The sequence below is a fragment of the Passer domesticus genome, chromosome 19 (assembly GCF_036417665.1).
Source record: "Passer domesticus isolate bPasDom1 chromosome 19, bPasDom1.hap1, whole genome shotgun sequence".
NCBI classification, from domain to species: Eukaryota; Metazoa; Chordata; class Aves; order Passeriformes; family Passeridae; genus Passer; species Passer domesticus.
The window spans coordinates 860902-1141395 of NC_087492.1; the positions used below are offsets into that span (position 1 = coordinate 860902).

The window sequence follows — 280494 nt, forward strand, 5'->3', positions numbered from 1 at the left end:
AGTCCCATGCCCACAGTCCTGAGTTACAGTTCTGTGGGCACAGCCCCATGCCCACAGTCCCAGGAACAGTTCTGGGGGCACAGTCCTGGGTTACAGTTCTGTGGGCACAGCCCCATGCCCACAGTCCCAGGAACAGTTCTGGGGGCACAGTCCTGGGTTACAGTTCTGTGGGCACAGCTCCATGCCCACAGCCCCATGGACAGTCCCATGCCCACAGTCCTGGGTTACAGTTCTGTGGGCACAGCCCCATGCCCACAGCCCCGGCTGTCGCGCACACCCGTGAGGGACGGACGCGCGCGGAGAGCAGGGGCGGCGCGGGGAGGGCGCGGTGACGTCACGGCGACGTCACGGAGGGCCACGCGCCGGCGGAGGCCCCGCCCCCGCGAGGGAGGGGCGCGATGGAGGGAGGGGAGGATGGCGGCGGGGGGAGGGAGCGCCGGCGCGGCGCTGAGCTAAGCCGATCCCACGTGTGACGGATCTGGCTGCTGCCCCAGCGCCTCTCCAGTGAGATCCTCCGGTAGCGGAGGGAGGAGGAGGAGGAGGAGGAGGGGGGAAGGGAAAAAGGGGCAAAGCAAGCGGAGCGAACCGAGCCGGAGCCGGGCCGGGGGGGGCGGGTTGGGCGGGCGGGGGGGGTTCTCTAAGGGGCTCTCGCTCGGCGCGGCCATGGAGGCGGACGGGAGCCAGGCTACCTCGGGGAGCCCCGGAGAGGCGCAGCACGACCCCGGGTAAGTCGGCGGGGCGGCGGGGGCGCGGAGCGCGGCGGCGAGGGGCGGCCGGGCGGGCCCGCCCCGCTCCGCTCCGCGCCGCTCCGCTCCGCTCCGCGCCCCTCCGCCCCGCCGGGAGCTGCCCCGTCAAAATGGCCGATCCCGCACCGGCGCTCAACTCCGCTCTGCTCTCTCCCTCCAGCAAGATGTTCATCGGCGGCCTCAGCTGGCAAACCTCACCAGGTAACCCCCGCCCGCCGCCCCCTCCCCACGCGCGTCCCGCCCCGCGTGGGCCGCGTCCCGCCGCGCCGGGCCCTGCCCGCGCCCCCCGTCCCTCACCCTCCTCTCCCTCTCTGCTCTCTCTCCGCAGACAGCCTTAGAGACTATTTTAGCAAATTCGGAGAAATTAGGGAGTGTATGGTCATGCGGGACCCCACCACCAAGCGCTCCAGGTAAAACCGCCGCCCACCCCGCGCTCGGGCTGACAAACTTCGCGAGTTGCGGTCGGGGCGGGTGGACCCGCAGCCCCCCGGCGGCAGCCCCGCATGCCGGCCCCGCGTCCCCCCGCACGCCTGGGGCGCTGCGGGACGGCTCTCCCCGCCCGCATCCCTCCAGCCCGGAGCAGGAAACAAAGCGGCCGGTGCAGCCGGAGAGCGGCCGGGGGTCGGAGCCGGCCGCCCCCCGCTCCCGCAGGCTGCGGGGGAGGGCGGAGGGGGACGCAGCGGTTTATTTTTATGACTTCTCCCTTTGGCTCTAATTCTCATCACCACCCCCCCCTCCCCGCCATCCCCTCGCTCTTTGTCTCTCGCAGAGGCTTCGGGTTCGTTACGTTCGCGGATCCGGCGAGTGTAGACAAAGTCCTGGCTCAGCCGCACCACGAGCTGGACTCCAAGACGGTAGGTGCTGCGGGGGCTGCCCGCCGCCCTGCCCGCACGCCGGGGCCGCCGCCCGCCGCTGGAGCCGCGCTCGGGCCGGTGCCGCGGGCGGTGCCAGCCTGTCATTGAACCGGGACCTTGCGCGCCTCGGCTTTGCCTTTATATTTTTATACACTCTGCCTTTTAACTTGCCAAAAGCGGTAACTTTCTTCTTTTTATTTTTTAATTTTTTTTTTTTTAAATCGGAATTCACCCGTACCGACCGCTGGCTCCTCCCCCGGCCTTATATTTTATTGAGCGGTGACATTGAAAAAGCTGTGGAGTAAAATCCAACTTTTTTCGGTGTTGGGCTGCGGCATGCTTTCTGCGGGGAACTTTGTGATTCTTTTGATTGATTATTTATGTATTGTTGAGCGCGTTTCGAGGTGGGAGTGACTTGCTGTCAAACCGTGAAAGCTGCTGCTCGTGTCATTTCCCAAAGTCATTTTTTGGAGAGGTCCCCTCACCTGTGATGGCAGGGCCCCGGCGAAATGCACGCGGTAATTTATGGGAAGCTCTGCAAGAGCTGGAGAGTGGATGTGGTAGAGAAGCACAAGTCCTAATGTGTTGTTGTTTCTCCAGAGCTTTTTGCTGCGCTCAGTCTCCAGTGCATAATATAAGGAAAAAAATCCTTGTGAGATGCAGCTGATTTTTTTTTTTTTTAAATAAGCATTACACATGTTTGGGGTTTTTTAAACAACAATTCCACACCTGAGCTTGCCCGCTGCCCCAATACGGTGCTTTCAGTGTTGGGTCAAACAAAAGGTATGGGGCAAGTGCAGCTCTGGGCCCTGCTTTCTCCCTGGGGTCAAGGCCAAGCAAAAAGATGAAGTTTTGTGCCTCCTACTTGGTTGTAGTTTGGAGCCCCGGCAGAGCCGGGAGGGGAGGGGGAAGGACACTGCTAGAGGTCATCAGTGCTCTGGTGCTGCTGGCTCTGGAGGGGCTGTGTTTGGGAAGGGAGCTGTCTGCAGAGGCGTTCTGCCGGGCAGATCCAGCCTGGTCCCTGCTGCCGCTGGGGTTTGCAGGCTGTCTCCTGGGGCTTAAGGGGTTTATTTTTACCTGAGCGTGGTGTTAGGAGCAATCCTGTCTCGGTGCTGCAGGATCTCACGGGCGCCTGTGTGTGCGAGGTTGTAGTTAAATGAAGAAAGGGAGAAGCAGGGAGCAAACATGAGGATATGTTCTTTTAAAAATGTAATTTATATGGAAACAAAAAGCCTAAAGCTCTTGTAGAAGCAGGTGGAATCTAGTGTTTTAATTCGACCTACAGATTCTGCTGGGCTTGCCTGAGCACGAAGCCCATGCTTTCGCATGCCTTAATAATTTGATTTTAGGTTTAATCAGATATGGTAAGATAACTGATGCAACCGTGCTCCTGAAATTAAACTCACCAGACTTTTCATGTACAGCTATATTCTCTATGTGTTTTTAAAGATAAATTTAGATAAGAAGAACAAAGGCAAACAGTATCTTGAACGAGAGTTTAAAAAAAAAAAATCATGGGAGGACACCCTGTCATATTTCTGACTATAATTAGGTCCTCCCCCAGCTTTTTTCTTGTATCACAGTCTAGTCCCTGCGATGTATTAATTTGCTCTTCTCCGGGGGAGGGGTGAAGAGCTTCACGGGGCAAATCTGCCTCGGTTTTGGTTGTGTGACAATGACTGAATCAACCCGAACACAAAACTGACCTGAGAATCAGTAACGCAGCTTAGAAGTGAAGCCCGGAGCCAGGCAGGTCCTGTCAGGTGTGTATTTGTAGAGCATTGTAGTAACTGTTGTGCGGTATAACCAGGCATTTGACTCTGTTTCAACGTTCAGCACAGGAGGCAGATCGGTTGGGTATTGGCATGGAAACGTCGCTCTTGTTTACAGTTACGTTAAAAGCTTTGTTTAGGTAATGGCCATTCATATCAGAAATAGTATTATAGTCATTTCCTAGAGGACTTGTAGATACAGTAAGTAGAATTGTACCTAACTAACTAATTTTTTTTTTTTTGGTAGAACTTTGGTTTTTTTGTTTTTGTTTTCCTTTTTGGTTGTTGTTTAAATAGTTGACAGGGTTATGCAAAAGGTATGGATTTGCCACATTCGCTGCTAGTGTTTGTTTTCAAAGGCTGATGGTGTTTATGCAAAAGGTTTTGGGAAGGAAAATTCAGTTCTTTTAGAAAATCTGTCGTGGTGCGAGGGACTCCATGCTCTTTGAACTGACCTTCAAAAATGAATGTGTTGCTTTGGAGTTTAATGGCTCTCCCAGCTATTTACCAGCAGGACTTTGCAGTGATGTCCCTCTGGTGGGCCTGGTGTTCTTTGGTGGGAAATCTTGTAGTTTTGGAGCAAACATAGAAAAGTGCATATTTTTCCACCTTTGGGTATCGCTGTGGAAAATCCGTACCTGTTGTATTTCCCCAGTAGACAAATGCCTAGTCAGTGCTGAATATATTTGTAGATAATGTTAATCTCTATGAAAAGGTTAGCTCTCTAGATAAATAATTTTACTTTCTATGCTTTTTGAACAATAAAATGGCATGTAATCGCTCATTTCTCAGGTGTGTCCTAAAAAAGATACAAATATTGTATCTGATAGAGGCGAATCAGTTTATCAGTTGCACATCAAATGTCTGCGGTATTTCCCATTTTGACAAATTAATTGAGTAAAACTGCTTTTTAAGAGAGACCCATGGTTATTTAGCAGTGACAGGAATATTTATCACCACGGGCATAACAATACCAAATGGAAACATCTCTTCTTCAGGGTTTGCTTTAAGGCGGGGGAAACACAACAGAAACCAGACCCAAACTCTAAAAAAGCCCGTCCTTCCCAATGTCCTTAACCCTGTCAGTGTTAGCGGCACCAGGTTGTTGTACAGGCAAGGACAGCACAGTTCAGGTAGGATCCAGTCCTTCCAAACATCCTTTTGCAGCCCCTTTGTGCGGGGATGTCTGCGTGCAGGTGCTGCTGAGAGCCAGCAGCACTCAGGCGTTTGTTTTATTTATTTATTTATTTTATTGCGTTGAGGGGAGCTGTTGGTGAAAGGTCTGATGTTTTTGTTTACATCCAGCCCTCTGCCTGCGTGCTCCCTCCAAACACCACTGGGTGCCATTTCTTTGTGCCTGCGGTGGTGCCTTTTTGGTTTCGTGTCATTTTTGAATGGGAGAGAGGAGTCCCTTTTTAGAGATGACCCCCGTGGAAGTTGTGTGAGGCTGCAGAATTAGCATTTTGGAGTGCAGAGGGGACGTGCTAATTCATGCAGCGCAAGGGGAGCCAACGCTGCATCTTAAAGCAGGGCAGGGGGGTAGAGCAAGGATTTTTTTTCCTCCCTTTCTTTTTGTCTGTGGTGACGTGCTTCATACATGGATAAGTCAGTAACTCCTTAATGGAAAACCTTTTTTAGGAAGTTGTTTACTTTTGAGCTCAGTGCGTGTATATTTCACACACATGAAACTCGTTTGTAACTTACTCTTCTTCCTTCCCGTCCCATCCCAGAAATTCCCCTTTGGAGGTTTCCATTGCTCACGTATTTTCTTTGAGTAAATCAGATCAGTTGGGCATATTACTATGGAGGAGACTCTAGTCCTTCACATGTTTCAGTTTTAATAACTGAAATGTGAATAATTTGACTTTGCTTTTGGCTTTCCTTTTTTGTATGGTGTTGCTTGTCAGTTAGCAAAACAAAGCAGAAAAAAAGGAGTAACCTCAAACCCAAGTGCAGGAAGGGGCAGGTGTCAAAGGCACCCAGTTAAGATGTTGGTCAGGATTGCTGGCCCTCTTTCTGTGCAACCTCTAGGGCATGTGGATAATCCTCAACATGCAGTTTTGGTGGTAGAGGCAGCACCCAGAGACTGATGCAGAGCTCCCTGAGCACCCACGGGGATTGCTGCCCAGAAGATGATGGAGGAGAAGTGCAGAAGAGATGTTTTCTTCCTGCCTTCCCATCTCCCCGCCCCTGCCAAACTCCCCAGACAAGCCCAGACTGTGACCTCTCATTTCCAGAGCAGCTCTGGATGACCCGGTGTGCTGAATTACAAGCCTGAGAAATGAGGGATTAATAATTCAGTGATTTAAAATCAAAATAATGTGAAATGACAACCCAAGCCACCTTGTTGATTTCCCCTTTCTTTTTCCCCAGATTGACCCTAAAGTTGCGTTTCCCCGACGAGCACAGCCCAAGGTAAGTAGGAGGATCGATAATAGGATTTCAGGCACACAGAGAATCATTGTTGCCAGGCAGTTCGGGTTTCAGCCGGGGAATTGGCAGTGAAAGCTTTTAGAGCTGCTGCTGGGGGGATCAGAGCTGGCTGAGGCCCAGGAGGCCGCTCCGTGTCCGGGCTGGCAGCGGGACCGGGGCCGCCTCTGCCGGAGCCCCGCCGCTCTGGGTGGGCACTGTGCTGTGTTTGTGGGGAGTCTTTGGATTCAGTGCAGCCTTCTGGCTTGTTTGGAGCTGAGCTCTCAGTTCTGTGGTTGTGATGGATGGGGATCTATCTCTGCCTTCATTGTTTGCAAATTTTCTTTTGTGTAACTCAAGAGATGCGCTGCGCGGGGCTGCGTGTAAGCCTGGGATGGCAAGTTTCTGCTGAGGCTCCGAGCTCTGGGGGCGCTGGGTGTTCTATGAGAGCAGGGGGACGGCGAGCTGTGGTGTCCAGCTGCTCAGGCTGGACAGAGCAGTGGCCTGGCAGTGGTGTGGCCAGTCCTGACGCTTCTGCCCCCGCGCTCCCTCCAGGTGCCACTTCTGCAGGAGCTGCCTGTGGAATACGAGTGGTTGTTGCTCTTTAGGTTGTGCCTAATGAAAACAAATCAGTTTCAAAGCCAAGCTTGCAGCGTGTGAATTTTGAAAGCCAGAGGCTGAAAGAAAACTTTTGTAATTGACTTTTTTTTTAATTTGTTTTTGAGAGTCTATTGGAAAAACTTAATTTAACTGATGTATGGCACTTGTGTATACACTTGTCAGCTTGGGTAACTTCAGTCTTCTGGTAAAAATGGGAGAAAAAGGCTGCAAAGTTGTACATGCAAGTCAATAAGGAAAAGTGGTTTAAAGTTGGTGGTGGGAAACTACCTGAGCAACTGCCTGGACTGTTATTGCATACAGCTCCTCAGGAAAGCAAGCAGTGTAACTGGGTGTGTTGAACCATTGTGTTGGGTATTGCACAAAGTAGGCATCTAGGAAAAACCCCGTGTCATTTAAAACCCCCGGGCATAGCACAGGAGAGGTGCTGGGGAGCTCTTAAAAAAAAAAAAAAAAGAAAAGAAAAAGAGAACAAACCCCAACAGCCTACTCGCAGAATTTTAAACCAGACTAATGTAGGCAAATGTTTAGAGGTTCTTTTCTTCCTAGGACATATCTAATTACTAATTGGTGAATAATAGTGTGCCTGGCTTGCTTCTGCACTGAGCAAAGAGTTTATAGTGTGTGGGGCTTGTGGCTTCTGGATTATGTTGTTGGATTGATGCCATCTTAATATACAATTTAAAGTTACCAGAATTTTGATCTTGAGCTTGATGTGCCTGTCCCCCTTCCCAATACCTTTTAAAGGTTAATTTACATTTTAAACTGTCTTTAGTGCCAGTTACCTGTTTCTACAGCGGTACTTGGAGAAGTTTGTAATGGGTACAACAGAGCTGTTAAGCTGTCCCATGTGATTTGTTCTCCAACAATTAAGGACGTGTTTTACTACGCGGGGGGGATATTAGTGAGTTAAATTTTTGTGTTAAAGAATGCAAAATCAGGTTGTGTTGACAAAGGGGATTTTGTTTTTCTACACGTAGGGGGTTTTTTCCTTGGTTTTTGGTAACAGACATCTTTCAAGCGTGGGGCAAATGCTGGAATGGACATCAAATTCCACTCTTAGCAGGAGCTCGCTCTCTCTGGAGAGGTCAGCAGTGTCTGCTGCTGCTTTTTGCACAGTTGTCCTTTCTAAAGTGTTGGGATTTCTACAGGGCACTTGAAAAAAATCTGAAGATTGAAAACAGCCTGATTTGGCGACTGGAGAAAATCAGATGCAATAAAGAGCAGATTTTACATCAATTATGATGTATTATTCTGGCAAGCATTTCATAATCTGAATATTTTGTTTTCTGTTTTTTTAATTAGATACTGAATTAAGGTTTTGGACTTTAGTTGTTCATTTATCCCAGTTGAATAGCGAATGCTCAGCGTTAAAATGTGACTGTACTTTAGTCTAATTAACTAGCTAATGCTTGGGTCTGTGGAGATTAATGGCATTTAATGAAATGTCTCTGTCTCTCTAGGTGCAAGGGGAGAATTTGTTTTTTTGGTTTTTTTTTCCCCTTAGTAATCTTCCTTCCTGGTATGTTTAGCAAAATGGGGATTTGTTTGGGTTTTTTTTCTTTTCCTGTGCTTTTCCTGGCAGTGATGGGGACTGAAGTGAAGGAAGGCTGGGGGTGCATTCCCCCTTCTCCATCCCTCCATCCCTGTCCTTAAGGCTGAGCTTTGCCTCTGCCTTTGCCAGCCCACACTCACTTGCTCCTCCCCTCCTGCTCCACTGCCCAGCCCAGTGAAACCTCTCTTTGGGGCTTTTTGAGCTCATCTCCGCGGTTTGACACCTCTCTGCTGATGCAAATTGGCTCCGAGCAGGCAGTGGCAGGTTGTAACAGCCCAGCATTCCTCCCTGCTTTCCTGAATGACCCTGCACTGGATTACCGGGATGTGTAATCCTGCTCTCCTTGGGAAGGCCAGCACGACTCCAGCTATTGTTTTAGGAAATCTGCTGCAGGGTTTAACTCCTTGGGGTTCTGGTGAATGTCTCCTTCCTCGGGGCTCCTGTTTCTTGATGAAAATCTGTTTTGCTTCCAGTGCTGGAAGGCACTGTGTAACAGGAGATCGTTTGTAACTCTGCTGATTTAAAAAATCCTTCAAACGCAGCAGTGATGGGGTGCCAGTAGTTTTGTACCCCCTTTTGAATATTGAATACCACAATAATTGACTTACTATTACACATAGCCTGCCATTTCTGTGTTACCTGCTCTGTTAGGTTAGAGAAGGCTTATCCAAGTTAACATTTTCATTAGATAATTTCAAATGTGAGCAATTTCCTCCCTCATGCCTCTGCCATAGGGATTTATTTCAAAACCAAAACAAACCTGAAGAGCAAGAGGACAGCAGCCTCGGTCAATGAAGTAGCTCCTTGGCCATGAAAATGTCTTTGTTACAGGAATTTGGATGCTTTGTTGTGCAGAGCCGTGTATGGAACAGAGGCAGGTAAAACTTCAGCCGAAGTTTCCAGTGAGTGAGGCTGCCCAGGGAGGTGTTTGTGCTCAGGCTCCTGCAGAGTGGGGTGGAGGTGCTTGTTCCTCTGCACTGACTCCAGGGGCTGGGAATTGCTCCCAGTTCAGCAAGCTGGAGCTGCCTGTAGCAAGGTGCACGGGCACTGTGCATGTGCCCTGCTGGCTGTGCCTGGAGCCTTGCTGGAGGGAAAAAGGCAGGGTTGGTACCTCTGCTGCTGCCCTGGGTGACAGGCAGGGGCTGGCACTGCTGGTGTCCTGTCTGCGTGACCCTGACTGCAGGTGGCCACTGCATGTCTCACTTTGGGTCCAGCCTGCGTGGATGGGGACAGAGCTCTGGTGGCCCTTTGGTCACACAACAGCAGAAGGACTTGATTTGGTGAGAGGTGTTCTGTCTGGTAAAGGGCTGGGGATGCAGGAGCCATGTCCTTATCAGGTGTCCCTGTCACAGAGGTTGGTGCAGGGCTGTCCTGGCCCCTCTGCCCCAGCCAGTCCTGGATCTGCACGGTGCCCTGGCCAGCTGGGTTTCCTGTCTGGCTGGCACGTGGACAGTTGTGCACATCTGGTCCTTCTTGGGCAAGAGGCAGTGTCAGCAGCTCTCCTTTGGGGTGAGACTGTGTGAAGCTGCCTGTTCCAGAGCAGCAAATGGAGGGCATGCCCTTTCAGGATAACACCAGGCTAACCTGGGATTTTTTTAAAGCTAACCAGTGGATTTGGATGTCTGATTCCAATTAAGTTAGCTGTGGGTGGGGTGTCTGCATCCCTTGGCTGTCTGATAAACCTCAGCCAGAGTAGCAGGGAGAGATTTTATTCCAAAGCAAATGATGGACTTCGAAAATCAAGAGTTCTGTTTGTTTTCTCCCCTGCTTCTGCCTGTAAACTCCTCCAGGTTAGTCCTACTGCTTCCCATCTTATTTTAGGTGTTAGGTAGACTTCAAAGTTTCCTTTTTTTTTCTCAAAAGAGTGTGAACTGGACACAGTAGCAGAACTCGGGATTCTTCCTTTCCTGCCACCCTTCCTTCCCCACCAGGCTGTCAAGAGCAGCAGGGTCAGACCTTTTCCCAATGGTTTTAAAAAATTCTTTTTAGCTTCCCCTGCATTTGCAGGTCTGGCTGGAGCAAGAGAGGAAGTATTTCCTGATCTTGGCATCAGGCATAGATGAGTAGCCTGATGATAATCATGGTACCATCTGTGTGCAGAGTAGTGTGCAGTCCTTCCCAGATGGTGTGGGGGACTGCTTTGGGTGGTCCCTGGCCACTGTTTGGGTGTCTTGTTCAACCACCCTTGATGTGGATCCCTTGTCCAGGGTCAGCTGCTCCTGGAATCTGCTTCCCTCTGGCACTGGATGGTCCAGTGGAGAAGTTTCAGAGTCTGAGTGAACCCAGCTCCAGGCAGTGGAGGATCAGGATTTTGGACCCCCTTGTTTCTGGGCTGGGGTTTGTGCTCTGTGTGGTGTGGCTGAGGCAGAGGGTGGCCTCTGTCCTTGGGTGTCACAGCCAGAGGAAGAAGGGCTGTGCAGAGCTTCTGTGCAGTGCAGTGAGTCCTGTCAGGAACAGGAGCTGAGCTGGACTTTTGTAACTGTTGTATTTTGGAGATGTAAACATGTATTTCTTCTCCCCAATCACTCAGGTAGATTGTTCATGTTGTCCTGAATCCCCACAGACTGTCTTGTGCTTGTTAAAATGTCTGTATTTCCATTCTCATTGCCTAAGGATGTCTTTCATGTTAGGAATAGTCCTAATGTACTTTCCTTCCCTTTGACATACTGCTAACTAAAAATTAAAATTGAACACTGTCTAACATGGGATTTTTTTAAAAAGGAGGTTCTACATTGCCTGTGTTTTCCGGAATTGTTGGATTATTTTTAATGGTGTCTACCAGGTGACTTTTGTGCACTTGTAAATGCCAGGAAAGGTTCTGAGATAGGGAGGTCAGGGAGATGGAAGGAGAGCAGCATGCTAACACCCCTGTGCATCCCCTGTGCTTCCAGATTGAGTGCATCTCCTCTGCAAAGTGCTGAGCCTTTATCAGCCCGGGGGTAGGTCTACTAATGACTGATCTAAAACCATCAAATTCATTTATTTGTCACTGCCAGTGACAGGCCAGTTAATGCTAATGGATTCTTTTTTTAGCCTGTTGACTCTGGTGATAGTCTCATAAATGTTGTGAAATCCAAAGCATTAAGGCAACTTGGAACTTATTTTTAGAGGAGAGCCACTGAAACAGGGCAAGGTGGGGTGTGTGCATCAAGATGTATGTTGTGCTGAGAAGGAGCAAAGAACAATTCGAGTTCATTAAGCTCTACCTTGAGTCTTGCTGTTTCTAATAGTTATTTGACTTTTCAGTTGTACTTAAGTGTTCTCTTCAAACACATTTTGGGTCGTGCTGGAAAGTGAAGAGAAGCTGTAAATAGTCAGTCATCTTAGGGAAAAACAGCTTGTTTCAGAAAATGGTTCATCTCAGGGGCAGAGTCTTCTCTGCCCCTATTGTGTGAAAGCACTTAAGCATATACTTAAGTTGGCATAAGCATGTGGGTAAGTGCTTTGCTGAATCAGCATGGGCTCAGAGCACATTATTAAATGCTTTGTTGAACTGTGAAGCCCGTAGCAGAAAAAAGATTAAAAGATTACTTTGTGTATTTGACAGTACTTTGTATATGGTCAGTTCCATCACTTCTCCTTCAGATAGGCAGTTTTATCTCTCTCATATTCCCCCCTCCACTGGAGGATCTCACTCACAAGAAAATACTATTCTGCTGTTTCCTCAAAAAACTGATTACAAGGTCAGCGTAGCATCAGACTTAAAAAAAAGTCATTATTGAAGCTTAATTTAGTCTCTAGCCCTGAAATCACACGTTCTGTTTGCCTTAGTCACTGGAATAATTCTGTAAACTATGTGAGTAGTGTTCAACGTGGCCTATGATTTTTATGATGTTATTGCTGTAGAAATTGTGGTTTGCTGAGTAATTTGAAAGTTACTGTGAAACTTTGTAGCCAGATCAGCATGCGGTATTAATAAGTTACTTCTAAACTTTGGCATTTTACTGCTCTCCTGTTGAAAGTATTTCTTGTATTTTTTGAGTGCAGAGAAAATCTGAAGAATGTTGGGAAGTTGTTCTCCCCTGCTCAGTCATTCCCTGTGCTGGGACATCTGCAGCTGGGTTTATTGTTGTGACTGAGTAGGATTAAATTAAGATTGGGAACTTTGTATTATAAAAGAAGGACCCTGCTAAAGCTTATGCAATTCTGCACATGAGGAATAGTCCAGAGACCTCAGCAAGCACAGTGAGATGCAGACAAGGCTCCTTAATATGTTGGTGAAGTGTACGTGGCAGGAAGGGTGAAGGAAAAGAAGTATTGACAGCAGCAGAAAGTGCCTTGCCTCTGCCCTGCCCTCCCCCAGCAAAGACTTGCATTAATTTCCCATTGACTCTGATGTACAATGGGGAAGAGGTTTCAAGCTGACTGAAGGGGCAAAGGTCCAAGAAAACTACTGTAGCAAGAGCTGATGCAGAGTGACAGTAATGAGGTGGCCTGGCAGGTGGGAGGGAAAAATGGTGGGGTGGGGGAAAGAAACTAATATCTGGTGAATTAAGTAGTTCCCAGGGTTTGAAGTTGTTAAGTCCCCCTGGTTTTATTTTCCTTTGTGCCACACAGCTGTGAGGTGGGGCTGGGCAAGGCTCCTTGGGTCCTGGTGCAGCTCCAGCCCTCCTGGCTGAGGGCTGGGTCCCTGGGAGTGCTGGCATGGCCCAGAGGGTACAGAATTCCTCTGCAGTGCTCCCAAACCTGTGCTGTGCTGTTTTAATCAGTGTTTCAGTATTCCTGACTCGGAGCTCATCTTTACCTTGTTCTGTGGGTCAGTTTTGCATCAAAGAGAAGGTGAGGAGCACAGGGTGAAGAAGTGTTTTGAAGTTTGGGTTTATTTAAAATAGGGACTGTGAAGTGCCAAACAAGACTTACAGCTTTTTGAATGCTGGTGTAAAGAGAATGCCTGCTGGATAGAGAGTCTAGGGGGGTTTTAACCACTTGGTGGATAAACACTGTTCAGGAATCTTCCCAAAGGGTAATGTGGTGTGAAAAGAGGTTGCAAGGAGCTGGGCATTTGTCCTAAGTCTCCGTGAATCCTGGAGATTCCCACTGGACTGGGAGATGTTGCCCAAGTCAGGGGCCTGGTTTACGGCAGAAGCTTGCCAGCTGCAAGCCCTCAGCACTGGCAGGTTTGGTGGTTGTTGCACTGCTGGAAGAAGGTGTTGCTGAAGGGGATGTTGCCAGGGATTCTTCTGCAGTGCTTGCAGAACCAGTGAAGCTCCTGTTTTGTTATCCTTTTGGCTGTGTTACCGGTCATTTATGTTCAGAGCTGTGCTGGTGCAATTCCCTGCTCCAAGCCCAGGCTGTGTGCAGGGCTCCATATGTACACAGAGCATTTATCCTTTTGCCAAAGGTTTGCAGAGTGCTGTGAATGAGTGTAGGGATGTTTCTTTGCTGGTGAAATTCGCCTGCTTCTGCTGTTGTATTTGGCAGACCTACAGAGCCTATAGCAGCATGCTGTGTTCAGTGAATTGTGGGAGGGAGCAGAAAACATTGAAAAGAAATCCAAAGGTAATGCTGAGATGGGAAATAAGACAGGAATTTTCTGAGGATGGGGGGTATTGCCTGGGTATTGTCTGGGACCGCTACCAGCCACTGTGTTGGGTGGTGTCAGGTCTTGTTCTCTGCCGTGTCCTCAGGATCCCTGAGAGATCTCTCCTGTGAGTACTGAGCAAGCCCTGAGACCACTACAGCAAGAACTGTTGGCTTCTTGCAGCAGGAGTTCCCTCTCCTCAAAAAGTCGCTACTGTGAAGTGCTTGGGGTCATTTTGATTGATCTGCACCAGACATCTCATCTTCCTGCCCAGTCACTTTCTGTAGGTCAGCTCTGAGACTCCGGCCCTGGACGGGTGTCCTGCTGAATACACACCAAGCATTTAACCGTACCCTCTTCAAACACTGCCTGGTGGAAAAAACCCTCACGAAACCTGCTGTGGAGATGTCCCAGGCCCACTGTTGGCTGGGTTTGAGGGCTGAGGGAGCAGAGTCGCTGATGGTCAGACTCTGGTGGTCTTGGCACAGCGTGTAGGAACCCAGCTAAGGCCCTGCTGGGCCTGGTGCTGCTGCTGCCATTGAGGCTGGAGAGGAAGGGTCAGAGAAAAAAGGGCAGCAGGGGATTATGCAGGGATCTGAGCGTGGCAGGGAGTGCCCGACGCCGCGTTTGGTGCCGCAGCAAACGGCTGCCTCTGTGTGAGGGGATGTTGGCAGCGTCCCTGGGCGCTGGGGAGGAAGTGTGGGAGGCAGAGCAGCTCTGCACGCTGCCAGCTCCTGATGTCACTTGTCTTTGAGGGGTCAGCCTGGGGTTTTTTGTTGTTTTTAACGGCTTTTGACTGTAAAATCGGTGAGGGAGGCCCTGCCTGGAGCGGCAGCGCTCTGGTTCAGGCGGAGGCTGTAACTGCTGAGGTTCCTGCCCGAGGTTCCTCCATGTGCCAGCACTTCCGAGCTCCAGAGGGGGGAAGCAAGATAAGGATGAGAGGCCACAGCATGTGAAAGGTGGCTGGTGGTGTGAATGATGGCTCTCGCTGGTCTCACGGCTGCAAACCTTGCTGGGGGCAAGGGGGGAGCCTGCCAGAGGGCTGTGGTGGGCTCAGAGGGCCGCCCTCAGCAAGGGAGGAGAGGGGGAAGCATGCTGAACTGCAGGTGTCCTGGGGACCTCTGCCTCCAGATGAGCCTTGGCTGCTCTTCCCCACAGCCGTGCCGGGTGCTCAGCCATGCCAGACACTCCTCTGGGGCTGGCTGTGTCCTCTGTGCCACAGGCCATGCCCGCTCCCTCTGGGTGCCCACAGGAGCAGCTGGGATGGATGGATGGATGGCTGCAGTGGTGCCCTGCTCCTGTGCAGACAGGGATCCTGTCCTGACGTGTTTGCAGAGCTCTGGGAACAGGCTGCCCCAGCATCCTGAGCCTCTGTGCCCCCCGTGCCTGCCTGGGACATTTCCTGCCCCAGTCCAGCTGGGACCCCAGGGGTGGGTGGCAGTGGGAATCTCCTGCCACAGCACCTCCTGTGCTCTAAACTCCTGCCTCACGTAATCCCAGGAACTGGGATCGAAGCAGCCGGCTCTGTGTGACATGCCTGGCAGTTTATGTATGAGGAGGGAATTGTGATGGTCCTGTGTGATTTTTATTTTCTCCCCTTTCTTTTTCATCTGGTCACAGCCACTATGTCATTAATCTTCCTGATCAAATACAATGATAGTTGAAAGTCTTTCACAGTTATGATTCCCCCAAAGTTTTGTGAGCATGGCTTTGATTCTGTGGTAGTCATAAGAAGTCAGTTTAGATTTCTGGACCTCTTTTTGTAGATATTTCCAGTGGATATTTTAGTAGAGGCATTTGTCTTCTCTCTCGATTAAGCATGTGCATGCAATAGGAAAAGAACAAAACAGGGAATAGAAAAAAATATTAAAACAATTCAGTTACCAGTCCAAAAGCCTTAGTGCTAAGAGCCATGAAGAAGCTTTATTGGAACTATAATTGCAGACATAAGCAGTGATTATCTGTCTTGGTGCCTTTATAGTCCCCATCACTGTCATCGGAACGCATGAAGCTGATGATAGTGTGAGCAGAACATTATTCAGCTGGTGCTGTGTAATCCTGATCTCTTGCAGTGTGTGGAAAGTATCATAAAGAGTCAATTTATTTGAAAGTGATGGGGAGAGAAGCAGGTAGGAGAAGGACAAGTATTGTTGCAGAACACCTTACTCATGAATCTTATTTCATCCTGGCTGCAGCTGAAGGAATGCAGGGGCAGGGTAAACTTCTTACATGGACATGGTCAGACAAATATTGCTGCTTCTTAATGTTCTCAGAGGTCTTGGGCAGGTGCAGCCCTTCGTTGTTGAAGAGTGCCTTGGTGTGTTTCCTTGAAATGCTCTAAATTGGCTCCAGCTGAGAGAGGGGCAGCAGCACCTGTTTGTCTCACATTCCTGAGAGCTGGAGATTGTCGGATCAAGGCGGACAAACGGATGCTGCCAAGCACTTCTTGAGGTGGAGCAGGGATCAGAGAGCAAGTCCTGAATTTCTTGGCTGATTATTGGTGCTGGTTATGCAGGTGAAAATGTGCTCTGGGCTGTGAAGAGGCAGAGGGAGGAGGAGGAGGAGGTGGTTTGGTGGTCGGGCAGCTGAAGCAGCAGCGTGTGCACAGTCTGGGTTTTGCACTGGTGGGTGATGTGAGTTATCCTGGTCAGCTGGGGCTCTGCTGGTCTCTCCTGTCCGTTGCTGCCCTGCTGTGCTGCTGATTAGGCAGGTGTGCCCCTCACCTGAAACCAGTTACCAGGCCCCCAGTTTTGGTTGCAGACACCTGCCCTGGTGCAGGTAGTCAGTGCAGAGGGTGATAGGAGCCCGAGGTCTCCTCACAGACAGTCCACCATGGTCTGGGGCTGCCTTGAGCCACAAGAAGGTAATGCTTTGGGAGTGGTTTTTGGGGTGGGAGAGGCATTTGCTCAGTGGGAGACTGGTTATGCATTTTTTCCTTTTTTCCCTGAAGTTTGCCCGCGGTGGCTCTGCCGGCGCTGGGCTTTGGGTTCCTCTGGCAGCAGCGCTGCAGAAATGAGGAGTATCATTGTGTTTTATTGTGGCTTCTAAGAAACGCAGCGTGTCTGTGCTTCGGGGAGCCCCAGGGGCTTTGTTTTTCACCAGGCCTGAGCTATTCTTCAGCAGAGCCTTCCTGGAGCGTGAGCCAGTTCTGCCCATTAGGACCGAGAGACGGGCCTGACTGATTTCTGCTCCCTGCTGCATAATAAATCTGATACTAAAATTAGTGTTGGTCTCCCTAGGCCATAATTCTTGCTGAGATTATAGAGAATCGTGTGTGCAGAGAGGAACTGTGGTTGTGTGTGTTTGGGTTTTTTTTATAACCTTGAGTGTCCAATTTCCAGGTTTTTTACTTAACCCTCCCCATCTTTCTCCCCTTTTCCTCTCTTTTGGGAAGTGCTTAGCCTTTCTGTGTATTTTGGCTATTTAAGCCTCTGTCACTGCAGGCAGATGAGTTCCTTGGGAGCTCTTCTGAAGGTTTTGTAATTGAGTCTTTTACCACGGCGACAGGATATTATTAACCTTCAGTAAAGCAATTTATTTCATACTCCTTTGTGGGGATAAGCCTTTTTTCCCCCAGGAAAATATGTACGTGGAAAGGGTTTTGCGTACAGAGGTAGCTCAACTTGCAGCAGTGATTATTATTTTAGGAAAATTAATAATGTACATGAAAAATAGGCAGTTTTGTTTGCATCCATTTAAAAAAGAACCTTTGGTCCTGAATGATCCCACTCCTGACCAGTGTTTTATTTTCAAGAACAGACTTATTGCCTGTTAGTGGCTTTGAAAAGAGGTTGTATTTCATGTTAGAGCTCTTGATATTTAGCCTGTGTGAGCAGTAAACCATTTTGTTGTGGTCTTTCAGATGGCCTTAAGACTGACCTGAGAGCTGGAGGGAGGAGTTCCTCACGGGGTCTCCCTCTGGGCATGGCCTTTGCCCTGAAATCAAATGCAGACTAGTCCAGAAGTCGTTAAAGATTGGGTAGCTGCTGGAATAGCAGTTCCAGCCAGCTGGATAAGTGGCCAGCCTGGCTGAATCCCTTGTGCTCTCTGAGCACAGCCACAAAGGCACTGCTCTGGGGTTCAGGGGATCCAGGCTGGGGTGTCAGTGCAGCTCCCTGCACCCCGGTTTTTCTTTTAGAAAGAGGATCAGGATATTTCTTTCTGCGTGTCTAGTTAGACTTTTTACTTCAGTATTCTGTTAACTTAAAAAAAATAAAATTCACAATGCACTTGTCCTGTTGTTCGAGATACTTGAAAACTCTGCGCTGTTACAGCGCTGCTTTCCAGGGAGTTCCCCACACCTTGCAGGAGGAATATGTGATTTTGGCAATTATATCAGATGAAGCAGGGGTATTATTCCCACATTATACAACGGAGCTTGGACGAGAGGCAGAGTGCTTTGTCCAGAGCTTTATGTTTATTAACACACTCGAATCTCTTGGCGCCGTGTGGAGGCTCTAATTGCAGAGTCATCATTTCCCCCCTCTCCAGCTGAATGCTGCTGCCTTGGAGTGAAATGGGCATCCTGGGCAAGCCCTGTGTCTGGGGGGCTTCTGGTGGCCTTGGGTAGGGCTGTCCATCCTCTCCTGCTCGTCCTGTGCTCAGCCACGTGCTGTTCTGCTTGTGCTCTGTGGTTTGGATCCAAACTCCCAGTGCCCCTTTGGTGGTTCCAGCCCCTTTGCATGAGGTGGGCTTTGCCATCTGTGTCACAAGGCTGTCCCTGGGCAGCTGGGCAGCACTCAGCTGCTGCACCTTGGCTGCAGGCTGCCCATGGCAGGGTCTGCAGCTCTGCTGGGGGGTGTTCTGGGCTCAGGATGGGCACACCGTGGTGCCTGGGGTGTCCTGCTGGGAGCAGGTCCTGCTCAGAAATGTGTTTTGTGGGGGCACTGGAAGCCCTGGGTGCCTGCTGTCCCGTGGCTGTGGGTTCGTGGGATGGACCTGCCCCTCCTGGCAGCTCGTGTTGTGTGTCAGCAGTGAACTGAGACTTCTGAAAACACAGCTGAGCAGCACGGTTTGCTTTTGTCCTGCAGCCTCCCCAGCCCTGGCTGGCTGTGCTCAGGGGGACAGTCCCCTCCAGAATCCTGGGTGCCTGGCCCGTGCTCAGCCCCGTGGGAAAGGGCCCTTTGCTGGGTGGTCCTTCAGCCTCTCCTGAAATTCCAGAGACATGTTACACGAGAGAAAATGTTTTTGTTACGGAAAGACTTCCTGGCCCCTTCACATGCTGGTTTTGTAAAACTTTGCAGCTGGCAGATTTATTCTTCAACCAGAGAATCTTTCTATTTTAAAAATGCTTAAAATACATTTTGCCCCCTTTTTTGCTCTGTTGTTGTAAATGAGCCCCACAATCCCATTTTTTTTTCTTTAAATCTTCCCCACCAGAGATTTAATTAAAATATTGTGAAAGGCAGTCATTGAAAATGAGAAACCTTTTGAGTGGAAGGCACCCTGATTTCCCTCTGCAGAGCTTTTTGTCACCATAGAGATGAAAAGAGAAGCTCAAAATTGCACTTTCCCCTTGTGTGTTGCTGCTGAGGGGCCGTGGCTGCAGGTAGCAGCTGCACTGAGATCAGCAGGGCTGCCTGGGGCTGAGGCTTTAACTCTTTGCAGGGCACGAGCTCTGGGTCGGGATTTCCTTCCCTGCTGGAAGCATTTTTCTTAGTCTATTATTCTCTTTTAATTTCCTGTGCTTTGGGGCTGGAATTTATCTGGGTTTGTGGAGGGAAGGAAGGCAGAGGCCCATCCTTTTGTCTCCATAAAAGCAGAACTCAGCCCCTCTGAGCACAGCAGAGTCCAGTGGGTCTGCTCCCAGCACTGCCACAGTGTCCTGAGGTGTTTGTGCACTGCTGAAGGAATGTGTTGGAATCCCACTTGTTATCCCACATCCGCCTTTTTAATTTTCTTTTTAAAAATTTTTTTAGTAATAAATCATAATTCTTCTTTAGGATTCAAGCCAGTCTGATTCTCACTTAAAATAGCTAAATGTTGGGCTTTTTTGTTGGTGTTCTTTTAAAATCAATGGGTTAATGGTATCTTTTTTTCCTTCCAGTAACCCCTCTGGAAGTGTAGGGATTACTAAATCAAAAATACATGCTGTGAGTGGTAAAACTGCTCTGCTACAGTTTCAAAGACAGTCCCACAAATTGAAGATTATTGGAGGGGACATGACACTGGGCAGTGTTATGCTTTTAATCATTTTAAAAACAAATTTTTCTCCCTAATCGAGTGAAGAGCAGGCTCAAGTGGATTCTTGGCACAAACACCTCAGACAAATGAAAGTAAAATGTGTATTGAAGCTGTCTGCTGTTGTATATTTTATACCATACCTGTCGTGGTGACTGATCTCAAATGGGTGCAGTGGTTTAATTTTAAGCTGTTTGGGTGAGACCTGTTGTGTTTAAACTTTCAGATAGAAAGTGAACATAACCCATGTAATGGCATTATTAATGGGGAGTATTACTAAACTGTAAGTTGCAAATTAATGGTTTAACTCTGTGACTAAATATACAGCTGTGTTCTTGTGTAATGTTACAAGACAAAATTAGATCAAGTGTTTAAAAACAGGAGGGCCTCATCCAAACCCAGTGGGTGTCTTCCCAGGGACTTCACTGGGCTTCTCCACCTGCAGTGAGGGTGCAGGCCTGTAACCCCAGCACAGGCACTAAAATGAGTGTGTGCCCTCCCCAGTGGGCTGTTAACATCTGATTACCCAAGGTACTCGTGTGTTTGGAGCAAAATAATGACGCAAAATAATGTTTCCATGGTGGTGGGGACTTGCTTGGGTTCAGCATGTACCTCATGGAAGCGCTGCTGTTGTCTGTGTCTGAGTTCCTGCAGGATTGTATATTAATTTTTAAATGAAACAATATTTGGGAGCTAGGCTTGGCTCTGATGCAATTTGCCCTTGTGCTTTCCTTGACTGTTGCTAATAAGAAGTGCTGGCCTAAATCAGCGTCTTGAAGAATCATCGATTTGCTAATTGCAGATAATCAAGGCCCTGCTCCCTGCTCATGCTGAGACCACTTTTGTTTCCTGCCATTCTGGCAGGATTCGGGCAGCATCTCCCAGCCCTTGACGTAACCAGCAAAGTGGGTTTGGAGCACCCACGTGGCTCATTCCCAGAGGTGACAAAGTTATTGGTGTTCAGGCTTGATGAATGAGGAGCTGTGGTACCACTGACCTTTCTGGCCAAAATGGGCTGTGGAGGTCAGAGCTGGGGAAGGGGATGTTCAGAGAGCTGTGGTGGCACAGCTGTGCAGTGCTCACCTTGGTTAGGGCAGTGTGTGTCAACATCAGCCTCCTGAAATGGTTCTGAACAATTCAGGACACCGTGTGTCCCCTCTGTGTTCAGCTAGGGGGGATGTTCCTGTGGGCTGTAGACTTTGCAGAGTGTTTAAAATGATGCAGGCGCTGATGAAAATTTGTGTCCCATGGTTAGCACAGTCAGGAGAGTTGAGGACAGGAGGCTGCTGCTCTGGTGGCTTCTGCCAGGCGTCCTGGCCTGTGGGCATGGCAGGTTGGTGGTCTCTGTTCTCTCCATGTCCACCTGAGCCCTTTGCCCATCAGGCCTTTTTCATGCCCTGGCTGGATCAAGTCTCACTGCAGGCTGGTGAGCTTTTCTGATGACTTCATGTGGAATAGCAGTTCATCTGTGACCATGGGAAAACAGGAGGGAAGTAAGAGCCTTTTTGAGGAGGATCCAGCTAGCTGATGGGCACTGTCCTTCTGTAGGTGTTGCTCCTCTGGTCAGGGAGAGCAGGGCAAACCTTCTGAAACCCCTCGCTCAGCAGGTCAGGAGCTGGAGCATACTGCCTTGGCTGAAGGGTTTTGATGGAATAAGGAGGGTTTTTCATGCAGTCCTTGTGGCTGGGAGCTGCTGCTGTGTGCAGGGCAGTCTGTGCCTCCAGTCAGAGGTGGAGACACAGCTCTGCTGTGCCCAGTGCTGGCTGCAGGGAGGTGCAGCAGGGCTCGTGCTCAGCTGGCAGAGCCCAGCTGCCCGGGGCCCTGGCCCCTGCTCTGGGCTCTCTGGGGTGTGCTCTGGTGCACACAGGGTGGCAGTGCCCTGTCAGGAGTCACAGGGACACCAGTGAGTGGTCCCAGCCTGGGTGGCTGCAGGGGCCAGCCCCGCTGCCGCTTTAAAGCCACAGCAGAGGAACAGATGATCACTGGGCAGCTTAGGTTACATAATCTCTTTTGGGTTTAATGTCAGGCCTCCCTGAGCCCCATCCAGTGCCAGCTCCCAATCTGGCTCGTAATACTCCCGAATGTCCTTTTAATTTTTATTAATAGTTCTCTTACTGTAGTGTTCCCTCTGCCTGGCTTTGTGTGCTGTGCGTGCCGGGGAGTTCAGTGCTCTGCCCTCTGAGGCATCCACTGCCTGGGCTTCCTGCTCCTGCCCCAGCCTGGAGCCCTTCCCACGGCTCTTCTTTGCTAGCTCCAGAGGGCTTTTTCCAAAGGTGGTGTGGCAGGAGGATTGTCCAGGGTCATAGCCTGTGTGGATTTGGCTCTTCTCCTTCGTCAGCAAAGCTGGTGAGGCCTGGGAGAGCAGAGCCTGGTCAGAGCAGACCTGGACAGTGGTGCTGAAAGTGGTGAAGGTGATGGGAAGATGAGACAGCAGAGACCACAAGCTCTGGCTCCACCTAGATGGGCTCTTACTCTTTGCGAGCACAGATTTGTCAACGGGACTAACTTTTTTTCAAGTTTAGTTTGTTCATGTCTAAATGAGCTGGTTTGTTTCTGTATTGAGTTTTTCTCTTTTGTGAACAAAGTTCAAGCTCCTCACTGTTCTTCTCTGATGATCACTTGGATGCAGTAAAGATCAGCAGTGATTTTGGGTGCTGAGGAGCTGTGTGTTTCAGAATACCAGTACTTTTTTGCTCATCCCTAATTTCATAAGTAGGTGCCTCTGCAGGTATTCTCCACTCCTGCTAGGACTGGTGTGTGTCCCTTGATGGCTGGTGTCTGAAAGCCACTGATTGTTTGTTTGGTATTTAAAAGAATAACATAATTAAAATATAGGCAGAGGGGAGAAGGAACTGAGATGTTATTTCAGATCTGAGTCTAGGAACAAAGTAGAAATCACAGAACAGGTGTGGTTGAAGAGGACGTGGTTGAGCAGCACCATCAAGCCCTTGGATTACTTCTGCATTCCCTGGGACAGCTTCCCTTACATTAGCTCCTGCATGGCATTCCGTGCCAGTTAAATAGCTGGAAAATATTGCAGGGAAGATCTTTAATGCATTGTGAACATCAGTGTGTTGCAGCAGCTGCTTGAAAAATGAATAATAAAGCCCTGAAGAGCAGAGTGCAGTACCCAGACTGCTTTGGGAGCATGCTGGACCAGGGCAGGAATCAGCTCCTGGAGTGTTTTACTCCTCTATTTTTGATTTAATTTAATTTTACCACTTTAAATGGTTTCTTTGGTGGAAGGGAGGCAGGGGATAGCTGAGGGGGAGGATGGGTCTGTTTAGTTTGTTTCTCTGGAAGCCTCAGCAGACATTGCCTTGGCCACCTCACACACCAGTAGCTGGTGCTTCCTGAACTCTTCCTGTGAGTAAAGCATGGAGCAGAACTGATAATGCCATCATAGCCTGACTGTGAGCCAAACTGTGCAAAATCCAGTGGCGTGTCTGAATGGCTAAAAAGCCCCAAATAAATCACAAAGTGCTGGTAATACAGTCACTGCTGCTGTTTGCCACAGGGGTGGATTGCAGTCTGTGATCCCTGGGTGAGTAAGTCTCTAAATTGTATTCAGAGATGGTGTGTGGTGTAGCTGGAGTGCCACAGCATCACTGCTGTGTAGCATCAAGGAGCAAGAACCCAGCACTATTGTTTTATTTTGTTTGTTTAATTTTATTTATTTATTTTTATTTATGTGCTTTTTGGGCTGTGGAGATCTGTGCAAATGAAAGTCAAGACCAAGATGTGTGGGGAACATTAATTTTATTTTATCTATAAATATATGTATGAACACACACACATAATGGGTGCCAGAATCTCTTACATATTCGTGTTTGTTCAAGTGTACAAGAAATGTGATTGACACCACTGAAAAGGGAGAGGGAAAAGGAAATGAGTTATAGCTTTTGGTCCCTAAACTGCCATTTCTTAGTGTATCCTAGAAAAGCCTTCGCCCTAATGGTGCTGAGCAATAAATAACACAGGGAAGAGTAATAGCTGCCTATGGTAGCAAATTATAGTTGATTTATTGCACATAATATATACAGGTGCAGCTAATTTAATTAAACACAAGACCTTTTAAATGCTGTAAAGCCATCCCTCTCTAAAGCCAATCAGCACTGTGGTGCTGTAATAAGGCTTTAAGTGAAATAAGCAGCATTACAAGCACAGTTCTGTTGGTCTGATCAGCCTTGCATGTGTTTGAGGGAGGGAGTATTTTTCCATAACCATTAAAGCCACTTTAAGTCAACTTATGCCATGACAAAGTCCAATTTAATGTACTGATGGAAGTTATCCCATTTCTGCCTCATCATGGAACAGCAGCTCCCATGAACCAGCATATGTAGCTTGTTATTTTCTTGGCCAGCTGAGGGGGGCTGTGCAGGGGTGGAGGCTTGGATGCTGTGGGATCTCACCCTGGGGATGGGAACAAATAACAAACAGAAGTCCTGGTTCCCTGGAGCCTCTCTGCTTGCTCGTGGGTTGTCTCCTGTTCATCCCCCATGTGAGATGGGGAAAAGGGAGCTGTGGAAGCTCCTGTGGAAGAGCTCAAACACCACAGAATCCTGAAAAGGCTGGGGATGGAAGGAGGCTGTGGATGCTCCTGTGGAAGAGCTCAAACACCACAGAATCCTGAAAAGGCTGGGCATGGAAGGGGCATTATTAAAGATCACCCAGTTCCAACTCTCTGCCTCCACTTGCTCAGGACCCTGTCCAGCCTGGCCTGGAACATTTCCAGGAATGGGGCAGCCACAGCTTCTGTGGGCAACCTGTGCCAGGGTGTCCCCACCCTCACAGGGAAGAGTTTCTTTCCAATATCCCAATATCTAACCCTGCCTTGTGTCAGTGTGAAGCCACTGCCCCTGGTCCTGTCACTGCCTGCCCATACAAAAACTCCCTCTCCATCACACAGGCAGCACTCTGGGCTCCCTTGTCTGGGATTTTCATCCCCCGTGCTCCTTTTTCCACATCAGAGGTTGCAGTGGGTGTGTGTGTGCATGGAAATACACCTCCAGCCTGGCTGGGAGCTGCTCCCTCTGCTCCCTGCTGCTGTGATTTCCCCGGAGCAGGGCTGTGCCTGCCCTGCAGTGCCCTCAGCTCATCACCATGCTGAGCTGAATCCCCACCCTGGGATGATGGGGGAGATGCTCTGCCATACTTTGCCACCATTACTTGATTATTTGTGAAAGCGTAGAAGGCTCAAGTAGCTGATTGATTAATTTTTCTCTAAGTTTTTCTTCCCTCTGTTGCCTTCATTTGGAACATGTAATCAGGGAAGGAAGAGGCGTTAAGAATAGATGGGTATGCATATGAATGCTTAATTTTTTCTAATTCAGGCATTCATGTGGGCACATGTATCCTGCTGCTGTGCTAAACAAACCTCTCCCAGCTTCTGGAGGCAGAGGAGTGAGTTTGGTGTGGTTTTCTCCTTTTTGCCCTGCTCTGAGGCAGTGCTGTTCCAGCCACTTGGGGAGTGTCCCTGGGCACCTCTGGGGGTGGCTGCGTGCTGGGCTCGGTACCTGGGAGCACAAATCAAACATCTACTTGACCTTTTTATCCCCCAGCCCTGGGAAGGAGGCCAGCGCACTGCTGGAAATCTTTCCGGCCCGTTTGCTCCAGCGCTCCTCTCTGTCGCAGTTGGGGCTCCCAGCTGTAGGTTTGCAGAGGTGTTTGTTGTCAGGAGCTGCTGGGGAAGGGTGCAGCGAGGCAGGAGCGCCCTGGCCTTGGGAAGGGAGCAGGATGTGGTTCCACCTAACCCCCAGCAGCTGCAGCCACCTGGTAGAGGGTTTGGTGTGGAGGCAGTTGGCTGTGCTCACTGCTGGTGGAGAGTGAGTTGTGTGTGAATTAAGGTGGTGAGAAGGAAAGCCCCAGATAGCTGCTTTGCAGTTTGGTAAAATGAGTTATAATAATTATTTGTCCAAAATAAGTAGCATTCCTAAGCATAAGAAAACTAAAATGAAAGCAGCTTCTGTGTTGGTTGATGTGGTGGCTCCATGGAAAGAAAATCTTGGATTTCTTTTATTCCTTTTTTAAAAATTCTTTTTCTGAGTAGTCCTGTCTCTCTCTGTGGGTATTTTCTGGACGAGGATCTCCATGCCTCAGTTTCTTATCTGTTTAATGGATAGAGTAACAATTAATCTCACTTCTCAAGGATTCTGTTGTGAAGTGCTTTTGAGAAATCTGGCCTGAAATGTCACATTTGATAAGGCTGCTTGAGAGCTTCCATGAAAACTGCTTTTAATCCAAATTATGTTTGATGATAAAATATTGCGAAATAGATTGCTCCTTCTCCAGGCTCCCTTTCTGTGTTAGGATGTAGAAGGGAGCTGAGACCTTGGAACCAAAACTTGGAGCATTGTTTGAAAGCTGTAGTTTATTTAATGGTTGGGGCAGAGGGGAGAAAATAGTCTGAACATTGCCCAGAGAGTGGGAATACTAACTTCATGTTTTAATTTCTCTTGGAAAAAAAATAACACTGTGTTCTAAGTAGGTCCAGTATTTGCCCTTCTGTGCTGTACTAATTCTCTTCTTGTACTTGTAGTTCTGATTATGTTCCCTCAGCTGGTACTTCAGGAAACGTGTTTGTCTTTGAGCATGTCTGGTGACTCAGAGACACGTCTCCATAGCATCTGGTGAGCGTAATTGTCATTATTAATCTGCCCCATGCCAATCTGTCCTCGCAGCAGCAGCAGTGGGAGGAAGGGAAGGTGCTGCATGGCTGGGTGTGTGCTGCAGAGAGGGGGCTTGGGAGAGAGGCTGGGAGAGCCTGGCCTTGGCTGGGCTTCTTGTGCTTCTGTCACTGCCCCCAGAAGCACCAGCAAGGAGAGGCAGGGCTGTGCCCAGCTGGGGTGGCTGGAGGGGTGTCCCTCCTGCCCAGCATCCTTGGCCCGTGTGCCCTGCTCTCATGATGTAATGCTGCTATTTCCAAGTGCTGGGTAAGTGTGCTGTAAGGCAATACCTGGCTGTAGAGTTCAGAGATTCACTGGAACCAGATGCAACTTGGCATTATCTCCAGAGCTTTGTCCGTTTTCCATTTAAACACAGCTGAATGAAGTCTCCCACAGTAGAGTCCCTTCTTCCCTCTCTGGCTTGTGGCAGGGCTCTGCTGCCCTGTGGCCTAACCACAAGGTGAGCCAGACATTAGTTTTAAAATGATTTTTTTCCCTGGGCCCAGATGCTCTCTGTCCTTATGGGAAGGCTCTAAATGCTCTGTCTTCACTACTGGACCTCTCTCTTCCCAATTGAAATAATCACAGGCTTTTCCTTCATTCCTGCTATTAATCAAACTTGACTGCTTGCTTAATGCCTTTCTTCCTTTTTTTCCTTTCCTGACATGGTAATTTTGGTTGTTGCTTCCATAACAGGATTTTGTTGCCTTTGGCTTCACAATAAATTGGGGCAATTAATAGTGTATGATTGAGAGCACATACTTTAAAATAAGTTAAACGAGAAATAGATATTTTTTATTAAAAATACCTTTTTTGTCAGTTCTTTTGTTTTGAGCAAAGGGCACATTCTGCTTTAACTATTTTATCATATGTGTGCTATTGTAATTTACATAAATGAATTTTAAATACAGTTATAAGCTGTGGGAAGATGTTATTGTCTCTGCACAATGAATGTGGAGATTTATGCTGTGCATACATCTTGTGTTAGATTAACATTTGTTCCCTCGTCTCTGTTGGATAGTGTCATGATGGAGCCTTGAAATCTTTACACAGGTACTTCTCATGCTTATTTAAAACAGCATTTGAATTCTGCTTTTTCCAGTCCATTCATTTCATGTAAATATGCCTTTGGATATTTGACTCAAATCTGATGACATTGACAGAAATAATAAAACTTCTGTTAGGAGTGAGATGGGAACTGCTGTTATGCCCTCCCACCCCCTAAATACCAAACAATTCCCATTTTTCCAGGGTTTGTGTGTGCAGAATTCAAGCTATTGAGCTGTTCCAGTGATGTGGGTCCAGCCATGTGCTGAAATTGTCTGTGGGGAAGGTCCCAACCCATTTTCTGCAGTGTCTGTCTTTTGTCCCAGGCTGGTGACGGGTTGGCTGGGCTCCTGCCAGGGCTATTCCAGCCCTCAGCTGTAGTGCCTGTGACCTGGAAGGTGCTGGGTGTGCACATCCCTCTTTGGAAGGAAACCTGGGGATGTGCTCTGGGTGTCCCAGGGGGAGCTGATGGCAGGGCTGGGAATGGAATTACAGCAGTTTGGGCTGAGGACCTGCTCTCTTCCCACCCTTGCCAGTTCTTGCTTTTCCTCCGAGGGGAAAACAGCCTGAAAAAAGGCACTTTGCAAATTCTGCAATTCCCTTCTCGGGGGGATGTGCTGAAGTTAGGGTGGGGAAGCACACTGTGGAAGAGGGTTTTTTTTCCTCCTGGGGCTCTGGCTTGGGCAGGAGGGCTGCGTGTGCCAGGATGAGTAAGAACCTTTGGAACACGTCTGGAGAGTGAAGCTATGGAGCTGGAGCAGGGCTGCTTGCTGACTTGCCAAATACAAGCCTCTGGTAAATGCTCTTGTGGGGGCACTTAGCCTGCGTGTTGTGGGGGAGGAGAATAACAATTTGACTTGGGGCTGGTGATTATTCTGTGGCTGTGGTTGGATTTCTCTCAGCTGTAGTGGTGTTTTGAGTTCTGGGGACAATTACCAGCTCTTCTAGATGTCTCTTTATTTCCACATCTTGAAAATGGCCTTTTGGGGCAGATCCACCTGAATGACGTGCCTTTCTTCGAGGCTGCCTATTGAATCCTGGCTGTCAGGAGTCGGGTTTTACTGCTTCCCTGTCAAGTGAGGGCCTGTTGCTGGGAGCTGGGCTGGAGTGTATGCACAGACACGCAGAGGGGTGCAGGGATCCTGGGTGCCACTCAGAGATTCCCGTCCTGGAGCCCACCACGTGGAGCTGCCAGTGCCAGTGGTGGCGTTCAGTCACAGCTTGGCTTTCCTGCCAGCTGGAGTCTGTTCCCATTGTGATTGAGATCATTATACTTACCATAAATGTTTCTTCTTAAAATAAAAATGAAACCAAGGGGGGCAGAGCAGCGTGGGGCTGTGCTGGTGGCGCTGGCTGGCAGCTGGCTCCGTGCCGGGCACTCCTGGGAGCCCGGAGCCCACGGGCACCCTGGGGGCTCTGACAGCTTCCCTGGCACTGGCCACGCTCCCAGGCTGTCAGCACGGGGCTGGGGACAGGCCAGGGGGCTGGGGACAGCCCGGGGACAGGACAGGACAGGCTGTGTCTGGCCCTGCTGGCAGCCCCTGCCCGCGGGTGGCACGGGCTCAGCGTTGCCCGTGTCCCTGGCTCCATCAGGGCTGTGTGTGAGGATGCTGGCCTGGCCTCTGGGTGTGCCAGAGGTTCTGTTTTCCACAGAAAAACAGGGGCAGGGATGTGCAGGGAACAGTCTCTGCTCCCTACAACCTGAATTCTCTGCTGGGAAGCACAGCCAGCCCTGCTTAGAGGGGGAGCAGTGTTCTGCAAAGCCATGGTCTTAGTTTTTCCAGCTGGTTTAGAAGGGACAAGAGAGTAAAACTGCAGTTGAAAAAAGGGGGAAAAACTATACAAACAACACTTTTAGTTTTGCTGTTTTCTGTTTAAAAAGGAGTTTGTTACAGGTCTGAGTAATGACTGGTTATCTGTAAAGCAATAAGTTTTCTAGGAAGTTATGGAAAATAGAAAATGTTTGGTTTCAAGGGATAGGTTGTTCTTTTTTTTTTAAATCTTGGCTGAATTAATTCTGCTTCTAAAAATGTTTCAGTGAGGTTTGGTGCTTTTTTGTATTATCCAGTTGCTACATTGAGAGTTTTGGATGCTTTAAGCTTGCATTGTTGCTTTCTCTCTCTGCTTTTGGTGTTGCCTCTCATGTCCAAGGAAAGTCTTAATTTCTTGCTTTTGGGCTGTTATTAGCTTCCATGGGAAGGGTATGAATAATGCTTATTGTTAGGTAAATACAGGTGCTGTGTGGTTTTCCATAGCAACATGCTCACCTGGAGGTGGTTTCAGACCTCTGAGGACTCCCTGGAGGATTTGGTAAATTAATCCACGGGGAGATGTCGTGCTGGGCAGATGTGGTCAGGTTCTTGTGGTGTCCCTGTAGCCTGGCTGGTGTCACCTCAGCCAGGGGAAACAATTAATTGGTGGTGTCTGAGCTGCTGTGTTTTCCTTCGGGTAGCTGTTACTCTTTTAGAGGTTGGAGCAGGGTGTCTGTTCCAGCTTTTTCTCAGATGAAGCCCTTTGCTCACCGAGCCCCATGGAGGAAGGCAGCTCTGACAGGAATTCTCTAGGCCAGAGTTGCAGCCATTTACATATGCCAGTGGTGATTATCTGCTGAAGAGTAAGAGCCAGAGACCAGAGGAACGCTGGTGCTCTGACAGTCCTGCCTCCACCTCCTGGAGCCATTACAAAGCACAAGGAAATAAACGTTTGGAGCCAGAAGCTTTGTCTCAGGAGACGAGGATTGCTGAGCCTTGCCACAGAGGCACAGCACAGACAGGGAGCTCAGAGCTGGCATTATTCAGGGGCAGGACACCTTGCACAGGAGGGTGGTTATTGCTGAGGTGGGTGCTGTGAGGACCAGAATAATTGGAGGGGTTGCATTAAGAGATGGAGCTGCACGTGTAATGTCTTAAATTTCCAAAGCAGTGTGCAGTCACTGAGCCCTCCACTGGGAAATGTCCCTGCCTGTTCCATGGATGTAGGAAAGCAAGGCACAGAGCTGGGCAGGTGGGTGACAGCCTGGCAGCTGCTTTAAAGGAGTGCCTGGTTTTGAAATCCAAGTTGAGTTAAATAGACTTCATCGTGATGGCTTCAGCTAATCAAAGCTGTGGTGGGCCTGCTGCAAACCATCAGTGGTCTCTTGTTTCCTTTTCAGCTCTGTTACTGGCTATGGCAGCAGCACAATACTGTGAAGTTCAGGAATAGTCAAATTGAAACCAAAAAGCTGTTTTCTGCTCAGAGAGAGACCAGCTGGAATCACTGCTGCTGGAGCTTGACACCAGTGCTGTGGCTGAATTCAAACAAGCCACCTTCTCTCCCTCCCCCTCACCTATAAATTCATCGTCCATAATATTAGTCACTAAAATTCCAGCATGGATAGTTGAAGCTGAAATGTTCTAATGCACAGCAGAATAGCTTGGGCATCCCCAGGTTGACCTTACTTCCCTGTCTGATAGCTGAGGGTATGGCTGAGCCTGGAAGTTGATGCAGAAATTACATTTTGCAAGCTGTTTTGTCTTTGCTGTCTCTGAAGGATCCAGCTGGTGTTTCTGGGCAGCCTCACCCATCTCTTGGGAGAAAACACGAGGTCATTCAGCCTCCATTTGCAAGGGCACTGAGCAGGGCAGAAGACTGGGGTTATTTTAAGCTTCTACTGACCAGTGCAGGATTTTAGACAATAAAAAATACTGGTGTCCTGCTGCCCATATTCACGAGTTTATATTGTCTGTGTGCGAGTTGCCATGCAGGAGGAAGAAATTCAGCATGGGAGTAAGTTTGTGCAGCTCAGTATTTTTGGTAGGTGTTTTTATATCCTTGGGAAAACTTGGCTGTGACAGCTGTGTGGGGTAATGCAGTGTAGTGACAGCTTTGGGTTGTGCTAAACGCTGCTAGGGAAGGAGCTGCTGCCTGCTCTGCCTTCTCTCAGAGTGCTGCTCTGGGCCTTTGTGTGTGTTCCCTTTTGGAGCTGTGTCAGGCAGGCTGGAGATGAGGAATTCTTCCCCCAGAGGGTGCTGGCACTGCCCAGGCTCCCCAGGGCATGGTCCCAGCCCGAGGCTGCCAGAGCTGCAGGAGGGTTTGGGCAGCACTGGGGGCTGCTTTGCAGAGAAGCTGGGTTATCACAGCACTGAAAAGCAGCTGGAGCCAGTGGCCAGCCTGCTGTGCTGGGCACCCAGCTCTGCTCTGCTCCTCCTCCTGCGGGAGCTGGCCTTGTCGTGTGTCCTCTGTGTGACTCCAGTGCTTTCCTGTCTCTGTTTATCTTGTCTGCCCTCCCCTGAGCTTCCCGGAGCTGGGGAGGAGGACTCCTGCTCTGCCTCCCTGCTAGCCAGGGAGAGCCTGGTCTCCTCTGGCCTCTGTGGGTGCTGCTCTGACACCAGAACAGCACTGCTGGTGAAGGTGTCCTTAAATGCCATTTGACACACAGCTCACTTCCCGAGTATCCCAGAGGAAAAGATTGTAGGCATTTTAATCCATGATGCAGGAAAGTGGTAGGAGTTCTAAAATATTGCAGTAAAGAGCTGCTGGTGTATGGAGGTGTTGGGGTTGAGAGAAGTTGTATGTACTTTGATTCACATCTTTTTTTATTTGTTTGTTTTGGGGGGTTTAGGACATCTCCTGATGTCATTTCAGGTTTTAGCAGAGCCTTGTTGATCCAGGAGTAGAAGTTAAGGGTAGAGAGGAGAATGTTTGCAATTAGCTACTTCCATGATAAACATATATATCATAGTGACTGATCTATCTATCATAATATGATTTCCATCACTTTGATGTATTTGGGTGATACTGAGGGGAGAGGGAAGCTTGCTTTCCCTGAAAAATGAATCTGAAGCGCATGTTGATGTTGTTTTCTGTCCTTCCAGTCTCCTCCCTGACAGAGTGTAAAGTTTGTGAGGCAATGTGGCTTTAATGCCATCACTGTCATTCCTTTGCTTCTAGAAACGCTGCTTGCAGCTGCCACCCTACAGATAAAAACCTCTTCCTAAGCCAGCAGGACTGCTGTTGGAAAACATGATGCACTCCCTTTTCCAGGCACTGAGAAATCCTCTTTCCCTGTGGCTGAGGGTCAGGGACCCTTGGGGTGGTGCTTGTGGTTCCAGGCCCCTTGTGCTTGTGTGGTGCTTTTGCCTTGAGAGTCCCCCTGTGGGGGGAAGATGCATTTTGGCTCTCTGGAGGAGCTCCACGGAGGAATGCTGGTGATGCAGGGTGAGGGGCCTTGCCTGGGTGCTGTCAGGGCACCTTGGGGACCCTCATTTGAGAGGAGACTGGCAGCAGATGTAATCCAGTGGCTGAATTCTGGCAGCTCAGCCTGTGAGATTTCAGACGTGGCCTGATGTTGAGGAAGTTCAGACTCTTGAGTTGCATCTCCCAGAGGGGGAACGTGGCTGGGCAGCGCCGGGCAGGCAGCCCTGCAGCGTCCAAGAGCTGCTGCCTTCTGTGGGTGATGTTAAGCAAATAACTTCTTCTCTGCTCGCTGTTTTTTATGGCTTTTCCCTTGTTTAAGAATGGATGCTTGGACTGCATGTTTACCGAAATGCTGTTTTGCTGGGAGATCTGAATGTTTGCCAACATCTAAACATGAGTGACCTTGGGATTTGGAGCCCTTATGCAAGGATCCAGGAAGGACAAGGCCTGTGCTGAGATGTTGCCTGTGGCTGTGCAGAGCAGGCAGGCTCTGCCAGGGTCACAGGAGCTTTGGGATCCTGCTCAGCTGCTTCGGGATGTGCCTTCATACACCAGCCCGTGTAGTCCAAAGCAGGAGAGTTTGCCTCCTGGATCAGGAGGGGAATATTGTTGAACACGCTGCAGCCTAAAGGACATCTCTTGTTAATGAAATTTGAAGGGAGGTTCTTACTGGAAGGAATCTCTTGATCTTGTTTTAATGAAATGTGAGGAGCGATTGAGTATGATCCTCATTGAGCAGGGAGAGCTGGGTGGCAGGCCAGTGAGAGCACTCTGAAGCTTTAGTGCATTCTCCTCTCTTTGTTCCTGCCCATCTTCAGCCACCTCAGCAGTGTCACGGTGCTGTTCTTGCTCCAGCCCAGCAGAACTCTGCACACATTGCTCTGCCAGAACTCTGCACACATTGCTAACCATGAGGAGACCCAGCCCTACCCAGCGTGAAATGGAGGAGACTGAATCAAATCTTCCTCCCTACCCCATAAAACGAATATTGTCTTTTCTGCCAGGAGAACCTGGCTGATGTTTCTCCTGTGTTGACTTCTATAAATCAGGCCTGCACAAGCAGCAGTCTCCTCCTCTGCCATAGAGAAGCCTTTGATCATTGGTTTTGCTTCTCAGCAAAGTGCCTCCATTGCAGCAGGAGGGCGGCTGGCAGCAAGGACTGATCGATACTGACTTTTTTAAAAACATTTTCTACTTTCAAAGATTAAATATTGTACTAGACTTTATGATTTGAGGTCATTTTAACCTCCTACCTCTGGGCTAAGACAGCTCATCTGCCTCTCATTTTTCAGGCTTTGTTACATATGTATTTGAAGCCATATGTAGAATAGTAAAAGCTTGTAGCTCTCTTCTGGTAGCAGTTAAAAAAGGGAGGGAGCAGCGTGAGAGGCACGGGCTGTGTGACAGCTAATACTCCCCCAGCTTCTGATTGGAATTCAAAGTGGGTTTGCACCATTTGCCTTCTGTCTTATTTCCTTGCATTAGTGGTTAACCTCAGCAGGACACTCCCATATTATTATTATTTTCTTGCAGGAAAATTGCCCAAAGAAAATTAAGTTCAAGTCATATCAGGCAGACTTTTTTTTTTCTAAGCCTGTAAGGGGAATTCCTTCTGAATGGGGCACTCATGGGGAAGGAGAGAGGCAGAAGCCTTATTTAAGAGAAGTCAATCAGGAGATCTGTCTCCTCCCTCAGCCTGCCAAGGCTGGGAGATGTGATGGTGAAAGAGGTTGAAACTTGTCCTCCTTTTCCTTTTGCACATCTCCTGGTGACATTAGCCAGAGGAGATAAGTGAAGAGTATTAATTCTGGTGCCACTGAAGTGTGAGCCTAAGATGCGAGGGGACCCTGGCACTGAAAACTCAGGCTGCCTCTCTTTACTTTCTCAGTAGAATAATCTGCCTCCTTGAAATGCTTCCTCCTCGTCTTTTCTTTCTGGTTGTTTGGTTTCTCATTAAAGCAGCGTTGTGTTTTGCTTTGGGGATGATTGTGTAGCTCTGATCATGCTGCATCCGATACGTTCATTCACTTTGGAAAGCAAGTGGGATCCTTTAGGATTAAAAGCCCGCATGAATGAATGGGATTTTCTGGTTTTGTGCATGTCTGTATGCTTGTGTGTGTAATCTGGTCTATTTTTGTACTTTGGTTTTTTAGCATGCGTACAGGATGGTTTCAGGCTCTTTTTGAGGGGCATTTTGGAGCGTGAGGCTGATGCTGGGGTGTGCTGCAGGTCTGTGCCCTGCTCCTTCTCCAGGGGGTGTTTAGCATTCCAGCAGCACTCTTGTGGCTGAGTGCTACCAGCCAAGCCTGGGATGCTGCTCAGAGGTGCAGGTGGTTTGTATCGATAGGTATTTCCATTACTCTTAAGCTGGATTCTGATTTCAGCAGTCGGGTTTCCATGTCCCGAATTGGTTTTGGTGATGGAAATGCTCACTAGAAAAAGTGATTTGCCGTGCACTTCTCTTCGCCCTAAAGGAACGCTGTCAAGAATTGCAGGGGAAGATTAAACACTTAGTCTTGCTCTCCTAATCTGAATTGTTCTGTGAAAGCTTAATTTAAAGAGTATGCTCCTGATCCAAATTTGCTGCTCCCCACTGGCATTCAGCTCTGAGAGCGTATCTATAACACACAGGATGGTGAGGGGGAGGCATTTTAACCTCTGCCAAGAGGAAAACACAACAGTTGGGAGAGGCACAATGTAATGGTAAATATTTTATTGACATGTTCCAAACATATTGGATGTAAATTTAAACACTATGTGAGATTTGAGAAGTTTCCTTGTTTGAATTTTTAACGTTCCCGTAAATCCCGGTTCATTAATTGGCTGTAAAGTAACGAACATCTGAGGCAGTGCTTTGCCTGCAGGTTAGGCTGGTGGGTGCTGGGAGCCCCCTGCCATGGCAGAGCCCCTCAGAGTGCCCTGCTGGGGCTCAGTCCCACCTTGGGGGGCCCTGGGATAAGCACTGAGTGCTTGGAACCCTTTGGCTCCATTGCTCCCCAAAAGGCAGGGGAGATAAACCCACACTTGTGTGAGGGATGGGTCAGGAGGTGCAGAACAGGATTTTCTGGCTGCTGAAGAGGGTATTGGGGTCTCCAGAAAAATAGCAAGTCCTGTGTAGACTTAACAAAGATAATAAACCTTTAAAGCTGTTATCTTCAGGTGTTGCCACCGTCTTGTTTCCCTTTCCAGTTAGCCCTGACATGGCTGCTGGTCCATAACTTGTGAGGAATGACTGAATGTGGGCTAGGCTCAGTTCTTCTCTGTGAAAAAGAGCAGCAGCCTGCAGGAGGAGCAGGCATGGCTCCCTCTGCCCCGTGTCCACAATAATTGTGGAATTATTGCCCCTGTGTTTCCTTGCGCAGGACAAGAGCAGAAAGCCTGGGGGCAGGAGGGGGTGAGAACTCTATGAGAACCCTTGTGTTCCCACTTCCATGGGCTGTGGAGGGGGTGAGGGGACCTTGGCTGGTGGAACAGTTCTTGGGAAATCTCAACACCACACCCTTGACAAGGACAGGAGATGGGATTGTCCCTCTTGGCTCTAGAACCTCAGTGTTTGTCCAGAAAGCAAAGAGTAGAAAAATAGGATTGGGTCTGCAGTTTGCTGTGAATGTTGCACTGAAATGGGATTTTATAGAGATGCATCCCACTGACTTTTATCAGCACCCTCATGAATTGAAGGATCTTCATTAGATGTGCAGTAAAAGATTTTACTCCTGTAACATTCTGAAAATGTTTCTGTTACCTACCCTTGGATGTTGGCTTTCTAATGGGTGATCAGTAAAAAGAAAAATAAATCCAGTTTTGGGTATGCAGTTTGGCTCCAAAAGGTTATACAGCATTTATTTCACTGCAGTTCTACAATTCCTCTGCTGGAGTATTTTGAGGCTTTTTTTGATTTTTTAGTCTAGCTAATTAGATTTCTGGGGCTCAGAGGACTTAGCTGGCTCTTTGATGCTGTGAGGAGTCCAGAGACAATGATGATGTGTGTATTTCAGCTGTTAGCTGCAGTGCTTTGCAGGAACCAGTGACTCAGAAGCTTTGCCTTTCCATCCAGAGGTGGCCTGGTTGTAGCTGTTGCTATCCTGAGTTCGCTGCAGTGTTAGGGTGGGATGTGTGTTTGTGGGTTTGTTTTTTTCATAGACTTTGCAGGAGTCAAGCTTTCCATTCAGAGCCAAGGTTGAGGAAGCAGCTTTTTGAAAATAAACAGAATGGACTTATCTGCTTTAGTGGGTCTCCCTTTTTGGAGCCTTGAAATAACTGAGTTACTGAATCTTTTTGAAAGATGCATCTTCAGAAATGAGGAGCTTGCTCGTGTGAATAAATTAGTGGCAGTGGAGGTGCCTTAACGCGGTGCAGCACATCCCCATTGTGGTGAGCACCCAGGGCTGTGGTTGTTAAACCAACCCCTGCTGCAGCCACACCTTCCCCATAGCAAATCCACAGACTCGTCTGTCACCTCCAGAGCAAGCCTTGAAGGATTGAGCCTCGAGCGAGGCTTCTGAGAGGATGTTTACAGGCTGGAACACCTGTTCTGGTCAGATTTGGGTGCTGCCTTGTGCAACGTGAGTTTTCTGATGTTTATTGAATTGTCAGGAAAGCAGGCAGGAAACGTGCATGAACGTGTCTCTTACCCTTCATTTAGTAGCATCTCATGCATAGAGGTGCTTAGTGATACCCATTTGCTCAGAGTTTACTCTGGAGCTTTTTTTGAGCAAATGTTTTGGAGACTTGCCCTCCTCTCTGCTGTTGCTCTTTACCTGCCCTCCCTGGGTTCATTTTCCCCATTATCTCTCATTAGATGGGCTGCTGGATTAGATGTTAATGATTACAGGCTCCAGCTCTGCCTGCTGCAAGGAGGACTTGTGGGTAATCACAGGAGAACAAAGCTGGTAAACTTGCCAATAGCCATAGGAAACATTGCTTGAAGGAAGCAGGAAACAAGGCATCCATTATTATTATTTTACCCACAACCTTGATGAGAAATCTGTGTATCCTACAGAGTCCTTCTCCTCTGTACCCACCTGGGATCTTCCAGAGCCCTGTTGAGGACACGAGTCCATGCTCTAACATCTAGGAATGTGGATCACAGCCAGATCTGTGCTCACCAAAGAAAACTACTTACAGAATTCTGTAGAGGAGGATGAAGGGAAGGATCAAAAGGAGCCAACCTTTTGTCATCTTTTAACAAGCAAAGCACTCCTGTCAAACATTACTTATGGAAATGTCCCTTTTACAGAGAGAAGAGTGGTCCTCCCAGCATTGTGTGTTGAATCTGTGCTTGACCTCAACACAGCAAGTCTTCTTACACATGGACATTTTTCCACCTGCATCTGCTTTTATCTTGCCTTAGCTCCCCTGGCTCGAGTGGTGTGTGCAGATGTGCCAGTGCAGATGTGATGGGACTTGAAGAGAGTTGCCAGATTAGCTGAGCAATGCTTTTTTTTTTTTCATTTTGCCATTTTAATCTTGGTTAAACCTCTTAGTCAGAGGGTGATTTCCATTTCATCTTGAATTATGTTGGGCTTCCATGCTCATTTCAAGCTATAGCTTGCCTCCTTAAGTTTCTGATGTAACCCCTGTTACTGCCTTGCCCATGGCTGCAAGGAGCCGTACCTACTCCTGGGTATATAAATATTTTCTGTTTTTTGTCTTTGTTTGTCAGACATTTGGGTTTGGTATGAGCAGGAATGGAAAAGTTTATGCTTGTTTCAGGGGAAAGGCAACAAATGTTTATCTGAATGATCAAAGCAGAATTTATGAGGAAATACAATGGAAACTATTCCTGGCTGTTCAGAAGCTGATGTATAGGGGTAAGCCAAGAGGAACAGAAATGAGAAGAAAAAGTGACCTGAGTACACCCAAGTCAGACTTCTCCTGGTCCTGAACTGCAGTGTGTTCTCATTAAGCAAATGCTTTTTCTTCAGGTGTATTTAATACTCACTATGGATTTGTGATGTGTAACAAAGGACTGGGAAGAGCAATGGCTCTGCTTGCTGTGAAGCCACAGAAAATGGTATTTTTATTCTGAAATATTTCTGAAACACCTGGTATTGAGTGCTTTCCACCTCCCTCCTTACCTGGCCTGGCTGTTGACCAGCATGTGCTGCAGGGTGAGAGCAAACCTGGCTCTCCTGGGCAGGCCAGGTCTGGTGCCATGGTTGCTCTGCTGCATTCCAGGTTAATGAGCCTAAACTTGTATTCTCAGGCCTCCATTTTGTGTCTCATCCAAAGCCTGCTCTTCCTGGGAGGAGGACAGCATGCTGAGCCCTCTTGACCGAGCTGTGGTCACTGCAGCCAGGCTGCTGATCTCGTTAAGGTGACTCTAATGAGCTGTGACAGCCTGACGAGTTCAGGCAGTGCTGCTGGAAGGCAGCCGGGGCTGGGCCAAGTAGGGGCTCCAGCATTTGTGTTACCTGGCCTTAGCAAATGGATTTCAGCACTTCAAAACACGCCAGCCAGGCTGGGGGACTGACGGGACACACACTTGACAGGAAGCTGGAGTAAGTCTGCTGATAGAGCAGACCCGTGACTAAACCTGCTTCTTTCAAGTGGTGGGTGGTATCCTGTGTGCTGCTCCCCTGCTGGCATGCAGAGGTGGCAGGAGCTGCAGAGGTGCTTCTGTGCAGCCTCACACGCAGTGGGCTGTGTCCCTTTCCCCGCCAGCCACTTTAAGATGACTTTCCCTCTGCAGAAGGTTATCTGTGCAGGTCCTGTGGCCTCATTCCTTGGCTTTGGCACTCTGTGGCCCTCCTTCAGAGGACGGTGATGCCTCTTGAGTTATTCCTGAGAACTGGCTGTGTGTGTCATTGGTAACAAACCCGTGACATCTCACTGCTGTTTGTTTCACTGAGCATTGCACTCTGTCCCCTTGAGGCAGCTTTCTGCTGTCTTGTTGATGATGTGCCTTTGGGGCCCAAGGTGGGACAGCCTCTGCCACTGCACAGTGGGCTTTAATGTGCACTTCACTACCTTGTACCTGTCTGCTTTCTCAGTAGTCTTCCTGCAGGTTCTTAATTTTGTTCATTAATCCTGTGGATACGGATACTCCCCTGCTTGCCCTAGGCAGGATCACTTAGGGAATAGTTCCTCTCTTGTTCCTGCAATGGCAGCTCTAGGCTGTTGCTGAACCTTCATTCTTTAGATGGAAATCAATGCAGTTAATGTCATGCCAGCTAAAGCTATGCTGATACTAGAGGACTGTATGCTTGAAAATTGAAAGTCTTTGGAGTTCAAAGACTTCTGTTGCTTTCTTTTGTGGCTTGGTTTAGGCACTTGGTGAACAAAATGGGTGGTTGCATCTGTCCATAGTGCTTGTGTCTCAGAAAATCCAGGTTTCACCTGTTGCATCTGCGATGAGGCTGCTCTGAATTGGTGACCCTGGCAGCAGTTGTGTGCTTTGTCTCATTTCTGCTTGCAGAGGTGACAGGGAGAGGATTGTGCTGGTTTAGGAGTGCTTGCAGAGACAGGAGTCTTGTGAAGGTACTGGCCCAGCTCCTCAGGTAGAGCCATGGCACTGTGACTTGGGGCCATCCAGGGATCTCTGAGGCTCAAACAGGCTGCTGTGTTTATGTGAATATATATTTAGAATGCCTCCCTTTAAGAGGGTTCTCCAGGCTGTCTGCTGTGAATTTATACTGCAGGTCATGAATGTGAGCTGGGTGACTCCTCTTTGGAATTTCTTAGTTCTTTTTGGAGTTTTATGATGCATCTTGGTAACTAAGTCTGAAGTTCCTTCTTTTGCTAGTAACCAAGTACTAAAATCCCATCTCTTGGTGCAAAGGGAAGGAGCCACATCTCTGCTGTGTGCCTTCTTTGGGGCTGGACTGTGTGTGTAGCATTGAAGTCAGGTTGCACATGACATGGTGTTAAGTATTTAACAACTCTGGTTGCCACAGGTTGTGTTTAAAAAGGAATCCTCTGTTGCCTGCTCACAGCAGTAATATTAATTAAAGTCTGTTTCTTCCATTTAAGCCTGGGTTTAGGCAAGGCTGTGAACTGGTAAGGCTTTGCCTTGTCTGCTTGTCATGGCAGTGTTGAGAGCATCTCCTGGAGCCCACCTGTCCTTGTGCTCTTTGCAGCATGTGTGACCACTGGGAGTAAAGAAAAGGGATAAAACTTGCCAGCTGAGTTATGTTACTGCTCTGCCCTCCACCTCCTCTGGAGGAGTTGTTTGTTAACAAAGGTACTCACAGCTTGGGGAGTGCACCATAATCCTTACAAGTCATTTAAAGCAGTGTAGGCAGTTAAAGATTAATTTTGCATGCAGTGACCTCTTTATTTTTAACTGCTTTGCCTCCTGCATCTTCAGAAATAACAAACAAATGCTGCAAACATACCAACCCCCTTGGAAGACAATGATTTCATTGTGGCTGTGAACATGACATACATTACATAAATATTGGTGCTTACATGCCTGCTGATTCTTTGTCCTTGGCTGCGAGTCTTCCAGCCCCGCTGGTCATGTTTCGTAAGAGCTTGGGAGGAAGCACAGCAGTGCAAGGCACTGACGTTAGTGGTTATCCAGGCTGCTTTTCTAGCTCAGGCTGCTCTGCAAGGTGGATGTTTCTCTGTTCCTGTGATGAGGCTGGTTTATCTGTCACTTCTGTTGAGCAGGCCCCAGCTGCCGTGGCACTCGCGTGCGTTTATCTGGAGCTTTGAGGTGTCTTTGTGCTGCTTATTGCAGGATGCAGAAGAGCTTTATGCACACAGTTGGAGCCCTGTGCCATCTCTGGAAGAGGAGTAGCAAGGCCTGAGCCCTGTGAAGGCAGAGGAACGATGCACAGGGCGCTTGTCCTTGCAGCACCCCGTGGAGTGTGCTGGGCTCTGCCCTTCTCCACGTGGGGCTGCTCAGGGCAGCACAGTCCTCCCACACCACGCTGCTCTTTTAGCTCCTCTTTTAGATGAGGTTTTGCGTTAAGGAGCTGCAAGTCCCAGTTTTCAAACCCTGCTGGTGACTGGTGCTAGAAGTAGTTTTAATTTCCTGAGGGCTACATATAACTCCAGTGGAGCTATGAGTTGCTCTCTGCTTGTTTCTGTAGCTACGCCACACTTGCTTGCAGAGAATGAAATCTAAATCTCTACATGATCTAACAGTAGTTTCCTAAAATATGAACAAAATCAAAGAATGAAGAATGTGTGTTGTTCAGAGCAGCTTGAGAAGCTGAAATACCGACTGAAGTAGCTGAGAGAAAACAAAGTAGGGGGTTTATGGGGTTTTTCTCGATTGTTTAATGCATTAAATGAATCTTTGTAGCAGAGCCTTTTAAATTAAGTCAAAGTAATCGTGTGTATGTGCTCCTGTAATTGTAAGGTCACTGCCTGGGTACAGGCAGCAGAGAGGGGACAATTTTGGTTCAGTATCTCATTGCCTGGATCAAAGATACTTTATCAGACTGAGGTGGTTCTGAGAGAGCTGGCGTGGAACCTGCGCAAGGAGCCTGGGTGGGAGCAGAGCGTGGTCAGCTTGTTTAACCTTTGAGTGCCTCTTGGCTCAATGGCCCTTGGATACTGCTACTTCATGGAAAAAGTTCTAAATATAGTGCTCGTTTGTTGTTGAGTAATGACTTTAGAGGGTGGATGCTGGGGTTTCCAGCTCCTTGCAGGGCCTGAGCTGTGCATGAGCGAGATACTGGAACTGAGACCATTAATGAGGACTCGGTCCAGTAATGCTGCTGAGCACTGATGCAACTTGTTGATTTATTGTAGAATATTCTGTTGGGTAGTCTCTTTGTCAAAAAAAAAACAACTCCCTGAGATTAAACCTGAGGATTGTTTTTATCCCATTTTGTTGACTTTTCATTCCCATCTTTACCTGGTGTGGTCAGCTGCCAGGCATAGGTTCTGTTCATAGGTCATCTTGTAAAGGGGAAAAGATTTTGAAGGTAAATAGAATGGGCAGGAAATGTTTTGGGGATAGAGATCAGCAAAACCATCTTTCTCTGGAAGAAGGACAGATGAAATCCAGGGGAAGGTGAAGAAATTTGCCTGGGGACCCCCAGGAGGTCAGTGATGAAGCTGGGTTCTGAAACTCTTGTCAGTCCTTTAACTAAGATGTCATCCTTCACTGGAAGTCCAGAAACCCTCTTGGTTTTAACCACCAGTGAGTGAATCTGCTTCCTTTGTGGCTCTGTTTTCCCAGAGCTTTTACCTCAGAAGACCCTAACATCTTGAACAATTTCCCCATGCAATGCTTGCTTCATTGCTGTTTCATTTCACTAACTTTCACTTGAAAATCAGATGCTTCCCTATCTTTTCTTTTTACTTCCTTGTACAGCTTTTCCCTGTTGCTGCAGCTCATTAAATCCTGCAGCTGTGTGTTATTTAACATCATAAAGTGGTTAGAGATATCATTCATATAAAAGGATACAAAATGAATGTGCATTGTAATTCTAGTCTCGAGGTAGCAAACTTCTCTCTGGAGTTGTGACTTAACTTATGGCTTTGTAAGAGCTTTTACTTGCCTTTATTTAGCTCTTTTCTGATTCTTAATGATTTGTGTGTAGGTAAATATATCTGTAATGCAGTTATTAAGTAATCTGTATAATGATGTACATTAATCTAGGTGTGAAGGCTGCTGGAAACGTCAGTTCTTTCTGCTGCCCTGAGCTGCCCTGCTGCCCGCTGGCACCGCGCCACGTGTGCGCCCTGCCCTGTGGTCACAGGGTTCCTGTTCTGCTGAAAACTCATGCAAATAAAGCCATGCACCAAGCCCTCTGGGGAGGCAGGTCTGCAAGTGCCAGGGGCCAGCCTCCCAGGCAGAGGAGAAGGTGGCAAAGCTTTGCTTTTCAATTATTTGGTAATGAGAATCTTGCTGGCGTTTGGCACAGGGATTTGTCGCAGCTCTGATGGATTGGATTGGTGTTCATGGTGGGTTGAATGGAGCTGGCTCTCACCTCTGCTTTCTTCTTCTTTGTTTTTTCAAAGCAGCTTCCCTTGCATTTCTGTGCCTGCCTTTTTTAATTCTGGAGGTCATGTATTTCCTCTCCAGGAACATGGTGAGACTTGACCGGTGTCAATCACAGAGGAAGCCAGGGCTGATAGGATCTGCTCCGCCTGTATCTGATTTTCTGGATGGTTTTGTGTGTGCGTGTGTGGTTTGTAGTTGTGTGGGCTTTTCTGTTTGTTTGTTGTTTTTAAATCCAAGTGCTCATTTTGGGGCCTAATTGCCATTGTTTCTGCGTGCGTTCTGGATCCGTGTCAGGGAGTTTGGTAGCTCTGCAGAGCCTTTCTGAGCAGGGAGGCACGGGGATGGCCAGGCTTGCAGCGTGCCCTGCTCCTGGGGATGTGCAGCTTTGCTGGCTCCTGGCGGGATGGCAAACCCTGGGCTGCCTCCCGTGCTGCTCTGCTCCCCCGTGCGTGTCCCTGCCTGTCTGTGGGCAGGGGATGCAGGAGTGAGTCCCACGGGGCACAGTGCTCTGCTCCCTGGCACTGCTGAGGAGCGTGTGCCTGCCTGTGTCTCCACCAGGCTGCTCTGCAGCTCCTGCCTGGCATCCTGAGCTGTGGGGTGGGACGTGGCTCTCCCTCCCCAGCTCCACCCGGGCTGTGTCCGTGCCCTGCACAGTGACAGTAGGATGCCTTCAGGACTGTCCTTGTGCCTTGCAGAACACTAGTAATGCCTTTTCACATACTCCCTTGAATAATCATTAAAAGCATTTTCTCTTTTTTTTTTTCCCCTCTCTTTTTTTAATCATCCTGGCCAAAGCAAATGGGATAAGGAATTAGAGCAAGCTGAGGCTGGTGTAATGTACTAAACTATGACTCTAACAGCAATTAACACAAAGGAATGAACATTTACAGTGCCCTGCAGTTATCCTTAGTGCTCAGTGGTAAACTGAAATAAACCTGGTGTCTATGGGCTCGCTAGACTAACTGCCATTTTTATTGCATTAAATGGATTATTGCTCATTTTTCCTTCCATTTTCAGGCTTCTCTCAGGCTACCCTCCTTCCCTTTAACAGTGACCCCAAAAGACGAGTGCTATACTTAGTGCAGCTGATGCTTGACACACTGAGGGTGTGGAGTCTCCCTCCCTGGAGGTATTCCAGAGCTGTCTGGCTGCAGTCCTGTGCTCTGGGCTGGCCCTGGCTGGGCACGGAGGTGGCACAGGTGAGCCCCTGACCCTTCTGGGGTTCCACCATTCTGTCCCTTTGAGCAGGGACTGGTCATACCCTGCTGCTCCCACACCTTTGCCTTGGGCTCTTGAGCTTGTGGCAAGTTTGGGGCAGAAAGTGGACAAGGAGGAGTTGCTGGGGAGGTTGGCTTGGTGATGGACACGACACAGCCACGAGCTGTTAGTGCTTCCCAATGGGAGTTACCATGTCCTCACCACTTGGTGTGAGCAGAGGGGAGAGACCCTGGGCTATAGAAATTGCTGCACGTGTGTAATACTGGTGTATGAAGAACATCTGTGTGAAACGCACGCTTGGGGCGAGAAAAAGAATGTGTAATGTAAGAAAATACTGTTACTTAATACAGTTTTTGCTTGGAGGCTACAGTCAACACATGCTGTAATACTTCTCGCTCGTGTGATACAGTAGCAGCATGACACTTCAGATTTATTACTTTTGGTTTCTCTTTAAAGAAATCCTGAATCTGGAATCAGAAGAATGCTTTTTTCCTCTTGAGCTGCAGAAGGGAAAATGTTTCAAAATGTCATAAATCAAAAATATATTAAAGGCCAACAAACCAGATGAAAACTTTTTTGGAAGATTGTATATAATGTTTGGCAGAAGAGACTAATGTGCTGTGGTTTTTGGCTGAATTTAGAAATGTGAAATACTCTAGGGTCCATCTCCTTGAAATGAGCTATTTTTATGTATTTTATCTGTCTGTATATTAAAACAAGACCAGAGGTGGTTGTGTGTGTATAATGTAAGTATTAGCATGTGTGTGATTTATGTTAAGTGTATTTAATGCAGTATATAAATTGAATTACACTTTGATATAGAACATTCAATTACAAAATGATTTCTGTAGTGCAAGCACTCACTAGATACCTTGATCGTAGCCAGCAAATTCTGTATCCTTGTTGACTGCAGGGCTGGCAGTACGTCATTTTTTATGTAGACTCGTTTCTCCCAGACCCATACATCTGCAGACTTCACCACAGGTGTGTCTTACTTTGTGTGTGTGTGTGTGTGTGCTCTCTTTTCCTGGTAGCTCAGAGGTGCACTGGGACTCGAGGGAAGCTTGTTCCTCTCTGTGTGTTTGTGTGTGTGTGCTCTGTGGTTAAGCACAGTGTAACCTGTGTGTGTGTGCTCTGTGTTTGTTCCCAGTGTAACCTGTGTGTGTGCTCTGTGGTTGAGCTCAGTGTAACCTGTGTGTGTGTGCTCTGTGCTTGAGCTCAGTGCCCAGGACGGGCTGTGGGACACTCAGTTCCCCACTCCCTCCTCCGGAGCTTGGCCTCCTGCCGCAGACTTCGAGGATGTTCCTGGCATGTCCAGAAGGACAGCCACCCTCGAGACTGCTCCTTGGCTTTTCATCTGGGGAGGCTGTTTCTAGCCAGAAGTTCCTGCAGCCCTTTCTCCTGCTGGGAGTCTGGCACACCCCTGCCCCGTGGCACATGTGCTGCAGGGAGGGGTTCCCTTTTTTAGGGGTGAGCTTTAGATCCTCACTCCCTGGTCACCTCAGTGATGCTGTGTGGCAGTTTGCATTCCTAAACACAACTGCACTTAGGGTTCAGGTTATCTTACAGAGATCTGCAAATTCCCATTTTTAAAAACACGTCTTTTGGTGTAGAATTCCTTGTAAGCCCCGTGTAGGTTCCAGCAGGCTGCCCTAAGGTCTCCCTGAAAATAGCAGAGGCTTCTCTTAAACCTCTTAGGGTCAGACGCAATCAGGCAGGAGGGCTGAGCCCACACCTGACTGACAGGGACTGAGCCCTCCCCAGGTGCTCCGAGAGTAAAAACAGCGACACCAACCCTTGAGCATCCCCTTCCCTTCCTGCTGGAGCTCTTCCCCCCGTGTGGTGATGCTCATAATGCTCCCGAGTTCTGCTGTTTGCAGTGGGGACGTAACAACTCAAAGCTACATGTAAACAGCTTTGTTGGCTACTTTTCCTTTCCTTGCTTATATTGTACACCTTAAATGTGCTATTTCTTTTGGCATAATGGCAAAATCACTGCTTATGGGAACCGCGGTAGATAATACAAAAAGCTCTTTGAAAAGAGCTTTATCAGAGTACAAAGTACTTGGAATTGAAAGCCCCTAGAGGGTTGCTTTATTTTCCCCCTTCATTCAAACTTGTAGTGGTGCAGGATCGAGATACATCATGCCCTATTTTCAGCTGATTTGCATGTTAGAGAGAACGGAGTAATTGGTGTTTAACCAGAACAAAAGAGGATCTGTTTGCTAAAAGAAAAAGAATTCTTGAAGTAGACCCTAATACATATACTGCCTTTGTCTCTCCTCTCATTAAGAATTGAATAGGATGGCCTAGTAATTAGAATGTGGAAGGCATTGCTTTGGTGTTGATGCTTTTTGAGCTAATTGGTTTGAAAATTATATTTGATGTAGCTCTAAGGGATGTTGGCACAACACCTTCTTGGGACAGGGACATCCTGTACTCCCATTTTGCTGCAGAAATGGGCGCTTTGAGGCAGGGTTTTGTCCTCTGGTTTGGTTTTCATAAATTTTATTTATTAAACCCATATTTGCCTTCCCAACTGAATACACAGGATGCACTGTCGCATGTAAATAATTCTCCTCTCGCTGGTATGAAAACCTTGAAATGACCTTGGAAAGAGCTTAGTCCTCTTTTACCAAATAAGTGCGTAGTTCAGCCTTTAGAAAAGTAGAGTTTTGAGCTAAACTGGGTTTGGATTTCTGCCCTTCTGCATTCTTGGAACGGTTTTGTTGTTGTTGCTTGTTTGGTTGGCTTTTTGTTTCATTTTTGTTTTGACAAAAAGATTAAAACAAATGTTGTTCTTGAGCAAACGGAAAGAGGACAGGTCTGGAATTGTGCAGGAGGCTTTGGCCAGTGTTGGTGCTTGTCTTGAGCCCCATCCTGGTGGGGGAGACGTCAGGGGATGATTGTTGCCTCCACAGATCCTTCCTTTGGATCCTGAAATTGAGTTGCTTTAGTGTGAAAACTTAAGTTATAAACATTCTCTGTGTCTCTTGGGTTGCAGGAGGGAGCCTTGCTTTGGACGAGCCTTTGGAGTGGTGTCCCCTGTGCAGGCAGTGGGTTTTGGGTGGGTTTGGAGGTACCAGGGAGTTCAGAGGAGGAAAGTGCATTTCCTGCATTGAGAGATACATTTTGCAGTAAAGATTCAGCTAAAGAGAACTTCAGGGTGTTTTATTTGCTAATGCTGTGGTTCTGTGGAACAAATTGAAGTCTCAAGCCTGTTGTTGGTTCTCTGCAGAGCCCTGTACAATCATCTTAATAAAGTATTGCACTGTGGAGGAGTCATTGTGTTCCGAGGATGAAATGAGCTTCTAAAATTTCCCCCAAGGTTTCAGTGATAAAAAGAACAGTTTTAAAAACGACTTTAGGTTCAGGGGAGTATGTATTTAGCAGTATTTGTAACTTAAATGGATTCAGTCTGGCAATGAGCTACAGCTTGTTTTCTTCACTTTCCAGGGTGGCTGTTCTCCCCTCTCGTGGTGGGTGGGCACGTGCCTGCCCTTCCTCAGTGGTTTTGTTTGGCTGCTCCCCAGGCTGTGTGAATCACAGTGGAGTTTGGTCCTGCTCTGACATCTGTGTGTTTGTTGTGCTGCAGCTTCAGCGCCCTTTAGGTTGGGTATCTGACTGTCTTAGATCTCTTATCTTTAGATTTCAGTGACACTAAACAGTGTCAGACCTGCTGGCCACGGTGCCCCAGTGAGGCCCAGGGCTGGGTTTGATCTCTGGGATGGATTTCCTAACCCACACGCCAGGATGCTGGATGCTGCTGGGCATCTGCCTCTGCTCCCTCCCACCTGTGCACTGACATCTTCAGCAAACTTCCACTTCTTCCCTTCCCACATTCTCCGTGTTTAAAAGTGGCCCTGAGAGGCAGAAGGTTTAAAAGGGGTTAAATAAACTGAAAAACCTGCAGTGTATTTCCGCTTGGAGTTGAAACAAGATGTGGGCTGACTCAAAATGAAATTTTTCTCTCTTTTTTTTTTCTTTCCTTTTAAGTTTTGCCAAAATGAAAACATGTTTGTTTAATCATAGGCAAATTCGTCCTTCTGGTTTTTTGGTTCTGTTTTGTTTTCAGTTTAGCCAGCAAATTGAGAAATGAAACTGTTCTGCCAGCACTGCTTCCAGTTCAGATTGCTCTGAGGAGCCGGGTGAATCTCCCCCTTGCACACTTTATCTAGGAACCATCAGAATTTCGCTGATTAATACCTTGGAAATTATAAATTAACCATATGGAACTACTTCAGTTTAAGTAACTTGTGTGTTCTGGTGATAGCTAATCCCCTTAAAGCGTGGTTTTAATGACCAGTTTGTTTTCACCTGAGGTCATTAATGCTCTAAAACCAGCTGTTAACTGCACCAGAGAGGCTTTTCCTGCCCAGGGAGGAGTGCTGCTGGGCACCCCGTTTAATGGTCCAATAATGCTTTATTTCTGCCCTACCTTCCGGACAAACTGGCTGTTTTTAATGGCTGTGTTGGAGTAAACCTGTCTGGTTTGTGTCTGCTGAGGGCTGGTGTGGCAGCCAGCTGGAGGGAGGGTGGGGATGCAGGGCACCGGGGCAGGAGTGTGAGCATGTACAAGGTGGAAGGATGAGCCTGCAAAGCCATTGCTTTGGGCTCAGGGCACGTGGGGAGGGAAGGGGAGCACAGCCCACAGCTCCTGCCAGACTGGGAATCAGAGTCATTAGCAATATTAAAACGTCAGACGATGTAATTCTCCTGCTCCTTCTGCTTAATTTTTGTGCTAATTTATTGTTCCTCTCTGTTCCTACTTCTGTCACCTAAATGCAAATGCCCTGGCAGCCTGCTTTATGGATAACACTTAAAAAATAATGGTGCAATAATGAGTGGTGAATTGCAGCAGAGATCCTGCTGAAGTGCCTGCAATATTCGCATTAATTCCGAATGAATTAATTGCAGTTAATACTATTGTATTTAAAACCTGTCAGAAGCCATAACAATGATTAGGGTGTAAGAGTAAAATGCTGTTTCAGAGCAGCATCAACATGTTTTAAAATAGCAATAGATGGTGTTAAAGTGTGTCTGACCTAATGGCCATGAGCAGCAGCAGCTTTTGTGTGAAGCCAGTCAGGACAGATGCATCAGAGCCATCGGAGCAATGAGGGGCCCTAAACCCATCCATTTTTCCCCTTGACTGGGAGCAAATGGGTTCTTTGCCCCAGTGCTGTAGGGAAGAGCAGAGGTAGGGTGAAGGAGGGTTTTATCTGGCAGGGCTGTGGATCCCACTGATCCCTGCTGCTGAACCTCATCTCTCTCCAGGGGAAGGTGTGAGAGAAGCCTTTCTTTAATGTTTGTTTCTAGTCCTTCTGAGCAGGTTGGTGCTGTGGCAAATAGAATTATTATTCAGTAGTTAATACTCGTGAAGTGAAAGCATTCCAGAGCCTTTCACTTGAGTCCTTGGTGAGGCAGGAACTTCTTTCAGTTTAACCACTTGTGTCTGTATTTTAGTTCTTAGTGTCTGGCCTTGAGGAGCTCTACACCTGCAGTTTGTCTGCTGATAGTGGAAAGCACAGAATATAATCTGGCAGATGAAGACAGCTGCATTCTGTTCATCTCAACCATGAGTTCTGCTTGATGGTTTCTCGATACAGTTTCCATCTGACACAAAGGCAGGGACTAATTCTGGCATGTGTGGGACTGATAAGATTTCAGACCTGATCTTTCTGAAAAAAAAAAGAAAAAAAAGGAAGAAAAACCCCTTGATGTGTTGCATAGTGCAATAATCAGTTTCCAGGTTCTTTAATTAGATCTGTACTTTAGCTGCGTGTCTCAATACACAAATGATTTATAAAGGGAAGAAAAAGTATGTGTTAATCTTGACTGAGTGATACTCTCTGCACTGTTTGTATTACATATCCTACAGCATTCAGTCTTTTCCTTCAACATGGAATTGGACTTAATTTCTTAAAAGAAATTACAGAGCTTTACAGTTGTATTGTTAACAGCTTTTTATTGATGTAGGTTTGTAGTGTGTTTACATTTATATGTAAATGTAATTATTTAGTGAGGATTAGCAGTCAGTGAGGCCCTCTCTTTCCATTTCGTGTGGTACTAGTCATTTGCAAATTCATTTCACTGTAGGTCAGAAATGATGGTTGCTGTTACATTTAATGCATGAGGTGTCCTGGATTCACCATTTCCTTGGGCAGCCCTTCTGCTCCTGATCTTACCTGATTTCTTTCAAAAGCAGAAGAGGTTCAGCAGAGTCTCTCCTGTTCCTAACCCACCCCTCCGTGGCTTTTTGGGAGGCAGGTGCTGCTGGTGAAGTCTGGGCTTGGAGCCTGTTGAGCCCTGTTGGGTCTGTGTTTGATGAGCTGGTGCTGGGGACATTTGGGGTGACAGCAGTGAGCCCTGGATGTTGACTCCATGTTTTAGAAGGTTGATTTATTATATTATGATATGATATTATATTAAAATGCTATACTAAAACTATGTTAAAAAGAATAGAAAGAAAGGATCCATCAGAAGGCTAGAAAGGAAAAAGATGGAATGAATAATAAAAGCTTGTGACTCTGAGAGTCTGACACAGCTGGATCTTTGGTTTTTAAGTAGAAACATCTCACATGGACCAATCAAAGATGCACCTGTTGGTAAGCAATGTCCAGGCTACATTTCACAGCCATTAGATAGCTATTGTTTATATTTCTTTTCTGAGGCTTCTCAGCTAGAATAGGAGAGAAATCCTAGCAAAGGATTTTCATAAAAATATCATGGTGACACTCACCTTCAGCTGTGCCAGTGTCCCCTGGCCTTGGGCCAGAGCAGCTCTGCTCCCTGCCTTCTCCCTCCTCTGCAGTTGGACTAGAACGTGGGGCCTGAGGGTATCCTGGCTCTCTAGTAATTGCATCATTCCCACTATTAACTAAAGAGAGCAGATTCTTTTTTTAATAAAAGCTTCCTCACATATTCTGGAGTGTTGTTTTAGTTTGCAGCTACTCGCGTTGGAATGCATCCAGACACCAAGTCCTTATGTTTCCTCCACGTCCCCAAACTCTCTTCTGGGTAATTTGCATTTCAGCACTGCTCAGTTGTACTTTGCTCAGTTTGAGGGAGGGAAGGGCTGGGCGGTAGCATATGCTGATTTGCATATGCTAATTGTAACATGGATGCTTTGCTTCCTTCTGGCAAACCAGACCAGGATATTTTTGTTGTAATATCCTGTTGGTTTAAGGTGAGAGGTAAATCAGAGCTTGTTCTGCTTGATTTACAGCTGGAGTCTTGGTTTGAGGTTTGGTGGTGAAGGTCTGAGATGCTTGGGGGATGTGATCAAAAATCAGGGAGCTGAAGGGTGGGACTTAGGAGTTGTTGCAAAAACTTGGGAAACAAACTTCATGGTTCACCAACAGGGAATAATAAAGGAAGGGAAGGAGCACTGCAGGGCTCTGCTGGGTGGCAGCATGTGTCATTTGATGCTTCAGCAAACATTGCGTCTGCAGCACTCTGCTGCACGGGGTCACATTCCACAGGTTTGCTTTGGTGGAGAGGTCCCAGGTACCAGATCATGTCAGTCCTCCTCTGTGGTTTTTAACAAAATCAGGATGGGAGGGAGAAAGATTTTGGGAGGGGAGATGAATAAAGCCTCCCCTGAAAAAGTGTTCCCTGATTAGCTTTGGATTTGGGGGTTCCTTTCTAGAGCTTCTGGGGTGTCGGGGAGAACTGGCAATTGCCACAGGATATAGCAGAAATACACACAAAAAATGGCACAAAAGGCTGTGCATATCATTGATAACTGCACTGGTACTCTCAGCAAACAAACTGGCTGCAGTGCTGCCTGGATTTACGTTCAGAATCCTCAGAGCAGCAAAAAGGTTTTGTGTGCTCTCACTCACAGAGCTGATTTTAAAGAAAATGGGCATTTTTAAAATCCTATTTTCCTTCCATTTTCAACCTCCTTTGATGAAGACACTTGAAACACCTTTTTAACTCTACATTTTAAATGCTTTTTTATAGCCATGAAATACACCCTTGTGTGGTTTTCAGGTCTTTTTAATTTTTAAAAGCCCTCCTTACTGCTGCTGCATAAGGAGAAATTTTTAGATTATGGGGAGAAGCAAATGTGACATTCTGTTCCGTATTAAAAGTTAATTTAGGGCAGAACTGCAGACCAAGAAGTGTCTTTTCTTTTCCTATACCTCCTTCTAATGTAATTGACCCCTAATGCCTCTGCAAGATCTGGCACTCAGACAGAGGGAGCCAAGTGCCCAGGGCACAGTGTGAACACAGCGGGAGCAGTTTGCCCAACTGGAATCAGACCTGTGATGTTTGAGGGTTTTAAAGCCTCTTACAGCATGTTTTTGGCTAAAGCAGAGCTGGTGGTCCAGGTCTGGGCAGCAGGGAGGTGATGTGGTGCCCTGGGAGGCAGAGCAGGAAGGTGGCAGGGCCAGAGGGGAGAGCTCAGCTCCGGATTCCAGGTCTGGCCCTGGTGAGTCTTGGCCAAGGGCAGAGCTCAGTGCCCAGAGTGAGCCCTGGGCTGGTTTGTGTACAGGAATACCTCGGTCCCATGCTGACCTTGGGCACACCAGGTTATTAAAAGTGAGGAGTTAATCCAGATTGTGGAACTGGAAACAAGGTTTTCCCCAGGACAGCCCTTGTCATGGCTGTGATTGATAAAAACCTTGGTACATCCTCCTCTTGAGAGAAGAGGTTTGTGTAGAGATCCAGGTGGGTCACAGCCTTGTAGAGGACAAAATACACCTTGGAGTGAAGCAGAGCCTCTCTGAAGCCCGAGGCAGGCACAGGCATGCCCGGGATGGAGGGGCAGCACGGCCACCTCCTGGCACTGCAGCACCTGAGTTTCCTCATCACAGGCAGCAACTCAGGGGTTGCTGCTCAGGCTTAATTATGCAATTGTAATTTTCCATAAAATGCATCATAAAACCTATTCATGCCGTATATTGGCATGGAAGAGTTGCTCCAGCCTCACTGGCTGTAGAATGCCCACTTTAGGAAATTGCCTAAATCTGTATTTTTCTTGGAGCAGTGCTAGTCAGCCCCACAGGTTGCTAATAAATATTTCACAACCTTCTATGAAGGATTATGAAAATAATTTGAATATCTAAATGACTGGGTCTCCTTGGCCTAAGCAGAGCCCAGAAGCAGGCTCTGGTTCATTTTTCTGACCTCTCTTGGTGTGCCACCTGATTGCTCAAAATTGTAGCCCCTACATAAACACTGTCCTGTTCTTACTGCCTTTGAATTTCTTTTGCCATTAAATCTGATTTAGTTTTTTTTTAGCTCTAGTGGGTAAAATACATTTTTGTACTTCGACACCACTTAGAGTGAAGGATTTAAAAATACCTCACACACACTGATTTAGCACAAACTACTTAATCTGGGTTGAGGAACTGCTTTTCACTATTTCACAAGGGTGGGAGGAGAACCCGATTCCACCTGCCTCAGTCCTTGCAGTTTTTATCTGTCCCATACAAGAGAAAAGAAAGTAGAAGGGGAAGAGAGAGAGGCTGACACAGCAGTCAGCATAGGATAGTGGGCACACATAGCACAGGTTTCCTGCAATTTTAAATTTATTTTTGTGAACCTTCACCAAGCAAATCCACGCAGATGATGTTTTAGCCCTGAGGAGTGCCTGACCCTGCCTGCAGCCCTGAACTCCAGACAGAGCAGTGGCAGGAGTCAGGAGTGGTGCCTAGGCTGGGGCACAGGGCTGGGAGGAGAACATTTGGGGTGGCCACGCCAGGGTCTCTGGGTGGGTGGGCACTGCCCAAGGTACCTGGGGGCTCTGGCAGCCTGGCCCCTCTGCACACTGAGGCTACTCACAGCAGCAGCTTGGATGCTTGATGGTATTTGTAGGCTTTTAGGGCTCTTCACTCTGCTAATTTGACGTTATTGAAGTTCTATTTCCCCAACTGTGCTGTGGGCTAAAGCGAGAATGACAGCTTGCTTGTTATTTGCGTGTGCAATATTTATGTATGTAAATGACTGGTGTGTTTGCCTTTATCCCTCCATATAAATACAAGAGATGTATACAAATATAATGAGGAGGTACAGGAAGCTCATTTTGTTTAAGCAAAACGTGGAGCATTAAGCCATCATGCCCTGACACTTGTTCTGTGCTGGAAGACAAAAAAGGGAAGCGTCTGGCTTTTGTTTGGAGACATGAAAGTTGCTGCTGCTTTCCATGTTGGGTATTAAGGCTTCAGCACGCCAGAATCATTGGGGTTTTTATTACTATTATTTTTCCTCTTGGTGAAGACTGAGAAAAGACAAAGACTAAAAATAAAACCCATAATTTTTGATACAACTGTGGAAACATGGTTAGTTCTAACACAGCAGGTGGCTAAGGGACTCGATCGGCAGAAACCAGCAGTGCTTTCAGTGCAATCAAAGTTAAGTGCAGAAATTTAATTAAATGGTAGCAAGGCTGGCAGAAACTTTGTAAAGCAGCAGTGCATTGTCAAATCTAACAATTATTCCAAGGAACACAATCCACAGATGGCGTCTAATTGATAAATTAAGGTTCTGGTGCCTGATTCCGCTTACACTTAAAGGTTTTCTTTTCTTAAACAAAACCGTAAAATTTTAAGGCTGCATCACTGTTCTGAAAACATAACAAGCTGGGCTGGGTTTTTTGGCTTGGGAAATGTGTGCTTTGTGTTAAAGGAGAAGGTGTTTGGCTTCTATTTTCCTCGTCTGCCTTTCATTCCAGGGAGGATGTGGGGTGTTGCTGGTAAGGTGCTTACCTGGAATCTCAGGTATTTAGACCTCCTGTGGCTGCTGGGACAGGTAGTCACATCATCTCTCCCAGCTTTTACAGGCCTTTCCCTTTGCCTGTCTGCCCCTTGAAGCTGTCAATTTTTGGGCATCATCAGCAAATGCAAACCCTTCAGAGCTCTGTGCCCTGCCAGGTCCTTTCCAGTGCTGGGCTGGTGGCCCTGGGGGACCAGGCCTGGAGGGCAGGGCTCACATCTCATTGCTGGGACCACACTGCACATCCTTTTGGCAGGGTTCTGAGCTGCTTTTCTGTTTCCCCCTCACCTGGGTGTTGGTGAGAGCTCCCAGCACTGTGTGCTGCTGAGGGGACCCAGAGCGTGTGTGCAGCAGCCCAAGAACAGCTCCAGGTGACATCCTGGATGCCTGTAGAGTTTAGTAAAACAAACAAACAGGCTTTATTTTCCCTCTTTCTGAACTCCAGATATAGCAGGGATATTTTGTCTCTGTGTGTTTTTGATTTCCATGTGTAAATACTCTCCACTTCCCAGGGTTCAGCATAGCACTTCAGAGAAGGGGCAGGAAGGATTGAATCCAGCTCTTCAAATACACTTGGCATGTTGTCCTCTAGCGCTGGAGAGGGTCTTTTCCCCTAAGCTAGTGGCACTTTCCCTCCCAGAGTAGTGTTTTGAACAAGGATGGGAGTTGAAAGGGCATCAGAGCACATAATAGCTGTGTGGAGTATGGAGATACACACACACCTGTGTGCACAATAAGTGTTTGTCCCTTGCTGGAAAAGGAAGAAAATTGTTTGCCTTCCAATTCAGTGTTTTCTTCTTTATTTAAGCAATTTTAGAAGATGGATGCAAAAGGGAAATGATAGTTTCATTGTATTTGCTGTAAACCCAGGGCACAGATGCCCTAATTGCTCTTGTGAGTTTTTTATGTGTGTTTTTTGGCATTGCCCATGTGGTAGTAAATTCTCCATTAGCTGGATTCTCAGTGATGGAGCTGAGGCCGTTCTGAGCGATGGAGCTGAATCAGTGCTTGTTATTTTTGGTTACTAACAGTATACTTGAATTCAGGAACTCGCCTGCTCCCTTCCCCCTTGCTCCCCTCCTGTGCCTAAATATATCCCACCAGTCAATCAGCACTGGCAGGCATCAATGCTATGGCTGTCAGATCGAGTTAGCTGTGGAGAGCCACAGCTACTGGCTTGGGTTTTTGGGCTTGAAAATGTATTCAAATAGTGGCATTGTCATTTGACTTGCAAATAAGTGTAGTCTGGTAATGGGGCCCTTGTATGGAAAGAATGATGCAGCACTTCAGACAAATCTATGTCTTCTTCCCATGAAGCAGATTAGCAATAATACAATCCACGCTGGTGTTTATGGCTGCACGCTCAGTGAACACAGACATTTCTGAATTTTCACTAATGGTGGATTTGTAGTTTTTAGTGGAACAAAGAAAAAACACTGGAAATCAAAAGAAATGCTAATGCCTTCCTGAGAAACTTAGACAACATTTGGTTTAGAGGCAAATCTGCTCTGGTCGGCGTTTTCCCTCTTAATTCTTCTCCCCTTATCTGGGCTTGTTGGGTGGTTGGTGCTGGAGAGCAGCACTTAAGTGAACACATTATCTTTGTTGCTGCTCCTTCCCAAAGGAAGGGACTGGCCTTTGGTGACGGCATAGCGATTGCCACAGCAACCAGGCAGGATGTCACAGATTCACAAGTGTGATTTTACATTCAGAACAGCAGCAGGAGCAGATGGATATTGGAAACAAAGTCCCCACCCCCTCCCTCTGCCTCCTTGCACTCCTTCCCGAAGCAATAGCAGCCCTTCTCAGCGGGCTCTTTGTGGTTGTCCTGCCTGACTCCAGGGGTGCCTTCAGGGGTGCCAGCGCTGGTGGCAGCGTCACTGTGCCCCTTCCTGACTTGGGGCTCGCTCAGGAACTTGGGCTCAGCCTTAGCTCGGATGTTTCACTAACTTTGTGGTGCTTTCATTCTTTTAATCCTGGAGTTAGCAGCAGGAGCAGGCCCAGCCTGGCCGTGGGCAGTCAGACACCATGGTGCTCAGAAGTTGAGTGTAGCACCCACCCACCGTGTGGGCAACAGCCCCAGGAGCATATGCTCAGGCTGCTTTCCCAAAAAAGAGCACTGGAAACAGATGCAGGAAGGGGTTTGGCTCAGTAAAATTTGAGGTCGGGGCCTCTGGTTTGAAGCACGGGGATCTGGTTGAGCATCCCAGCTCAGGGCTCTCCAGGGGGTGCAGGAGAGCCCCAAAATCTCCTTGTCACTGCCACCTCTGGCCTTGCCCGTCCTGCCCTTGTCTCAGTGACCCTGCCACTGCTCTGTGAGCCTGGTTGCTGTCCTGGTAGTGCAGTCAAGTCCCCAGGTTGTGGCCAGTGTGCCCAACTGTGCAGGTGGCCAGGGGTGCCTCTGGCTGTGCCCCAGGGCCAGCCCAGCTGAACCTGTGCTCTGAGCTGGCTCTGTGCTCCCTGCAAACCCTCAGCAGGGCTTCACTCCACTGACCAAACACTCTGCACTCCTGTGTGTTACAGCCACTTCGGTGCTGGCTGGACACAGAAACAAAACTCGAGGTCCCTGGAGCACAGAGGACTTGCCCAGACCTGGCCAGGTCTCCTCAGAGACTCCTTATTCTGCTGAAAATTGTAGGCTCCGCTCTAGTGGGCTGAGGCACTCTGAAATTATGCTCAAGTTTAAAGTTTCAAAGGAGTTAGGTATCAAATTTGCACTGACTTGGATTTCACTAAGAGCAGAGTATCTATTTTTGTCTTGCAGCAGTAGGGTTGCAGACCAAGATCCCCTTGTATTTTTATTTTATTTGACTTTGAAAACACCAGCTGTGATCCTCTACACAGTTACTGGTATGAAGCACATGAAATTTTAATTAGCTTGGGTGAAGGGAAGGGAAGTTCTGGTAATTGATTTAATATATAAATGCCCCTCTGCTTTCTTTAGTTTATGTGCTGGAAAGATTGCATTAGAAATTTTCCTATAACAGGGGAGATTTAAATGCATTTTTAGGACTGTCTTGAAATCAAAAAGTGAAGTGCCTCTAAACTATTTAGATGAAAGGTACTATTGATATTTCACTATTTCAAATAAAAATAGATGATATCATTATTGTTATTTCTGTTATTTTTACTATTAGTATCTTAATGGAGCCAGTCAATGAGTGCTGAAAAGTGAACAAAGGAGCATTAGTGCTGTACACCCAGACTGACCAGACTGTGCTGGTGTCACTGTGGTCGTGGGAGGTCACAGGAGTTTCCCTTGGTGGGGCTCCCACCTTTGCTTTCTGCTGCCCTGCTGCCACGTGCTCTGTGTTCCCCTGTCTCCTCGGGTCTCACCTGTCTCAGCTCCCCAGAGCCTGCAGGCAGATTGCTGCTGCCCCAAAGGAAAAGCCCAGGCACAGCTTGTTTTGTGTGTGCAGGTGATTTATCCCAAAGGCAGGCTCCTGTCTCAGCTCAGACCCTGCTGCTGCCAGGTGAACTCCTTTGCTCAGAGCTTTTGGCCTTTCCTTCTACCTCTGTCCCTGCACGTAATTTCTGGTTTTCTTTGCATTCTGCTGTGCTCCCTAACAAAACAATGAAAGAGAAAATCCCTCTGAACTCTCCAGGTAGCCCTGTTAGAAACACAGTGCCACTGGTGTTAGTACCTGCTCGACCTGGGAGAGGCTCTTGGAGCTGGCAGTGATCTCGGGGCTCCCCAGTATTTTACAGACACGCACTGAAAGCGTCTTTATTCAGTTTGACTGTTGCTATTATGTGGCGAGGCATTCAATAAAAGTTGTGATTTATGAGATGTGTGTGGCCGTTGTTGTTTTTTGCTCTGTCATCTATCAGGGAGAGAAAAGCCAGGCCTGATAATTCTTGGCACTTGGTTTTTTCAGTTAAGAATGTCAGCTGTCAGGCTGTCAAGAGAAGTTATTTCTCTGGGTTTGTTTTTTTTTTTTAATAGGCAGAGATCCTGCTTCATACTGTGCTGGGTTGATAAGGGAGTGCTTTCTGTGCTGCTGAAAAGTGTGTCCCATGGTAAGGCCCTTGGTGTGTGCCCACTTAAACTTCAGTGCTTTGTGTTTTCAGTGTGTGACAGCACTTGATTGCTTAATATACAAATGCATTCACTTTCCTTTTTTGCAGCTTTTATGTGTTTTTTTTTTCCTCCTCTTCCTTTCTCTCCTCCTGAATGGAATGGGGTTTTTTTCCCCTTCTCTGTGACTAGGTATTTAAAAAGTGCTCTTTTGCAAAATATGTGCACATTAGATAATCTGGTGTTGCATAAAAGCTCTTTCATATTTTGGGGGCTTCATGCATGCATAAAACAGGCCTAATTGAAGATAGAGGCTGTTTGTCACGAATGTGAATATAAGGATAGGGGACAGAGGGGAAGAATTATGTTAAATACCAGGGTGATGTGGTTTTTTTCTCTTTTCCTTATTAGTTATTTGCAAAAATGTATCAAAAAGTCATTTTGATGCAGTGCACAATAGTATCACAAACTTGTGCTTTGCATCCTAAGTGCCTGGTTAGAGCACAGTTAGAAGCTGAAATCATTCCTCTATTAGTCCCTGGAGTCCTGTATAAGTCTTTAACTCTCAGCATGTGGTCTGTGATTTAACAGTGGATGAAGGATTGCTGAGCTGCAGCTGCGTGGAGAACCTCAAATTTTCCAATCTGCAGCCTCTCCCCTTCCTCCCTGTCCCCTTCCTCCTGCAGAGCACCCATCAGAACCTTGCCAGAGCTGGCAGCACGTTTGCCTTGAGGGCTGCCAGGCTCTGGTGGGCAGCAAATCACTGCCAGAAAGGGGCAGGAAGGTCCCTGGTGGCCCTCCTGGGTGCTGGCACTGGCCTGCAGCTGTCACCGCGTGGCTGCAGGTCCAGCTTGTGGAGATGTTGTTCTGGTGAGTCAGTCTCCATGGAAAAGGCAAACATTTCCTGTGTGTGCTTCAGTCTGGACAGCTCACCTGCATGCTGTGTATCACAGCGAGGCTGAAGAGGTGGCATGAAGGGTTGGGTTCTTAACCTCCATGAGCTGTTTTGATGTACAGCACTCTGTGTGTGGCTTATAGATGGCTCATAGGTCCTCACAAATGTTTTAGTTTGTGTCTGTCTGTTCAAGTCAAGGCACAGAGTTAAAATTCCCACTGTAGGAACAGTTCTGCAGCTCTCAGGAGAACCAAATCTGCAGACGGGCAGCAGTGCTGTGCAGTGTGGGCCAGGCTGGGCTGGGCTGGTTCCTGCAGTGCCACAGCACCCCTGGCTCTGGAAGGGGCTCTGCTGGCAGAGGTGCTGCTGCTGCACTGCTCTGACACAGAGCTCGGGCAGCAGGCAGATGTTAACAGTGCTCACACTTGGCTGGAGTCACTCTGCACAAGTGCTTGTTCATGGGAAGTTGTCCCAGCTTTTCATGTCCTGCCAGACCTGGAAATCCAGTCATCTCAGTGACTTGGCCTTTTTATGTGACATTTTTGGCAGTGTTGTAATGATCTAGGTACTTGAAAGTCTGGGAGTGTATTGAGCTGTGATAGGCTTTGATACTGGCAGGGTTCTTGTGCTGGGAGAGATGGGGAAGGAGTGTACATCCAGCCAAATGTTTATTTTCAGTAACATCATTGTTATTAGAGACCTGTTGGTATTATAGATCAGGTAAGAATGAGTCCCCCCATTGTAGCTGGAGTTGTTCTGTGACCAGTCCAGAGCACAGCACTTCTGAGCTGCTCCCCTGGAGCTGTGGTGGGGCACCCTGAGGATGAGCTGCTGGTGTTCACAGCTTGGTTGGTAGCTCTGTGCCCAGTCCAGAGCCTGCACAGCACTGCTGAGCTGCTCTCCTAGGGCAGGGAGCTGTGGTGGGGCACCCTGAGGGTCAGCTGCTGGTGTTCACAGCTTGGTTGGTAGCTCTGTGCCTGCTGGGGCTGGGCTCCCAACGTGTGCCCCAGGCTGGCATGGGTTTATTTTCCCCCTGCCTGGAGAAGTCCCTGAGCTGCTGTGGGGTGCCCAAGCCTGTGGTGGCAGTGCTGGCTGTCCTGGCACAGCTCCCTGTGGCACAGGAGCACGAGAGGTGGCCTGCTGTGGTGGGCAGGCAGGCCTGACCCCTCCAAGGTGTTGCCCAGAGCTGCTTTCCTTCCCCTGGCTGCTGTGTCCTGCCCCAAACACCAAGCACAAACACATCCCTTCTCTCTGAACCTCCTGCCAAGTGCTCGAGGTTGCAGAGTTAACAGCTTTGAATAAATTCTTCCTGGAGATAACTGATTTATTAGGCTCCTACCCTTCTGAGGGCAAAGCTAGTGACAATTAACAGCCACAGCAGCGTGGGGCAGTTAGCTCTGCGGGTAATAAATCTTTTGATGTTGGTATGATGGGCTTGGAGAGCACAGCTCCAGACAGAGTGTGCCTTCAGCATGGGCCAGTGGCAGGAGTGACGTGACACATGAGTGTTTGTGTACCCAGGTGTGTGTTGGAGGAGCACCTCGGGCTTGTCCTGGGCACCAGGAGCTGTGCCAGTGTCCCTGGTGTTGGTGGCACCCTGGGCTGTGCTTCACACGCTGGTTTCACAGTGTGCCTGCACTCCTGGTTGTCAGCAGGACATCCAGGGGCAGGAAGCAGTGCTGTGTCAGCCTTGGGTAGCAGAGAAGGGCCCCGGTGTGGTGGCCCAGCTCCCTGAGCCTGCCATCCCTCCCTGGCTCTCAGCTCTGGTGGCACGTGCCTGAGAAATGAGCCCTCCAAGCTCTGGTGGTACATGCTGTTGCTCCCTGGTGGCATCTCTGTTTGAATAAACAATTGTTCCCAGGCCTGGTGGCGTGGTTTGCAGCGCTGGGGTTTGTAAAAATGATCTAAATGGATCCGACATGGTGGCCATAAAACATCTGTAACATTACACATTTAGTTATGTTACTAGAGACTTGAGTTCATTTTGATGGGCAGTATTTTATCTGCTACTTTTCCCCTTCTGAAAGCAAAGCTTTCTGTAGAGGAGGATTTATAGAAATATATTTCTAGTACAAAAAAAGTCATGCACATTAAGATGTTGGAGTAAAGGAGAAATAATGTCTTTTTTTGGAGACCTTGGCTGATTTATCTCTTGCTTGGTAGTTTGATATGGCCTTCCTAGCTAGGAACAATATTTTTTTATTCTTCCTTTAATAACAATAATGTTGGTAACAATGTCTTGCACTATTCCAGCATCTTCAAATCAGACTTCCAGCGGGTTAGGCATTTAATGAGTGAAACCTCAGAGGCTCCATTGAGCTGTGGGGATATATTTCTGTTCTTTTTGTGGAAATCAAGGCACACAGCACTCGATTGTGCAACGCACTCAACCTAATGAGGCTTCCCCAAATGCTGTGAGTTCAAATGTGTGCTTAGATGCTGAGCCCTGCAGTCTCCAGCTGAGCTTCTCCCAAGACTCTTTGATACGTCAGAGCTGTGGAGACTGAAATGACTTGCCCTGTGGTCACCGAGTGAGTAAACATCACACAGGGAGACGAGCTCTTGTAGCTGTGAGATGCTGCCTTCCTTTGGAAGAAATATGGATGTTTTCTCTTGCCTTGCTCCCACTCCTCGTCTGTGGTGCAGCTCCTCAAGGGCCCTTTTATTCCCAGTCAAGGGTTATTTGATCTGCTTTAGAGTGACAACGATGTTGGTTTAATAAAGGCTGGTGGGCTCCCTCCCTGGCGAGGGGAGCATCTCCCCTTTGTGAGCTGGAGCTGGGAGTGCTGCGATTCCTGTAATTTGGGGGGGGGGGGGGAAGGATGAAAGCAAACACAGCATTTCATAAAGCTGTGAAAGTATTCCAGCAGCAGTAATAGGCAAATCTGGGCATTTTGCAGGATTTTAGTGGTCTTGCATCAGAGGAAGGCTCACCCTTGTGCAGAGCCCTGCAGCTCCATGGGCTTGACTCAGCAGATGAAGTCAAACCTGCTCATCAGTAACTGATTGCCATGTGCAGCTAGAGTATGTAGATGAAATTAATCAAGGCTAAGGGTTAAAGTTTCCATTTGTTCTTTTCAGAGAAATCATCTGGAGTGTGTTGGGAAGGAGGTAAATTGCTTCACACATTTCTTATTCCTTCCTGCGAATTTTTCTTGTTTTAGCAGATTATCTAGAATCTTAACAGAGAGCTCCCATCACTGATTTTAGAGGGTTATCATGAAAAATTAGTTGATACTAACTTAGAAGCATTTAAATTATGTCATGCTCTCTGCATTGTAGAGGCAGTAAATTTCTTTGGACTGGCCTCAGTGTTTGGAGCTGGAGGAATTTACAAACTCTGGCAGAGTGCTTTTCCTCTCCAGTTCAGGGTTTTGTTGAACACCGAGTTGCAGGACTTTGCCTGAGCTTCCCTTTTGTCACTCGCCCTGGGGATGCCAGCAGGTCTGTCCTGGCCCAGCTTGCTGCTCCTGTGCCAGGAGTGTGCCTCCCACTGCTGTCCTGCACACCCCTCCTGGGCTGGGAGAGCAGGGACAGCCAGGGCCTTCTCCTTGTGTTGATCCAGGTTTAAAACATGGCTTGGGCTGTGCCTTGGGAAGCTGATGAGTTGGTTCCCCACCTCATCCAGCCTGCTTCACCCTCAGAGCTGTGCTGCACATCGACCTTGGAACATTGTCCTCCAACAGGACATAAAACTGTGGCTGCCCAAGGCTTTCTGGTTGTGTTCTGGACATGGCACAAGAGTTTTCCTTCGGGAAGGTGGTGTAGCACAGGTGAGGAGTTGGTGCAGTGGTGATGCTCAGTTGATCTGAGTTAATCTGTGCTCCCACTGAGAACTGCTGGCAGGGCTTCCAAAGGGAGGTCCCTGGGCAGCATGCCATCTCCCCCTTTTTCCCCTCCCTCTCTCTGCCTGCACAAGGTGAAGTTTTGCCAGTAGTCTGTAGATTGAGGACCAGAGGCTTAATTGCTTCCCACTGGGGCCTTTGTCCCTCATTACCTGGGCATTGCAGAAATCCCCCCTCCCAGTCACACTGGGCAGTGCTCTCCATTTGTGGCCCCGAGATGTATTAATTCAAAAATAATTATCTTCGTTTAAAGTTATTAATGCAGTTTTTAAGCCCTGCTGAACAGTAATCAGGCAGGTTGGATAAGTTGTCTGCACTCAGTGAATATTTAGAGTTACCTTCCTACCACACCATGCACGAGGAGCTGGAGCAGCCAGGGGGATTTGAATAGGTTTGCTGTGCTCCCCTGCTCTTGCCTGTGCCCCTGTAACCTGTAAAAGAGTTAACTGGAGCACAGGAGGTGGGAGCAGCCCTCAGGGATGTGATAGAACTGTCTGCAGTGAGGCTGTGGGGCCAGGAGCTGTTCCTGGGCTCTGGAGGGGGGAGCTCTGGCTCTGCTGAATTTTACTGTGTCTTTTGATACGAAGCTTGAAGGCAGATTTTGCTCAAAGGACCTGCTGAGCTCTCACAGCTGGGGCTGATTTTCAGGCTTGGATCTCCCATGCAGGGAGCTCTGAGGTGTGCAGGTAAAGGTGTTCTGTGCCTGGGAGCTGAGGGTGGATCAGGGGGGTGTGTGGGGTCCTCCTGGCTGGCAGCAAACCCTTCTTTTGGGAGCAGCCCCTTCTGGGGGTGTGTGGGGTCCTCCTGGCTGGCAGCAAACCCTTCTTTTGGGAGCAGCCCCTTCTGGGGGTGTGTGGGACACTCCTGGCTGGCAGCAAACCCTTCTTTTGGGAGCAGCCCCTTCTGGGGGTGTGTGGGGTGCTCCTGGCTGGGCAGCAAACCCTTCTTTTGGGAGCAGCCCCTTCTGGGGGTGTGTGGGACACTCCTGGCTGGCAGCAATCCCTTCTTTTGGGAGCAGCCCCTTCCTGGGGGTGTGTGGGACACTCCTGGCTGGGCAGCAAACCCTTCTTTTGGGAGCAGCCCCTTCTGGGGGTGTGTGGGGTGCTCCTGGCTGGCAGCAATCCCTTCTTTTGGGAGCAGCCCCTTCTGGGGGTGTGTGGGGTGCTCCTGGCTGGCAGCAAACCCTTCTTTTGGGAACAGCCCCTTCTGGGGGTGTGTGGGACACTCCTGGCTGGCAGCAATCCCTTCTTTTGGGAGCAGCCCCTTCTGGGGGTGTGTGGGACACTCCTGGCTGGCAGCAATCCCTTCTTTTGGGAACAGCCCCTTCTGGGGGTGGCTGTGGCCCATGCAGGTGCCATCACCTGGCTGTACCTGTGGGTGGGTGGGTGAGGGGCTGGTCCTCCCAGGGGGGCAAATCAGGGAGTTAAACCCAGTAGCAGTTGGGAAGGTGGACCAGGAAGGGCTCTGCTTGGCCCCTGGCCAGGTTTGCTTGTGAGACTCCAAGGATGGTTTTGGCAATTGCTGCCAGTTCAATCTGTCTTGGAAAAATCAGTTTGTGTGTTCTGCCTCCTGCTGATGCCACACCATGGAGGGAGGGAAGTGCTCAACCAACAAAACCCTCCCAGCAGTAACAGCAGAACCCAAGGCAGCCAAAATCCAGGAGTACAGCAGGGACCAGGTTTTGTTTCTGGATGGCTTGGGAGAGCAGAAGCCATGTGTATTTTCCCAGGGATGAGGGGAGCTGGTTCAGTGTGTGCCGGTCGTGTGGATTAAAGGCTCTTTCATTCCCACGTCCCTTCTGTAGCTCGAGCAGTTCTCCCAGCATGGCATGAGCTTACACAGGGTCAGGCACAAGGTGTTTGCACCAAGCCTTGCTGCAGTCCTGTTTTGGACACCCGAGTGTGCTGTGTGTGGCACTGAAGGCCGCGGGGTGCAGCCGGGAGGGGGACGGGCACAGTGCCCAGCCCAGCACCTGTGCAGGAGTGCCTGGAGATGGCATGGCTCTGGGTGCTCTGTGAGCACACACAGGCTGGCAGCTGTCACTAAACACTGCCTGTTTCCTGTGTCTTTGCATCACATCTCAGCTGAGTTTTTAATAGCTTTTTGGAACTTCCTAGGGGGATCCCAGAGGCAGAAAACGAAAAAAACCTGGAGAATTCTTATGGTGTGTGCTCTGCCAAAGAAGCCTGGCAGTTCTGTTAACAAGATCACTTCCCCTGTTACATGAATTATTGTTGTTTTTAATTAGAAGTAATGCTGTAGTTTGGATGTACAGCACAATAGGGTATAAAATGCAGTTCAGCACAGATACCAAAGCTGGTTTTTCCAATTATAAACCTATTTAGAAGGTGGATACACTAGAAATGATGGAATGCCAAACTGCAGATGAGGTGAGCAGGCTGGATACACGTGCACCCCTGCACACGCTGTTGTACAAAAGAGGAGAGTGCTCTGGAAAACAGTTACTTATGCATAATTAGCTTAATCTGAAATTAATGCTAATTTCTGCAATTTGTGATGCAGATTCACTATTAGTACTCTAGTCCATTCCACTGTATTGAGAAGTTGAGGCTGCACAGCCTCAAAGTGACGAATTCCACACTGGGGTGTGCCAGAACTGGGTTCAGCACAGGTTCCTGGGGTGTTCCATGTGCTGGGGTGTGTCTGTGTCTCCTGCTTTGGGGTTTTACATGGATTTACATGGGTTTTACTTCCCAGCATGGCCTGCCAGTGGCACACTGCTCTCTGTGCCAGCTGGGTGTCAGCACTCATCCTTTCCACCCTCACCACCCTGAGCCAGGGGGACACCTCAAAGGCTGTGTAGAGAATGGTTGGGAAATGATGCTAAAAGCCATTACCCTGAAGTTAAACATGTAACTTCTTTGTTGAATGTAGACAGGGCCTTGACTCATCTAGAAGGAATGGTGGATACTTGCTGCTTGAGATTTTGAAATTCTGGGAATCCTGCAAAATATTTCACGAGCTTAAAATCTACTTTTTTCATTTTTACTGGTCAGGATAATGAGGCAGTTTTGGTGGGGGAGGAAGAGCCGCAGAAGATGGATGAGCAGCATTACTGTGTGAGTGTGAGGGGGTTCAGGGGCTCAGAGCTGGAGCCCCAGCTCTGCACAACCTCCTTCATTTCACTGGGTAGGCTGGGTTTAGCTCATGTCTATATTGACATCTTTGAGTGGGACGAGGCTTTGGTTCCCAGAGGCTGCACCTTCAGCCTGTTGTGTAGAGGAGATTTACCTGATACGCCCCAAACTGATCTAATTACAGCCATAACCTTGCACCAAGTGCCATAAACCACCAGCCTTGCCTGGCTGAAGCAGGGAAGGTTTTCTTCCTGCTCCTGCACCTCCTGAAGTGTTTGCTCAGTTTCAGAGCACAAAGGCAATTATATTTTTCAAAAGCCAAGCCAGTAAAGAGAATGTAACCTTGGATGCCTCCTCGCAGGAGTAGTCACATGTGTTTTGATTAACTCAGCACCAGCACCGTACACAAACAGAGCAGTTCTGTGATGTGATGCTCACAATTAAAGAGCCTCACACCAGCCCTGGATCTGCCTCTCCTGTCCTTCCTCAGCGAGACAGAGACACCTTCAGTGCACAAACCCTGCAGAAGAGTCTGGTAGCCAGGGTTTGCAGAGCCCTGCAGCAGCCAGGGCTGGATATGTTACACTGCAAATGGAACCCAGAGACACAGAGCTGCAGGTATTGTGGTTTCACAGTGACCCAGACCTCCTGCAGTCCTCAATAAAACATGGGCTTGTGATTGATTCACACAAATCGCTTCCTGTTATCCAAAGCCCACTGTTCCAGCCAGGACAGGGCAGGTGGGGCTGCTGCAGAGGGTCCAAGCCCACCAGGGCTTCTGTGGCACCATCGTTGTAGCCCCCAGAAATATTCTGAATTTACTCACAGGAGAAGGCAGAGATCCTCAGTGACTTTCACTGGGGGAGCTCAGGCTGGCAGGGTGTGCTCCAGGTGTGTCCAGGCTGCATGTCCAGTGCCACACAGTGTCTAATGCTGCAGAGAGGGGAGGCCACAGCAGCACAGGTGTGCCAGCTGTGGGGAGCAGCTCACCTGGCAGAGGGCAGGGAGGGAATCGGGGCAGCTGCTGGGCAGGGGCTGGCCATGGTGGCTCTGTGGTGAGGGGTGTCCCCTGCAACTGAGGGGGAGCAGGCTGCTCCTGGTCCCACCTGCCCGTGTCCCTATTGCCCATGTCCCTGTGCCCGTGTCCCTTCTGCTCCTGGTCCCTGCTGCCTGTGTCCCTGCCATCCATGTCCCTGCTGCTCGTGGTCCCTGCTGCCCTTGTCCCTGCTGCTCCTGGTTCCTCCTGGTCCCTGCTGCCCCTGTCCCACCTGCCCATGTCCCTGCTGCCTGTGTCCCTATTGCCCATGTCCCACCTGCCCCTGTCCCTGCTGCCCCTGTCCCTCCTGCCCCTGTTCCCCCTGTCCCTCCTGTCCCTGTCCCTCCTGTCCCTGTCCCTCCTGTCCCTGTCCCTCCTGTCCCTGCTCCCCGTGTCCCCCCTGCCCAGGCTGCGTGCTTTGGGCCAGCTGAGGCCGTGCTGCCTCGTGCCCCAGGTGGAGGGGAGGCAGCAAATGCTGCTCTAGAGGCACGTCAGGGTGTGCATTTTCTGTCCTGGTGCTGGGGGGAACGGGGGGAACAAAGCAATTGAGCAGTCTCTTCAGGGAAATGTGGATTGTAACAGCAGACTTAATTTTGTGCTTCGCTCTGGTACCAAAGAGCTGATTTCTGAAACCATTTCCCAGCTCACAACGCATCTCTGGGCATTAAAATGTTGTGAATTTGCTTGTCATTACCAATATTTTCTTTGACTGAAGCTATTGAAACAAAGTGATCTTTTTTTTTTTTCCTATAACCTTCAATCTTGCTTCTAAAAGCAGTAGCTCTCTTTTTCTTTCTTTCTTGGTCAAATATAAAAATGATGATAATTTCAAATACTGCTTTAGAATAATTGCTTTCCTCCCTCTTTTGTATGACAACAGAAGCTTGGCCTGATCTTAAATCAGATGCTGGCAGGCAGAGGGCTCTTGACAGCCCTGCAAAATCCTTTAGTTACAAGTCGGCTTTAGCCAATTCTTTATTTGTAAATGACAATTTTCTACAGAAAAGTATATGCTTGGGCTTCAATTTTGGAGCCCTAGATTGCAGCCAGGAAAAAAATAATTGAATTTTTACACATTTTTTTTCCCTTCCTCTCTTTTTCTTCCTAACTTTAAAAAAAAAACCCAAACAGAAAAAGTGAGGCTGTGTAAGGTGTGATTGGAGCTGGTTGAGGGGATGTCTGCCCTGGCTGATGTGCAGGCTGTGGGACAGGAGTGATGTTAATTTGTTCTTGCTGGCAGGGTTTGGGGCTGCTGCAGGCTCTGTGTGTGATGCCCCAGCCCTGTGGAGGTTACCTGTGTGTGTGACAGGGTGACCTCGGCGTGCAGCAGCTCTGGGCTGGCCTCAGGAGCCCTCACCAGAGGCATCTCCAGAGCCTGTAGTGAGAGAGCCAGGGCATGATGAGCCTTGCAGGCTGGTCCCTGTGCCTCTGTTCAAGCAGCAGCTCCTGCCTCTGGACTTAGGGGCTTTTCCCCCTTTTCCTGGCAGTCTCTTCCCCCAGTTTGCAGAGTTCAGTGCCCGGGGGTGCTGTGGGGTGTTTGCTACCTCCCTGAGCTGGGCAGGGCTGACTCCAGCCCCTGTCCCTGTGGGTTGGCTGTGCTGGGCTGCTCAGAGAGGGCTGGAGCACTGCCCTGCCTCTGCCCTCTCCCGTGGTGACCCCACAAAGATCAGCTGGTGTGGGGTCAGCCCACCAGGCCAGGCTGGCTTTGTGTGCCCGGGCTGGTCCTGCCCATCCTCGGGAGCTGCGGGTGGTGGGCTCTGCCCTGGGGATGCAGCAGGAGGGGCTGGTGCTCAGCTGGGGCTGGGGAGCACGGGCAGGTTCCTGGGGGCTCCTGGGTGGGTTCCTGGGGGCTCCTGGGTGGGTTCCTGGGCAGTTCCTGGGCAGTTCCTGGGCAGGTTCCTGGGGGTTCCTGGGCAGGTTCCTGGGCAGGTTCCTGGGCAGGTTCCTGGGGAGGTTCCTGGGGAGGTTCCTGGGCAGTTCCTGGACAGGTTCCTGGGCAGGTTCCTGGGGGTTCCTGGGCAGGTTCCTGTCTGCCCTGGGGATGGTGGTTCCACGAGCCTGGGCTGTGGTGGCTGGAGATGTTGTGTCAGCAGCTCTGTCTGTCTTTCATCATTTGATTGCTTTAAAAGTAACGGTGCAAGTTCCTTTTAAACTGACCCGTGGAAACTTAATAACACATCACTTGGGTTTGGTGTAATTGCCTTCGCCTGCCAAGGAGCATTCAGCCTGTCTGTAGGGAGAGGAGGGGCAAAGGCACCTCTGCTTGAGACAGGAGCTATGAAGATGCAATGCTGGGACTCCTTTTGCACTTTTATTTGCATTGAGAAGCACAATAAAAATCATTTATTAAAAAAAAATATCCGGGGGCTAAAGTTGTTATTGAGAGCCTTTACTCAGCCATCTCTCAAATAAAAACAAAACAAGACAGAGAAAGAAGTATCTAATCAAATCGAATTGAAATTGCTTTTGTAAAGAAATATTCTCATTATCTGGGTTAGGGATGGGATCTGAAGAATATTTCTTTTTTCCACATATTGTTTGAAATAATCTGGTTAAACCATATGCTTGTCTTGTAATTTCTTACAGATGGTCACAAGAACAAAGAAAATATTTGTAGGTGGATTATCGGCTAATACAGTAGTGGAAGATGTGAAGCAATACTTTGAACAGTTTGGCAAGGTAAGTTCTGCCCAAGTGAGCACTACATAGTTATTCTTTCTTCCCTTTCTTTTTGAAGTGTGTTTTGAAAAACAAAAGTGCATTGAGGACTGAGCTCAAAGGAGGGCCAAGTTTTTGCCTTTCCGTGTCATTTCTTGAAGCCTCTGGGATTCCTTCTCTGTTTGTTGCTTGTGTGTGTACAACATTGCCAACACTGTTTACTTCCACTAAAGAAAAAAGCATCACTGGGAGGTGAATCTGTGTCTGTGCAGGAAGAATGTGACCCTTAGCTGAATGATTACACAGTTGTCTTCTCCATAAAATCAGCCTTCTGTTAGCCCCGATTCCAGTGGCAAAAAGGGCAGATAGACGTATTGGAGAGCTCGTTAATTTGTGAAAATGCCTGAAGGAACCACGTGAAAAGCAAGAGTAATGTAGAAGTCACTAGAATATCCACTTAATTTCTTACTAGAAAAACCTTCTGCAAGTATGTGTAGGATGCTGGCATCATTGAAAAATAAAAAACAACAACAACAAAAACGCACAAAAACCCCCCCAAAAAACAACAAAAAAACAACCAAACAAAAAAACCCACAAACAAACAAAAAAAACCCCCAAACAAACAAAAAAAAACCCAAAAAAACCAACCAAACAAAAAAACCCAAACAAACAAACAAAAAAAAACCACCCACAAAAGAACCCCTCACCAAAACCCCAAAAGAAAGAAGTGTGTGCAGAGAAGGAGATCTGAACCTTGCCAGAATAGTCTTTGCTGTGATGTGACAGCTCAAGCCCCCTGTCCAGGCTTAGTCTGGTGCTTAGTGACACTGCAGCTTCCATGGAGCTCCCTGGGTCCCCAGGGCTTCTGGACAATTGTCAGGAGTGCCGTGGGTGATGAGCTCACTGAGCTGCCTGCTCTGAGAGCAGTTTGTGGCACCAGCTTCTGCCAGCCCTGCTGGCCACGGGGCTCCTGGGTCCCAGTTCCCTGGGTCCCAGCTCTGTGGGTCCCAGCTCTGTGGGTCCCAGCTCCGTGGGTCCCAGCTCCGTGGGTCCCAGCTCCGTGGGTCCCAGCTCCGTGGGTCCCAGCTCCGTGGGTCCCAGCTCCCTGGGTCCCAGCTCCGTGGGTCCCAGCTCCCTGGGTCCCAGCTCCATGGGTCCCAGCTCCGTGGGTTCCAGCCTAGCAGCTCCATTCCTGCCTTTTGGAGTGCAGCAATTGATGCTTTAGATGCAAGATTGCGTGAGGACACAGCAGGGTATCCCAGAGCAGAGCTGCTCCCATTCCTTGTAGTTAGTTTATGTTTCTTTTATCTGCCCTGAAAAGCCTGAGCCAGGCAGGATTTTGTCGAGGGCTGAGGAGGCGAGTTTATAAATGGTTCCTGTGCTGGATTGATAGTTGTTTTGCAAACCAGTCATTTTATTTTCAATAATAATCTTCGATTCCGGCAGGATGTTTACAGCCTGCTGAGCCTTTTATTAAAGGATTACACGAGCTTTTGGATGTTTCTTCTGTAGTTACTTCTAATTGCAGAACTCCACTAACCTGTATTTTTCAAGTTAATAATAGTTTCAATATAAGTGCTTTGCATATTGTCTGGATGTTGTCTTAATATAGTCTTTTTAATTTCACCATCTGGTAGTTTCATGCTTGCAGTTTTACAGTCCCTGAGAATGCAGCAGCCAGGCTGTGTCTCGGGGCTGACTGGGGATTCGGGACGCTTTGGTTCTGCTTTCATGCTCTGCCATTCTTGAGACAGCCTAGCAGAGGTTTGCCTTCCCAAAGGCAGTACTTTGGAAAAATCTGGTGGTTTTTTCTTCAAGTGTCTTAATTTTGCAGGCTAAAAAATACAAGGAGCTGAAATTGCACAAGTTGGGGTCAAGGCAGGAGCCCATTGCCATGTCAGCACTGCTGGGGCTGTCCCCTGGGGCTGAGCTCCTGCAGGAGTCAGGCTGGCAGGGCTGGGTCCTGGCCTCCAGGTGACCTGTGCCACTGTCCCTGCTCCAGCTCGTCCAGGCTGTGTGACACTGCTGCTGTTTGGGGCAGAGGCTGCCTGGCTGTGTGACCGTGGCCTGACCTTGCTGCAGGTGTTGGGCTCTCCCCACAGCCCTGCTCTTTGGCAGCTGGGACTGTTTGGTTTCGGGGTGTTTTGGGGTGGCTCTCCTCAGGCTCTGCTTGTCAGGAGGTGCTCAGTGCCCCTTGGAAATGGGGAGCTGTGGTTCAGCTGAGTTAGAGGATTTGTTAACGTGCTGTGGTCAGTGGGATGCTGTGGTCAGATACAGGACCCAGGACTGGGAATCAATCCTTGTCCATCCCCCTTCCCTGCCCCTCCAGGACTTCCTTGCTGGACCCAGCCCTGTGAGGCAGGGCCTGTGCTCAGCACACAGCCTGGCTCTCCATCAGGCTGTGATCCACATCCACTGGCCAGCTCTGCCTTTGCTCAGAGCTTTCTCAAAATAAAGCAAATTGCATTACACAATTAATGTGAGAGGAGTTTGATAAGAGCATCTCAGGTGGTTTGCTCTTTGAAACACTGAGCTTATTTATCAGCATGGAAAAAATTGCTTGCAGACCACTGCAGCTCCTGAAATCTGTTTGCACTTGCTGTGGAGGGGAGCTCTGCAGCCAGGGGAGGCTGTGTGGGTGACTGGGGGCAGCTCTCAGAGCACAGGATGTGGGCACAGCAGCCACCAACTGTGGGGACAGCAGCCACCAGCTCCGGGGCCAGGTGGGCTCCCAGCTCTGTAACTGGAGCTGGCAGGAAGGGGCAAAGGGTTGAATGTGAAACTGCAGCTTTTTGAAAAGTCAGTGCCAGAACCTTCGTCTCCAGGAAAAGGAGGAGCTTTAGTAAACCCACCAGTGGAAGTGCCTGATGATACAGCACCAAAGTATGTGGCAATGATAATTCCTGAGACAGCTTGTAAGGTTTCTCATAGTGATTATTTTTTCTTTACCTAAAAGCCCAGGAGTCCTAAATTTCCTTTTGGGAAGGTGGGCATCCTTAGCTTCTGTAAGCTGTGGAAGAAAACTGGGAAAAAAGACCTGGGTGAAGCCAAAAGCCATCACAGAGCAGTGCAGTGAGCAGCCTTGTGACTGCTCAGAGCTGCTGGGGCTGGCCCTGTGCACCTGCAGTTGCTGTAGGGCTCCCCAGAGAGGCTTGGCAGGGTCTGGCTGCTGAGGAGGGGAAGGATTCTCCTTCCAGTCACTTCAGGGAGCAGAATCCATGGAGGACATGAGGAGGCTAAGCTGGGGGAATACCAAACTAAGCCATGAGCATTTACAAGCAGAAGGAGAAGGAAAAAAGCCATTGTGTTACTCCTGATCCTGACAGTTGTTTGCTGGATCCTCTCCTGTTTCAGTCAAAGATGTTTCAAACATTCTTACAAACAAAATAAATCCAGTGTCCATGTTGACCTGTCTGGGCTCTGCAGCACTGCCCTTGTGTGAAAAGCTGCTGAGACCAGGCTTTGAAAGAACTGAAATGAGAAGTGTTAGGGCTGAGGAGAGCCAGGGGAGCTCAGTGGGGCTGGCATTCCTCCCTCTGGAGGGGCCATGGTGCTGCCAGGGGCTGCACATCTGCCTGCTTCTGGCTGTTGGAGGGGTGGGAAGCGTGGAGCTCTGAGGCTGGGACATGCTGGAGCGTTTAAGGCATCAGGCATCATTTTAAAAAGGAAAAAAAATGCACCAGACTCCTCAAGCCTCACCTGGAGTGCTGTGAGCAGCAAAGCTCTGAGTGCTCCCAGGACGTGCATGTCCTGCACTGGGGCTGCAGCAGTGCCCAGGGCAGGCAGGGCTCAGGTGTGCCCAGGTGTGCCCAGGGCAGGCAGGGCTCAGGTGTGCCCAGGTGTGCCCAGGTGTGCCCAGGGCAGGCAGGGCTCAGGTGTGCCCAGGTGTGCCCAGGGCAGGCAGGGCTCAGGTGTGCCCAGGTGTGCCCAGGTGTGCCCAGGGCAGGCAGGGCTCAGGTGTGCCCAGGTGCTGCTCCCTGCACAGCTCCTGCAGGAGCTGCCCAGCCTTGTGCAATTACACTTCACATGGCCAACTGTGTAATTAGTTTGGAAGACTTATGCCTAGTCATTGGTTTATCCTAATCGGCTTTGGCTTTTCCCAACAACAAAGTGAGCTTATTTTCCTAAGCTGAAACAACTCTGCTCCCTTTGTTCCTCTCTTTTATTGTCTCATTCCTTTCATTCTGTTTTACTGCCAAAGTTTTGTTTCATTAGGCCTACAAGTCATTTCCAATCCAGTGGGCTGCTACAATGAGGCCTTTATAGCTCAGCTGCCCTGGTTCCCATGTCCCTTCTGGTCCAGAGCCAGCACTTGCTGTTTGACATGGGATTTTAACCCTTTGGCTGCCAGCTGCTGCTTCCCTCGGTGGGGCTGAGGCAGGCTGAAGCCCTGGTGGCTCGTGGATCCTGATGATTGCATGCAGGCATTAATTGATGGGGTAATGAGCTGCAGGTAGCGCCTTTGGGCCCAATAATGGGAACAGAACTCTGAGTAAAAACCTTCTTGCTGTAATGAGTCGTGGTGGGAACAGTCCTGGGAATGAAAAGGCCACTGTGTCCTTCCAGCAGGGTGGGAGCAGTTCTGGTGCAGGTATGTTCCACTTGTCCTGAGCTATGAGATCAGCCCATGTTGGACTGTTACTGTAGAAAAATCATGTTTTTCCATGCAGGAGAGAACACAAATTTAAATTTATCCTTTTTGGAACCTCAGTGGTGATGTTTGAAGGAGATGTGTGAAGTAGTTTTGTGGACAAACAATGCTTTTCCATATTGCTGTTGCAGAGTGCTGGAGGAGCAGTCAGTGCTGCTGGGGGTGGTCCCAGATGTTTTGCTTTCAATCTGAGAGCGTTGGCTCTTCAATTTCCCGTTCACAGTAATCCTAAAGTGACTTTCAGGGAAAGTGGGCTCTGGCACTTGTTTTTTATTTTAAATTTCCAGATGAAATTGGACCAGACCAGTGTGCATGAATTTTGTGTTCTGCCCTGGCTTGCTACGAGGTCCCTCAGACCTATCTAGCCATGTTTCAGCTTCACTTGGAATATGTTGTTTCTTTAGGAATGACTTTTAAGACAGGGAAACTTTGAGACAAGACAGGATTTCTGAATTACCTCTGTGGATTTGAAATGTTTTGTACAGTCACTTGTTATTTCCTGTGAGACACAGAACAGACCAGTGGAATAATAATAATAATAATATCTGAATTCTGAGATGGGATTTTTTTTTTCCTGTTGAGCTTTTGAAAATGTGTAGCTTTCTCATCTCTTCCTTCTGTGGCCTGACTTGGTGTCAGGTAGGAGAGAGGAGGTGTCTCCTCACACCTGGCCCAGCACAGCTCCCTGGTGCTGCCTCACCAGGAGCTGAGAACCCAAAACGTGAGAATGAGAATTCCCTCCTTTGGTTGCACCGTGCCCTGCATTACAGCGTGGCCCCTGGTGCAAACAACGACCAGTTTAACCTTTGGAAACACAACCTGTGCAGGGCAGTGCCTGTGCTTTCAGTGTCAGTGTGTCAGGAGGGAAGGAGTGGGATCCACGCTCAGGATTTCAGCCTAATCCCGTGGTTTACATCAGTCGCTTCCTCCCTGACAGCTGTGAAAATATAAATCAGGAAAACAGGAGAGGAAACTCCTCCTTGTTTGGCCAGGCTGCCTGGGTGTGAATGAGTTAATGCACTGCCCTGGTATTAAGCACTCCGTTGGTTTACTTTTCCCTGAGACCTGAGTATGGCCTCTGAAGATGTTTTTACAATAAAGTTGTTAGCATGAGAAAAGGTGGTTTTCTCACCATGGGTTCATTTGGGGGGGATTTGGAAGTCTGTGTGGAGCTGGGGCTAAGGCCAGAGTCGGGAGGTGCAAGGAATTCTGCTTGTATGAAAGTGAAAGCTCAGTTAATTTAGCCTTGGCAGAGAGTTTGGATTGTATTGTCACCTCAGTTGGACATTGATATGTAGATTTAACGGTCAATAGGAGACATGGATGGGCTGGCCTTAAAGCATTTGCTTTGCAGAAAAGTCATTTTTCAGTTTTGACAGATTGCTAGCCTTTCACATTTTTCAGCACTGTATTTCCCAGTTCAGTACTTGGGAATTGATTATGTTCTATGAAATGAAGGGATAAATTTGGACTTTTATTTACATTGTAGTCTGTAATAGCCGGAGTTCCCTAAACATTTGTGATGTGGAGTAAAACAGAATGTGATGGCTTTTTTTGCCTACTGCTGCCCTCAGTGCTCCCTTGCAGAGTCACTCCAAGCTCTGGGCCTGTCGTGGGACAGCTCAGAGCTCATCCTGTGCTTGTGTCTCACTCCTCTGCAGGCACCTTGGCAGAAGCTGCTTGATTTGGATCGCCTCATCTCCTTAAAGCAGAGCCAGCAATAAACAAACACGTCATTGTTTGCAGCTCCTGTGGCTTTGGGACAAGGAAAAGCAGAGTTTTTGGGGGCTGTTCTGTGGCAGGAGCAGCAGCTGCCCCCTCCACGCCTCTGCCCTGTGCTTCCACATGTCCCTACTGCCATGCTATGTCCGTGATGTGCCAGAGTATAATGAATGTTCCTTTAAATTTTAGCTTTGGCATGTGACGAGGGATCTGGGATATAGGGGTCCCTCATGGCCTAAAGCACTTCTTACTATTTCTTCTCCCTCCCACACATGCTTTTCTTTTTCTTTTTTTTTAAACAAACTGAGAAACTTGATCGTTGCTTAAAAAGCAGCCTCTGTTTTCATCCTGCCAGTGAGAAGCTGCACACAGGAAGTCAGTTTTGAGGTGGTCTGTAATAAGCCACATGCTTTGTGGAAGTGGTTTTGTTATAAATTAGATGTTGGTTTCTACCTGGGTTTTATGAAAAGAGGAAATGTTAAGGCAGGATTTGTGGGCACGAGGGCAGTATCAGAGCCCAGCAGAAGTTTGAAGTGCAGGTTTGTTTCCTTTCCTCCTCTGATGATGAAGTGCTGAGGAGGCTTCGTGCTGTAGCACCAGAGCCTGGGGAGATGAGTGAAACCAGTCATTATTCAGGGGCTGTGTTTGGGGAGGGCAAAGTTACATGAGAATACTCAGGTTTCCTCCTCCAACACGTGTGTGAATATTTTTTTGTGTCTTTGTCAGTTTTACCACTGAGCCAAACCCGTGGAAATTATCTATATCCTTTCTGAGACCCCAAGGAAGTCAATTTTGTTTTTCACCCCTGCTTTCATTTCGTACAAATGCAATAGGCTATATAAAATCCCTAACAAATTGAGTTAATCCTATTTGGTTTTTATCCCTGGAGCATTCCTGGGTTCAGCCCCAGCCAGGGGGGTTGTAGATGTAGGACTTCCCTGGAAGGAGATGATTTGGGATTGCTGTGGTGGAATCCCTGAGCTCCATTTGGGCCCATGGGTCTGGCTGGAGCTCTGCCCCTGCTTTCAGGAGATGGTGGTGTTAATCCCCTGCACTAGGCACCAGGTGAAATATCTGATGGACATTTTCAATATCTGCTGTGAAATTGCATCAGATTCCACTTTGGCACTTGTCTGGCAGTGCAGCCTCCCAGTTATTTCTGTGTGCTGCTCCTGCCATCCCTCCAGGGCACTGCTGCTCTTTGAGAGCTGCACTGAGGGGCCCAGGGCAAACCCAAAAAACCCCCAAAGCAGTGTTTTAGCAGTGGTTCTCTGATGAGAAAACAGCAGCAGTTATTAAACCTGGCGTGCTGTAATTGAAACCTGCACTCTCCTTCCTGCTGGCAGGTCTGGGGAGGCTCACAGCCCAGGTGAGCTGGTTAAATAAATCAGAATTGATTGGGGAGTCAGCATTTGATCAGTGCCATCATCCCCATCATGGACACTGAGTGATGGGGGACACCTGAGCCTGTTCTGAATGGTGCAGCTCTGAGTCTGGGCCACAAAGAAAAGGGCTCTCACAAGTGCCCAGGAGCAACTCCTAGAAACTGCTCCAAATGTGGAGAAGAGCACACCTTACTGGGAGCAGGTGTAATAATGCCTTTTCCAGGTGGCAATGAATGGCCACATTGATCAATCCTGGAGGTGAAATATCTGGGTTTTGCTCACATGTGGGATATTGAGGTGAGACCAGTTTAATTCAACTTAATTCTTCAGGGGTAGGACATGAAATTCATTTGATGTCCATCATACACATGTCTCTCTCTGTTAAAAACACCTTATATATTATTTTCTTAGGGGAAAAAAGTGCCTGCACATGTTTGGGTAGAAATGGAGTTGTGGCCAAGCATGAATCATGTCAGTCCTATCAATAATTGCCAGTCCTGGTGATACCTGCCAGCCCAGGGAGGGAGGGAGTGGGACAGTATATGTATTTATAAATATAACTGCAGAAACCAGGACAAGGGCAAAGTAGCTCAAATGAAGAGCCAATTAAGATAATCTAAGCAGAATGAGGATTAACTGCCTCTTAATCTGAAGGGCACCCAAAATGCTTGTGGCCAGTTTAGATCAAACAAGAGTTGTTTGTGTTTGGGACATCCACGAGGGGTTTGGGGTGAGCAGGAATGAACACGGGGTGCTCACCCCCTGCCCAGGGCACGGTGCTGTTGGAATGGCTCTGTGTGGCACAGAAGGAGCCTCTGGGCTGTGCTGTCACCTCCCTGGAAGGCTGGAGGAGTATTGGATATGTCACAAAGAAATGATGGCAGGTATGAGGGGAGTTAACATCTTGTAGTTTATCTTTCCCAGAAAGAGGAAAGCACTCAGACCTCTGTCAGGGAAGAAGCTGCTCTGGGTTTTCTTTTTAAAAAACACTTAAAAAACCATTTTATTTAACCATTTAGCCCTTGTTCCATTTGCTGCTGCTCCAAGTGAGGCGCCTGCAATGCGTGGTGGGGAAAGGGGGGGCACATTTGCACCCGTGTTCCTGGAGACGGAGCTCTTAAATTCCAGCCAACAGGAGCAGGGGCAGGATTCCCCTTGGAGCATCTGTTTGTTGTACTGCTGGCCTGACAGGGTGTGGTGGCTGTGTGCCCCTCAGGTGGGGGGCTGGCAGCTCCTGCTGGGTGTTTGTGGGGACCTGGGGCTGCCCAGACCCCGAGCTGGGCTCAGGGGGTGCCCAGACCCCGAGCTGGGGGTGCCCAGACCCCGAGCTGGGTTCAGGGGGTGCCCAGACCCCGTGATGGGACCAGGGGGTGCCCAGACCCTGAGCTGGGTTCAGGGGGTGCCCAGACCCCGTGATGGGACCAGGGGGTGCCCAGACCCTGAGCTGGGTTCAGGGGGTGCCCAGACCCCGTGATGGGACCAGGGGGTGCCCAGACCCTGAGCTGGGGCTGCCCAGACCCTGGAATGGGTTCAGGGGCTGCCCAGACCCCGTGCTGGGTTCAGGGGGTGCCCAGACCCCGTGATGGGACCAGGGGGTGCCCAGACCCCGAGCTGGGTTCAGGGGGTGCCCAGACCCTGAGATGGGTTCAGGGGTGCCCAGACCCCGTGATGGGTACAGGGGGTGCCCAGACCCCATGATGGGACCAGGAGGTGCCCAGACCCCGTGATGGGTACAGGGGGTGCCCAGACCCTGGAATGGGTTCAGGGGGTGCCCAGACCCCGTGCTGGGGGTGCCCAGACCCCGAGCTGGATTCAGGGGGTGCCCAAACCCCGTGCTGGGTACAGGGGGTGCCCAGACCCTGAGCTGGGTTCAGGGGGTGCCCAGACCCCAAGCTGGGTTCAGGGGGTGCCCAGACCCCGTGCTGGGCTCAGGGGGTGCCCAGACCCCGTGCTGGGGGTGCCCAGACCCCGAGCTGGGCTCAGGGGGTGCCCAGACCCCGTGCTGGGCTCAGGGGGTGCCCAGACCCCGAGCTGGGGGTGCCCAGACCCCGCTGGCTGTGCCCCCTCGCTGGCAGTCTCCGTGTGAGCTCTGTGGAGCTGTGCAGGTGAAGGTGCCCGTGTTGGATCTCTCCCTCTGCTGAGCGGTTTAGCGAGTTCAGATCCGTGCCACGTTAATTGTCAGGACTGGGAGGGTGGGAGCAGATTTCACCGGGGGCAATGGAAGAGTTCCAATGAATTTCCACTCTGTTTCACCGCTTGGCAAACCAGCACTTACTGTCACTTTGCATAAATAGGTTTATTTCAGAGGGTCAGCCGGCACCACTCCCCCTTCCCCTGCCGGCCCACCCTCCCCTGGAGGAGAGGAGGCCGACGAGCATTTAATTTCCCCAGCAGCAGGTGCTTGTCATCCATCTGAAGAAAGCTGCCAACATCTGGTGCAATTGCCTCGGCAAACGCAGTAACAAGGCGCCTGCAGTTCAAACGCAGAGAGAGCATTGCCTCTTTAATGATAACAAGCTGTTGGCTTCCCCTCTGAGATGAATTCATCTCACAGATGTTTGTCTAGTTTTGGCAATCTTATCACTATAGCTTTGGTGATTATGCTCAACTGGAGACTATTACTATAAAAGAAGTTTGAACTTGTTCCATTTTTGCATTATTTATTTATTTAGCCATTTATTTCTCTGCTTTCTGGATATAATTTGTATCAACAACTGTACTGTTGGTCCCATTACCCGAGTACCCTCAGATTTTTATTGCATCTGCTGAACAGTAGCTCGCTACTTGACTCCCACCGCTGGCAAATGTCTTTCAGCCACGCTGACGTTTTTAACATTCCCCATCAACAGCTTTGTGGTTTGAACCCTCTATTTAACACTACATTTTCTGGGATTACTTGGCGCTCGCTCTGTCTGTTCTCTCTAATAACTGCAGGATACTCGCTGGTTCTGCAAAGCGCGAGGCGCCAGGAATATTCTGGATATTCCGTTTGGGCAGCGGCGCTCGGTGACCTTGGCAGGGCTTTGTAATGACAGCACACGGCCCTCTTCATTGCTGGATCTCAAACATTTCCAGCCTCAGCGTGATCCCACGGACCATGGGGCCTGCAGGCTCAGGGCCCCAGTGCCTGTTTGCTTTTCTAACATGCCTGTTTTTCTTAAGGAGACAATTTCTCCCCGAACGTGTGGAATTTAATTCTGGTAAATAGGATTTATTTTTGGAAACGTGCTTGTGAATAGGTGACTCATGCCTGAATGAAGATGTGTCACTGTTGGTGGGGACACCACGTATATAATTTCTTAGGCTATAAATAGATGCCAGTCCAAGTACTGGTGACATGGTGGTGCTTCACACCGACTCGTTAGCTCAGCCTGGCTGCTGAGGAGAGTGTTTGGAGTGTCAGTCTCTCCTGCTGGAGCAACAATTTCTGCTGATGCTTATGGAATAACATCAGTAGATTGGTGGAATCCTGGGAGGGCTTTAATTGGCACAAGCAGGTTCCCGTGCTGCCGTCATGGGGTGTGCTCGTGTTCCCTCTCTCATTGCAGAGGGGGAGGAACTGAGTTTTGGGGTGTTTGGGTGCTTGTCAAAAGCCAGGGGTACCACCTGCAGGGTCCTGAGACTCAGAAACTGGGTTTGCTTGTTTGTTCCTACAGCTGAGGAGCCTTTAAGCTAAACACACAGGGTCAGATGCTGAAAGGAGCAGTCGCTTTTTCCCATTGTTGATGCTAAACTGGTTCCATGTTGTTGATGTTTGCTCAACACCACTTACCCACCAACACAGCACATATGGTTTAATGGCTGTCCTTTTTTGTGCTTCTGCTGTAGTTACAGTATTATTAAAAATCCATTAAATTTTGATGTACATCATAAAGTATGTGCTCCTGTGAATGCGAGCGCAGATAATTATTTCTGATGAATAAACCAAAAGGACAAGTATGTAAGAAGTTCATCCTGCAGCTTTCAATTTTCATTATATACATCTCCTGCAGGGGCAATCGTTGTGATGTTGCAGCTGGTTATTTCCGTGGCCTGGCTCTCCCTGGAGATGGATGATGACAGTGCAAACTTGAACCTGCACGAGTGCCAGCGTTTCTGTGGGCGTATTTGTAGATAAATGGTTAAGCAGGAGAGGTAACCCTTGGGAAGGCAGAGGGTGTGAAGAGGCTGCCACACAGCAGTGACTTCCTCTGTGTTGGTTCACTGTGCTGGGCTTTGTGGAATCTGGGAAAGTAACCCAATTATTTCTCATTAAAGTAACCCAGAAATGTAGCAACAAGCAAAGTGTCATTGCTAAAACACCACCAGGAAGCCAGGCAAGCTCTTCTTGGTGTCCAGGGCCTGAAGCAGGCAAGGGAATCATTAAAAATAATGCATTATAGTGTCCATAAAGTTTCCTGCAGTATATAATGGCCCACAGGGGCCTCACCTAGTTTTCCATATATGATATGGTTACAGCATCTCATTAACTTTCCCATAACACCAAATACACTTCTCTTGAACACCCCCTTCAGGCTTCACAGGTTTTGCCAAGTATTTCCTAATAAGCAGGAACTTCAATATTTATCACGCTTGCCTTTTATCCCCACTGGGCTGAAGAAGTGGTTGGCCTCTCTCCTACCCCTCTAATTTGCTATTCCTGAATGCTCTGGGCAAACCCAGCTCTGGCAGCGTCTACTCCTCCCACTGAGAAGACTTCCTTCAGTTTTCCCAACTCTAGTTTTAAGAGCTCCCCCTGCTATTTCTTCTGTTTCAGAACATGTCTGAACCCAGGGATTAGTCTTGATGTAGCACATAAACTGTCACAGAGACCTTGGTCTTGGAAGCAGCACAGCCCTTTAACTATCCCACATAAGTCCTAGGGAGACCCCACCAAATCCTGTGCTTTCTTTCACCTGGATGTTCGTGCTGGGACTGCCTTGATGGGCTGTGTGTGGTGACCTGGCTGCTTTCTGCCCTGGAGAGGCTCCTGCAGGGCTGGGCCCTGCTGCAGGTGTAGCTGAGTTCAGGGAGGTGGGTCCTGGGGGAAGGTGATGTTTTGGGCTGGCGTGGCCATCAGAAGAGCTCAGGGATGAAGGGAGGGATGGAGTTACGCCTGCGCCGGGCTTAGGAGTTGAGCTCTGCAGACGTGGCACTGATTTGCTGTGTTATTTTGGTCGTATTCAGGTCTCTGTCCAAAATCTGGGACTAATAGTGTGGCTTTCCCCTGGCTGCTGTGAGTGCAGGCTGAGCTGGCTGCGTGCAGCACCTTGCTGCGACCTTGATCAAAGTCACAGTGCTGCTGCGAGAGCAAATGATGACAAATAAATTCACCTTCATACAGTTTAGTCTAGCTGGCTTTGTTCCTCCATCCCTGATCCTCCCTGCAAAGGGTTCTGTTTACTTTCCCTGAAATGGAAGAGGCCCTGCTACACAGTCCTCTTTCAAAAATAAACCTCTGAAAAGGAAAACAAAAGAGAAGGAACAAAAATCAGACATTGTCCGATTATACAGAGCAGATCCTGATTCTGAGTTCCAGGCAGCTGGAGCCAGAGGTTTGTTTAAGTGTAACACAAATTCTACCATTTTTGGATGGTTTGAAACTCTCTGCCTCTCCCTCCTGTACTTTCAGAAAACAATCAAAAAAGAGAACTGCCCATCCTGTCAGAAAGAAGAGCTGCAGAGCTTCAATTCCCAGGATGGCAAAAGCAAATGAAGGGATAAAAACACTTCCACCTTTGTGCTCTGCCTCCCAGAGAGCAGCCTTGGAGCTGTGGGGTTTTTGTGCCAGCCAGGCTTAAACGCCTTGCTGGCATCAGCAGATGCATCTTCAGCAGTTTGCAGTCATGTTTCTGAAGGAAATAAGCACTAATATTGGTTATTGCCACCCTCATAAGGGCTGAGAGGGATAACTGAAAACCTATCTAATGCCAGAGCTGCACTGTGCTCATCATTAATTAGGATACAGGTTCCTGGTGGGAAGTAAGTTTTGTGTTTGGTTGACTCACAGGTCGTGTTTTCCATTTCTTTGCAGTTTAAGTGGAGAGGTTTATATACTTACTATTCCTTGACCTAAAAACTTGCTCTGTAAAAGGTGCAGAAGGTGCAGGCTGAGATAATGCATCCTTTGGGGCTGGAGGCTCACTTCTGACCTGTGTTTACATGGTGTAAGTCAGGTTGGGGCAGAGCTGTGCAAACAGGCCAGGGCAGCTCGTGCATCAGGGGCTGTTCAGCCCTGGCACAGTGGTAATGCTGGGTGAAACTGCTGCTGCCCAGTGCACTTCTGCTTTGCTCTTTGGGGATCAGGGAAGGGCTCTGAAAATAAAAGAGTTGGAGGTAACTGGAGCTGGTTTGCACACAGAGCGTGTGAGTGAATGTGGTCCAGGTGTCAGCAGCACTGGAGCTGTGCTTATCTACACCAGCTGTGAGTTGGTTTTGAGCAGTGTCAGCTGGGAGAAACATCTTTAGGAAGAAATTCTTCCCTGTGAGGGTGTTGAGGCCCTGGCACAAGGTACCTGGATCAGCTGTGGCTGCCCCATCCCTGGCAGTGCCCAAGGCCAGGCTGGACAGGGCTTGGAGCACCTGGGACAGTGGAAGGTGTCCCTGCCCATGGCAGGAGTGGAACAGGATCTTCAGGGTCCCTTCCAACACAGACCATTGCATGGTTCTGTCTGAGCTGAGTGAAGGGTCTGTGCTCCTCCGTGTGCCATTCCCTGGCTCTTGTGGCTCCCCAGGCAGGGCTGGGCTCTGCGTGCTGGCAGCCCAGCCCCAGCAGCCCGTGCAGCTCCAGGTGCAGTTGCTGTGTGCCACAGCCCGGGCAGGAATCCCTTCCCTTGCTCACAGTGCTGCTGAAATATTAATGCAGAACAAATCATCCAGTTTAAACCCAGCAGCAGACGGAGGAGGGAGCAGTGGGGTGTGATGCTCGTGTGGTTTGTACAGGGAAATGTGCCTCCACTGCTGCTGGATCCTCCTGGCACAGCGCCCTGGGCCAGGTGGGCAGGAGGAGGATCTGTGGTGACCTGGTCCCCTTAAGTGCTGGAAGCTGGGGTCCTTAATCCTCCCCAGCTCCTGGAACTAGGGTGAAATGAGAAAAGGAGTGTTGCTATTTTGCATCATCTGTGACTGATGGGGAGAGTACTTGGAAAAACTTAATTGCTCTTGGGGCTTTCCCACACTGACTGTTTAAATCAGTTCTTTTTCCCAGATGGTAAATCCAGGAGCCTTCCTCAGCAGCCTGGTGGTAATAATAATACTTATATAGCACTTTACATATTCCAAGTGCTGTCCATAAAGCTGATCTGTCTTGTCTTCTGCAGAGATGTGTAGTAAAACTTGAAGGATATTGGCCTGAATTTGTAGTCGTTTATCAGCCATCTATCTGTGGGCGAATTTACTTTTCTGATGGCTTGTACCATGCGAGTAAACTCATTTCTCCTGTGGATCTTGACATTAATTCCAGTCTTTCATCTTGGTAGTGGAGATGATCTTTAAGCAGAGCAGGGAAGAAAGATATCTTTCTGGCTGTTGCACTGTAAAAAAGATGAGCACAGCTTTGGAGAAATCTTTCAGCCTGTATGATGTATAAATGCATGTGGGCCCTGAGAAGGAGCGTGGTGTTTCCCTGGGTTTGACCTGGCTGCCATGTGGCACAGGAATGGCCATTGCCTCTGACACAGCCTCTCAGGGCTGTGCTGTTCCTTAAAGGTGTTTCCAGGGAGCAGCTCTGCACACCTGCCTGCAGTTAAGGAGTTTGTTTTCATTGCCCCTGGTGGTTTATGGCAGTCCCATAGGACATAGTTTTATGACTGTCCCAAGGACAGTCCGTGCCATGCAGAGCTGTCCCTCAGCCAGGTGTGCCTGAATGCTCCACGCCCAGCCCTGTGTCCCCTTCTTGGTGGCACCTCGGGCACGTGGGAGCCGGGCAGAGCCGGGGCTGACACGGGCAGGATGTGGAACGTGGGGCACAGGGGCTGGGTGAGGCTTGCGGGAGACTGGAGGAAGGAAAACATCCTCCCTGAAAGGGGCCAGGGAGAGAGCCAAGTTCCTCGAAAGAGGGCCTTGCAAGGAAGGCGCAGATGACATGAAAAAGTAATTAAAAGGAAAGCCCTAATGGGACGTTAGGGGGAGATGCAGCTGGAACTTGAATAAGCAAATGTAAAGAGGGAATTAAGTTTGTAAGCTTTCTTCCGAGGAACTGCTGGGGAAAACAGGGCAACAGCTTCTGCTGATGTAAATCAGCCCTGAGCCCGCTGCCGACGAGCTCCAGGCTGCGCGTGTGGCTCGTTTGATATCTGCTAGTCCTAAACCTGGAAAACACAGGGGGAACGAGGCTGTGGCGTTCTGCAGAGGTGACATCAAGGACATTTGATTCCAAAGTGAAGGATATCGACTGCAAAAACAAAGGGAAACTGTCGGTAATGTAGTTTGCCTGGGGCAAATTGGTAGTTTGCGATAAGTAATATTAATTTAAGTGTATAATGCTTTAAATTATCTGGGTAATTTAATCTATGTGATTTTTAAAAAATGATTTATCAGCTTTGATCTTGAATAAAAATAAAATAAACCAAATGAAACAAAACCCTTCAATTAATATTAGCACTTTCACTCTGGAGAGTAATACACAGCAGAGACGTTTATTTTTAGCTGTGAAGAATTTGCATGTGTGTTTCCAGATGTGTTCTCAGACTTGGTGCTGCTTAAAATTCAGCTACCACAGTACGTAGATGCCAATTTTCTTTTCCGTAGCATTTTGCCTCTGCCACCGTGGATGTAATTTTTTTTTCTTTTTTTTCTTCTTTTTTCTCTTTTTTCTCCCAGCAGAGGTGGTGGAGGGGGGTGTGATGATTAAGGCAGCCGGTAAGTCTCTTAGCTTCCTCTGAACTTTACTCCCTCTGCCAGGAGTGACCTATTTAGATGAGGCCCTTTGATGCAGTTTGGGGAGGTCGGGTGAGGTCAGAGCGCCGGCCGTGCCAGAAATCCCAGGGCTGCAGGGAGCCAGGAGCTCCTGGAGGATGCGGGTTCAACGGGCACTTGTTCCCTCTCTGCCTGCGCGTTTGTTCTCCCTCTGAATCCCTGGGACAGAGGCTCGGGTGCTCTGCAGCTCAGGGAGAGGCTGGAACGCCCGTGGGTGGGCACAGGATCCTCTGGAAGGGCTGGATTCCCTCTGCTCTGCTCTGCTCTGCTCTGCTCTGCTCAGCAGATGCAGATGGCAGCCCTGCCTCCCCTGCTCCTCCTTCCTGCATCCTGGCAGCCTCCGAACGAGGGGCTGCACAGATGGGTGAGATCCTCCAGCCTCTCGAATTCCTCTAATTGCCGTCTGCAAGAAAGGGAAGGAGGGAGACTGCTCCTCTCAGCTCGGTTGTCCCAAAGTAAAATCCCAGCTGAGCAGCTTAAAATAGATGGTCAGCTGGTTGTGAGGACCGGAGCTAGCCCGGAGAGCACGGCATCTGTCTCCCAGGAATGCTGCCTGGCCATCGGGCTGGGTAAATTAGGACTAGGACTGTTTTTGCGTGGGGTTGGGGAGCAGTGGGGATGTCAGCAAGGCTGGCGTGCTCCTGTCCTCTGGCACGTGCCAGGGAAGGGTAACTCGGTGGTCACAGGCACCGTGGGTCACAGCGTGGCCGTGCCAGTGCTGCTCCTGCCCAGGGCTGCCCTGCGGGGCCACTGGCAGTGGCACATCTCATAACTGATCCAGCTTAAAAAGGGAGGGGGGAAATAAAGATTATCCCAGTGATAGCAGCCCAGGGACCAAGGCTGTTTCACCCTGTGTGCTTTCCTCAGCACACTGCTGCCTCCCTCCCGTGGCCAGGCTGGGGCCAATGGCAGCGCTGCTCTTCCTCGGATGCAGCACAAAACAGATTTTTCTAGTGGCTGAATTTAATCACTTAGATGCAGAACACTGATAGACTGAATCAATTTAATTCCTATTGCTCATGACTGGGAGGGGAGAGAGAGGAGGAGGAAGGTCATAACAATTTAGCAAACAACTTGGTTTAAAAACATAACCAGTAGGTCGTCAGTGTTGGTTTTCTTTGGTTGGGGTGGTTTTGGGTTTTTCCTAAACCAGCCCAGGCCAAGAGACATGGCAGCTTTGGGGAGGGGGGAGCACTGTTCTGTGCCAGGTGGGAGAGGCCATTTATTGGTGTGTGAGGTCTGAAGTGCTGGGGCTGCCACAGAGCTGTGGGATGGGCTCCATCAGGGAGGAATGTTGGTGTTCCCCCCTCTTTTATTTTTCGAAGGAGCTGCTGGAAAAGGCTTCTCGTAGTTGGGCTGTGAATGTCTGGAATGGCACGTGGTGTCTGAGCATTTGTTTGCTCAGAGCATCTCAGTGCTGAGCTGCAGGGTGCCTGGGTGGTGCCAGAGCTCTTTGTGGGGCTCCAGTTACCTGCTGAGGCACAGTCCTGCTCTGAGAACAGAAGGGTTTAATTGGAAACGGAGCAGCCTGGGAGGCTCCTTGCTCTACAAGCCCTGCTGCTCCTCGTTAGAGGTGTAGCCCTTCCATATGAAGCCCAAAGGGTTGGCAGTGCTCTCGTAGTGCCTTTTCCCAGGGAGGTGCTCTGCAGAGCAGGGGCTGTGCAGGGTCTGTATTGCCCCTCCCTGGTGCTTTTGGGCTGTGTTGCAGTTTCAGTGGTCGCAGGAGATAAAGGTGAGAGGCCCCCAGGACTGGCCTGGGTAAGCTGTTGATGTCACATTCATCTTAAACAAACATCCCAAGAGAAATCCCAGGCCATCAGCCGAGTGCCCAGCCATCAGCTGGGTGTTGTTTCAGAAGGATCTTTAACAGCTTCTCACGCTGCTCTTGCCCTGCTGGGTGCTGCAGGATGTGGGTGACACTGTCACCTCCCGGGGTACCTTGTGAGCCATGCTGTGCCATCCTCAGCAGGGCTCCCCCTTGGTGCCAGGGCCTCCCGAGGTGCCCTCCAGCTGGACAGGCAGAGCAGACAGCCCTCACCCCTCTGCTCCATCCCCAGCGACACACACAGCCGTGCTGGAGTGAGGAAAGCAAACTTGGCCAGCCTGACAGCAAACTTGGTCGCCTGCCACAGCCATTGGCCCATATGCACAGTGGTAAATAAAAGCTGGAGTTGAATTCCTTTCAAGTTTTATATAATATTCGCTACAATATGGAGTGGAGGGGGGAATCCCTGTTAGGAGTAGTTCTACCAAAATACAAACCTGAGCTTCTCTTTTGTCAGGGGCTGTGCAGCAGGGCAGCAGCGTTGGTACAGAGGAGGGAATCCTGGAGTTCATCACATATCATCCTCCCTGCTGCTGTGCGAGGCTGTGGGACTCCACCAACATCCCCAGCCCTGCCCCGAGCCGGGCTGGGCTGTGCTGGTGTTCAGGGAGGCTGGTGGCAGCAGCAGGAGATTCCAGAGGGAAAGCAGCCCTGGTATCCAGGCAGTTAACTCGGAGGTGTTTGCTGCCTGCTCTGCCTGCTGTGTCTGGAGCCTGGCACTGCGTGTGCAGCTGGGCAAGGACATGAACCGAGCAATGACAGAGGGAGCAGGAGGGGAGGAAGTTCAGCTGTGCTGAGCGATGGTCAACTTAAAAATAGACCCATCTATTTATAGCCTTGGCAGCCCACTGCCCCCCCGAGTGCTCCAGCCTGTCTGCAGCACATCTCAGATAGATGCAGATATATTTATACACACACACACACACACTGTGGGCAAAGACCCTGCCCTGGGCTGGCACTGGGGGCATGGACCCTCAGGGTTTCAGCACTTTGGGTTCCTTTTCCCTTCCTGCTTCCTGTGAAATGCCCAGCTTGTGGGTGGGTGGCCTTGTGCCACCGCTTCCCTTCCAAACCCCTGCTCCTAGTTGAAACTTAATCAAATTAAATCTTAATTATGTGGGGCCCCAGGACAAAGTTACAATCTTTTCATACACATTTCTAAAAAAAAAGGAAGGAAGTGTGTCTAGGGACTGTTTCCTGTGAGATTGTCTGTCCAGCACTGAGGACTTTTCTGTTCGTTATCTGCATGCCTATATTCAGTTTAATACTGTGAACTATCAGGCAGGGTTGATATTTCTGGTTTTTACTTGTGCAGTCCCTTGCATGTTCAGGCCTGACCTATAACTGGTGTTTCTGCAATGGAAAAAATCAGCAAAATAGATAAGCTTTGATGGATGGCACTGCTGGCCAAAAAGCCAGCACCACTGGGAGCAGCAGTGGTTTTAGAAGGCTCCTGTGGCTGTTCTGGGACTGGGATGTCAGAGGGGTACAGCTCCAGCCTTCCAGCAAATCCTGACTCTTCCTCAGTGTATTTGTACCTCAAGGCCCCTTTGCCTGAGTTAGACATGAAGTTCAGTAAGACTTTGTGAGGGAGTTTCTTGTACTTGAAATGAAACCAACTGGTTTTATTCCAGGGAACATATTGAGGGGAGATTAATGTCTCTCCACATACAACGCCTGTAAGGGCAGTTGTGGGTTCTTTTCAGGCTTGGTTTTATTTTAATGGAAGGCTGATTCTATTTTAATGTTTCAACTTTGAGCTTCCAGTTCAGACTTGAAAGCCGAAGCTGCTCTTCCCCTCAGTAGTACACAGTTAAGGGTGGAATTTCTGCTTTAGTTTTCAATCTCTTGTGCTTTTGTCATATTTTTTATCACAACCTTATGTGTTCTTTAAACAGTTTTTTATTTAATAATTTATTCTTTTAAGTGGGCTTAATTGTATAAAGATTATCATGCATAAAGAGACATCTATAATTAGAAGGGGGGATTGGTGCTGTTAGACAGTGTTTTAGTGAAGAAAATTACAGTGTTCATAAACTGTTTGGAGAATGGAGGTAGCATATATTAACACTCAACAGGTTTTATGTAATCCTAAGAGAGGATTGACTCTTGCTCACTTGGATGAGTTTTAAGCTCTTCTCCAAGCTTAGTGTTCCCCTCTCTTCCTCCTCTTTCTCCTGGTGCAGAAGTGGAAACAGCCCTGTAATCTGCTTTTCCTTTTTCCTTGGAAGCAGGAATTACTAATAATAATTGACAGATTTATATTGGTTGGGCTGTAAAGAGATTTGCCTCTGGCTGCTCCAGTGCCCCGACTCTCCTGCCCCTCCCTTGTGCCTGGTGGGGGCCCTGGCCCTGTTCAGGTGGACGTGCCCTTGGGACAGCCCAGGTGATTTCCAGCTCCAGGCACTCAGCAATGGGATGCACTCAAGGTTGTTCAGGGCATCCTGGGATTCTTCCACACTGAGTTCTGGCCAGCTCTCCTGGAGAGAGCACATCACCACTGCTCCTCCTCCTACTGGTGCCTGCTGTTACAGTGTGTGCACATGGAACTGCAGATAGACACACAGAGCTGTGGTGGTGCTCCATTCCAGGTAGGGAACTGATTGGGAAGAATTCCTCTGAACGTCATTTGTGAGCTGAAACAAGCAGGAGAAGCTGGTGTGCCATGGCTTGGCAGCCTGCCTGCAGTCCCTGGACTGTCAGAATTTCTTTTCCCTTCATCTCCTCCCCTTCCCCATTGAAATGACACGGCCACAGGGGACCATTGATTTCTGCTCTCCACGTTGCTAATGAAAAATTCCTTGTTGGCTCCTGGTTCTCTAAATCCTTCGAGACAGCTGCAGCAGTTCAGATACTTCAGGAGCAAACATGCCAGGCTGGGTGATGTATGACTTAGTGAACTTTAAAGGGACAAAAGGGTCTGCTTTGGTTGGCCATAAACCCCAGCCAGGCTCTTATCCCCGGGATTATTGCATTTTCTGTAGCCAGTTTGCTGAGCATATTTTGAAAACTCAGTGCACAGTTTCCATCTCTGATGGCATACGAGATTTATCGTGGTTCTTAATGCTTAGTAATTGTATTTTGAAGTTCAGTGTCAGCCAAACAAGAGCCATGAGTCTCAGTGATGCTAAATAAAGCCTTCTCACGGTTTCCCAGGACTCCACATGCGGTCCTTGTTTCCTTTGCTTTGCCAAGTTCGAGCCATTAATTTTGAGGGAAGGGAAGTATTACTTTTAGATCACCTTGTGACGCTTTGTTGCCACATTTTATGTTCCTGGACAGCACGGTAGTGGAACACTATCCCTTTATGAAGTGCAGGGTGCAGATGGCAACTCATTAAAACTTTAGTGATAATCACCCTTCCTATGGAATTACCACTTAAATCTGGTTAGTAGAGGAGGAGGAGCAGTGTCACAGAAACCTGCTGCTTCTGGGTGATTTAAAAGCATATGGGATTGAGTGTTTTATGTGTGCCCCTTGTCAGGAGCCCTGAGAGCAGATTGCCAGAATTGTTGAGCAGTTACAGTTTAATGGAGGTACAGGAGCTTTTGCTCTTGATCCCTTTGACAGTTAAGCTGTCGTCTCCAAGTGCATTTGGGAAAAAAAAGTCTTTTGAATACAGCTTTTTTTGCAGAATAAATGGAGGCAAGAACAAGTATGTGAGGCAGCTGGTGAGGAGCTTTTTGGTCATTTCAAGGTTGGGAAGCATTCTTTGGGGAGCGATGCATCATTGTTACACGGCCTCAAAGCAGAAAAGGTACTTGCTTGTTTGTCCTCACTTGTGCAGATGGTAAGAGGAATGGTCCCAAGGGCCAGCTGAGAGCTTGGAAGTGCCTGGCAGCTAGAAAAAATATTTGGATTCAAGTCTCAACACTGTCACAGATTTTACTTTGGGACTTGGAGCAGGTCGCTTAGTCTCTGTCTCGGTTTCCCACCTGTGGAATCTGACTGAAGTGTCTCTGCCTTCACTGTAGGAAAGCACTGGAGATTGTGAAGTGTTTGTGTGTGAGCAGGACTGAATATTAGCTGTGAGTAGAGAGAGGGTCCTGGCGTGTGTTTTGAGACACAGAGCTGTTGAGTGTGACTGGGAAGGTCCTGATTTCCAGGGGCAGGTAACGATGCCTCCTCTCCCAGGGAGCTGCCTCCAGGTAAGGAGGGCACCAGCATGTTTCAGCCTAGAGATGTCTAAAAAGCTCCCCAAATAAATCACCTTGCCTGGGTAGCTCAGGTGCAGGAAGGGTGGGGATTGTTTTTCTCTTTTGCAAGGACTCATGCTGTAGTGTCCCCATGTCCCCTGTCTGTGTCTGCCTTTCCATGAATTGCCCTGGAGGGCGGCCAGGGGCTGGGCTGTGCTCGCCTCTCCTGCTGCTGGCTGCAGGTCTGCTGGCTCTGTGGGGTGAACACCAGCCACATTTGGCCACTGTTTCCTCTGAGTCACATCTGTCTAGTCTTCCTAAAGCAAACAGAGAAGCTTTCCTGCTTTTTCAGTGCTGCTGAGCCAAGCACCGTGCCCAGGTCTGTGCCCACTTGGCTCTTGCCATGGTGGCCTGGCCAAAGGCTCACACCTCCTGTGCCAGGCAGGTGGGATGCCTGGGAGAAAAACCCAAAATATACCCAACAGTATCCTGCCTTCAATCAGCTGTCAGGTGGGAAAACCTTGGTGTGGGGTGGGACGCAGCAAGCTCTCTTAAATGTAGCCCTTCCTCCTCATTAAGGGTGTATTTGAGTTGATAATTGTCTGTTCAGTGCATTTAAATTAATTTCTGAGTCTGTCCTTGCATCCAGGAGAGCCTGACTGTGGCTTAATGCCTGCCCTGACTGCCCTGTCACTCAGCCCCTTGCTGAGGATGGATTTAAGTGCCTTTAGGTGCTTTTTGCTTCCCCCCTGGTTCATGTTTTGCCTTGTTGTCAGCAGTCACCCCCTGGCAGCTGAGCCCGTGGGGACAGCAGAGGTGACTGTGGCAGCCACGCTGCCTCTGGCATTGCTGCAGGGATGTGCTGAGGGTCTGAGAGGAGCTTTGGCCTGCCCACACCTCTCCTCTGGCCATGGGATGGAACCAGGCCTGGGAGGTGCTGCCCATGATGGATGGGCTCCCCTTGCTCCGGGATCAGCCTCCTTTGCTCTGAGCTCAGCCTTTCTGCTTTAATTTTACAGCTGTATTTTCAAAAGTAGACCAAGGCCTTTTTTTTCTCTCTCATCTCCTCTTTAACAGCCACTTGAGCTTTGGGGGACACTGGGCACATGTTTACTGGTAAAGTGTTTCCCACTGCAAATTGCAGGAGTTACTTGGAAGTACTTGAAAATAACTGACTGTAGCTTCACCTCATTCCCCTCTGCCCCTCATACCTCACACAATGTTGCAAATTTTACATTCAGCACCCTAAAATTTAAGTGCACATCATATATCTGTGAGTTCCTGAGGGACCCCAGCTGTGAGGAGCACTGATGGATGTTGAGTGCTCAGCATCATACAAACCTGGGAAGAAGAAATAGACACAAGGGGTTTCTGATTCGTGTATTCATATGCAGGACAGTGAAGAAATGAAGAACCCACCCTCCTGGAAGGGTTTCATCTTTTGAACAAGGCATGTTAGCAAAAAAACCCACCCAAACGTTTGTGTGCATTTGTTCCAGTACAAACACACGTGTTCCTCCACAGCAGCCCAGGAGCTGTGCTGGCCTGCTGTGTGCATGCTGGAAGTACTTAGTTCTGCTTTGTTACTGCCCCTACCCCCAAAAAAACAACCAAAAAAAGAGAGAAAAGAACATCTGGTAATGCATAGCTCAGAAAAAAGCTGCAGAGGAAGGGCCACTGGCTTGGCTGCTGCTGAGCTCGGTGAGAAGTTCAGGGAAGGGGCCATGGGGAGCACTCAGTCCCAGCCACAGCGTGCTCATGCCCTGCATGTTGGGGGTTGTACCTGCTGGTGGCTTCTATGCAATAACAGCACATGCAGATTAAATTTTAATAGAAATCTGGCAGTTTGTGATGCTGGAATACAGTGTCTCTGTTGACAATTGCTATTTTTGGTGGAAGCAAACCCTGAGGCCTTTGCAGTGCTGCTGTGTGTTCAGCCCCTGCTGTCTGCAGACTGGGGCTCCCTGAGGAAAGGGATTCTTCTCTCTGATGTAAGGGAAAACTTCAAAGTCAGGAGTTTGGACCAGTGATTGCAGTACTTGGCTATTAAGTCCCATTTGGTCTCCTCATCTTTTAAAGTGCATTTAGCTCCCAAGTGCACAGATGGGGGGAATGGGAATGATTTAAGCAGAGACCTCCCCTGCTTCTGGGTGCTTGCTCCAGCAAAGGTTTCACTGTGAAATGCTGCTCTCAGAATGTGTCCAGGAATGTGCTGGGGATTATAAGCACAGTGTTTTGTTTGGTTTTGCAAAGGAAGCTCAGTTTACCTTTAATTGTTTTGTGCATATTTCCAACAGATGCAGTTTATTTTCTTCTCAGTGGCTGCCCTTGCTGGGAGTGCAGGCAGCTGGGAATGTGGCAGGCTGGATGCTTCCATGTCCTAGGCCAGAGCAAGACTTGCCTCCTCTTCCTCCTCTTCCTCCTCTTCCTCCTCTGCCTCCTCTGCCTCCTCTGCCTCCTTCCAACACCTTGCACATGGCTGGTCCCCAGAACTAGGCTGTTCAATGCCTGGCTGTTAATTGCTTTAGAAATCATCACTTTCAAGCTCTTGGTAGGGGACTTTTGATTTTTATGAGGTTTTTTTGCGGAGAGGAAGAAACTTTGATGTAATTTGAGTGTGCTGGTGCCAGGTGCTGGGCAGTGCCTTGTGCTCCTGTTCACTCCCAGGTACCCAGAGCTGCCTGCTCCCATTGCCATTTGTGTTTGTAGCATCTTTCTCAGTGGCCTTTGTGGATTCAGCTGGCCAGGGATGGGTGGGTGGGAGCAGGCTCCGTGGAGGGCTCCCACATTGCTGTTCCTTGTCCCCAGGTGACCAGGGTAAATAGACACACAACGTGTTATTTATGCATTCAATAATTACGTGCTCTTTTGCATTCCCATGTTCCAGCTCTTGCTGTGTTTCAGTGATTTGTTCTCTTTGCCTGGAAATGAAAGTTCCTCTTAGCTGTTTTTCTAGGAATTGTTTTCTCCCTCTTCCTGATGACAGCACAGAAGCTGCTGGAGGCTGATACCTCTGGAGAATGTGTGGCTGTTTCCAGATGCTCCAGCCCCTGCAGCAGTGGCTGCAGGGAGTTCTTTGGTTTCTGCTGGGGCTATGCAGGCCCAGCTTTTATTTTTACCCTGACAGAATTCTGCAGGACCCTTCCCAAGTGCTGGGAGCTGGTGCCAGCAGCCGCAGTTCTGCTGCCTTTCTGTGTGGAAGGGTTTGGATCTGAGTTCCACTGACTCCTCGCTCCTGCTCCAGCACTGCTGGGCAGGAGGGCTGGCACAGGAATAATGGATATTTCATGGTGAAGGTGAAGTTTGCAAGTACCCCGTGTGCGTGTAGCTGCGGCTGTCATTTATTAGTCTATCAAGAGGGTTTGTTTTCCCAAATAACCCTCTGAATTATTCTGTGTAATTAACTCATGAACTTATTTAAAATGATAACGGGGTAGGGAGGAGGAGAGGAAGCGTTGTGGAGCTTTGCAAGCCGATAGGATTGCATCACTTTTCCCCACTGATGGCAAGGTCGTCTCCAACAGCTGTTCCAGCGTAATTACCCAGCCCAGGCTCCATGCTTGGAACAATTGAAAAATTACAGGGGTCACTGGCTCGGTGTCTTAAATTTTAATAAGTACATAAAAACAAAGTGCTGAGTTATTAAAAATTAATCCTGCTAAGCAGTTGTTTAGGCTTTTTGGAGATGGGAAGCCTTGAGGGTGTCCATTTGTCCACGGGGGCCGGAGCAGTGCGGGTGGTTATCTCTCCGGCAGCACTTTAGTGGGAATGTTAAGTTTGATTATTAATTTAATCAAGGTCATATTTTGTTTATGCAGAAGTAGAATGAACTGTGGCCCTCAGTAATCCTTTCTCTCCTCGCTAGCTCAGCCTTTGTAATTCCTGTAAGCTGCTCACAGGCGCGGGGTTGGGATATTCACACAGTCAAGTGGATATTGTGCAAGTGTCGATTATCGCGCGGCTCCGGCTCCTCCTGAGCACAGACATGTTCTATTAACACCGAGCCTAAATCTGCCAGCATTAACATTATAAGCCTAATTTTTCCCCCCCCTTTTGGGGCTTTGAATCCTGGTTATAAAACTTGGATCAGAGCTGAGAGCAGGGCGAGTGAGTGCATTCTTCAGAGAGCACTTGGCCATGGCATTGCTATGGGAGCGCATTCAGGAGCTCCTGCTCGGGTTCTGCAGCTCTGTGCGTGTGCAAAGCCATCAGAACTTGCCACAAAAGGAAGCTGAAACCCTTCCCTGGCCCACCTGGCATTGTTTTCTGAGACAGTTCAATATAAAGGGCATGCAAAGCAGGGAGGATAGGCTGAGCCTGGGGGTGGGCTTTGGAATGAGACGTTTATTTCCTTAAGTTGTGTGCAGGAATTTGTTATGGAATCCAGTAGGAATATTTAGTTTTATTTAAACATAAATAAAGAAGATGCAGGCTATCTGGTGCCCCAGGGATAGCTAGAGAAAATCATGAGGGGCTTTAGACATCAGATAGCTGTAGAATAGGATATTTGGTCTTTTCCTCCATCCTGAGCACAGGCCTTTGAGTTAGCCAAGGTTATTGCTGGCCAGCTTTCCAGCCTGCATAATGGGACATTTTTTATATAGCAAGTCAAAAACTTTCCTGAGGAACAGTGAAAGTTTTGGGGACCTTGTAGCCAAGCTGCCCCTTGGAGGAGGAGAGCTCTGGAGAGAGGGGCATCCTCAGGCTGGAGCTGACCTCCACAGCCCTGCTCTGCTCCCTCCCAGCGTGACCTTGAGCTGCTGAAATCCGCAGCCAGGAATATTAAGATTAAAGTGATGCTGATTTTGGTTTTCTGTCATTCACTGGGCTGTAGTTGATGGCTCTACCTCGCAGCTGAGCAGTGACCATGTGAGTCTGCTGAGAGCCCACAGGCAGCCCCTGTGTCCCCCAAAAAACAGTGGTGAGGGTTTTTTCTCCTCTTCAGTAAGGAGTAGAGGACAGGGCTGTGCAGGGAAGGCTGTGGACTTCTCCCTGCTCTGGCTGCTGTTAGCATACAGTCCTTGGGGTGATGGAGGGGTGATTGCATCCCTCTGGAGCTGGCATGGATCACCCACAGCAGTGCTGCTCCCCTCAGCCACCTGCACTTTCAGAGCTGCCTTTCACTGTGACCCCTTTTGTGAGCAGCGAGGTGAAAGAATAGCAAGAGCCTTATTAAGATGTTTTTAGTAACGTTTGCTCAGCTGCGAGATGGCAAAAGATTTTTCAGAGTCTATTAGGCAGGCAGTGCTATGGAATCTTAAGGTTGATTTGAAAAATTGGCACCTAATGGTTTACAACTGGAATAAATTTCCTGAAATTGGACTGGGGAGAGGAACGTCTGCCTGTGTGTGTGGCGTGGTGAGCCCGCACCCCACGAGGGGCCACGGCTCCCTCCCAGCACTGCCCGGGATTTTTCCCTTCTAATTAGGGAATGTGAGCAGTTCAGATCAGCCTCTGTTCATTTCTCTGTTTTGACAGAGTTGTTTGATGAGGAGAGGGCTGCTGGGGAGAGACTCTCCTCCTGCCTGGAGTCTCTTTCTCCTCTTTCCTCCTCCTGCCGCGTTCTGTAAAGGCCAAAGCCTGAGAATCCCTGAAAAATTAATGGGGCCTCAATAGGTGCTTTGCACCTGCTGCTCGTCCCTCTGGCACCTACTGCTGGTCCCTGCTGAACGATCTGCAGGACAGCAGCTCCCAGCAGCTGCTCCTGTATGCAGAGCTGACCTGGAGCGGTGTGGGGTGCCCTGGGTCACCCCGAGCACGGGCTGCGCTCCTGGAGCCGCTCCGCCGAGTGCTGCAAATGTCAGGGCAGCTGTGTCCCCAGCCCGCTCCCCGGGTGCCACCATCCGCCACCAAACCTCATCAGCCAGCTGCTGAATAATTGAAGGAGTTGCCTCGGAGGAGCTGGGCACAGGGGAAAGGTCTCTGCCTTTAGAAAACATGAAAAAGTCTCTCATTTTGGTGTTTGAAATATTCAGAGGGATCCTGGAGGGTTCTGAACCCATAAGCACCTGCTTTTTTGTCATTATTGAAAAGCCCTCTGTGGTTTTCATCATTGTTATGCAATTTCCAGTTAGCTGGGGCTTGTTTCCAGCCTGGATTAGAATGAGAGGTGCTGGAAGGGTTAATTTCTAGGTTAGACCTGGATTCATAAGTCATCTCTTCCCCTTTGGTCTCCTGAGGTCTCAAGCTCTGCCTCTGCCACCAGGACAGAGGGACACTTGCTTCCCTGTCCAGGTTAGGTGCCTGGCTGGGGGTGCTCAGCTCTTTTCCATGAAAACCTAAAGCATTCCTGGTTTGCTGTGGCAGTGATTTGTCTGGAGCAAGAACCCAAGGCTGAGTGCTGAGCCATGTTCACCTTCCTGTGCCCTGCCCAGCTGGGATGGAGCTGTGCTCCTGCATCTCCTGGGCTTCCCTGCCCTCCAGGATTCCCAGAGAAGGTCAAAGGCCTCCCTTTTTCCCTAAGTAGGTTGGGGTTGTTTTTATTCCCTTTGTTAATGGAACACTCCCCCTCCAAAGAAAATACAAAATAAAGTGAGAAGTCTTCTCCATTTGGCGGTGTGTAAAGGCTTTTTAAAGCTAAACAAGAAAACCAATTATTTTTCTAACTGCTTTACTCCTTCAAATCTTTCACTGTAATGGAGATTTAGAATCCATCACTGTTTAGCTATTATTTCTGTGTAAAGAGTCATGCCCTATTGCACCAAGCAAACAGTCAATTTTTTCCATTATACTTTGCTGCAAATAACAAGGGTATGGAATAAATGACCCATTTTGGAGCAGATCTCTCTCCATGAGGTGTCTATGTCCCTGGAGGAGGGCAAGGAAGGGTTAAGGCATTCCTGGGAGTTCTCTGCACTGGTGGGAGCTGCCACAGGCAGGGCAAGGCCACCACTAAGCTGTGTCCCCAGGTGCCACATCCACACGTCTGTGCCAGTGCCTGACAGCCCTCTGGGGGGAGAAGCTTTTGCTAATATCCAAACCCAGCCTGGCACTGCCAGGGGTCAGAGCTGCACTGGAGGCACTGGGGGGTGCCTGGGCATGGCCAGGGTCCCTTGGGAGGCTGCCCGGGGAGCAGGCAGGGATCACGAGGGTGGTTCTTCCATCTCCTGCTGGCTGTCTGACTTTTATTTAAATGCAGGAGACTCGCGGGCGGGTGCGTGTTGTGTGAAAGTGTACTGCACGAATATGTAGCCAGCAGCTGGTTTTTTTTTAATTAAACAGACACTTGAGGTTAAAAATCCCCAAGTTCAATGTAAACTTCCTTCTGTGCTATTAAGTTTGGATCACATCCAAAAACTTGATAATTTTATTTTATGTCATTGAGTCTGTTTGTTTACATTTTGCATTTCATTCACATTTCACTGTTGGGTTTTTTTCCCAGCTCAGACTTCGCTGCCAGGGAGCAGCTCTTGCCTTGGAGCTTTCCGAGGGGGAGGGCACAGTGCGAGCACAAAAACTTGGTTTTATTTGGGGACTTTTGCTGTGTTTAGAGGCGTTTCAGTGGAAGCAGTGTCTGTGGCAGCTCTGCGGGGCTGGGCAGTGGCCGTGGGTGCCTGGAGCAGCGTCGTGCAGAGGAGGATCCAGCTGTCTCACAGGAGCAGCTGGAAATGACAGTGAAGGCTGAAATAGGAAAGTGTGATAAATTAATGGACTAAAACACCGTCAGGGACTCGTTAAAAGAAATAGCTTTAGGAGAAGCTGTGAGGAGGATTGGAGTGTGAAGGGGAGCAGGCTCTGCCAAAGGCCCGGGTGTTTCTGGGAAAGAAGGGGAAGTGCTGGTGCCTTTACACAACCTGATCATTAGGAGAAATTGATCCTAATGGGGAAGTTACAGCTTTTAATAGGGTTGAGGGAAAAGGGAGGAAGCTGGAAGAGTTGATTTAGGCTGGCAAGGGAGGGGTGATGCCTCTCCAGGTGTCTTGGGGTTCAGCACCTGCAGAGGATTATTTGGCTGAGGAGCAGAATCAACAAGGAAACCAGAGGAAGTAAGATTAATAGATTTAGCCTGGAGGTTGAAATTACGTTTAAGACTATCAATAAGTGAAAGAAATAGCATAGACTGTTGCCTAAGACATTGAAGATCTGTAAGACAGAGAACGTCCCTTCCAGTGCCATGTTCCCAGGATTTTCACATTCATATTTCATTCTTCTTCTACAGTGTTTGACTTGCATGACTAAGTAAAGACTTTTTTCTTTCTCGTTTCCCCCCCTTTTCTTTTAAAACTATTTTTTATATAGCCTGTTCCCAATTGAGGCTTTTATTGAGAAACAAATGCTTTTGGTTAGCTTCTGTGTGGAATCTGTCCAGCTTTAAACCATTGCCACGAGCAAAATTCATTGACAGAAAAAGAAAATCAAAACAAACATTCCCCAAGATGGGGCACTTCTTTAAAGGGAAGGAATTTTTATATATTTAGGTCTGTGTATAATACATGGCACACAGGGCCATTCCCCAGTGCCCTGGGGCTCTGGCTGTGTGGGGAGGTTATGTAAAGCCCAGCTGGCTGCAGGGAGCCAGCCTGGGCTGGGAGGTGGGCAGGCTGTGCAGGGTCAGTGTGCTTTGCAGCTCAGGAAGGGCAGGAATGCCCCTTCCTCCTGGATGGGGCTGGTTTGGTTTGCTCAGGGGCTCCGAGGGACAGAGCAGCTGGGAAGGGCTGTGGGGTTTTTTGGTGATGTGGGGTTTGTTGTTTGTTTGGTTGTTTGTTCCTTCAGCTGCCTTAGCTCAAGGGAGCACAGTTTGAGTCGAATCTCCTGGGTAGCTGTGTCCTTCTCGTGCAAGCCTGTGTTGCTCTCTTTTCCCTTCCCTTTGGGCACGAGCTTGTTCCCTCTTCCCTGCAAGCCCTGCCTTTGCTCACAGCATCCTGTACCAGAGAAGGGGGAGGCACTGAACGGTCTCTGTCTCATCTGCCAGATGTTGTTTTGTGCTCTCACTGACCTTGACCAAAGCCAGGTGCTCCGGAGGCAGAGCCCAGCTCAGATCTGTCCCCTGGCAGTGCTCTGGGCTCTGCCCCAGCCACGGTGGCCCCAGGCAGAGGAGCTGCTCCCGTGGCAGCCCCGGGGTGTCCCAGGGGTGCCAAGAGCTGAGGGAAGGCTGAGGAGAATCTCCTCTGGTTTGTGAACTCCACATCTGCCAAAGCTCAGCGCTGGACAGCTGCTTTCTGCTGCTGCTCTCCTCTCTCCCACCTTTTTTTAAATTCCAGAACAACATATTGAGGGGCTTGATTTGTTCTTGTTCCTGCCTTTGTTTTTCTAAGGCGGTGAATGTGTTTTAGACAAACATAATGAAACAATTTAGAAAAATAAAAGGAATGGAAATAACCTTGTATAAAGTGGCAGAGAAAAACCACTCTTGGCATCATCAGCTGTGCTCACGGTGAGGCACAAACTATCTCAGCATGTCAAAGACACTTAAATCTGCTTCATCTGAGAAGCCCTTTGTGGAGGCAGCTCTGCCGTGCATCCGCTGCTGGTGGGGTACAGGGAGGCTGTGGTGTCTCCTGGGTTTGGTTTGGTTTGGTTTGGTTTCTCACAGGATTGTTCTGGCCAGGATTTTATTACTGTTTCAGATCTGTCAGACTCCTAATCCATCCTCTTCAAGAGTGCTGGGTGTAAAGAAGCAATAATTAAAACCCCAAAGCCCACACCAACCTCCACCTCACTGCTGAGTTCCTTCAGTGAATGGCTGGAAGAACTGGCTCTGTCCTGCTTTGATTTCAGAGCAGTGGTGCCTCTGGAGCACTGGCTTTGGGGAACCTTGTCTGTTTGGAGATGTTTGCAGTGTGGATGTGGCTGCTTTGGAAGGAGGATCATTTTCTGATCTGCCTAGAGGAACAACTGTCTTTTGTCATGGTTATTGCTGGTGGGGTCTCAATGAAAAAGACCTCCTGTCACAAGAGTCCTTAGCAAGATGTTTGTATTTTTTTTAAAGGGAAGAAAATTGTTTCTTCCCCTTTTTATTAAACAGTAATGCAGGTTCAGACTGTGTTCTGGTGAGTCTTTAATTGGCACAAAAGGGCAGTTTAGCTTCATCTTAAGGAAGAGTTGTCAAACAAGCTGGAATTGTTTGGCACTCAGAAACATGCTGAGCAATAGGCCGTGATTTGCATCTTCTTCTCAAACATCACATAGTGCTTCGAGTTACTTCATTGGCATGAAATGAGCTTCTAATGAAGACACTTCTCCAACGATGATGCTGCCCCTGCAAGAAATAGATTTCTTGTCAGAAATCTAATTTCTGGGCTGGAGAAGGCAGATTTAACCCCCTGTGTGTTGTGGCTGCCTGAGGTGCCAGCTGAAGGAGCTGACTTGGCAGGAAGGTGTTCATGGAGCAGGGACAGAATGGGCCAGAGTGGAGTGTGCTCTGTGCTGAGACAGTCCAGCCTGTGGCATGTCCCTGCCTTTCCCCACCCCTGCATCTCTGGAGATTATAAACCCCCAGATCTTGTTTTGATCACCGTGCGGATGTTCTGGAGCATCTTGAATTGAATCAAAGCAGCAAGAAATTGGTTTTTGCAAAGAAGCTTCTTAAATGAAAGAATTCCATTATGTAATTTATTTTTTTTTAAATCCATGTAGTAATTCCTTTAAATTCTGCTCTGTGTGTCTTGTATAACATAGCGGTTTGGGCCATTACTGGAGCATATTTTGTTAACAATGTTTTTTACTTCCTGAGTGTTTTCTGGGGTTCCTTCTCCTGGCTGGGAGCTGGTGCTGTGCTGCCTGGTGTGGGTCAGTGATGCTCGGGAGGGCCAGGTGTGCTGTGTGATGGTGCAGGATGCACACAGATGTGCTGGAGGTGTGCAGGCTCTCCCAGGTGGAACTGGCAGTCCTGAGAGGTGCTCTGGGAGCCTCTGCCCCACCAACCTCAGCTCTGCTGGTCAGGAACAGAGCTGCTTCCATGTGTGGTGTACTTTGTGATCAAATACACAAGGAATTAAACTGGAAACCCTTGTTAAGATTCTGGCTATTTGCTCAGAGAAGAGCACGGAGCAGAAGGGCTGTGCTGCAGCTGCAGGAGGTTTCTCCTCCAGGAATGAGCTGAGCTCTTGAGGGGGCAAAAGGACTCTGGAGGGGACTGTGCTGTGCCCCTGGAGAGGAGAGAGGTGCTGGGGGCTCTGCAGCTGAGCAGCACTGCCAGGGTGATGGTGCCAACACCAGCTCTGGGGGTGACAGCAGTCCTGCTCCGTGCAATGCTGCTTAAACCCTTCCAAACGGAGGCAGCTCTCCGCTACGTTGTTAATTTAACCTTTTGCTGTAATCCCTTTTGCGGCTCTCAGGGTTTAGGAGCAGTCCGAGGCAGGGCAGAGCCGTGCCCTGTGCAGGCAGGCCCGGCGGTGCCCGTGAGGGGCCGAGCCCGGCGGGGCCGCGGCAGCCGGGAGAGGCACAGAGGGGCCGTGCCCATGGTGGCAGCCAGCTCTCCTCCTCGCTGTGCCCACCAGGCCTTCCCAGAGAAACTCCGAGGTGTTTTCCTGGGGATTCCTTCCACCGAGCTGAGGGAGCTCATTAGAGCAGCGCTGCCAGCATGGCCTGTGGGTCATTGGCACGCAGGCCTCGGGCAGCCCCTCCGCCAGCCCCCGGCCCCTCACGCTGGCCTTGGCTCTGCCAGGGACCCAGGGGCAGCCACAGCTCCTCTGGGCACCCTGTGCCCACCCTCACAGGGAGGGATTCCTGCTCACTATTGACTGTAACTGCTGTTTGTGAGGTGCTCGGAGTGCCTGTGGTGGGGGCTCTGCTCCCCTCGCCCCACAGAGCTGCCATAACTGTTTTTTGGGGTGTCTGTGGCAGCCTGAGCTCTGCTTCCCGCTGCCAAGAGCGCCCCGTGGTCCCGGGGGATTGGAGCTTTAGCTGGATGGAGACAGCTTTTAGGTCTCAGGTTTCATTGTGTTGTTGTTATTGTTGTTTTCCAAATTCCCTTCCAATCCATCTGCTCTCCTGACATCCTTTTTATGTTGTTCAGAAGACGGGGAAGGAGTTGCATTGTGAGCATGGTCAGGTCAAACTCCTCACTTTTATCTCTGCTCTCTGGTAGGTGATGGGCATTTGGGGAATAAAACACTAAGAACAGGGTTTAACCAGCCTTTGTTTGCTATTGTCCAGCTGGGCTTGAGACAGCAACAGAGATGGGAACAATAAACAGGGAGAGGAAGGAGAGATTTTAAACAGAACTGTTCTTTTTCCTCCTATTCCGGTGTTCCTGGAATCTGACACATTTTGGTTTTTAGTCCCAACTGTATTAATAAAAATAACACACAAGCAAGGTATGTTCAGTGCAGCTCAGCACAGTTCTCGTTTTTGCTTAGTTTTTTATGCATTTAACTCCATCTCTCTGTCTTTGTGGAGGGTATCTGTGTGTTCTGAAGGTACTGAAAAATAAATAATTGCATTTAATGACTCTCCTGCCTCATAGGCATGTATTTACCCCACAATCCCCCCACAGTCCCTTGGGCCACAGTGGTTGTCATGGGCCCTTGGGATCACCGTGCTGGAAGGGGCTTCAGAGCTGAGCTTCTTCCTATCTCAGGCAGCCTCATCCTGTGGCCTTTCCAAAACCCCTGGAGTACTCCCAAAGTGATGTTGGCTTTTCTTACCCTCCCTAGTACTGCTGAGAGCTTGTTTGACACCTTGCTTGTGTGAAGGAGAGGATCTCACCAAATTTATCCTCTCATTTTCTTGGTGGCTGTTTTATATCCACTTGCAGCTCTGTGGGAATCTGGAGCCCTTTGTTGAAAATCCCGTCTCCACAAGTCATGCAGCAATTGCCAAAGTCTCCCCTCTTTTCTCCTTGCCGCTGGTTAAATCTGTGTTCGCCACGGTGTGAGAGGTGTGCAGGTTGGTTTATTGCTCTAATGCTATTTGTAAGGATGTTTGCAGGAGGTTTTCCGGTCTCAGATCACTGTTGGGAGTTTTTTCTACTTAGTTGTTTTCATTTGGTCATCTGTGTTTTTGGTGGCTGGTTTCTCAGTCCCTGATTCTGTTCTTTTCCTTATAGCAGGTGACTGATTTTCACAGCTGACCAAAAAATGAGGGAGTCTGGCAGAGAGCAGCGTTGTTGGGCCATTTTTGTTATGCTAAACAGCTCTTACATATTGTATTCTCCCTTTCAACCCTTCTCCACAGAAGCTTTAGTCTGGTTTTTCTGCTCTGGAGCATCCCTGGGGATCACAGTGTGAATGGCCCGGGATTGGGTCCTGCCCCCTTTGCTCACATTATAAAATCCTGTGGAATGAAAGAGAATCTCCTCCCTGGTTCTGTTTCAGATCATAAGAACCAAGTAATATACCAAATAAGTAATACTGTGTTATCCGCTTTCATCTTTTCTTTTTTTAAATCCAATCTCCAAGTGATTTGCCTGTTGGATGCCCGTGGACTCTTGGGAGATGTTGTTTGTGCCCTGCTGTGCTGCCAGGCCCTTGGGAGGAGTTTTTGGGAGGTGCAGGTGAGGCCAGGCTCCGAGGCAAGGTTTGCCTCCCCCTCCTCTCTGGGCTGCGTACCCACCCGCCCCGTGGGAAGTTATCTTTGAAAATCTCCACCTCCTTCAGAAAGGCTGCCTTTAATAGCTGCACTGCTCTTAATTTCCAAACCTCAGGAGTAGCTCTCCAGCAGGAATAGAGCCTGGAAAACAAAGCAATCAAAGGAAAGCTGTGCTGCTCCCTGGGCAAGTTTGCTTAGCAGCGTCTCAGGGGATGCTCAGTGAGTTCTCTCGGCAGTGTGGAGGGTGGGGAGCTGCACCCACAGCATCTCCAGCCCTGGGGGTGTCTGAGGGGTCCCCAGTGGAGAGACCCATCGTGCTGCACGAAACAACAGCAGCCCAGCCTGTTCCACCCAAGTAAATAACTCTGGAAGTAAATCTCTTGCCATACTGCCTTTATAAATGCCTTTTAAATGAGTGACAAGACACGGTGGAGTCACTGGGAGGGCATCTCTGATAGGGGTGGAGGAGCCTTTCCAGATCTGCTTTATACCTGGGTGTCATTGCAGCCAGAGGAACTGGCTGCCCTTCACTGGCTGCAGGTCTGAAAAAATCCCAGCTGGGAGGCTGAGGATGGAGATACTTCTGCATGCTGCTTGGAGCTTCCTGGTGGGGCCTGAATCACTGGGAAGGAGGGGAGGAAGGGGGTGCTGGCACTGCCCAGTGCAGGGGACCAGGGGACAGCCACAGTGAGCACAGGAGCTGGCACATCAGGGCACACAAGGCTGCACACCCTCGCCCCAGAGCACGGAATCTGGATGTGCTTATTAGATTTTCAAATGTTATTTAGCTTGATTGCAGCCTTTTTACAAAAGGAGTTAAGACATGGATGTAAAAGATAATAGAACTATAAATTGCAAGTCAGGTTCTTATGAAATCAGTAGATTATTCATTTAGCGGTTGTGTGTGTGCTAATTTCATGTTGCTATGGCACCTCGGGGTGGAGCAGGGAGGTCAGCCTGCGAAGCAGGGAGCTTTGGGGAGGACAGTGTGGCACACAGCCTTCAGCTGGATGATAAATTGCCTCTTTATCTGCTGTTGTCCAGGGAGAGCCAGAACAAGCCACTGAAAGAGGTGTTTCACACCAGGTAGCGGGTTTGGAATTAGACCAAAAATCACACATTTCAGTCTTGAAATTTGTTTAAGTGTGCTTTGTCTTTGTGACATCTCTGCTCAGCCTCTCCCTGGAGAGGACAGACCCCAGCATCTCAATGCCAGCTTTGGGGCTGCCTCCGTGGAGCGGTGGAAGGTGGAAATAAGAGGATCTTCCACCCCAAACCACTCTGGTTCCATGCTCCTGTGATCCCTGGTTTTGTGGTCCTGCCTCTGCTATTGCTGGGGCCAGCCAGAGCTGCCTGTGGAAAATGGTTTTTTTTCCAGCTCCTGCTGTCAAGGAGGGGACATTGTTTTCTCTTGGCAGAGCTGGCACCAGCAGTGGTGGGTGGCCAGGCAGGTTCTGAGCAGTCTGTGATGTCCGTGAGTCTTGGCCACTTCAAATGTGGCCAAGACTCTTTCATTCCAGACCCAGTATTTTTGGGAAATGTGAGTCTTCTTGGGTTACAGCAGTTGAGAAAGACAGGACCTATAAAGTGAATGTGTCTTAACTGAGTGTTTTTCAGAGAAAGGGGAGGCAGGAGAGCAAAGCCCCCAGAGTCACCCAATCCAGGTATGTTCAGGCAGGGAGTGAGAGCTCCAGGCTGCCGCTGTCCCTCTCCCTGCTCCAAATAAGTTCCAGGCATCCCTGCACCACTGAAAGAAATCTGCTAGACTTGCTACAAACGACCTGAGAGGCTGCATTTCCCAGAGGGAAACAGCAGGCCTTCCACAGCAGCAGTACCTGTTCTGCTGTGCCTGCTTAATTGAGCCCACTGTGGATGTTCAGGAGCGTGGGTAGCTAATTTTATTTTTTTTTTATTTTCCTGGGGACACTAAATGGAATCTGCATATGGGGGAGTGTTTGTGGTCTTTTGCACTGGGCAGTCCTCAACCTTCCTGCTGCCCACGTGCTGAGTGCTGCTGCACTCAGGTAAGGAGATAATGATCACATCATTAAGACACTACTAAGGCTGGCATTACTTGTTAGGTCAACATATCGATCTTGACATTACGCTGCAAGATTTTTTTTAGATAATGCCTGTCCGTCCTGCCTCTTGCTCCAGGAGGAGGAAAGAAGAGGGAGAGAGGAAATGCAAAACTCCAAGTGTCTTGACACAGATCTTTTCCCCCAGAATAAAAGCACTTTGCTCCTTAAAAGATTTGTTGTGCTGTGGAGAGTGCAGCCTTGTTGCTGCTGATGGGATTACTGGCAGATTTCCTTTAAGTCCATGGAAATCCCGAGGTGGTTGCTGGGCTCTGGGCAGAGGAGTTGGTCATTCTAAAAAAAGAACCTGCTTTAGCCTGGTGTGTTTGGGTGCCCAGTGCCTTGCTGGAGGCAGGTGGCTTGGAGGGAGGCTGAACTGCCCTGCCCTGGGGTTTGGCCCCAGTTCCCATGGCCATCCACCAGTAAATGTCCCCTCAGTTCACTCTGCAGAGAGCCTCCCTGAGATGGTACAGCTTTCCTTTCCAGCTCAGTGCATGTTTGCATTGTACCCATCCAATGAGCATATTAGAAATCTTGGAAATGCCTTTCCCGTCTCCCTGCAGAATAAAACACCTCTCACTTTTTAATAAATTCTTGTCTCGTTATCTTTTCTGTATTGAAGCTGTCCAAGCCAGTTCTTCTCATTTCACTGGGCTCTTTATATTGTGCTACTTAAAGGCAATTTGTAAAAATAGCAGCAATTTTACTTTATATATGTATGTGTGTATGTGTTTGCTATCACTGAAGCTTTATTTGGTATTTTAATCTGGGCTTGCTGACTGCACTTTTAAGGACTTATAAATCAAAAGTGATAGTTCCAAAAACACATGATGTTTTTTAGTCCCTGACTTGCAGAGAAGCAGCACTTACACCAGTGCTGAGCTGGTTCACTATCCCTCTAAATATATTTCATTAAGAACAGTCCATATGGTGTGTTAGGGAGAAGGGGAGTGCAGAGCAGAACCTGTGTCTGCCAAAGAAAACTGTTTTGATCTAATGTTGAGCATAGTACAACTTTGGGGGGAAAAAAAATAAACATTGTCAGATGGGTCCTGCCAAATTTCATGATTTATCAAGAGTTTCAGGCTGTTCAGTGGATTTTTTTTTCCTTCTGAATACTCCAGTTTCTGGAGTCTTGTGATTTACACAAGACTGTTCATTTTCATTTTTTAAACATGTTGTAGGAAACACCCTCAAAACATGGAACCTGGAAGCTGCAGTGTCAGCAGGTTAATGAATACTTTGCTGCTTTATATTGAAGATCTGGTGGGGTTTTAGTGCCTCTTGTGACTTGGTGAGCTGTGGAGCTCCAGGGTTTGAGTGAAAGAGGAGCTGGGAGAAGGTGACTTTTTTAGGGTGTTTGGTGTATGGTATTTTCCGAGGTAAATCCATCAAGCTTGTTCTCCCATTCCCTTGGAACTTCACTGCCTTCACATGCTGCTTCTGAGCTCCCCGTTACAGCCCTGGGTGAGCACTGCACTGAAGTAAATTTTACAGGAATAAGATGGGGGGATTGCAGTAGAAAATGAGCAGAGGATGAAGATGAGGAGGAGTCCAAAGGGCTGTGTCCTCCAGCTGAGCAGCAAGGTTGAAATCTGGCTGCTCCAGCCTGCTGTGGATCTGGGTGTGAGATCAGCGCTGTAGTCTTACTTATGGGAGGGGATAAATCTAATTTCTAGTGCACTTAAAACTAGGTTAGCAAAAGCACGAGCAAAATACTGAAGAGAACATTTGCCTCAGCCTTGTCGGGTGAGGCAGAGCCTTCCATTTTCCCTTAAGTCCATTTCCCAGCTTGCAGCCACCACTTGGAAATGCCCAATTATAAATTTGTGAGTCTTTTCATTGCTTGTTTCCAGGTTATTTTTCTTTCTTTCCTTTTCTTTCCCCCCCTTTTTTCCTTTTGCCTATTTTAAGCCTTGGCTCCAAAATGAACGCTCCGCTTCCCACAGTCCTTCATCACGCAATGTTTTCAGCAGACACTCAAGAATTAAACATGTACAATTTCCATAATACTGATTATCCCTGTTTAAGTGCTATTTTAGAGGGTATTAATTTCTGTGGCAGTAGCAGCCACAGCACTTAGCACCAGCAGCCCAGTTTTCCCTCTGTGCCTTAGGCTCGAGTTTGGCGTGAGCTGGGATTTGGCTGCAATTGCTCCCCACTGCTTTTAGCCTCTGTTTTACTGAGAAGGGAGGGAGGCAGAGCCGTCCTGGCAAGGAGCTGGTGCTGGACTGGAGGAAGGCTGCCTCTGTCACTTCTGATATTTTCTGATTTTTGTATGCAGAAACACAAAGCACAATTAGAATACAGTTATATATCCTCATCGTTATTAAAGCTTGGATTAACATGACATAAAGTTTTGTCTGGGGAGCCTTTTGCTATGGCTCAGGGAGCATTTTTGTGTGACAGTAATAGGCTACAGTTAATATACTTGAATGATACCAGAATCTGTGTAATAAGACAGAACAAAGGGGGTTTATTTGAAGCTGAATTACAAAGGTGGAATTATCATTGTGAACAATCCACCAAGATCGCAGCTTAATTATTGTATCTGGCGTTATTTCTGTGAAATAATGTGGAGTCAGGGAAGCAAAGTTAAAAAATATCTCTGGCATCTTGGAAGGACATCTTGTCAGTCAGGAGGGGTTGATGTGTGGACCTGTCACCTCATTCTTAACACCCAAATCCTCTCTTTGCCCGTTTTTGCCGTTTGTTTGATTTACCGAGCCTGTTGCCGTGATTCAAGAGGCTCTTGTCACGTTTCTAGGAGAGATTCATCACTGGGACATAATCCATTCAAATAGCTTTTGGGCAAGAAATAAAAAGTGTTTGAAGCCAAGAGGTTTCAAACAAACCCTTCAAAGGCAGCTGTTGGGCCCTGCGGAGAGGGAGGAGGGAGGGCAGGATTGTTCTCCAGGGCCTGGGGAGAGAAAGGAATGAAAAGGTGGGAGCTTCCCTCGGGAGCAGTTATGGGGAGGCAGAATCTGGGGACTGGGGAGACTGCAGTGACAGGAGAAAAGACACATGTCCCCTGCATGAGGCCACCAGAGGTTCAGCACACATGGAAACGGCACCTTTGGAAAAGTCTGGGCCATTTTCACGTGTAAAGCGTTATTCAACCATCTTGTGTTTGTGTGGACAGTTCTCCCTCTCTGCCTGTGCCTTCAGACCTCGTTGCACAGATAATAAGAGGTGGGGGGAGGATTCTTTTTTAAATTTTTGTTTATAAACCGAAGAAAATTGCTTCTTTCTCACAAAAAGCACTTTGGTGATGTCAGGAGCAGGAGGTTGAACTGACTTCAGCAACAAACCCCCTCTCAGAACAGAAACCCTTGTTTTTCCTTCAGCAGGCTTTAAGAGAGGAGCACTGTGGTTCCAGGATCCCGGCTTCGGTGATTACCCTGTAATCCCCATGCCGTGCAGGGGTAATTAAAAATTGCAGCTGAACCTTGGTTTCAGATGCCTGGGTGAGGCTCTGTCAAGCTGATGAGATTTGGCGTTGTTGACACGTGTAAAAACTCAATTTCCCCAGCAGTACCCGTGGTTCCTGGGCGTTCAGCCCCTCTCCAAACAGGCTGACCCCGGGCAGAGCGGGATGCACACACCTCCAAGGGCAGGGGGGACAGGAGCTGTGCCCGGCACAGCAGCACCACTAATTGCTTTCTTTTGAATATTATATTCAGCCTTAATAGCCTGCTCTCCTGGAGGATTGCCTTTCCCAGCATTTATTGTGGCTCTCTCCGGAGCCTGACCGGAGAGTGGGAAGGGGTGGAGCTGCAGGGAAGAGAATCAAGGTGGTCCATGAAAATCCCATCCCAGCAGCCCAAACTGGTGTTGCTGAGTGCCCTGATTGAGCTCGGGTGGAAGGGCCAGGCTGCAGCGAGTGTCCCCAGGTGATGGCAGTGGCATTTATGTCCCCTGCTCCCTGTTCTGTAAGCTGGGGCGATTGCAGTCACAGTTAACATAATGATGATTTCTGCCCTGAACAGGCTTAAAAGAATCATTCCCTCAAGTGCTTTGGGCCCCTGCCCTCTCATCAAGACTAACTGGGGTATTTTAAGAGGAAAAGAAGAGTCCAAAGCCCTGAGCAGCAGAAATCAGAGCAAGTGCTTCGTGTTGGTTATTTCTCCTCTCGAACTTGGGGTGTGGGTGTGCAGGGATGTGCTGGGGCTCTGAGCTCAGGGAAATCCACATCCCAGGCTCTGGGTGTTACATAGCTCTGGTCTGTCCAAGCAGGTTCTGAAAGCAAAGCCAGGGACTTGTCTTCTCCTGTTCTTATCATTAATTTGTGGCAGTGGGAGAATCCCTTCTGCTTCCTGTGCGTGGGCGCTGTGCGCTGCCGGAGCGAGCAGCCTGTCTGTGTGGGGGGACTGCTCCAGCAGCCTCAAAGGCATTTTTAAAAGTGGTGTGTCATCGGTGTAATGAGTTTGGTGAGAGTACAGTTCTCTGACCACTCACCCTGTCAGCAGCTGCACAGGGGAGAGGATTTGGAGTGTTCTGCACAGGCAGAGCTGCCCCAGCCACCATCCTCCACCTGCTGCAAAGCCAGGGCTGGAGGGTGGGCTTGGACCCCCAGGCCAAAAAAAGGCACCTTGAGTGCACCATAATCCACACTTATCACAGCAAGGGTCTGATTTGCAATTGGTTTTTCCATAAATTTAAAAAATCCCTAAATGTTGAGAGATGAGCTGTGTTTGATTCGGGGTGGAAAAACAAAGGAGGACAGTTCTGTTTAGAACAAACAGCCCTGGAAAAATATTCCTTAATATGCAAGTCAGTATATGAAAAGAACAATAAAATAAAAAAGGATCCAGCAGGAAATAAAATGAAACTTTTTTTCATTACAGTCAAAGAGAACTTAGATGAGTTTTCCTTTGCTAATAAACTGAAGTTTGATTCTGCAGCTGAGCCTTTAGCTGGAGCCGGCTGTGGCAATTGTTCATCTTTTTTTTTTCAAATCTGGGCAATAAAAAAGCCCTTCATGCATCAGGAAGCCTCGTAATGCAATCCTTGTCTTATCTTCACACTTATTCAGCAGGTATTTACGGAAGGGCAGCAGGAAGCTCTTTAAACCCGATCCTGTTACTTTGCTCAGGATGTCTCTTAATCAGATCTGTGTCCCTGAGCCTGGCCTGCCCTGGGACTGCTGCAAAGGCATCTGTGAAAACACCCCGGGTTTCTTGTGAATAGAGTTTTTCTCGGTATTCTCAGCAGCAGGGAAGGCTCTGAGCTGGGTTTCTGTGTGGCTTCAGGGCACTCAGTGAAAGCCCACAGGTTATTCATGGAATCCCAGGATGGTTTGAGTGGGGAGGGACATTAAAGCCCATCCTGTGCCACCCCTGCCATGGTCAGGGACAGCTTCCACTGTCCCAGGGTGCTCCAAGCCCTGTCCAGCCTGGCCTTGGACACTTCTAGGGATGGGGCAGCCACAGCTGCTCTGGGCAACCTGTTCCTTACCACCCTCAGAAGGAGGAATTTCTGCCTGACATCCCATCTAAACCTACTCTGATCATCTTGGTGGCCTCCTCTGGACTTGGAGCTGTGGCTGCAGCAAAGCCAGGAGGGAGGACCCGTGGTTAGATCTGGCTCTCCAGGCAGGGGTGCTGGTAAAGCCCATCAGGAGAGGAGGCTGCTCCTCCTCTGGGGCTGGAGCAGCCCTGGCACTCCCAGAATCAGCTCCAGCTCCAGCCAGGCCTGCTGGGCAGCGCCTCCGAATATTGTTTGGAAAAGAAAACAGATTGCAACTTCGCAGCGCTAATATGCAAACGAGCACTGTGAAGGGAGGAAGAATTATTTCTGCTGACGGTGCCTAATGTTCCGTGAAAGTAAAATCACCAACGCCTCGCACCTGGCTGCCTGGAATGCTGAGGGAGCAATGTTCCAGCATGGCATGGCCGTGCTGCCAGAGGGGAGGAGAGGGTCCTGCCCTGCCCCACGGCACCCTGGCCACTTCCCTGGGTGGGCCCACCTGGCCTGGGAGCACCTGAGGGAGTGAAGGAGCTGAGCTCCTTTGAGCTTTGGTGACTCTCGTGATACTTGATCTGTTTGTGCTTCACCTGAGTGATGTGTTTGCACGGAGCTCTCAGTCTTTGCTTTCCAAAGAGCAGAAGTTCTCCAGCCTTTCAGCATCAGAAGCTTAAACCTGTAAAACCCAACAGCCCCAGTGTGAGCCCCAAAAGAATAGTTAAAATGATTGTGTGTGCATTTAGAAAGTACCCCTTGTGTGGCTTTGCCTCGGGTTTTTATTTGATGATGGCTCCTTCAGGCAGGTGGGGAGGGCACATGGGGCAGGGTGATGGAGCTTGGGTTCTTCATTCAGTTGTGGATCCCACAAGAAAACACTTGCCAGAAGTTGTTCTGTTGTTGGGGAAGTTTGCAGAAAATAATGCAGAGTCTGTGCATGTGTGCAGGGAGATGGGGGCCTCAGTAAACAGCTGGAGAAGGATGAGTGTGGGAGGGGGATCCCCGATGCCAGCAGGGAGCTGAAGGCAGAGTTCCAGGATGGTGCTTGGCTCTGGGGCCACGTGCAGGTCACTAAAACGCCTGTAACTCCATTTCCCTTCTAGTCCCACCCTCTTCCTTGTCTGTTAGATGGGTAAAACACAAGGATGTTTTGAGGCAGGGTGAATTAAGTGTTTGTAAGGGAGGCTGGATCCTCTCCAGCAGATGTTTGGAACGGGATTCTGTTCTTGCCTCTCTGGGGAAGGGCGGTAGCAGGAGCTCCGTGATTTAACCCCAATTTCAGATTGGGTGCCTGGTTTTAGCTGCTGTGGCACCTCTGTGTGTGGCCAGGTCAGTGTGTGTGTGTTGCACTGATGGGTACAAAGTGTGTCATGGTAGGAGCCCTTGATTTGCCTGTGTGACACGTGCTGTCTGTGTCACTGTCCAGAGCTATTTCAGGCATGCAGGAAGTCCTGGATGGTGGCACTTTGGGACATGCTGCTGTCCCTGGAGACACTGAGGCCATGAGCCTTTGGGCAGGGCCACAGCCCTGCCCGTTCTCAGCAGGACACTGCTGTTGTGCAGTGGAGTCTGAGGTTTGGGGGGCAGTTCTCCAGCAGTGAAGGGCTCTGACAGCACCTGGAGAGTTGTTCACCCTGTCCCTGGGGGTTTGTGTGTCTGTGGTGACCTGGAGGAGCTGAGTCTCAGGTCCTTGCTGCACGGTGCTCGGGTGTACCCCCCGTTCCCCATTCCCTCAGGGTCCCAGAGCTCTGGACTGCAGCTGGACGTTGGTTCCCTGTGGCACTGCTGACCTGGGGAAGGGCAGGGGGACAGGGGTGTCCCTCTGGCTCCTGCCTCTCTTAATCCATTTCAGAAATGCAGCAATGGAGCCCATTTTCCCGTCAAGCTGAGGGGACCCAGGGGAGAGCTGCCTGTGCTGGGGCAGGGATCGTTCTGGACAATTAGACCTGGCTGGCTCTGCCGAGGCAGCTCTGCTGTTCCCTACGAGCACAGCCAGCAGACGCCTGCCCTGCTGCTGGGAGAGGGAGCTCTGCCTCTCTGTATTGTCTGCAGCTCGATTTCCATAGTGGAACACATCCCTGGAGTAGCTGGTGCTGTGACTGGGAGATGAGGGACACCTCCTTGCAGAGGAGCTGCCTCCCAGGCTGCTTTGGTCTGTGTCCCATTTTCATGCAGGGACCCCAGTGTCTCTCCCTGGAAATGTCCCTGGGAGTTCATCCACTCCCAACCATTCTGTTGCTGGACAGGTTATTACTTTATGCCACTGGCCTGCCTTCTTTCCCTTTCTCTTCTCACCACCTTCTCTGCTGCAGCCCCCGAGGCTGAGGAAAGAACTGGTTTTATGTTGCTGAGCTCTTCATTGGTTTGGTGGGGTTTTCTGCCAGAGCCTGTGTTCTCTGTCAGTGTTGTTAGTTAACAGGAGCTGGAAATCTGGGGGCACAAGGGAAGCTCTCAGTCAAGACAGCAGGTAAAGGAACACTCCAAGAGTCCTCACATAGTTTATAACTTGATGGGAGCTTTGCTTTCATCAATACTCCCTGTTATTAAAGCCAGAGAAGGAATTAATGAGAAATCGTCTATGAAGTCATGTTTAATTTGTCCTGCTGTGGAAAGCTGTTTTTTCTGGAGAGCATTAGTCATTCTTACATCCCCCTCGGTAGAGTAAGCGTTGAGTAACGTGTTCGTGTTTTGCAGGAGCATTTTGAGGTCCAACAGTAGCCACAGTGCATTTTGGCAAGCGTTGGGGATGCTCTTTGCCATGTCACGGCTGGTGAGCGAGCCCTGAGATTAACGTGATTGAATGACTGTTTTAATTTCAGCCCTGATGGAGCAAAATTAGTTACAATGATATGTGTGTGTTGAATAAAATTGTAGTTTTATTAGCTATAATTGCTGAAGAAGACTTTTTAAAGCCTTGACTGCTGGGGGGAAAAATTGCCAGCACTGGAATTCGTGCTTGCACAGTATGGCATTGATTGTTTCCGTGGTGCGCAATCCGTCAGCGCGCGCTTGGGAGGATGTCACCAGGGCACACCAGGGAGGGCTCAGCCAGGGAGCTCACCCTGTGCCCCCACACCCCGGGAACACAGCCCACGTCCTGCCTGCTCCATGGAGGAGGAGGATCCCTCACCAGGGAGCTGGGAGCCAGGGTGCCTCGGGGAGCTGGAGCCGCACTCCCAGCCTGGGGTCCCTGGAGCGCTGGCCAGGATGGGGTCAGCGTGGTGGGGTGCTGGCAGAGGGACCAGCCACGCTCTGGGCTGGGTCTGGGTGGTCATCATGCAGGGACACTGCTGAAGGAACCTGGGTGGTGGTCAGGGGGGCTTGGGGGAGCCCTTGGGCAGGAGACAGAGCTGTGCTGGGAGGAGGGGAGTGTGTGTGACAGAAAGAGGGGGGATAATTTGTTTCTTTGTTTAATTCTGTTGTAATCAAGCCCAGAGGCCTGGTGTGGGGGAGCCATTTCAAATTGTCTGCCGTGCAATAGGCATTTGTCTTAATTTATGTGGGGGGAGGTTGTAAATCTGTAGGAGCGTTGCCGACGCTTGGATTTCACATGCGCATTTAAAATAACAGCACCTGACAGTTCAGTGGCAGCTAAGAGGTTTTTCTGCTTCAGAAAACAAAATATTGGAGGAGTTGTGCGGTGTGGATAAATAATTTGAGGAATTAGACCAGAATATCCAGCACACTTTTCTTGGAAGAGCAGAAGAGGTGATAGACCTGTGAAGTTCACGAGTTGGGGATTTGGGGATGGAGGGAGGAGAGGCACAGCCGAATTGTGAGGGGTGAAAGTTGTCCTTCAGTAATTCCTTCCCTCCCCAGACCCAGCTGGAATTGCCACCGTGGTCCATTCCAGGTGTAAATCCATTTGTCTGCCCTAATTCTCCTTTACCTTGGAGGGATGGAGAGCATAGTGCCAGATCTGCTTGGGAGCGTGGAAAACAACCCCTCTGCCCCAGGGGGCACTTTTGGGGTCACAGGAACACCTCAACCTGCTCTGGATGTTCTGGAAGCTCAGGGTTTGGATCAGGAAAAGCCTTCCTGGGCTGGATGAGGAGGCACAGAGCTGCTGTGTGTCCCTTCAGTGCAGTTCTGGTGGTTCCACTGTGGAAGTTTTACTCAGTGAGTAAACTTAAATGGAAGAACCAGGACGTGGAGGTGGGGAGTGGTGGTGGGAGTTGCTCCTGGGCACACAGGCACCTTGTACAGGGAGGTTGGCTTCACAAGGAGGGTCCATGGGCACCTCTTGGGTCTGTGCCTGTGCATTGTGCAGTTGGAGAGATACAGGGTGAGGCTTCAAGTTTTCCAGAATAATAAAAAAAAACGGTTTGGTCCTTCTGCTTTCAGTGACAACGCAGTGCTCCAGTTTCTGCAGCACCACGCTGCAGATTCTTCTGGAACCAGAGCTGGCTTTTGCAGGGCACTCACCTGTTGGTTACAGTGTGAGTGACATGGGGCTGTGCTGGGTCTGAGCAGCTCCTGCTGCCTCCTGGAAAAGAGGAGTTGAAAATCCCAAAGAGGAAAGTGGGAGGAATGACTGGAGAATACTGTGTTCTTGTGCTGGGCTAGATCACTTGCATTAAATTCAGAGACTTTCTGAGTACAATTAATAGTCATTTTATTTAGGTCACCCTGGTTTTGTTGCTTTAAATGTATGCCTCCATTAAAGTGGAAGAAAATCAAATACATTTATCTCCGTGGAGCCTTTTGTGAACTGGTTGGGCATATTTTAAATAACCCTGGGAACTGTTAGGATTATTAAAGCCTTTGGCTCCTCCAGGTTTTTTTTCTTTCCTCTTATTCTCCCCTATTCCTCCTTCCAGGCAGTGAGTAATGAAGTGGTAGAGCCCTTCCTTTTCTCAGAGCCCCAAGTGGATTGGAAAAAAAAAGAAGTTAAATAAACTGAAGCCCATTAGTTAGGCTTTATGTAGGAAACTGGGTCTGCATTGGCTCTATGGATGGGCTGTGCTGGGACGGAGGAGTCTGGGGTCTGAAGTGTCCATTTGTAACCAGTGTTCACTGGCAAGTCTTTGTTTTCTTCTTTTTTTTAGTTACCCTAAGTCCTGAGACTGTTCATTTTGTAGCTCTCACTTGGTGCTCAGAGTGAGTCTGCATTAATCAGCTCCTTTAGCCTCCCTGTGGATCTGTGCTCCATGTGAGGAGGCTGGGGTGGGTTGGAGGGGCTCAGCCTCCCCCTCCTGTGCTGGGCTCCACTGGGGGCTGGGGTCCGGCCAGCAGCACGTGCTGGGTGATGGCCAAGCCTTGCAGGTGGCAATTCCATCTCCCAGTCCCTCTTCTAGCCCTGGCAAAACCTTCCTTGCCTCTTGTGTGCAGAGTGAGCTGCATGTTTTGAGCTGAGACCTGGAAAAGTTGCAGTTGAGCTTCTTGATTGAGCCAGGGGCTGCAGGAGGGGGTTAACTCGGGCAGTCACAGCCCCTGAATGCACTTGAGTTTCGGCTGTGGGTTGGGTTTTTTTTCCCTTCCCCTGAAATGGGGATCAATTTGCTTACTGCAGGGTTTACTGCCGGTTACCTTGACTGTGTCCCTTATTTCTCCTTGATGAAAACTTGAACAAGCCGCTTGTGTTTGCTTCACAGAGAACCGTGAGAAACGGGCTGTGTGTGTGAGGCAGTGTGGTTTGCTCATTCTATTCAGCCCTTTGTATATTCAAATTCTTCTAGTTTGAGTTCTTGCTGTTCTGCCAGATTTCCATACCATTGATGGGTTTTCTGCATTAATAAGTTTCTCTCCCCCCTCCCTCCCATACCCTCGCCACCTTTTTGCAACTGGTGAAAAGTTTTTCTAAGCGCGCTGCCCTCTCCATATTGATTTTCTTCTCCTGCTTGTCTCACCAGCTCTCAGATGTTTTATTTTGCAAAGCGTTAATAGAATTTTCCTTTTGCCACTGCACTTTATCTATTCAGGAGGTTTCAAGAAGTCTCATTGTGTCACCGGACTATGGAGGAAAGAGGCTATTCTTCTGCTACAATGGCTGCCCTAAAAAATAACGCAGGGTGGGGTAAGCACAGAAAGGGCAGAGACAGAGATAAAATGTTCTGACCTTAGGAAAGAGAAAAGATAACCAATTAGACATTGTTGAAAGGGCACCAGCTGGCTCAAAGAACACCCCACTGATAATTTTTTCTTCAAGGCATACTCGGGCCACGTCTGAACTCAGCTGCAGAGACGCTCCCCCCGTGCAGGTTTCATATGTGGACTGTCAGGGCTGACCCTTTTCCAGGAGCTGCTGCCTCCTGATCCCAGCAGTTGGGGCTGTTGGAGGGGGGCAGTGCCCACTCCGGGGTGCCTGTGCTCCTCGGGGCCCCAGGAAACCTCCCTGCTGGATTAGCCCTGCAGCCCGTGCTTGTTACTGCTAATAGGGATTTATTTGCATAAAAAAGATCCCTGCCAAGATCATCATTCCAGCTTGGCACACATGGCACAAAGCCCGAGGATGGGGGTGTGTTGGACAGGTGGGAGAAGGGGAGGGGGCTGCAGAGCCCAGTGGGACTGGGCTGCACCCAGAGCCCCCTAGCCCTGCAGGAGCAGCCCCTCCTCTGCCCTGGCAGCTCCTGGAGGAGCACTGTGGGGCTGCACAGGAGGTTCAGGGCTCTGCTGCTGCCAGCAGTGGCTGAGGCATGGCCATGCTGGAGCATCTCTTCTGTCCCTGATCAGCACACAGCCTTTTTGAGGTCCCCAGGAATGTCCCTGCAGGAGGAGGTGTCATTTGGGCAGCCCAGCCTGGAGAGCCTGCACTCAGCCTGGGGGGACAGGGCACCTCCCTGGGCTCCTGGATCTGTGCTCCTGCACATCCAAGAGCTCTCAGAGCTCTGGGATGGGGTTGGAGGGAGAAAAGTTAATTTTAAACCTTTTGCAGCAGGGGTTGGGTGGGGACAGAGGGTGACACAGGGAGCTGTGATACCCCAGAAAGCAGCAGCAGGTGCAATCTGTAATTTTTGGTTCCAGTGAGGCCAAGACCTGTGAGAATGAAAAATACAGATTGCTGAGCAAACATAACCCTGGAGCAGAGATAAGTAGGGTGAAGGGCAGCCTGGTCCTTATCTGCCTCCTGGTATTGCTCATCCTGGTGAGTTTTCCCCTTGGAGGGAGGACAGACAGCAGGACAGACGGCTCTGTGCTTAATGCAGTTTGGGTTTTTCAGTGCATCAGCATCTTTAGGTCTCAGTCAAGATGGGTATCAGGAGACCTGCATTTCTGCACTCTCTCAGGCCATTGCTGGCACTTTCTGCAAACTATTTTGGCTAAAAAAGTTAAGAACAACTTAAGCAGACACAGGTTTTCAGATTAATTTCAGACATCATGTAAGGTTTTGCTGCACTATGTTTTTTTTACAATCTCCTGGAACATATTACAGTCCTTCAGAACCTCAGGGAGGTTCAACTTGTGTTTTCACCACTTCTCAAACTCCTTCTCCCCAGCCAAGGCTGAAGAATTTTTCACAGACAGAGGCTGGATGTCTGTCAGTTGCCTAGGAGGACACTTGGGGGGACAGGTGGACCCTTTAGTGGCACTGTGTGAGATGAGGAGAGCATGTAACTGCATTGTCAATCACTTAGCTAAAATAAATGATTTCTTGAAAGCCAGAGTACAAGCCCAAGGAAGTACAGAAAAATTACTGGTGGAAAAAAAATCCAAAAGCTTCAAACAAACAAACAAAAAATCCCAAAGCCACACCCCAGAAAAGCAGTGGAGTCCTTTGGAGGATAAAACCTTTTCTTTCAAGTTCTTCCTTCCTGCAACACCTTCTGTAATTCAGTATTAGAGGTTTTCATCATTCCCGAGTTTGCAGCAGGGAATTGCAAGGCTGTAATTTCATCTCAGAGCTTGCCCAGGCCATGCCCAGTGGCACATGGGACCCACCTGCCCCACTCCTGCAGCCTCAGAACAGCAGCTCAAGGTGTGATAGTGCTGGGGAGTCAGCCCCAGCACAACACCCTTGTGCAATAAGTGCAAAATTTTAGGTGTGGCTGCACAGATTAAATGGAGGTGGAATAAATCATGCAAATCCTAATGAAAGTTGAAAGCAATTTGGTTGCACTTCAATACTTTCATCAGTCATCTCTCTTCTGAAGTGGAAATGCCGAGCCTGATGCGAATTAAAGTTTCTCTCTCCTCCCTCTCCCCTTTCCTCCAGCTTTTCAAAAGCCCTTTTGAAAACCTCTGAATCCCTTTCTTGGCTGACCAGATTTTACCCTGCTCATACCTCTCTTAACCTAATTCTCAACCAAGACAGTGGCTCTAAATTTGGAGAAGTCATGGGCTTGATTTGCATCCACACTTCCTCCCTTGGCCCTCCCTGGTCTCCCTGCAAAAGGGAGATGAGGCACAGCCAGGGATTGATGTGAGGTGGAAAAGCTGCTGAGATATTTGGCTCTTTAGGGCCAGCATTTCAGTGGTCACTTTTCTGCTTCAGGATCAGGGCAGGGAGGGGAAAGCAGCAGGTTTCCAGAAGGAGAAGCTGCCTCTGGCCAAGCCAAGGAGCTCTGCTCCATGCAGCTGCTCTGCCTCTGGTGTATGTGGGTGTCTGAGTTCCTGTGTGGTAAAGCACAACTCTCCCTCTTTGTCTTGCAGGTAGAGGATGCCATGCTAATGTTTGACAAGACGACCAACAGGCATAGAGGTAAGAGGGGTTGGGAGCTCTGACCTCCCAGTGTGGGGCAGCTTCTGCATGGGGGAGCAAAAGCCAGATTCAGTGAGCTGAGCTGATGGCTGAATCTGTGGCACTAAATCCTCTGTCCTGCAGGTGGCAGGGAGGGGTGGTTGGCATGGAATGCCCCATGCACGTGGATTTTCTTGTTAGGAGTGACTTTCCTGCTCAGCCTCATGACTGAAGGCAGGGATTGTAGCACCCTGGAAAGTTCAGCAGCAGTGAGCAAAAGACTTGCTGAGGAAGATCAGCTCTTCCAGCCAGGGAGGGTGTGTGAGCAGCCAGCGCCCTTCCTCCTGTAACAGGGACCTCTTCAAAGCTCTTATTAGGTTGAAAAGTTCAACCCTGACAACTTCCTTTTATATCCAGGGAATTTTCCACCCTTCCCCATGAAATCACCCTTAAATGGGCCATAAATACTCCTCTCCATTCAGGCTCTCAGTTGTTTGCTGCATTTAAAAGCTGCCTGGAGCTTTGCTGTTGGGCACAAGGGCCCTGTGCTCTGGGGGCAGCAGGGGGGCTCTGGTCCCAGCAGGTTTTCCTCTGGCACGGGTGGAGGTGGTCTCTGTTTGCTGAGATGTCCCAGATGCAGGGCTGGGTTCCCAGCTGGCTGTGAGCTCTGTGAGCCCTGTGAGCTCTGTGAGCCCTGTGAGCCCTGTGAGCCCTGTGAGCCCTGTGAGCTCTGTGAGCCCTGTGAGCTCTGTCAGCTCTGTGAGCCCTGTCAGCCCTGTGAGCTCTGTGAGCCCTGTCAGCCCTGTGAGCTCTGTCAGCCCTGCGAGCCCCATGAGCCCTGTGAGCCCTGTCAGCCCTGTGAGCTCTGTGAGCTCTATGAGCCCTGTGAGCCCTGTGAGCTCTGTGAGCCCTGTGAGCTCTGTGAGCTCTGTGAGCCCTGTGAGCCCTGTGAGCCCTGTCAGCCCTGTGAGCTCTGTGAGCTCTATGAGCCCTGTGAGCCCTGTGAGCTCTGTGAGCCCTGTGAGCCCTGTGAGCCCTGTGAGCCCTGCGAGCTCTGTCAGCCCCATGAGCCCTGTCAGCCCTGTGAGCTCTGTGAGCTCTGTGAGCCCTGTCAGCCCTGCGAGCCCCATGAGCCCTGTGAGCCCTGCGAGCCCTGCGAGCCCTGTGAGCCCTGTGAGCCCTGCGAGCCCCATGAGCCCTGTGAGCTCTGTCAGCCCCGTGAGCCCTGTGAGCTCTGTCAGCCCTGTGAGCTCTGTGAGCCCTGCGAGCCCTGCGAGCCCTGTGAGCCCTGTGAGCCCTGTGAGCCCTGCGAGCCCCATGAGCCCTGTGAGCTCTGTCAGCCCTGTGAGCTCTGTCAGCCCTGTGAGCTCTGTCAGCCCTGCGAGCCCCATGAGCCCTGTGAGCCCTGTCAGCCCTGTGAGCTCTGTGAGCTCTGTGAGCCCTGTCAGCCCTGTGAGCTCTGTCAGCCCCATGAGCCCTGTGAGCTCTGTGAGCCCCATGAGCCCTGTGAGCCCTGTGAGCTCTGTCAGCCCTGTCAGCCCCATGAGCCCTGTCAGCCCTGTGAGCTCTGTCCCTGCCCACCAGCTCAGAGCTCTCAGCTCCCTGTGCCCGCCTGGCTCTGCTGCCAGGCTGGGCAGGCGGTGACAGCAGAGCAGGGCTGTGTGAGCCCTGCTGTGCTCCTGCAGGATGCTGGTCTGGTGTTGCCAAGGTGACCCCTGCTCTGTCCCTGCCTCTGTGCTGCTCCAAGCACTTCCCGAGGTGGGAGTGTTGGTGTGTGTGCTCTGTGAGTGCTGAGCTCTGCTCCAGCAGCCCTGCTTCAGCCTTCCTGGGCTCTTGGGGGAGCCTGCAGCTTTGAGCCTGGGTAATGAGCCCCGCAGGAGGATTCCTTGTCCAGAAACATCTTTCCACTGACTTACCAGGAGTAAAGGTCTGCTGGAGATGAGGGCTGCAGGTCTGGGGGGCACCTTAATTGCCATGAAACCTTTTGGGTTTTCCACAAAGGCTTTCTTCCCACTATGTGTGTTGAAGATGGGAGGCAACAGGTCCTCCTTTTTTTTATTTCCCCTGGGAATTCTGTGCATTTATTTAATTGGCTAATTTTTTTAATAGCTTGTTTTTCCTACATGCAAGCCATGACATTTTGCTCTGCATTATCACCCCAGGGTAAGCTCCTGCATGAGGTCTGAGTGGGGAGGAACTAGAAGCCCCTAAGGACCAAAAGCAGGCTCCAAATGCCCCTGGGAGGAGGTGATGTTACCCCACACCCTCCCCAGTGTCCAGAGTCAGACTGGTCACCCGGGTCTGCCCCTCTGGGGACAGGCTGGGCTGGAGCCCCTCTCCTGGCAAAGAAAGGAGTTCTCTGGCACTCAGGAGACTCAGCTCTGCCTGGGAGGCTGTATCCCAGGGAGCAGGCTTACCCACTGCTGGGTGGAAGGGCAGTGCTGCTGGGATTAGCCAAAATTCCTGTGAGCAGAAGAGGGGCTGCTCAGCTGCCCAAGGACAGAGGGGCTGAGCTCCGGGCCCTTACCCTGCCAGGCACAGGTGGGAGGAAAAATCAAGTACAAAAGCCAGAGTGAGAGTCCTCTTCATCTCCACACTCGAATTTATCCAGCCTTTTGTGGCATTTTTTCCTGCTCTGCACAGGTAGCTAGTGCTAATCAGCCTAATGAACTGGCTCAGGGCTGTGGTGATGAAGAGAGTTCTGCCGCCTCGACCGCCGATAAAATCACCCCAGATTTTACAAATTGTGGCACTCTGATTGTGTTGGAAGCGTGTTTAAAATGCGCCAGTGTGCAGCAACAGTGTTAATGGCAATTCTTAAAGCCACTTGTGGGTTGCAATCTGTATCTTCAAATTAGCCACGGGAAGGAGAAATGGCAGATAAAATATCCGCTGTGGTTTGCTGCCTCAGTCTCTGCCTGGAATAATCACCGTGGGCACGGGAAGGGAAAAGGATTAAAATTCACTCCCCACTGCTAGAAGGTGAGATAAATTTCCTTGCAAGAAAATGGAGAGGGTTTGTTGACATAATTCTGGCACGTGTGTGTTGCTCCTGTGTGTGTTTGGGGAGTGTAACTCACCTGCACCAGCACTGCTCGGTGAAATGCAGGGATGGAACCAGGCAGAGGAAGAGGGGTTCCCAAAATGCTCACCCTGGCTGGAAAACCCACCCAAAATAAAACTCCATGCCTGGCATGGAGCACTTCGTCTCTGTGGTGGACTTGATCTTGGAGGTCGTTTCCAACCTTAATGATTCTGTGATTCTATAACATTAAAAATGCCATCAGGCCAGTCATGCTGTGTCTCTGCCAGGGGTATTTTAATGTCCAGCTATTCCTGGATGTTCTCTAAGGAAAATAAGACTCAGCTCTTGCATTTCATGCTGATCTGTTGGGCCATATTAAAGGCAGGCTGCAAAATCTGTGTTTAATTGGAGTGGTTATGTTTTGGTGTATTGTAGGCAAGACAATCCTTAGAATCACTGGGATGTCCCTTCCAAGGGTTCTTCTGGTGTGACAGTGGGCACACAAAAAACCCCAGCACTTGATAAACAAACCCCCCTGGGGCAGCTTGTTTAGGTGCCTTTTTTTTTGAAAGAAAGTGTTGGTGATCCTCAGTTTCTGTACTACTGTATTCCTGCAGTCTTCTGAAAACCACACACAAAAGTTCTCCCAACATTCTGGCAGACCACTTCTGTCACTTTCTTCACTGCTTAAAATTTCATAGAGCTGAAAATTACTGGGTCAATCTTGAAAGGATTCAGTAATTGGAAAGAAAGAAAAAAAAAAAGAGGGTGGTGTTATTTTGTTACCCTTGCAAAGTGCAGATAAAATCTGGAGTTCAGCATTAGTTATTGATCTTCGGGGGTGGAGGGAGCCTGGCAGGATGATGATGTCCTTCTAACTTCATTATGGAGAGGAGCTCCAGGAAGCATTTCAATGTGCTGGGGTGGGGGCCGTGCCCTTGGGCTCTGCAGAGGGTTTGTTGTTTCCAGCAGAGCTGAGCAAAAGCTCCAGACGCAGCACGAGGAGGAAGAGGGAGGAAGGCACAGTTGGATCAGTCGAGGGGTGCAGGGGTGGGCTGTCCTGAGCTGCTCCAGCCTGAGGGGAGGTAAGGCAGGAGAAGGGGCTCCAAGGTTGCTCCCCTCAGTGGGATGCCCTTGTCCCAGCCCCGGTGGTCCCTGCCCAGCCTGAGGGTGCCTGCAGCCCTCAGCCCCTCCAGGAGCTGTCCAGGACCTGCATCACAAGAGCCCCAAGTCCTGGACTCCCAAAAAGCCCACGATTTTGAGTGAGCGAGCCCCCAAGCTGTAATTGCAGGTACTAGTGTAATACTATATGTTTTTCAAAGCCGTCCAGCCCCCAGAGTTATTTTCACATCAATTAACCCTCTTGCACAGTTAAGGATGGCAGCGGAGAGAGGAGGGAAGTGACAACGTGTGATTTGGACTCCTTTAATCTCAAAACTAAACAAAATTAACGCGAGGCAGGCTGTCTGCAGGGTACAGACAGCCTCCCAGGTGTTAGGGGTTAAACATGCCCAGGGACAGACTGGTGTCAGCAGAGCTCTGAGGTCAGCCCCTGCTCCCTGTGCCTGTGAGGAGGGTGCCCAGGCAGGGGCTGGCACCTGGCTGGGGCTGGAGGGTGCTGAGCATCCCTTTGGCTGCCAGGCTCTTGCAGGGGGGCATCAGGACACTGCTGGAACCCTCCTGTGGCATCTCGGTGTGCCCAGGGTTGGGGGTTTGTCTGAACCCCCAGAACTCAGGGTGAAAGGTTGGTGTCCCCATCCCACCTAAAGCACAGCCCAGTGCTCAGGGGCTCTGCTCTCAGGGAGGAAGGTGAGGGTTGAGCTCCATGGCTGTGCTGTGTCCATCCAGCAGATTTCAGTGCATGGAATTGTCCAGGTGGAAGCAGTTGGCAAAATGGTTTTGTTTCTTGGGAGGGTCAGGAGTGATGCTCTTACAGAGATATTGGCTGTACCTTGACGAAGGAGGAGGCTTTTCTGAGGAGAAAAATAGCCTTTTGTGTTCTGTCCAGCTGCCAAAACCTCAGTTCTGGAGCTGATCTCTGAAGTTGTAATTGACATTTTTATAGATGAGATATAAATATAATTAAGTCACTGCAATTATTTGTTTATCGCCATCTCCCTCAAGTCAAGCAAGGTCATGTGCATTTAAAAATACATCCCCAGGCAGTTTTGAGAAAAGAGTAGTTAAAATATAGGGAAATAATTGCCTAATTTGGTCATTTTGAGTGTAGCTTTTCTTAGCAGCAGCCTGGCTATAGTACAGAGCATCCTCAGAAGTGCTTGGAGGGAGCTTCCCTCAGCTCAGATTGTGCTTTTTAGGAGGACGGGGCTGAGGGAGAGCTGCTCCAGCAGGTTTGACCCACGGATTTGGGGAAAGCTTCCAGGCACGGCCACGGTGCTTTTTTAAAACATAAAGTGCTTTAAGGGCTTCGCATGAAAAGTGTGACATAAGCCATAAATGGAGGCAGTGTTATTGTTATTGCTCTCCTGGATGAGACAGGCTGTTATTCCCCTGTCAGCTGCATCCCTGCACAAATGGGGCTCCACACCCTCCCTCCCGTGAGTGAAATCCATCCCGGGCACCTGGGGCTGCCAGCACAGGCTTTAACCCTTGGTGACACAGCTGAGGAGTGTTCATCTTCTCCGGGGAATCAGTAGCTGCACACAGGGGGTTTGGAGAGATTTTTAAGCCAATATTTGCTTCTAAACTTCACGTGAGGGCTGCGAAGATTCATTAGTTAATATTATTTACCATTTACACACCTATCAGTGAACACCATCAGTCACACCTGTCTGTTTGGATTGCAGCAGTGACATGTGCCATGTTAATATTTTATATGTGTGTGTTTTTAATATTACATCCCCGCTTATAAATATTCATTTCTTAAACACATTAACGGCTGCAACGCTGCGGAGCAGCGCTGACATCTCTGCTCCGTGTCACCAGTTCTCCTCCAGCTGGGGCATCCAGAGTGGGAGCAGCATGAGGAGAGCTGCTCTGCTTTCAGGGCTGGGGACCACTTCCCAGTGTTCCCATTTGGCACCAGTTTGTGCCCCTTAGGCTCTCATCAGGTGTGGGACTGTGAGTGTCCCCCTGGGGCAGTGCCGTGCCTGGGCTCGCCAGATCTCCGTGTTAATAAACACAAAACAAAAAGGAAAAGCTGCCAGTTCTTGGATCCATCTCCCCTGTCTTTTAATTTCCTGGCTGCTGCTGCGTGGGGGGACCTGACATGAAGTGTAAAAATAGCCAGAGCCAGGCCAGTGTGAGCCCCACATCCCAGGAGCAGCAGATCAGCTCCTGGCGATGGTGGCACATCTCATGTGGGGTGGCACAGGCACCCTGCCCCTGGCCTCACGCTGCACACTGCCACCTGGGCCTTGCAGTAATTGCCCAGCTCTGTGCTGCCTGTCAGACCTTACTGCTTCATTTTGTACCCGTAATGAAAATCCCATCCAGAGGAGGAGCAGCTGCCCTGGCCGGGGTGCACCCAGGGCAGGGATGTCTGTGTCTCTGAAGGAGGGGACAGGCTCCACTTGCAGCAGCACTCACAAAGTCTGGTCTCTGCAAGGCTCTTCAGGGAACGTAAAGTGAGGGTTGTGCAAATTTCTGAAGTTTCTAAATGGTGATCATAGTTCTGTCACACTTGCAGGGGGTGAGCCTGTGTTGGAGACCCCACGTTGTGTGCCCAGCTGAGGCTGCCTTGAGCAGTGAGGTCATTTAGTACCAGCTCAGTTTGCCTTCTCACTGTCACTGTCCCTGCCAGCTTGAGTGACAGAGAAATTAGCACAAATCCTGGTGATCTCTGAGCAGAAAGAAACCTAAAAGCCACAAATAAGTTCTTGCTTATGAATCTGCCCAGCTGATGAAACCCAACTCCTTTTGCTTCCCGAATGCAGGAGCCAAGTGATTAGCAGGGAGCACTCTGAGCCTTGTGGGACTGTTTGGAAATGTTAATTGAGGAAAGGCCAGAAACAGGAGGAGAGCAAAATGCAACATTTCCATAGACGGGCAGTGTGCATACAACAGGCAGAATTAAAATCAGCCTGGTGACCTTGAGGAAAGAGGCAGCTCCTCACAGCGTGCCCAAAAATGTGATATGGAAACAGGAGAGATGCTGCCCCTCCCTCCCTAGAGTGTTGGCTCCTTCTCCCCGTGGATCACTGGGAGCAGACTGGGCAGGTCCTCTCCAACGTGCACTGGGGCAGCTTTTGTTCTTCACACACCTGTGCTTTCTGTTGCTTGGGTTTGATAATGAATCCTGTGGGGTTTTTGTAGGGAAGGTGAGGAGGATGCTGCAGAAAGGGGCTGCTTTGTCACCCTGCAGTGAGTCTTCTCTGTCAGCTGTGCCCAGACCCCGGTGCTGCTGAAGCCTTTAATTGTACAAGGTCACTGCCACGTGTAAAAACCTCCTGGTGATCTGTTTAAACAGATAACACATCCCCTATCCCCGAAATCTTGAGATTCAGCAGAAACAGAGGTTACACAGGTAGTGCTGGTAAGGAAGCTCCTGCCCCTGAGCCTCTGTCAGGGCAGGCTTCACCCCGTGCTCCTCCATCCTCACATCCCTGCCGTGCTTCTGTGCCTGGACCTGAAGTGTTGGGAATGTGGGGGATGCAGATCCAGGCTGTGGGTGCACCTGCCTGAGCACGTGCTCAGGTGTGTGCTGCTGCTCCCAGGGTTTTGTGCAAGGCAGAAGCTCCGAGTGGCTCTGCTGCCGAAGGAGGACTTGTCAGGGGGTGGGAATGGAAGATTTCTTTAATTAGTTTGATTAAATGTCCTGGCACGGAGTGATTTTTGCTTATCCTGTATGTTTTTCTGTATATATAAGCTGAAGTAAGAACATCTGGCACTTTTTTCACTGGATGCGATAGAATAAGTTGAAAAACAGCTTCTTTCAGAAAACTGCAGGTCGGCACATTTGGGTTGTGGGTTTTATCTTTTTAATTTATTGAGTGTTTTCTGGACCAGAAAACTACCTTCAGCCAGGGTAGTAATTCACAGATTGCTCCCCATTTTAAACCCCTTCCCAGTTCTGAGAGCTTCCTGAGCTCTCTGCTGTGGGAGGTCAGGAGTGACCAGACCCAGCACCATTAACCCCTTCAGCCCTGCTGAGTGACTGCAGACCCTCTGCAGCTGTGCAGGGAGTGGAGCCCTGTGTTCTCCCAGTGAGTCCCAGGCCAGACGTGGCAGTGGGAGTGCTGGGCATGGACCCGTGGCTCACACTGACACAGAACATCTCTCCATGTTTGCCCTCCCTGGGACCATTGCCAGCCCCAGAGTAAGTCGGGGGGGTTGAGAGGTTCGGTCACAGCAGTGCCCTGGTGCTGAAATCTTCCTCCTCAGCCCTTGCAGGAGTCACACCTGAGCACACGTGTGTTCCACACATGTTCCACAGAGCCCTGGAAATTAGGGCAGGATCCGTAGGGAGAAGCCTGGCAGGAGAATTTGTTTCCTTGTGGCACCAAATATTCCCCTGTCAGCTCACAGGGAGCTCGGATGAGCTGAAATCACTTTAAGTCTTGGTGGGGGCTTGGCTTTTGCCATTTCTGTTCCTATTCTAGCAGCCCTGTTCCTCCTCACCCTAAACCCAAACTGATAAAGAGGTAAAATATTTGCTTTTGTGCTGCCTGGATGCAATTGCAGGAAAATTAAAAAATCAGATTACAGGAGTGTGGGATTTGTTTCCCATTCCCCCAGTCCTGGTGGTATCCCACGGGGTTTTCCTGACCCTTTGGCCTCGTTCTGCTCCTTCCCTGGCAGGGCAGGGGCCCAGAGCCTGCTCCATAGCTGCCCCTGTGGCTCAGGAGGGTTGGGAGCTGGAGATGGGCTGCAAACCTGCCTGGCTGCCCGGGGAAGGAGCAGCTGCACAGGGAAGATGGGAGCAGCTGTGGGTATGAAATTAGTCATTCTATGAAGAAATGGATTTGATAAATAATAAAACAGTGGTATTAACAACAGATGCTTTCCAGGTCAGATGACTTTGATAAAAGCACCCAACAGCCGTGGGTAATGGTATGAAAAATATGTATCTATATTTATAGATCTATTTATATGAAAAGGCATATAAATAAGTGTGTGTGTATATGCTCTCTGTAAATGTACCTGACATTTTATTTCTGGTTTAAAATGACAGTGGAAGTGTTGCTGCTCCCGTTCTTCACAGGCTTTTGAGACTTGTCAAGAAAACCTGAAATTTGATCAATTCCCCAAACCCAGAGCTCCCTCCCCTCCTCTCCACAGCACAGTCTCCATTTGTTTTTATATTCATACCTTTTCATTTTGATAACTGTTTTGATTTGTAAAATACTATGCCTTATACAATGTTTCCTTTATGATGATGTAGTGCGCTCTTCTTATCTTTCACCTTAAATCTTTGATAAGAGCATTTTAAAAATGAAATTGCTACCTGGCACCGTCACACACTCCTGGCTGCCTGCCAGCAAAGAGGGAGCTGCTGGAGGAGAGAGGAGAGCAGAGCAGAGAGGCTCTGGAGAGGCTTCCCGAGGAGGGAGGATGGAGGAGGCTGAGGAAGGGGAGGAAGCACGGCAGGACTGACCCTGCCACACAGCTTTGCAGGGTGGAGGTGCTGCCAGGCTCAGTGGAGCCCTGTTCCTGCCGTGCCAGCAGCCTCTGGCACTGCCCTCTGCTCCCTGTGAGTTCTGCATGGCTGCAGTGCCAGGGAGCCCGGAGGGGTCACTTCATCTCCCCCTTCTGTCACACTGAACTTGGGCAGGGTGATGGTTTGGTGGGGTAGCCCAGCTCTGCTGGAGTTCCCAGCACGTCCCAGTAATTGAAATGTTTTTGGCTAGCTGCTGGTGGTGCCGTGGAATGTGATTTATCAGGGGAGGCATCAGCAGTGGGAATATCAGTGAATAGAACTGTCTGACGTGGCAGGTCATTTTTATTTTAACGTGGTGGATTTAATGAACTCTGGTTGTTGTAATTCATGCAGTGGTGGAATGCATCCATCCCCCTCCTGGTGACATTGGTTGCTGCTCTGTCCTTCGTTAGTGATGTTATTATGGCAGGAGAACTCTCTCCCTTGCACTCCCAAAGTGCCAGGGCTTGGCTGACAAATTGTTGCCTTTCACTTTCAATACTATTAGCAATAAACGGAGCTGAAAACTTCCCCGAGTCGTTCAGGCACTATAAATTATTATTATTATTTATGGAATCTCCTGGAAGGGTGTTTGCAGGGCTGGTGGGTGCTCCCCAGGTGCTGGGCATGTGGCTGTGCCATTCCTGCCCTGACACCCTCCTGGGGCTCTGTGAAAACTTCCCCAAGTTGTTCAGGCACTATAAATTATTATTATTGTTATTATTATTGTTATTATTGTTGTTGTTGTTATTGTTATTATTATTACTATTACTATTACTATTACTATTATTATTTCTGGAATCTCCTGTAGGGTGTTTGCAGGGCTGCTGGGTGCTCCCCAGGTGCTGGGCACGTGGCTGTGCCATTCCTGCCCTGACTCCCTCCTGGGGCTCTGGGGTTGGAGAGCATCGAGGTCAGAGCCAAGAGCAGCCCCACATCTGCTGCCAGGTGATTTAATAGCATTTGTGTCCAGCCTAACCCAATCTATCTCACCTCGCTGAGAAGAAAAAAAAAATAATCCTGCATCAAAATTACTGCTTTTGGAACTGTCTTGTCTCTTTTGAGTAGGAACTGGAGACAACTAGACAAGCTTCAATGGCAGCGAATAAAGCAACGTTACTTTGTGAACACAATCTTCTGGTACCAGTCACTTCTCAACAGCCATTCAATCAAAATGCTAATGGCAGAGGCAACAAGGGAGCGAGGTTATTGTAATCCTAATTGATAGGCTGCAGGGATGGGGTTTGATAAGTGCTGTTGAAGAGATGTTTTTGAAATATGATTCCCTTTAATTACAATGATACTAATAAAAACTGAACAAATGATTTAATGATAGTTTTCTAGGTAGCAGCCCAAAGATTTTTGTTCCAGTTATTTTGGAAGTTGTTTTTTCTTTTCCTTTTTTGAACCAGAAATTATGGAAATCACCTTAAAAATAAAGCCATAGTGGCAGGTAGTGACTTTATCTCGACTTACGTGGCTACTTTGCATCAGAATTAATACTGTCACATCTGAAGCTCTTGAATAAGAAATCCAGTCATTTATTTATACAATAGACTTTGCTGAAAGCCCACAGTTGAAGCCACATTGCATGTAGGAATGCATTTAATATCTAATGCTTATAATAATTAGGATCAATTATGCCAGCGAGGATTTGAAAATGCATTTTGAGGGAGGGGCTGAAGGGTATTCAGGGGGTTTTGCAGCACGTCAGGGGCACGGGTGGGGTGGTGAGAGTGGAGATCATTGGCGTTCAGTAACAGAAGGCTCCAGACTTGCCCAGGGCAGCAGCATTTCCGTGTCCCCTGGCGGGTGGGAGAGCTGTGCAGTGCTCCCTGCCCTGTGGCTTGCACCTTGCCTCTGGAAACAGGAGCACAGACAGGAAGGGGAGATCTGTCACTGACAGGCAGCCTCTGTCCCAGCTAATTTTTGATGATTTAATTGATAGCAAAACAAATAATTTTTTCGGGGGGGTGTGTTTTGCTGTTGCTGGCGTGGGCAGGGGCTCCTGGGACGGGGAGGATGCTCTCTGCTGCCTTTCAATTTGTCAAGCTCTCTCTCAAAGATCTGCCAGAGAAGAAAGGGTAATTAATAGGCTTGAAGTCATTTCCGATGTGTCAGTATTTCTGCCTTGCTTCCAAGTGATAATGTTTGCTGGCTCGAGGCCTCCGGGGAGCCTTCCATCTTATTAACTTGTCTAGGAGAAACAGTGAGTGGGGACAGCCTGGGCCACTGGGTGACATGAAATAAGGATTTGTGCTGCAGCGAGCTGTAAACACGGGGCCAGCTGAGTAAAAAGTGGAAAGGAAAAAAAAATGAAAGAAGAAAAATATATTAAAAAGGCCACTGGTCACAAGTGCAGCTGATGGAGGGGGATGTGCTTTATTTAGGGCAGGCTGTCCTCAGTGGGTAGAGCTGGAGCTGATATTGTGCTGTGTCACCCGTGGCCAAGTTCAGCAGCACCAAAACTGGGTCCTGCTTCTGTCTGCTCCCTCTGAGTCCCCTGTGCTGTAGACAGGCTGTGAGGGTGTTTATTTTAACCAGAGGTGAGCAGGGGGACCTGGGGCTGTCCTGTGTGCTGGGACACATGCCCTGAGCCAGCAGTGGCTGTGGGGAGCTCAGGCTGAGGCTCTGGGAGGGGGTCTTCACCCAGGGCTGTGTGCTCATGGCTCTGCTCTTTGCCAGGGCTGTTGGCAGCTCCGTGGCATTTCTCAATTGCTTTTGGGAACTTCAGTGTCAGCCTGGGGGTGAGGGCATCTTCTTTCTCAGGAGATCCTCAGGCACTGGGTGATCCTGCATGCCCTGGGACACTCTGGCACTGGCACAGCACCCCAGTGGAGCTGTGTCCCTGGTGTCACCCTGCTGAGGGAGCAGTGCTGTGCAGGGAGCAGGGATGTTGATGTTCCATGCAGCTCAAAACCTGCTCCTGGAGCTCCTGGAGTTGTCCCTCACCTGGGGAGGTGTGCTGGTGTCTGGGAGGGGGCTGGCCCTGCTGCAGGGGGGCTCAGAGCCCTCATGGGGCACAGCCAGGTCCTTCAGGGCTGCCCACTGTCAGGGGAAAAGCAGCTGCTCCTAGCTGGGGTCTGGCTTGGGGCTGCTGGGCTCCCAGTTGCCTTTGGCTGCAGTAGCAGCTGGCAGGCAGGCTGGGAAGGGGCACAGAGTGAGGAGGGGGTGTCTGGGGCAGTGTGAGTGCAGCTGAGCCCAGCCCAGCCCTGCTGAGAGCGCTGCGACCACCGGGGCTCTGACCTTCACTCACCCTTACACCAGGGATCTGCTTCACCTTCACTGTGCCCTTACATCAGGGATACTGCTTCCACTTTAACCTTCCCTCACTGTGCCCTTACACCAGGGATCTGCTTCACCTTCCCTCACCCTTACATCAGGATACTGCTTCACCTTCCCTCACTGTGCCCTTACATCAGGGCACATCCACACTTTAACCTTCACTCACCATGCTCTTATATCACGGGCACATCCACACCTTCACCTTCTTGGCTTTTCTTGGCTCATTTTGAGCTCTCCTCCACTGCACAAGGGTGAGAGTGGCTTCAGGAGGGGGACCCAGTGGGGAAAGTGCCAGTCCCGTGGACGAGCTGTTCCTTGGGACTGTTCCTTTGAGGAGGTTTGAAGTGCCAGCCGTGGTGTTTTGGGTCACTGGGAAGGAACAGGATGTCTTTCACCTGTTGACAGGTTTTTGTTCCTTCTCTTTTCTCTCCTGATCTCTCTGCTGTTTGTCAAGCTCACTTCTCCTGATGCAGAGAAGTTATTTTTGCTGAACTTCTCTGCCTGCCTCTTGGCAAAGTGTGAGTGGCCAGAATGGAGAAAGCAAGGAAGCCACCTCAAAGCTCTTCAATGATTCAGGCACTTAGCTGGCAGGTTCTTCTCTTCCACTGCAGAGCATGTCTCTGCCCAGTGGAGTTCCCCTTGCAAGCACTTATTAGGGAAGCTCTGGTATAATCTAATTAAAATTTGGTTTAATATTCTGTGAAAATGAAAACTGAATCCTCCCTGCTTGAAAGAATGACCGTGCATGTATTAGTTCTCTGTTTTGTTGTTGTTGTTGGCTTATTCAAATATTAACACTGCCTGCATGCTCAAAATGATGGTTTGTGTCCATTAACAGGGCTTAATTCCCAAATTTAATGATGAGTGATACACAGGAGTTGGTGAAAGCTGCTTGCTGGATATTTTTTATTATGTTTTTTATGCTAATGTTCCTTCCTGGAGGTAAATAAGAGGATGGGATGCTGGGCAATATTATTACTGTGAAATTAAAATAAAGTCTCATTATTTGAGGATGGAATTTAGTGGCTGAAGGTTTGCTCTTCATCTGCAGCTTCATTCTGAATTCTTCCAGCTAATTACCTGCTGATTAGTTGAGGACAGGCATTGCTCACCTTGGCCTTGAGCATCAGGTTGTCTCCTGGGCTGGGTCTTGGGGTGGGTGTGTTTGGTACCTGTGAAGAAGGTACTGGCCTCCAAAAAATAGGCAACAGCAACTTCCCTGCATTTTCTGGTGAGACTTAACTCTTCTTTAGGGAAAAGCTTTTTGGGAGGAAAAAAAATTGAATTTAAAACTGGGTTACAGTTAAAAAACATCCAAACCTTTTATTCTTGCACTGAAGATGGGAAAATTACCAGGATGTCAGAAATCCTCCAACTATCTGAATGTTTTCTTCCCTTTCCCCACCTGTCTTTCTGAACTTGATTTTAAACGTGGAAATATCTGTGTTGCTGATCTGAAGGTTGCCATCAGTGACCAGCAGAAAGGCTGCTCTGGTGTGTGCCTCCTGTGGGCAGCAGATAACTCTGAAAAGCACAGTTTTTATCTGGAGAGAGCGGGGAGGGAGGCAGGAGCCATGGGGATGGATCACCCAAACCTTCCTCAGCACAGGGAGCAGGCATGGGAGGATCTGCCAGGAAAATGTGTCAGGAAAACCCCCTCAGAGCAGATGTGGGGATTGCAGTCTCTGGGTGATACCCAAGGCAAGTTCCCAGCTCGGGCAGGGCAGGCAAAGCCAGCACACCCCTTGCCTCTCCTCCCTCTCCTGGAGGACAGGGCACAGTGGGGCTGTGACCACTCTTGTCACAGCACTCTGCTGTGATGGCAGCTGGAGAAACAAGGGCTGTGTGCAGGGTTTGGAAGCAGAGCCCTTGTTGTGAGAGTTTAAAGGGAAGGTGCTCAAAGCCTGGCAGGGAGAGCAGCCTGGCTGCACCCAGGGTCAGTGTGACAGCCGCGGGGTTATGGTGTGTGCACCCTCTGTGTGAGAGCTCAGAAGCACCCAGCAGAGAGCCCACAAACCTGGGCTCAGTGTGCTCATGCCACGGGGGTTTGTGCCATGGAGCCCCAGGTTTGCCCAGCCCTGGTGCTCTGCCCAGGGGTGAGCACTGAGCCCTTGGGCTGACCAGCCTGGCTGATGGGGTGGGTGAACGGTGAAATAATCAAACCAGCCCACAGCTGCTTTCATAGCAGTTTGCTGGCTCACACAGCTGACCACAGATGATTTTGGCACTTGCCAGGAGCGTGCCCAGCCAGAGCAGTGGCCGTGCAGGCACCTCTGGGGGCTGCATTAATTCCCAGTCCCTTTGCACTCCAGGGCAAGGGATAAATCTCCTCCTAGCACGGATGGGTGGAACGGGTGTCAGGCAGGTGTCAGCCCCACCAGGCTGGAAGCACAATGCCATCGTGAAGCAGATCAAGACGTGAAGTCTGTAAAGCCACGTGTTCACATGTCACATCACAAGGGCTTGCTGTGCCTGCTGATAAGGATCAGCCACACGTTATCTGTGCTTCCTTCCGTACATTTCTTACAAGCTGATAAACTTTGAGCTGGGTGAGAACCAAGTGTGCCACGGCTGGAGCTGGAATAGCTGCCCAGGGGCTGATAAGGGGGTGATAACAGGACCTGCAGCATTCCCAGCACCTCTGCTCCAGGTTCCCTGTCCAGGTGTGCTCCAGGTGCTGCAGTGGTGCTGCCAGCCCAGCCCTGCTCCACAGGTAGCCACCGTGGCCAGCAGGAACAGGTAAATAGCAGAGAGCTGCAGTGTTCAGAGTGGGATGCCTCGCCTCACTGGGCATTTCCATCTCTTCCAGCACCAGCTTGGAATAAGCACTTTTTTAGTGTGTGGTGATTTATTTTGTTAAAGACCAAAGCATTATTCATAATTATGCAGTTTTATGAGAGTATCCACAGCAGTGTTCTTCCTGTGGTTGGCTGTGGGAGCTGGAATAATATTTGAGCAAGAGCCCTGGGGAAAGGACACGCTCACATTCGGCGTGGGGCTCAGCCTATTGAACTGGTGTATAATTACTTCTATTCAGCACCACTGCTCCAGTTATCAGCCAGCGTCAGGGGGAAGGCCAGAGCCTCAGAATGACACACATTGTTAGAGAACATCAAACTTTTTTAATACAGTTAATGATCCTCAGCTATAAATAGCCTGTTCCTGGTGACTGGCACTGAGGGTTTGTGCTGAGCTGCACGGTGCTGTAGTTTGTTGGGTTTTCTTTTCTCCTTCCACAGATACTGAAGGTCCTTCCACCCAAGTGCTTTACAAAAAGGGTAAATAGACCCTCTGTGGGTCAGGAGGTGAAGGTCCTGCCAAGCAGGAATACAAGGTGGGAGTCTGGCAGCTTCATCCTCTGGTCCTTTTGACTCTTGCCCCCAGATGGGGATGGCTCTGGGGCTCTCCTGTCTGCCACTGAGTAATCTTCTAAGAATGGCCAGGCCTGAGTTTCATGGTGAGATAGGCAGCTGTGCCCCAAAATTTCCTGTGTCCTCTCTCCAGTTAAATACGACTGTAGGTTCATGTAGGAGAGTCTGGGGAAGGGACTCTCTGACTTTGGTGGCAGCTGCAGCCCAAGAGCAGAAAGAAGAAGGGCTTGGTCCAAAGGAGCCCTTGTCCCGGCAGTGCCCTGCTCTGACCCAGTAAATCCCCAAGCAAGTGTCAGTCTGCTGGGGGAATTGTCTGCAGGAAGCCTGGCCAGAGCGTTTCTCCGTGCTCAGGCTGCATCACGAGCAGTTCCTGCTCCCTGGGAGTGCACAGATCCCTGTGGGTTGCTTTACCCTTTACAGAACGGGATTTGAGCCAGCCGGGAAGTGTGAGAGTGGCACTTAGAGCTCGGAGTGCGCAGACATGCTGAGCTGGAGGAGCCTGTGGGGCTGGACGGGGCATCAGGCTGAGCCCTGGAGGGTTTCTAGTCAGCAGCACTGCTGATTATCCCAGCAAAATAATGGCAAAAGCCCCCGAAACCCTGAACCCTGCCGAGCTGGAGCGCGGCGAAGGAGCAGCCGCGTTGCCGCTGCCCAGAGCCGCGCCGAGATCTGCCACAGCTTTGTTCTGCAGAGCCTGCAGGGACCACGGGAAAAGGTCATCGCACACACACTGCTCCTCCACAGAGAGCTCTTTGTCTGCTCTGAAGGCGGGGAGGAAAGGGGATGCTCATGGAGTGCCTCCCCCCAGCCTGCCCGGCGTGTTCCCAGCTCAGGTCAGCAGCCAGTCCGAGCTGGATCCGTGGGCTTTGGCTGCTTTTTGGGGTCTGGGTCTGCTCTGGCACCTGGGGACGAGCCCAGACACGGAGCTGGAGGGCTGGGCACTGTGAGAGCACCCCGGGGAAGGCTCAGGGTGTGTAATTAGTTCCCCGTTTCCCCTGCTGTGACTGCTGCTCCTGGCGCTTTTGTTTTTAAGGATAAAGATTTCAGCGTTTTCCCCGACGGTTTGAACAAAGGTTGAGCGCGGGGGGAAATCCATAAAACAATGTCACCAAAACACGGGGAGGAGAGGGAAGCTTTAATAAAGCTTTGCCGGGCCTGTGCACCTGGGATTCGGGCTGGGATGGATTCGAGCAGGAGGGAGGCACTGCAGAAGGTCACCTCTGGAGGTGGCAGATGACAGAGCAGCGCGGCTGCGCTTGGGGGGAGCTCTGGCAGGAGCCCACCCATCCCTGGGGGATTGTTCACCCCATCCTGCAGCGTGGGATCCCCTGGCACCCTGGGGCACAGCTGGGGAAGGAGCTCGTGCTTGGGTGGGACGGGGTGGATGGAGGGGAGGCAATTTCAAAGGAACCCTTCACGGCAGGGAGGGCTGGAGCTGTCCCAGGTGAGGCACTCAGTGATGACAAATCATGGATTTTGGATGGCTCAGCAGAGAAAGTCCCTCTCTTCTTACCTCATCAGTCCATGCATGGTCTTGAAAAGTGGCTGCAGAGGAAGGGAAGCACCTGCTGTACTGAGGAGCATCGGGAAGCCTAGTTTAGATGGGATATTTAAAATTTAGATGTCATTATTAGCAAAGGGCTCTGGGTTTTGTGCTTGTCTTAGCCTTGTTTTCCTTCTTTCCCAGCAGATCCCTTTTACAGAGCTGCTCTGCTCTGTGTGGTCCCTATTAAAAGTTTCCTTTCCCAGGGTGATTCTGCTCCTTTGTTGCATCTGGTTCTTGAACACTTTATACTATCAAACAGCAAAACTGCTTTTATTGATGCAGCAAAGAACAATGGGATTTCTCCAACAGTGCTCCCAAAATACACTTGTGGCTTTTTTTTTTTTTTGCCTTTTTTTTTTTTATTGCTGGCTTCTAACAGTGGAAAAAATGATTAAGATCTGTTAGGTTTACTCTGGTCACTTCAATGGGAGATTGGTAATATCCACAAAGGCTCCATAAATGGATTATGTGCTGTGCTCTGGCAGGGCTGAGCTGCTGCCCTTCGGCCAGACAGGCACTGGGGGAGCAGAAACATCCTCAGTTTCCTGGAGGCTTGGGCAGAGCTGTGGGTCATGGTGGGCAGGTTGGGCAGGGGCTGCTCACACAGGGGCCCCAAGCCCTTGGGAACCCCTCCTTGGGGTCACCTCCTCCTTGTGACAGCACAGACAGGGAACCACTGCCCAGAAGGTCTCAGTGCTGCATTCAGGTTTTCCATGTGAGCAGGTGCTGGGGTAAGCGTGTCTGCCGCATAAAACAAAATTATGCCATGTTTTAAAATTTGATATATGCATTTTAACGGCCTCTGTCAGCCTTTGCCCCCGGACATGTGTAAAATCTGATCACTCCTGACTATCTGGAGCTATTACTGTAGAAGCAAATCTGTTTGCCCTGTTTCGGGGGAGGAGTGTGGAGCTTGGGATGGATGCTGGGCCAGGAGCATCTCTGGTGTTAATGAGGACACTGTGACAGCTACAAGGCAGAGCAGGGGGGCTGAGAGCCTGCTCTGGTGAAGGTGCCCTGCCCTTGGCAGGAGGTTGGAATGGGACAAGCTTCAAGGTCCCTCCCAACCCAAGCCAGTCTGTGATTCTGTGTTACCTCACTTCACCTGTGGTCCTGGACAAAAATCAGACTTTGAGCTTACATTAAAAAGGTGTTTTCCCCCACCTCATCTACTTCTATCAGAGCTGTCCTGGGAACACACACCCGAGCAGTTTGAACCTTTTTCTTGTTCTCAGCCCCTGCTCAGGGGGGAAAGCTGGGTCAGCATTCACAGGGGTGTTTGAAGCTGTATCCCACACCCTCGGTGGTGGTGGGAGCTGCAGAGGGCTGGCCTCTCCCTGGTGCTGGGAGCTGGTTTCCAGGAGGAGCAAATGCTTTTCTCTTTACATGTGTGTGCAGAGGAACAAGTGGTGTGTGCACTCAAAGCATCTGTCCTGGCCTGGCTCTGTCCCTCTCAGCACTCTGCACGGTGTGTGAGCAGCAGGGATGGAGTCCTGGCCAGGGATATTCATAATGCCCAGGAATGTTGTGTGCTGCCTGAAGTTTTAGCCCCGAGGGTCATACTGCACAGCTCAAAGGGATTAGCTTAACCTGAGGCTAAGCTGCTCATTTTTGCTGGTATTTCCCTTGACCTGAGTCAATTATTTCAATTCCTTGAACAGTTTGTTGTTGTTTGGTGCCCGCTTTGTTACTCCTTTGCATTGTGATGTATGGAGTCAGCAGAGGGTCCTGCTCTCCTTCCCAGGCAGGGCTGGCAGTGCCCAGGGAGGGAGGGCAGGATCCCTGCAGGCTGCAGAGCTGCAGGAGAGCCTGGCAGCAGGCTGGGGGTGCAGCAGCAGCCTTGCACCTGGGGAGGGGTGCCAGTCCAGCAGCTGAAGCCCAGTGAGGACCAGCACTAATGAGGATGGGGGCCTTGCTGCACTCTCCACCTGTGGGATGTGCCCCCATGCCCTCGTCCAGCTGGGTGAGTTTGGGTTGGTGCCCCCCCAGCGATGCCAGGGCTGCACCAGTGTGACACTGGCAGCACCAGTGGGGAGGGGGTGTCCTGCTGGCCCAGCCAGGCTGGCTGCCCTGCCTGGAGACAGCAGTGACAGCTGCCAGCAGCTCCTCCAGCCTGTGCTGACCTGGCCTTTCACCTGCCCGTTTATCTGGGCTGGTGCTGGTGTGTTGATGAGGGAAGGACACCTGCCTGCTCCCAGCAAAGTGCCCTTCATCTGCCTCCGTCCTCTGCAGCTTGCAGGGAGGACTCTGCAACCTCTGCTGGCAGCCAGGGAGCCCAGGGCTGTGAGTTCTGGGGGGGCTCTGTGCCCCCAGCCCTGAGCAGGATCCAGGTAGGCAGCAGTCACCTTGAGCGAGCTGCTGGAGACATTTCCCCTGCAAAGTCAGGTCTGGAGATGCAGCATTTCTCTGGGGGCACCCCTGGCAGCTGCTGCACCCCAGAATCCACGATGGGGGTTGAATTTCAGCAGCACAGGCAAGGGGAAGGTTCTGGGCTTGGCAGGTGCTTGGAGAGGAGCAGCAGCAGTCCAGGCTTCAGCCTCGTTCCTCCACCATGGAGCTGCCTCCTGCTTCTCCTCCACTTGCTGAAATCAAGCAGAATTTTTAAAAATTAATCTTTTAATTAAAATCTGTCTTTGAAATCCCTTCTCAATTTGGGGGGAGTGGGACTCCAGGGACCCAGAGGCTCAGGAGGTGAACCAGCCAGGGGACACTGATTCCTGGTGCCTTTTGGTGGCAGGTTTTCTGTGACAGAGCCTGAACCTGGGCCACTGCTGAGATGTGGCACAATGGGCCTGGATGGGCCAGGCTGGGGGTCTGTCCCCCCCACCTTCCCATATAAAGCACCCCCAAATGCCCCACTGCAGGTGGGCACATACTGTCCCCCCTCTTTGTCACAGAAAAGACAGCTTGAGGCTCTTGGTTTGAGAAGAGACAGCTCTGGGAAAGAATACTTGCACTTCTTTAATAACCTATTTCTATAATTGAAGGATTTCAGATTTCTTTTGTAAGAGCAAGTGCCTGCTTAAACATGGAGACAAATACAACCAATAATATGTACTTGAAATTTAATGCAGGCTAATTCATTTTGGCACAGTCCCAGATATGCTGATTAAATGGCCTGTGAAGTGCTACAATATCTTGATAATGTACATTCCACATTTGATTATATAATCAATTATGTTGCACCTAATAACATTTAAAATTAGTGGAAAAGCTGTGAGCAGATTATATCAGGTGCAGAGTGGGTCTTGGGCAGCTTTAAAAAAACTTCTGCCAGCACAGACTGCAAAGGAGCAGGCGTAGATGGATCTTCAAATACTGTTCTTCAGGAAACCAGAGACTTGATAAAATTGCTAAATTTTATCAAGTTAATTTAGTGACTTTAAATTTTGTTAATTTAGCGACTTGACTTAGAATTAAATAAACTGTCTGCTGCTCCCCTGGTTTGCTGCTGGGAAAGGAACTAATATTTTCTATCAAGAGATGACCTTGCACCACGTGTCCAGAGCAGCCCTGGTGATGTTGGCAGTAATTCTGTGGTGGCTTTGGCCCCTGGGCCAGACCAGGGCTCCCTTCTCTGGCTCTTCCCTGCCCTGAGTGTTCATTGCTGGGGACAGCCAGCTTCCCCATCATCTGTGACATTTACTGCATTTACTGTGCTGCTGATTCCAGCTGTGGGCACTCCCTGCTCCAGGGGCACTCCCCACCTGTGACCACTGTGGTGGGCAGCCCCGAGCTGGTGCCTGGGAGCAGCCAGGCTCATTCCTTTTGTCATTCCTCTTGGGGAAAGTGAGTGCTCTTTGGGTGGCTGGCAATGGCAGGTTAGGGGGAGTTTGGCCTGGGTTTTATGGCCCTCCAGTAGGAGAGGGTTGATGGGGAACAAATGTGTTATGGCCCCAGACAAGCTGTTGCTCCATTTTTTGTTCTGTTTAAAGCAGCACTATCAACCAGTTGGAATATAGGCTTGGAGTATCGCAGGGAGTAATCTAATTAGTATGAAGTCAATTCACTAGTTCCTTTTGTATCTCGTGATTAAATAAGTGGGAAAATGGCTTGAAAATTAGGTGCTAGAACAACCCAATTACATTTCTGTAGCTTTTTGTATTCAATTTCATAAACAATTTTGCTCTTCGCTGGTTAATCAGTGAATGCCTTTTTCCAGTTTGAAAAGCACTTTTGAAATTATAATGCAATTAAATTGTGTGTGGATGTTCTGGCATAGCGAGCGTGAGGGCTGGGGGCCTGGCAGCCAGCCACGCTCTACCTTGACAGTAATGAGTTCCTGAGCTGGCAGCTTGCTGGTGTCATTCATGACACTGTCCAGGCTGGGAGAGGCTCTGCTCCTCGCGCCGCCCTGCCGGGTCTCGGCAGAGCCAGGGCCACTGGCACAGGCTCAGCCAGACATCACACGTGCCAGCACCCAGTGCAGCTCATCCTGAGCTCCAGAGCAGCTGCCTGTGTGCTTTGGGCTTTTCCTTTTTTGTTCCCTCTTTTTTTTTCTCTCTCTTCCTCGTATGAGCCTTTGGAGACTGGAGGCTGGCGAGGGATGCGGGGGATTGAGTGTTGGGGGCAAGTGGGAGAACATCTCAGTGTCCTGTTACCAGGTGGTGGTTTGGGATGGAAGGGACCTTAAAGCTCATCCAGGGAGAGCTTTTCAGTGCTTGCTGTTTGTACTTGTCCGTGCCCAGCCTGCTCTGGTGGGTGGGAGCTCAATCCAGTCCTGGGGAAGGGTGACCAAGCCTGCCTGACCCCGGGATTTATGGCCAAGCAGCACAAGGGGAGAGGCAGAGAGCTGTGTGAAGAGAAAAAGAAATAGTGCTGGGAATAATGACTTGCTTGGCAGGTTTTAACAAGTTCAGTAATGGTATTAGGTGCCCTTGGCTCAAGATAGTAACCTCCTCTTAAATGATCATTACCTGGCTAATAAAGAGCTCGGAGCGGGTCATTACAGCTTAATTTAGACGTAGCATCCTGTTTGGTTTGCGCAGCGTGGCCATCTCTCAAGTTGTTGAATCCATTGCCTGGATACGAGGTTGGGATGTGGGATTGCTTGGGTTTTCACTTGGGGACTGTCCCCCAGCCATGCCAGGGGTCCCTTCCCACCCTCCCTGGGATAGAGGAGCTGGCCTCAGCAGGAAGATGTGCAGGAGTGGGGGTCCAGCCTCGTGCCCCCCACACTGCCCCAGCCTCTGCTCCCTCCTGATGAGCCCTTGTGCTTCTCTCACCCCATTAGCAGCAAGTTTCATGTGCAAATAATTACAATAACCCACCCCCACACATTATTAATATTTTGAAGACATCTCTTTGATAAGCCCATCTTTTCAGCCAATTTCCTATTTCTTTGGAAAGCAAAGCATCTTTCCTCCCAGTTTTGTAGATCTGTTGTTAAAAGGAAGAAAAGGAAATGGAAAAAAGGATTCCCCCCCCCTTCCAAACCCTGACACCAGGCTGGGTTCTGTGCTGCCTTTGTCAGCCCTGGATGGAATTATGCATCATGAATAAAAACTGCTGTCAACATGCATTGGGTTCGAAACATTAGAGCATATGGTATGTGATTATCTGTATTGTCAAATGCAATAAAGTGAATTTGGATATAATAAAAAATGTAATATTTTAGAAATTTGGTAATAAACTGTGGAGGAATTGACAGGCAGAGAGTATCTGATGCCTGTGGGCAAACAGATAAAGATGGCAGGACGTGGCACTCGGTGGCTGAGGCAGCATCAGGGGCTTGATTTCCTGATGGGAGCCTGGCTGGGCTGACTGGCACCCAGGGTGGTGGTGGCCTTTGTCCCTCCTGGCTGCCAAAATCTCTAGGTCTCACTAGTGAATAGACAGAAGGACAAGGTTCCCATTATGGCTGTAGATGGATTAATTGGAATTAACAAATACTTGGGGTTTTCTTCTCTGATAGCAGAAAGAAACCTGTTGGAATCTGCTGCATTCTCAGCATTTCCATACTTTTGGCTCCTTATGAGGCCGGGAAATCTGTACCTGAATAGCAGGGAGCAGTGAAAGGTTCTGAGGGTGAGGCTGCTCCCAAATAGTGAGGAAAAAGGGAAGGTGGAGATGATTTTCTCGTGCAGTATCTCCCATTCCAGCCTGATGCTTTAATTCCTGAGCTGCTGACAAATCTGTGCCACGGATGTGCCCAGCAGAGAGGAGCTGAACTGGGAGCAAACTTCAGGGCCTCCTGTGTAGAAAATTCTGATGGAAAAGTGCAGATGTATCACACGTACCTGCAATTTTTCTTAGGTCACTGCTAATGCTTCTAAATGATCCGCGAGCGCATTAATCGTTTCTGTTAATTAACAATATGATAAAAGTGGCATTTAGTAAGCTCAGCGTAGTGTGCGTCTCAGTCATTATGTACTCAGTGCTTAGGTTTGATTTCAGAACGTTAATAAAATAAAATTTTAATGAAGGTTTGTTGGTATGAAAAATTTATTGCCAGGAGTTGAGGTGCTGCTGACACGAGCGTGGTCTGTGACACTCACAGGGGTCCCTGGCTGCTCCTGCACTGTGAGGGCTTTGCCTGGGACCCCATCCCAGCCCTGACTGTGCCCCTGGAACCTGGAAACCTTTGGTCAGGATGGCTCATTCCAGAGGGGGACAAGTCCCTGTGTTCTTCACCCTCCCCTCAGGAAAATCCCTCCCCAGAGCTGGTTTGGGTGGATTTTGTCCCGTTTCACCCTGAGGTGCTTTTCCTGTTTCTGAGCAGTTGTCACTTTGGAAATGCCAACCAGCCATGGGAGGAAGGAGCAGGGAGGCTGAGCCTTGCAGCTTTCCCAGACAGAGGCAGAGGAGGATCTGGCTGGTGCCCTTTGTCCAGCCGTGTGCTGACCGCTGGGCTGGGGTGGAAATGCCCACGCCTGAGCAGGGCTGGCCTCCCTTACCTGCTCATTTCATGCTGAGAATCGTAATGGAGAATTTACTGACACTTTCAATAGCTGCCTGTGTCTGCCAGGAGAGCCTGCCTGTGCCCCATACCCGGGTGTGCATTAACACCCCGTGGATGTGGGGCAGATCAGTCGTGGTGGGTGTCAGTCCCAGCAGCAGGGCTGCAGAGCACATGCTACAGGGAAGTGAGGGTATTTTCCATCCTAGACCACAGGTTTTAACCTCATATTCCCCTTCCATCTGCTGGTGATCCCTCTCCTGGTCTGGTTATCTCAAGGGTGAGGTGAATCCTGTTCACCTTGGAGCAGTGGTGCCTTCAGGTGTGCTCAGTCTCCCCAGCAAACCCTCCTTGGAGATGAGCAGGTGAAATCTGAGGCATGTCTCAGGTGATGGCTGTGTTCCCTGAACGTGCAGCATTGCTCCTGTGGAAGCCACAACCTCTCCTTCTGTGTTTGCAGCACAGGAAATTGCAATAATAGGAAATAACAGCTTTTGTCAGCTTTTGTCCTAGACAGGTTTTGGCTCTAACAAGCTGAGCTGCAGTATGAGAACTCGGAGGAAGGGACAAGGAAGTGAGGGGGATGCAGACCACAAGGAATATTTAAGTGACTTCTCCAAAGGCACAACATAAGGAGGTGGCAAAGTCAGGGCTGAGTTTTCAAGTCCTGGCTCTGGGTTCTGGGGCTGAGGAATAAATGGCTTTTCCCTGACACAGGATTAAACCCCCAGGTCCCCATTCCCAGACTCTGGGCGTAGTGACTTCTTGTACCTTCACAGACAGAAGTTAAAAGTATCCATGGTTCACTGTCTTCTGGGTAATTAAAATGTCCTGTCCCCTCTGCTCCCTGTGTTCATCTACAAAGGCAAGATTTGGTGACAGTGATCACAGGATTTGGTTTCACATCCCCCTCTCTACCCCACCTGCCAGTTTATTATTATTATTATTATTATTTTTATAAGACAGCTTGGCAGGCTGGGAGCTTACTAAGGAACTTTTTCCTCTCTGATTACAAGGGATGTGTGAATAAAGTAGAATGGTATTGATTCACACCAATCTATGCATCGACTGTGTGGGAGCCACTTGCAATTCCCAGCAGCACCGGAAAGCTTTGCAACAGGGAGAAATATGACCAGGCAAGTTGAGAAAATAAATTAAACTAGTGTCAACTTTTCTTGTTTCTTCCTTCATTATTAATGGATGGAATGGGGCTCGTTTATCAAGAAGAGGAAAAATTAATTGACACGGGCTTTAATGTTATTATGCCTGGCTTGTCTGGTCACATTTCTTCATTTTTAATTTTTTTTTTTTACTTTTGAAAGGCATTTTATTACCTTTCACAGGACCAGCTGCCAAAACTATGGGTATAAACAAGAAAGCAGGTGCATAAATAATACCACAGCAGGACTGGACTTTTCTGCCTTTCAGAGCTTAAGCAGCTCAGATCTGAGGAGCAGAGCAGGGGCGGGTGAGCAGAGCCCTGGCACAGAGGGGGAGCACAGCCTGAGCTGCTGCTTCCTGGTGACTCTGCTGGGAGGTGTCAGCCTGGATATCCCCATCCGGCAGCACAGCCACTCCTGGGGCAGCTGCCACGGCAGGGCTGGGGGGACCAGGGACACCGGGGACCCCAGGGACATTGGGGACCCCAGGGACACCGGGGACCCCAGGGACATTGGGGACATCAGGGACCCCAGGGACATTGGGGACATCAGGGACACCGGGGACCCCAGGGACATTGGGGACATCAGGGACATCGGGGACATCAGGGACATCTGACTATTCTTGTATGGTATTTTAGTCTGTTTATGGTTTCATTCCCTTTCTCGGAGCAGGGTTTGTCTTATTTCTGGAATACCATGGCAGAACCTGCTGAGCTGACCCTGTGGAGCCACCTTCCCCCAGGCCTGGGCAGCTCTGGGGGCTGAACAGGGCTTGGGAGCAGAGGAGGATTTCCACAGAATCCCAGAATCACTGGGCTTGGAAAAGACTTCCAAGATCACTGAGTCCCAGCTGTGCCCAATGCCCACCCTGTCCCCAGCCCAGAGCACTCAGTGCCACCTCCAGCCCTTCCTGGGACACCTCCAGGGATGGGCACTCCAAACCTCCCTGGGCAGCCCCTTCAGCCCTTTCCATGAAGAAATCCTTCCTGAAATCCTCTTTTTCCTGGTGTCATGGTGTGTTGGAGGTCGTGTCCTGCACCACTGGATGCCAGGTGTCTGGGCTGGCATCGTTTTGGTGCCCATGAACCAGCAGATGAATGGGGTGGGCTGACTCCTTTTTCAGGAGATGAATGGAGTGGAATAACTCCTCATTCCCAGTAGATACCAGAGGAGGGTTTTTCACCTGAAGGTCATGGATACATGTCTCAGCTTCCTTTAGTGCTGGTGCTTGGCTCAGAGCCTCTCTTTGGGGCATCTGTTTGCCTCTTACTTTATTTTTCTCCCTCTTCTTTGTCTTTTCTTTTACAGAAAAGATTATTCAAATGAATATTCAGTTTTATTCATTTGAATAAAAAACCCAACCGTTTGACTCTGTTAAATGCTTATCTCTTAAATAGAGCTTGTTAGCTTCCAATAATAGCTTCATTCAGAAGGATGCAGTATAATTTCATTTTAAAACGTGTGCTCCTTGACAACCAGAATCCTATTTCTGTCACCGTTTTCAACAGCCGCCTTTGTTTTGGGTTAATCTTTTCCATACACTTTCTGAGAACCAGTTTTTTGTTGACTCTTAGTACCTCTCAGAAGAAATAATTGTCTATTTAGCCCAGGAAGGGTTCTGAGAGTTTTGGTAATTTAAATATGAGCGTGTATTCATTATGAGAACTAATAAGAGCATGTGTGCAGGGGGATCTTTGTGCGGGTGCAGTCATTAAAAGTTGGGATTTGATACCCAAAAAGTGGAACAAGAAGAGAATCACAGGATGGTTTGGGTTGGAAGGAACCAGGCAGGGACACCTTCCACTGTCCCAAGTTGCTCCAGGCCCTTTCCACCCTCCAGGGAGGAACTGAAGTGATGTGTGCCTGCAGGTGCAAATCCTCTGGTTGCTCCTGGGTTGGAGGTGTTGGGCATTGCAGAGGTCACCTCCCTCTGCTTTTCCTCTCGTTTTCCTCTCCAGGCCAGCCTGACCAAGTGCCACAGACCTTTCAGAACCCTGCAAATGCCTGCCAACACCTACACATGGTTGTTCTATTGTTGTAAAATCTGGAAATGCAGAAAGCTGGGTGGCCATCTGATTTAATCAGACAAATAATTTCTTGATAAACCTTGAGCCATATGGAGTGGGATGAGAGTGGGAGATTGGTTTCCGAGTCCAGACACGTAATGACTGCAGCGGCTTCCTCGTGGTGCTCATATTAGGGCTAATCTCCTAAATTCCCTCTCCCCTCCATCCTGGCACCGACACCTAACACAAGTTGAAAGAAGAATCCTCAACTGCAGCACTCGCTAATGAGCTGCTAATGATGAAGATGTTGCCGGTGCTCAGACAATTAATGACTTGTGGCCCCAGCCCGGCCATCTCGTCCTCTGGTCCAGCCACGCTGGGCTCCCAGCTCTGGGATTCCTGGGATGCCACGTCCAGGCACTCAGCCACAAAAATTCCGGGTTTAACTGCAGGTCTGTTTAAGGTAGATTTAAATGGAGTAATTTAGAAGGCAAATGAAAGACGTGAGTTATGTAAAAAACAAATCCAAGCTGCTGCCTGCTCTAGGTGCAGAGCAGTGTGGTGAGCCTGCTGCTGGGTTATGCCTTGGAGCAGGGCTGGAAACCATTCCTGGCCACCTTTCCCCCACTCCCGGCCACCTTTCCCCCACTCCCGGCCACCTTTCCCCCATTCCTGGCCACCTTTCCCCCATTCCCGGCCACCTTTCCCCCATTCCCGGCCACCTTTCCCCCATTCCCGGCCACCTTTCCCCCATTCCTGGCCACCTTTCCCCCAGTGAGAGGGTCTGAAGTGCAATGGGAGCATTCCCCACGGCTGCAGGCACTGAGCACTGCCAGAGGAGCTGCTCACCTGGAAATTCACTTTTCTCTCCATCCAGGGCTGCACTGGGGCAGTGCTCACCAGTGTGGGGATGGAGTTCATCCTCTTGGCAGAGTCCTTAGGTTTCATTAGCATAATTAGTGTCGATGATCGAGCCTTCTCCAGCGCATGAGCTGGGTTTTTGTCATTAGCCTGAGGTTTTCTGTTCAGGCAGGAGCAGGGTGGGCAGCCAGTGCAGCCCAGCAGAGCAGGCTGTGCACAGCCACAGGCAGGCAGCAGGCATCAAACAGCCCGAGCCAGCCCAAAGCCTCGGCTCTTTGAAGCAGCAGTGCAGAGGAGAGGAACCATTAGATCAGAGGCTTTAAGCTTAATGGGTTCCTGGAGGCCTCAGGATGTCCTGATGAGGTATTAGAGGAAGTAATTCAGGAAGAAAGGGACAAATAACCACCTCCGGAGCAGGGCTGACCCTGCCCAGGCAGAGCACACATAGCACAGGCTGCTGCTGTGTTTGGGAAGCACTGGGGTTTTTCTCCTTGCCAGGGGTAAATGAGGAATCATCTTCTGTCTTCCCAGATTTTTATGGTTTTTGGGTCGTGTAATGAGTCAGCTCTAATGGAGAAGTCCCGTGGAATTAAACAAGAGATGAAATCAATATGGTTCCATAGAAATATAATTGGGTTTTGTAGAGATTGCTCTTAAAAACCTATAAGGTGTAAAAGAAAATACAGCCTTATTGTAGTTTCCGAGCCATCATGTAACTGGGGTGTAACTATCCATTAAATTCTGCAGGATGGATCAAAAAATCCATAAGGAGGTTTTAATTCTCCATTAAATCCTATGGAAGAGCTGGAACAGAACCATATTAATTTTCCCTGAGACAATGCTTCTTCCCTCCATTAGGCTGCAATGAGCTCAGGAGCAGCTCCATAGGCAGCAGGTGTAGGCACACATGTGTGTTGTTATGGAAGTTTTCCAAAGTCCCAATGGCTAAATAATGCTTTATTAGAATGAAATTGTTACCCTTAACTAATGTTTTCCTTACCCCCTCCCCTTTTTGTATCTTCATTAAATAGGATTTGGCTTCGTAACTTTTGAAAATGAAGACGTGGTGGAGAAAGTCTGTGAAATTCATTTCCACGAAATCAATAATAAAATGGTGAGTGTTGGTGCTCCGTGGTGTGGGTGCAGGGGGCTCTGGAGCAGCTGGCCCAGCCCCTGCTCTGGCCCCAGCTGAAGTTCCTCCCCAGGTCCCAGGTTGTGGGTTGCCCTGAGCCAGATGAAAAGGGGCATTTGTATTTCAATTGCTGCAGTAACTTTGATATTTTGGGCTAAAATATTCTTTTTCCCTTTGTCAAAACATCCTTTGCTTCTCAAATGTGTATTCAGATATGCATTGTATATCGGTCTGATATGTGTTCACAGACTTTAAATTTAATAATAGAGCTTTTAGTGTGGATAAGATCAAAGCAATCTCCTTGGCATATGCTGGAGGCCTGATTCAATATTTGACTTGCTAATTTTTCCCAGGGCACTGAAATAATATTCCTCATATTGTTGCTCCCTGCAATATGCATCTGAAATAAAAGTGAGGGTCCCCTTGGCCAGGTGTGGGGTGGGGTGGTGGGCAGGGCTGGGGCAGTGCTCCTGGTCCTGGGGGAAGTCTCTTGCTCCACTCCACATGGATGCTGTGGGCTCTGCCTGTCCTGTTGCCCCCAGCCCTGGGGTCTCCTGCCTGTCCCCACCTGAGTGCCTCTGGGTGGGGGGAGGCTCATTCCCTTAAAATGGCTTCTAAATGCTGTTAATCTGCCTTAAAACAAAGGAGCAGAACAAACCCCAACCACCCCCACACAACAGACCCGATGACAAGTTAGAAACAACTGAGAAACACTCAGGATGTGAATTTAGGGAGTGCCAGGTGGGAGGGAAGAGCTCCCCTCCAGGGTTTTCCTGTCCACAGCAGGAGGGCACACTCCCCAGGTTTGGTTATTCTCCCCAGGTTTGGTTATTCCCCACAGGTTTGGTTATTCCCCACAGGTTTGGTTATTCCCCACAGGTTTAGTTATTCCCCACAACAGGCTTTTCTCTGGAGCAGGGCTCAGGATTGCCCCGGGGTGCTGCAGGTGCTGGTGAGCCCAGGCAGGGACAGTGTTGGTGCCTCATCCCTGCATCTGCACCCCTGGGCTGGAAAAGCCTCACCTGGCTCTTGGCATCGCCTCGAGGGGAGGAATAGCACAGAGCTCGTGGGAGGATTCCTCCCCAGCTGGAAGGCTGCCCAGGAAGGTAGCAGGGAGGATGGGACAGGCTGAAAACACTCCAGGAACGTCAGAAAGAGCAAGAGAAACAGTTTTGAGTGTTGGTGTTTGTTGTTGGGTAATTAAAATATCCCCTTCCCACTCCTGTGCCCGCTCCGTGCCCCCTCCAGGTGCCAGCATCTCCCAGTGTCCCTGCATGCCACTCCTTCAGCAGTGACGTTGAAAGCAGCCCACGAGGGAGGGAGGATGAGACGTGGTTCTGTTAGGGACTGAGTCACTGCCCTGCTGCTGTGTGTGCAGCTAATGCCAGCCCTGGGGGACAGGGAGCTGGGTGTGCCTGTGACCGGGCTGGGGCTGACACAGCAGCCTGGGGACACTGCTGGGGCTGTGCCACATGGGGATCATGTCCCTGTGTCCCTGAGCCGGGGAGGGGACTGCCTCTCACAGCCCCAGCCCGAGGCCACGGGGTTTGCAGTGGCTTGGTGGGCTGGGACTGGGACACCCTGTCCTCATCCCCATCCCTGCCTGTGTCCCTGTCCCCATCCCTGTCCCATCCCTGTCCTTATCCCTGTCCCATCCCTGTCCCCATCCCTGCCTGTGTCCCTGTCCCCGTCCCTGTCCCCATCCCTGTCCCCATCCCTGTCCCATCCCTGTCCCATCCCTGTCCCCATCCCTGTCCCCATCCCTGTCCCCATCCCTGTCCCCATCCCTGTCCCCATCCCTGTCCCCATCCCTGTCCCCATCCCTGTCCCCATCCCTGCCTGTGTCCCCATCCCTGTCCCCATCCCTGTCCCCATCCCTGTCCCCATCCCTGTCCCCATCCCTGTCCCATCCCTGTCCCCATCCCTGTCCCCATCCCTGTCCCATCCCTGTCCCATCCCTGTCCCCATCCCTGTCCCATCCCTGTCCCATCCCTGTCCCATCCCTGTCCCCATCCCTGCCTGTGTCCCTGTCCCATCCCTGTCCCCATCCCTGCCTGTGTCCCTGTCCCATCCCTGTCCCCATCCCTGCCTGTGTCCCTGTCCCATCCCTGTCCCATCCCTGTCTCCATCCCTGTCCTGTCCCTGTCCCCTGCCCAGCAGGCTTGGCTGGGCCATGCACAGCCCCTGGGCTGCCCCCAGCTCACTCCTCCTGCTCTCCTGGCCTGTCCCCAGGCTCAGGGCAGGCTCAGGGCAGCAGGGCTGCTCCCAGCCCATTTCCAGCTCCAGCCTCCCTGGCAGGCTATTTTTAGCTCATCCATTCTGCTTCTGTTGCCATCCATAAAGCTTAGAATGTCAAATGTAATATTAAACGAGCAGTAGGACAGTGAAAAGAAAATGCCAGCGAGGTATTTAATAAATGGAAGTTGGAATTTACGTGGGAGGCCAGAGATGCTCCAAACATTGCAGGGGGACAATAAACCCAAACGAGCTGTCCTCAGGCTGTTGTTCTTTTGACAGGAGCTTTGCTTTGCAAAGAGACACCTGGTTTTTAAGGAAAAGTAAAAGTAGCTGGAAAAGAGATGCGATGAGTGATTCCTTTCCCTCAGTCCCACTGTGGTGGAGTCTCTCCCATCCTGGCACAGTGCTGAGAGGGGTGATGAGCTGAGCCTGCAGTCAGGGTCCATTGTCAGGCTCTCGACAGAAATGTTGGCTGTTCTAGAACAGGCTGTGGCACTGCCCAGCACCTGTGACCCTTCCTGCCTCTCAGGGTGGATTTTGCAGGTTTTGTGGGCCTTGGGCACTTGCAGGGATGGGGCAGCCACAGCTTCTCTGGGCACCCTGTTCCTGACCCTTTAATTCCAAGCCCCAGCCACTGATCAATAATGTGGTGGTTCAACAGACCCACAACTCAGTGGGGCTTTTAAAATAAGCTGAAAACGCCTGTGCTGGTGCCTGGTGTGGCTGGCCATGGTGTGAGTGACACGTTGTCCCCAAGGTGATGGGAGCCCCCCAGGCTGCGGATCACACGTGGCTGGCACAACAAAGTCTCCTTGTCCTTGCCTGCCTCAATGGGGGCTTGTGCATTGTGGGTACTCACATTCTGCTCTCCTCAAAATAGCCCTGGTTTCCCTGGAAAGCTGTTAAGCAGGGGTTTGTGAGACATCCTGGGCTGAGGGCTGACAGCCTGTTTTGTTGTGCTGGGTATAAGAGGCTTTTCACTCCCCAGCTCAGCCCTCCTGGGTTCCTGTGGCTGAGACTGCTCTGCTTGACCCACGAGTACCCCAGTGCAAGGTTAATTCTCCAAACTAGACTAAACAAAAATAGTGAATTTTAGTTTCCCTGCCTTTTTTTTTCTTTTCTTTTTTTTTTTAGCCTTAGAGTTAAACCTTTCTTTGTTGGGCTGCTGGAAGTGTAGCACATCCTCGTATGAGGAGGTGGAAAAATCTGGAAATTATTAAGATGCCCAGAAACTCTGAATTGAAAGTTTGAGTGAGGTCCAGATGTGTATACAAAGACCCTTATCAGGCACTCTCAGGGGCAATTCAGTATGGAGCTGAGTCCTGATTCATAAATCCATATACATTTCCTCTTGGAGAAGCCCCATTGCATGTCCTGTCACATGTGTGACATCCCTCCAGGGTTTTCTCCTTGAGGTAAATGTGGCTTTGGAATGGTTCTGGCCTTCTCCATCCCCTTCCCTGTAAGGACAGGGCTGGATTCTGGCAGAAGAGCAGCCAGGCCCCTTTTCTTTCTGCTTTTGCTGTTGATGAAGAGGCACCATGCAGGCCCCCGGTGTATCCATGCTGTGGTGCTTCACTCCTGTTCCACATTGCCCCAGTTTGCTGATGGGATGGTGCATGGGCAGCTTCCCAGAGCACCTCATGGTGTGGCCCTGGTGCCTGGCAGTGTGACAGTCCCTGGGGACGAGCTGGCAGGGCTGGGGTCAGGCACTCTCCCTCCCAGCACAGCAGAGCCCCACTCCCAGTCCTGTACCCCACGTGTCATCCTTCCGTGGAGAGAGAGTCTGCCTGGATAACAGAGCATCTTCCTGCCCTCCACATGGGGTGTATTTGTTTACAGAGGCTTAGGAATTATTTTTCTTTCCTGCTGGTGACTTTTGCTTCCTGTTTAATCCTGGTTAAAGCCCCTCTGCAGCTCACTGCCATTCCCTTTGTACCCCCGTGTGCTGTGGAAATCAGAAGTGCTGCCAGGCTCAGAGAGCAGCAGTGGGCTGGGTTATGGCTGCAAAAGCTAATTGCCAGGTTCTTGTTTCTAGGGGTGCTAATCCAAAGTTCATTTCCCTGTTAATTGTCCATGGGTTTTATCATCCTGACTGTGCAGCACCCGAGGTGTGACCAATGCTGCCATGACACTGGGAGCAGTGGCCCTCCCAAAAGATGTGGTTGTGAATGAAGTGACAGGACACACTTCTGGTGCTCCCCCCTTCATCTGTCCGGAGGAATCATCTGGCCAAACTCTTGTTAAATGACACTGGTTAAAAATCAGAACCAAGTTAGAGGCACAAAGCCCAAACCTGTGGGTTCCCCCTGCAGCCCCTGCAGTGCTGGGCTGCACCAGTGCACATCACCCTCCTGCCCAGAGCGTGGGCTGAGCTGTGGAGCCACAGAAATGGGCTGGGACAGCTCCAGTTAACCCCAAACCATCTGACTGGAGCAGCTGTAGCCCCAGTGCCAAGGAGAGCACAGGAGCTGTCTGCTGGGGGTGAGATGACAGTGCCTGAGCAAGAAACCATGGAGAAGTGGTGAATTTCTCCTTTTTCCTGGGAGAAAGGCTGGCTGGGGGCCCTGGATGTCCCCCTGGCAGCAGGGCTGGGCTGCTGTCTCTCAGGGCATTGGTAGAATCACCACGAGGTTCCAGTGGCACTGAGCAACGTGCCAAGGCAGCAGGAGTAACTGAAAGTGAAAGAATGCAGATCCTTTATTAATAGGGTTTACAGAAATTTTCTGCTGGGTAGAAATATTGATTCTTTATTCCTATTTTAAAAGGAGCTTTTTGTAATGATCACTGGGAGTCGTTCTCTGTTATCGATTGCAGCGGGGCCCTCCCTCCATTCATCCCGCTCCCACTGGTGCTGGCTTCCCTTTCAGGAGCACAGAACTTCTTAAATCAGCACTTCTGTCATCTTTGGGTGGTTAAAGAGGCACACACGTTTGCTCTTTCCAGTGTGGTTACGCTATTCTGGAAGTTCACCTTTGAGCGGGAGGAGGTGTGGGGAGGCAGATGCTAAAAATAAACCTCCCCCCCTTAAGTAGATCAGTTCTGCATTTGACATTTACATGGAATTCATTTGCATCTCATCTGTACATGTTTCTGCTCAATAGGTAGAATGTAAGAAAGCACAACCTAAAGAAGTGATGTTTCCACCAGGGACGAGAGGAAGGGCACGTGGCTTGCCGTACACCATGGACGCCTTCATGCTGGGGATGGGAATGTTGGGTAAGTGCACAGCCACCACTCACTGCCCTGTCTCCCTCATCCCAGCCCTGAAACAGGGCTGAGCACATCCCTGCACCTCCGTGGGTGCCAGGCTGAAACTTCAGCAGGGGTGGAGTGAAGAAAATAATCCTGTCTGTGGTAAATGATTAACTCCCCCCCCCAGCCTGGAATATAAAAAATTTGCATTTAAATGGATGTTTTAAATAGCCTGTTTTACTCTTACTCGCAAAAATAGAATGATGAAAGATGCAGTGTGTTCATTCTGACTAAAAATGATCTCTCCCCTTTTTTAGAGGAATTGAGTCACACATTATTCCCCTTCTTTTAAAGGTAGCTTTGACAGTTCAGCATAGATAATTGAAAATCTTGCTGGTTCTTAAATGGCATGGATGGAGGAAGTGGGGGGGATGCGTAACAGGACAGGTCACAACAATAATTACAAGTTTCAAGGAGATGGAATGGTATTTTAGTCCTGAGTATTGTGTCCAGAAAATACTAATTAAATGGGATAAATGATATTTAATGGCAAATTCCTATTTGTGCACGGGGTCTATTTAGTTATAATTGGTTCTCATTTGTTTCTGCCTAGATAATTCTTTCTAAATAATGTGACAACCCCAGATACTCCGTTCTCGGCCAAAATGCTGCTAATCCATTGCCAGTGGGTTTTTTTGTGAAACACCATATATTTTAAACTTTCTGCTCCCTTTGTATCGCTGGACTTCCCCTGAGTTGTCAGCTCCTGTGTCCATGAAGCATGTGGGAGTGGGAGGGCAATGTGTGTCCCCAGGCAGCAGTGAGCCTTTCCCAGGCCAGTGTCCCCCTTCAGGATGGGGGGACACCCCAATTTTCCTATCCAGGGTTTAGATGATTTCAGGAACAGAGCACCAAGCCCAGCCTTGGGCTCTGGGCTGCCCCGAGCTCTGCTGGGCAGATTCAGGGCTGGCTGAGATGGAGCCAGAGCCCCCGGGGTGGTGTCAGGACAGAGGACCCAGCTCCTGCAAGGATCAGGCTGTTACGCTGAGATGTCTGACCCGAGGCACTGCTTGATTTGATAGGAAGAACTTCTGCCATGTTTGCTTTATCTCAGAATTAATAGTGCTTCTGTTGGTGTGGCTGGAGCGATCCATTCTGGGATGTGTAATCAGGTTATTGCAGCTGATCATCTGTTTTGCTGTCCCCACACTCCGCCACCACCCTGCCCCAGAGTGTTTGGAAATCACGTTTTATGCTTTAAATATTTATCTTGCTCTAGTCAGTCGGTGATTTCGTTACCTCTGTGTTCCCAGCGTGCCTGAGCCAATGTGTTTGATTTCTGCTGTTCCTCCTGTGCTGCCTGAGGTGGGGTGTGGAGGGAGGTCTGTGTGCCACCGTGCTGGCCTGTCCTGCTGGCTGCAGGAGGAGAGGGTGCAGCTCACCCTGGGAGCCAGAAAGATCCATGGCATCATCCTGCACCACGTGGCCTCAGCCCTTTTCCTTGGAGCTGGGCACAGAGGGGATAGAGCTGGATCCACCCCGGTGTCCTGAAGGGAAAATTCAGCCCCTGGGTGCTGTGTGAGTCCGTTCCCACTGGGGCTGTCTCTCTGGGAAAGGATCCTCTCAAGCTGTGAGAATTAAGGGAAGCCCTCAGAGAGTGGGACTGCACAGGAGGAGCTGGGGCACCTGTTGGTCCTGCTGCACTGGGGTCACCCTGGCCAGTGCAGCCCCAGCCAGTCCCGCACTGCTCTCCCTGAATTTCACATCAGGGGGACTGGCTGAGCATTGGTGATTGATCCACGGTGAAGGCCAGATGCTTCATTATCCACTCGAGCTGGTTTTTCATCTTCCAAGTTCCTGCTTGCTACCGTGGCACCGTGTTAAATAATTAAGTGCTAAACAAGGAGATGGCAGCACGGGAGAGCAGAGCTGCTGCATGGCCGTCAGAAAGCCCCGGTTTCAAAGGCTGCAGGGCCCATCCCTGCAGGAAGAGGGGCATAATTAACCCATCAAATGATCAGACACAGCGTTCCATCACTGCTGCTGCTGAGTGTTCCGTGGGGACTCACAAGGCCAGCTCACGTCTGCCCCGTGTCTTCTGTTCCGTGCCCAGCTGGACTGAGCCACAGCAACTGGGGCTGCTCTGGAAGGGCTTTCATACCTGTTTCCAGAAATCCTTCTCAAGGTCACCTTCTCCAGCTGCTGTTCCTGGGCAGAGGAGGGAATCAGAAGAACGAAGGCGCGAGACAAGCCCAAGGAAGGAGCGGGGAGCGACTCCCTCCAAAGCTATTAAGGAAGTTGGTCTTTTTCATTAATCACAGCCTCCCCAAGGAGCCTGCAGCAGCCGGGGTCTAAAGGTGCGCAGGCAGCCGCTTCTGTGATGATTTGGTTGATTGGAGCAAAATTAAAGTGTTCTGAAAGGATTTTGTGACTGGGAGAGCGGGGGCAGGCTGAGCCTCGTGCCAGGAGGGCTGCTGGGCTGTCTGGGGCTCTGCTGCTGCTGGGACACGCTGGTCTCAGGGAGAGCAGGGCTTTAATGAGCCTCTGCATGAGGAGTGGAGCAGTCAGTTCCTCTCCCCTCCCTGTCAGCCCAGCCAGCAGGAAGAGCTGCTCCCCAGCCCCTTGGATGCCCACAAACAGGCCCTGTGTGCCCCCCTCTGTGGCTGAGTGGGAGCACTTTGGTGACCAAGAAACTCTCTTTTTGCCTGGAGCCTCACACTGGCACCTGGCCTGGGGTGCAGACCAGGAGCTCTGTCACCCAAGGGCATATGGGTGTCACAGCACTGCCCCAAAGCTTTTTGTGCTCTGTTCAGGTCTGTGCCTGGAAACTTGTAAAGAAGAGAGCAACAGAGGAGCAGCATTAAGAGGAAATGGTTTTTGTCTCCCCTCTCATCTGAAGCTGCTCTCTGGGACACTGCAGTCACCACAATGGTGACACACAGCTCTGGAGGTGACCCTGCACTGCCTGCCTTGAGCTGGGGCTGGCATTTCTCCTGGAGATGGGCATCATCCTGGTATTTAATGCTAAAATCAGGCTCATTTTAGCTTGCAAACCCCTCCAGAGATAGAGGCACTCGGCCCCCAAGCTGACACCCCGCAGTGCTGGAGGGATGTGTGGTGGGATTTGGGAAGGATTTGGGAAGGGCTCTGGCAGGGCTCTGTGTTCTGCTCACGCTCAGTCTAGGTAGGCTGAGCTCATGCATTAGTGGAGCTTGTGCCCTTCAAAGAAAGTCATTCCTTTTTCCACCAGACACCGTTCAATGGAGTAGCAGCTGCAACTCAGAGCAACATTTGGAGACAACAGCTTCCTTGCATTTTCTGGAGCATTTGGATTAATTTTGCACGGGTCCCCTGGCTCCTGTGTGCTCAGCGTTCCCACTTATTGACCATGAGCTTTTGCCCACCCCGTTAGCAAATTTTAAAATGAAAAGACATTTCCACAGCCTGGAGAGGAGCTGGGTAGAAGCAGTGGTGTGAAAGTGGTTTGACTGCTGGTTTGAGTTCTGCCTCCGTGGACAGGACAGTCTTGCTCTGAAGGAGCAAATCCAGTCAAAACTTGGATTTTTGGTTTACTTACAAGGAATTGGTCTCTCCCCAGGACTACCCAGGCAAATCAGCTTCTCTGTGCCCAGTTCAGGATGAGGATGGCACCTAATGGGAGTGTTGGGTAGGTCAGCATGGGCATCCTTTGGCCTGATGAAGCATCCACGTAGGCGTGGTGTTAAACACCATTGATATTCAGCCAGGCAGTGTCCCCACGAGGATCAGGCTTCGAGTCGTTAGAGCAGAGCTGGGCACTGCAGCAGTAAATGAAGAGGAAAATTGAAGTAATGTTGTATTATAAATTTATGATTTCATCTGCCTGACTTTGAGCGCGCTGAGTGCTGGCAGTGCCAGCAGAGCCCCCGGGCAGCTTGGCTGCTGCTGGGGCTGCCAGGCACAGCCAGGTTTGGCCAGGGACAGCAGGGCTGCCCTGGGGTCAGAGCCAGGACCATTCCAGGGCAGGCAGCAGAAGAGGAGGCATCAAAGCACCGTGGGCACTGCCATCCCCACCGTGCTGGTCTGGCTGGGGCCACAGGTGCCACACCGGCAGAGCTCAGAATGTCAGCCCCTGTGCCCTGAGTTGTGAGCTGGCACATCTGCTTCAGAGCTGCCTGAAACAGGGCAAACTGAATTCCTCCTCGTGGCAAGGAGAGAGGGGCTGCAGTGGATGATTTTTCAGTGGTGTTGATGGCGCTACTTACTTAGCAAACAATCCATTTATCAATAGTGTTGCTTAAAAAAAAAAAAAGAAAGGAAAAAAGGTTTGTAAAGCTTAACTCTGAAAGATCTGACTTAATGACAGAGGTGATTAATTTCTGAGGGAATCCAGCTGTTGAGCTGTGAGAGGAGGGCTAAGCAGTGTGTACACATCCTGAGCGCCGTGCTGGCCGGGCTGCCCGCGCTGCCACTGCCTAATCCCATCATCAGAATTCATCCAAGCATTTTTATCTTCCACTTTTAGATGATGATTTATAGTACGCTGCACGTATGTATAAATCTGATGGGAAATGGAGGGGCTTGCTGCAGCAGGAAAGCAGCTGAGTGATGGATGGGTGTGTTACAGGATAAATAAAAGCAGGGTAGGAGCCCCCCAGAAGAGACATTCACTCTGAGCCTGTGCTCAGCTCCAGCCCAGCTGCTGCCAAGATCCCCACTCACTTCAGACAGCAGGAGAGAACTTCTCCTGGTGGGTTCTGGGTCTGGAGAGCCTGGGCTGATGCTGGGGCTCGTTCTGCACTGTTCAGTGCACGGCGTGGTGCCCGTTTTTAAGAAAACTGAGCGAGGAAATGCTGAGGATCAACGTGAGGTTAGAATTTTAGGAAACCCCCTGAGTGTAAAGGACACCTTGGGACATTGGCCATCCAGGTCAGAGCAAATAGCCACTGTGGGAGCAGAGAGAATGGCTGTGGGGGAGTAGAAACAGGGGTGGCACAGTGTGTGAGCCCAGGGCTGCTGCCAGCCAGGGTCAGTGGCACATCCAGCACTTTTATTCACTAAATGCTCTCAAGTGAGCTTTTCCCCTAATAAACCTCCCAAAGCTGCCGAGGTCTCTGCTCTGCCTCAGAAGGGGCCTTCAGAAGCTCCTCGGGCACCTTCCTTTTACTTTCCTGAAAAATTAAAAGCTCTTTGACTCCCTGGCTCGCTGCTGCTGCTGCCTCCAACTCTTTGATGTGTTAACTGTTGTCCTTCACACTCCCGGGATAAAGAATTACTACTACCTTAATCTCCAACTGTCAATAGCTCTGAAGCAAAGTACATTCATTGTAAGCTCTCCAAATGTCAGAGCAAACCCGTGTTATGTGTTTAGCCTTAGCATTTGGCATTTACTCTTCCAGCTAACAAGTATGCACAGTCCTTGGGCTCCAGACACCAAAGTGCATGTTAATTACCAGAGTGACAGGGCTCCTGCTCGGAGCTGGGCCAGCTCGAGATGTTTCTATTCAGGATAATGATGAAACCTCTCTGCAGTTTGGCATGAGCAGAATAAATCTGATTTTTTAATACCCTCCGTAAAATTGGGTCTCACCCATCCTCCCTGTCATTGTGCATTGTGTTAAAAAACAAGCCAACAAAAAAAACCAAACTTCAAAAGACCCCTTCATTAATCCTCAAACTTCTCTCTCTTTTTATTTTTTTTACATTTCTGTGATCAAGGTTACCCGAATTTTGTTGCAACATATGGCCGAGGATATCCTGGATTTGCCCCAAGTTACAGTTATCAGTTCCCAGGTACGTACATTTCATTTGCAGATTTGCTTTATTTCCCCTCTTTCCTTCTTTTTCTTTTGTTTTTTTGGGTTTTTTTCTTTTTTTTTTTTTTTGAAGTCTGTAGCTGCAAGCTGAGACAGGCAAGTCTGCAGGGAGCATCTCACACAACAGCAAATTTTTATTTATATTTTTTTTTTACTATTTTAAAATAGACCTTTATAGCGACATATTTTCAACACCTTTTTTTTCCTAACGTATAAATTGGTACTGGTTATTTGAAAACAAACTTCTTAAATTAAAAAAAACCATAAAAGCAAGAGAGATCACTGGAGAGCTGTTCCCCTGCCTTTGATGGGTTTTTCCTTCCGTAGAGCTACACACAGACACACACACAGGGAGCCCCCGTGCTGGCCTGTGGTAAGTGAACCTCACTGCTGAGTGCACGTCCCACCCTGCGGCGTTCCCTGCTGCCCTGGGCTCCCAGCTCTGGGGTCCCTCCCAGGGGCAGTGTGTGCTGCTGGCCTTGGGGCCAGCTCTGTCCCCTGCCCTCGGTGCTGGGCCCAGCTCTGGGGAAATCAGGTGGTGGAAGCACAGGACAGGATTGGAAGGGACCCCCAAAGGTCTGCAGTGAGCAGGGGCACCTTGCCCAGGGCTGGCTGCTGGGAGCCCTGGCCAGCCTGGCCTTGAGCACTTGCAGGGATGGGGCATCCCACAAAGGCCATCCAAAGGTGCCCTGCCCACAGTGGGGTGGCACCACCCAGGGCTCGGGGTTTCCTGCCACCCCAGGGCTTTCCCAGGCAGCTGGGACAAGGGGAGCAGTGGCTGTGCTGTGGCTGTGGCTGAAGCCCCACCTGGCCACCCTGAATTCCTGAGCAGCCTGTCACAAGGGCCACGTGCTCCTCAGGGCTCAGCGCAGGGGTGGGAGCTTGGGGTGACAGGGACAGCACCCAGTGACCCCCCTGCAGTGAGCAGGGAGGGCAGGAGGGAAACCAGCACCTCGCAGGAAGGTTTCTGGGGTGAGTGAGCATGTGGACAGTGCTTGGCTACACCTGCAGCACGCTGGGACAGACGTGGAGCTGTGTGTGCAGCCCTGGGTCGTTAGGATGAGACCCTGCTGTGGAAAAATACAGATTGTTGTCATCTGCAGGATGAGCAGTGTCCTTGGGATGGGGTTATTGTGCGGCTGTTTCTCCCAGGACCGAGGGGAACAGCCCTGTGAGGGTTTGTTTACTTGAGTTAAATGCACGGCTCTTCTGGAGGCTGAGCCGCCTCTTCCCACCTGTGGTACATCTTCCCACCTGCACCAGGCCAGGTCTGGAACAGCTGGGGTGGCAGGCAGACGGCAGAGCTGCTGGGGTGACACGGTGCTGGTGGGGACAAGGCAGCTGTCCCCAGATGCAGGTGACAGCACCTCTGGTTCTGCTGGAACCAGTCAGGTCTGGCAGGATTGCAGCCAGGAGCTGGAGTGAGGAGGAGGCTTCAGCAGCTGTTTGTGTGCTGTCTTAGGCTCTGACTCCTCACAATTCCATGTGCCAGCTGATTCATACGAAGGAGAGACTCCTTTGATAGGTTTAATGTCAGAAATCTGCTGAGGTTAGATGAGTTTAATTACAAACATGTCTAAAGCAACCGTGTTTGCTCACTGACAGCAAAGGCACCCTTTGACTCGACCCCTTCTTAGATGGATTTTTTTAAGGGCCTGTTTTTATCAAAGCTGGACTTCCAGTTGCTGCCTGGTTATTTTCAGTCTCCTGCAGAGACTGAATATGGAAAATAAATCCAGGTGGGTTGTCCCCAGCAGAAAGCTGCGGGTGACTGCAGGAGATGCTCAGGGCCCTGTCTCACCTTGTTGAGTTCCCCTGCCCCAAGGCTCTGCCCCTGCTCCCCTCCCACTCGCATCAGTTACTCCTTAGCAGCAAGCAGAAGCTTTCCAGAGCTGTTGGGAGTTCCTCAGGTGGTGTGGGGCTCTGTCTCCAGAACCACAGCCCGTCGGAGCGCGCGCGGTGCGGGGATGGTGCAGCAGCAGGATGGGGTGTCCCCCCTGCTGCAGTGCTTGGGGCAGAGAGCCCAGTGCCACAGGGCACAGCTTGGCTCCTGGGAGCCTTTCAGGAGCAGGGCAGGAGGAGGGTGTCAGGTTTAGAACCTCGGTGCTGTGGCTGGGAGGGAGGAGTGCTTGGCTGGTTCTGCAGGAGCTTCCCTGCCCTGCCCTGGCTGCACTGCTGCTGCAGCCTCAGATACACAGAAAACCTTCAGTCACACTCTGGGCTGCTCCCAGGGGTTCTGCCACCACCCACCTTTTGCATCCCATTCCCTTGTCCCTCAGGGGCTGTCCCACGTCCTCTCCCACATCCCCAGCATTGCCCACAGCATGGGACAGCCCCTGGCTCCAGGGCCAGGGCACACAACCCTTTGGCAGCTGCTCTCTCTCCTCCTGTGCCATTATTCCTCCCAGCCCTTCCTCATGCAGTACATTGCCTCTTTTTTTATTTTATTTTAATTGCAATCACTCCCTTTCTGTATATCTTCCTTTTTTTTAATTTCTGGGACTTATCTTTTCAGTTTAATCTATTAATTTCTGTTCTTATTTCACTTTGCAGACTATTTGCCGATTTCACAAGACATAATTTTTATCAACTAGTTCTTAAAGATGCATAACAAATTAATCGGGGTTTACTGCAGTGCTAATGAGAGAGAGACAGAGAAAGCCTGGGTGGTCCATGTTTAATATCAATGTCCACTGAAAAATTGCTGCTCTTACTGGCTGGTTTGATTGACTGGACTTTTTATTTTATTTTTATTTTTTTTAAAGGCTCCATATCCTCACTGCTTTGAGTTTGCTTTATTTTTTTTTAATTTTTTTTTTTTTCTCTGCTTTGTTATGAGTTTTTAATGCCCACTTGGAATGTAACTCACAGGGATGGGGTCAGGGGCGTTCCGAAGGCATGACTTCTCACAAACTTTTTAGAAACCATTTTACCAACGCAGCAAGGAGGATGATTGGGTTGATTTGGTCTCACAGACAGCCCCAAAGAGAGTGACTGGCACTTCTTAACGTGGTGCCCAGCAGTGGCACAAATCCCACCCTCCTGGGCATCCCCTGTCCCCGTGGCAGGTGTGTGACCCCGTGTGTCACAGCCCCACGCCTGCCCCCTTCCCTGGGGCTCTTTGGGGGCTGCCATGGTGAGATGCCACCAAGAGAGGGGCTCAGGCAGCTGCAGCCCCCACAGCAATTCCTGCCCTGCTCCCAGAGCCAGCGGGGCTTGGAGCAGCCTGGGGCAGTGGGAGCTGCCCCTGCCCGTGGCAGGGTGGCACTGGGTGAGCTTTAAGGTCCCTTCCAACCCAAACCCTTCTGGGTTTCTCTGATTCTTTGATCTAACTCTGACCAGCGATGGTCCTGCACGCTCCCTGCAGCTGCTTCTCCTTCCAAACTTTGCTTGCAAATCATGGGCAAATTTCCTAAATTGTGGCCAAGCTTTCCCTGCTTAAGCTGCATCACTTCCTCTGCACCCAGGTGGCAGGAGAGCTGCAAACCTCCCTCCCTTGGCTGTACTTAACAAACCACATTCTGGACTTTTGGGTGGAAAACACACATTCTCTTTAAATTCTGCTGTTCCTGTTGCTACCCATTGGATAAGTTTGTGAGAAGTATGGTGCATGCTTACAGTAGAACTGTAATGCATTTTAATGTTTGTTAATCCACTTGTTGAAAATGTCAGTGTCAAAGGCTCTACAATCCATGGCTGTGCTGTTCATTTCATTAAAGATGCTTGATGTAATACTTGGGTAGTTTTCTTTTGACTTTTCTGCAGGCAATAGCTTTTTTTAATCTGTATGGCTTCTTATTATTTTGTTTGGGGTTTTTTGCTATGAATTGCTTTGCTTTTGTGAACTTGTCTTAGTGTGCATGATTTGCAAACATTTCGGCTATTGTGAATTTTCTCATTTTTTTGTAAATAGTCCATCTGTGCTTTTCTTTTTTTTTTCTTTTTTTCTTTTTTTTTTTCTTTTTTATGACTTTTTTCCTGTAAGTAACTGAGGTAGAAAATAATAATAAATTGTTTACAAAGGATGTGCTGTGTTGCTGCTCTCTTAGCTTGCAATTTTAATATTTTGGTTTGGACACCCCAAATAACCAGTACCAATGACAGTTGAATAAAAGAATAAAACCATCACTCAGAACGTGTGACCCACTGTTTGAAGAACCTGCAGAGGAACAGTTACATGCAAGGTGTGTTTACAGCAAAAATTATACCCAAAAAAAAGACAAAATGCACTCCTAACTGAGGAGAGAGGAAATTGCAGCATCCCCACTGGTCCTCCACCACTGTGGTGGGATGTTCCTGCACTGTCCTTTATCCCAGTTATATTTTCTCCCATCATCACCTGAGTGTTTGGGGATTGTCAAAGTTTCATAGAAGCCTTCAGGTTAGAAATTTAAATTATTTATTTTAATTAAGGGTTTGTTTGCTTGTATGTTTGTTAAAGCTTATTAAAACCTTTGTATATGGTGAGAGGTGAGAAAAACAAATATTTTCACAAACTTTGCAGAGCTCAGGGAAATATATTTGCTTATTAATACTGGTGCTGCAAAAGGCCATGAGCTCAGCCTTGGGTCACGCTCCTGCAGAGCCTGGGGCAGTGGAAATGCAACACAAGATGGTTCAAAGTCCCAAACTGATGGGGTTTGTTACTGTGAGAGCATTAACCCAACTTTCTGTTGAGCTGAATTCAGTTTCTTTCCCAATGCCAGTCCCATGTTCAGCCATCAGTGTGGGCAGGGAGGTCCTGTGTAGAGTTATGTAAAACAGGAATTTTCCAGGTGAGGAGAAGGAACTGGTGCCAGAGATAAGGGGAATTATTATGTTGTGCTTAAGGCTTCTTTGTCGTGGTGTCTTGAGAGGAGGAGGAGGAGGAGAGGGAAGGAGGTTCCTGTCTGGGGTTTAGGACACCCCAATGCTCTGCTGCCCAGGTTCCCCCTTGGTTAATAACCTCAAAGGGGAGTGCAGTGGGGATGTAAAAGGGTGTGTTTGCAGCATCCCAAAAAGCCAACCATTCCCTGTGTGCCACGTGCAGGGGTGTCAAACACCCAGCCTGGGGCGTGGGGTTCTTCATGTCCCCAAGACACAGTGCCCTGGGCTGGAGCACCCAGCTTCCTTCTCTGCTGAGGTAAAGTGATTTTAAAGTGCTGCCTGCACATGGCTTCTGTACCCACGGGGAGTGAGGAAGTCTGTATTAATAGGGGTCAGCTCTGTAAAGCACTCTTCAAGCACTGTTACACAAGTGTGAGGCTTGTAGAACATTTACTAATGGGAGCAAAGTTTGTCTGGTCGTGATGCTGGAATGATCAAACGTAATGCTCAGAAGAGGAGGACCTGGTGGCAGCTGCAAAATAGGAGGAGGAAATGTAAAACCTATTTTAAATTGTTCAGTTAGTTAAGCCTTGTAGCAGCAAGAGACATGGAACAGAGCTGGAGATTTTTCTCACTCCTTTGTCTAACCCTTTCTTAACTGCTTAAATCTGCTCTGCTCTCCCCTGCACTGCATGCCTTGTTTCCACCTAAACACATCGCTGCATCTGCATGGCATCACTGGCTTACAGAGTGCATTTGGAATCTCTTGGAACCACCCGAGTTACCTCTTCCCACCTCTCTTGTTTCAGCCTCCATCCCTGAAAACAAAGGCTTTGGGCTGGACCTGGTTTAAAATTAAGCTTTTGGGTGTTCTGCTGAGGAGGGGCTGTTCCCATCGCAGGCGCATCCCTGGAGGGAGGAGCAGCTGGAGCTGCAGACAGCAAACTGAGAAATTAATATAGCAGTGCCCATAAATCTCCAGCCAGAAGGTTCTCCTTCAAGTTCTGCTTAGATTATTGTGTTTTGTTGCAGAAAAAAATGGTCTCTAGAGCTGTTCTCCGAGTCCGAGCAGAGCTGAAGCACCTTTGCCTTTAAGGCACAGTTTTTCTGAGAAAAGCTGTGGATTTTGATGTTGCAGAGAATTGTGTAAAAGGCTTTTTTCATCTTCTATTTCCCCCTACCCCTTAAAGTAACCTTACTGTTAGATTTAGGGTGAGGTTTTCCAGAGAGAAGCTGCTGGTCTGTGTTGATGGTCCTGCTCCCAGCACTGTCAGTGGCAGCCAGTGACAATGGAGCCTGTTCCCTTTTCCTGCCCCATCCTTCAGTGTGAGTGAGGCTGCTCTGGAGGTTTCCCTAAATATCATGTCTGGCTGAGGCCCAAAGCTGCCCAGGTCCTTCATTAGATTTTCCTCCACTTATAACTTGAATGAGTGAGAAATAAGAACATCTTGAACATTGAACACTGATTGTCCTGTTCTCGGCTGCTCACTGATCTGTGCCTGGTGTTAGAGGCTTTAAAACTTGAGGTTCATTGCCCTGAAAATTAGTGATCCTGAAAGGGCAGAGAGGAGAGCAAAGGGAAAAGAGTCCAAACCTGCTGGTGTCTGCAGAGCTCTGTGTGTTTTGGGGCAGTGCTGCAGCTCCAGAGCCGTGGTTTCAGCTGCGAACGGGCCACAGCTGCAGTGACCAGGAGGGTTAATGAGAGCAATTATTCACAAGAGTAAAGAGGCGTAACACAAACACTGGTGTGTGGAGGAAAACATGGATAACCCTGCAGCAGGAGCAGTGTGGTCTGCTAATGCCCATCCTGCTCTAAGGAATTCTCCATTTCCAAGCCAGCCACAATGGCTCCCCTGCCTTGTGCCTCCGTAGAGACAATTTTTAACTGAAGCTGTTGAAAACTGGGGCTGGGCTTGCAAAGAATTGGACAAGATCAGTCTCCTTATGCACAGAAACGTTCAAATGTGGATGTTTTAGTAGTAGGGTTTCCAGCTGGTGATGGTGGTTGCTGCAGCAATGCCTTGAAGATTTCTGGGCTCAGCATCCCAATCCTCTCCTGTGACCTCTTTCATAATATGGATTATGGAATGCCCAGTGGCAGTTCTCCAGTGAGGCACTGGGAAGGTCTCAGTGATGGCTGTGCTGCACGTGAGTGGGGAAGAGTTCCCCACCCTCTGATAACCTTGTCCTGTGATTTACTGCCTTCTCTTTTATGAAGTTGCCTCTTTGTGTTGAATTTTTTTCAGCTTCAGCCTCCAGACACAAGTTCTTTTTATGCCTTTGTTCATCATCAAGGACCTGTCTTTAAATAATACTTACCCAGATAGTTTAGATCATTCATAAAAATTGAGACAAGCAGCTTAACCAAACAGCTCATTTTCTCTACCATCAGAGCAGTGGAAATGAGCCTTGAAGCAAATCAGTGCCACATTGCTGAACTCCAAATAGGTGCCTTAATGTGGTTCCATCTAACCTGCCCTTGTTCATCCAGCAGGTGACTGAAATGCAGAAATTCAGAGCTGCTGTGCTGCCAGGCAGCGTGGGGCCAGTGAGCTCCTGGGTGGTGCTGCCCCTGCAGCCTTCGTTCCCTTTGTACTTCACTTGTTGATTAAAAATCTGTGGTGAGTGTTTGGCTTTGGCCTTTAAAATCAGTCGTAGTGAGTCCAGATGTGAAAGGGATGGAGCACCTCTCCTCCAGGGAAAGGCTGGGAGGATTGGAATTATTCATCCTGGAGTAGAGGAGGCTTCAGGGCAGCCTACAGGAAGGATGGAGAGAGACTGTTAACAAGGGCTGGAGGGACAGGACAAGGAGGAATGGCTTCAAACTGCCAGAGGGCAGGGTTAGGGTGGATATTGGATGTTGATAACCTAAATCAACTACAGCTTTTGCTTCTTGGTTTGTTCTTTTTTAATAGGTAGCTTTTTTTAGAACAAACTGTTTGCCTTTGAGAAGTTTCCCAGTTTTCAGTATAGTGAAATAACTGCAAATGGGTTATTGCACTTGAAATGCCACAGAATGATAATTTGGGGACAAACAAGGCTTTGTCTCACTGATGCATGAAGTAATTACTGGGCAGAAATGCACCATTCTCATCCTAAAAGGATCATGGCCTGAGAGTCCCAACAGCTGAAAAATGGGTCATTTACTGTACATAAAGTGGAAGTGCCAAATTTTAAATGAACTATATGTGGGATTTATTGTTTTGTTGAAATTCCAGAATGGGAGTATTTGCTCAGCATAAGATCCATCTGCAGACAGACAGGGGGGGTATCAGACACAGGACAGAGGAGCTGGTACAGGCTGTGCCCTGGGTGATGCAGGGGCTCTGGGATGAGGGTCCATGATGCACAGTGTGTTCTGCATGAAATTCCCTAATTTTCTGGAAGAGATTTTAACAGGGTCGCTGTAACACAGTGGAAGAAGACAAAGGGAAGCACTTAAGGGGCTGTTGCAGTACAGAAGTCAGAGCAGGCATGGAGATAACTGAAAGTGTTAATAGAATTTATGAGAACCTTGGGAAAGTACTGTCCTGTTTCCCTGGAGCTCTGCCCTGCTCTGCTGGCTCCTGTCCATCAGCTGTGGTGTGGATGGAGAAAGCTTCATAGAGTCTGCAATCAAATCCCAAGGAGTTAATTGCTACTAAACAGTGGTAATGAGTTGTGAATGATGTGGTAGAACCCCGATCTTTGATCAGTTCTAGGGAACATTTGATTTCTCTGGGTGTATGTTCTTCTCTAAATATTCAGCACTGACTTCTTCATCTCAAGCTTGGAGTAGTAGCAGGTTTTTTTTCTTTCTCATTTGTGTTTCCTTATAGAAAGGGAGGGGGAGTGTGAGACAGAGAGCCTGGAAGATGAAGGTTTTAAACATAAAGGGATTGTTTTGGGATGGAGCTTTCCCTTGTGTGTGTTCACCATTAAAGACGACATTTTTGCCTGGTAAATTGGACCCACGCCTGCCTGCCTTCAAAAAAAAACTACCAGGCTCTTCTGCTTCATGGTTTTGAGTCTCTGATACTTTTGAAATGAAGCCTAAAGATCCTCCAAAGAGGATAACACAGCCTAATGGAAAGAATAATGCAAGCGAGAACCCATCTGAAATGACAGCTGTGAGCCTGGTGCCGCTTTTCGGGCTGATCAAAGCTGCTGGGAACTCTGCTTGAAAAGGGGGGATCAGCCCCTGGGAACTCTGCTTGAAAAGGGGGGATCAGCCCCTGGGAACTCTGCTTGAAAAGGGGGGATCAGCCCCTGGGAACTCTGCCTGAAAAGGGGGGATCAGCCCCCAGGAACTCTGCCTGAAAAGGGGGGATCAGCCCCTGGGAACGCTGCTTGAAAAGGGGGGATCAGCCCCCGGGAACTCTGCCTGAAAAGGGGGGATCAACCCCTGGGAACGCTGCTTGAAAAGGGGGGATCAGCCCCCAGGAACTCTGCCTGAAAAGGGGGGATCAGCCCCTGGGAATTCTGCTTGAAAAGGGGGGATCAGCCCCTGGGAACTCTGCCTGAAAAGGGGGGATCAGCCCCTGGGAACTCTGCTTGAAAAGGGGGGATCAGCCCCTGGGAACTCTGCCTGAAAAGGGGGGATCAGCCCCTGGGAACTCTGCCTGAAAAGGGGGGATCAGCCCCTGGGAACTCTGCCTGAAACGGGGGGATCAGCCCCCGGCTCCTCTCCCCACTCAGCCTGCACATGAATTCATACTCCAGCCTTTGCACTTCTTTTTTGGGAGATCAAGTGACCCTCCTGGAGGGCTGGGGTTCAGCTCAGCCACTGGGGAGCACCAGGGGTGTAAGGAATGAAGTGCTGGGGGGTGAAGGAACCTCTGAGCTCGGTGCCCTCAGCACAGGGACCCCCAAAAGACTTCACAGACCAGTCTGCTGCTTGTGTGTGAACCCTCCAAACACCCCATGGGCACAGAGCAGGGGGTTGCTTCCTAGGGGCAGTTTCATGGTGGCTTTTATTTAATTCTCTGTGCCTGTTCCATGAGTTTGGCTATTTTCTGAAGTCAGATTTGGGCATCTCAGCTCCCATTTTCTTGTTTAAATCCCTGTGCTCGTTGCTGAAGTCTGGACATGCATCCTCAGGTGCCCAAGTGCTTTGGCCATGTAGAGGAAATTCTTTGCATGATATTTTTTGATGTAAGGACTAACTTTGTGATCTTTGTGCCTTTTTTTGGGTTGATTCCTGTTGTCTGACTGGTTGTCAAGGATAGGGCTGTGTGTGCTTTGAGAATGCAAAATATTTGGGGTCTTCAAAGGCTGATCAGAGCAGGGCTGAAGGAGTCAGTGGTTTCTCCTAGAGCCAGAGCTGCCCTGGTAGCAGGAAGGGGTGCAAATGGTTCTTGGGTTTTTCCCTTGTAGCCAAGGCCAGGCTGGAGGGCAGAACTGGGTGATTTAAGAAGGAAGGGTCCCACCAGAGCAGGAGATGGAGCAGGGCAGAGATCTGGTGAGCCCCTAAAGCCTGTGTGAAGACTGGCCCTGCTCAGGCAGCATCATCCTTGCCAGATTTATTCACAAAGCCCCTGGAAATGTGCTGAATCCTGGGCTCCCACTGCAATGCCCAGAGCAAGGCAGTGGGGATGTGTGCTCCAGCCCCAGCTGCTGCTCCAGGGCTGTCCCATCCTGTGGTTCCCCTTCTCCCAAACTCACCTGTGCCTAGGAGAGACAACAGCCGTGGAGTGAATCTGGGACCTCAGGGCAAAGAATTTAACCCAGATCTGTCCATCTTCCCTCACTGCTTCACTGTTTAAAGTGAAACTATTGATGCAGGAAGCAGCAAAATTTATCTGTGAAAAATTGCACTTGGAACGCTGGTTTTGGCTCATTCTGAGCAATGAGAGAGCATGAAATTGCTGTGAATCCTCAGGGCTTTCCTGGACAGTGTGTGAGCCCAGTGCAAAGCGTTTATTGTAAAATACCTTCTAATTACAGTGCTTAAAGTGGGCACTGCTGGCCTTTGCAATGGCTCTGGGCTTTGTTTCCTCTGGGCAGCTGGGAGCAGTGGGCACACAAAGCACGGGGGTCATTTGAGCAGGAATCAGGGCTTTAAACAAACACCAGGAATGAACTGAGCTCTCCCTCCACCCTTTTGATTTTCCAGGTGACTTCAGAAGGCTCAGAGGGAGTGGGGCTGGTGCTGCCATCAGTGCTGCCCTTGGCTTCAGGACACTCCTGTCCTGGCACCCATTCCTGGCACCCAGTTAGCTCCGAGCTGCTTCTGAATGAACTGGGGGGCTGGCTGGCAGCTGGGCCTGCTGACACCCCACAGCCCTCTCTGCTCCACAGCAGCAGTCCCCGATGCCATTGCTGTCTCCTGGAGATGCCTGCACTTCCCAGGCATCGCTGAGGGCAAACAGTGGCACTGGGCACGTTCTCACACTGTGCTGCCCACAAGTTCTCCTTGCCCCCTGCTCCAGCTCTGGGAGGCATTCCCAGTGCCCCGTGCTGGGATCCCTGCCAGGCAGAGCAGGATGGTGTCAGCTGCCCATCTCTGCTGGGGGGGTCGGGAGCAGAGAGGCACAGAGGTGCCACGGGGAGGTGGCACAGTGGTGGCAGGTCACAGCATCAGTGGCTCAGCAGTGCTGACACGGAGGCTGCTCCGTGAGCCAGCCCTGGCCGTGGTGCCTGGCGAAGGGCGTTTTAGCAGGGGATCGATTGCTCTCATGGGCTGGGGTGGCTGGGGGATCCTCCAGTGCTGGAGCCATCCCGTGGGTGTATCAGCAAGGAGGGTTTTGCCAGTGCTGACAGTCAATGCCAGTTTCCATCTCCGGCGGCGTTCCCGCCCGGAGCGCGAGCGGCGATCACGCTGTGAGTGAGCTGCTTGAGTGCCGTGTCCCAGGGCTGCTTTTATCTCAGGACTGGGATAAAAGCTTTCTTCAGGGGCGGAGGGATTAATTTTTCACACATCTGTCCAGTGGAATGCAATAAGGGAGCCTTTGTTCGGGCTCTTTGCGTGGAGCGCCTTCTCCACCCTTGTTATTTCACTCTTCTTTTGCACGGCAAAACTTTTTGTCCTGCATTTCAAATAGATCCTGAGTGTCCCTGGCAGCTGAACAAGAGAAACAAACTTTCCAGCCCTGTTTTTTGTGCTGTTCTCAGGGGATGCTTGGTGATTTGAAGGGTATTTGATTGGTTTTGGCAGAGGCATTTTACTCCATGGAAAATCCACAGCTCCTCCAGTCCCGTATGGATGGTTTAGGGAGCCCCTGGAGCCTCCAAATGAGAGATCTGTGGGTGGCCAGCTGGTCGTGGAGGTGCCATGGGAACGCTGAGGACACTGCTCTTGGACCGTGCGCCGTGGTGGGCAGGGAGGGACAGGGGACAGTGCCAGCTCTGCTCCTGCCTGAGCCACGGTGGGAGGGCCCAGAGCTTGGCCCAGACATGGCTCTGCATGAAAATGAAACCCCAGAGCCTCAAGCCCTTGTCCTGCAGATGCTTTCCTTGCTCTTTGGAGGTTGGTTTTACTCTTACCACCAAAGTCTTCTCCCTCCAGCCCTAATCATGTGTCAGGGGACCCACCCAGGGCTGATGGCTCCATGCAGTGAGAGGGAGTTTAACACTCAGGTTCCACACTGGTTATAGCATCCCCCAGTCTGGATGTGCTTCCCCCACATCCCACTCCACGGAGGCTGTAGCAGTTACCAGCAGAAGGTTCACCAGAGGACCAGGAGCCCCACCCTGGGATCCTCTGCCTACATTTACCTGTGCTATGTTCTTTTCCCCCCAACAGCCCTATTACCGTATTTAAATGCAAGTATGTCTTTTTTTGATTGCTGTTTTAAGTAGCTTCAAGTTACTCTAGCCTAGTTGTCTGCTCCTTGCCCTGGTAGCTGAGCTGTAGCTGAGCCATAGTGCTGAAGGTGGTGGGCTGTAGTGTGCTGGGCTCTCTCTCTCGCTCTCGGGCTCTCTCTTCTCTTTCTCAGTGCCTCAGTTGTTCTCCTGTGGTTCCTCAGCCTTGCAAAGCAGCTGTGATCATGGTCCTGGTGCCCACAAAGGACCAGGTTCCATTGTGGTGGCCACCCCAGGCTTGTCCTGTTGGGTGGCAGGAGCAGTTGGAGCTCCCAGGGACCAGGAACCTCCCTGGAGTCATTGACCTTGGGGTTCTTGTGATTGCCTGGACTTTGCCATTGCCCTCTTAAAATACATGTATTGAAAGTCAGAATCTCTGGCAGGTCTTTTGAATGGTAATTAAGTAAATCAGCAATCTTGCTGGTAGCATTCCATTCCTCTGTGAGGGCTGGGTTCCCTGGAGCAGGGGGATGTCATAGAGCTCCTTGGTCTGCGGCTGGTTTGCTTTCAAGAGCTTTTTCCTCTTTCTTTCCCTTCCTTCCTTCCTTCCTTCCTTCCTTCCTTCCTTCCTTCCTTCCTTCCTTCCTTCCTTCCTTCCTTCCTTCCTTCCTTCCTTCCTTCCTTCCTTCCTTCCTTCCTTCCTTCCTTCCTTCCTTCCTTCCTTCCTTCCTTCCTTCCTTCCTTCCTTCCTTCCTTCCTTCCTTCCTTCCTTCCTTCCTTCCTTCCTTCCTTCCTTCCTTCCTTCCTTCCTTCCTTCCTTCCTTCCTTCCTTCCTTCCTTCCTTCCTTCCTTCCTTTCCTTCCTTTCCTTCCTTTCCTTCCTTCCCCTTTCTTTCTTTCTTTTCTTCTGTCTTCCTCACATTCCATTGAGTTTTTTCTGCTTGATCCCAGCAAATCTGACATGAGGACCTCCTCATATTTTCCATTACTGCTTTCTCTGTAGCCCAGCACGTTATTATCACTTGCAAATAAGCCCAGAAGAGAATTCCCTGGCTGTTTGCAGAGCGGGCTGACCCCGTTCCTGCGGGAGACACGAGCCGAGAGCTGCGGGCTCTGCCTCCAGCCTGTCCTCCTTGGCTGCACGGCGTGCCATGGCCAGGAGCCCGGCCCTCCTGTGCCAAGGGGATTTGTGCCACCCGCGGGCACCTGGCCAGGGCTGGGCTGTTCCCAGGGGCACGCAGAGCCGGGCTGGCGAGCTCCGGGTGCCTGTGGCCCGCAGGGACTTGCGGTACCCGCTGGCCTCTGTCTTTACCTTGTCCTTTTCTCCACGGCCAGGTTTTCCAGCAGCGGCTTACGGACCAGTAGCAGCGGCAGCCGTGGCGGCAGCAAGAGGATCAGGTAGGGGGGCCCGTGGAAGAGCAAACCCTCAGAGTGCAGGGTCAGGTAAAAGCTCTGTCGGTATTCTGTGTGGCTGCAGCTCTCCATCATTTCTCTGATTTTCCTCACACTTATCCTGGGGACCTGAAAACAATCAATCAAAACAACAAAAAAAAAATTAGAGAAAAAATCAGTAATCAATCCCAACCCAAACCCAAACTACAAGCAGAGGCCACAGGGGCTGGAGCATCTGCAGGAGATTGGCATGAGAACTGCCAAAACCAGGGTAGATATTCCAATTTGTTTCTTCCTTTATTCCTTTATTGCGTTGGTTTCTTTATTTGTTTGGTTTAAATTCAAGGCTCTAAAAGACACCCTGAAAAAAGATCAATTTGTGTTTTCGGAAAAAAAGTTTTGGTTTCTCACAGGAAGCTGGGGTTGGGTTGAGGTGGTGGCAGCAGCTCTGGGTGCTCCCGCCGTGCCCGGAGCTGCTGTCACCTCCTCCACCATGGCCAGCACGGGGCATCCCCATGGCGAGGGGCCGTGTCCCTTGGGCTGGCATCACCCGTGCCATTGGCACCAGCACACGGCTGGCAGTTCACCATCCCTGCCTGCTCCAACCCCGCTGCTTCCATGAGGAACCACCAAGCTTTTCTTCTGTCCTTCTGAAAACCTTGTACTTTTTCTTTTCCCCTTAAGGGAAATACAGAAATAAATCGCTGCCAATTGCCGTTACCGCCTTAGGTTAGGTTTAAATTCTGCTGAAGACGTGAATCAGCACTTTGCTCGGGTGGCAGAGCTCAGAGCAGCCCTCACGAGCCGTGGGCTCCCACAGCAGGCCGGGACGGAGCCGCTGCCGGGACGGAGCCGCTGCCAGCCCTGTGCCCCCTGGCCCAGCCTGTCCTCAGGGGACACGGGGCTGGCAGCACCTCCCAGCTCACTCAGGGCCGAGCTGGGGGCTCTCGGTGCTTTTCGGGCAGGGCCGGGCTTCAGGAGGCTCTGCCGAAAAGCCCCGACCGCGTGAGGGAGCAGGAGGTGGGCGCAGGCCCCGGTGTGGCTCAGCGAGAGCCTGGGGCCGTGAGGCCAGAGAAAGACACCAGGAGAACTCCGTTCCATGCAAACTGGCACTGCTTGCAGGCTACAAAGGACTCTCTGTACCAGTTCCATCCTGTGGCATGTAGAGAGCGCCTAAGGGGTGACTTGCCAGCCTGGTTGTGGGGATCCCCCGACTCCCAGCTTCTCCTACTGCCCTGGCACGGAGGGGGAAAAACAAACCCAAAGAGGGGAAAAAAAAAAACCCCAAAGCCAAACAAATCCCAAGATTGCTTTTGCATATGCTTCCAGGAAAACAGACCTCATTGTTTCTGCCTCTTCCTCATGTTTTGCCCTTCAGGTTTTGTTTTACGTGCAAACAGACCTGGTGAGTTGCCCCTTAGCAAGGCACAGAGGGTTTGGCTGGATTAACGTTGCTTCCCTGATTATTATTATGATTTTTTTTAATCGGAGTGCTTTTGGTGCCCATTACAACTGAACTGAGCATTGATCAATTCTGTGCCTGAAAATCATTTGTCTTTAATTTGAGTGTTTTTTGGTTTCTCTTTTGTTGGGTTTTCTGATTTGTTTTTTCAGTTTTTTTGTTTTTTGATTTGAACTTGCAATACAAAACTAAATCTAACCCTAAATTAACAACACCCTTTCTGGCAAGTTTAAAGAGCAGTATGGTGTTTGGAAATGTCTTTTCAAGCCTCAAAATTGCCTGCATGCACAAAACTGGCAAAAACCCCAAAACTGAACCCAAAGAGCCCCTGTCCCACCCCTGCCCTGAGGTCTCAAGGAGGAAGGTGGGTTTGTCACTGGCCCCGCTCACATCTGCACCAAGCCGTGGTCTGGGAAAGGGGGGTTTCTGTAGAGTCATCTCCATCCAGAGCTGGTTTTGGAAGGGACATCCTGGGTTTGCCACTCCATCAGCAATGGTAGTGAATTGTATCCAGGAGCAGTGGAGTCCGATCGATCTTGCGCTGCAGTGTACGGGCCCGATTCATTACAAGAAAAATGGCTGGGGTTTTCTCCTTCTTTCCTGTTCACTTGGGTTTTTGTTTTCCCTTCACAAATTCGCACAGCCCTCCTTCACGCGTGCCTGGTCCAAAGCACAGAGCACAGCACGGCTGGCCCTAACTGGCCCCTTTCTGCCAGGAAATGGGAAAGAGCTGGGAAAAACACCCGGGCAGGCGTGTCCCACCACCCCCAGCTCACTGGGACAGCTCTGCCCAGGGCTGCTGGAGCAGAGCACAGGGCAAGCATTGTCCAGGAGGTTCCTGGAAAGCATTGATGACAATCCATGTCATCAATGTCCCCATCACTGCTGCCTCTTCAGCAGCTCTCCGGCCCCATCCTGCCAGCTCTTCCCCACCTTCCTGGCATCAGTGCCAGCACAGAGACAGAGCACCCACAGAGAGCATCCACCTTCAGGTGTGTGTCTTGGTCTCCCCAGGAAGCTGCACCCTCTCACTCCAAGCCCCTGGGCACTGACCACCTTGGCTTGTCCCTGGGGTGACATTCCTCCTCTTGGGACACCTGCATGTTTGCTGAGTCAGCAGGGAGCCTGCTCGGGGCCTCCTCCCTGCCCTCACCCCTTCTTTTTCCCTGGCAGCGTGTCACCAGCTGACCTTGCTAGATAAACAGGTTCTTCTGTGTCACGGCAGGTCTGTCCTGCAGCCAGCAGAAAGGGACGTGTCCCTGTGCCCATGCTCAGTGCCACCATAAATTCACGTCCCGCGTGGCTGCTCGCGTGCCGGCAGGGCGAGCGCGGCCGTGCTGCTCGGCACAAATCACCTCCCCAGTCGACGTCCCAGTGATGAGGTGACAGCTGAGGTCCTTCCAGCAGACACAGGTCTGGCCACATCCATTCGCTCCGGGTGGGGCTGTGCTGCCCAATCCCTCCACTGGTTTTGACAACCTCACCCATTCTTGTATTTTTTTAATGAATTGGGACCTGAGCCACGGAAAACGAGCAAAGTTAAAAGTCTGAATGCTGCAAACTCCTCCTAGACAACTTCACTATCAGTGTCACGTTTCTTTTGAATCCACCTGACATATTTTACGTGTAAAACATTTTTGTCGTGTAAATGCTTTTTTTGAAATACAGTCATGGGGGGGCACATTTTCCTCTTGCATTTGACATGGGAGGGGTTCATCTGGCAGGAGAGCGAGACGAGGAAAATTTGGCAGGAGAGGGTTTTCGTTCCTTCCTCTTTGGTTCATTGACAAGCCTGAGATTTTTCCAGTTCCCAACCTGTTGCTACCAACTGTTCCTCCCTGAGGACTGGAGACAAAACCCGTAAGGCCACACTAATCCAGCCCTGTCCCAGCTCCCTCGGGCAGGCTGTGCAGCGGGACAGCGCAGTGCCACGGCGCCGGGGGCTGCTCCCCACCCCAACCCCTGGCACATCTGGATTTTGGGCCCCAGTCCCGGCTTGCCAGTGCTGCCTTTGAGCCCTGCGCCCCAACAACCCCTTACTGGACTTTATACTTGCCAGCTATAACAAATCTCGTAACGTGAGCTACTGACCTTGATGGTGAGTGTGAGCAGTTATGTTTTGTTGTTTTCTCTCTTGCTTGGTTGGGGCTGCTGTGAGAGAGGGTGTCTCTGAGGCAAACTTTCCGGCCTCTCTTACACTCGGACGTGCACACCTCCTCTCAAACACTCTTCTGAGCGCTCTCAGCGGGAAGGTTTGTCCACACCTATTAATCCTCTCTCAGTGTCCAGCTTCTTGTTAGTAGCAGCTGGTTGCATGTTTTTTGCTTGTTCGGACGAAACGGTTCAAGAAACGACTCATATCAACTCTTGAGAAATGTCTCTATTTTTTTGTACACTTTCTTTCTTTTGATGTTTTTTATTAATTTCCCTTACTTAAAAAACAAAACACCTGTCGTCCCGTAAAACATTTCACATCTCCCCTTGCCTGTTCTTAGAGTGTATGTATCTGTGGGACTGAACTAAATGCATGCACTGTAGTAGTCGTACTGGTAGCAGTAGATGTAGTTGTAGAACATGCATTGTCAAGTTGATATTACAGGCACCATCAACGCGAACGAGCGTGGCAGATAAAAGCAGAGCCTTGGTCTGATTGAAAGCGTAGGGATAACACAGCAGAGAGCTGCTGATGGCTTGGATCCACAGAGCCCTATTCGTTAAATCCCATTATCTGGAAGTTTAAATTGAAGCCGGCTGTAGGCAACCTACACCCTCCGTACAAGAACCCGCACATGCTCTTATGCTGATAGTAAAACTGACCTTTTTTAATTCAAATTAACCCCCCTAGGAACTGAAACACTGACTCTAACTGTATCCTCTTCTTTTTGTTTTGTATCCAAAAGAACCTGAGATATTTTTCAAATCATTTTACAATCATGGTTTCTCCATCAGCCTGTTACTCGTCCATATTAGCCCATAGACTCATCCGTTGGCGGTCGTAGAGCAGATGTGCCACACGCAAATCACTCCATTTGGGAATCCAATAATGCCGTGGGTGAGGCGGCTCCCCGCAGCCTGTCCTGAGCCACCGAGCGATTGTTTGTAGGTCATAAACCTTAAATCTTATTATGCAACAGAGACTCCGAGCTAGTGATGGGTCGTACTCATTGCCATGTCACCCAGCTTAAGGGAACATTTTGAAATGAAGATTTAACATTTCATAAATATCAGCATGAGGAGTTCGAGGCAAGTTCATCCTCTGTGCCACGAGCCAGCAGTGGCTTTGCTTCTCCTGCCTGGGTTTCTGTGCTAAACTTGGAAAATGCAGAGACGGCACTGCAGTCAGTAAATCCAACAGATGGTAATTGAGATCCCGAATTAGGCTTTGGTTTATTTGTTGTTTAGTTTGCTGCTTGTCAGAAAACACCCTGATGGGAGCAGAAAAGCTCCTCTCTGGGGTGGTCACTCCTCCCCACGCCCTGGCCATCCCCAAAGCCAGCTGTGCTGGGTGGGAGCATCCCCCTGCTCTGCTGGGCAGGGCCACGCACTCATTAATGCACTTCAGGCAGCAAGGGCTTTCAGAGGAAATAAAATACCCAGAATGGGCTTTCCAGTGTCATTAAGGATTTGTATCTGCTCCTTACCTCTAATAGAACACTGAGTAAATCTAGCAAACAAGCACTGGGCTGACACAGTGCAAGGTGAGCTGAGCTGCCCCTGGTGCTGCCAGGGAGATGAGCACTCGTGTGCCAAGGCAGGGATAAGGTTCCCTTTGGATCTCAGTTTTCCAGGGAAGCAGGGAGCCCACCGTTCAGTGTGATGTAGTGAGGAGTGTGCCTGAAACTCAGCAGAGCGATAAATTGCACGGGGTCGAGGAAACCTTGTCTGACACCTAAGGAAGGTGCTCCAAAATCTAATCTACTCATAGTTTAGCAAATTAATGGCCATAAAAAGGGGGACTGTGGTTGGGCTGTGTGTGTGCAGGGGGAGAGGAGCTGCCATGGGCTCATGGAGATGGCAGGAGGAGCATTTCAAAGATCCAGCCATGAACCAATCTGGGATTTCTACGTCCCGCTGGGAGGACTCCCTTGTGGCACGGTGGCTCTGGTGGAATTGCTCTCCCTTTTTTATTTTCCTCTATAAAAGTACATAAAGTTTAATCCAGGCTATGTAATCTCAAAAGCCAGAACCTAACAAGTGGACCACTTGGGAGCAGCAAGGGCTGGAATTTCTCACTCCACTGGAACGCCAGTAATTATGTGCCAGAGCCTGGAGGGTGATGCATTGGGAAATTAATGGCTGCATTGGATTTCATCCTTTGCTTATCTCCCTGGCAGAGGCAGCCCGTGCTGGGGAGCACGGCGGGTGGCCAGGCAGGGACCCCACACTGGGGGGGCTTCGGGGAGGGGTGGGAGCAAGGGAAATCATCCTGCTTTAAACAGGAATTCCATCAGCCAGGCTCGGCAGGCAGCAGCCCCAGGTGGTGAATGCGCTCTGGAGGAGCCACTCCACATTCCCATGGGTGGTTTTGGCCTTCTTACTGACATGCTGGGAGCCCTACAGTTACTTGTCTGTCTACTACCCCAAATTAAAATAATAATAATGATGAAAGAGGCATCTTTTCTGTTTGGCTCAGAAGTGCTGTGCTGCTCCAGGATGGGAATCCCACAGGTCCTTTTCAGAGCAGGCTCCAGGCAGAAAAACCCTGTGTTCTTGTTTTACTGTAGGATGCCACTTTTGGATCTTTTTTGATCTGTGAGAGACTGAGCTTCTTCCTGCAGTGCCAGGGAGAAAATTCAGTAGATATGAAACAATTTGCTGCTGCTGCTGCTCGACCTTGGCCACAGTAGCCAGTGTTTGACAGGGCACTGGGCTGAAGTCTATTGAGGTTAAAATACATCAGCTTTAATCAATAATTTTGTAATAGAAAATCTTGTGCACTTGATAAATCATCTCCAGTGCAATTAGTGGCCACCTCTGAAGTGCAGTTGAAGTTAATCTGTAGCGAATTTAGCTGGTAACTTTTAATAGTCTTTTCCATCAGGAGAATTATTTTCCACGGGAAAATGCTCCTCAGAATGCTCACCATGCTGTTTTATTTAGGGAGAAATTCCTCTCTGTGAGGGTGGGGTTGTCCAGAGAAGCTGTGGCTGCCCCACCCCTGGAAGTGTCCAGGAGCTTGGAGCAGCCTGGGACCATGGAAGGTGTTCCTGCACATGGCAGGGGGTTGGAACAACTCTGGTACCCTCCAAAGCCCTGCCACAGCCAATTATTCATGTTTTATTCCCTTTCTCCCAGCGGAAGCTGGGGGACAGAGCTGTTGGCAATTGTAATTAGACTTTGTTCCCTGCAAGATGCAGACAAGTTGTTGCAGAGCTTGAAGTGGGGTTTCAGCACGTGCTGTCCAGATCTTCCACCACAGGACGGTGTCTCATGCATTTTAATCCCTAAGCAGGTAAAATACTGCCAGAGCTGAGGGTGACTTGCCTCTCCAGCAGCAGTTGCAGGCTGTTACCCATTAGTGGAACAACTGCTAACTGTGAGGCAGCACACATTGGACTGACACACTACTGTCAGTATTTTCATGCTGATTCTCTCCCCAAATGCTTTAAAAGTAAATACATAATTACAGTGATGTTTTTTCTCGCTCTCTTCTCTCTGAAATAGAAGGCTGCCAGAGGAGCAGAGTAGTTTTTCCTTGCAGCAGATGTTGGTGTGCATCTGGCTCTGCGAGAGCTCGAGAAGCACGGTGGGTTAGGAGTTGCCAGAGAGTGCAAAATGGATCTGCAGGTATATAAACCTGAGCTGTTTAAAAGTAATAAACTCACGCAGCTGGGACCTTTGTGAGCATTTCCTGATGGTTAAAAGAGCCCAGAACTCTGTGCCCTGACCCTGACTGGGGTGTCAGCTGCCGACAGCGTGGCTGGTGCCACCAGCTCTCCCCCAGGCACCATGTGCTGGGCAGCAGCTTGCCTGGTGCAGAGCCTCCCACAGGAGGGGATGGCTGCACAGGACCAGGGGTTTGCAGGCTGGGTGCTTCTTCTGTTACCTGGATAACCCTCCCTCCATGCTCCTGAGCATCCCCCCAGCCCGTGGGATCAGCAGTGGAAAGGTGCCCCCCAGGCAAGGCACTCCTGCTACTATGACTTGAATTATGCAGCAAAACAAAGACCCGTTTTTGGTTTAATTTTCCTCCTGTATTGTCTGTTATTGTACAAAAGGCTTCAATTTCAAATTACAGGAGTGATAGCCAGTTAATGTGGTACAGTGGGAGGCCGGAGTTGCTGTTGCTATGGCAATGGAGTTCGGCTCATTTGTTTTGTAGATGAGTAATTACTACGCAATTAGAGTAGGCTAAAAATAAAGGGGCCTTTTGTTCCCTCTTACTCATTAATATTAATAAAAGACCTGTCCGGGCTGTGGTAAACAATTAATGCAGATGTGGTTGCCCATGGTAAAATTAACAGCAGCTTTCATGCTCCTCGGCGTGAGGTGAAGGCGCCGGCATCACCTGGCTCAGCTCTTCCTTCATTTTAAATGGAAAAATGGTTACAGAGGGGTCTGTGATACCCCAGCATCTGAGCTTTAGCTCTTATTTGCCAGTTGGATGGGTGGTAATAAGTGTTAAAGCTTCATGTGCAGGCAGAGGCAGCAGGAGCAGCGCTGGGGTCGGCGCCTGTGACACAGCGAGCGCTCGAGGGCTCCGGGAGGAACCCGGCAGCAGCAGTTCCTGTGCTGACAGATCCTCATTCATCCCCCCTGGATAAATGCCAGGGCTGGAGCAAGAAACTTGCCCAAAAACCTGAGCAGAGGCAAGGACAAGCGTGGTGCTGCTGAAATGACTCCAGCACAGCATGTTACAAACACAGATCGACAAAAAAGAGTGTGAGGAGCAGTCCCAGGCATTTGAAGTGAAGTGAAAAGATGACAGTACCTTTAGCCTGGGCATTAGGATGAAATTCTTCCCTAGGAGGGTGGGGAGCCCTGGAACAGAGTGCGCAGAGAAGCTGTGGCTGCTCCATCCCTGGAAGTGTCCAAGACCAGGATGGACAGGGCTTTGAGCATCCTGGGATAGTGGAAGGTGTCCCTGCCCATGGCAGGGGGTGGCACTGGATGGGCTTTAAAGTCTCATCCAAACCATTCTGTGAGGTATGTAAACATTAATCACATCATATTTTAAATTAGCTGTAAAACCAGTTAAATTGGCAGGAACCAGTTAGGAAATTGACTTAACAGGACAGCATTTATCTGCCTCTGGGTTTAGTTGTGAGGTCCAGCTGAGCTGAAGAACATCCCGTGCCTGCAGGGAGGGACAGTGGAGCAGCACAGAGCTGGGACCAGGGCGGGGGCTGATGAGTGGTCACCTGCTCCCTGCATCATCCCGGGGCTGCCTGGCATCCCTGGAAAACACCATCAGGAAGGCAGAGCCTCTCCAAAGGACAAATAGCCCAGCCCAGAGCCCTGGATCCTCTGCTGGGGGGGCTGTGGATGCACAAACCGCATCCCTCCCAAACTGTTTAACTAATGGAGGGAATCGTAGCAGAGCCTTTGTAAGGTCGACATTTGTTTGTTGTTAAGGATCTAATTAGAAACATGAGAGGAAGCTGAATGGCTGCTTGCTCGGCTAATTAGCGACATGCACGAAGACCACTTTGAACTTCAAGGACACAAAGCTATTAGCGCTTACATCAAAAATGGATTAAACTTCTGTGCTTTTATAATGATTAAAGATGAGCCGCTCGAGAGGAAATCCTTTTGTAGGGCTGTGACAAGAGCTGGCTCCCTGACTGCAGCTCCTACAAGAGAAGCTTTGTGTGGCCTCCGTGTCGCGCTCGCCCCGCGCGGGTGACACCACTAACACACGCTATGGAAAATGGGATTAGGCAATAAATATTGATCGTCGGCAAAAAATTACAGCTGAGCTGCAAAGTGCAGTTATTTGTCCTGCTGCATAACTGCAGGAGTTAGAACAGCTGGGCTTGAACATGCTGAATTTTGTGTCTTCTGCAAATTGGTGCACATCAGCAGCTTCCAGATGTGGTGGATGCCTTGGATGTGTTAAGTGCAGTACTTAGCAGAAGCAGGGGCTCACATGCAGCAGTGGATGTGTAGACACCTGCATCAGGAGAATTTTTATCTTGCCTAATGCCCAGCTCTTGCTCGTGGCTCATCTCAGGTAGTTGAGTGGTTGGTTTGTGTCGTGCTGGGCTGGAGCAGCGTGGTGGGAGGACACTGAGGCTGCAGCAGGAGCAGTTGCACAAGGTCCCAGTGCCATTGTGCCCAGCTCGAGGAAGGTGGGCAGCACTCAGCCCTCCCTCCTGGTTCCCACTCACTTCCAGCCGTAATTGCCGAGCTCACCACCCACTGCTTGCTGTCATTACCCTGCGATATTTTGATGTGTGAAGCCGTTTCCGAAGGGGCTGCAGCCGCAGAACAACCTTTGAAAGTGTGACTGCAGCTAGAAAATAACGTACAAATAGTACCTTGTTAGGGCAGATCTCGGTGTGTCTCAGCCTCATCACCACTTATTTTGCTGATGAGCCCGACAGTTGTTGTATTTTCCTTTTTCCCTGCAGGGCCAGTGTAGCTGCAGGGGAGGGATAACCTGGGGCAGCCTGGCTGCTCCCCATCACGGAGCGTGTCGGGGTGACAGGGAAGGCACAGCTCTCGCCTTTGATTTTGCAGCCAGGACTGAGCCAGCTGTCATCTGTAGCTCTTCACACTTGCAGAGGAGCCGTGTCTGCCACAGGGTTCTTAGAGAGAGAGTTTGCTTTTCAAGTCTGCTTGGGAAGAGCAGGAGCAGAGGGATGCAGGTCCCCGTGAGAGATGTACAACATGGCAGCTCTCGTCGTGACGCCGGCGTTATTTGTTTTTCTGGTTTGTCTCCCACTTTCGCTTCCAGCGAGTTGGGAGCTGTTTGTACCTTGTTATTCTCCAGAATATCTGTGTGTTTCCAGCTCATTATTTCTGAGACGTTTGTGAGCTGGAGCATTGATCCGAGTTCGAGGTGTGCCGCACGCTGCCTCCGACAGAACCCACGCTCTAAAAGCTCAGACACAAGGAAGAGATGCTTCCATGGCTCAACCTGACCACAAAGGAAGGGGTTTGGAGCTCTGCAAGGTGATTGGTAAAGAAAAAAAGAGCCTGAATATCAGCTTTTATTTCTCAGTGCTGTGCCAGTGCACTCCTGCAGCCTGAATAGGCCACTGAGAACCAGGAGCACCGATGTCTTATTTCAGACTGGCATTAATTTGTACATCCAGTCCCGGGTAAATGACATTCTGGTTGTTAGCAGCTCTGAAAAGCAAGGTACAAACTCCCATTAACTTCAGCCCTGACTGCACAAAGAATTAGCTTTGGCCAAGCGATCTGTAACATGGGTGCAGTGCTGCTAATTATATTTGTAAGGCTCTGAGCACTAATGATGTAAGATCTGCATGCGGTGCTGAAGTTGTGCTGGTTATTTAAAGTATCAGCGTCACGCTGTGAGTGCTGCTCTGTTAGTCATGCGTGTGACAGCGTGGCCATTAGTGCTCCTCTCTGGGACACTGGGGTCCCCCAGGAAGGTGGGATTGTCCCCACGCCGCTCGCTGTGGCTGTGCTCTGTGTCCTCTGCAGAGGCAGCACAGCAGGCTGGAATGCTTGGGGACAGGTGATACTCCTTCTGTGACAGTCTTCTCTGGAAATCCAGCAGTAGATGGACCCAAGTGACTCAATTCATAAATTTATAGAATCCTAGAGCAGGGTGGGTTGGAGGGGACCTTGAAGCCTCTCGAGTCCAGCCCCATGTTTTGGGCAGGGACACCTTTCACTACACCAGGTTGCTCCACCCTGGCTTTGAAATGAAATGCCACCAGGCTGTGGGGCAGTCCCCTGTCCCAGCTGGGTGCCCAGTGCCCTGCCCTGTGCCCTGCCTGCTGCCATCCCTGCCAGCAGCATTCAGTGTTATTATATCATTTACTCCTTCGAGCTGGAAGATGATGTTTGCAGCATGTTCTATGAATTTTTCATAAAGATAGAAAAACAGACTAATCTTGTGAGCTTTGAGTCTTGGTGGTGGGTAATGGCTTTGATTTAAAGCATTTTGTCTTAATGATAGTTATATTGAAAATTTCCTGCTGCTTTCAAGCACGTTTAGTTATTATCATAAACATTGATGGTAGAAATGCCTGCCAAATTGTGCGTGGCTGTTTATGGCAGATGAGAGAGTCATCCAGAAATTATAGCACTGGATCAACAAGTTGTGAAGAAACCTGTTTGCACAGGAATGCACCCTGAGGGCAGTGGGACACGGCAGGAACAAGGAGGGTCTTGAAGGAGAAAAGGGCTGGAGGTGGCCAACTCTAGTTGTAGGGTATGCTTGACAGGAGATGAAAAATTAATTTCTGATAAAAAATCATAGAATCATTTATGTTGGAAAAGACTTAAAATCAGTGAATCTTACTTTAACCCCTCACTGCCAAGCTCCCCCATCCCTGCAGAGCTGCTCACTCCCATGCATGGCTGCCCAGGGACAAGGAATATCCTGCCTCTGCTCAAAGAGGGAATCCAGTGAATTGTGGTGGTTTCTTTCCCTCATGAGGATTTCCTCACCTGAGCACTGTGGCACGGAAGGCAGACACACATTCTGCAATGTTCCTCCCCTGGATTTCTTTTAAATTTTAAAATACTCATATTTGTTACGAGTCCCCTGCAAAGGTGTTTAAGTCTTTGGGTTTTGGTGCTGTAGGAGAGGGAAGGGTGTCACTGAGGCTCCGTGTGGGCTGTGTGCAGGGCACAGTGATCCCCACGCAGTGTCTGTCTCAGTCCTCTGGCCAGATTGGCCCTGGTTTGTTTCCTTTGAAATAGAGTACATTTTAGTGGTGCCTGAGTGGGTTTTTGTCATCAGGTCTCATTTACTGGTCCCTAAGGGCCTGCCTGTCATCCCAGTACCGTGTGAGTTCCCCTTGTAGGACAGTAATGTCAAAATCCTCACGTCTCTTCTCCTTTTCCCTTCCTCTTCCCCTTCATCATTCATGGCTGAGTTGAGTTTATTTGGGGGGGATTCCAGCATCCAGCAGCTTTGGGGTCCTCGTTAGCATTACGCTGCTCGTAAGGCAAATGTCAGCAGGAATCCTGACTTAGAAATTGCTCAAGAGTTCATCGAGGGAGAGTTTATCTCTCAGCACTGACCTTTGTTTTTGAATACAGATGAACGTGTGGGCAGGGTAGGGTCTGTGTGAGCGTGGCAGTTTGCAGGAGAAGGCTCTGGATGTGCATCCCTGCCTGCTGCCCCTGCCTCAGCCAGGGCTGCCACGCTGCTTTGGCTTCCAGCTCTTGGCTCCTTGACATAAAGCACTTGGCTGAAGGTGGAGGAGCCTCTCACAGGCAGGTTAAATGGGGATAAAGGCACTCTGCTGAAGGATGGCTTGGTGACAAAGCCTCACTGCCTGAAGAGGTCCAGCTCTTGCTGTGCCAGCCCTGCACAGCAGCTCCAACTCCACCAGCACCAATGTTGGCATTGAAAAAACCTGCTGGGGCTGCTTTATGAAGCCACATTTTTTATATCATTCTGTGCCCCATCTCCCATTCCCTCACTGCTTTTCAGTGCCCCCCAGCCACTGTGACACTGGGCAGAGTAAGCCTGAGGCTCCCCAAAGCCTGTCCCTCAGGCTTCACCTGCTGATCAAAATTCACAGGCTCAGAGTCTTCTCTGTTAGAAAAACCACAGCAAATTCAAAGTGAAGCAAGCAAGACATTAACCTGCCCTGTTCCATCACTGCCAGAGCTCCTGGCTGCTGGCCCTTGATCTCCATCAGCACAGGAAGGAGCTTCTGTAGTCCAGAGGATGGAGGATGGCTGGGGCTGAAGATAAAAGGTGGTTGGCTGTGACTTACAAGCACATCTAATCTTTTCCACGTCTCTTCTGACCTTGATCTATCACAGGGCTTCCTGGGGACACTTGGGAGTGTGAATTTTGCATAGAGGAAGCCTTTGAGCTGGAGGTGCTTAGGCACAGTCTCAGAGCTGTGCAGTTGCCTGCTGCAGGATGGTTTCCTGTGCACTTGGTTGGGAAATGGGACCTGGAATGGTTCCTTTGCTGCCAGGATTTCCTGAGTGCTGGCAGTTCTTGGAAGGGGAGAAGATGGCCCTGCCAGCCCTCAGTGACTGCTGGGTCAGTCTGATGGATCCAGAGTCAGGGGTTCCTGGTCAGCTCAGCCCATGCCTCTGCTGGGACCAGGCAGCAGGTCAGGCTTTGCTCCTGCTCCTGGCATCAGGTCCCAGTCAGGGTTCCCTGCCCTCCATGGACAGCACAATCCCTGACAGTTCTGCAGCAATGAGCTTCCAAACATCTGCCCCAGTTCCTGTTCTTGCCATGGGATCTTGTGGCCAGGGGAAAGGCTCCAATTCCTTCCAACCATGCAAGGAATTAATGTCAGTGCTCTGCAATTCCCACCGTTCACAGCAGCCTTGGACAGCTCCTGACAACCCCCAACATCAGGAATTTTGTTATAAGGACACAGGTTTCCAAAATGTGTTAACTTTTTTAGTGGTGCAGTATCTGGAGTCTAGAGGATTGCAGGCATTTTCCTTCTTCCTTTTAGTCACAGGGCACTCCAGGTTTGTGTAAAACAAACTTGTTTCCAGGTAGTTCTTGCCAGAACACATCAGGAATGGCTTTTTGGGGCAGTGGGTCAGGGTCCCTTTGCTGCTGTGGTGGTGAAGGTGCCTCTGGCTCCAGGTGAGCTCACCCGAGCTCCTGGAAGAAGACAAACACTTAGCAACCAACCATGGCTGAGCAAATCATTTAAATACAGCTTTCTGAGGCTGCTGAGCCTGCTGCTAATTATGGGAGCTTTCTGTTTCATTTGTAGGGTCTGGAGCGAAGTGGTGGCTCTGGAAAAGCTTCCAGCTTTTTCTGTGGAGTTTTTCAGGCACCCATGGAGAGGTGCCAGGGCATCCCAGCCTCCACACAGCACTTCCCAGGCAGTGGAGCAGCCCTTGGCATGCCCTTCTCCCTCCCGTGAGCAGTGTGGGGTGTTGAACCCCTGGTCAGTAGATGAAAAATTACCTTTTTATCCCTCACCTGAATCACCAGCCCACTGCCAGCTCTTCCTGCAGGTGTGAAAGCCTTACCTCCAGTCTTAGGAGATGCAAACGAGAGTGGCCAGGGTGGGACGTGGGCTGTGGGGGCACAGAGAGTCCCTCTGGTTCCTCAGGTGGTTGTTCTGGAGGTTTCTGGTGCTGCTGTGGGGTTTGCAGGAGTATTTTACTAACAGGATGCCCCTGGCCATGCCAGGTCCTGCTGTCACTCGGAGCAGCCAACTGGGTTTTCTGTGTGACTTGGCAGGAAAATTCACATCCATTTTATTGAACCAGAGGGAAGAAAAGGGGGGAAAAGTGCTGGCTTGTAGTAATAAAGGGCTTTGGAACATCTCAGCTGGATATTTTTCTTCACGAGTGAGAAGGCCAAATGTTATCTTGACATTTAATCTTTAATAATAAAAAAAGGCTCTTTGTTTGCCAGCGAAGTCCAAAATCTGTTTACTCTCTCATGCCTTATTTCTTTGAACTTGCTAGCTTAGATGTCCTACTTACCCTCCCCTGCTCCCAGTCCAGAGCTGTGGTGAATCATTTATTGTGCAGAGCTGACTTTCCTGTCACCACAGAGCCACCAGCTGCCAGGTGTGCTCCTCTGGGCCAGGTCATTCCTTTGAGAAGCGGGGTCCCTTTGGGCGGGCAGCGCAGGGCAGGGGGCCAGGGCAGCAGAGGTGCAGCCTGTGCCCACCACAGCACCCTGGTGAGGGCACAGGGCTGGCTCCAGGCTGGTCTGCAGGCCCAGGAGAGCCCTGTGGTCAGTGCATGCAGCTCTGACCCACGGGCACGGGTCACTGGGGCCACCAGACCTCAAAACCCGTTCTGGGGTTCAGTGGAGGTCATGGGGGCCAGAGGCCAAGGCTGCAGTAGCCCTGGGGCAGCCTGCAGGGGTGGGCATGGGGAGGTGCCCAGGGGGTTTGGGGCAGGCTGTGCTGTTGTGCCCACGTGTCCTGGCGCTGCCCACGGGGGGGACACGGGGGGGACACGGTGGGTGTGGGCAGAGCAGGCTCCCTGTGCTCCCCAGGGACCTTGCAGGTGCCCCCCAGGTGTAGCTCCAGCCTCCCACAGCCATCTCCATCCAGCTCCTCCCAGTCCGCTGACTTTTCTTTCGCATTGAAACTTCTTCCTCATAAATTCTACATCCAAGAGCAGCCGTGAGAAATGCCAGAAGCCTGATCATCTAACATGCTTTAATATCTAAATTTCTTCTTCAGTATCATTCTTATTTACATTGTTTTTCTTTCTCAAAAAAAAAAAAAATTAAGGGAGGAAAAAAATTAAATTTTCTTTTACTTCCACATTAGGAGGTGAGTTGTCATCCACCCTCTGGAATTCTTTTTTGCTTTTGATCTTTATTTATTTGTTTAATTTTGGTTGATGTCCCAAGCATGGTTTTGGAGACGAAGGTAGGTCTTCGCTCTCCAAATCAAAAGGAAAAAAAAAACCTAAGTAAAACAACACTCTCCTTGGTCATATTTAAAAGAGAAAAATCCAAACTGTTCCATTCCATATCATTTAAAGAAAAAAAAATCAACTACTGAACTATTTCTACAGCTTACTGATCTAAAAGGGCGGGTTTTTTCCAAAAGTATTGAATGGATCCAAAAACGATTTTCCTAGATGTGATTCAAGTTGTTTGCTGTCAACATTTTAATATCAATATTACCACAATGTGTAGTCTCAAACTAGTTCCTTTGTAGTTTGCATGGGATGTGAATGCTGTCTCGGCGTGCCCAGACCTAGAGAACTTGTTACTACTGCATGAGCATCAAGTCAGATGTTGAAAAATACCTATTCTATTTTGTGATAATTTGGTGAAAATGAGCACCTCCAGTCTCTGGTTGCAGTAGTGTGTTGAATGATTGTTCTTTTTTTTATTTTTTCTTTTTTTTTTATATATATCCATATATATATTTTTGGAGCTCTAAGCTTCGTAGTAGTCCGGGCTGACTCTTCTCCAGTACTTGCTCTCCTCTCGCATGGCCTTGGTTAAGTGTTAGAATTGGGCCTAGGCTGTTTATTCTGGTGTTTGGCTTTGTAATACCGGTGCATGCCCGGCGTCTGGCCTCATACCCAGCTTTATTCTCTGCACACCAGTCTTGAATAGCTACAGTGCTCAACCGAATTTTGGCGCACCCGCTTCCCCGGCAGGCTCCAACCCAGCGCGGCCCGGAGGCTTCCCCGGGGCCAACAGCCCCGGGCCCGTGGCGGATCTCTACGGCACGGCCAGCCAGGACTCCGCCGTGGGCAACTACATAAGTGCTGCCAGCCCGCAGCCGGGCTCGGGCTTCGGCCACGGCATCGCCGTAAGTACCCGGGCACCCGCGGGCTCTGGGAGGGGTCTGGGGGGTTTGGGGTGGTGGTCCCGTGGCCAGCGTGGCTGCTCGCTGCCGGAGCCTGCGAGCCGGGCCTGACCCGCGGTACCAGCTGGACTGTGGAGTGGTTGCTGAGAATCAGGAGTTCCAGGTGGAATTGGTGAGGTTGGGAAGAATCTCCGGAATTACGGAGTCCAGCCTTTGGCCAATCACCCCTTGAGAACCACTAATTGCCATGTTTCCAAGGTTGGGGACTCCACCCTGCCCTGGGCAGCCCATTCCAGTGATCAATCACTCTTGCACTGAAGAAATTTTGTCCTGATACCCAACCTGAACATCTCCCGGTGCAAACACTCCTTTGGAGCCGTCTGCAGCCAGACATGACACGTTTCAAAGAGAAATGCTTAATAAATATGGGATTTAAATCCCTGCCTGTCCATGTGGGCTTCACATCAGCCCAACTACCCCTCCTGGCTGCTGCACCCTTTGGCAGGCAGCGCAGCAGTCCCTGCTGCCACTAAACGAGCAAAATCAGCTCATTAACTTGTCTGGCTGGACCCGCACCAGGGGGAGAGGACACGTCCTGCTGCCCTTCACCTGTTTGCTGCCCTTGGGTCACTTCCAGGCGGTGCTGGTGGCCCTGGCAGCCCCCGAGAGCCGCAGGTTGGGAGCGAGGGGCCGCGCTGGCCGGGGGTCCCCGGGAGGTGCCTCCTAACGCGCCGTGGGGCTGCCGCGCACTAATGAGGGACAGAGATTGGCTTAACGAGGCTGCACGTGGCTGTGTCACCTGTGTGTGAGCATGAATGGGGCTGGCCTGCCCCCTGGCACCCCCAGCACAGGCTGCTGCCCTTTTGGAGCGCAGTCGGGAGCTGGGTTTTGTCTCCTGGACAGCGAGGAAGTGCAGGGGCTCCCCCCGAGGTCCCTCAAACCCAGAGGAGAACTCCCCTCCCGATGGAATTGGATGGGGGGAGCAGGAGTGTGGTGCAGACAAAGTTCCTGGAGGTGTTGTTTTTATTGCAGAAAAGACAAACAGACCCTCTGCCTGGCTTTGTGCCCCTGTGCTCAGCTCCCATCCCGGGCCTGCCCCTCCCGTGGTCACACCATGGGCTTGACAATCCCTGTGGATCAATTCTAGCATAAACATGGAATATTACTGCTCTGCAAGGAGCTACATCAGTTCAAACTGCCACCTCTCACCACTTACAACACCTCTAATTTCCATTTTTCACCTGAAAACCTGTTTGTGCTTGAAAACTTGGGCACTTTTGTATCAGCAACATCCCGATTTTTCAAGTGAAAGGACACCAGGTCCAAGCCTGGGTATCCAGATTTGTCTGCACCAACACTTCCCAAAGAACCATTTTATAATTGACTTGCAGATTGGTGGCCTCTTAATTCCCCCAATAACTGCAAAAAATCCCATAGCTTTTATTACATATCTATTTATTTAACACTCTCCATTTACTAACCCTGGTTTAAAAATAAAGAAGGGAGATCCCCAAAGCTTATTTTTGCACCTGGGGGAATGAGAAGATGATGGTCTTGGAAAGGTGACCATAGGGCTGAGCACACCTGGTGACCAGAACAGCTCTTGGAAATCCCTATTCATGCTGGCAACACAGTCTTTCAAGTCCTTTGATAATTTCTTGGCAAAAATTAATAATCAGCTGTTCCCATGTATAGAGCACTGATGAACTTAACAATTGTACAATTTTAGGGACCTTTGATTGCAACGGCTTTTACAAATGGATACCATTGAAACGTTACACATGGTTGGTTGCCATCTCACTTGGAGGTATTACAGTATATCCCATTTGTACTTTGTGCTGAACTACCATCTCCCCTATATTTACTTTAAGTGAACAATTTTTTATCTTCATTTCGTCTTTCCTTGGCCTTTAATCATTCCTTTCTGTGATTTGTGTTACTCAAATCAACCTCACGGGCTGGAAACTGGAAGACAGATCCAAAGCTAAACCAAAAGTCACTTTTTCATCTTCATGATGCTTCATGCAGTAATTTGAAGAGGCAGAAAACCCAGAAGGCAGTGGGGAATCACCCCCAGTGCCAGCAGCCAGAATCCCAGTGGGATCACAGATCTGCTCCCAGAACACTGCTTTAAAAATAGCTGAGCCCCACTGCTTTATTACTGAGAAACCATCATTCTTAATTAAGTGCTGTACCAAATATTACAGCTAAAAGATAACATTGTAACTTGTAACCATAGAGCAATTATCAAGATTAAAAAAAAATTAAACCTGAGCAAATTAAATTAAAGGCATTACCTGAGCACCGCAGCCCTGGATCGCTGCCAGTTTCCTACCCTTTGAACTAAGCTCCAGTTAATTAAATGTTTAATTTTTATTTTTTATTATTATTTGGCCTTTGGCATATTCATCTTTGCAAACAAATATTCTTAACGCTCGGAATGGAATAGATTAGAAAATGCAATGAAAAACAGAAGTTACCCCAGTTAAATGGCACGGGTCTGCCTCCAGAGCTCTGAGCCCGGACAGGCAGATGGAATGGATGTGACAGATTTTATTTCCCTGCCTCTTGCCCAGCACTACATGATCAATGTCACATCATTTACGTTCAAAAATCAGTCTGTGAAATTAGAATTAAAGTTAGTCGAGGGGCTGGCAACTGTGGAAAACGTTCAGAGACTTTAAACTACATAAAAATAGATTTATACCTAAACACTAGTGGATAAAGGGGGTTTCTATTTACTCTCCATCTCCACACACACCCCCAAGATTACCTGAAATTGTTCTGTCAATTGATTTGCTCCACCAAGGAGTGTTTTTTATGGGAAAGAAAAAAGTGCCATAAGCACTCCTGCTTAATCCCAGCTATTACTTGCACGTAGCAGGGGCTGCTCTGCGATCAATTTGTCAGAATCCTTGCCGTGGCTGGGCTGCCAGCCTGTGGAGCAGCGAGGTGGTGCCCGGGGCCGGCTGGAGCTGGGCACAGCACCGTAACTCAGGCTGATAACCGCGCTGACTGACGGGCTGCGGGCACTGCTCACCCCGCACAGCCCCTCGCGCACTGGCCAGCCCGGAGACTCAAACCATTAACGACTTAAAAACAAACTGCTTTCAATGTCGCTCATTACTAATTAAAACGGATTTTGAGAGGAGGAAATGAGCCTTATTATGAATTCCTGGAGGAGCGCTGCGTTTGAAACGCTCGCGGCCGCTCCCGGCGTCCCCCGGGCAGGATTCGGCTGAGCTGCAGCTTCCCAGGGCAGGGATCAGTGCCCACATCCCTGCAGGATGCTGCTGGGACCTCACCCAGCACAGCTCTTTGGGGATGGGGTTTGGAGGTCATCAGGGAGCATCCTGTCCTGGCCTCGTCCCCGTGAGTGGCTGCCTGCAGAGCCAGTGCCCTAAATATTTCTATTTCTTTTATACATCATATCTCTCAGCTTTAAGCACTGGCAGGGACTGAAGCTCCTGTATAAAATAAATCCTGGCTGCCTCAGTGTGCCCAGGTAAAACTTGTCACCTTCCAGGTACTTCAGAGAAAGCCCATTTTCCCAGAGCTGTGTGAATTCATGGCCTAACAGACGCCTGAGGAGCCGTTTTTGTGCTGGCCATACATCAACTCACATTTTACTGTTCCTAAACTGGATATAAGAGCAGGGAACACACGAGACCCCCTCTCCCGTGGGGGCTGTCCTGGGAACACCTCAGCATTCCAGCCCTCTGGGGTGGATGGGGCAGGCTGTGGCTGCAGAGTGTTTGCAAACACTTTGGGGTTTTTTTATTAGAAATCCTAATTGACCTCAATTAACTGTCCCTCTCCCGTGTCCGTGTCCACCTTCTCCCCACGCAGAGTCTCTCTGGATGTCCAGGCAAGACAGGGCGAAGTTTCTGAAGGGGCCCACGGTTGGGTGATCTCATCAGACTTTGAGCACTACATCATCATCACCATCATCATCATCATCATCACCGCCAACGCAAACTGGAGGTGGCACTCGAAGGACTTGGGTTGTTTAAAATCTCTCTCATCATCTCATGAATCTGCTGTACTATAAAAACAACAGCTTTTAAAAGTATGTATATAAAACCCATTTCTTGTTCGTTTTATTTTCTCGATGGGTTCCCCCCCCTCTTTTTAAGCCTCTCCAAACCCACATCTTTTCGTAGCCTTTCTGACATAGTCTCGTAGCCACGTAGTCGCGATTCGTTGTGTATGTAGCGAGAGCCTAACCATAGTGGAACTGTTATATTAAGGGGTTTCTTTTGCTTTTTCTTTCCCACCTCCCCTCCTCCTCCTCCTCCTCCTCCCTTCTGTTTTACGTAGTTGTTGTTGCTTAAAGGATGCTGAGATGGTGGCAGGAGCCTCGGCCGCGGGGGAGCGGAGCCGGCGGCGGGCGCGGCGCGGGGGGCTGGCAGGGCACGGGGAGGGGGAGCAACAGGTTCTCTGGCCCTTCTTTTCCTTTGTGGCGTCTTGGTTACTCTGATTCTCTCTATTTTCGGCAATAAGGCGAGGGCGACAAACTTTTTGCGCGTCCTTTTTCTATATAAGTGCTTTTTTTTGTTGAAAGAGGTGATATAAGGTTTTTTGAAATTGTGAATTCTGAAAAAAAAAAAAAGAAAAAAATAATAAAGTGCTGTAAATACAATTCCATTAACTACATAGAAACTATTAAGAAAGAGAAATACAAACCTATTTTTGTGACGGAGTCAGCCTAAGGCAGTTTCTCTCTGGAAATGGATGGACAGGACAGGAGGTTGCAGCTTTGGGAGCAGCTGCCCGGGGCTGTGCTGCGGTGGGACCCTCCCAGCCCGCCCAGTTCCCACCAGCAGCTTCGCTCTCACACTGCTCAGCTTGCAAAGGAACAGTCTGGTGGTCTTTTTATTTTAATTTAAAACCTGCTTTTCCCAAAACTGATCAAGAAGCTACGATTTTTCCTACTTAGCGCATTTACGGTTCAAAGCACACTTTGTTTTGGTTTTGGTTTTTTTTTTTTTTTTTTTTAGTCATTGTTTTAAACTAGATCAACTTGCTGTCCAGTCATTTCAGCTGCTCTGGGCACCCCACGAGGGCAGAGCAGCGTCCAGCTTGCATGGTTTCCTTTATTATCCATCACTTTCTGTATTGTCAAATTAGAAAGCAACTTTGGTTGGTTTTGATTTCTTTTTTTTTTTAATTTCTTTTTTTTTTGGTTTTTTTTTTGGGAATACCTCAGTGCTACAAGTTTCACCCTAGAAGCAACGGAAGATTTTAATTTATTGTAGTTGTAAACAGAATTTAAAAGAAATAAAGTATAAAACATCATTGCACTGTGACTGGTAGGGGAAAAACTGACAGTTTCCTATTTGCACATGTTTAATATTTGGCTGTTATATATATGGTCCTCTGTTGGGGGAGGAAACTTATGAAGGATATTTTTTAATTTAATTTTTTTAATATTGGTAAATAGGCCTGCAACAGCAAACTAGAAGTACAACATGGTAGGTGGCATTAAGAACATACTGTAGTGTGGATATATTTCTTCTTTTTTTAACGTAATATTGACAAGTTTTATTAATATTTTTTTAAATTGTTACGTTTATAAATTTGGTACTTTAGGTACAGCCAGTATAAGACACTGAATGCGACATTTGTTAAAAAGAGCTGCTGCACTCCTATTTTTGTAAATTTTACTAACAAGTAGACTAATGTAGACATTCAATAGACAAGGTAGAGCAAGGCATCTTTAACAAAACAAGGCACCATACTGCTAACCGAAAGGAGAAACCTTGTTTTTCTTGTTTTTAAAAAAAAAATCATGCTTTTTATGTAATATTTTAGGTTTTTTTCTTATTTCAGAACAACCAGGTTTAAGCAAAATGCTGGACGCTTTTTAAATATTGAGACTTGATCAAGTAATAAAAGAAATAAAACCGAATTCTTTAAAAAATAAAAAGGTAAAAAAAAAAATACTACGAACCAAATTCCCTGCGATTCAGTGTGCCGTCAGGGAATTTTTTATTGCTATTTTGTCAATGTTGATGATGTACTGTACTACCAGTTGGTTTTCCTCTCCATTCCCTGTCACCTCATAGAATATTCTTTGTTGATCATTGTTGTATGTTAATAGTGTATAAAATGGCTTATCTTGTAAGAGTGCTGTCCTGATGGTAGTGTAGTGAATTTTTCCCCCCCTCTTTCTCTCTTCCTCTTCTAGTACATATTGGTAGGTGTATCGTAATTAAGGTTAAAAATTTAGATGTAGTTATTCAGATTTAGGACCAGTAAGGATAGAACTTTCTCTTATTTAAGAAAAAAAAAATGCTAATAATTTTGGGAAGGTTTTCCTTTCTTGTTTTTTTCTTCTCTTTTTTCTTTCTGTGCTTTTTTTTCCTCTTGTTTATTATTTTTCTTCTGTTGATCTGATGCGGTTTCAACTAACCAAAGGTCTCACAATGTTAAAAATGCTGGCAAACTCTTAAGGCATTTGTAGATCCCCACCCATGACTTTGGAAAGGGGATGTGCCATACTACCTTAAATGCTAATGCTAGATATGCAAAACTGGATTTTTTTAATTTATTTTTTAAAAGAGGGAGGCACGGTATATTAAAACGATTTTACTAAGAGAAAAAAAAAAAACATATTTTTTTAAGAATGCTCAGAAGAAATTGCTAATCTGTGTGAATATGTTTTAGATGTTTATATACCTTTTGAGAAGTCCCAGTGGCCCATAGCACAAATGTCGTGGAATCCAAGATGTTTTGATGTGGCTACCTAGACTAAGGTTCACGTTAGTCCCCCACTCATCTAGAAATCAATTTTGAAGGATTTCTTTTTTTTCCTTTTTCTTCGTTTGGGGGTTTTTTGTAAATTTTTCAGCACAAAGGTTCAGCTCCACCTTTGCTTTACTCAAGCCCAGGAGGGAGCGAGGGATGGTGGAACCATTGGGAGGGACCCTGGAGCTCACCCAGTGCCACCCTGGCGTGGCAGGGCCACCTCCCAGGGTCCAGCCTGGCCTGGGAGGGAGCCAGGGATGGTGGAACCTTTGGGAGGGACCCTGGAGCTCACCCAGTGCCACCCTGGCGTGGCAGGGCCACCTCCCGCTGTCCCGGGGTCCAGCCTGGCTGGGAGCCTGCAGGGACAGAGCCCGGGGCTCTCAGGACAGTGCCCTGCCAGGACAGTGCCCAGCTGGGGTGACCAACAGGAGCCTTCTCCTCCAGGCTGGGTGACCTGGGCCCCCACAGGGACGCGTCCCAAACTCCAGGGACAATCCCCAGGAGCCACCAGGGCTCGGGACCCTCCCCCTCCAAACGGCCCTTCGGGATCGGCTTGATTAAACTGAAGCCTGATCTGTCCTTTGGGGTTTTTATTTTTTCTTACACTTCATAAATGTTCATTTTGAGTTGAATTTGTAGCTTGGACTTTAAGGTAGCATGGCTCTCTTTGCTGTAAGTTGATTTTTTTTTTTTTCCATTGTACAGCAGCGTCTGCTGGTGAATGTCACACATCTTGCTAGGCTTAGTTAAATCATTGGGTAATTGTGGGTGATAACGACCTGAAAGGTGTTGGGATTTCTTTTCTTCCCTGCTTTCATCTGTAGTGTGAATGAGGGCTAGCGACTCCAGCCACACGTCCCTTCCTGTTTCGTTTCCGCCATTCACTCAATGCAACATAATCGATAATAAAGCAATATAGTTTACTACATTTTTACTGAAGGCCAGCCATGGTTCTGTATGATATTGCATATGAAACTGTTTACAAAAACAAAAAAAAAAAACCTAAAAAAAAAAACTAAAAAAAACACTAACTCATAGCTGTCTTTTATGCTATGGCGATGTCTCTTGGGTGGAATCTTCTGAATTCTTTTTTTTAGTGGTTTGGTTTGTTTTTTTCAAAGCGACATAGCTGAGAGAGAGGGAGGAGTGAGGTTAGTGTTGGCAGGATGCCTGCAGGCACAGGGGCAGCCGCTCTGCTCTGCACACAGACACTGTAGAGATTCCTCCGCACACACTGCAGCCGGCCCAGCACGACGTGAGGAGTCTGTCAGCTAAGCAATACTTTAATACTGTAATGAAGTTACCAAAAAGAACCACAATAATAATAAATAATAATAATAAATAATAATAATTTTTAAAAAGATAAAAAAAAAACAAACTGTAGTTTGAGAAAGCAAATCCTCGTGGTGGGTTGTGGGCCCCCTCCCACCCCAGCAGTCCGACCGTGTTGTGTGGAGAGCTCGGTGTCCGAGCAGGGCCCGGTGGCCAGAGGGGTCACCCTGGCTCAGGGGGTCACCCTGGTCTAGAGGGGTCACCCTGGTCAAGTGGGGTCACCCTGGCACAGAGGGGTCACCCTGGCTCAGGGGGTCACCCTGGCACAGAGGGGTCACTCTGGTCCAGAGGGATCACCCTTGTCCAGAGGGGTCACTCTGGCTCAGGGGGGGTCACCCTGGCCCAGTGGGGTCACCCTTGTCCAGAGGGGTCACCCTGGTCAAGTGGGGTCACCCTGGTCAAGTGGGGTCACCCTGGCTCAGCAGGGTCACTCTTGCTCAGGGGGGTCACTCTGGCTCATGGGGGTCACCCTGGCTCAGGAGGGGGTCACCCTGGTCCAGAGGGGTCACTCTGGCACAGAGGGGTCACCCCAGCCCAGAGGGGTCACCATGGTCCAGTGGGGCCACCCCAGCTCAGCAGAGTCACCCCGGACCAGAGGGGTCACTCTGGATCAGGGGGATCACCCTGGTCCAGAGGGGTCCCCCAGCTCAGCAGGGTCCCCCCATCAGGGTCCCCTGGCCCCGCGGGGTCCCCCCAGCAGGGTCACCCTGGCTTAGGGGGGTCCCCCCAGCCCCGCAGGGTCCCCCATTCCCAGCCCTGGCCCGGGCTCGTCTGTCGGTGCCCGCCGTAGGTAGCACCCCCGTCATTCTCTGTCGTACGAGGTCTGAACTCCCATCAGTACTAGGATGCACGTGAGCATTTCAGGTGGTCATAAATGTACCTAAATAAACTATGGCACAGTGGCAGGCCTAGCCCTTCCTTTTATACTTTAGTATGAACTGATGAGAACTTTGGTAGTGACTTTTTTTTTATATATATACATATATATATGTATCTATATATATCAAGCATCTTTCAGGTCTCTGTGTATGGCTTTCTGAAGCCCTGTTGTAAAATACTATGTGGATGGGGGTCTCTCACATCACAGATGTGGAAAGTATAATTTTATATTTGTATTTTCAAATAAATAAGTTTGTGAAAGGTTTCCATCCTCTACTGTGGTCCAGAAATCAATGTGTTTGTCTGACGAAAAAATACAATAAACTGTTTTGAACAGATCCATGGAGTCCATTTCATTGGGGGGGGGTGATATTTATTCCTGGGGTGGGTGGGATCACCCCAAAACTCATCACCTGTTGTCCGTCCTGCTCCCACGGGGTGGGCAGCACATCCCTGCCCTGTCCCTGTCCCCTGCCCAGTGCCCCAAGGCTGGTCCCTCATCCTGAGCCCTGCCAGGCACATTTTGGCATCATCAGCACTAATCCTGTTTCCAGGAGGGGCAGCGGGTGGTGTCCAGTCCTGCTGGATAAATTCCCAGTGCCCCCCACCCTTCTCCTCCCTGGAGCGACCCCCCCAGTGCTCCTTTAGGCTGCAAACACTCATCGTTCATTATTCATCATCCCGGGATCACACAGGCTCCTTTCCCGGGGAGGACAGGCTGTGGGGTTGGGGCTGGGCAGGGTGGAGGGGTGCTGCAGCCCCAGCAGAGCCCCCAGCCCTGCAGCCCCTCCGGGGGTCCCACCGAAGGGCAGGAGCACTCAACACATCCAGCCCTTAATGGGGCTGATGATTAGTGGAGCACCGAGGGGAAAATTAGATTAGAAAAACAAATGAAAATCATTTCGGAAGTCGTGTTTGTTCGGGGTGGAAGGAGCTTCCACTGCGAGGGCTGCAGGAAACGATTTGACTGCAATCCAGGAGAAAAGGAGCGCGGGTCTGGAGTACATTAGTGTGGTGGGAGGCCGGGAATAGCAGCCACTTAACCCTGTCATTCAGCAAACATTAGTGAATTATGAGAGCATTATATGTGGGTGATGTGTTTTGTGCAAAGCCCGCGGGCCACTGTAGCAGCACCGCAATGGGAGTGGGGGTCGGTGTCAAAATGTAAATTTTTATACCAGCTCTGGAACAAAAATAAGATATTGTGTTCGCCTCCCAGCTACTGAAATCAAATTGCAGCCGAAATCAGAGTTGTAAAATAAGCAAAAATTTCCCTTCCCTGTCAAATTAGCGCCCCGATAAAGAAAACAAGGGAGATAAATGTGATTTACTTCCTCTCCCTCCTGTCATAAACATTTATGGCCGGGCTGTAAGGACGAGCTGCAGGAGGCAGCTGGGGCCACCGGGGTGGGCAGAGTCACCCACTGGGGGTCTGTGGGCACAAAGGTGAGCCCCTGCCCCCTGTGCCACATCCCACCCCGTGCCCCCCGTCCTGCAGCCCTGTCCCACAGGCTGTCCCAAAACCTCGCAGTAAATCTTGGGTTTTTTAACCTGCTTGGAGGCCTTGAGCACCCTCTGCTCTCGGGCAGAGCCGTGCACCCCCCTCACATCCCGAGGCTGCAGCACAAACCAAGCCAGAATTTATTAATTATGAGCTTAAGCGCTCCCTTTCACGGCTATTTACAAGGGCCGCCTCATTATTAATACAGAATAATAAAACCGAGGGGTTTAAAACTCATTTGTTCCACTGGGTACCCGTCCCTGTGGTGGCACCAGCCCGGATGCCACCCAGCCTGAGAGCGCTGGGGCCCTGATGGTGATGAAACCCATCCAAAAAACCAAAATCCCTTCACCATTCTGCCGTCAATTCTATCAGATACCGTCAGAAATGAGCAGTTCCAGCAGCTCCACGTGTGGAGGGCACAGCTTTCAGCTGGTCACGAGGGCGAGGAGAGACACTTGTAATTCATTAGCGCTTGGCAAAGGGCACCGGTCCTTGACTCTGTTTGTGCATCGGCAGAGGCTCTTCCTGCTCTTCACCTCCACGGCAACGGGAACGAGCACGGAGCAGCTCCCGCGGGCAAGCAGAGCCAGCACACAGTCCTGGAATGGGCTGGGTTGGAAATAACTTTAAAATCACGCAGTCCCACCCCCTGCCATGGGCAGGGTCACTTTCCACTGTGCCAGGCTGCTCCTGGCCATCCAACCTGGCCTTGGGCACTGCCAGCTTCTCTGGAGCCTGTGCCAGGCCTCCCCACCCTCACAGGGAAGAATTTCTTCCCCATATCCAAACTAAATCTGCCTTCCTTCAGCTTGAAGACATTCCCCTTGTTCTACCACTGCACACTCCTGTGAAACTAAAGTCTCTTTCCAGTCTGAGTGGAAGAGCCTGTCCCCAAAGCCTGTCCCCAAAGCCACTGCATCCCACGGTGGCAGCAAGCCAGGTCCCCAGCCTGACCTCCCCAACACCAACACTCAACCTGACGGGTCAGGGCTGCTGGGATTTGGGCACATTCCCACTCTGCTGAATTCCTGGAGCCCGGGGAGCAGCCAGGTCCCGGTGACAGTGACAGTGTCCAGCCCCAGCCTGCTGCTGTGACACTTGGAGTGGCACTGGCCCCGGGAGCGGGGGACAGGAGCCCACGCACTGCTCCTGCACTAATAATTACTGATTAAAAACCAGTGAAAGAGCCAGCGGAGGCTGGAACGTGCATTAACCAGGTCACCCTGCCCCGTGCCAGCCCCGGGATGGGAGCAGGCACAGCAGGAGCCCTGGCACTGCCTGCAGGGCCTGGTGACACCCACAGGGACCTGCCACCTCCTGTGCCCACAGAGCGCGGGCTCTGCTGTGACACCAACGTCAGCAAGAGTAAAAAGCAGGAGAAAGTTCCTGCTTTTGCCTGTTCTAAGCCCACAGTGCATTTTGGCCACCAATAAAAGTGCTCAGGATTTACACAGGGCTTCAGCTCTTCAAAGCAGCAGTTTGTTCCTCTCAGCCCCTTTCATCCAGACATCCAAAGTGCTTCCTGTCCGTCCTTTCACAGCCTTTTGATGGGTGGGGAATTCCTCTTTTGTGATATTGGAAAAGTGAGCCTGGCTGGGCTGTGAGCTGCCAGCCCTGCTGACGGGAGGTGGAGCCCAGGCCAGGTCCTGTCCCTGTCCCTGTCCCTGGTCCTGTCCCTGTCCCTGTCCTGCTTTGCCCCAGTGGCTGGGTTACCCAGGAAAGGAGCCTGAGCTGAGCTGGGGAAGGGATGAACACTGGGAGGGATGGGGAAGGGGATGGACACCCAAGGGATGGGGTGAAGATCCCTAGGGATGCTGAAGGGGATGAACACCTGGAGGGCTGCAGCCCCGGGCCGGGCTCAGCATCACCCCCAGGGATGGCAGCAGGATGGCAGGGATGGCAGAGGGATGGCAGAGGGGATGGCAGGGATGGCAGGGGGATGGCACCAGGGATTGCAGAGGGGATGGCAGAGGGATGGCAGCAGGGATGGCAGCAGGGATGGGTGTGGGGATGGCAGAGGGGATGGCAGAGGGGATGGCAGAGGGATGGCAGGGATGGCAGGGGGATGGCAGAGGGATGGCAGAGGGATGGCACCAGGGATTGCAGAGGGGATGGCAGAGGGATGGCAGCGGGGATGGCAGCGGGGATGGCAGCGGGGATGGCAGAGGGGATGGCAGAGGGATGGCAGAGGGATGGCAGTGGGGATGGCAGTGGGGATGGCAGAGGGATGTCACCGGGGATGGCAGAGGGATGGCAGCAGGGATGGCAGAGGGGATGGCAGAGGGGATGGCAGAGGGGATGGCAGAGGGATGGCAGAGGGGATGGCAGCGTCCCGGCTGCGGGGCGGGCACCGCAAGGTCACCGCAGCCCCGGCCCCTCAGGCGCGGAGCCCACCCGGGGGCCCAGCCCCAGCCCGGGGCTCTCCAACAATGCTCTGCCATCAGCAATCAGAGCATCCCCGGCCGCCCTTACAAAATCAAGAGGCAAAATAATTGAGTCAATAGCGCTGCGGAAGGATTGCTCCTCCAGCCCCATTCTTGTGCTAACAATCCTCCAGCGGGGCTGAGGATTCAAAAGCTCGCAGAATCAAAAAGGAATTGATTTGATTCAGAGCTTTAGCCCGGGCTGTATTTAACACATCATTTTTGCTTGCTCTACATAGAGTAGAAACTGTTTGAAGGCAGAGGAGAGAGGCAGGGGAGCGGGAAGGAGCGGGAGAATATTCTGGATTTGCTGCTTTTCCAACGGGGTTGGACCCACAGAGACACTCTGCTGACAGAGCCTGGGGACCCACAGAGACACAGCCCTGGGCTCCGAGACCCCCGAGCATCCCCCGAGCCCGGCGGAAGGGAAGGGAAAGGGAAAGGGAAAGGGAAAGGGAAAGGGAAAGGGAAAGGGAAAGGGAAAGGGAAAGGGAAAGGGAAAGGGATTCCCAAAGTCTCCACAGGCTGTGGCAGCTCTTTCTGCTCCCCTCCAAACACCATTTCCAGGATCCTGCAGCATCCCAGGGAGCCTCTTCCTCCCAGAAAAACCTCCAGGGTAAAACCCCTGGCACTGGCAAGTCTCTCTGACAGTTATCTGCTTTTTGGCAAACACCCAGACACGTTTTCATGATATCTGTGATAATTTCTGTGAGCCCTTCTTGGGCTGCTTTTTATCCATGAAAGGGGCAGAAAACTCCTCTTCCAGCTCCAGCATCCCAAAGAACACAAATTAGAAAATGCAGAATTCCCCCAGATCCCACTAAACACAGGGGCAACAAGAACAACCCCCCAGCCCCCTCCAGGGCTGCTCTACAAACCCCACATTAAAACACTCAGAACACCCAGACTGAAACACTTCCAGAAAAACCCGAACGAGCTGCACAACAAAACCCTGAGCAGGGGAAGGAGCAGGCGCCAAGAACATTCCAGCAAAGCCATTTCCCTGCTCGCTGTGGGGCACACGAAGCTCTTTCAAACCCTTCTGGGTCGTCACACCCCTGACAGAGTCCAGCTGGTGGCTGGCACCGTGGGGGACCCCCAGACCCCCACCCAGGCAGCTGATCTGATGTGCTGATGAGCAAGTCGTGTCGCTATAATAAGGAGTGTTTATTTGAATAATAAGGTCAGGGAGTTAAGTAGTTGGTATTCCACTCGTAGGAAGCAGTTTGCACAGTGTCACTAATAATTAAAGGGGTTTTTTGACTAATCTAGTTGCTCTTCCTAAATATACTCCGCTCTGTTCAAGAAACTCATCAAAGCAGCGAAGTGATCTTCGAGGTTATTAATCTCCTTTGCTCCACAGCTGGAGCAAATTTATTTGCTTGAATTAGCATGTAATAAACTTATAATAAAGCTGCCATATCGCTCGCTTTAGAGATATAGTTTGTGTAATGGGTAGTTAAATCCAGGTAATGCAGCCGTGGTCTTTGGGCTGGGAGAAGGGGAGAGGAGAAACTCACCAAAGTGCTGCCCCATCCCCAGCACTGGCCTTCAGGGGCATTCCTTCCAGGCCAGGAAAAGCCCGACTTTTTGGGGAGCAGTGGGTCGGATATTAGGCAGAAATTGTCCCCTGTGAGGGTGGGGAGTCCTGGCCCAGGTGCCCAGAGAAGGCTGAGCAGCCTGGCACAGTGGGAGGTGACCCTGCCTGTGGCAGAGGGGTAGAAATGGGTGATCTTTAAGGTCCCACCCAAACCATTCCCTGATTCTGCGACTCTGCCAACCCCAGCAGCCCCTCTGCCACCTCCAGCCCACCAGGAGCAGCTGAGACCTGTTTAACAAACCTCACCATGCAGCAAAGGAGGAATCCCCACCAACAGCGGGCCCTTCCCTGGCCACCAAGGGAGGATTAGCCCCAAAAAGCTCCCTCAGGGCTGCCAGGAGGGTGAAGCCCCAGCCCCAGCTCTGAGCAGCAGGGGATGCTCAGGCTGGCACTGGCACAACCCCAGCAGCACCCACAGGTCAGGAACATTCCAAACTGAATGGGCTGAGCTGGGCACTCCAGGTGAGAGGAATTAATTCACTCCAGCTCACAGAGCTGAGCCTTTCTAGGCTGCAGTTTCCCAGGAACAATAAATCCCCTGGAGCAGCCCCGGCACCGTCCTGGGCTGGCAGGGCAGATGGAGGGGGATGTGGCACACAGCAAGGGAGGGCTGTGTTCCCCTCCTCCTCCTCCTCAGAGGTTATTATTCACACAGCCCGGGCAGTAAATAATTTTTCCCTCTCTCCGTTTCAGCTCTTTTCTGTTCCTGCGCTGGAGCAGGGCCTGAGCATTAGCCAGAGGTGTCAGAGGTGTTAGACAAGGTATTAAGGAGGTGTCAATGGTGAAATAGCTGGGATTACAGTAAAGTCTAAATAAGGTGTAAAATAAAACCAAAGGTGATAAAGTCGTTGATAAGAAAAGCTGGAGAAAAAATAGGAGTGCAATTATTTTTCATCCTGCTTGTTCACTCTCACAGTGCATTATCTACGGCTTTGCAAAGACTTAAGTGAGATCTTTTTCCCAGTCTGTGGCATTTTCTCCAGGCAGCACCACAGCCCTGGCACGGCAGGGGAGCATCCCACAAACCCACACCTGCCCAGGAGATGCTCCTTCCCCCTCCTGCATCCCTGGCCAGGGATCGCAGGGGCCTTTGGCAGGCGGTGACCTTGGCAGAGCCCCTGGAGCCAGGCTGGGGCAGATTTTGGGAGAGCAGGGTCTGCCCCAGCTCCCCGGGCAGGGACTCCCCTTCCTTCCCCGGCAGGAGCACATCCATCACCCCGACAGCCCTAATCAGGCTTGGTGCAGGCTGCAGAGCTCCTGCTCCCCCCAGCACACCGTGCAGGGGGAAAAAATAATGCAAGAAATTACTCCGGATGGCAAATGCACAAATTAGCCTTGATTACCATCCGGGTCTCACGGCCTCCTCTTCCTCGGGCTCATCAGCTCTGCCTGCAGAGCTGCTCTGCCCCTGCAGGGCTCGGAGCCAGGGCAGCCCGGGCTCCCTGCAGCACCCATGGGACCCCCATGGGACCACCCAGGAGGAGGAAAGTGCCTTTTCAGAGCCAAAACTGCTGGAGGATGCAATGGCAGAGCTCTGCTGAGGCTCCCTGCCCCTGCACCCTGAACCCAGTGGCCCTCTCTGCCAGGCACAAACCAAAATTTATTTTTTTTTTCGGAAAAAACACAAGGGGAATAATTCTGGTGAGAGAAAAAAAAAAAGTTGTTTAAAAGCACATTCATCTGCAATTCTCCCAGTGCTGTGAAGGGTTATTAACTGATTGGATTTCATCACATGCCACTTTGCTGCTGCAGAGGCTGATTGTCCCGTATTTGCATTTCTCTTGGACAAGCAGCAGTGCTGGCCCCACGGTGGGCACAAGGTGTGCCATGTGCCCTGGGCTGGCAGCAGGAGCTCAGCTCCATCCCATCATGGTTAAACCAGCTCCCCCAGGGCCCTGGGGTCATCCAGGAGCACCTTCCCCTCTCTCAGGGCCAGCAGCTGGGGAGCAGCACCATTTCAGGTGGGAACCTTCTAGAGTGAATTTGTTTTGGTTCTCCCAAACGGCACAGAGCTGCCAGGCAGGCTGACATCACCCCCGAAGGCACTTCAAGAAATGGATGAGCACCAGCAGCAGATGGATGTGCTGGCCAAGCACGGCCCAGGCACACGAGCGTGGTGTACCTTCCTGCTCACCATCCTCATTAATAATGTCTTTATTCCAGAATCATTCCTGTTCTGTACCTTCCTGCTCACCATCCTCATTAATAATGCCTTTATTCCAGAACCATTCCTGTGCTCACCTTCCTGCTCACCATCCTCATTAATAATGCCTTTATTCCAAAACCATTCCTGTGTTCACCTTCCTGCTCACCATCCTCATTAATAATGTATTTATTCCAGAATCATTCCTGTTCTGTACCTTCCCTGCTTACCATCCTCATTAATAATGTCTTTACTCCAGAACCATTCCTGTGCTGCACCTTCCCTGCTCACCATCCTCATTAATAATTCCTTCACTCCAAAACCATTCCTGTGCTGCACCTTCCTGCTCACCATCCTCATTAATAATGTATTTATTCCAGAATCATTCCTGTTCTGTACCTTCCCTGCTCACCATCCTCATTAATAATGCCTTTACTCCAGAACCATTCCTGTGCTCACCTTCCCTGCTCACCATCCTCATTAATAATGTCTTTATTCCAAAACCATTCCTGTGCTGCACCTTCCCTGCTTACCATCCACATTAATAACTCCTTCACTCCAGAACCTTTCCTGTGCTGAATTTTCCCTGCTCACCATCCTCATTAATAATGTCTTTACTCCAGAACCATTCCTGTGCTGAATTTTCCCTGCTCACCATCCTCATTAATAATTCCTTCACTCCAAAGCCATTCCCACCATGGTGGCCCTGCAGTAACAACCCCAGGTGCCCCAGTTCCTCACCAACACCTCACCCATGGATTTAGCAAAGTGTTCCCACTTTTTTCTTCCTTTAATGTAAAAGCATTCATATTTATGAACAAGTCTGTCACTACTGTACGTTGTGCTCCTTCTCCATACATGAAACAAGCTGCTTTCAAGGTTTTTAATTAACATTGAGCCACCAGCACAGCACCACAAACAGCAATTCCATCCATGCCAGCCCAGCCCTGGGAGATGAGCAGCACAGCCAGAATTTGGGGCAGGGAGCAGAGAGCCAGCCTGGCTCCCGAGGGTGGGGATGGCAGGGTCCCTGGCAGGCAAGGGGCACAGCCTGGGGGCCTGCAGAGCTCCCTGGGAACTCGCCCACTGTGAATATCAGAGAATGGTTTGGGTTGGGAGGGACCTCAAAGGCCATCTCACTCCCCGTGCCATGGTCCCACAAGGCCAGGTTGCTCAGAGCTCCATCCAGCCTGGTCTGGGGCACTCCCAGCTCCAATATTGATGTCCCAGAGAGTTCTGCATCACTGCCTGGGCTGCAGGGGCACGGGCAGGGTGTGTGCCCCAGCCTGAGCACGGCCAGCACGAGCAGGGGCAGCCAGGATGCTCTGGACAAATCTTTCCAAAACACCTCAGCTCCTGGAGCACAGCAAGGCAGCAAACCCCAAAAGAGCTGCACCCCACCACCAGCAGCTGCCTGAGCCAGCAGCCAGGGTGATTAATATTGAACATCAACAAACAAAACAACTGGAAAGTCAACAGTTTAGGGGAGAGGGGCTGCACCAGCCCCGAGCCCGGAGGATTGTTTTAAATGTGCAAAATGCCATCTCTCTAAATAATCAAACTCCTCTGCTGCGACTCGGAAATTGCCACCCACGGCTAAAGCTCCAATTTTAAACACATCCTCAAGTCAATCTTTGTAAATTCCACATTAAATATTGATCAGCCCCAGAGAGGGCTGGTGCTGCGTGTGCAGCATGGATGTGCCAAATTCCAACAGTGCTGGCTGGGGAGGAGAGACTGCCCAGAACCCAGCCCGGGGCACTGCCCAGGGCACTCTGCACCAGCAGCCAGTGACATCTCCAAGGGAGGGAGCCCCATGATGGCCCCATCCCACCAGGGACCACATCCCAGGAACCTGCCTGGATGATCAGCACATCCCAGGGAACCAGCACATGGACACACAGAGGAGACAAGGAATGGTCCCCACTGATGGACAGTGCCCAAAGCACCATGAGGAGCATTTGAAGCACATGAGGAACATTCAAACTCCATGAGGAACACTTAAACTCCATGAGGAACACTTAAACTCCATGAGGAACACTCAAACTCCATGAGGAACACTTAAACATGGACACAGGGAGGAAGGAGACAAGCACTGGTGCTTCCCTTCCAAAGACCCCAGCTCCAGCCACATTCCATGGGAGCAATGAGTGCATGTCCGAAAAATTCAACTTGCAGCATCAGGGCAGTTCTGGTTCCCAAATTCACACCATCACTGGAGGGCTCCACGGGGAGGTCTGAACCAGCAACATTCCCACTGATCCCATGGGGAAGGGGTTTAAGGAAAACATGAGTGTTGGGAAATGATCCCTTCTGCTTCCAAATCCCCAAACATCATGCATGTGTGTATATATATATATATATATATACACACACACACATACACATATATATATATGCCTGGACTATTATGAAATCATACTTGAAACCCAGACTCCAACTCCATTTCCCAAGCACTCGTATAAAATTTTCATTACAGATTGCTGCCCTGCAGTGGAACCAGAGGGCAACTTTATTAGAGGCTGCCTGGCAGCAGGAGGATGAGCCAGTCAACAGCTCCAGATATTCCTCTGCGAGACATGGCAGAGTGCTGGAAATGGAACAGATTATATAAAAAAAAGGTAATTCAGAGCAATTTCTAGTAAAGAGTCAAAGAACCATATAATTCAACATTTATATAGACAAGGCTTCAAGGGAACTCCTCAAAAAAAAAAAAGGATGAGGTAACAGTAAAAACTCTGGTTTGATTTTTCCTCTTTTTTTACTTTCCTTTTTAACCTGCCCTGTTGGTTTGTGGCACCCCTGGCTCTGGCAGCAGCTGCAGGGACAATTCCAGCTCCCAGTGCCTGTTTGCTGCTTTCTCCCCTGCTCCTCCCAGGGCAGGTCCAGGTTCTCCCAACAAACCTGCAGCCAAGCAGGGCTGTCCTGGCGTCCCACCTTCCCCAAAGTGCCCATGGGTGATTTTCCTCCTCCTCCTGGCTCGCTCATGGCTCCAGGAAGAGCAGAGGAGACAATTCCTTTTGTCTGTGATTAATTGGGGTGGTGCCTGCAGCCTCGCAGAGGTGCTGCAGCTGCAGGAGCCTTCCCCGCCTCGTTTGTCATCTGTGGCACTGACAGAGAGCTTCTCCAGGCCCTGTCTCTGCCAGGGAGCACAGCCACATCAAAGCTGCTTGGCTGCTCTATCTGCTGCATTTTCTGGCCTCGTTTCCTGTCTGATCTCCAGCTCCTGTGCTTCCCTCCCGAGCCCCAGCCCAGCACCCAGGGCTGAAGGCTCCTGGGGAAATGGGGGGATGTGCCTATGATATTTTCTGAAACATCCTTTGGCCAGGATTTTTCTCCTGAGGAGCCTCAGGAAAGAAATTTAAACAATAACTCTCTGCTGCTGTGGAATGCCACAGGTGCATCTTCCATTGCTCCATGTGGATTGTTTCCATTGATGACCAACAACAGCCACCTGTGCCAGGCTGTGAGCAGTCACAGGATTTTGTTATTCTAGTCTATTCTTCTTCTTTCAAGCCTTCTGATGATGATCTTTTCTCTCTGTTCTTTCAGTATAGTTTTTATGTAGTATTTTAATGTAACATATACCATAAGATAATAAACCAGCCTTCTGAAAATGGAGTCAAACCTCGTGTCTCACACATGGAGAGCTCCCAAAGGGGTCATTCTGCTAACACGGGGTCAGCCTGGGACCCTCAAAGCCAGGGTGCCTGGTGCACCACCAGAAACACTTCTGCAGCCAGGGATGCCCGTGTGGGGTGAAAGCACCCAGCCTGTGATGGGACAGGCAGCACTCAGCTCCTGGGATGGGATGGAGGTGCTGGGAGCTGCAGCTGCCTGGGGGAGGTGAAAACAGCACCTGATTCTCTGTATGGCCTCAGGCCACGGTGTGTGCAGCAGAAGAGCAAACACTCACCTCCCCTGAGTGCATCACTGCCACAGGAGCAGCTCTGCAGCCAGAGCAGCAGCTCTGCAGCCAGAGCCCTGGGGAAAAGCAGCTCCTGCCTTTCCAGGGGAGCAATTCCACCTGGAGGACCCGAGAGGGGAACAACAAGGAATTGCTGCTTTTTTTTTTTAATCCAGAGATGCTTTTCTCTCTGTGATGGCACTTCAAGGAGAGCTTAATGAACAGCATCTTCTTGGTTCTGAGAGGCACAGACAGGGCAGGTAGCACCAGAGATTGATCAGCATCCCATCACGTCTGCAGCCTCCACTCCCCAGCCACACGGGCAGTGCTTCCAAGAACTGGGACACCTGCAAAGGCTTTAGCAGCAGCAGCCACCACGCTGGGGTAGCCTGTGCCTGCCTGGAGATGGGGAACATCTGATTCCAGCACCAGAATCCTGGCTGGGGACGGGGAGCCAAGGTGACTTTGTGGGACGTGAGCATCCCTCGTGCTGCAGCCAGGGTTTCAGTGAGGATCACTGCAGGTCCCCAGCAGAACACAGCTCCAGGGGGGTGCACAGCTCCAGCAGGGCCTGCCCGGGTGGGACACACAGATTCTGCTCTGTCCCTGTCCAGGTTAACCCCTGCTCAGAGCTCCAGGCAGGGAGCTGAGCCCTCAGCCAGCTGTGGAGAACAGAGAGCTTCCCCCCAGCCCAGCACCAGGGGCCATCAGTAGATGCTAAGTGACCAAAACCAGATTTTTAAGGGACCACATGCAGCCTGTGAGGGCAGCAATCCGTACAGGAGGCTCCTGGCTCTCTCCAAGCACGGGGGGAAGGAGCCCCCAGGAATAAAAGCAGGGAACAGCAGCACCCCCAGTGCCAGCAGCCCATGGGGGATGTAGGGCCTTGGTGGAGGAGCAGGGAACTTGCTGTGGTGCTCTCAGAGCAGCCCAAAGAGGGACACGTGTCCCTGGCATCTCCCACCCCTCCTGGACCTCTCCTCCTCCCTCAGCACCATCGGGACCTGCCCAGCACCCCGGGGGTGTTTCTGACCAGCCAAAAACTCCCTCCAGGCTCCCAGCTCAGTCTGCAGCTCCTGGCAGCCGGCAGGAGGGTCTGTGCTCCCTCCCTTCACCAGCCTGGGTCAGCAGTTTGTTATGCAGCCCTGGAGGTGCTGCAGTTTAAAATAAAAAATAAGAAAGAGGCATTTTCAAAGCTTTAATGGCTTTGAAAACAACTCGGAGAGTTCTCTTTACTGCAGGAGAGGTTAATGATCTCCCTCTGCCACGGAACCAAAGTGGACATCATAATAAATAACCATAATAAGATCTAAAGCATCCCCCAGAGCTGCTCAGAGCAGGGAGCAGGCAGGAGCTCTGATGCATTTCCACGATCCAGAGGAGCTGCCAGGTGGGGAATGCTCCAAGTGAAGGCAGTCAATTAAAAAATGGAAACATTGCTTGGACACAGAGGGTCTGTGCCTCACCCTGCCTGCACCGCCTGTGCTCGGGCCCCTGGGGCACCGGGGGGCCCTGCAGCCTGGGGCAGAGGGTACACTGTGCCACGGTGACACTGTGTATGGGTGACACCGTGCCAGGGTGACAACATGTCAGGGTGACACCATGCCAGGGTGACATCACATCACGGTGACAACACACCAGGGTGACAACATGTCAGTCCCACAGAGCCAGCACAAGGGAGGGGACAGCCCAGCTGATCCAGGCACAAGGGTGGGCAGGGAGGTTGGGAGCTGCCCTCCTGGGCATTAATTCCTTTCCAGGCAGGGTGGGCACTGCTCTCCTGGGCATTAATCCCAGGGCAGGGTGGGAGCTGCTGTCCCAGCATTAATCCCAGGGCAGGGTGGGCACTGCTCTCCTGGCATTAATGCCAGGGCAGGGTGGGCACTGCTCTCCTGGCATTAATCCCAGGGCAGGGTGGGCACTGCTCTCCTGGCATTAATCCCTTTCCAGGCAGGGTGGGCACTGCTCTCCTGGCATTAATCCCAGGGCAGGCAGGGTGGGCACTGCTCTCCTGGCATTAATCCCAGGGTAGGGTGGGCACTGCTCTCCCAGCATTAATCCCTTTCTAGGCAGGGTGGGCACTGCTCTCCTGGGCATTAATCCCTTTCCAGGCAGGGTGGGCACTGCTCTCCCAGCATTAATCCCAGGGCAGGGTGGGCACTGCTCTCCTGGCATTAATCCCTTTCACAGGCAGGGTGGGCACTGCTCTCCTGGCATTAATCCCAGGCAGGGTGGGCACTGCTCTCCTGGCATTAATCCCAGGGCAGGGTGGGCACTGCTCTCCCAGCATTAATCCCAGGGCAGGGTGGGCACTGCTCTCCTGGCATTAATCCCTTTCCAGGCAGGGTGGGCACTGCTCTCCTGGCATTAATCCCTTTCTAGGCAGGGTGGGAGCTGCTGTCCCAGCATTAATCACCTTCCCGAGGCTCTGCAGCCAGGACACACCAATTAATCAGCAGCATATCAGCCCTGCAGCCCCTTTGTGTGGGTCCCTTCCCATCACAGCCAGATAAGATTATCAGCCAGGAGCAAGACACCCATCGAGCTACACCTGACTGGAAGAATGGGATTTTATTTTATTTTTTTATTTATCCCCCTGTCTCAAAGATGAGCTGCTTCTTGTCTTGTCAAACCACATCCTTTTCTTGAAAGAGCCAGCTTTAAGAATCCAATTTGTCAAGCTGGACAATCATTTGAGAATCCATAAAAAGCCTCGGTGACTTTATCAAAAAAAATAAATCAGAAGGTTTTAAATGGTAACTGAAAGGGATTTGAAAATAGGTTGAGTGGCCTACATCAATTAATCTTCAGAGAGCTGGGGCTTTGTGAAGCTGGAGTGGCAGAGAAGTGTCAAAAACTAGTTACTGGGCTGGAGGAGATGGAAGTCATCGATATTCCTCCTCTCCTTTTCCTCTTTTCCTCTTTCTCTGCCTCCTCAGAACACAGAGAGGCCACGTCCCCGTGCCCCTGGCACTGCCAGGCTGGGCAGGGCTGGGTGCCCAGGCCGGGAGGGGCAGCTGGCCAGGGCCACTCTCCCCTGCTGGGGTTTTCTGCTGTTTTTCCACTGTCACTGCTGTCAGCGGGCACCCCAGGGACAGGGACAGCCCCTGGCAGGACCACGGGGCTCTGCTGGCACGCACAGGTGGCTCGGGGGCCCCGAGGGACAGTGGGCACCCAGGGAGGGACACTGGGGTGACATAGGAATTGTAATTCAGAAGTTAATTTAGTTTAGAAGTTCCCTTGAGTCAGGGGCACCTGGGGATCCCCAGCTCCACGGGCAGGGAGGACAGAGGGCACAAAGCCAGAAATGCTCCCAGTGCAGCCTCGGGGCCAGGGCACAGCTCAGCAAAGCAGCAGAGACCTCGGGGCTGGCAGGGCTGGAGATGCAGGAGCTGGGAAAGGAGGGATCCCAGCAGGAGCCAGTGCCTGGAGCCCCCACCCGCTGAACCAGGGACAGAACAGAGCCCCAGGGGCCACCCCCAGGGGACACTGGATGGGAACAACGGGATGGACAATTTACCTTGAAAGTGAAGAGCCTGGGAGGAATCAGGATGAAGGGAAGGGAAAAGGAAAAAGGAAAAAGGAAAAAGGAAAAAGGAAAAAGGAAAAAGGAAAAAAGGAAAAAGGAAAAAGGAAAAAGGAAAAAGGAAAAAGGAAATGAAAGGGAAAAAGGAAATAGGAAATAGGAAATAGGAAAAAGGAAAAAGGAAAAAGGAAAAAGGAAAAAGTAAAAAGGAAAAAGGAAATGAAAGGGAAAGGAAAAAGGAAAAAGGAAAAAGGAAAAAGGAAAAAGGAAAAAGGAAAAAGGAAAAAGGAAAAAGGAAAGGAAAGGAAAGGGAAAGGGAAAAGGAAAAGGGAAAAAGGAAATGAAAGGGAAAGGGAAAAAGGGAAAGGGAAAAAGGAAAAGGGAAAAAGGAAAAAGGAAAAAGGAAATGAAAGGGAAAGGGAAAAAGGAAATAAAAGGAAAAAGGAAAAAGGAAAAAGGAAAAAGGAAAAAAGGAAAAAGGAAAAAGGAAAAAGGAAATGAAAGGGAAAGGAAAAAGGAAAAAGGAAAAAGGAAAAAGGAAAAAGGAAAAAGGAAAAAGGAAAAAGGAAATGAAAGGGAAAGGGAAAAAGGAAAAGGGAAAAGGAAATGAAAGGGAAAGGGAAAGGGAAAAAGGGAAAGGGAAAAAGGAAAAATGAAAAAGGAAAAAGGAAAAAGGAAAAAGGAAATGAAAGGGAAAGGAAAAGGGAAAAAGGAAAAGGGAAAAGGGAAAAGGGAAAAGGGAAAAAGGAAAAAGGAAAAAGGAAAAAGGAAAAAGGAAAAAGGAAAAAGGAAAAAGGAAAAAGGAAAAAGGAAAAAGGAAAAAGGAAAAAGGAAAAAGGAAATGAAAGGGAAAGGGAAAAAGGGAAAAGGGAAAAGGAAAAAGGAAAAAGGAAAAAGGAAAAATGGGAAAGGGAAAGGAAAAAGGGAAAGGGAAAGGGAAAAGGGAAAGGGAAAAAGGGAAAAGGGAAAGGGAAAAAGGGAAAAGGGAAAGGGAAAAAGGGAAAAGGGAAAAGGGAAAAGGGAAAAGGGAAAAGGGAAAAGGGAAAAGGGAAAAGGGAAAAGGGAAAAGGGAAAAGGGAAAAGGGAAAAGGGAAAAGGAAAAAGGAAGGGCCACGCTGCCATGCTCTGGGATGTGAGGGGCTCCAGATGGCTCTGCAGTTTAGTGCAATAAAAAATTTAATCTGACAGGCAAGTGTGGGGCTGGAGAATAATAATAAGACAAATAATTTCCTTAAAAAAACCCGAAAGGAATCTAACAGCTCAAAGACATCTTCATTTGCTGCAAAGAACAGAGACCACGGGTTATTTACTGCAGCTGGGAGCACATTCACGAGCTCTCAAACGCTATTTTGTTGCAGAAATATAATGTAAGGACACTTTCCTCCCTCCCAGCCGGGGGAAATGGATCTGACTTGGACCTTGGCCAGAAGGGCTGCAAGTCCGGGCTCTGAAGCGAAGGTGATAACTTCACCAATTAAATATGGATGTGATTTTTCCCCCCTCTCCTCCCCTGGAATACTTCTGCACTGCCATTAGGTGATGATATAAAGACACAGGCCTCCTGGTGCAGCTTAATTGCTCCTATACAGAAAAATGATGAGCTCCATTGCTCTGCACCGGGCTGCTGTGGCTACTTGCTGCCTTATTAATAGGTGAGAGCGACGTGTGTTTAATTCTCCTGCCCCAGGAAAAGCAGGGAGGCAGCAAAGCCCTGCTCAGCAAACACCTCAGCAGTGCTCAGCTGCTCCACTGAGCAGGAGGGGCTGAGCACGGCGTTTCTGTTTAATCACACACTTAAACCTTTGCTGAGGCGATGCTCGGTGCAGGGGAGGCAGGATGCACTCCCAATTAAGTGATCTTTTATTCCTACATCCGCGTGTTTTTCTTTTTTATTGATACACAGCACGGTAAATCCTGGGTTTTGCAATCTGCTGCTCAATGATTTTTAGTCCAGGGTGAAGCCTGGGCAAGCTGAGGGCCAGGAAAAAGCTGGTTTATTAATGAGCATGGACCTCAGAACAGGCTGGGGGCAGAAGAGGCTCTGGGACATCTTCCCCTGGGATGGGGAGGGGGCAGAAATCACCTTCAGCACACAGGGACAAGCAGGGACACTTGCTTAGAGTGAGCAGGAGGGACTCTGCAGGGCAGAACACGAGGAGATGGAAAGGTGACCAAAGGATGCTGCCTGATATTTAATATATTATCATGATTATCACAGAACCATGGAATGGTTTGGGCTGAAAGGACCTCAAAGCCCACCCAGTGCCACCCCTGCCATGGCAGGGACACCTCCCCCTGTCCCAGTTTGCTCCAAGCCCTGTCCAGCCTGGCCTTGGGCACTGCCAGGGATCCAGGGGCAGCCCCAGCTGCTCTGGGCACCTGTGCCAGGGCCTGCCCACCCTGCCAGGGAGAATCCCTTCCTGATATCCACTTTCACCATTGTTATTCAGCCTTTGGGAAAGCAGTATTGCCGCAGCTCCTCAGCCTTTACCTCCTCAGCACCACCGAGTCTCTCCTAAAAATCCACATTTGCCTCTGCTTTCCAACAGCGCCTCTAGGAAGAAGCTTTTTTAAGGGAGAAGAAATTGGGGAGCAGGAAAAGCAGGCGGGCAGGGGCTCCCAAGGTCGAGTTTCACCCCCAGAGGCTGCGGGGGGAGGGAGCCGAGCAATTGATGGCAAGGGGAAAAGCTGGAGCTACAAATGGCTTGAGAAAAGGCGTGATGAGATGTGACTGCCCTGGCTGCTGGGACCGCGGAGAGCGAAATGGGAAAAGACCACCTGGACGAGGAGAAAATGCTTCTGATTGCTCGGGGAAAATCGGAGTTAAAGATCATTGGAACGGACAAGGCAATCTGGCGGCGGCGGCGCTGGGATTGATTCCAGGGCGAGGAGGGGCATCCTCGGCCGGGGGACACGGGGGGGACACGGGGGGACACGGGGGGGGACACGGGGATCCCGCCACCCCAGCCCTGCCACCCCAGCCCGGGGGGAACGGGGCTCCCCCTGCCCAGCCCCGGGAAGCAGGAGGGAGCCAGACCGAGCTGGGGAAGCACAATTTAGGGGTCGCACAAGTTTTTGGGTGGGAGAGGCCCCCGCATCTCCCCCCCAGTCCAAGGCCCCAAGTGATGCTCTGTGTCCCGGGCTGCGGGTTCGCACAGCCGGAGGTTTTCTAAGGGTTGTGCAAAGGTTACCGCCCAATTAACGCGCCCAATTAACGCGCCCAATTAACGTGCCGGAGCAGCACCAGCCCTGCCTGCCTCATCTCCAAAGCTGAGGCCCCCCACACATCTGCACTGACCCCTCAGTCCTGGAGCACACCGCGGGGCCACGGCACAGATGGAGAGAACAACAACGATGCGCTCATTTCCTCTGGCCTGGGCGTTTTTAAGTCATCCCAGCCCAGAAATGAGGCAGCGTTGTGCATGACAGCCTGTTGGGCTGCAGCCACACGTCCCGGGGGGAGCACCGGGCAGGCCGGGACCAGCACTGCCCTGCTCCAAGGTCACAGAATCACAGGATGCTTCGGGCTGAAAGGGACATTAGGGACCATCTACTCCCAGCCCTCTGGAACTGCCGGGATTCCTCCGTGGGAGGGAGGAACGAGGGCACAGACTGACCCAGCTTCCTCTCCCTGATCTGCCTGGCACCTCCGAGCTCCTGGGCACCGGAGCCCGGCAGGATGGAGATTTGGTTTGCTTTTGGTTTGCTCTGGGTGCTGACCAAACCTGCAGCAAACAGGCACCAGACACATTTCTTCAGACCCTTCTCACGTCATTAATTATGCCTCGGGTTGCTAAACACCAGCAAATTAGGATGATTTCCTTCCCAGCACCACCAGCCTGAGGTTTGCTACTCCCTTTCTCTCAGGTCTTGCATTTATGGATGATTTCCCTGCCAGGCTTGCCCTGCCTGCTCACAGCTTCCAATCCACCCTTATTGCAGCTCCAAGTGCTCCGCTAATTCCTCTCCTCGTGCTGCAATTTCACATTCCCAAATACCGGGAGTAATGGCAGCGGCGCTTCCAAATTAAATGAGCCAGGAGGAAAAACATTGGGAAACGTTTGCAACCGAGCCTCTGTGGTTTGAAGGGCGTTTTAAAGGCAGGGAATGTAACCTGGCTCCTGTGGATGTTCACGAGGATTTCACCATGAGAAGTTGCAAACTTGGGTTGGAGCAGAGCAAAGAAAGGAGTTAAGAAGGTGTGACTTGCTTTTCCAACCCTCCCAGTGTCCCACAGAGCAGGGCTGGTCATCTTGGCTGTTTTTTGGGGGGCTGGAGAAAATAAAGAGCCATCAGCAGCAAAAGATGGAACTCAAATAACCTTTTTAACCCAAGGAATTGCAAAACCAAGCACATTTTTTAAAAGCTGCTGTTCTGGAGAGCCCCCCAAAAGAGGCACATGGAAAGCACCTGGAGAAGAGGCTGTGGCACTACAGAAACCCCCCTGGGCCCCCCATGTGCCCACCCTGCCCCTCAGTGCCAGGAAGGAAAACAAACAGCAGCAGAGAGCAGAAAACTTTCAGTCTCTGTGCCGTTAATTATGACCTTACTTTGCACAGAGAGCCTGTCACTCAGGCGCCGGTAATGGATAGTTTCCATTTCAATCCTCCCTCCACCCCATTATCTTGTATAAAATTCAGCCAGGCCGGTGATGGATTGATAAGGGTGGCTCGCTCGGAAGGGCTCCCATGCACACCCAACTTCTGTGTCTCTTTGAATATTTCAGCCCTTTGAGATCTTCATTTCACATTTCGATTTCCTGTGGCACAGTGGATTTATCTCGGTCACCCAGGTTCCCTCCGAGTCTCTCCTACAGCCCCTGCACTCGGAGCTGGGGAAATGCAGCCCTGGTCCCGAAGGGAAATCCAGCGCTGGCCCGGCCAGGGCAGCTCCAGCCGGGCTGGAAAAGCGCCTGGGGCTCCCTGCGGAGCCGGGACAGCGGGACAAGGACAGAGGGACAGGGACAGCGGGACAGGGACAGCGGGACAGGGACAGCGGGAGCGCCCGGGCTGTGCCAGCTCCAGCCCTGCCGCGGAGCCGGGCTCAGCTCACCACGCGGGGATGTGTTTTACCCCCACCAAAACACGGATTTTTAAACATCCCAACAGCAAGGAGCAGAGAGAGCATCGCACGCTGCCAGGGGAAAGGCAGCCCGGCAGCGCTGCCCCGCCGGGGAGGAGATGGGAGCGCTCGAACCGAAATAAAAGCGAATATAAACCAGCAGACAGGTAAAGGCGAGTCACCTTGGCGCTGCCGTGCCGGCGGAGCGCCGAGCGCGGTCAGGCAGCACCCCCTGGTGCCACACCGGCACCGGGATGGAGACGGGAACACTGCCCGGGAAGGATGGAGAGACGGGAAAACTCTGCTCGGGAAGGATGGAGAGACGGGGAAACTCTGCCCGGGAAGGATGGAGAGACGGGGAAACTCTGCCCGGGAAGGATGGAGAGACGGGGAAACTCTGCCCGGGAAGGATGGAGAGACGGGAAAACTCTGCTCGGGAAGGATGGAGAGACGGGAAAACTGCTGGGGAAGGATGGAGAGACGGGAAAACTCTGCTCAGGAAGGATGGAGAGACGGGAAAACTGCCCGGGAAGGATGAGAGACGGGAAAACTCTGCCCGGGAAGGATGGAGAGACGGGAAAACTCTGCTCAGGAAGGATGGAGAGACGGGAAAACTGCTGGGGAAGGATGGAGAGACGGGAAAACTCTGCCCGGGAAGGATGGAGAGACGGGAAAACTCTGCTCAGGAAGGATGGAGAGACGGGAAAACTGCCCGGGAAGGATGAGAGACGGGAAAACTCTGCCCGGGAAGGATGGAGAGACGGGAAAACTCTGCTCAGGAAGGATGGAGAGACGGGAAAACTGCTGGGGAAGGATGGAGAGACGGGAAAACTCTGCCCGGGAAGGATGGAGAGACGGGAAAACTCTGCTCGGGAAACCTGGAGAGACGGGGAATCACTGCCTGGAAAGGCTGGGGCTCTTCCCCGCTCTCCCCGCAGGGAAGCCCTGGGGGATGCCCCGGGTGGAGATCCCGGTGGATATCCCGGGTGATGCCCCCCTGGATGCCCCGCAGAGCCAGCACAGCTCTCCTGCCCCGCTCCCAGCACCAAGCCGCTGCTCTGGGACCGTCCCCGTCCCTCCTGCCGGGGGCCAGGAGCTGCAGCACCAAGGGAATCCAGGGATTTCCCTCCTGGGGAGCAGCTCTGGTTCACGGACAGCTCGGGTCCCCTCCTCTCCCCAGCTCTTGGGGTGATTTCCCCCCCAGGATCAAACCCAGCAGCAGGGCACCCAGTAAATACGTCTGCAGAAAGGTGATTTATCTCCAGGGGAAGCCATGGAAATTCCCAAACGCTCTTAAATATCCATTTTCTGGCTCTAAACCATCAGTAAGTTGCCAGCTGGGGAATGCATTTGTCTGCTCCCCTCTGTGTATTTTCTGCTTTTCATTATAATTTGCTAAATAATACATTACAAGGAGTTATTTATCACACTCAGCCCCTTCAGGATGCCTCCTCCATGGCGGGGAATTTCACCCATAAATCACACACACAAATACCTGCTGGCCTGGCTGCAGGTTTAACCCTGCCCCAGCAGCTCCCAGCTCTGCTGAGAGCCACCACGGGATTAAATCACAGCCAGCCCGGGGAAAAGGGACAAATTCCAGCACTGGGGAGTGACCAGGGAGGCACAGCACAGCCCCAGAGCTCCTGGGGACTGTGAGCACTGAGCTTGGCAGGTTGTCACTGCTGGGAAGTGAGACAAGGACAGTGCTCATCTTCAGCAGCAGCACCAGGAGGGAAAATTTATGATCCCTCCTTTCCAAGTCACTGTACCCCTCCCTTTGAAACAAATTGGTTTGCAAATGTGGATTAATTTAACTTCACACCGTCTTAAATCAACGGTATCTGGGCCCACAGATTGGGAAAATCAAGGCATGGAAGGGAAAATTTAAAAAAAGCAGAAGTAGGAACAAAACCCTCTCTCTGTGCTTTAACTACAAAATCATCTTTCCTCATTAGCAGCTAATCAGAACTACCAGAGGGGAAGAGATTACAGACAGGGCGGAGAGGGGAGTAACTCACAGAAATACAGACATCAGAACAGATTTTCATTTATTTACTCATTTATCACAGTGAGTCACAGGCTTTGAGTTCATGAGTCTGCATTAGCCTTGCAGGATTTTGGGATGCAATCTCCAAAATCTCAAAAGTGAACAGGTCACAGCCACGTGCCACCTCAGGAAGGAGAAAATCAGCACTTTGGGGCTGGTCTGGGGAAGTCTGAGATTGCTTTTCCTGCTGGATTAGAAGGAACACTCACTAATCTTCCCTCGCCAGCTCCTAATCTCCCCGGGAGCCCAGATGCCTTATCTGAAACTCGCTCCGTGGAGAGCAGCCGGGCTCTGGGGTGGATTCCAGCGGCGCTGGGAGCCAGGGCAGGGGTGCCAGGGCAGCCGAGGTGCCCCAGGGTGCCCGTGCTGAGCGGGGCTGCCCCGGAGCCAGGCTGGTGATGGGCAGCCCCAGCCCCAGACCCGGCTGTTTGCTCCTTCACTGAGCAGCTCCAGAGCCAGCCAGGCTCCCAGGGCCAGGGCTGAGCCCTGCAGCCCCCAAAATAAACCACCAGCAGCCCACGGGCTTTCTTCCCCTCCTCGTTTTCCCCCAAAATTATTTGCAAGAAGCCAAGAGCTGTGTTTACTCCAGGCAGGGGAGGTCTCACTTCAAGTTTTCCTTTCTCTCCTTAGTTCACCCCAGCTCTGCAAAGCGAGGAGAGGCTCCCACACCCGAGCAGCACCCAGACACTGCCCTGGGCTGGCCCCGGGTCCCTGCGGGTCACAGCAGCCCCGGGATGTCCCAGCAGGGCTCTGCCTGCCCTGAGCATTCCCTCCGGCGTTCCCAGCCCTGCCCGCGCCGGGAAACGAGGAACACGTTTTTAAATAAGAGGAGGAAATGGTGTCTTTGTGTCAGGCGAGTGGAAGAAATCCAGGACCAAGAGACTGCAGAGCCTTTCCACTTCAGACAGCAGGTGCTCTCCAAGATGTGGTTATGGCAACAAAATAAATGATGGATAATTGCTTTTGTGACAACTTGCCAATTAAATTAGACTCAGCAGAATAACATAATGACAATTTGTTATGCTCTGGTGGGCACTAACACACCAATCATAATTAAATGCTATGACTGAAATAGAATGCTGCTGTACACAGGAATATATAACCCCAATTCCCTCCCAGTGAAACATTATAGGTTCAGACTTGATTTCAATTTCTGCAGGATAATAGCATTAGCGCACATCAGAATGAGCCGGCAATATGCAGAGAGGCGGCGGCAGCAGCGCGGGGACACACAGAGCCAAGGGCAGCCGGGCCACCGGGACCCCCGGCAGCGGGGACAGCCCACAGCACTGCGGGGAGGGGGACACGGCAGGGGCCGGGCTCGGGGCAGCCGGGGGGAGCGACACCGGCCCCGGGCAGGGACACCGGCCCCGACACCGGCCCCGGGGCAGGGACACCGGCACAGACACCGAGGCCACAGGGGTTTCTTGGGGCAGCATTTCCCTCCCTGCCAGCAGAGCAGCCCCTGGCAGCCAGGCTGAGCTGGACACGACACAGCCTGGCCCTCCTGCAATGATTGCCAAAATGTTCATCACGTGCACGGCTGTGCCCAGAGTGAGCTCCCCGCACAGCGGGGTCCCTCGGGGGCTCAGCCCCTCCAGCTGACCTGGCTGCCACCAGAACTGACCAAGGAGGGGGTCAGGCCCTGCCAGGACTCGACATTCACTGGTGAAACAGCAGCAGCTCCATCAGCCACTGCTGAGCTCAGCCCGCTGTTCTGTTTGCTCTGACCCTCCTGCCCTGCACCTGACACAGCCCAGAGCTCTCAGAGCAGGAATTTCTGTGCCACGGGCATTGCTGGTGCTGCAGAAGCAGAACACTGCAAAAAGCACCTAACCAAACTAATGAAAAAGCCCCAGTTTAGAGCCAGAAGCAGGCAGGTGGCAGAGCTGACACTGCCCAGGTCTTGCAAAGCAGAGCCACTCCTGTGCCATCCCCTCCCCAGGGTGGATCAGCCAGAGCCAGCACCCTGCTCTGATCCCACAGCCATTTTCCTAGCAGATGCAGATTTCTGGAATATTCCAAAGCTCAAAACAGGGCAGGTTTGAAGACCAGATGTGTGTGTTCAACAGGGTTGGGCAGAGGCAAATCCCAGAGGATTCCACAGAGCAGCAATGCCAACAATTTTATATCTTATTTGGAGCCATGTTCTTTAAACACTAAACCATTTATTATCTGCCTCGGTGAAGCTTGGCACTGGCAAGGTCAGATCACCTGTTTTTCCAGCAAAGCTGATGAATTATTTTGGCTGCTCCAGACATTAGACCTGATCCTATTAAATCCTTAGCTCCCCTGCCCTCAACACATAGCAGCAGATAATCCACGACCCAGGAACACGTGAGGGGGCTGAGCAGGGCTCTGGGAGCAGCTGCCCGGGGGTTAAAACAGAGCCCGAGCTCAGAGCCTGGCTCTGCAGCCCTGACCCGTGGGACTGCAGCTGTTTGTTCCAGCAGGACACCCCTGCGTTGTTTGGGTGAACATCGGTGCAAGGAGTGCTGCAGCATCCCTGGGAGGGTCCTGCAGTCCCCCCTGCACCAGCGCTGCTGCATTCTGCCAGAGGGCAGGCAGCTCTGCACCCCCAGCCCCTCAGCCCCCGTTTTTGGGAGCTGGCTCTGGGCTGAGGAAGGCGTCCCTGCCCGCTCCCCCTGCAGCCTGGGGAGCCAGGGCTCCGTGTAAGCGATATTCGGCATTCACCGTCCCCGAAATAGCCCGGCAGGCAGCGGCAGGAGCTGTCCCCGCGGCGCAGGAGGGGTCACCGGGCAGAAACCAGCGCTCCTGGGGACACAGCGGGCCGCAGGGCTCCTGGGCACGGGGACACAGCCCGGGAAGCGCCGGAGCAGCCTCTGCCCTGCCCGGGGCAGCAATCCCCGCAGTCCGGCATCCCCCGGGTGCATCCCCCGGGTGCATCCCCCGGGTGCATCCCCCGGGTGCATCCCCCGGGTGCATCCCCCGGGTGCATCCCCCGGGTGCATCCCCCGGGTGCATCCCCCGGGTGCATCCCCCGGGTGCATCCCCCGGGTGCATCCCCCGGGTGCATCCCCCGGGTGCATCCCCCGGGTGCATCCCCCGGGTGCATCCCCCGGGTGCATCCCCCGGGTGCATCCCCCGGGTGCATCCCCCGGGTGCATCCCCCGGGTGCATCCCCCGGGTGCATCCCGGGGAAGCCGCGGTGCCTTTCAGAGATGCCCTGCTGGAAGCTGGGGCTCGCGGCCGGCGGAGCCCGGCGAGGCGGCGCTGCCCGCCCCGGAGGTCCCGGGGCCGCCGCTCGGTGCCGGGAGCGCGGAGCGCGGCTCCCACCTAGCGGGGAGCGCCGGGGACCCCCAGAGCCGGGAAAACGCCCCCACGGTGACAAACCCCACCCCGGCTGCTGCCCACAACTCGTTAATTAATTTCCCGCAGCTCCAGCAGGTCCCGAGCATCAGCACCGCGCTCCAGCCCGGCACACGCGCCCATCCAACGCTGCTCAGACTCGCTGGTTTAACTGGTTTAACTGGTTTTATCCGAACCGCACCGAATGCTCCGGCTCGCGTCCCTGACCCGGTGGGATCCCCGCCACCCAGCAGGCACCGCAAATCCAGGGTGCGGAACGTTCCAAGGGCTCCTCCATCAGCCACAGCCCACCCTGCCCGGGGAGCGCTCCCGAACCGCAGCTCGGCGCGGCTCCTGCTCCCCCTCCCTCTCCCTCTCAAACACAGGGTCCCGCACAGATTCCAGGCTCTCCCGCACGGATTTCCAGGCTCTCCCGCACGTTTGGCCGCGTACCTGGCTCGGAAGGTCGGGGTGAACTCGGCAGCGCTGCAGAACTGCTGGGGCAGGAGCAGGACAGGGCACGGAGGGCACGGAGCAGCCCCTGCCCCTCACAGCCACGGCTCCCTGCCCTCCCCTGGCCGGGTTTGGCTCCCCCAGCACGAGGCAATCACCCCAAAACCCCTCAGCTGTGGCCACGGTAATTAACGAGCTGCAGCTGGGCCCCATCACCTCCCCAGGGGCAGGAACAGCCCCTGAGGGGTCCCAGCTCACCCCCCCAGGCCACAGCTGCCCCCGAGGGCAAACCCAAGGGGGTTGACTTTTTTCAACACAAAATTAAACCAATTCCAGCGTTCTCCTCACCTGCTCTGGGCAGCAGCTCGTTCAGGGCACGGCCCAGGGCTCTGAACTCGGTGTTGTTGCTGGAGCTGGAAATGGGGCAGTGCTAAAACACAGGGACTGCTGCTCTGGGTTCAGCTCCTCCACAAGAGCAAAACTGGGAGTGAAGTTTGACCTTCCAGGGGTAACTGGGCAATTCTGCTGCAGTCACAGCACCCAGCAGTGAACCCAGGCACAGAAAGCAGAGCAGGCATTTCACACCCTGCTTTTCACTGTCCTGCACCTCACCCACAGCAGCAGCACCAAACCGGGCACGGAGGGAGGGAGGGGCTGGCACCACTCACACCTCTGACTGGGCGTGCTGCCAGCCCGGGATGCTAAAAATCACAAACGAAAGGAAAACAACAACAACAAAAAAAAAAATCACAAAAAAAAAAAAAAAAAAAAAAAACCAACCACAACAAAACAAAAAAAAAACCCCAAAAAGAGAACCCACAAAGAAAAAGACACAAAACAAACTGTTTGTTTTCCACAGAGCCTGACCAGAATGTTCAATGAAAGATCAGCCAGGATGTGCAGGCACGGGAAGAGCTCCCCACTAACCCCAGGAAGGCTGGCTGTTATTTTTGTCCGTGCCAGAATTCCAGTGACTGCTCCTGAGCGGCATCACCTTTCTCCCAGCATCCCCTTTTCACACTTCCAGGGTGCCAGTTTCATCAGGAGCCACTAAAATCTGCAGAGCTCCCAGTTTCCTGGTCCTGCCACACCTGAATTTAAGGAAATGATGAGCTGGGAGGAGCACACTACAGCACTCCATCCATAAATAGCTCCTTTCTCCATCAGCTATAAAAAGATGACACTTCAGACAGCTGCTGGAACACATCAAACAGGATCTGCCCTCCCCCAGCAGGAAACATCCTCACCAACACTCTGCACACCAGACACCCGAACAGGCAGAACTCCCAGTTTTTAAAGAAAACGTTTTAATTTTCCACTTTTACACTCGGTGTTTTCCAACTCCATCGCAGAAAACAGTGGTGAGCACTAAAAGAAAATAAGATTTCCTGTGACTTTATCCCTGTGGAGCTGGACAGAGGGGACCACGTGTGCCATGGGGGCACCAGGCCCTGCTCCTCAGGGAATGTCCCCAGGGAGGGCTGGAGGTGGCTCTGGCAGGTGACAGGCTGTCAGGAGGGACAGGGCCCCTCCCTGTGTGTCCCTGCCAGCTCTGGAGGCTGCTCCCCGTCCTTCCTCTTCTCCTGCAGCTCCCGCAGCACGGCCCGGGGCGGCAGGGCAGGGTCCCTGGAGGCCTGCAGGGAGGACAGGAAAGCTCCCATGGAGCAGGGGAGAGCTTCTGAAGGGTGACACAGGGAGCAGCAGCCCCTGTGTGTGCAGGAGGAGTTTCATTCACAGCACAGTGTCCCCAGAGAGGCTGCTGGCCTCCAAATTCAAAATACAAAGTTCCAGATGCTGCATACAGATGCACCACGGATTATTTGAATGACTACCCAATTTCATCTCCAGAAAAACACCTTTTGGAACCCCCCCAAGCCCCTCAGCCTGTTCATGGCCCACAGGAAAGCTTTCTGTGCACAGCCAGGACATTTTGAGACAGATGAAATGAGGATTTCATCTCCCAGCACTGAGGAAAGCTTTCTGTGCACAGCCAGGGCATTTTGAGACAGATGAAATGAGGATTTCATCTCCCAGCACCGAGGGCTGGGAGTGTTCTCCCAACCCCTGTGGCTGTTCAATACTCACTCTATCCACCCCTCTCCTCTGCAGAAGGATCCCACTGGCCAAGAGGGCTTTTCCTGTTTCTTCAAACAGTTTCTCCTCCTCAATTTTCCCTTCTTTCTCCAGCTCGTTGTATTTCTCAACAAACCTGCATGGCAAAGTTGGTTTTGACACTCAGAGGTGCTCCCAGACCGAAGGGGAGAAGAGCCTCAGGGACGTTCCTGGTTCCATTATCTCACCTCTGGCAAGTGGACTTGAAGTTTAACTGGGTCAGGTCGAAGGGCTTGGGGCCGTTGCCATAAACTCTGTAGAACCTCCTGCTCACGAAAGGAAACTGTGGGTCTGCAGCTGAACCAAGGGGGCAGCAGCAGAGCAGGGCCAGAGGAGCCCCCAGCTCTGCTGGGAACAGGGCAGGGCACAAACCCGCCCTGGTTCATGAGAAAAACACCCTGGTTTATGAAAAAAACCCTGATTTATGGAAAAAACACCCTGGTTTATGAAAAAAACCCTGATTTATGAGAAAAAACCCCTGGTTTATGAAAAAAACACCCTGATTTATGAGAAAAACACCCTGGTTTATGAGAAAACGCACCCTGATTTGTTAAAAAAAATCCACCCTGATTTATGAGAAAATCCACCCTGATTTATGAAAAAGTTCACCCCGATTTATTCCAAAAACCCACCCCAATTTAATCAAAAAACACCCTGATTTATTTTTTAAAAATCCTAATTTATTAAAAAAACCACCCTGATTTATTCCAAAAACCCACCCCGACTTAATCACAAAACCACCCTGATTTATTAAAAAACTCACCCCAATTTTTTAAAAATACCCTGATTGATTTTTTTAAAAATCCCCATTTATTAAAAAAACCACCCTGATTTATTAAAAAAAAATTCCTGATTTATTAAAAAACCCTCCCTGATTTATTAAAAAACCCACCCCAACTTGTTAAAAAAACCACCTTGATTTATTCCAAAAAACAACCCCGATTTATCCCAAAACCACCCCCATTTATTTTAAAACACCACTCAGATTTATTCAATTAAAACCCCACCCCAATTTATTAAAAAAAAAACCACCCAATTTATTAAAAAACCACCCCAATTAATAAAAAATCCCCACCAATTTATTTTTTAAAAAAAAGAAATTATTTACCCCAAAAATCCACCCTGACTTATAAAAAAAAAAAAAAAGAAAAAAAAAAAGAAAAAAAGAAAAAAAAATTTAAAAAATTTTAAAAAATTTTTAAAAAATTACCCCGAAGCCCCCCGGTCCCCCAGCCCCGGTCCCCCAGCCCCGATTCCCCAGCCCGGTCCCCGCACGCACGCTCGCACGGTGTCCTCCCGGTAGAGCACGGCGCCGATGGGGTCGCGGCTCCGGTAGCGCGGCCGCGGCACGCGGTACACGGGCTCGCGCAGCGGCGGGAACGCGGCGTACACGTCCAGCCACAGCGGCTTCCGCAGCAGCCCGCTGCGCACCAGGCTCCGCGCCCTGCCACAGGCGACAGGCGGCTCAGGGGGGGCTCAGCGGGCCGCGCTCACCGCCAACCGGCTGAGCCCCGGCTGAGCCCCCCGCGCACCGGCTGAACACGCTCCCGATCTTCTGCGTGCGGCTCCCGGCCGTGGCGGCCATGGCGGCCCCGCCGGAGCGGCCCCGCGGCTGCCGCGCACCCGGAAGCGGAACCGGAAACGGAACCGGAACTCAGCCGGAACCGGAGCGGCCGCCAGGGCGCGCGGCCGAGTGCCGAGCGGCGGCGGGAGGAGGAGTCAGGCAGCGCCAGCCGATGGCCGAGCCGGGTGGCCGCCATGCGTTTGGCGCTGTCGCGACAGACGGGAGCGGCCCCGGTGTGCCCCGACAGCCTCGGGCCGGCCCGGGCAGCGCCAGCAGCGCCCCAGGCTCGGGGCAGCCTCGTGTGTGCTGGTGCGCTGTCACAGAATGGCTGGGCGCACGGATGTGTGCCGCCGCTGTGCCTCACGGACACCCCTCAGTGCCATCCCTCAGTGCCACCCCTCACGGACACCCCTCAGTGCCACCCCAGAGTGCCACCCCCTCAGTGTCCTCCACTCAGTGCCACCCTCACAGACACCCCTCACAGACACCCCCACAGTGCCACCCCTCAGTGCCACCCTCACGGACATCCCCTCAGTGTCACCCCTCAGTGCCATCCCTCAGTGCCACCCCTCACGGACATCCCCTCAGTGTCACCCCTCAGTGCCATCCCTCAGTGCCACCCTCACAGACACCCCTCACAGACACCCCCACAGTGCCACCCCTCAGTGCCACCCTCACGGACATCCCCTCAGTGTCACCCCTCAGTGCCATCCCTCAGTGCCACCCCTCACGGACACCCCTCAGTGCTACCCCCACAGACACCGCCACAGTGCCACCCCTCACGGACACCCCCTCAGTGTCATTTCTCAGTGCCACCTCTCACAGACATCCCCTCACACACCCCCCCTCAGTGCCACCCCACAATGCCACCCCTCAGTGCCACCCTCATGGACACCCCCTCAGTGCCACCCCTCACAGACATCCCCACAGTGCCATCCCTCAGTGCCACCCCAGAGTGCCACCCCCTCAGTGTCCTCCACTCAGTGCCACCCTCACAGACACCCCTCACAGACACCCCCACAGTGTCACCCTTCAGTGCCACCCTCACAATGCCACCCCTCACAGACACCCCCTCAGTGCCACCCCTCAGTGCCACCCCTCAGTGCCCTCCCGGGCCCGGGCAGCCCCGCTGGTCCTTGTCACAGAACCTGAGGAAAAGCCTCCAGGTTCAGTGGGTCCTGCAGCTCCTGGGCTGGGGCTCACCCGGATGGAGAGGGGACAGCGGGGCCCACATGAGGGGACAGCGGGGCCAGCCTGAGGGGACAGTGGGATCCACACCAGGGACATGGGGTCAGCACAGCACCAGCCCTGCCCGGGGGCTGCCCCATGGCCGGAGCCCACCCTGGGCAGCCCCACAGACAGAGTGACCCCAGAAAATCCCAGTGTGTGTTCCCAGCTCGCTGTGTGAGCTGCAGCAGCCCCAGTGTGACCCCAGGGATCCCAGTGTGTGTTCCCAGCTCGGTGCATCCCCGCAGCAGCCCCAGCACACAGTGTGACCCCAGCGGGTCCCAGTGTGTGTTCCCAGCACACAGTAAATGTCCCCAGCGGGTCCCAGCGTGTCCCAGCTCGGTGCACAAGCTGCAGCAGCCCCGCTCGCAGCCTGCAGCCTGGCGGAGCAAGGGGGCAGTAAATTTCCACGGCAGACCAGGGCCAGCGGGGATCGCCGGGCTCGGACGTGTCCAGCCCCATCCCCATCCCCAGGCAGCCCCTGGGAAGCAGAGCCCTGTCCCTGCGAGGAGAGCAATTCCAGAGGGAGCTGCCTCCAGCCTTTCGCTGCTTTTGACATTTAAGGCAATAATGCCCTGACTTTTTACAGGCTTTTCTTTCACAGGGAAGGTTCCCGAGGCTGGGAAGCTCCGATCCTGCCGGGAAATGAAAGCTGGCACAGGACAGGGGGGTTCTGTGCCACCCCTGAAAGTCAGGGGGATGCTCCGTGTGCCCCCCCGCCCTGACACTGCTTCCCCAGGGATGGCTCATGGGTTATTGAGGAAACCACCGGGCACAAATTCAGCCCCATCAGGAGCAGCAAACCAGGGCAGATTTGGGGCGTTTGCATCTGAGAGGCACAGCTGGGGCTGGGCTGGAGCTGCCCCTTCCCTCCCCAGCCCCCTTTCTTTCTTCTTCCCCCTGTAAAGAATAGAAAAATACAGTGTTAAAAAATATACAGCGTGAAGAGTACAACAGGACTTTATTATAGGAATTACTATTAAACATCTTTAAGAAAAAAATCACTTATGGAATAAATTCTAAAATAGCCACACTCACAAACATCACAGATCAGTTTGTTTTGTTCTTTCGAAAGCTTTCTGTAGAGAAACGATACAAACATCACTGAGAATTGTACATTTTTATGTAAGAAATGCATTTCGGCTCCCAAGCCAGGTTTGTGGCCTTTGCACTCCATAGACCTGGTTTTTATTTTTTTACAGGACACAAAAACCCCTCTCCATCTCCATTAAAAAGATGCTTGGTGCCTCCAGGATATTTTGACACGGGCACAGAGTGACATCACCCAGAGGCTGTGCCTGGCCTGGGATGTTTAGGGGCAACGTGTTGGGGGGTGGTGGTGGCCAAGCCGTGCCCAGAGCCCTGTGGTGGCCATGGAGATTTGGTGCAGGACCCCAGCGGGGTCAGAGCCAGCAGGGCTGGGCACTGCCACCCACCTGTCCTGCCTGTCCCCTCCCCGGCTCCCAGCCCCGGCCACCCTTCCTTGCTGTCCCTCTCTCAGTGGGAGCAGAGGGGACGAGCTCAGGCAGAAAGCAGAGCCAGCACGCCTCGGCTGGCTCCCAGAGGTGACCCAGGTGTGACCCAGGTGTCCCTAAAGGAGCAGCCTGGGAGCAGGGACAGTGTCCCCCTCTTTGTCCCGAAGGCAGCGGGGCACAGCACTGCCCTGTGGCCCTGTGCCAGCCCCCCCAGGGAAGCACAACCCATCCCCAGGAGCCAGCCCGTGCCCAGCCCGGCCCTGGGGCCAGCCCGGCTCCGGGATTGCAGAATTCCCTGCCGGTGCTTCCTGCGCTCATGGAAACTTCGCTGGCACAGCAGCCCGCCGTGGCAGAGAGGCGCTGGAATGGTGACGGGCTGATCCGCTTCCAAGTTTGATTTTCTTCCAAATATGCAGAGCTGCTTTGGACTGGGAAGCAGGAACGGCAGCCTCGCAGGGCCCCCAGGGCCAGCGAGGGCAGGCCAGGAGCCTCCTTCTCCCCAGCTCTCTCAGAATGGAAATCCCACCCAGGGACTAAAGGATTTTCCGTTCCCTGATTCCCTGCACCCTGAGCCAGGTGCTCCTCCAGAGCCCCATCCTGCCCTGGGCAGGGCAGCCTGGGGCATCCTGTGCCTTGCAGCACCCCTGGCAGTTGTGCACACCACAGGAGCAGGGGTGCTGCCATGGTGTGGGACACCAGCGTGGCTTGGGGTGGCTTTAACCTGTCACCGTGCTGCCGCGACCCAAGATTGCTCTTCAGTCTTCAAAAGCAAAGGAGAGGACACCAAAACTGGGATGGGCTGGCTGGGGTGGGAATTCTGCTGCTTTATTTTAGGAGCCCAAAGCTTGCTGGCATCCCAGGGTGCTCCCAGCCCACTGCACCTGCCCTGGCCCTCGGCACCCCAGAACTCGTCTGAGCGCCGGTGCTGCAGGAGTTTTGTGCTACAGAGACACCACACAGACCCTGCAGCCCCAGACACCTGGAAGCAGCCCTGCCCCTGGCCAGGACCCAGGAGAAAGCGAAGCTGAGGGGATGCTCCCATCCCCAGCAGGGCTGGAGGGGACGACAGCAGCGCTCAACAGGTGCAGCAGCTGCAGCGCTGCCGGGGGAGGAAATCTGGAAATCTTGGCGTCCACTTCAAAGGCACGCGGGCTCCGCTGGGACTGAAGGAGCCTGCCGGGAGCCAGCGCCTGCAAGGGGGACTTTTGTTACCAAACCCTGCGGAGAGGCAGGGAAAACAGTTGCGTGAGTGTCTGATGGCTGGGGCTTCTGCGTCTGCCGCCTTCACAGCTCCAATCCTGCAACATTTGTGCTGGTTGGCAGGAGGCAGGGAGTGAAACAGGCACGTCTAGAGCCACCTCCTGCATTTGGCAGGGAACGCTGTGCCGATAAAGGAGAAGAAAATGTGCTGGCGGGAGCGAATTCTGACTTTACGCTCGTCACTCATTACTTACACAGCGAAGGAATTTGTTTATGTAATTATTTTTAGCCTGACAGCATCTCCGAGAGCTGCAGGATTCCGGCGCTGCGGGCACGAGGAAGGGGCTCTGCTCCTGCCCCGCACCAAACCCAGCAGTGCCCCCAAGCCCTGGCACAAACCCCGTGCTGAAAGCACCTCCACCAGCCCTGCCAGCCCCTGCCTTGGGCTTTGCCTCTCACCTACAGCAGGGGCATCCCAGGAGCTCCCAGACTCCGGGAGCACCCCCAGCACCCCACACCCGGTGGGAAATGTCCTGCTCCATCAGCGAGGGTGAAACTGGTGTGAAATCCAGCCCTTGGTGCTGCCCCGTGGCACAAAGCTTCCCAACTTCAAGGCAGTTGTAGCAATGCCGAAGGCAAAGGTTTAATTCAAAGTGAAACGCCTAGGAAAAGAAGGCCTTTCCTTTTATAAACAATTTATATTATTTGACTATTACCTGATCTGAACCTCTGCTCATTACTCCTAGCAATAATAGACAACGGCTGTTAGCTTCCCTTTCTGACGTGGTTTTTGTCCCGGTGTGCGCAGAGTGAAGTTACATCAGACCACTACAGATATGTTCAGGAGTGCTCTGGCCAGGCAGGCCCCCGTGGGACGGGATCCTCGTTAGTACGGCTGGTTTCATTCCTCCTGTGCCGCCGACTGGGGCAGCAGGCGGGGCTGCCCTCCCCAGCCTGAGCTCGCTGGCTCCTCCGCAGCCGCTCGCAGCAGCTGCCCGCTTGTTTTTTCCTTTTTTTTTTTCCCTTTTTGGCTGATTTTCTCCATAGGAAAAGTTGTTTTCAAACCACCGGTAAGAAAACGTCGTGCCTCACTTCGATACTTGTACTTCAGAGGAGTACAGCAGCAGAGGGGGAGCAGCCAAAATCTGTGTGATTTGTTGGGTGGGTTTTTCCTTTTTCAGCCATCTCCTGATGAAGCCTCGTGCACGTCCTGTGCCAGCAAGAAACCCCAGAGCTGGGACCTGCAGGGAGGGGAAGGGGAAAGAGAAGAGCACGTGCTGAGCCTCAGCCACACAGTGACAGCAGCCATGGCCACCGATGGGGCTTGTCCCCACCCGGACACTCTCTGGACCCAGCCTAAAGCACTGGCCCGCCCTCCAGCCAGGCTGGGCCACTCACACCCAAGCGATCACCCATCCCCAGGTGCCTCTCACCGGTTACTGCCCTTCCTTCGGCGTCTCCTCCTCCTCCCGGAGCTGCTGCCGCCGTGCTTGGAAATCTTCATCTGGAAGGCAGAGGCAGGCGGGGGCTGCAGCCACCTCCACAGCACGGCCCCGCTCCGGGGAGCAGCCCGGGGGGAGGCAGCCCAGCTTTCCCCAGGGCAGGGGTTCCTTGCTCAGAGAGAGAATCCCCAGGGGGACTTGGGGGGTTTCTCCCAGAGCACATCTGAGAACACTGGGTGGAGGATTTTGGCCCACAGGGGTATTTCTGCCAGGCGTTCACACCCAAGCCAGCCCTGGGGTGATGTGGGGCACCACGGCCCCAGCTGTGCCAAGGCCAGCACAGCCTGGCACAGCACTCCTTACCATATGCATGTCCCTCCACGTCATCGAGGAGATTTGCCGTGGAAGCCGCTGTCCCCATCCTGTGCCCTCCGCTAAGGAAAACCACCTGTGGGGCCAGGATGTGGCCATGGACCACAGCCACCCTTCCCAGCCCACACCCCAGCCACAGAGGAGCCCTTGGGGAGGCCCCCTGCCCCACAGCCCCTTTCAGGATACACCTGGTGCTTCAACAAGTGTTTTCTTTTTGATTTCCTCATCTTGGTCTTCTCGGAGAAGGCTCTGGCGAGTTCAAACAGCTTCTTGCGCGTGGCTGGAAGGAAGCAGCTGGGTGAGGGTCTCACCCAAAACCCCTTCCCACAGCTGCCACGGGCAGGGGAAAGGAGAGGGGCAGGGCCAGGGGTGTGAGAGCCACCCACCCCTGTGGTGATGCCCAGACTCGGAGAGGGAGACAGGGACACCTTGGTCCCTGCTGGGAGGTGCTCATGTTTTCCCCTTTTTCTGGGATTTTCATGACCTTCCTTACCCACCCCTCCCAGTGTCCCCAGCTGGGGCCACCCAAGGACCTGGGTCTAGTTTGTGGTGGGAAAAGCAGGCTGTGAGTCCTCAGAGAGAGGATGAGTTAGGGAGAGTGCCAGGTACCCTGCCCACCCCACTCCCACTGCCCTGCAGCCCTGCCAGGCTGCAGCACGGGCCCTGCCCAGCACTCACACTTCCCCATGTGTTTGAGCTTGTCTCGGAATAAGGCATCGTCGGACACGGCCCCGGCCTCGCTGGGTCCAGAGGGAGCTCCCTCACCTGCAAGGCAAACACTGCTCACACGAGGGCCTGAGGGGCTGGGACTTCCAACTCCAGCAGCAGCAAAGGGCAGAGCTGGCCACAGCAGGTGGATGAGGGTGCTGGCTCTGGATGGGGACCCTGTGGGGACACAACCCCTGGGACTGGGAGTGCAGAGCTGTGGGCTGGCAGCACACCCTTACAGGTGCTCAGTGCCAGCACCAGCACCTCCCTGCAGGGTCAGCAGCTCCAAACTCCCCTGGCTCTGACTCTGCTCTGGGTATTGGATGATGCTACCCAGTGGATCAGGAGCAAGCCCAGCTGGGTCAGGGAGCCAGAGACCCCAGAGCCATGTCTCTGTTCCCCAGGTCTGTGAGCCCAGCTGGAGCTCTGCCAGGCTGCCCAGGCTCACCCAGCCCCACACGGGGCCATCGACAGACACCAGCTCTAATTCTGACTCTGGGCAGCTGCTCTGCTCCGAGGTTAATCAGGATTACCCAGAACAGTCATTATGCCTGCAGGCACAATCCTCTGCTCCAGCCCAGGCAGGGAGGGCAGGGATGGATGGAGGCAGGATGCAGGAGCACCTCCACATGGGGAGGGCAGGAGCACCCACCCCCAAGAGCCACCAGCTCCTCTCCCGTGCTGGGAGGGCAGCAGGGAGGGATCAGCCATTTCCTCCCTCCACAGCCACTCTGGAGGCAGCTGGGCAGAGGGATGGGAATGCAGGGGCTGTGGGGGGTCCTGCTGTGCAGAGACAATGCTCATGGGGGTCTTGGAAGTTACCTGATAATATGGAGGAGAAACCAAAGTCGTTGCTGACAGCAACACCAGTCGACTTGGATTTTTTTGACTCATATTTCAATCGATCTGAAACACAAAAAGCGCAGCGCCCGCTCGATCAGACCCTCGAGGCAGAGCACATGGCTCTGCTCCCCTCTCCCCTCACAGCCCCGTGGCTGCTGAGGGACAGGCTGCTGGCAAGGGAGGCAGCTGGGGCTTTGCTTCTGCACAGACACCACAAGCACTGTGGTGGGAGCCCGCAGCAGCAGAGGAACTGCCCACCCACCACAAGCACACGACGGGCACAGCCGTGGTTTTCCTGCCACCTGCAGTGACGGTGCTGCCAGGACCCTGCAGAGCACCACTGACAGGGCTGGGGAGGGCTCAGAGCCCATTTCCAAAGCTCCTTGCTATGGATTCTGGGCTCTGCCAGGGATGCTGCGGAGGGGTGGGCAGGGGGAGGAGAGCAGGGGTCCAGGGAGCAGCCCACCCCTGCGGGCAGCTCAGACCCCCAGCCCCAGCCTGGCCACGTCTGGTACTGGCTCTGCTTTGGCACAAGCCCTGATCCCACGGGCAGGGCACTGCTGCCAGCAGCCAGAGTCACAGCAGGGCACGCGTCCAAAAAGCAGAAGTTTCTGAAGGCCCTTTCACCTCTCTCCAGGGCGAGAAGGAAATCCCGGTTCCTCTGGAGCTCCTTCATGAACTCCTCGTTCTGCAGGAAGAGCGCGATCCGCTCGTCCTCCAGGTACTGCTTCCATCGGCGCTCCTGCTCCAGCGAGCCCTGGCCCCGTGGCACCAGCCCCCGTGGCACGGGCTGCCGGCACCCGGGGGAGCCCTGGGGAGGCAAACGTGGCTCACCGTGGGTGCTGCTCTCGGGGGTCCCTGCAGCAGCACCTCGGGCTTTTCTGCCCCTCTGTAACACCCCAGCCCCGATGGGCACCGAGTGCTGCCCCCAGAGGGGTCCCTCCCTCCTCTGCCCCACAGCCCAGGGTAAAAGGGACAAGGGGGACAGGGCATCACTGCCTCTGCCCCTTGGGAAGGGGGACAGGGCAGGGGGGACGCACATCCCACGTGGGAACCTTTTGGAGCTCCTTTGGCAGAGCACAGGCTGGCAGGGATTTTTAACTTTATGGCTGTGCCATAGCAGAGGTATAAAGTTGTGGAGGTACGAGAAGGGTCTCAGCAGCATGGCTGCTTTATCTCTCATCTCAAAGAGCAGAGTCTGCAGTGTCCTGCTGACAAACGCCTCACACCTGGGGAGCAGCACAGCCGCACGCTGCGGCACAGCCTCGTCCCTGCCTACAATATTTATCTGATTTGTAGCTGCTCCCAGAGAGCCATAAAAAGCAAAAGCACACAATTACTGGGGAAAGAAAAGGGCAGCTGCTCCTCTCCTCCCCCTGAGCCCAAATGAATTGGCACGCTCCTATTCCCAGAAAGGTAATAGAGCCCGTGCAGCTCAACTTGCAGGGCAATCATTCATGAAAACGTGGCAGGCTGCCTTTGGAGACAAAACGAGAGCGAGGAGCAGGGTGCCTGCAGTCCCCCAGCCCTCTCCATGCCAGGAGGGTGCTGGATCCATTTAGGGGTTCCTGTGTTAGCAAAGGGCCGAGGGATGCCCCACATTGTGCCTGGAGCTGAGCAGGATGCCCAGCATGTGTTGGGCATCCCATGTTGTTCCCCATGGGATGCTGCCCATTGCCTGCCCTGCTGCTGGCACCCAAACCTTGTGGCTTAAAACAATCATGGAGCACATGTGGACTCTGATTCCCCAGGGGCAAATCCTCAGGTTTGCACTGTTTCCCACCCAAATTCCACTGCAGCAGCCCTCAAGTGCCCTGGCAGTGCTGCTCTCCTTAGGAGCATTACTGGTCCTGCTGTTCCTCACCAGGGCAGCAGGCAAGATTTTCAAATAATTGCAAATATTAGATGCTTATGGCAAGTGGCATTTCTGGCACTAATCACTGGGATAATGCAGGAAAAATATCTAAGCTTTGCTGAGATCTCTTTCACCCCTTGCCCACTTCAGTCTCTTGAACAGGACACGCTCCAAAACTTTCGGGCTAGTCCACACCTGGTGCCCAGATGTGCTGATGCTGCAGGCTCAGGGTGGCTGAGGACTGGGATGGTGCCCATGCCACCGCACGGGGCAGGCTGGAAGGGGTGGGTGGCCACACTCACCTGTGTGCCAGCTGTCTGCTGGGGCAGGATGCGCAGGAAGTCCTCGGGGAGGTTGCCCAGCAGCGGCGGGTTCCAGTTCCTGTAGTGCACGGAGCTGCCAGGGCCGGGCACGTCCGTCCTGCAGGGCAACACAGCTCAGGAGAAACCCACCAACACCTGCTGTGGCAGCGTGGCACAGGGCCTGGCACAGCAGAGCCTGTCACAGCAAGGCCTGGCACAGCAGAGCCTGAAACAGCAGAGCCTGCCCAGCTCCACCAGCAGTCCTGGAAACACCAAAACCCCAGCACATCCTCAAACCTCCAATGTTACTATCAGCTCTGGAGAGTGAAAGCTTTCCTAGGGGTTTGGAGTATCTGTGAGCTGTATTTCAAGCCCTGCCCTGCAAGTCTGCACGCTGGGTTTTCCTTCTCCCTCGTTTCACTCAGACTCCCAAAGCCCAGCCCGGTGGAGCCCCAGCACTGCAGGGATTTGCCCCCGAAGCTGACAAACGTCTCTCACCCAGTGTCACCCCCAGCCTGCACAGAGGGCAGGGGCTGGCACAGAGGTGCCCAGGGCTCACACCTGCTGCCCCACAGCCCCACAGCTACAGCCAGAGCAGTGCTGCCAGGGGCCAAGTGAGAGCCAGCCGAGGTGTGTGTGAGGAGCCGGGGCGGGGCTGCCCAGCACCTGGTGTTTTCCAGCAGCAGCAGAGAGTGCTCCCGCCCCCAGAGCTGATTTTTGCCATTCCACACGCTGCCAGAGCGGCTTTCCGGCCCCTCAGCTGTTCGTGTGTCAGACCCTCACAGGGATTTTTGAGGCAGCTGTGAGCTTCATTCATCTCCCTCGGCTTTGTCTCACTGGACCCTATAAGGAGCAGGGCCAGAGGGCTGTGCCAGGGCCAGCTGACACAGCATGACCCCCTGTGCTGGCACAGGTGCCCAGGAGCAGGGGCTGCTGACACTGCCTGACCCCCATGCTGGCACAGGTGCCCAGGAGCGGGGGCTCTGTGGGGCTGGGGCTCACCTGGGCGGGGGCGTGGGTGGGGCGCGGGGGTAGCGGCTGCCCAAGGCCTGGCTCTCGTAGGCAGGAGGAGAGTACACAGGAGGGGGCTCCTCGTCCGAGCTGTCCGGCTCCAGGGTCCGCTCCAAGATCTGCAGGTGAGAGGATGGGGTGAGGGCAGGACAGGGAGGTGCTCCCCAGCGGCCACAGCCCCGCGTGCAGCAGCAAAACAGGCAGGGCACAGGCTGAATGCTGCTGCAGAGGATGGGGCAGCCTGCTGGCACTGGGCCTCCTGCACCCAGGGGGGGTTGGTGCAGTTTGGAGATACTGATTTCAAGGGAAGAGAGTGGCTGAGCCTATCCTTGGTGCACACAGCCCCGGGGAGTCTCTCTGACAGCAGCAGAAGGGTCTCTGTTGGGTTTTGGGGTGAGGGAGAACACTTGGCTCAAGCCTGAAGCACTGCCCAAGACAATCTTTGGTGTAGCAGCCCAGCTGATCTGGGCACTCTGCCTGCCTGCAGCAGTTGAGCAGCACCGTGCCCAGGCAGGAGGAGGCAGGATGAGACTGCTGTGCCCACGGATGGCGACCCAGCCCTGGAAGGCAGAGCCCAGAGCCCCAGGCAGTACCTCGGGGGGGATGCTGTCCTCCGAGTCCGAGCTGTCGTCACAGCCGCTGCCGTCCAGGTTCATCTGCAGCAGCTGGTCGATGGTGGCGTCCACGGCGCCGTTGTTGGCTCTCAAGACGCACTCGATGATGTCGTAGTCCATGTTGGGGAACATGGTCTTGAAGTCCTCCATGGCCTGGTTGAACTCCAGGCGCCGCACCTGCCTGGCGGGGCGGCTGTTGTTGAGCTCCTGGGCGGAGGAGCCGCCGCGGGAGCCGCCGCTGCTGCTGCTCCGGCGGAACAGGCTCGTCATGGCTGCGGGGGCTCGGTGCCCGCGTCCCGGCCGTGCCCGTGCCCCTCCTCACGGGGGGCTGCCCCGGCTGCCAGCCGGGACCATGGGTGGGCGGCGGGGGTCCCGCTCCCCGCGGCCGGCGGCTCCGCGCGTCAGCCCCCGGCGCACGGCTGCATCCTCCCACCTGCGGAGGGGACACAGAGTCACCCGGGGCAGCACCCAGGGCAGCACCCAGGGCAGCACCCAGGGGCAGCACCCAGGGGCTCCCCTGTCTCAGCAGGGGACAGTTGGTTCCGTTCCACCCATCCTCGTGGGACTGAGCCATCCCTGCAGCCGGCCTGCACGTGCCGTGCCAGGAGCTGTAGCGGCAAAATGCAAGGCAAGAAAAGTGGCATTACTTCCACTGCTCAGGGCTGCCCAGATTTAACGTTTCCAGGTTTGACGTGTATTTATAAACACAGTAAAATCACTCTTAAAATAAAACATGGAGTCGGCTCCATGAGAGTGTCAGAGCAGGGGGCTAAAATGCTCGGCAGCACGGCAAATCGACCTTTTGGAAAAGCTACCAAATCCAAGATTAACATTCACTTTAAAACCATAAACAGATTATACAGCTACTGCTTCTCGTTTGAAAATGCAGGGCCAAATTCAGTTCTGGATTAACTCCACTGTTTGAAACAGAATTACCCCAAGAACACTTTTGATCCATAATATCATTTTCAAAGGCTTTTTCCTAAGCGCAGGCAGAGAGTTCAGGATAACTGTCCCTAAATGGTATTTAATGCAGAAGAACGTGCCAAGCACATTTCTTAGCAAAATGGTATAATCAGATTCCAAGCCATTAAGAGAAGCAGTCACCTCTGAAGGTCACCTGGGCTCTCCCCTGCCCAGCAAGACCATGTGTGACAGCCACGTCCCCAGTGCTCAGCCCCTGTGCCAGCCACAGCCCCGAGCTGCTCCAAGGGGCTTCCAGAGGCTGCTGAGAACAAAACACACTTGCAATAGATGAGGAACTCAGCAGGAGCTCGGGGAGAAGCTCACGTTTTGCCCCACTGCTAATTTACCCCACCTTCATCCCCAGGGACAGCGCTGCTCTGACTCGGTACCAGAGGAATCACAGGGATGATTCCTGCTCCAGGCACGCTCTGCTCTCCTTCCCTGGCTTTTGTGTAATCCTGGAAGCATTTGCACCAGTCACCAGGGGCCATCCAGTGCCACCTCCCCGTGGCATTGGCTCCCAGGCAGGACAGGACCCAGGGAAAAGCAGCAGCAGAATCACTGTTGGGCACAGGGGGCCATTTCCAAACAGCACCAGGAGCCCCCAGCTCGCTCCTGCTCACTCATTACATCCATTTAACTGGTCACTCAGCCAGGAACTGCCTCCATCCCAGAGATTCTCAGTGCCCAGGATGAGCTTGCCAGGAGCCAGGCATGGAGAGCGCAGTGCGAGCAGAGCAGGAACGATTCCGACAGCTCTGCCCGGCTCTATTCACCGAGGACAAATAAATCCACTGGAGTCAATTAATAAAACACTGCTGCTGCTTCCTCCTCCACTCCCCTGACTCACTCCAGCGAAGAGCCAGCATTGTTCACACCTCTGGAATTATACTTTAATTGCAATATTGCATGGCTGGTTTAGTCACGTATTAAATTGAGTTGTAACACATTCACAGGGTACACACCTCCTTACAAGATCTGGCTACTCCAAGAGGATGGGGAATGAGCCTGGACACCCACGGGAACACAGCCTGTGCTGGATACACACACACCATCCACGGATGGAGATCCGAGCTTCTGTGCAGAACAAGAATGGTGTGCTAGCCCTAAACCTCCAACAGCAAAATAACCCCCCAAAATCAGGTGGAATTCTCCAGATCTCCATAAAGTAACTGAAGTACCTGGGCTGGGGAACCTTTGTCTCCCAGCATTTGGCCTTTGAGTGTGTATTTAAAGGCTTCCCTGTAACCATGAGGGCCAGGGCTGTGCCAGGCACGGGCAAACCCCCTGCCAGCCCTCTGGGGAGGTGTTAGTCAACACTGCACTGGGACAGCTCCCTGCAAGTGCTGGATAGTGGCACTGAGCACAGCAACCTGCTGAGCCATGGAAATCTTCTGGTCAGAAGATGAACAAAATCAGGGATGGAGACAAGATATTTTACACCAGAGAGGCTCCGCTGCACATGCGGCTTCAAACAGTCCCAAGGGAATGTGTTGGGACCTTCCCTGCCCTGAGATACCCCCCAGGAATTCGGGGCTGGCAGGGGCCACACAGACCAGGGCACTTCACATGCTCTGAAGGCTTTTAAACCCATTTTGCAAAGTCCAGCTGCTAATCCAAAGAAATGCAAATCACTACGTCAGCACGAGTTAAAATCCAGGGAAAAGCAAGTGGAGTTGATTTAAAAGACCAACAGGTAGCTGCATCCTGAGATCCTCCCCAGCCCCTGCTGTCTGCAGCAGTGTCCAGCTGAGCAGTGGGAGGGCAGCAGGACCCTGGTGGCAGCTGGGCAAGGGGCTCAACGTGTTCCTGGCCCTTATTTCTGTCATGTCACCGAGGGGCTGGGAAGATGCCAGGAAAAGCAAAATCCTTTGGATTTCCCAAAAAGGAAAGAAGAAGTTGAGTCAGCCCTCACTCGGGGCACAGGCTGGGCCCCTCTGCCCTCCTGCCCCACGTGCAGAACCAGGCTGGCATCACTCCTTCCTCCTGCCTGACCAGCCTTCCTCCTGCCTGGCAGCAGCTCCTGCCCTGTTATCAGCAGAAGGCCCCTGAATGCTGTTATCCATCCTCAAACCCAGCACAGGCATAATCCCTGGCCCTTCTGCTGTGCCCATCACAGGAGGAGCTTAAAGGCTTTGCAAGCCCCTGGTCTGAGTGTCCCTGTCCCACAGGTCGCAGAGAGCAGGGGCACTGCTGTGGCTGGCACTGCCCTGTGCCCCCTGGCAGCACAGGATAAATCCTCCTGTCCTGGCAGTGCCTGCTCCTGGCTCACCCAGCTGGGCCACCTCAGCACGCAGCAGTGGTGGCTCTCCTGGCACTCTGTGCCACAGGTGATGTCCTGTGCCAGGCTGGGGCCAGGCACAGAGCCAGCACTGGGGCAGGAAGGGCTGCCACAATGCCACAACCACACCAGCTTTTATCCAGGTGCCTCCACAGGCTGGCACGGGACTGGCACTGAAAATGCTGTTTGGTGTCACTGCGCTGCCAGGACAGCACAGGACACTTTCCCACACACCTCCAGAACTGCTGTCTCACTGCACACTGTGCTCAGGCACTGGCACAGCTTTGGCTGCCCTTGGCTCACCACTCAAACCCATAAAATACAACAAACACAAGCTGGCTGTGGGGGGCAGCTCCCCCTGCCAGCCCTGGGTTCACCCTGCTCTTCTGCCACCCAGGCTGCCAGTGACTTGCACAATTCAGAGCCACCTCTGCCAGAGCCAAGGACAAGAGCAGAGGCAGAATGCCTCAGCCAGGCTCCTGGGGAGGGATAATGCTCACAGCCTGGCAGGAACATCTCCTGTGCCCCGGGCATCCTGCCTGGGCACGGCTGCTCTCACCCACCCTGGCAGCAGGCACTCTGCACCTCCCAAAAATGGGCTTTTCCATGGAGGGACGGCCTGAGGGGAAGCTCTGGAGAGGCTCAGCCAGCCTCAGCTGCCCGGGCAGAGCAGCTGGATAATCCCAGGGGTCGGTGTGAGCGGAATGTGGCGCTGCAAGCAGCACAGCCCCACCGGGGGAGCCAGCAGCTGGAAAAGCACTGGGACTGATGGCTCACAGCCCTCCCTGCTCAGGGACAGCCTTGGCACCGAGTGCAGACCAGAATATTCCCTTCCCCAGTGTCTGCTGCGGCTCAGACAGCAGATGGGACTGCTCAAACGCTGCCCAGCCCCTTCTCCCCTGCTACTGCCACGCTGTGCTCATGGATCCCCCCTGAAAACAGAGCAGCCAGGACCCCCCTGTGCAGCCAGGACAGGGCTGACACCAGCGAGTGTGACTGCACTCCCCAGCCCGTGGTGGCTGCAAGCCCAGGCCTGTGGTGCCTCAGCTGGGGATGCAGAACAGACGTGCAGAAGCATTTCCGTGCACAGAATTATTTGGAGAGAAGGGCTGAGATCTCCCCCAGTTCCTGGAGGGAAGACTCTTGGAAGAAGTCTCAGAACTCAAGGATGTTAATCTAGAAGTAATGGCTCTGTCCAGAGCAGATGTGCTGAGTGCTGCTGCAGCCAGGCCCCTGCAAGGGGATTGCTCAATGTGGGAACAAGTCTGGGAACGTGACTGCTCAGCAGCTGCAGGTGTGACTGTAACAGGACTGAAATTGGGATGGAAAGTGTATGATCAGGAACAGAAATTATGCATTCTCTACCACCAAACATGCCAAGGATGCGCAGGATGGGCCCCTACCAGTCTCTCCTAAATCCCCTTGTCACCTTTTCTCTGCCTCAGGGGATGCTGTGCACCCCTCCTGGGCCCACAGCCTGGGAAAATTGCTCTGAGCAAATCCTTTTTCATGGAAACAAATAAGCACCTGAGGATCTCCTTTAATACTTGTTCTACCGAGTATTAAAATGGCTGGGTTTAAGCCCTTTTCAAAAGCAGAAGCAAGCAGGGAGGCGAGCACAAGGAAGCCCTGCTGGGGAACCTGTGCAGCACGTACCTCTCTGCAGCAGGAAATTCCCCTTCTGCTCCCAGGGCAGGTGCAGAGGAACGGGGAGAGCCAGGCAGTGATCCCAACGCGGGCACATCAGCATTCCTGCCCAGGTGGGGAGCCCTGGACACGGCAGCACTCTGAACACTCAGCACCCACCTGGAGGGGATGCACCCACTGCTGTCCCAGCAGAGCCATGCCCTCCCTCCGGACAGATCGATGGGAGCCCTTTGTGAGCCGGCCAGATGTCAGCCCTGCACTGCTCCCAGCTGGCTCCTAAACCACCAAACCCACCCCGCTAAACCCGGGGCACTCAGCTGGGAGCCAGGCAGGGCTGCACCCCAGCACCCACCTTCCCCTGCCAGCGCAGGGCTGCCAGGGGCTCCCGGTGCCCCCGGCGCTCCGTGCCAGGCCGGGCAGAGCCAGCCCTGCCCCTCCTCGGCATTGTGCAGCGCTAATCCCGGCTTTCACACGTTTTCCAAGGCAGGAGCACAGCCCCCGCCCCAAACTAAGCCCACATTAATGAGGCAGCACCAGACCCTCGTCCAAAAGTCGCCTGCCTTTCCAGGCCGCCTTGCGCTGGTTTCATTGAAGGTAATTTGATCTTGGTAGGACGACATTCCTAAAATAGTTGAGGGAATTCAAACATGAAATAAGGTTTCCAGGAAGGGATTAAAAAAAAAATAGGTCAAGCAAGTGTGAGCGATTAAAGTGACCCGGCATCCCTTTGTACGGTTCAGCTGCGACTCTCTTCAACCCTACCTTGCATCAACGTGTAATAAATTAGATCCACGAGGCTGCCCAAAGCAGGGAGGCTGATATAAGATTATTGCAGGAGGTGGCTGGTGTCGCTGACCTTTCCTCCCCTGGCTTTCACCGCCGACATCAAACACAGGGCCCAGCTGAGCCATCAGCTCAGAGCTTTGGAGGCACACAGCACTCCCATGGGACAGCCCCACGCCCATCCCCAGCCTCCTGCCTCAGTTTACCCGTGCCAAGGCTGGCAGGAGGGAAGCTCAGCACCCCGTGGCCGCTGTTGTTGCCCCGGCGCCGGCCGCAGCCGCCGTGCAAAGCCCTCAGGAGCGCCATATGTCACACAAACCCGTCCTGAGCTGCTTATCCCTCTTCTCCCTTTGTGCTCCCAGCTCGGCACAAAAGCTGGGAAGCAGCTGGGAGTGAAAGAAAATAGAAATTCCTGCGGACACAAAGGTGTGTGGCATTCCCTGGGGACTGGCTCAGGGCAGGGCGTGTGGAGGACTCGCTGCTGGGCAGTTTTTGGGTTAGGTTTGGGCAGTCAGTAATAGAGGGGAGTGGGGGAACCCGAACCCAGCTGGGGACAGGGCCGACCCCGCTCCCTGGATAATTAGCATGGCTGATTCCAATTGCTAATTTGCCATTACAGGTCAAGGGTCACAGAAATTAAAGGATAGGAGGGAAAAAGGGAGAAAGAGTAGAGACAGTCCCCTCCCCTCCATCTCTCTGCAGAGCAGGAACATACTGGAGTGGACTGGGATGAGACTGGGCTGACCCTGCCCCAGGATGGTGCACAGGATTTGGCCCTGGGCATCCCACAAAGGCAGGGACAGGCAGGGACAGGCAGGGACAGGCAGGGACAGCAGGGACGGGCAGGGACGGGAAGGGATGGGCAGGGACAGCAGGGACAGGCAGGGACGGGCAGGGACAGCAGGGACACGCAGGGACACGCAGGGACAGGCTGGGCAGAGCAGGCCCAGCCTCCAGCCTCTCCAGGGGCTGCTCTCCTGCCATCAGGGTTTAAGGGCCGTCGCTCACTGCGCAGAGGAAAAATCCCGTATTGATTCACCCCGAGCTCTGGAGCACAGACCGCACGAGTTTCTATGGAAACAAAATTAGTGGAGTAAAACTCTCCCTGCCAGCACACGGTGAATTATTCACCAGGACAGGCCCCTGGCCAGAGGGGCTGCTCAGAAGATTTAAAGGTGATCACAGAGTGGCTGCTGTGATCCCCCTTCCCTCGGGGACCAAACCACAGCCAGGGAGGATGAAAGGCCTTGAGTGTGGTGGGAAGGTCCTGCACCTCCCTCACCACATCCACAGCCTCCAGGGTCCCCAGGGAGAGGAGGAGGGCTTCCCCCATCCCAGCCCCTTGCACCACAGCAGTAATGCAGGGCACAAAGTGTCACTGCCTGATGTCCACCTGCCATGCACCGGCCACCCCGTGGTCACCCATCCACCCCTGACAGCCAGGGTGAGCCTGAGGGCAGCACTGGGCACAGCCCAGCTCCTCCCACAGAGCCAGAAAGAAAGGGACTACTGGAACACAAACAGAGGAGGGTTTTTCATGAGTCACTAAGCCATATGGAGGATACAAGCTACCCCAGGAAAGTGCCGAGCCAACAACCCAGAGCTGCCGTCCCCACGCTGTCCTGGGACAGTGTCACACTGTCATTGTCCTCCCTCGTGCTGGGTGACATTGCTCAGCAGAGGAGAACCTGCTTGAAAGGCTACACCTCACCAGGGACAGGTATTTAATTAAGGCCCCACGTCAGGCCCCTCCTGCCAACCAGCACAGGCTGCTCCATCCTGGCACAACCCAGACTGTGGGGTGGAGAAAAGCCCTGAGAGGAGGAATGTTGAGTCTGCTTCATCACAGCACATCACAGAAATTACACGGGACACCAACCTGGATGATGAAGGCCAGCCAAGGCTCAGAGAAACTCTCAGTGTCCTCAGCAGCAGAGTCACTCCTGTGCCAGCACAGCTCTGGGTAGCAAAGGGACCCAGACCCCAGCAGTGGCTCTGCTTGTTGCCCCCTTTGCAACAGCCACCACAACAGGTCATGATCTTCTTCAAAATCCAATCTTGCTTCTCTTTCATTAATTTTAAGTTTGCATGACTAATTCAGGTACAGCCCATCCCAGCTGATTTGCACTGATGCTGGCAATCACCAGCCAGGGAGGGTAAAAGCCACAAGGATTGCAGAAGGAACAGTTTAGGCTCCAGGAGCTGGGAATCCTCCCCAGAGACTGTCCCCATCCCCACTGCTGCCTGAATGGCCCCAGCACGTGCTCGCAGTGAGCCATCTCCACTTGCTGGAGATGATCTCCCTGTTTCCCCTGCTCAGCCCTGCTTTCCTGTGCCAAGGACAGGGCCAGCTCCCTGCTGCAGTTTGTGTGCCCATCGGCGTGTGCCTTCCCTGGGGGAGGGACAGCCAGGCCAGGGATCGACCAGCTGTCAGGCAGAAGGAAGAAATACCACTTCCAGGAGTCAGAGCTCATTTCCCAGCAATAAAAGCAGGCTGGAGCTGGAGAAATGTACCACTAATGGGGATGCACATCCCACACCACTCCAGCCGCCGGCAGGAAAGTACCCAGGGGCTGTAGCTTGGAAAACTGAAAGCCATCAACAAGGCTTGGTTTTAAGAGGCACAGCTGTAGATTAGGCCCAGATCAGGGCACAAAGGATCTGCCACTCCCCACATGGATTATTGCTGTGGATGATGCCCTCCATGTGCCAGTCGTGGCTCCTGGCTCTGAGCTATGGCTCCTCCAGCAGATGGCAAAGAAAACCTTACTGCTTCCTGCCAGGGAGGGGAATGGCTCAGATCAGCATCACCCTTCACTGCTCCACTCTCCCTCCTCCTCAGCCCCATTATCCCTGCTCTGGGGACCCAGGAAGAGCCAGCATCTGCAGTGCTTGTAATGCCACCTGGAAAGGAAGACCTGGAGAGTTTGTGCTTCCTGGAGTTATAGTGGGTGCATTTTATCTCCTTTCCCACCTTTTCTCAGTGTGCTTTGGTGGGCAGGGTCCTCCCTGCCAAGTGGGCAGCCTGCCTTGCCTCTGCCAGGCTGACATCCCCCAGGCAGGGGTGTGGGACAGTGCTACCACCCCAAAACAACCCCCGGGGAGCCAGGCAGACCCCAGGGGCTGGGACAGTCCCGGCAAGGCAGCCACCGTGGGTTTGAAGGCACACTTGTTTGTTTGTTTGTCGCTGGGCAACAGAGGGGATGGAAAAAATGTCAATGTCATATTGTCACCTATGAGTCACCACTCAGCACGGGTCGAGATGCCCCGGTCCTGCCCCAGGAGCGTGGGGAGACCAGAAAAGGGCCTGAGGCACCCCAAAAGCAGCTCACCCCTGCTCTCTCTGCCTGCCTGGGCCTGCTCTGACACCTTCCCCATCCCCACGGATGGGGACTGGGCACATCAGTGGCCCGGGGACATCGGGGGGCTCAGGGGCGACTTTCGGAGCCCTGGAAGGCGAGGCAGGAATCTGCATTCCTATTTGCATTTCCTAATTGCGCCTGCGGGTTTCCTGGGGCAGCGGCCGCCTCTGGTTTCCATGGCAGGTTTTGTGCAGACCTGGAGAACCGAGGGAGGCACAAAGAGGCCACAATGGACCTGCCACTCACCCGCATCAAAGGCGGCCGGGGGCAGCGCAGCCCGGCCCCCCGGCACCCCCAGCTCCGGGGGACCCCGGGCCAGGGGGCCAGGGTGGCTGGTGGCCCATGCACTGGGACAGCCGTGGGGACACAGGAGTGCAGCCACAGCCGCTGGGGCAGCTGCTCGGAAGTGGTGCAAGAGCTGGACCCAGATGTTCCCCCTGCTCTCATTTCCTGTTTTTTCGGCCAGCTTTCCACCCAGCTGGGTGGGTTGCTTTCTCCTCCCAGCTTCCCACTCCGTTCAGGGGCTGTCTGGGTCGCTGCTGTGCCCATCCAGCTCCCGTGCTGGCCCCGGGAATGGGCAGAACAGCCAAAACAGACACAGGAAAACCTGGTCCCCACACTGCCAGCCCAGTGCCACTGAGAGTGCCACTGAGCAGAGGTGAGGCTGCAGCCAATGTCCCTCCACCTCCCTGACACGGTGACAGAGATGTTGCCACCACAACAAGAGAGGGACCCATCTCTGCTTCGCACACCTCTGAAAGCCTCTGTGCTGTTATCTCAAAGTTTTTTCTTATTTTATAGTTATCAATTATCATCACCTTGTGCTGCCTCAAAGACTCCCAGCTCTGACCACGAGCCCACCCACAGGGTTAGGGCAGAGCCCCTTCCCACACGTCCCACCTGGGATTTTACCCTCACAGCAGATCCTGACCATGAGTGACCCTCTGATCCCCTCCTGGCTCTCCAGTGCCAGCATCCCCAGCATGCCCTGTTGTCTGTGCCCCCACAGAGGGTGTTGCTGCAGGCAGACAAACTCCAGCACCCGCTGTGAGGATGCTGCTGCTCCCAGGGCTCGGGGCACCACAGCTCCAGTGCCACAGCAAAGCCCCTCAGCCATGCCACCAACGCCGTCAGGTGTCGGCAGGTTTTGTTCATTTTCTTCTCATCTGAAAGCTCTTTTTTCATAAAATGCTGGGAAAGTTCAAACTTTCCCAGGAACTCTGTGGCTGGGAAGAGGGTGGGCACGTTTGACAGAAATGATTTTGGCTGACAGAGGCTCTGGCAGCAGGGCTGTGCACAGGCAGGGATTGGTGCACAAAGCTGTGCCAGCGTCGGGCACACCCTCAGCACGGGGTGCTGGATACTCGGTGGGAAAGGCCACGGGTGCACAGCTACCAGGAGGTGATGGCAGGGTCTCCTGTGCCGTGATAACCACCAAAAACTTCCCACCAAAAGCTTCCCACCACCAGCACCGGGCAATCTGCGCTCCCACAGGGCTCCCCTGGGGTCTCATTGCCCCAGTGCCGTGCTCCCGCCGAGCACTTCCACAGGAAAACCTCTGTGAAAACCACAAGAAGCTTCTCAGCGCAGCAGATGCCGCCTCAGCCTGTGTTCTTGGCGATGGAGGAGGAGGAGGAGGATGTGAGGAAAGCCACAGCTTCCCCAGCCGCAGGGCAAAGCCCCAGCGGCAGCCTCAGGGGTCAGCCCAGGATGGTGGTTCCCCCCTGGAAATCCTTACGGCTCCAGCCCCCGTGTTTGTTGTCAGTGGCAGCAGCAGGAGGAGGTGTGAGGAGGAGGTGCGACTCCACTGCTTTTTAAGAAAATAATAAAAAAGAGCCTTTCCAACCCGCCTGAGAGACAGACGGTGCAGGAGAGCCCTGCTTTGAGCGGTGCACTTGCCTCCTTCTCCATCGCTGTCTGCCCACAACCCACTGGCAGCAATCTCAGCGCTGGACAGGAGCCCCAGGTGAGGATCAGCCTGCCAGGGGGGTGCCCTCCATCCTCACGGAGGATGACAGAGGTGGCTGAGCTGAGCACCCGGTCGGGGGCTCACAAATGACCCTGGTCACGCAGGAGGTGACCACCACGCTGTGGCACACCCTTGGTGCCAATTCCTGCACCAAGCGATGCCCACCCGGCGGGGATGGCGGCGTGCGAGGTGTGCTGCTCCACGGACGCGCACGGGGGACAGGGACGATGTCCAGCAGCGGGAAGCCACCAAACGCACAGCCCCGCTGGCACGGAGGGGAGCGGCGATGCTCCGGGGCTGAGCGGGACGCGGCTCCTGCCCCGGGCCGAGCCGGCCGGCCGCGCCGGGCCCCACCGGGGATGGCCCCTGGTTCACCGGGGATGGCCCCTGGTTCACCGGGGATGGCTCCTGGTTCACCCGGGATAGCCCCTGGTTCACCCGGGACAGCCCCTGGCCCACCCGGGATGCCCCCTTGGCCCCACACCGCCCCGTGGGCTCCGCACGCGGCCCCTCCCGAGCCCGGCGGGCGCGGGGCCCCGCGCAGGCCCGCGGCGGGGCCGAGCAGCCGGAGCAGCGGCGGGGCCGTGCCGGGGCCGCGGCCCCCGGCGCTCGGCTCCGGCCCGGCTCCGGAGGGGCGGCCGGGCCCGGCCGCAACAGGCGCGGCCCCGGCCCCGGCCCCGCCGCTCCGCCCGGGCCCCGGCAGAGGCCGAGCCGGCGGCGGCCCCGCTCCCCGGCAGCCCCGGCGGGGCCCGCGCGGCCCCGGGCCCGACCCGCGCAGGCCGAGCGGCACCGCCCGGCCCGGCCCGGCCCGGCCCGGCGCACAAAGAGCCCCGGCCCGCCCCCCCTTACCGGCGGTCGGCGCCGCGCTGCGGGGGCGGCGGCGGGCGGCTCCAGTCACGCCGGGAACCATGGAAAGGAGCCGGGACGGGAGACGTACGTGGCGGGCGGGCGGGGGCGGCCGTGCCCGGCAGCGGGGGGCGGCGCGGCGGGGCCGGGGCCGGGGCCGGGCCGGGCCGGGCCGGGCCGGGGGGGCGCGGGGAGCGGGGCCGCGCCGAGGCTGCGGGGGCGGGGGGCGAGCGGGGCCCCCGGGACCGCCGCGTCCGCCGGGCCGGAGCGCCCCGCGGGCAGCGCCCAGCTCGGTTCGGCCCGGCCGGGGGCATCGAGGGGCGGCACCGCCCGGGCCCCGCCGCTCCCCGAGGCGAGATAGCCCTGGTGGGGTCCTGGGGATCTCGGGGTCCCCCCGTTGTCCCCAGGATTCCCCAGCCGTGGGGTCAGCGCCTCCGGCCCTGAGTGGCCTGTGGCCGGTGTGTGGAGGGAGCAGCATCCCGAGATCCCATGGATGCTTGGATGGATGGACCCATCCCACATTTCCAGGCTGGCTCTCAGCCTATTCCACGCCTTTGGAGAGTCCCAGGCTGCTGGAGCCTGGACCTCCAGTCTCGTGGTAAGGAAGGGGAGACAGCCCTGCTGCCCCTCAGCTGAACATCCCAGGCGGGTTACAACCCAGCATCGCTCGGAGCAGACAGAAAACAGCCGTCCCTGCACCGCACGCTCTGGCTGACAGCTCGGCACGGGAAGCGATCTCCTCTTACAAATTACAGGAGCCCGTTTACACAGGGCAAACACTCCCCGTTCCACGGAGAGCAGAGCGAGACCGCCAGCAGCAGCAGCTCAGAGCCTCCTCTTCCCTCCTGGCTCTCCAAACCTTCCAGACATGCTGCGGGAAGAACTCCACACTGCTGGGCACCACGGCCTCCCACAGCAGCCTGCCACAGCCAGAGACTGCTCGGGTGCACGGCTGTGGCTGCTGGAGCCCGAGCACGTGTGGGATGGCCCAGAGCTCTCACAGGACAGCTCTTGGCGCTGAGAGTTGTCCTGCTCCATCATTTCATCTGTGTCTGGGAGCTGAGCAGTCCTGGGTGAAGATGTGGAAGGCTCTGACAGGGAACACAGAGTAGGAGTGGAAATACTGGAGGCAAACCTTCGGTTTTCAGCGCCTACTGAACATGTGCCTCATCATTCTCTTGCCCAAGTTAGCGCAGATCTGACTCTTCCGAGGCACAGCGCCTTGCAGGGAGCTTTGGTGGCTGCAATCTCCTCCTAATCCAGGCTTGTTTCAGGGAAAACAGGCAATTTTATATCCCTTTGATATGGGTCTTAGCTGCTAATGATGCTAGGAAGTAAAAAGAAATGGGCATAGAAATACACAACTATGAAGAATTAAAATAGTGAATTTAATTCAGCCAATTCCAACAAAATTGGTAATCCCCTGAAAAACAAACCTTGCACAGAAAACACAGAACAGAAATGGTTCATCTTGACAGCTGGTGAAAACAACTGGGTGAAAAGGTGAATGGAATATTTCTGACTTCTCTGGAAAACAAAAGGTTTCACACATCCTGAAAATGCCCTATTTTTGACTAAATGGGTCGGTTTGTGAGGCAGGGATTGTAAATGCTCTGCAAGGAAAGCACAGCTCTGAACTGCAGATGCCAAATGTCTGCTTTTCAGAGAGCACTGATGCTTCCCTAAAGGAAAAGCTGGGACCTCTAAAAATCATAGAAACATGGAACGGTTTGGTCTGGAAGGGAAACTCAAAGCTCATCTCACTCTAAGCCCCCACCAAGAGCAGGGACACATTCCACCAGACTAGCCCAGAAACCTGAAGAACAACAACAACAAAATATTATATTTAAGAATGGTAAGGCTGGCTTGGGCTCCAGGGCCATGCAGAGGCGAGGAAAGGACGCGGGGCTGTGGCAGGCGTGTGGAGGGAGCTGGCTGGACAGCCTGGCTCAGCTCCTCGCCACTGAAACACTCTTTACAAAGCAATACCAAAAAAGGTTTGTTTCTAGGTCAGGACCTCAGCACTCAATTTGAACCAGGGGCTGACAGTCCAATCTGAACACAGCTGTAAAATGGATTCGCGGGAGAAGCTTTGGCATTCCTTTTGTAATTAGAAAACAGCCACTGAGGCGTGTGCCTTTAAAGGTGAAAGCTATTTTTGACATAAAAATTAGCACGTAGTTCCTCTGTCATCCCTCGGCTGCTGTGCTGGGAGCTGTGAGTGAACAATCCAAAGATAAGCAAGAAGTATAAACATGCTGAATTATACAAATACGTAGAAGGGGATCAGGTTTAATTTGGTTTATTCTGTGACAGTTAGGAGACAAGGAGATTTATTCTTACACTTTTTCTCCTAAAAAGCACTGGTTAAAAGGTCCACTTAAGCACTGAAACCCCAATGGCATTAAAAAACTTGAAGAGCTTTTAATAGCTACCTATTGAAATTACTGTTAAATCTATTTTTGAGATGGATAAACTAAGCTACCAATGAAGCAGGGCAGGAGTTTTTGGAAGGGCCCAGCAGTGAGGAACTGTCATTCATTTCTCAACAACTCAGCTCCTGTACAGGGACCTTGAGATAAAAACTACCAATGCTTTAACAACCTGAGCGTTCTTTAAATTCCAATTTTCTCTCTTTGGTGGGAATCTAACCCCGACAGCCCTGAAAATGAACCTGAGGCAGTTTTCAGGATACAGCTCAGAGTGGCTGTTTCTAAAATAAAAGTGAGGGAAGAGCAGCAGAACTTGGAGGCTTATCAGCACCCGGAATGGCCCGGCTAATCCTCGGCAGCCCCGGCCCCTTTATGTAACCTGGGATTGCTGCAGCTCAGCAGCTTACTGGGGTCTGGGTGCTTTTCTTTAAACCTCTTTCTTGTGGACAAATGCAAACACATGAAATACTTCTTTCTTTTGCCTCTCTAAGGAAAAAAATTGTTGTAAGAGGGAAAAAAATGTTTTATTTGTATCAATGGCTAATAGAATTAAACTTGTATGCTGAGACTGAAACGTGTTTCTCTCTGATCCATCGTGACTGAACAGAACTTTCCCAGTTTACAATACTCAGGTGTAACTCTTGAAAGAAAGGTTGAATCCCAAGTTTCTCTTCACCCTGAACACTCTCTGGAGGTGTTGGGGTGTTCCAAATAAAGAGAAAACCAGCCCCTTTACACCCTGTACCCCATTTCTGGCTGGCTGTGCTGCAGTACTTCCATCCCTGTGGCCACCTCCCCGCGGCTCTCCTTGCCCAGGGGATGCCTTTCCATGCCCTCCATCTGACTGCTCTGACTGTCCACGGCACACATCCTTCCAAGGCAAAACCAGCTCTCGAGCTCTCGGCCGTGCTAAGCCATTCACCTCACGCTGAATGCTTACGGAAACTTCAGAAGGAAAAAAATAAACCCCCTATTGAACTCCTTGCAATCGGAGACCTGAATGGGCTCGGTGTAAACCCCACTCGAACCAGCGGCAGCAATAGGCTTCCCTGGATGCTGGATTCCATCCAGCTTAAAAGTTTCCATGAAATAAACTAGGCTAAGCGCATCAGCTGCATAGGAACTAACTCGGTGTAACAGCAGCATCTGTTCTTCACGTCCACCATTTTCTCAGAGCCCCAGCCCGGCGGCGCTGCGAGGTGCCGGCGGATCCCGGGCGCGGGCACGGAGCAGCAGGAGCATGCACGTGGTATAAACTACTGCACCAGGTAGCTTTTGTTTGTCAGAAAAACAGCTTAATGTATTTGCAAGGATGGCATTACAGAGCGAAGTCAATGTCCGCACTGAGACAGCAGAGGAGCACACCTCGGACCCATTAATACACGGTACAAAGCAAATGTTTACCCAAGTACAAATGAAACAGGTCGACAATTAGCTAATGCAGCTTTGTGGACATAAACCAGGTACAGTCGAGCAGAACCAACATAAAATAAAAAGGAAACAGCCCTTTTCCTAAGCCACGCTAAGAGCACCGTGGTTAGTGGTTTGGGAAGCCTCTGTCACGGTGAAAAATTTCCTTGCCGGTGTTTAATGTGTTTATTCTACTGCTACACTGCTGGGATAAAAATAACAGCTGGCTGTACAAGGGACCCACTGTCAATACTGCAGTAATTGACAACATACAATTAAGTCTCACACCTGTTTATTGTAAGTAATTCATAGATAACCACTTCTAGTATACATTTTCATATTGGCTTTTAATGCTTTTGTTCTCTTTTTTTTTTTTTTTAAGCTCAGGGATACCCAAATTTCACCTAAGGGTCATCACTGTGGTTACCCAGACCCAGAAGGCTATACCTACTTTGGGGAACTGGTGCAAGGTGGCCAGGGGTGGCAGAGATGGCTGGGGAACTGCAGGCCCCAACATGCAGGACGGTGTGGAGTGGCAGCGGCCGGGGCAGCGGGGCTGGGGACATGCTGGCGGGCTGGCCGCGCGCGCCGGGCTCACACAGGGCCAAAACAAAGACCTCTACACACCTGGGGTAAGAACAGTGGTAACAAAGTCATAGCTACATATTCTTCTCTACATTTTTGTTTATTGAGACAAACTAATTAAAAGGCACAAACATAGGGCATATGTTTACATGGACATTATAACAAACATATACATTAAAAGTGTAGGAATGTGTTTCCTTTCTGCTAAACAGAAAGTTCCTAAGCTTTTATATATACAAAAGTTGTACAATTTGATGTCCTAAAGTACAAAAGATCATTTATAAAATTATTTTACACTAAGCTCTATTATTTTTTTTTGTTTGTTTTTGTTTTACTATGTAGTCCAAGCCCCTAGAACAGTTTCACGTAAGGATACAGATACCTGTCACCTGAGCCAGCAGCCTGGCAATCACTGCTCGCACGGACACGGCCGGGGAGGAACGGAGGCAGTCCAGTGTGACTGGTCAGTCCTGCTAGCACTCTGTGAAAATGCACACGCTAATCTCCAGAGCTCTCAACTTCATTAAGATAAAAACATCTCAACTGTAATTTCTTTTTTTTTTCCTCTTTTTTTTTTAAATTTTATTTAATGTAGAGGTTGGGTTTAGGGTGGTTTGTTTTTGTTTTTTTTTAAACAAAGTTTTAAAAATGTGAATATGTGACATGATAGTCTAAAAAGTATATCTGTTTCCCTAGACTTTGCTTTCTACTTTATGTACAGATAAACAGGTTAAGAAAAAAAAAAAGCACATGTAGCTTAAACATGTGTGACCATTTATGAGCAGTTCTGGGCTGGACAGCTCAGCACCCCAGAACTCCCACAAATTGATAGAAATGTGTTAACACAATAGAAGAATAACGTAAAAATGATGATGTTTGCAAATATTTACAAAGTTGAACAGATTTGCACAACACTTGATTAAGAAATAGGGGAGAAATTAAAAGACGCTCTCTGCTTGTCCTGGAGGGGCATCCTACCTAGTTAGTGGTTAGAATAAAAACTGTATACAATTTAATATAAGACAAAACTTCTAGTGAACAACTAACACGTCTGTCCCCTGCTGAAACACCAGCAGGCTCTGACTGGGAGGCAGAGGGCATAAAAATCACACCCAGGGCCTCCAGAATCTTCCAGCTTAAAGCAATTTTCCTTAAATTTCCAAGCACTCCTTTTGCTCCTAGATAAGAGTCCCATGGGGGTCTGACTGTTCAGAGACCATGTTTACATACATTTCAACTCCTCTTCTGTCAGCCATGGCTGTTTCTCACCAAACAATAACAGGTTTTTTTAAAAAAATGTTGACTACAATGCTCTATTCCCTTAGGGTAATATGTTGGGTAATATTTACATCTCCAAATATCAGGTCACAATCCCTATTATATGTTGAAGTTAGAATGATAAGTTATCATATGCTTTGCATATCAGAGCTGGTATCACCTTTCCCATAGGGAATGCTGCCTGAAATTACCATATTCCCAAAGGTAAAATGCATATTTTCTCCAAAAATGCATTTTTTTTAAATGACAACATTGTAATGCATTTACTCCTTAAAAAAAAAAAAAAAAAAAAAAAAAACAAGCAAGAAAAATAAAACATCAACACAGACAAAGGTTCTACACTAGCTCAGAAACAGTGGACTTGCCTGGCAGGTTAAAATGAGCCATCCACCCTGTCACAGATACAGAGGGGTCTTCGCTAGTGTTTAGATTAAAATAATTTTCTAAGTTATAATTTGAGGGGATAAAACATAAAACTGTTTTTTTAAATTACCTTTTTTTGGTTTTTTTTCTCCTTTTTTTTTAACTCTGGCAAATAAGTATCTGTTCTAATTCAGCATCAGTCAGCTACAATGTAAAACTTACTTTAAATGAAGTGCTCCAGTGAAACTCAAGCCTGAACCATGCCAGCCAAATCAAGGGGAAGATGCTACTATGGTCTCTGATGGTGTTGCCCCAGTGTCTTAGTCTGAATTTATTATTAACTAAAACAAAACAAAACAAAAAACCCAACAAAACAAAACAAAAAAAAAAACAAAACAAAAACCAAAAAAAAAAACCCAACCAAACAAAACCCAAAAAAGAACTGCTGGTAAGGATTCCATTTTAATCCTTTTTAATACTGTTTAGAACTTGTTTACCAGGGAGGAGAGGTGGGCAAGGCCTGGGGCAGGAAAGGCATGCTCTCCACTGGTCTCATGGCTATGTTGAGGGGGCCAGCCAGCGTCATGGGGGTGGGCAGGTTCATGGGGGACGTGATGGTGACGGGGTGCGCTATGTTCACCGGGGCGGTCACCGGGGTGGGCAGGTTCACCGGGGTGGTGAGCGTCAGTGGAGAGGTCATGGACAGAGGGCTGGTTATAGTGACAGGATGCCCTAAGTTCATCGGACTGGATATATTAACTGCACTTGATACATTTACTGGACTTCTCATGCTCATTGCAGCTGCCACTGTGACTGGGTTTGTGATAGTCCCAGAAGCCACAGAGGACGTTATATTGAATGGAGTAGTAAGAGTCACAGGCGTAGTAGCAGCAGTGGAGGTTTGGCACAAGTTAGCAGCTTCTAAAAATGAGACATAAAAAAGACAAAAAGTTTTTAACACATAAAAAAACCATGGACAAGATTTAAACAAAACAAAACAAAACAAAAAACCCAAAAACCGAACAAGAACAGGTACAAATTCTGGAATTATTTTCTTTAGGTATTATTAGTAAGTTAAAACTGTTAACATTCTATGGCCTACAGAAAATACAAACTCTCATGCAGGTCATTTCAATTGAGTATTTTTTTTCCTGAGAAGTCAAGTGAGGTTGTCTTAGCAAGAGGGTTTTTCCATGTTCATAAAAACAGTATTGTACAATCAAAAAATCCTCCCAAGAGGAACAGTAGAAATAGAGGAGAGTGTACATACCGAATGGTACGTACTCTATAGCCTTCTCAAAGGTGAACTGACATTCTGTGAAGGTTTTAAAAAGTCATTATTAGGGACTGATAAGCAAAGCTCGTTTCAATATTTACCTGCTTATTTCAGTCTTAATTATTGCTAATAACTGCTCCACTGCTCACACTACCTGTACTTCAAGGCTACCCCAGCAGCACATCCCTCAACCCCATCAGCTCCTCAGCTTTCACACAAGCTCCAGCTCCACACCATGTTGGTTTGGGGGGTTCTGGGGGGTTTGCAGCAAGCAGGACTGAAGTGCAGAGCAAGGGGCACCCAGGAGGCCGGGGCTGGGGAGCAGGGCTGGCCGGGGGACGCGGGGGGACGGGAAGCACTGCACATCCATCAGCACCACCTGCCGGCTGCCACAGCAGGGAAGGGCAGGGCTGGCTGCTGCAGAAACAGGGAAAGCACACTCTGCATCAACGCTGCTGAGCCGTGCCTGCTTCCACGGTTGGAGGGCAGGACCCCAAGCTCAGTTACAGCCACGTGTCACAGGTAAGCCAGGAGCAAAGAGTCCACTTTGGGGCAATACAAATATAACTTTGAAAGCAACATTAGACCCATTCAAGGGTTACTGTTGGTTCTTCAAAGTCCATAGCTAGGAGGGGTGGGGAGGAAGGGAAAGAGTAAAAAAAAAAATAAAAATTGTGAAAATAAATTGTTCTAGACAAAAAAAAAAATATCCCATCTAGTGTTGTAAAGCCACCACAAGTGGAACTAGCAGAGGAGAACCAGCATGGAAAGAGCAGCTCAAGCATGGCACTGACTGGTCTAACTTCGCCTTCAAGCAGTCACACCCAAAGACACAGCCCACCCATTCCCCTTCCCCTGATAAGGTAAGCTAAAAGCACAGTGTGACACCACTGGTACCCACCCACCTCCCTCACCCCCTCCTGCCCCAAACCACTGTTCTGTTAATGCATATTCAACATTCTCAGTAAGAAAGGAAAAGGAAACAAGACACAGGAAAGAACAAGAAGAAAATAATTCTCAGTGATTTTCTAAATCAAACATCATTTGCTTTATCTATTTAGTGGTCTGATGATATGTAATGTTTCTGTTATCACTGCATTTTAACATGAATAAGGTGTTTCTGCACTATCTGATCACAGAAGTCAATTACTGGCATAACAAGGGGAAAGGAAGCAAGCAGCCTAAAACACAAACAAGAACCTAGAAAACAAAAACAGACTGAAGAACTGAAAGGAAGGTTGAGAGAAAAGGAAAAAATAAGGTGAGTGAAAAACATTCTTAAAAACAGCCAGTAAAAAAGAGTAAGCAGTGGTCATTAAGAACCTCTAAAACATGTAATCCATGAAGTCACATGATAGGAATTAATAATCTGTTGTGAAACAAATAAGCAGCAGCAATGGGAGAATTTAAATTACTGTATCCTAAACCCACTAAACTGAAACAATCTGTTCCCTACAATGACCAACAACAGCAATCCCACTTCAATTACAGCAGCACAGGTAGAGGTAAGCTGTGAGCCAGCACTGATGAGAAACAGGATCACTGATTACCTCATTTTGTAATGAAACAAAGCAGCAGAAAGAGAGAGAGAGAGAGAGGCAAAGCTCTCTGAGGTGTAGAAAACTTCATGCAAAGACAGTTACATGATGATAGAGCAGATGGAATAAACTGGGGGAGACAGGATGAACAGGACACAGAAAGCACCCACGTGCACCCCAGTGCTGATGCAGGGCAGGGGGTGTCTGTGTGTGTGTCTGTGTGTGTGAGTGTGTGTATGTGTGTCTGTGTGTGTGTGTGTGTGTGTGTGTGTGCAGGCTGCTGAACAGGGTAAATAAGCACAAGCACAGCTAAAAGCCACATGCAAGTCACTCCCCCACTCCTGCCTGGAGCAGACACAAGCTCCCCTCTGTAACTGATGGCTCTGGGGACACAGGCAAGCACAGAGAGCAAGTCATGAGCAGGTCATTTAACACACCCTCCTCTGGGGCCTGCTTCCTCCTGCCCTCTCTTAGCTGTGACTTCTAAGAATGAAACTGCCCTGCAAGACATCCTTCCTGACACCTCAAACTCCCTGTATGACTGAAGTCCCCAGTCTCACAAAGCAAGCACGTCACTATTGGTTTGTTTTACCTTTCTTCCTGGCTTTGACGGCCTCTTCCCACAATCTCAGGGTCTCTACCTGCTTTCCAGGCCAACTTGTTACGTGCTGCTGCTGCTGCTGCTGTTGCTGCTGCTGCTGCTGCTGCTGCTGTTGTTGTTGTTGTTGCTGCTGCTGCTGCTGCTGCTGTTGTTGTTGCTGCTGTTGCTGCTGCTGTTGCTGTTTCTGGTTGCTGGTCTCTTCACTCATGCATGCTATGCCAATCAAGTAAGAACATAAATTCACCTTGAAAAGTTACTCTGTTTTCTGCTGACATCATAAAGGCAACTTCTACAAAGAGCATGTGGAATCTCACAGGATTCCAAGAACAAAATCACAGAGGTGTTTAAAACAGTATCATTAGTTCTGTGCTTCATAAAACTACTTTTCCAAGAGCTAAAAACCAAAACAGAAGTCAAGAACATCTACTTTAAGTGCCAAAACCAGACTTCTCTTGTCATTATTTAGTTTGTATTTAGGAAGAACAAAAGACTCCAATTAGTCTCTAGAACTCAAACGGAATCCACTTTCTCTAAACTTTAGCTCCAACTTAAGAATGAAAAATTAAAAAAGCCTTTTTACTTTTTATTGCAAGTCTAACTTCAAATTTTCAGTTTACATCAGAGAACAGCCTGTCACTACTCTCTGGCCCCAGTACAGCTCATCATTTCCACCTCTAACAACTGCTCAAAATGCCTCATGTGAACTGGCTTAGCACCACCAAACTGGCTTGGGAAGCCAGAGTTGTAACCTATACCTTGAAAAATACTTCACATCCAAATTTCCTACTAAGCTCAACAATCAGGCATTTCAGACATTCCCAGTACCTTCAAATTATCCAGGAGTAACAGGAACTGCAAAGATGTTGTAAATTAATACAGTTTAAAGGCTTTAAGGACAAAGTTTCCAAAGACATTCCTCACTTTATTCCTCTGAAAACCCATTTTATATTACTAACCATGTGGGGTTAACTGAAGTTACAGGTATTTCAGTAGGGAGAATTTGAAAGTCAAGTCTTCATTTGCTTGCTAGGCATTCCCAGGTCCAGAGTTTAAGTCTAGAAGGAGCTATTACAAACATCTCATCTGACCTCCTGCACACCACCAGTCAAATGCCATTAATGGCCAAAACCTATCAGGGCTGGATTTAAATCCTTTTCTTGTCAGCTGCTGCCTGAGGGAGGAAACACTGAGCCCCAGGGTCAAAGCTCAGAGAAAGCAGAGAAATCTTTCTCCTGATTTTGATGAGCTTTGGATGAGGCTTCAGACCTGAAAGCTGGCAAATCCTAGCAGTTCTTAAATAGTCCAAAATCTCCAGGCTATCTGTTGGACTTTTAGACCTGCAGAGTTCGGGAACCAGCACTGAAATTAAAAGGTCAGAAAACCTGGGAACTCTTTTCTTCAAGAGATGGATCACTGTCATGGACTGCAGGGCATTCCCAAGGGATGAGAGCACAGTCTTGCAGCAAACCAACTCCACACACGCCAACTCTTGAGCTGAAGCCCATTCTATGACTAAAGATCTACTCTGCAGAGGTGTGACCACCCAGACTGACAGACACGTAGCTGCGTTTAACGTCATCAAAGGCAATTCCCTTCACAAACACATTGTTATTAGAAATGTTTGTAAAACGTTCACCTACTTTTATTGATGCCTTGTTTACAGGTATTACAGTTGATACTTTGGCTCTGCCCGTGTGTCTTTAAGTGGCTGGTGATATATGCTGCACTCAGAAGTTTACCACAGATATTACACGATACCTTTCCTTCATGGCGCACCATGTGTGTCCGCAGTCTGTCTTTGGTGGCAAAGGCAGCAGTGCACGTCTAGATGGAGGACAAAGTTACACTTGAGGGGCAGGCAGAGCAGCACAGCATCACCCACAGGCCCTCTGGGAGCCCACGTTACCTGGCAGGTCCTAACAGTATCCTAAGTGCATTGACAACTTTAAGTTTTACCTGTATTTATAAGAAACAAAAATCAAACTACTCAGCAGAGACTGAGAATGGAATTTGCTTCTGAGACAATCAGGACAGAAATCATATTCTACACTGCTTGAACTTTCTGAAAACAGTGGGTTGCCTTACCCACCAATGCAAGAGGGAGCTTATAAAAACACCTACAATAAGCAAAGTTGGTTTCTAATGTAATTTTACTGTACAAATATGAACTTGGTACCCTACACTGCTCAATTACTTCTGCTCCCATCCAGAACAAGGAAACAAAACCTTTTCCTAACACTGTTCTTTTTACCCAAGGCTTTTATTTAATAAGATGAGTCACTAAAACAGGTTGGAATAAGCATGGATATTCCAAGCAAAACAGTTAATTGTTCTGGGCAATCAAATTATTTCTCCTAGACTCAGTCATCAACTTAGGACAACTTGCTTTCCCCTTCCAGCAAAATAACAGATCCAGAATCAACCATTCCCACCCATTTTAAATAGATGTGCTGAGAAAGACATTTCATTTGAACATGCTGAGAAACACACTGCACACATTACCCAGAAATGAGCACTAAGCTGAGGATGCTGCTACAATCCTACTACTAAGTTAAGCATATGGTAAAACAGAGCAACTATGCTGTTCTCCAAGAAAGAAAAAAGCCTCTAATCTTCCTAAAAAAGCAACCATGGTATCTTTTTAAAGTTCCACCAGAACTCCAGCACTGTGGTATGGTGGCAAATGTGGCTTTACTCCTAAACTTGCTTTTCAAAAGTCCAGGAGTAAATACAGCTCTGGAAAGATTCACCTGAGTACCACTGACACAGTAAGGTATTGTTCTTAATAAACCATTTTAGCCCTTACTTGGCATTTGAAGGGTCTCTCTGTTGAGTGAACATGTTTAACGTGACAGCTTAAATGATCAGGCCTGCAAGAAAGAGAGGAACAGGAGAAAAGTGCACACTGTTACAAACACAGAGCCAGGACAGCTTGGCCAGCAGAGCTGACACCACGCTGGGCACTCCCTGCAGCCCCCATCCCTCTGACAGCCGGGGTAAATCCCTTCCCCTCACCTACCAGGAGCTTCCTCTGCAACACCTCACAGCTGAAAACCAGCCTGTGGTTTAAAGCTTAACTCTGCTCTCCTCACACACCTGAAAATGGCACGTTTGGTCACACCTTGTGTAAAGGTGAGAGCGCAGCAGCTCTAAAGGTTGAACTTTTCTGTGTTGCAAGCACAGGTACAAACAGAGCCGGCAGCAGTGCAAGCTCCCCCTGTGCTGTCAGTGCCCTCCACCCTGCTGTAAGACCAGATGAGTTTCCCTGCCCTGCCCCATTTGGTCACAGACCACCAAAGGCTGGTGAAGAGGCTCTGTGCCCACCCCCAGTGACACAGACACACATCTTATGGGAGCTGCACGAGGTCAAGAAACCATTTGAAACCCCTCTCCTAAAAAAGTGATCACTTCTGGCCACTGTTAACCTTGCTCAGATGGAGACTCCTCCACCCTAACTGCAGAGAAGGCTCTTTATCCCCTCATCACTCTCCTCAGAAGCTTGGTTCTCCCAGCTCCTCACTACCACAGCTTAACCCTCCTGCTCATGCAAAGCCAAGAGCGGAGCATGCCTGGGATTTGCTACGTGGTACCTTGAGAAGCCTTTTCCACAAACACCACAGGTGTAGGGTTTCGTGATGCCACCTTCGTGGGACCTCACGTGGTAGGTCATGCGATCCTTTCTCTTGAAGCGCTGATTGCAAATGGGACATTCGAAGGGTTTCTCGTCCGAGTGGGACAGCTTGTGCCGGTTGAGGTGGTACACGTCCCTGAAGGCCTTTCCACACATCTCACAGGCGTGGTTCTTCTTCACGGGCTTGCTGGGCTTCTTCACCGTCTGCGTCACCGCCATGGCCGTGGCACCGGCGCTGCTGCTGGGGTTGGTGGCAGAGGAAGACGTAGTGACTGTGGACAGGATGCCTGCGATCGTCGAAACCAGCGAGCTCCGGCTGTTGTCACCAGCGATGGTCGAGATAAGGGGCACCATTGTGGTGGGAGTTTTCTTTGGCCGTGACACTAACTTTATCCCTGTGTGGCAGGACTCGTGACGCCTCAAATGGTAGCTGTCCCTGAAAGCTTTGCTGCAGTAAGTGCACACAAAGGAGGTTTTAGGTTTTTCCTTTTTAATCCCAACAATAGCATCCTTTAATGTTTCTGTTGCAGGCTGAGGTTTCTGCGTTATTGGTAAGGGCAGAATCGGCTTCTGATCGGGCGGCTCAACAGCAGAGCTCAGGAGAGGCAACAAACTGTTCTGTGCTGCCTGCTGTTGGTGATGGGAGGCTTCGTGTGCCTAAAACCAAACATTCACACTTAAATTCTCTGGATGGGTGCTCGCTCTGGCACGGTGAGAACATTTACAAACGACAGGGAAGCACATTCTAGACCAAAAGCCACGGAAGGAACAACAGGGGAAGGTTACATAATGCTGGTTTTGGACAAGATAAACCGTTCGTGCTGTAAATGCCCTGGCTGTGCAGGCCCTGTGCTAAGTGTAGGACACAGCACAACAATCAAGGAATTATTAAGTTTCTGGAGGGCAACTTTCTATGGAAGACAACTAGGTGCTTGTCAGATCTTTTAATAACAGCATTTCATCTTTACATAACAGATAACTCATTTTGCTAATGATCGTATCAGATGGCACATCAGGACTATCTCTGGAGAGGATGAAGGCACTGACAGGAGTTGCAAAACAAGGCCCCACCTTTAAGCCGAGCTTAGAGCACAGTGAGCATTGAAGCGCAGCCACAGAGAGCCTGGATGCGATAAGGCGTCTTGTTTAAACAGCGTGTTCATACCCCTGTGCCAGCACTGAAACCAAAGCAGCTGGAATCGGGAGCTGTCTAAAGCCACATCTCTATATTTAGCAGGTTCCTGATGCATTTATCCACTGACCACTGTGCTCTCTGCGTCTGGAACTAACAAGAATAGCGGCACGGCATTTTTCTCTTCGTCAGCAGCTACTTTGTGCTGGGAAGAGAAGCTGATCGATACACACTGGGAGACATCCAGGGATGCTGGAGAACACGGTTCGGGGTGCTGGGAACAAACCCTGAAAGCTGTTTGAAGGCAGCCAATACCAACTAACTCTGAACTAGAGAATCTGTGGCAGAACTACAGGGAAGGGAAGGGGGGCCCTGCGGCCAGCAGCGCTCAGCTGAGCTGCAGCCTGCCTGCCACGGGCTGTGCTGCACCACGCGTGCTTATTCTAAGGCAGAAACACTGTTACTAAAACTCATCCAGTCAGACTGGGACAAAACCCTGGCAGATACAATTTTAATGTGGTTTAGAAACCACACAGACCAATTCAGCCTAATGGAGCATTAAAATAAATCACTCCAGCACCTTAAGCCAGTTTAAGTGCATCTGTATTCAAGATGTGCCTTGGTCTCATCAGACCAGTTTTAAATCAGGCTCGTTATTAATGCAGCGTGCCAGGCCTGAAGCTGAGTTTGGGGAAACTTGCATTCCCATTAGATCAGTACTGCAGCCTTCCAGGACTCCTTTCCTATGGCTTTCCTCACAAAGTGACATGACTCAGAGCTGTGAGAGCTGAGTAAAACACTGTGGCAGTGCACAACCTGGCTACTTTTACATCTGTTGAGGTGGACAGTACTGGGAAGTGCACTCAGGCTAAGGCTCTTCCCATGGGAATCCATTTCAACACGTCCTTTGGACAAGCCAGTATTTCCAGAAGCTCACTTTGGGCCTTTTTCCCAGTTGTATCCTGGGTGCTTTGCCTGCCTGGATCGCAGCAGGGACCAGAGCATCTCTCCCTTGCTGTGGGACAGCTCCTGCATCACTCCAATCTCACTTTTTGGGAGCATGATGCTGGTGATCTTTGGAGAAAGGCCATGGGTGGATACCAACACTAACCCACGTGGGAAGGAATACAAGCTCCCAAACACTCCAAGCCTGTGTGACAGGAAAACACTTCGCAGGAGAAAGCCTGGACTCCGGACACTAACCGGAGACAAAACTTGTGAGAATCATTAGGAGCCAGGCCAGGCTGTCCATCTGTATCTGTTTTTAGATCCATCTGTGCTGAAGCTCGGGATGCAACAGGTAGGCTGGATACCAGCACACCTGCCTGGCCACAGCAGCCACCTCAAACAACAGCCCAGGGGCTGCTTTATTTCAGGGAGCGATTGCTGAAGAGCTGCATCCAGAACTCTCCTGGAGGCGACGCTGCTGAATCAGGGCACGGCACAAGCCCCAGCAGCTCCATTAAACTTTTCCCTGACTTCAGTGACAATTGTGGATGTTCAACCATTTATTTTCCATGTTTGCAACAAGGTTTTGACACATCTACATTGCATGAAAATAAGAGTTTGCATGATACGCACCGACAGCACAATACTGAGCAAGTTGTGCACTTCAACACAATTTTAACTTAAAAAAATTCTGAAATGTTTTACAACTTCAAATCAGCATTAAACAATACTGTAAAACCGCACCAGAAGACACTGCAGAGCACCTAAGGATAGCTCCAGAGATACAATTTCAAAGGCAGAGCTAGCAGATCGGATAATGGAGAGCCCAAATCCTTTGGACAAGGTTCAAACTGAGGCAGTTTATGGATATTTTTATGCCTCAAAGAATCGTCAGCACTTCAAGGTAATGATGCACTTATTCCTACAGATCTGATGGAGACAGTGGACATAAAACAATGTACATTCACCAAGCTACAGGCTATGGAGCTGCTGCTTATATAAGTCTGCTTATCTTGGTTCCGAGGGAGCCAGCGTTACCCGCAGCCCCTCTGCCACGAGCTGTGTTCCTCAGTTTCCAGGGGCCGTTAAAGCCTTTTTTAAAAGGATCAGCCAGCATTTTTTTTTAACTCCCAGTTGGAGAAGGGAAGCCAGCACCTGCTGCACGCCTCTGGCAGGCGCAGTCATGCAGGCTCCAGCCACGGTTTTACTTTTTTACTTGACCCAGCGTTAACGTCAAGCCAACATTTTGGACATATTTTGATGGCCTGGGACAGGCTCTCCTGCAAAATCCCCTTGTTCTGTCACTAATTCCTTCTCTCCTGGGGGGGCAGTAAACAAAAAAACCCTGCAATTCATGACCCGGAGTGTAGGATGTGGCATTGTGAACTTCCAATGCCAGAGGCTAAAATATTTTTGTGCTTCAGCCTTAATGTGAGAGCAACAAATTAGCATGAGTCATATCTTGAACACTCCATCTGATGGATGAGTCCTCCTCACATTAACAGATACAACTTTCACTTCCCGAGCACATCCTAAAAGTGGTTTTCCAACTATGCATTTTGGGGACTAAGAAGATCCAAACAAGAACTGCTTATTCAGTAGCACGATTGTTTCTTTAGAAAGGGATACAATTCAGCAAAATGCCACCTAAAAACAATCAAACAACTTTATTTGGAAGGAGCGGTTTACAGTCGCACAGCCCACTGCCACAGGACTAAAATTAAGACATCGAAACCTCCTCTAAAAACATTTGGCTAAAAATTACAACTTCATATTCCACGTATTAAGCTGTCCCTTAGGAATCCTGTCCCAGCTGGAACGCACACTTGGTTTAACACTCCCCCCAGGAAGAACAAGTGTGAATATTCAGTCACTTCCATTTGTTATTTAACTGACACTGGGGACAGGCTTTTAAATCCACGCTTTTTAACTAGTTTTAACTAATCAGCTGGATCGGGGCTGATGTGCTGCTGTGAGAACGGGAAGAAGAAAAATGAAAGTCACATCAGGACTCTACCTCAGTGCTGCTTTCTGCTGGGTGCATTGGCACGCTCGCACCCCAAATCATTGATTCTAACAAAACCACTCAAGAAACAATATCCAGCATTTATTATGAGCTCTGAAAGCTTTATTATTTAGAGAGGGGGGGAAAAAAAAAGAATCAGAGGAAAATTTCCACGTCACAGTTTCATGAAGATGCTTCCGAGTCGCACGTTCGGAAAGCGAACTGCTGACTCCTTAATTAAAAGCAGCAAAGCTGACTCCTAAATCAGCGTGTGACATCACTACTTCAAAACTCAGCACCTTCAGAAAAGCACGGACGAGCAGCGAGGAGCTGGACACGTACTTGAGGCATTACTTGGCATTTCTCAGCCTGCTGCAATACAGTCCTGCCAGCCTAGGAAAAATTTCCCCTGGAAAACGCTCAGCTGGGAGGCAGCGAGGCACTAAGGCAGCCCCGGCTCGGAGGGAGATGGCCCTAAACTAAGGAGATTAACTTCTTAGCGTGAAGTTTCCTACGTGCGAATCACAACTGCCCACTAGAGTGAGAAATAATTCACCAGACCTCAGCCCAACTCGGTGGCATCGCCCGCATCCAGGGGGAAAAGGCGGAAAACCCAGCGCCCCGCTGCCGGTACCGGCTCCCCGAACATTCCCGGCGTGTTTTCCGAGGCAGAGAACCCGAGCGAGTGACTCATCCCTTGGTACTTGCAAGGGACGAATTTTTCCTCCCTAAAGGAATGGTGCTCGCTCTTGGCGGATTTATTCATTCAACTCAGGTTTTCAAACTCGTGTCACGGGTTGGGTCTGGGTTTAATTCCGAGGAGGACAGTGAGGAAGCGAGCGGCCGCCACCGGGAACGTGCAAAGAGGATTATTTTACCTTGAGAAAGGTGATGTGCTGGGCGCTTTTTTTTTTTTTTTTTTCCCTCCGCCGCTGCTGCTGCAATCACACATTTTATGTTTTCCAGCGCAAAAAAAAAAAACCCAACAAAAAAAAAATCCAGGAGAAAACAATCTGGTGAGAAAGGGCTGGCGAGGCTCACAAAAGCCAGGCAGAGATTATTTTGTTTTTTAGGGTTTTTTTCTGGTACGTTGGATTTTCTTCGGAATTACATAAACAGCGGTGTTTTTAAGTCAGTCTTTCACCGACAGAAAGGGGGAAAATTGTGACTCAGTTGGCAAAGGGAGGGGTTGCACGCTCCACCGTCCCTATTCCTCCCCATTCCCGTTAGGATTTCGCCAGTTTTTACAGAAATCCGGCCCGCTCGCGTCCTATTTTAAAAGAAAACAAGCTCCCTCGTCAGCCGGCCCTGAGTCAGGCTGTTTAAAGAGGGATTAATTTATTCTCCCAGACACGGCGTTTGTTCCATCGGGGTTTTGTTGGAGCCCGGTGGAAGCTTGGGGTTGTTTTTTTTTTGTTGTTTTTTTGTTCGTGTTTTTTTTTTTTCTGTTATTGTTTGTCTCTTTGGACGAGGGGGGAGAGAAAAACAAGCAAACACCAAAAATAAAAATAAAATAAAAAAAATTAAAAAATCAAGAGCGATCTCATGTTTTGCGGGGCAAAAAAAATAAAACCACAAATACGAACATCGGTGGTTCGCAATGAAAGCGGGAAGGGAGCGCGCTGCGGGGCGGCGGCGGAGGGAGAAAGTGCAGGAGGGAAGGAGCGAGAAGCGGAGCGGCGGGGCCGCTGAGGCGCTGCCCGGCGGGCCGGGCCGGGCCGGGCCGGGCCGGGCCGGGGGCGGGCGGGGGCCGGGCGGGCGCGCTGAGTGACAGCCCGGCCCGGCGGGGACCGGCGGGGCCGCGGCCGTGAGGGAGGGAGGGAGGGAGAGAGGGGGGGGCGCGGGCAGCGCCGCCGCCGCGGGGCCTCACCTGAAAGAGGAACGCGGTCCAGTTGGCCTCCATGGCGGGGGCGGCGCGGCCCCGGGCGGCGGCGGCGGCGGCTGCGGCGGGCGGTCCCCCCGTCGCTCCCTCCCCCGGGCCGCAGCTACATGGAGCCGACAACAAAGCGGCGGCGGCGGCGGCGGCTCAACATGGCAGCGCCGAGCGGCCGCTTCCGCTAACCTCGGGCTGCACCACTGCGGCCCAGAGGGGGGAGGCGGCGGCGCGGCGCCCCGGCGGGGCGGCGATGGCCCGGGCGGCCGCGGCGCCGCCCCCGCCGCTCCCCTCGCCGCGGGGCGGGCGGCGGGCCCGGGGCGGCGCGGCGAGGCGGCGGCGCGGGCGGCGGGGCCGGGGCGGCGCGGCGGGCCGGCCGCCCCCCCCGCGGGGCTGGCAATGGGCCGGTCCCGGGCTGGGGAAGCCGAGCTGTGGCGAGAGAAGATGGAGGAGCGGCCGAGCTGTCCGGGGCCGCCGCCGCCCGCCCGCCCCGGCTCGGCCCCGGGGCCGCCGAGCCGCCCGCCCGCCCCTTCTCCCCTCCCCGCCCGCCCGCCGCCCCCGCCCGCCGCGCCGGCAGGGAGGGAGGGAGCCGCGGGGGCGGCGGGGGGCGGCTGCGCCCGCGGGTGCGGGCGGGCGGCAGCGCCGGGGGCGGGGGGGGGTGTGAACTCGGGGCCGCCCCGGGGGTCGCCCGGCGCCGCCGCCGCCTCGCCCTCAGCCCACCCCGCTCGCCCTCAGCCCTGCGGGGCTGCTGCCGCTTCCCCGGTGCCTCGCAGCCCGCCTGGCCGGGCTCCAGCAGCGCCGGGCCGGCCCTGTCCCGCCGGGGCCCGGGCGCTGCGGTGCCCCCTCACAGCCCCTCACGCCTCCCGGGCCCCGCGGAGTGGGTTCGCCCGTACCTGCGGCATCGCCGGCGCAGCACACGCATGCAAATCGTAGCCACGAGCAATTAAGTACATACGTACCGTTAATTACGTGTTTACATACACCAAGCACGTCCCTGACAGGCAGCAGGACGGGGCCGGGGACGGCTCCTGGCGCCTCGCAGGCGCTGCCAGCACGGGGAAGGATGCGGGGCACATCCGAGCCCTGCCTCGGGTGGCACCTGGGGGACGCCCAGCATTTCTGCGACACCTGAGAGCGGCGGGTTTAGCGCTGTCACAGGAGGGGGGTTTTAATCCCGGCCTCCCCTCGCCCTCCCTGGCAGTGGGGAGGTGAGAACAGGCTTACAGCACTTCATTATTTATTTCCCCCCAGCTCTGGTCAATCCTCTTTGCTCAGGCCTGGATCCCTGCTGAGCATCCGAGGCCTGGGTGCTGGAAGAAGCGTGCTGGGCTAAATTTGGCCCCTGGGACTTCCTCCCGTGTGGTTTTTCTTGTCTCCTGTTACAGATAACGCAAAGGCCGGTCCTGCAGCCGCAGCAGCTCGGAGGGACAATGGGGACAGAGCAGGGACCAGGGGGTCTCCCAGCCCGCTGGCCCAGCTGTGGCTTTGTTGGCTCGGTGCTGGGCAGGGCACCTGGCTCCTCAGCCCTCCCCAGGCTGTTCTTCACCTTCCCGGAGCGTTGCAAAACAGTCGTTGTTCTGTTCCGAGAGATGCCTGCGGTTCTTTCACGCCTCTCAGGCTTTTTTTTTCCTTGATACTCCAGCGCCAGAGTCAAGTGGTTATGTCAAAATGTGTTTGCATTTGAAACAAAAAAAAAAAAGAGTTTCTCAGGCTTGTGACCCCGGAGGGAAGTTTGTGACCAGGTGTGGGCTGGGCTGCCTGGAGTGGCCCAACCTGCAGCTCCAAGGGTCTGTCTGCCCCTGGAGTGTGGAGCTGCTTGGTTTTGACCCCCTGTCTGCACCGCAGCAGAGTTCCGTGCTGACACACAGCGCTGGAAATTGTAAAATATTGCCTTTGCGCTGCAGAAGCTCAAAAAAAAACCACGAAAAGAAAGGAGCCAAAGGGGTTTTCCAGCGCAGCGCTCCAGCAGCCCGGCTCCCCTGGAGGTGGTCTCTGCTCCTCCCAGAGCTTTTCCCAGCCGTGGTGTGGGACCAGCTGGGTCACCCCGTGCCCTGCCCTGCCCCGAGCCCGCAGGAACCCCTGGATCGGGGACGGGGACACCACTGCCACCCTGGCTGCTTCCCTCCGGCCGCTCGGGTATTTCTGTTAACGCTGATTAAGGAAGACTCGGGAGCGCTCTTTGTTAAGGGCTCACACTCACTTCAATTAAAGGCTAAGAAAACTACCCAAGCGTATCACTGACTCATCGGAGAAACCCCGAGCAGCACGTAGCCGCCTCAACCCTGCTCTTGTTTTCACAGCTCCAGCCCCGACAGGGGACACGGGAACAAAACCTGCGGGGCTCGCAGCTGAGCCAGACCAGAGGGAAACGGAGCTGGAACCACTTCCCTCTGGGCAGGGCCGTGGCAGCCCCTCCTTCAGCCCGGCGCATCCCGCACCCCGAGCCCAGCGGCCCCGGGGGAAGGACTCGCAGCAGCTCTGTTTAGAAAAGGGCAAGTCGGTGCCAAACCTGACGAACTTTCCTTTACACAGAATTATAACTGGAAGTCTGAAAAGCCGCAGTGTTTGAAAACGCATATTTACATTATATATGCCCCAAAGCAGAATAAACAAAGGTTAGATTTGTAAACTCTCCGTCTTAATTAAAGCGGCGCTGCTTAGGACAAACCCACATAACAGGCGGCTTGAAGTGCTGTGTTATTTAATTTATACCTTCCAGCTCCCTTAGTCATGGAGCTGGGACAGCGATAGCATCAGCAGCCACCCCGCTGTGCCGGCACAGGGAATTTCTAGGGCACTGGGAGCCGTGTGGCCCATTTAGCACCCTCCCGAGGCTGCGCTTTCTGCCTTTTCATACCCAAATCTTCCCTCCTTCTCCCTGGGCGCTTCCCACGTCGTTCGGGAGGGAGGGAGGGAATGCTGCTGGGTGTCTCCTGCCGCCGGTGCTGGTGGTGGGAACACCAGGGACAGGCCAGCAGCGGGGCTGTCCCTGGTGCCACAGCCCGGTGCCAGCCCCGGGCACCCCCGGCTGCTGCTCGGGTTCTGCCGGGCTTGCCCCGCTTCCAGTGGGAACTGCGGGCAAATATTTCAGCTTTGCAGGAGCCCCTTTCTGTTCGTGCTCTGAGTGCCACCGCGGGCTTTGGATTTCGCAGCTCCGAGGGGCTGGAGAGCCCTCGAGAGTGTAAATAAGCTGCGCTGATGGTGCTGAGAATGTGCTCCCCGCGGGCAGCTTCCCTCCAGCTGCTTCCCAAGCTCTGTCTCCTCTGCTTTCTCTCTTTGCAGCCTTCCCTCTCCGAGTGATCAGGGACTCTAAGCAGAGACAGCGGATTCCATCTGCGGGGATCAGGGGTGGAAGCAGAGCGTGCTGCTGGCAGGAACCGCGGGGTGGTCCAGCATCCTCGGAAGAGCATCCCCGGCTCTCCCAGCGCCCGGCTCCTGCTGGACGAGCATCCCCGAGCCGCAGCAAAACCAGGGCGGAAGGTGCTGCAGGGACAGATTTACTAGACAGGGGGAAATGGAAATGGGAACAGAAAGGGAAAGGAAAAGGGAAAGGAGAAGGAGAAGGAAAAGGAGAAGGAAAATAAAAAGGAAAAGGAAAAGGAAAAGGAAAAGGAAAAGGAAAAGGAAAAGGAAAAGGACAAGAAAAGGAAAAGGAAAAGGAAAAAAGGAAAAGAAAAAAGGAAAGGAAAAGGAAAAGGAAAAAAGGAAAAGGAAAAAAGGAAAAGGAAAGGAAAAGGAAAAAGAAAAAAGGAAAAGGAAAAGAAAAGAAAAGGAAAAGGAAAAAAGGAAAAGGAAAAGAAAAGGAAAAGGAAAAAAGGAAAAGGACAAGAAAAGGAAAAGTAAAAGAAAGGAAAAGGAAACGGAAAAGGAAAAAAGGAAAGGAAAAAAGGAAAGGAAAAGGAAAAGGAAAAGGAAAAGGAAAAGGAAAAGGAAAAGAAAAGGAAAAAAGGAAAAGGAAAAGGAAAAAAGGAAAAGGAAAAGAAAAGGAAAAGGACAAGAAAAGGAAAAGGAAAAGAAAGGAAAAGGAAACGGAAAAGGAAAAAAGGAAAGGAAAAGGAAAAGGAAAAAAGGAAAAGGACAAGAAAAGGAAAAGGAAAAGGAAAAGGAAAAGGAAAAGGAAAAGGAAAAGGAAAAGGAAAAGGACAAGAAAAGGAAAATGAAAAGGAAAAGGAAAAGGAAAAGGAAGGAAAAGGAAAAGGAAAAGGAAAAAAGGAAAAAAGGAAAGGAAAAGGAAAAGGAAAAGAAAATTACAAGAAAAGGAAAAGGAAAAGGAAAAAAAGGAAAAGGAAAAGGAAAAAAGGAAAAGGAAAAAAAGGAAAAGGAAAAGAAAAGGAAAAGGAAAAGGAAAAGGAAAAGGAAAAGGAAAAGGAAAAGGAAAAGAAAGGAAAAGGAAAAGGAAAAAAGGAAAAGGAAAAAAAGGAAAAGGAAAAGAAAAGGAAAAGGAAAAGGAAAAGGAAAAGGAAAAGGAAAAGGAAAAGGAGAAGCTCTTGGCGGCTGGCTGCCCGCAGCCAGTGCCCATCTGCCTGCAGGGTGGCAGCGGTGCCCGGTGCTGCCCGGGCCGTGCCAGGGCCATCCCCAGCCGGCCCCGGGCCCGGCGGGAGCGCTGCCGGGAGCGCCGGAGCCTGCTCGTAATTAGCGCATCCGAAAGATCGCTTCACTTTCCAAAAGAGGGAAAGACGAGGCAGGAAATCACCAGCCATAAGCAGCGAGGAGCTGCTCCCGGGGAAGGAGCGCTGTCCTGGGGCTCGGCAGGGATGGCCCAGCCCCTGTCCCCAGCCCCTGCTCTGCTCTGCTGCCCTTAGCCCGAGCTCCGAGGAGGGAGCAGGCAGGGGGATGCCCGGGGCAGAGGGGCTGT

General features: G+C 50.9%; 4 protein-coding genes and 1 long non-coding RNA gene across 16 annotated transcripts; 2 read left to right on the forward strand and 3 right to left on the reverse strand.

Moving 5' to 3' along the window:
- The first annotated feature begins 427 nt into the window (after positions 1 to 427).
- Positions 428 to 204350, forward strand: MSI2 (musashi RNA binding protein 2). Of its 12 annotated transcripts, none has more exons than XR_010349416.1 (15): positions 429 to 725; positions 907 to 947; positions 1075 to 1156; positions 1516 to 1600; positions 5746 to 5787; positions 70870 to 70962; positions 123156 to 123204; positions 152965 to 153047; positions 158408 to 158522; positions 164196 to 164270; positions 178156 to 178263; positions 181835 to 181926; positions 194846 to 195054; positions 196781 to 196858; positions 198901 to 204350. XR_010349416.1 is itself a non-coding variant. In XM_064394863.1 (14 exons), the coding sequence occupies exons 1-13, from the start codon at positions 664 to 666 to the stop codon at positions 195005 to 195007; spliced, it is 1035 nt and encodes a 344-aa protein (XP_064250933.1). In that variant the 5' UTR covers positions 428 to 663; the 3' UTR covers positions 195008 to 195054; positions 198901 to 204350. The 12 variants fall into 12 exon arrangements, 8 of the variants coding, with proteins under 8 accessions (XP_064250933.1, XP_064250931.1, XP_064250930.1 ...); XR_010349414.1 differs by having other exon boundaries at positions 194900 to 195054; XR_010349417.1 differs by having other exon boundaries at positions 430 to 725; positions 178156 to 178218.
- Positions 204351 to 231272: 26922 nt separating this feature from the next.
- MRPS23 (mitochondrial ribosomal protein S23) lies at positions 231273 to 233790 on the reverse strand. Its single transcript, XM_064394795.1, has 5 exons — positions 233633 to 233790; positions 233380 to 233544; positions 232289 to 232366; positions 232074 to 232197; positions 231273 to 231622 (listed from the first exon to the last, which is right to left on the reverse strand). The coding sequence occupies exons 1-5, from the start codon at positions 233683 to 233685 to the stop codon at positions 231500 to 231502; spliced, it is 543 nt and encodes a 180-aa protein (XP_064250865.1). The 5' UTR covers positions 233686 to 233790; the 3' UTR covers positions 231273 to 231499.
- A 2045-nt stretch (positions 233791 to 235835) lies between these two features.
- Positions 235836 to 256696, reverse strand: CUEDC1 (CUE domain containing 1). The gene is made up of 11 exons (XM_064394847.1): positions 256571 to 256696; positions 244693 to 245146; positions 244091 to 244218; positions 243089 to 243206; positions 241559 to 241742; positions 240911 to 240994; positions 240059 to 240145; positions 239567 to 239660; positions 239372 to 239430; positions 239000 to 239070; positions 235836 to 238807 (listed from the first exon to the last, which is right to left on the reverse strand). Exons 2-10 carry the CDS (start codon positions 244981 to 244983, stop codon positions 239003 to 239005), a joined length of 1113 nt encoding a protein of 370 aa, XP_064250917.1. The 5' UTR covers positions 244984 to 245146; positions 256571 to 256696; the 3' UTR covers positions 235836 to 238807; positions 239000 to 239002.
- A 61-nt stretch (positions 256697 to 256757) lies between these two features.
- Positions 256758 to 262588, forward strand: LOC135283771 (uncharacterized). Its single transcript, XR_010349413.1, has 2 exons — positions 256758 to 261041; positions 261337 to 262588. It is a non-coding gene; the product is annotated as an uncharacterized LOC135283771 (long non-coding RNA).
- VEZF1 (vascular endothelial zinc finger 1) lies at positions 259086 to 275814 on the reverse strand. The gene is made up of 7 exons (XM_064394845.1): positions 275637 to 275814; positions 269641 to 270338; positions 268857 to 268920; positions 267691 to 267874; positions 266042 to 266263; positions 263906 to 263950; positions 259086 to 263556 (listed from the first exon to the last, which is right to left on the reverse strand). The coding sequence occupies exons 1-7, from the start codon at positions 275667 to 275669 to the stop codon at positions 263129 to 263131; spliced, it is 1674 nt and encodes a 557-aa protein (XP_064250915.1). The 5' UTR covers positions 275670 to 275814; the 3' UTR covers positions 259086 to 263128.
- Positions 275815 to 280494: the final 4680 nt, after the last annotated feature.

What these genes read in the sequence shown, in the direction of transcription:
- MSI2 (XM_064394861.1), top strand. Translation starts at nt 664, where the DNA reads ATGGAGGCGGACGGGAGCCAGGCTACCTCGGGGAGCCCCGGAGAGGCG. An exon ending in CCCACCACCAAGCGCTCCAG is followed by an intron (nt 1,157 to 1,515) that starts GTAAAACCGCCG and finishes TGTCTCTCGCAG; the next exon opens with AGGCTTCGGGTTCGTTACGT. An exon ending in TTACAGTTATCAGTTCCCAG is followed by an intron (nt 164,271 to 178,155) that starts GTACGTACATTT and finishes CTCCACGGCCAG; the next exon opens with GTTTTCCAGCAGCGGCTTAC.
- MRPS23 (XM_064394795.1), bottom strand. Translation starts at nt 233,685, where the DNA reads ATGGCCGCCACGGCCGGGAGCCGCACGCAGAAGATCGGGAGCGTGTTC. An exon ending in ATCGGGAGCGTGTTCAGCCG is followed by an intron (nt 233,545 to 233,632) that starts GTGCGCGGGGGG and finishes CGCCTGTGGCAG; the next exon opens with GGCGCGGAGCCTGGTGCGCA. An exon ending in AGAGGAGAGGGGTGGATAGA is followed by an intron (nt 231,623 to 232,073) that starts GTGAGTATTGAA and finishes TCCTCCCTGCAG; the next exon opens with GCCTCCAGGGACCCTGCCCT.
- CUEDC1 (XM_064394847.1), bottom strand. Translation starts at nt 244,983, where the DNA reads ATGACGAGCCTGTTCCGCCGGAGCAGCAGCAGCGGCGGCTCCCGCGGC. An exon ending in TTTCTCCTCCATATTATCAG is followed by an intron (nt 240,146 to 240,910) that starts GTAACTTCCAAG and finishes TTTGCCTTGCAG; the next exon opens with GTGAGGGAGCTCCCTCTGGA. An exon ending in GCTCAAACACATGGGGAAGT is followed by an intron (nt 239,661 to 240,058) that starts GTGAGTGCTGGG and finishes GCTTCCTTCCAG; the next exon opens with CCACGCGCAAGAAGCTGTTT.
- VEZF1 (XM_064394845.1), bottom strand. Translation starts at nt 275,669, where the DNA reads ATGGAGGCCAACTGGACCGCGTTCCTCTTTCAG. An exon ending in CGTCAAAGCCAGGAAGAAAG is followed by an intron (nt 263,951 to 266,041) that starts GTAAAACAAACC and finishes AAACCTTCACAG; the next exon opens with AATGTCAGTTCACCTTTGAG. An exon ending in TATAGAGTACGTACCATTCG is followed by an intron (nt 263,557 to 263,905) that starts GTATGTACACTC and finishes TCTCATTTTTAG; the next exon opens with AAGCTGCTAACTTGTGCCAA.